The sequence below is a fragment of the Staurois parvus genome, unplaced genomic scaffold (genome assembly GCF_062004578.1).
Source record: "Staurois parvus isolate SC_StPar_1 unplaced genomic scaffold, SC_StPar_1.0 ptg000438l, whole genome shotgun sequence".
Lineage (NCBI taxonomy): Eukaryota > Metazoa > Chordata > Amphibia > Anura > Ranidae > Staurois > Staurois parvus.
Window position 1 is genome coordinate 2,110,392 of NW_028318234.1, and position 266,519 is coordinate 2,376,910.

At 41.6% G+C, this 266,519-nt stretch overlaps 2 protein-coding genes across 2 annotated transcripts; both read left to right on the forward strand.

Moving 5' to 3' along the window:
- The first annotated feature begins 57,235 nt into the window (after positions 1–57,235).
- Positions 57,236–58,792, forward strand: LOC149454095 (general transcription factor II-I repeat domain-containing protein 2A-like). Its single transcript, XM_089687792.1, has one exon. It carries the CDS (start codon positions 57,236–57,238, stop codon positions 58,790–58,792), a length of 1,557 nt encoding a protein of 518 aa, XP_089543918.1.
- Positions 58,793–65,983: 7,191 nt separating this feature from the next.
- PLCXD3 (phosphatidylinositol specific phospholipase C X domain containing 3) lies at positions 65,984–239,646 on the forward strand. Its single transcript, XM_089687813.1, has 3 exons — positions 65,984–66,295; positions 157,042–157,750; positions 237,166–239,646. Exons 1-3 carry the CDS (start codon positions 66,115–66,117, stop codon positions 237,317–237,319), a joined length of 1,044 nt encoding a protein of 347 aa, XP_089543939.1. The 5' UTR covers positions 65,984–66,114; the 3' UTR covers positions 237,320–239,646.
- Positions 239,647–266,519: the final 26,873 nt, after the last annotated feature.

Consider the following 266,519-nt stretch of genomic DNA (forward strand, 5'->3'; position numbering starts at 1 on the left):
TGAAATCCTCAGTACATCAGGTATCCATTTTCAAATATAGTGTATATACCATAGTTTGTAGGTTCTATAACTTTTACACAAACTAAATAATATACACTGATTTGGATTATTTTTACCAAAGACATTTAGCAGAATACATTTTGGCCTAAATGTATGAAGAAAAATTATTTATTTGCAATATTTAATAACAGAAATGAAGAAAAAATGTTTTTTTTTTTCAAAATGTTTGGCAATTTTCCGTTATATTGCAAATAAATAAAAAAAACAGTGATTAAATACCACCAAAAGAAAGCTCTATCTATATAAAAATGTTTCAAAGTGTGGGCAGGAAGGGGGTGAAAGTGTATGATACTGAAGTGGTTAAGGCACAGAATGAATATTGCAAAACAAAAGATAGTGAAGAATTCTCTACAAATAATTGTAAATCTTCTCTCTCTTATGGCAAGGTGGAAGCAACAGGTAAGAATTCTGGATATTCTCAAAATAAATTTGTTCCTTGTTTAATGTGTAGAGAGTCTGCCATACAAATTCTATTTTTCTATATTTAAATACAGGTAGGTCCTTAGCCATCTTAAGGGACAGTGAATTCCAAAAATGAATAAATAATCACAGCCAGCATAAATAATTCCCTAATTCACATTCTGGTTGCTATATGAGGTCCTGAGATGTCAAAACTCATAAGAACAGATTCTTGGGACACGTGCATGACACAGCAATTGCTGAAATAGCTGCCTATGGGGGAGACAACGGTATTTATCATGGACCAAGCTGTGTCTGCAATGCCTGTGAGTTAGGGGAAAGTTATTTATTTTAATATTTAACTATGTGACAAAAACATTTTTGTAAATATTTCTAAAATAATTTTTGCATTTTTTTTTACTTATATCTATCATCCTACCCATCTCCTTTTATCCGCTAATGCTCTGAAACTTTCAAACTCTTTTATAGCCATCTTCCACATCCAGGGCTTCTGTTTTCTGGGATCCTCCTCTAAAGTTGAACTGTTTTTCAATCTTCTAAAGAACCTGGCCTGGCCTAAAAATGTCTTACTGTAGTATAAACACCTTTAGATACCAATATGTACATGTGTTAATCTTCAAAAAGGCCTCTGTGTAGCCATAGCATCCCCACACTCTTGGACTCTAGTAAAGTAGTATAATGTAGAAAGGAGGCATGCTCTTTATAACAGTGCAAGGCCCTGCCACTATGTGAATTCAGGTAGAAATGAAACAAGATTCACATTAAGGCTTAATGGCTGATGCATTTCATCACCTGACTTTATCAAAGGCTTACTACCATTTCATCAGCTTTTGATTGCCGATGGGCTCAGTTATTGAGGAGGAAAAGTCTTGATTGTGAATGATACTCACCATAAGCGCCATTTCCTATCATGTAGAGATGGGCCACGACATCTGGTTCCTGCGGGGGTGGTCTAGAGTACGAGGTGACCCTGGAGTGAAATTCTATGCTGACACTTGTGAAAATCTCATTCAATCACGTTGTCAGGAATGGACTTGCCAATAGTGGTGGGACTCGCCTGCCTTGTGGGCTGCAGTACCAGGGCTGGCCAGCGGGTGCTCTCAACAACCAGAGGTTCACTTCGGCAATTAGCCATCACCTGGGGCTGATTGCAGGTAGTGTATTTAAGGGATGGCCAGACCTGCAGTCTGTGCCTTGGTGTGTGTTTTTCCATGGGCCCCTGTATCTTGTAACTTGCATTCCTGTTTCTGCCTGACTTGTTGCCGACCCTGCCTGATCCTGACCTCTGCTGACTTCTCCTGTTTGATCCCTGGCTTGTGACCCTGACCATTCTCTGCCTGACCCCCTGTACCTACCTGTCCGCTAGTTGCTGTACCCGGCTCGTGACCTGACTACTCTCCGCCTGCTCCTCCTGTACCTACCTGCCCGATAGTTATCGACCCGGCCTGCCTGACTACGTTGTGCTCTATATGTGTGTGTACCTGTGTATCTATATCAGTTTAGGTTTGGGTTTGCTTCACCTTGTTGTATGTATTTGTGTTAGCTTGGGGTTTGGTGCACTGCGTTTATGTTTGTATTGTTAGTCTTAATAAATTGTCTTATTTATACCATATCTGAAGCTTGCGTTTCCCTGTGTCAGTCCACACACTTCTGGTCACACTCGCATCCCTGACACACGTGATGGTGTAGTGGATCAGAAGTACTTATCCACATTCCTATGGTGGACTTTCACAGAGCATGTATTAATGTTCGGTCTTCACCTATATGAATTGGACATTCATTCATGCATTTTATTGATATATTGATTTATTTTATTTATGTTATAGTAGTTTTTTAGCACTACAGCTATTTATTTTAGATGGTCTGCTGCTTTCACTGGGTGTGCTAATGATTAAATAAGTGATCTGAGGGTCATTTACTAATTAAAGCAGCAGCAATTTTCTTTGGTTTTGATTTGTTGTTGAAATACATATACACTGCTCAAAAAAATTAAAGGAACACTTTTTAATCAGAGTATAGCATCAAGTCAATTTAACTCCTGAGATATTAATCTGGTCATTTAACTAGTAGAGGGGGTTGTTAATCAGTTTCAGCTGCTTTGGTGTTAATGAATTAACAGCAGGTACACTAGATGGGCAACAATGAGATGACCCCCAAAACAGGAATGGTTTTAGAAGTGGAGGCCACTGACATTTTTTTGACTACTCATCGTTGCTGACTGTTTTTCACTAGTTTTGCATTTGGCTAGGGTCAGTGTCACTACTGGTAGCATGAGGTGATACCTGGACCTTACAGAGATTGCACAGGCAGTCCAACTCCTCCACGATGGCACATCAATACTTACCATTGCCAGAAAGTTTGCTGTGTCTCCCAGCACAGTCTCAAGAGCATGGAGGAGATTCCAGGAGACAGGAAGTTACTCTAGGAGAGCTGGACATAGAAGGTCCTTAACCCATCAGCAGGACTGGTATCTGCTCGTTTGTGCAAGGAGGAAAAGGAGGAGCATTGCCAGAGCCGTACAAAATGACCTCCAGCAGGCCACTGGTGTGAATGTCTCTGACCAAACAATCAGAAACACTCTTCATGAGGGTGGTCTGAGGGTCCAACATCCTCTAGTGGGCCCTGTGCTCACTGCCCAACACCATACAGCCGAGCAGAGAGCACAGGGCATTTGCCATTGAACACCAGAATTGGCAGGTCCACCACTAGCACCCTGTGCTTTTCACAGATGAGAGCAGGTTCACCCTGAGCACATGTAACAGATGTGAAAGGGTCTGAAGAAGCCATGGAGAACATTATGCTGCCTGTAATATCATTCAGCATAACCGTTATCTATGGAGGGACGCACAGATCTGAGGCTGGACAATGACACCCTGACTGCCATTAGGTATCGGGATGAAATCCTTGGACCCATTGTCAGACCCTACGCTGGCGCAGTGAGTCCTGGGTTCCTTCTGGTGCACGACAATGTCCAGCCTCGTGTGGCAAGAGTATGCAGGCAGTTCCTGGAGGATGAAGGAATTGATACCATTGAATGGCCCCCATGTTCGCCTGACCTAAATCCAATGGAACACCTCTGGGATATCATGTTTCGGTCCATCTGACATCGCCAGGTTGCACCTCAGACTGTCCAGGAGCTCAGTGATGCCCTGGTCCAGATCTGGGCAGAAATACCCCAGAACACCATCTGTCATCTTATTAGGAGCATGCCCCGACGTTGTCAGGCATGGATACAAGCACGTGGGGGCCATACAAACTACTGAGGACCATTCTGAGTTGCTGTAATGAAATTTCAGCAAAATGGACTATCCTGCTGCATCATTTTTCCACTTTGATTTTTGAGGTGTCTTTGAATTCAGTCCTCTGTAGGTTGATAATTTTCATTTCCATCAAACGATGGGGCATCCTTACATTCCTAACACATTACCCAGTGCATATCAGTATGGATATCCAACACGATATTTTTCCCCATTGAGACCTGATGTGTTTTCAAAGTGTTCCACAACATTTATATTAGAGGCATGCTATTAATAATAGCTGTCACAGTTGCCAATTTTCTTATGGTTAGCTTTCGACCAAACTATCAAGCCATCAAATGACTGATGTCATAGCTGATCACTTGTGCAGCACCATGGCAACTGCAGATCAAAATGAGGTTAAGATGGCAGCTTCATTGGCTATAAAGGGTAGGGGGATATAGCTCAATTTTAAATGCTGTTGCTGCAGTGAACAGTAGACGCTCTGTCATTTGACAGCTGAATGACAAGTGACACTTAAATCTCTACTTGGAGAGAAGTTAAAGCTTCTACAGTACAGTCTAGGGCTCGGCTCCAAGGGGCTCCCTAGACACATATAATTTGGGTTTTGTCTCAATGAAAGCATTCCGAAAATCCCTTTAGATAGGCATGCTCCCAGCGTCTGATGTTCTGCAGGGTTGAGCAAAGAGCAGGCACATGTACTTCCTCACTAACAACATAATAGAAGGGAGTCTACCTCTCTCTCCTCACCATATCTTTCTAATAAATTGCATATCTGCCACATCTGTTTGTTTGCAGGTAACAGCTAGGTTATAGTAATGATAACTTTAGGACTGGAAGTAGCTGAGAATGCTTCAGTTTAATGTGAGAAGCAACATAACAGTCTAAATATATATTCTTATGCTATACATTTAATTGAATTTCTTCCAGCCCTATGTGGTTTTCTGTGTGCCATTTTCATCATCTGTGAAGACACAATATGCAATATTTCTAACAGTATTTTACCAAATAAATAATAACTTTGGTACTTGTTACTGTAAAAATATATAGCTTCTTTGGCTGTGAAAAGCTGAAAATAAAAATTACAAACATTATTGGTATATAATTTGTTTGGCTGGCATCTTTCATACCTGTGTAGCTCTTACCCCTGCAGGAGTAGCTTAATATGATGGGTTCTCTGTTCTGCCACGACTCTAAGATGCTCCTTCCCCACTGACACACCTGGGTATAGGTAGAAGGCTCCTCACACCTGTGTAACTTAAATGTTCGTATGTCACCACTGTAACTGCACACAAAATATGCCACAAACAACTTGGTGGTAAAATAAAAGAAGTGTATTAAGGAAAGGCAGGGTAACACAAAGCATAAACCAATAAATAGTCAAAGATCACATTAGAATACTTTAGAAAAACGAATTTGAATACTAGCCTTAGGGATGTCTATAATTTTTACACACAAATTGTGCTCCCCCCAAAGAGAGAGCGAGAGAATTCAATGAGTGTATGTGTGCATATATGATTCTCTCTCTCCCTCGCTTCCCTCTCTCTGTCTCTCTTCCCTCTCTCCCTCTCTCTTCCCTCTCTCCCTCTTTCTCTCTCCCTCTGTTCTCTCTATCCCTCTCCTCTTTCTCCCTCTCTCTCTTTCTCCATGTCTCTTATCCCCCTCTCTCGCTCTCTCTCTCTCACCTCTCTTCCTCTCTCTTCCCTCTCTCTTCTCTCTCTTTTCCTCCCTCTTTCTCATTCTCTCTTTCTCCCACTCTTTTCTCTCTCTTCCTCTCTCTTCCTCTCTCTTCCCTCTCTTTCTCTTTTCTCTCTCTCCCTCTGTCTTGCTCTCTCTCTCCTCTCTCTCTTCTCTCTCTTTTCCCTCTCTCTCCCCTCTCTCTCTCTTCCCTCTCTCTTCTCTCTCTCTATTTTCCCTCTCTCTTCTCTCTATTTTCCCTCTCTCTTCTCTCTCTTCCCTACTAGCACATATTCCCCATTCCTCCTAGCAAATACCACCCCCCTTCCCAAATCCCCATTACACTTCCTAAAAAAAGTGGAGAGGATAGAGCCAGGAGGGGGTGAGCTGTGTTGTGTTCTATGGGCTCTCCCTCCTGTCGTCCATCCAGCACATGAGACAGGACCACTGATAGATCGTATGGGACTGTACACACACACACAGTATGAGGCCAGAGGGGATGTGTCCCGCAGCCATCCACACAGATCGTTCCCGAAACAGTCGAACTTTGCTTGAGCCTGAGGAGAATTTGAAAGCAATTAACCCCATAAGCACTGGGCAGCATTTTAGGTACAAGAGACTGCAGACTTTCATAGGCTGGAGCAGGACGGACTGACCATTTGGAAACTCGGGCACTGCCCAAGGGCCCAGGGTCAGTAGGGGGCCCCATGAGATGCCCCTGGTACCTTTTTCATAGGCTTTTTTGAGTTTGGGCAAGGACACAGGGACCCCATGATCCCCTATTGCCCGAGGACCCCATGAGTTGTCAGTCCACCCCTGGGCTGGAGGGTGCTGAGCAACTGTCAGGAATTACTCAGCGGGACCCTGCCGACACTACAGTATGTGCTTATCTCTACTAACAGAGGAGGAGGAGGGGAATACATGCTTTCACAGGTCATCATCATCAATAAAGGGGAGCCAAATAGCCTCGCACAAATTTAACCAGGGCCATCTTTAATATTGATTGGACCCTGGGCAAATGTTTCCTGCCCCCCCCCCCCCCCCCACTTGCAATTTCCCTCTCCACCTTCTCTGTGACAAACAATAAATAGCAGCTCAAAATTCGTTTACTGCAGAAGATCAGGCAGTGATTGCGACTGGTTGCCAGAGGTTACAGCATATCATTACTGCTCACTGACTGATTGCTAGAGGTTACAGCACATCATTACAACTCACTGACTGGTTGCTAGAGGTTATAGCACATCATTACAACTCACTGACTGGTTGCTAGAGGTTACAGCACATCATTACAGCTCACTGACTGGTTGCTAGAGGTTAGAGCACATCATTACAGCTCACTGACTGGTTGCTAGAGGTTATAGCACATCATTGCAGCTCACTGATTGGTTCCTAGGGGTAACAGCCCATCTTTATGCCTCACTGATTGATAACCTCTGCAACCCAAATCTCCCCCAACCTCTTCACTCCAGCCCCCCCATCTAACTCTACATACCTACTCACCCACCTTCCTTACCTCTGTACATCCCTTCCTTGCTCACCTGTGCACCCAGAACTGTAATTCCTTTTCTGGCTACCTCTGCATACCCCACCTACACCACTTTTCTTACTTTTGCAGAACAGGCTGATGGTAGGCTCAATGACCACAGTTGAAGCTAGGACTTTCAAGCATGTCCCTGTTTACCTCCCCAGTGGGAAGCATTCAGCAGAGGTCATGGTAGATGGAATCTCAGGGGGGCATAATATACATATGAATGCAACCGCTATTTACATACGAATACCACCACTATTTACATATCACTGATGGTTATTTCCATGTGATTGCTGCTATGATCTGGGTCATCTGTACACTGCAAACCAAAGTAAACCAGGACAATTCGCATTACTAAGGAACCGCATAAACATTTAGGTCTATAATGGCAGAAAAAGAAATCTCATAGTAACTCTGTAATAACTGATTCAAGAAAGTGTCCTGAAGTGCACTCTGTAATGATACCTAGTTCCATGAGTGAAATGTTAAGCTGGCTGACGTTAAGGCCCTTCTGTGAGGTGGTGCACATGAAGCTGTCCCTTTAAGAATGTGCAATGGATAGCTGATGGGCTGCTAAGTAAATAGCAGTGTCTAAAGGCATTAACTGTGGTCAGTGGCTAAGCACAGTTCTGCTCAGCACTCCTGGTAGGCAACGGGGCTGGTCCAATACTTTGGTTGTCTGTTGTCCAAGAGGATTCAGTTCTCAAGATCAGGTCCTCACAATGTCCAGTCACACAAAACACCATATAGCACCACACTCTCCATGCAGACTCTGTCTCTGGTGTAGTACACAGACAGGTCTGCACAGTCTCAGTGTGTAGACGCAGACACCCCAGACAACATGTCATAACTCTCTTGCTCCCTGCACTAGGCTGCCCCAAGTCCCAGTAAACTGCCCAGGAAAAGTCCTGTCTTCTCCTCCCCTGTATTCAGGGAATTTGTGTACACTGTAGTTCTGCAGCCTTTCCATTTGCATTGTGCAGCGATCCACTAGGACCACATCTCCCAGTGTCCCTTGCACAGCTGCATCATCCAGTCTCTCCCCTGTGATTGTTGCCACTGCCTACAACTCCAGTCAGTGGGGGGAAGAGGAGCATAAGGGTAGGGTGGTTCTCACAGGGACGCTCCAGAGGCGCAGCACGAAAGTGAAAGGAGAGACAGGCCCAGTGCAACCAGCCACATAGCAGTGTGGGAGAAGTAGAACACATCCTGCATTGTCACAGCTGGGGGGGGGGGGGCACAGAAGAGAGCAGGCATACAAGCAGCTACACCTAAATGGAGAAAGCTGATCTGATTCACTGTAGTACATTCATATTTTTTTTGTAGCATCCATAACATGGGATTGTGTTCCAGGGACAGAAGGGTAGATTTGATAGGCTAAGCAGACTTTTTTTGTGGTTAGAGCAAAATAATACATATGTGTGACTTATCTAAATGTCCACAGCATAGCACGTCATGTATTTTTGCTTATTTCCCTTTTTTATTGGTTTACCACATTTCCCTTTGAATTAGTGTGCAATTAAACATTTTGCATGCGGAGATACTAAAGAAAAAAGTCTAGCCCGGTGAATCATACCTCCTTTATTTCTCTATGTGAATGGGCACACATTTTATTTGTGTTGCCTAGATACCAAAAAAAAAAAATTTGCATATAAAGCATTTAAGTGCTGTACCGTACCTAAAACATACCTGATTGTTGCTACGACAACATTTCTGGATTAGCGAGAGAAACGTAAAGCAGATGGTACCATTAACCCATATAACACTACCATTAATTCAAGCTTTCTTTAGGTAGGAAGAAAAGTCTGTGTGTGTACCCCTGTGTGTATATACCCATATACCCACCTATGCTAATTGGTTCAAAGATTGCGAACAACTGACCATCTCACATATTTGACTAAAAGTATGTGGACACCCCTCCAAATGATTGAGTTCAGATTTTTCCAGTAAAGGGTACGGTAATGCTAGAACATATTGTTAGATCATTGTAACCTTCCAACCTTGTAACTTGTAGATTCCCCAGTTTGGGGAAATCTTTTTCAGTTCACACATGGACAAGGCCAGCTCCATAAAGACAAGGTTTGATGAGTTTGATTTAGAGGAACCCAAGTGGACTGCACAGAGCCCTGATGAGGTCAGGGCTCTGTGCAGTCCACTTGGGTTCCTCTAAATCAAACTCATCAACACTAATAAACACATCTGAAATAAATTGGAATGGGGCTTGCTAGCCAGATCTTCTTGTTCAACATCAACACTTAACCTCTCAAATTTTAGTCTGAATGGGCACAAATTCCCACAGACACACTTCAAAATCTTCTGGAAAGCCTTTCAAGAAAGTGGAGGCTAATATAGCTGCATAGTTTGGGCATAGGATCTCAAGCTCATAGTTTATATCAGCTGTGAAAGTCAGATGTCCACAAATGTTTGACCATATAGTGTACAAATGTTTAGAAAACAATGTGCATTCCTTTGGCAATACTTTTTCTATCAGATTGAAACCATGGCTGGTAGCTGGTTGAACTGCAAGACACAAACAGGCACTGGATAAAAAATATGATGACTGGTTGTACTGGTGAGGATACACTGCAAAAAAAAGGCAGCGATAGGGCGCATTAATTGTTTGGCTTAGGAGAATTTGTCACTTTGTTCATTCATGGTAAGAGAGTTTCTCTTGAAAGCTCACCCCTTGCCACTGCTCTCCCTTTACATGTCATTCATCTGTTGATAGGTTTAAACCCAGTGTATGTTCCATGTTGGTGAAGGTCAAAGCTTGCACAAGTTTTTTTTTATCTGCACTTCTCTGTCAGGTGGCCGTGTGGCCACTTAGGGCTAAACACTCCATCCTTGGGGGTAGGGGAGGAATTCACATGCCTGGAAGTACGGGTAATTTACACTGCTCCAATGGATTAATAGGGAAGGTGAGTTTCAGTGGGTGTCAAGATGATAAATGTGCAACATGACAGATTCTCAATCAATGTCTAAGCAAACATGTTACTTGCAAAGAAGACACTGAATACTCATGCCTCCCACTGCCTGCACCAATGATATCCACTAGGCTGAAAAGATGCAACAAACTGAGGAATCTGCATTATCCAACACTTTTGGGAGTGTTGATTTCCAGGGCCCCTCTGTGCTCTGTACACTGTGGTGACATAGCTCCCAACAGATGGGACCACTGAATGCAGCAAGAGATCAGAAATTCTTTAGATACACAAATGGTATCTTCTTGTGAAGAAAAAAACATTTGGTTGCTAATTGATTTTTAGCAACAGAAATGCTTTAAACAAACACTGTACATGCTAAAATCAATTGTAGAGACTATGATAAGCTAAACTAGAAAAAAAAAATCAATGCTTTTCTTATGGGCCCATTCATGCCAGATGGCAATATGTAGGTTGCTGTGTTTTGGGGTAAACAGCCTATTCAAAAGGAATGGGTTGAAACTCACTTCAGCATGTGATAATATGAGGCACATGAGATTTAACGGTGCATTGAGGTGCCATACTTAAGCACACCAACATACATAATATTTTGTAAAAGGGCCCTATATCTTGCTGCCTGTGATGGGAAGGGGATACTGAGATTCTGAAAAAATAGATATACAACAAGGTACACCAACAAATAGTGCACTTTAATATTTGTTACATATTCTTAAAGGGAAGCCCAAAGATCACTCCAGAAACTCCTGACTGTGGCCAGAGGTGAGGTCTGGAGAAAGGACCTGGAGGAGGATTTCTTGATGGCTACACCAGCAGTCGCATAACAATAATCATCTCAGCCCATGTGGCTGCCATGGTGGCTTGGATGGAGGGGGCCCTATTAGGAAGGCTGTTGAGACAAATTAAAATCGGGAGTCTCTGATCTACAAGAGCTGACCTAAGGAACACTCATCAGGATCAGCACTAGTTTCTAGTTTCTTTCTGAGAAGTAAGGAGCATTTGTTTAGTTGTCCTAGCAGCATATATTTATTGCCCACAGAACAGCTACAGACCCTAACCAGGAATGAAATTAACCCTATAGACCTAAAACAGTCTTCCTTAGGCTTTACAAAATCAGGCCTAATAGACTGATATCTGAGAAGACAGCTGATATTTGTAGTTCTACAGAAAAGCAAGAGTTTAAAGAGGAGCACTAACAATTATGCAATTGTGTAAAAGATCCCCATGGTTAGTATTATTGCTACTGCAGATCTTTTTTTATTGTTAGACTTTTTCTTTCAGTGGATTGTGCATGTAGCACTACCCCCTTGGGAGTTGCAAAATAATTGAGTCTCCCTACAGTCCTGCACAGCCAGGCAACACGCATTTCCACATACAAATGCATTCAGGCTTCAGTAACCAGTTCTTGAGCTTGTTTTGAAGTTTTATTAGGGGATGTAGAACTTGGATGGGGTAAGGGGTGTAAGGGATGCCCAATGGAACTGAGAATCCAAAAGCAACTTCCTGAACTATGTACAAGAGGTTACAGCAAACAGTCTCTTCTGAAGAGCTAGCCAGCATATCCTGTACTACCACCCCAGACCCCAGATGCTCCTCTATCTGGCTGCCTGAAGGAATCCCTGGACAATCCCTGGGGATCCAGTGTCTGTCACATAAAAAAGGGTGAAACAGTCTTGGGTGGCAAGCTAATCCAGTTTCCCACTAGAGTGTCTCTTTTCCCTATCTGACTCAGGGGGTGCAGGTCTACTCACTTAACCCTTCTCCTGTGTTGCTGGTGGATTGGTGGCTGCTACCAGCTCCTTCCCTGTTACACAGGTGGTCCTCTGTCAGAGGGCCGGTGAAGTTCCAAGCTTTCAGCCTTCCCAGGTCCTCCTGCCTGGAGGTGAGCCCTTCTCCCATCTGGGCCCCCTCCAAGGCTCCCGCTCTTCAGCCTCACATCCTCCTCTTCCACCTGAACTCTCTACCAACCCTCCTGCAGTTGAGCAGGCTGTCACACTTTTAAGGGCAGTCCTGACACCATACCAAGCCTCCTGTTGGGGATTGGTCAGGATCCCTCAAGAGTGCAGACCAGCCACTCCTTACCTCCACCCACTACATCTAGAAATTTCTCCAAAGTTCTAGGGCAGGGGGAAATCTCAGAGAGCTGGCCTGCAGAGCCTCTCAGCTCTGACACAAATTTAATGTCCCTCTGACTGTTGCACCTGTTTAACAATTTGAGTCTAGCTCCCCCTACCTACCTAGGAGAATGCTCCATGTAAAATTTACACTTAAAACAGAACTCCAGGCAAAAACTTCTTTACATGTATTGTTTCTGCTTTCTTACCTTCACTGAATATGTAATTCATCTTCTGTTTCACTCAATAGTTGCTCTGAAATAGCCTATTCATTTTCAAATCAAACCAATCAAATTCAAAACCGATTCAAATCAAATTCTCTTTGGTTTCCTGTTTGTAAGACTAGTGGCTGCTATGCCTCTAATTCCTCCAACCACTGGTCTTGGCACATCCCTTCTGTAGTTCTTTCTCCAGGAATCAGTAAAGTAATTCAGCCCCACTTGCAGTAGACTGAGACTCTTAGACACATGCAACATGTACTGTACAGGCCTAGTGTACACGCTTACATTCACTACAATTCCCTGTGGTTGATGGGAACTGCAGAGAGAGGGGGTAGAATATGATGTAATCCTTGCTGTTACGCCTCCTCCTTGGCAGAGCAGATGAGTTACAGAGATGAGGTCATGAAAATTCAATTAGTTGTTTCTCCTAAATGGTAAGGATTTTCAAAATGTTATTAACTGTTTAGTATTTTGTGTAGGGGGATGTACTAATGGGTGATTTTTCTGCCTATCCCAAAGTTCTTTAAGCTCACATTACATGTATAGCATTTTAGCTGAATCGGTTTAAGTTTAATCTGTGGGTGGTCCTGTCAGCACCACCCAATTCAACAAGCTTTGAGTGGGTGGAAAAATGTCATCCTATAACTGCAGCCAATCAATCACAGTTTGGTTTTTCTGACAGCCACGTGTGCCAGCAAGGGAGGTTCATCCATCTACTTTGTTTTAATTTGTTTAGTATAGATCAGCCTTTTTCAACCATTTCAACACAGAGGAACCCTTGAAATAATTTACCAATCCCAGGGAACCCCTGCTAAAAATTACTATACAGTTGTGTCCAAAATTATTCAACCCCCAATGCTGTAAAGGGGTTTAGGGACTATAGTGTACATTTGGAATTGTATTCAGAATCAAATCCTACAAGGACGTTGTAACTACCCAAATGCAACTAAAATGACATCAATTGTTTATGTAATACAGTAGTAAATGGTTCTTATGTGGTTTCTTCATTGCCACAATTATTCAACCCCTTAAAGACTACCACTCTGAAGAACAGAGGTTCATACAGGTGCTTTCCATCAGGTATTGAAAACACCTGTGGATGTCACCGAGCAGCAATCAAGCATAATAAGCACCAATTAGGCAGCTTTAAAATGACTGTGATACTCAGCTCCTTCTAGACATTTACTGGTGTGGTTACAAACATGGTGAAGGCAAGAGAATGGTCCAGGAAGACAAGAGAAGAGGTGATTTCTCTTCACAGGAAGGGCAATGGCTATAAGAAGATTGCAAAGATGTTAAACATACCAAGAGACACCTTAGGAAGCATCATTCGCAAATTCAAGGCAAAGGGCACTGTTGAAACGCTACCTGGTCGTGGCAGAAAGAAGATGCTGACTTCGACTGCTGTGCGCTACCTGAAGCGTAGAGTGGAGAGAAGTCCCCGTGTGACTGCTGAGGAACTGAGAAAAGATTTGTCAGATGTGGGTACAGAAGTTTCAGCCCAGACAATAAGACGCACACTGCGTAATGAAGGCCTCCGTGCCAGAACTCCCAGGCGTACCCCCTTGCTGTCTCCAAAGAATAAGAAGAGTCGACTGCAGTATGCCAAAAGCCATGTGGACAAACCACAAAAGTTGTGGGATAGTGTTCTGTGGACTGATGAAACAAAATTAGAACTGTTTGGGCCCATGGATCAACGCTATGTTTGGAGGAGGAAGAACAAGGCCTATGATGAAAAGAACACCTTGCCTACTGTGAAGCATGGTGGAGGGTCAATCATGCTTTGGGGCTGTTTTGCTTCTGCAGGTACAGGGAAGCTTCAGCGTGTGCAAGGTACCATGAATTCTCTTCAGTACCAGGAGATATTGGATGGAAACGTGATGCAGTCCGTCACACACCTGAGGCTTGGGAGACGTTGGACCTTTCAACAGGACAATGATCCCAAGCATACCTCCAAGTCCACTAGAGCATGGTTGCAGAGGAAAGGCTGGAACATTTTGGAGTGGCCATCGCAGTCACCAGACTTAAATCCGATTGAGAACCTCTGGTGGGACTTAAAGAAAGCAGTTGCAGTGCGCAAGCCTAAGAATGTGACTGAACTGGAGGCCTTTGCCCATGAAGAATGGGCGAAGATACCCGTAGATCGCTGCAAGACACTTGTGTCAAGCTATGCTTCACGTTTAAAAGCTGTTATAACTGTAAAAGGATGCTGTACTAAGTACTAAGATTGAATGTCACTTGGGGGTTGAATAAAACTGATAATGCTGTGAGCACAGAAAAGACATTTGTGGTTATTTCATTATAACTGTTATGTTATATTTGTCTGACCTACAAGTGCCTCTTTAATGTAAATGTAAGCAAGATGACTGAATGATCAAAAGCAATGTCAAACTGGCCAAAACACTCAATTTCAGTGGGGGTTGAATAATTTTGGACACAACTGTATCTACAACTCATGATACATTAGTGTGACGGTCAGTGGGAAGAATGCTCCTTACTCTTGTGGTCATTGGGAAGAATTACCACCTTGCGGATAGCTAAAAAGATCAATGGTGTCAGTGAGAATTTATCTGAAAGGCAGACATTTCTCATTACGCAAAGAACCCCTGGCAACCTCTGGAGGAACCCTGGTTGAGAAACCCTGGTATAGATGGAGGAAACTGTTAGATTTATCTTGTTCAGCTGCAGGCTGAACAAAAACATCTATTGGTGTTTGGATAGTTTAAGACCTTGAGATCTGATATGTTCAAAATGACTCATGATTGAGGACAGGGTAGTTGGTTGCTCCTCACTATAAGCCTCCATCCAAAGCTCTGGTTCCTAGTTTTGTACTGACTATGTTCATAGACCTCTATCTGTCTTTTCTTGATTTAGGCACAGTTTATGATAAAGTCATGATAGTTTACTCACAGTTGACATTGCCAGATGCCACAGGAAGAGATCATCGAGGGCCCTATCAAACTTTTTTTTCAGATCTGTCATGATGCCCAGCTTCCAAAAGGACTCACTTCAGGGGTTTCCCTCTTCCTCAGCATTTTTGGAATGGATATACTTTATTTTTCTGTTTGTGAACTGCAATCATATCTTAACAGAGATTCACTAATTACATCAGTTGCATCACATCTAATACTGTATCTAATGTCCTGCCCAGAACACACAGAAACTACATTTTGCCTAAGGTAAGCCAAAGATGATGCAATTTTTGATTCCCCCATCAACACAGTCAGTGTTGTTGAGGAAATCTGTCTTGCAACGCTATTGTATTCTTCTGTCTGCTGACAGACCACAATGATTACTGCTAGCGGCTATAGCCGCTGGCTGTAATTGCATGTAAAAATTCCAACAGGCTGGTTGTACTGAAGTCAATTGATGGATCAGCTTCAGTACAACCAGCCTGAAAATAGATGGATTGAATCTTGTCTAGTCCCTGCTGAAGTGGTCGAGTTTTGATTCAGTTATAGCTGGCCTAAGGCAAGATACACATCTCCAACTAGACCCTGGTGTGCTACTAGCATAGTGTAGGTACATTTATAGTGTATGACTCTGTGTGAGCAACTGTGTGAGTCTGTGATTAAGGTTGGGTTACTGCAGGTCAAGCTAGATGGCTTAACAGGTTAGGACTCCCCTCCACCTGGCTCTGGAGGAGCATAGAACCTTTTAGAAGCTAGTGGGTGGAAGAGTTGGAGACCTAATCTGCATGTTTATGGGAGTCTGACAAATCCCAGGTTTGGAGTCCCTGGTACAGTGGCAAGATCAACCCATAAATATGGGCCAGTCAGGCCGGCAAGGGTAGTCAGGTAGAAGATGGAGTGCTGAGAAGACTGTCAGTGGTCTGAAAGGGGTCCCCTGGGCGGGGTACCATAGGGGGGGCTGTGCTTCAGGCTGCGCTTGGGCTGGCTCAAGAGGGTCCATTCAGATGTAGGTCATGAATAGGATCAAGGCCTGGGAGTAGTGGGAGCAAGGAGGACAGAGGTAGTACATCAGTAGACCCAGGGATTCACAAGGGGAGAGACTGCCATATGCCATTATCCTTCTCCTGGGAGATCTTCCAAGCAGCCAGGAGGGCTGGTAGTGTCTGCGGTCTGTGGAGCTGGGAGCAGTTCTACAGGGGAGAGGAGACATCTTTGCATGTAGTTTACAAGTTAAGTTGATTTTTACTTTAGCTGTGAGTCCCTTGCCTGTAAAGGGCTGTTGCTACTGATCCTCAAAGACTGATGCCTTTCAAGGAAAAGAACAGTCCAGGATCTCTTTCTGTAAGTAGGAAGGAATTTGTCCCCATGCATTGATTCAGTCAAGCTGGGCATCCCATAACTCCTATTACCCTATATAAGTTACTTTCCCCTAATAAATTAACAAAAAAACAAGCTGATGGGCTATTCAATGACTGTGGATGCGAGTGTGGAAAATGCATCTTGCCTGGCTGTGCAGAGCTTAGGGGGACCTAGAAACACATGAAGGTAGAGCTATACATGTTATCTTTCTATTCAGTAACAAAAAGCAATCACAGGTAACTGGCTTTTCATCTGACCTGCATGTTTGTGCTTTGTTCAGAGTTCTACTTTAAACGGCACTTTTTCCATCTTAATGTAACATGAATAGAGAAAGGTAGGCTTTGGCTAAGACTCTCAGGCAAGAGTTATTACTTTATCAGATTTGCAATTTGACAGGTTTTTGTAGCAGCTGTTTAAGAGACTTCTACATCCCTCCGGAGCGGTTTTATTTTGTTCCTTAATACCCAGTTTATTATAGTTTGAACACTCTACTTCCACGCTCTAAAACCTGCAATCTCATTTCTTTGGCATCATTTGGTTCACATGGGAATGGAGCAAACTCCTTACAATTTGTTTTTCAATTAAAAACACAGGTTTATGTGTTTCAAATTATGGATTATCCCAGCCCACAGAGAGCACGCGCAACACTTTTAACACAGGATTTAAGCTTTTAGAACAAAGCTTTTTTAGTTTAGATAATCTGCTTTATAACAGAATTTCTATTCTCTGTGAGAGATTGATAATTCCTTTTTTTATTTTAACTGGAAACATATATTTTCACAATGTGAGGTTTTATTAATGATAACAGTTTTATGTTGATTCTTGTTTTAGTAAAGCTGCTTAACATATGGAATACTGAATTATACGATGAATAAGCACAAAGTAATAACATTCATTCAGTGCATTGGGGTTCAGTTGTTTTAAGGGGGCTGTGAGAAAAGAGACTTTTCCATAGAGGAATATCAATCTATTAGTGTGTTTCCATCTATTCAAGATTACCTTCAAAGCTTGTTAGTCATCTTTTCCATACACATCTCCAGCTAATTGCACTTCTCCAATAGGAGGTACCACACTGCTGTTGAGTGAATATCTAAACAGGTCTAGTGCATGAATGAAACTTTGACTTCCATTTATTGTTCTTGAAAGGATATCTGCACATCTGTGGCCAACCTAAATATTGGGTGTACAAAAGTGTAGCAAACAAGTCATTAGGTCCCAGGTGATCTACCTTACCTTTCAGGTCACAGCACCTCCAAACTCAAACAACCCCTCCTCCACATACCACGTCCATTTACCCACCTTCCACCCAATCCCCCTTTCCCCTCATACCATCTCTTTTCCACCCACCTTAACCCCCTCTGGCATTATTCTCACCCCCCCCTCCCCATCCTGGAGTAGGGGGGCACAGTTTGACATCTTCGCTATGGGTGCTGGATGATCTTGTCCAGACACTGCCTGTGATCACACTTCTAGCAGAGGCAACTCTTTCAGCACCAACTTTCTTTGTAGCTCTGGGATGTCATATGGTCAAATGCCAAGAGTTGCAGAGGAAGCTAATGCTGCAAGATGTGAAGGTGTATGACACTAAACCATGTCCTTTAGACCCCTTTCACATGACCTAGATTCATTTTGCTCAGCAGGGGATCTGCCTGTTTATCCCCTGATGAACTGAGAGGATTGGCCGCATGAGAGGCCATGTCCGCTTATGCAGAGCACACAGAGCCCGCTCTGCTCTATGAGCAGTCAGATGTAAATGGACCAGCTGTCTGTTTACACCCGACTGTCCTTCGATCCGACCAGACGGTGGGGAAGAATCCCCTTTAGTTTGTTTTTGCCAGAATGGATCAGAAGTAGTCGGGTATAAACAGACACAAGTCCATTTACATCTGACTGTCAATAGAGGAGAATGGAGGGTCCAACTGGGTCTGCCTGAAAAACTGACAGGGACTCGATCAGACTGCTGGTGTGAAAGGAGCCCTAGAGTTTTCACAGTGTTTACTAATAGGTTCTCTCCTTTTTAATGCCACTAAAGAGCATGTCAAGCTCCACCCCCAGGTTTTGTGAATGACAGCATATTGTGGTCCACATTGTCTGGGAAAAACCATGATCATGTTAGCACAGCATTTGGAGAAAGTGACGCAAGGCACCCTCTCATATTGACAGGTGCCAACTGTTATCTGCAGTTTTGTGTACATGTTAATACCCAGGAGCATTGGGGTAACTGCATGCAGTGGTGCATCAGCTGGAGGCTAGGTCACATTCTGATAGAGTATACAATTGTAGGAAGTAGTGCCCAGGGTGTTGGAAGTCATACGAAGTAAGAAATCTCCATAGACACTGCGATATAGAGACACAACATCGAGTGTAGTTTACCCAAGATGGAACCCAGAGTCAGGGAAAAGTAATTTATGGGGAAGAGGATCAAGCTAAATGTATGTGCACCATTGCACCAGTCTAAACAATTGCACCAATCTAAACCATTGCTGTGTCCTAAAGGTACTTCAAAGAGACTGTTACCATGAACAATGTGTTTCCCATGGAGTTGTACCATAACTGTTAAGTTTGGGCTTGGAGATGTTAAATACTGTGGAAAATCAATGTATCAGTAATATGAAGAGAACTCCAGTAAACCCATTTGTTTGTTCCACAAAAAGTCTGGATTTGTAATTTAATGTAATTTGTCATTTAATGAAGATGTACTTATGTGGCCAATATATTGTGTGTGTAATAAAAGGAATGAAGAGTGATTTATGTGCATGTGTAATATCGATATAAAGAAGGAAGAACAGCCATTTCAAAACGGAGATGGTGGTGGCCAGTGAAGGAGGGTTCGAGTCAGAGGAGTGATTTGGTGTCTGTCTATGCATGCCCTTTTCAGCGGTGGCTCCCTACGCTAGGGACACTGCGGTATGGAACCTTTTCAGGGACAGGGCCTGGGGCACGGAAGAAGCAAGGTCTAGCAAGTGTATGCTGATTCCCCTTCAAAATATATGGGTTGGAGCAAGATAACTATGATGTGCTAAAGAACTGGTAGGGGGTATTTAGTGTTCTGCACTAACAACCTCAAAAAGTTCTGTACTCTAGGCACTCTAGGTTTGTAGGAACAGACCCATGTCATTGGAGGGAGTGGCAATAGGTTTCTTCTGGTGTGGGGCCTGGCAGGACAATTCAACATATGACTACCTTCAGGTGGTGAACTCACACTCATCAGTACCGTTATACTGGGGTAATGGCACATTAAGCACATTAACCCTGTGCCATGGCTCCCGCCTACGACCAGAACCCTTCTTTCATTCTTGTTTTTTTAAGCAGAATTTAAGCAGCTGTAATAGAGAATTAACCTCCCTAGCGGTCTGATTATGTCAGTATTTCTGTGCTCAAAGCGGTACATTTTTTTGCATGGAAATATGTATTTTTTTTATTGTAGGCCTGTAATTTTTAGGAATAACTCACTGAAATCTGTCCGAACAAGAGTCTAGTAAACATCCCGGGTATGATAAAATTTGAAACATGAAATCATAAATTATAATTTAAAAAATAATCATAAAAAATAATAATATAATAATAAATTTAATTCAATAATATAATCAAACCAAAAACACTGAACTTTGAAATATAGCGCCAAGTTCGCACATCACTGAGCAAAGTCGCAAAATTGTTTTCAGTGTCTGATGATGAATTTCCCCACGAATCATTATCACTCAATTCTGCAAGTGGTTCTGATTTACTATCACTGTTCTCTAGCCGGTCTAAAACCGCTTTTGACCTAAAGGGACGCTTTTTGGACGCTATGGACATTCTCAGTTTCCAGGCAGAAAGAACAGTAAAAATGCAGGCAGGGCACAGGACAAAGCACTAGGGACAAAATGTATGTGAAATGCTTTGATACGGTAATGTTTACTATGTGATTTTAGTGTATTTAGTGAATGTCACTTTTTCACATTTTTAATTTCCCGGCATTCCGTCCCCGTACGTCTCGATGTCGCAGGGAACGGAACCCAAAAGACGGATGCTGGCATCGGCCGGAGGACATTGCCGGGGACACTGCAGGGGGGACATCGCGGGAGTAAGTGCAGAAGAGATCCCGGAGCAGCGCTGCAGGGTATTCTCGAGTGTAGCTCGGGGTTACCACTTGTTGTGCTGAGCTACACTTGGGAATACCTCCAGGGAGGTTAAAAGAGGATTTCATGTCTTGTTTCACAGTCTGCATTTGGGGTGGCATACCCATATGCATGCATGTATTTTTGCAAGTATACCACTGCACAGCCATATCCTATAATTCATTTGTGTAGTGCAGTACACATCACATGTGCTTCCTAGATGTAAATATGGAGGACCATATTTTACATTCTATGATCAAATATGCCCGTGTACATAAGCCTTAACAGAGAGGTGGTGTCATCTTCTTAGCTGTGCTGTCAGGCAACTCTCTAAATGTGTGTGTGTGTGTGTGTGTATATATATATATATATATATATATAAAATATATTTATATTTTTATAAACACTCACCGGCCACTTCATTAGGCACACCTTGCTAGTACTGGGTTGGACCCCCTTTTGCCTTCAGAACTGCCTTAATTCTGTGTGGCATGGATTCAACAAGGTGTTGGAAACATTCCTCAGAGATTTTGCTCCATATTGACATGATAGCAGCACACACTTGCTGCAGATTTGTTGGCTGCACATCTATGATGCGAATCTCCCATTCAACCACATCCTAAAGGTGCTCTATTTGATTGAGATCTGGTGACTGTGGAGTCCATTGGAGTACAGTGAACTCATTGTCATGTTCAAGAAACTAGTTTGAGATGATTTGAGCTTTGTGACATGGTGCATTATCCTGCTGGAAATAGCCATCAAAAGATGGGTACACTGTACTCATAAAGGCATGGACATGGTCAGCAACAATATTCAGGTAGGCCGTGGCATTTAAACGATGCTCAGTTGGTACTAAGGGACCCAAAGTGTGCCAAGAAAATATCCAACATAGCTTTACACCACCACCAGGCTGAACCATTGATAATGTAACAGGTAGGATGGATCCATGCTTTAATGTTGTTTATGCCAAATTCTGACCCCACCATCTGAATGCTGCAGCTGAAATCAAGACTCATCAGACCAGCAACAATTGTAGCCTCCATTTCCTGTTCTTAGCTGACAAGAGTGGCTCCCGGTGTGGTGTTCTAATGCTGTAGCCCATCTGCTTCAAGTTTCAATGTGTTGTGCATTCAGAAATGTATTCTGCATACCTTGGTTGTAACGAGTTACAGGAACAGTTATTTGATTTACTGTTGCTTTCTATCATCTCAAACCAGTCTGCCCATTCTCCTTTGACCTTTGACATCAATGAGGCATTTTCATCCACACAACTGCTGCTCACTGGATATTTTCTCTGAAAACCATAGAGATGGTTGTGCATGAAAATCTCACTAGATCAGCAGTTTTTGAAATACTCAGACCAGCCTGTCTGTCACCAACAACAATGCCATGTTCATAGTCACTTAAATTCCCTTTCTTCCCTATTTTGATGCTCGGTTTGAACTTCAGCAAGCCGTCTTCACCACATCTAGATACCTAAATGCATTAAGTTGATGCCTTGTGATTGGCTGATTAGCAATTTGTGTTGCCAAGCAATTGGACAGGTGTGCCTTATAAAGAGGCTAGAGAGTATATATACAGTATATATCTACACTATATTGCCAAAAGTATTGGGACACCCCTCCAAATCATTGGATTCAGGTCTTCCAATCACCTCTATGGCCACAGGTATATAAAATCAAGCACCTAGGCATGCAGACTGCTTCTACAAACATTTGTGAAAGAATGGGTTGCTCTCTTGAGCTCAGTGAATTCAAGCGTGGTACCGTGATAGGTTGCCACCTGTGCAATAAGTCCATGCGTGAAATTTCCTTGTTACTAAATATTCCACGGTCAACTGTTAGTTATATTATAACAAAGTGGAAGCAACTGGGAGCAATAGCAACTCAGCCACGAAGTGGTAGGCCACGTAAAATGACAGATCGGGGTCAGAGCATGATGAAGCGCACAGTGCGTAGAAGTTGCCAACTGTCTGCAGAGTCAATGGCTAAAGACCTCCAAACTTCATGTGGCCTTCAGATTAGCACAACAACAGTGCGTAGAGAGCTTCATAGAATGGGTTTCCATGGCCGAGCAGCTGCATCCAACCTTTACATCACCAAGTGCAATACAAAGCATTTGATGTAATGGTGTAAAGCATGCCGTCACTGGATTCTAGAGCAGTGGAGATGTGTTCTCTGGAGTGACGAATAATGCTTCTCTGTCTGGCAATCTGATGGACATGTCTGGGTTTGGCGGTTGCCAGGAGAATGGTACTTGCCTGGATGCATTGTACTAAGCTTGGTGGAGGGGGGATTATAGTGTGGGGTTGTTTTTTAGGGGTTGGGCTTGGCCCCTTAGTTCCAGTGAAGGGAACACGTAAGGTGTCAACATACCAAGGCATTTTGGACAATGTCATGCTCCCAGCTTTGTGGGAACAGTTTGGGGATGGCCCCTTCCTGATCCAAAATGACTGCACACCAGTGTCCAAAGCAAGGTCCATAAAGACATGGATGAGCGAGTCTGAGGTGGAGGAATTTGACTGGCCTGCATAGAGTCCTGACCTCAACCTATAGAATGAATTAGAGCGGAGACTGCGAGCCAGGCCTTCTCATCTGTCCAACATCAGTGCCTGACCTCACAAATGCACTTCTGGAAGAATGGCCAAACCTTCCCATAGACACACTCCTAAACCTTGTGACCAACCTTCCCTGAAGAGTTAAAGCTGTTATAGCTGCAAAGGGCGGGCCAACTCAATATTGAACCCTACAGCCTAAGACTGTGATGCCATTAAAGTTCATGTGCGTGTAAAGGCAGACCGACCAATACTTATGGCAATATAGTGTATATAAATATAAATAAATGTATATATACATATATATATATATATATACACAATACATATATGTACTTTATCTGTGTATCTAGATAGTTGTGTGGAATTAATCTTTAATGGTTGTACATTTGTGGGTTAGCTTATGTCTTGTGTATAAATGGCTGTTTTTGCTGTCTATAGCAGACATAAGAACTTCACTATTATATTGTATTCAATATAGCAGAATGAAGGCGAGGAGCTATATGCCTGCAATAAGCAACAATAAGGAGAGCTTTCCCTTCAGATCCTTTCTGAGCAGGTATACACGGACCTTGACATGCATTTGCCATGTGCTTATCATGCAGTCACATTACTTGTATAGAGGAATAAAAGCAAAACACTTGTAGCTCAAATATTCCCGTGCATTAAACCGTATCAGGTTTTTCTATGTTTGCTTTCATTTAGGATCAGATAGCAGAAGCCATTTCTGGCCTGGCATGAAATAGTCATGAATGGGCATCCTTCCTCGGTATTGACAGGGTTGATAAATGTCTTTTTAGAAGCATTCTGAAAGAATCAGCTATCCTAAGTGTTAACATGAACACTAGCACTCAACATCACAGACTGAATGCCTGACACTACACTGGATATAGGAGACCATCATAAGTGACTTGCTTAGCAGAGAGGCCCACTTGGACTCTGAATGTGATTTATGGTGTGTTAAGCAGTGAAACTGAAAAGCGGTACTAAAGGTAAAATAAAAAATGACATAAATCAAGTAGTCCGTCTCTAGCATTAACAAAGCAGTCCTCCCGTGATATAGCTTTTTACCTGGTGATATGGCCAGTGAGGGTAAATTCACACCACAATGGATGTGTTAAAGCATGCATGTTGCTGTGGGGTTTTTTGTAAAGTGCTCCTTTTTTTAAGGAATATACCTCATTTAAAGCAGGGGGTGCCAGGCATGAAAGTGAACCTGTTCCTCTGATTTGCATGGGCAAAGCATAGGCTTACTTTAAAGTGGTATTAAACCCAAAACCAAATAGTTACTACATTGCAGCTTTTCAGTTCTTAGATGTGATTGGTGCATTGGTTTTCTTTTTTTTTGGGCTATTATTTTTACCTGGTGATTGGTCAGTAAGTCTGTTGTTTTTCAACAGAACAAGCTGCAAGTTCTGCAGATGTAGCAGTTGGAGACTTGAGACTAACCACTTAAAACTGACACGGGTGCTTACAATGGTCAGTTTTTATTTATTTATGTAAAACCTTTATTCCAAATGGAACAAAACTGTTGCTGTAACTGCTTGTAATATATTCGCTGGAGTTGGCTTCAATTTGTTAGTGTATCTAAATCTGCTAGTACATTTAACACTCCCCTCTGACTGACAATGCTGCTGTCCACAAGTGACCTCTGTGCTCCTTCAGCCAGAGTGGAGCACTTTAATACAAGAGATGTGTTACTGGCCAGATCCTCAGGTGAAAACAGAAGGGAAAAGCCTAAAAAAAAGAAAACTAATGCAGCCACCACATCGAAGGACTGGTAAGCTGCAATATATTGTATTTTTAGTTTGGGGTGTAATTCTGCTTTTATTCCAGCTGCGTGTCATTTTAAAGCCCTACAGCGTGCCAATGCATTGTTACTGGCCAGGTACCTTATTTTAGAGATTGGTGGACCTAATGTCCCGATATTTCCTCTATTTCTCATCTTTTCTTGTTATCTGTAAAATGGTCAGTCTCCGTGCTTCTTAACTACAATCCTTATGATGTCATACTCTGCCCCCAGTGATGGTACAAATGTTTGCCTAAAGGCTATGAAGCCAAGGTCTTGCACTGTGGGATTAATATCATATCTTCAGAAAACTAAGCCCTCTGAGCTTTACACCTTCAAGCTGAACTCCAGGAAAACATCTAAATACACAGTGGGAAAACATACATACAAGCTGTTTTACCTGGAAAGGGATTTATATTTCTGTCCATCCAGTTTTGTGATTTATTTAGCACTGCCACACAGGTCATTATTGCTAGAGCACCTGTATATTTTTTCTTTACTGCCTTTAAGCAACACAGCTGGGGCACATTATGGCGATAGCCTGTGACTGCACAGCAGAGGAGAAGCAAAAGACTAATTTTTCTGCTCTCTTCTCCCTTTAGCATTACACCCTAGTGCCCTGGTGCTCAACCTGGGGCCTTTTGGCACATTTTGTGCAGCCCTTGGGGTCCCTACCGACATCAATCTGTTTTTTGCTAATGCTTTGTTATAGCAGTGATTGTAGCAATCTAATGGAAGATGTCTCCTGAATTTTGTCCCCAGTCTCCAACAACTCTTATAGCATGTTCACAGTCTCTGGGAGTCTCCTGCAGCACGTCTGCAGTCTTTGACTGTCTCTTGTATCATGTCGGCAGTCTCTGACCATCTCCTGTATTATGTTCACAGTCTCTGACCATGTCTTGTTTTACATTGGCAGTCTTTGACCATCTCCTGTATCATGTTGGCAGTCTCTGACCATCTCCTGTATTATGTTCACAGTCTCTGACCATGTCTTGTTTTACATTGGCAGTCTTTGACCATCTCCTGTATCATGTTGGCAGTCTCTGACCATCTCCTGTATTATGTTCACAGTCTCTGACCATGTCTTGTTTTACATTGGCAGTCTTTGACCATCTCCTGTATCATGTCAGCAGTCTCTGACCATCTCCTGTATTATGTTCACAGTCTCTGACCATGTCTTGTTTTACATTGGCAGTCTTTGACCATCTCTTGTATTATGTCTGCAGTCTCTAACCATCTCTTGTGTCATGTCTGCAGTATCCAACCATCTTCTATATCATGTCCGCAGTCTATGTCCATCTTCTGTATTATGTCCACAGTCTCTGACCATCTCTTGTATCATGTCTGGAGTCTCTGGCAATCTCTTGTGTTATGTCCACAGTTTCTAGACATCACTTGTATCATGCCCATTTGACTATATCCTGTTTGTAAGCAGGTTGAAAACTGCTTAGTTTGTTAGGTACCGGCCCATACTGGGTTGGGAAAGGGTTAAATCTTTGCTAGAAATATGCAGACTTTTTGACTTTCAGACGGCCCACCTGTGGCATAAAAAGGGGGGAAGGCTGAGACCAGAGTGCTGAAGCCCCCGCTGTGTTCTGGTGTGCTACTATGTTGTTGTACCCACAACATCTCAAGGAAGACAAGGAGGTATCATGTGTCATCCTACCACTGAGGGTACCACCAAGTATGGACTCTGCCACCATGGACTAACACCTGTTAAGGTATGCCTGAGACACCTATCAGTTATTCAGGATTAGGGAAAGAAAAGTTGCACTTTTATCATGTTTGCACTGATCAGTAAAGGCTGTTAAACTTTGAAATTGACTCTGGTCAGACGTTATTCAAAGGGGTACATATTGGGTCTGGCGTATTAAAAGAACCCGGGCCTGGAAAGCATTAAAGGGGTATGAAGAACATCACACTACAGTGTCAATGCAGTATGCCAAAGAAGAGCAAGCTCATTGCTAAGGGTAACTAAGTACACGTTCAAGGCACAAAGCAACCAGTCTAGGCGTGGTACCTTGGTAAGGTGTGGGTAAGGGGAGTCGCTATTTGGGCTCCCTCCCTAGCGGTCTGTCTCCCATAGCAGTACCAGTGTTACAGGGGTCCCAAGCCTAATTGCATGACATAGAAGAGGAAAAGTTAAAGAATATGTATGAGATCTGTGCTATGTGTCCGATGGGACCCCATTCTGTTACTGGGAGTGAGGTAACAGAGGTACACCAGCTGGTGGAGGTGGTGTAGCTCTGCTCACTACCCTGAATGCAATACATATCAGTCACTGTATGTAGAGCTATGAGACAACACCTCATCAAAACCTCAGCTCAATGCAACATGTAGCGATAGCTTATCTCTATGGGCAAGGTACCCCTAGGGCACGGGCAAGACACGCCCCACCCACAAGATGGCATAGTCGGTAAAACACAACAATCCTGCATGTTGTATGCCTGCTGTCCCTGAATAGTAACTGACTTTTATATGCAATCCCTTGGTGATGTTGAGAGCTGAACTTGAGGCCCACTATATCAAAAAAGTTAACCACCACTGCACTAGAGTCTGATGGTTGTCTATAGATGCAGTGGTACTGGACATTGCCTGACTGTAGTAGTGGTGGGTACTCAGCAGCTATAGTAGCAGTGCTCACTCCCTGGCTGTAATGGTGGTTACTCTTTGGTGTTTTGTGGAGGTCAGTGTTGCCAACTGGAAGTAAAATTTACTGACAGGACAGCCGAAATACTCTATACACACAGAACCATTTTTTACTGAAAAAAAATCATATAATTGCTGACAGAGCCACGTTTTCTTACTGACACTTCAAAAAAGTACTTAAAATGGCAAAACAGTGCAAATATCAACATTTAAGCTATAAACATATAGCTAGTGCAATTAGCAATGTGTTTAAATTGTAAGAAAAGTCAAAACACATATTTCTACATTTTTATGAAGGGTAGGTTAATATAACCCAGCACAGAGTTCCCCCTTACATCAGAGTCTGTAGGATTCCCCCTTACAGTGCAAGGGAAACTCTGATGTAAAGGGGAATGCTGTGGATAATAATGTAAGGGGGAATGCTGCAGATTTTGGTGTAAAGGGGAACTCCGATATACGGTGCACCCTTACATCAGAGTCCACAGCATTCCCCTTTACAGAGTTCCCACTAATATCAGCATTGCCATTTCCATCAGGGTCCACAAAGTTCACCTTGCGAGGGGGAATCCTGCAGATTCTGATGTAAAAGGGAACTCTGAGGACACTGATTTAAGGGGGAACTCTGATGGGGGGGGGCCCTGGTGACGACAGACCACCTTCCATACAGTGAATAACCTAAGATAAAGGGAGGTCACTGATATAAGGGGGAATCTTGAAAGCAGTGCCTCCTCTTGCCTCACTGTATTCATTCCCCACTTACATCATTGTCTGCTCCCCCACTCAGACTGGCCTGCCAGTGCTGTCACTGACCTCCTCTCAGGTGCACGATGCAGGGCTCAGTCAGATGGTTTTCTCTGGGCTCCAATTTGACAGCACTGGTTTCATCCTATATTCTCCTCTCCACAGTCCACACACATCTGTCTCCTCCTGTGACCCCCATCGCGGCAGCGTTCCCGCTCTTGACTCCTCTCCATTCTCCCCCTCAGAGACTGCAGACATGATACAAGACAAGAGATAGTCAGAGATTGTGAACATGATACAAGAAATGGTCAGAGATTGCAGACATGATACAAGAGATAGTCAGAGACTGTGGACATGATACATGAAATGTTTAGAGACTGCAGAAATAGTTAGAGATTGTGGGCATGATAAAAGAGATGGTTAGAGGCTGAAGAGAGGATACAGGAGATGGTTAGAGGCTGTGGACCTGATACAAGAGATGGTTAGAAGCTGCAGACAGAATACAGGAGTTGGTTAGGGGCTGTGGACATGATGCAGGAGATAGGTAGAGGCTGCGGGCAGGGTACAGGAGATGGTTAGAGTCTGCAGACAGAATACAGGAGATGGTTAGAGGCTTTGGACATGATACGAGAGATGGTTAAAATCTCACAAGTCATCACTGCCTGTGCCTGCGGTGCCTCCTCTCCTCTGCATCATGTATCTCCTTCCTTCCAAGTTCCAGGCTGTGCTAGAAGCTGCCTGTTAGCCCAGACAGATAGCTTGAATGGACAAAGATTTAGTGCAATTTGACAAAGCAATCAGTCCTGGCGCTATGATGTCACTGTGTGCCTGCCCCCAAGCCCAGCCGAGCTTGCCCGATCCTAGGCTGGCTTCAGAACTGTGCATGCACAGTTGCAAAATGTCAGGAACCATAAACCAGGCAGATACAGAAAGTGAAGTTAAAAATCACACCTTAAATGAAATAGCAAATATAATACAGTTCAAAAAAGTAGTCAAAACAGAAGCCAGGGTTTGGATGCTAGAGCGGGTAATCAGACAAGCCAGGGTCAGGAAACCAGAAGACAGTGTAGTCAGGAGCAAAAAATCAGGAACAGGGATCCAAAGAGAGGTCAGCCAGGAACACACTGGAGATCACAGACCACGCAAGGGCAGGGAGGAAATGAGCTAAGCTGCAAAAATTGCAGGCTGTATACTGGACTAATGAGGCAGGTAATGGTATCCAGGTGAGTCACTGTGGAGACAACAAGTGGATGGTAATTAACTAGCAGCTGAGCAGCTTCTGAGCACTGAAAGAAAAGAGCTACTCGTTAAGTAGCAGGAGCCCAGCCCTGACACAAAGTTGGCCAAAGGCCATTTTTTTAAATGGACTGCTGCCATCCGTAATGGACATTTACAGACAGTCCTTAAATGGGTTAAAAATTACATACTGTCTGTAAATGTATGAGCAGTTGGCAACCCTGGTGAAGGTCACTGGGCAGCTGTTCTTATAGCAGTTACACCTCAAACCCTAAGTGCAATGAAAATGAACAGTTCACAAGCTAAAATGACAGGTCAGATATTTTGGCATTTGTTCTTTTTCAAGCTATGTCTTAAAAATACAAGAAGCTTTAAGCTATCACTAATCTTCATCAAATACAGTCAAAGGCTTTGTACAAAATAGGATCCCAGAGCAATCAATGCATTTGTCCGAGTGACCCATGTCAAAGCTTCCCCCCTAGCCTTTGCTTTATCAGTGAGCTTTCCCATTGGTGTTTAAAAATCAATCTATATTTGTAACATCTGAGGAGGTGATTATAACAGATGATGATTCCAGATGGTTGGAGTATAGAATATATTTGTTATCAGCATGTACGGCTGTCTTTTCCCAGCTAAGGTTGTTTGCTTATTTTGATAAGTGCTTTTTTTTGTTGATGGGCATAAAATTACCTCTGACCATATGGGGTCAGCTATCAGTGCAGGGACTTATTAGAATCTATTGAATAAAGGACAGACATTGCTGTAAAGTCTAACATGTTGTAATGCTTCTAGCAGTACAAGATAGCAGGCTGACAGAAGAAAGTGTCTCAGAACAATTAACACTTATGTACAATTATAGATTTAAAAATAGTAAAACATTTGTGTTTTCAACATAAGTCACATGAAAGTTTAACTTTACACCCCTCCTAACCAATTTTTGTAAATGCTAATACTTTTACATAAATTTAATTCACACTCTGTTAAAGCACAACGACATCTGCACCAAGCCAAACTAGGTTTAAAGAGGAATTCCAGGTATGGATATTTTATACATGGCTACACTGGTGCAGCTTGGGCCAGTATAACTACGTATATACGTTACCTGGCTGATGCTCCTGGAAGCTGCTGATCACAGATGTAGACATCCCTACCCCAGTGATTTCTACTTGCTTCTGGGTCCCGTGTCCTGCTGCATTCTAAGCAAAGTCGGTCGTTCACTAGGCACAGATGCCATTCAGAGAATATTTTGCCATCTTCGTTCCTGGTCTCATTTGTGCAGTAAGCCCTCATAGGTTTGTATAGGGTCATAGTCTGGGACTGGAGGAGCTTAAAGAATGGCCCTATACAAGCCTATGAAGGTTTATTGGGCTGGTATGGGAAAGATGAAGAGGATTTCTGCCAAAAAGACTGAAACCAAGGGGCAGACTCTAGATGTCCTACTGAGGTGAGTGTATGGTGGGCTAGGGAGAATGAAACAAGGAGTAGGTAAGATGTCCTACTGAGGTAAGTAAGTGGATGGGTAGGGTTTAGGGATGAAACGACAGGATTGCAAATTTCCTGAGGTAAGTAAATGGGTGATGAGCTATAGATGAAATCTTAATCTTTCCATTGCTATATGTTCTCCATCTTGGGAACTCTGAAAATTATAGAGTTAGGACCCTAGTTCACAGAGGATCCTTGATGTGAGCACTGCAGCTCATGCACATATTTGCAAATGTGTGCACACAAAATTCTCTGTTTTTAACACGAATTGTTAGATGGGTCAATGTGGTTATTTTGCAGGCTGGCTGGTAAGTGTTCTGCGAAAATCAATTGCTTGTGATGTGTGTTGCCCTTCCATGTGAACCTTACTGCAAAGGCTAATTATAGATTGGGGTGGTTGCCACTTTGTTTTACAGCTATGGATGAAACAAGAAGTGGGCTGCAGCTGTCCTACTGATGGTGGAGCTATGGAAGATGAAAGAAGGAGAAGATTGCAAATGTCCTAATGAGGTAATTAAGTGGGTGGGGGAGCTATGGGGGATGAAACAGGGAGCAGATTGCAGATGTCCTACTAAGGTGTGTAAGTGGGATGGGGACTAGAGATAAAACAAGGAGCACATTGCAGCTCCCCCCTACTGAGGTAAGTAAGTGACAATAAGCAGATTGCAGCTGTCCTACTGAGGTAAGTAAGTGACAATAAGCAGATTGCAGCTGTCCTACTGAGGTAAGTAAGTGGGACGGGGACTAGAGATAAAACAAGGAGCATATTGCAGCTCCCCATACTGAGGTAGTTAAGTGGCAATGAGCAGATTTCAGATGTCCTACTGAGGTAAGTAAGTGGGTGGGGGGCTATGGAGGATGAAACAAGTAGATTGCATATGTTCTACTGAGGTAAGTAAGTGGGAGTAGGCTAGAGATGAAACAAGATTTTCAGATGTTCTACTGACATAAGTGGATGGTGGGCTAGGTAGGATGAAACAAGGAGTGGGCTGCGCCTGTCCTACTGAGGTAAATAGGTGGCTGGGGCAATGAAGGATGGAACAAGGAGCAGACTGCAGATGTCCTACTTAGGTAAGTAACTGAATGGAACATTTTTAGTGAAGTTTAGCTCCGGAGAGCATGCGTCCGTATATGTACAGCTGTATTTAGAGGACTCATGCACTTAGGCTTTTGTGTGCTTCAGAGAAGCTTTTCTTCTTTATAGAAGTCAATATGAATGCAAAAACATATTTATGCAGCTGCAAGGGAAATAAAAGCAACTCAAATGCAAGTTGAAGCATCCCAGAAGCTCCTGAAAACACTGTTTATGCTTATAAATATTGAGGATTTAAAGAAATGATGACCTGCAAGTGTAACTTTCTTCTTCAACATGCTAAAGTTGAGTAGGACTGAACTTGCATAGCTTCCATGATAAATGGTGTTTTCCTGTTCTACTGTATGCAAGCTGTAATGTATTCAGCAGCATCCAGACTTCATATTCGCTTCACTTCCATCTCAAAGGAAGGAGGTTAAAGTTTTAAAAAATATATTCTTTCCCCATAATACCAGGTTTCTTAAAATAAAGACCAACAATGCAAAATGCTAATTCCTTAAAGTACCAAACTTTCCATAAATGTAATTACATCTCTGGGATTATCTGTGTACAGACAGCCAGGACCATTGTGCTGGAATAATATGTACTCCGTGTTATAGAGAAGCGGCATAGGGGGTTGAGCTAGAAAACAGCCTCATTTTAAATGTTATACTAGTCTATTTCATGTCAGCACTACAGTGCTGGACAGCTCCCTGTGAATCCTTACATATTGTGCTTCAAGGGAAGAGCTAATCTCATTGATTACTTGACAGTTAACAGATTCATTCTCTCCCTATCATTTTCTTACAGATGGCAAACAATGAGTAGCTTAGCTGCACCATACAACTTAGAAATCTATATTTGCAGATAGAGTTTAATAACCACATGAGGCCAACTTAAACCAGTGCTGTACTTTGCTGTTTGCTGCTTATCTAACTAGATATAAAAAAATGTTAATAAAAAAAAATTGCTGGTGTCCTTTACTATGCAGTGCAGTTATTTCATGCTTTGTATATACTATATGTTGTCTATTCCTTAATATAGTGGGTTTCTTCTTCACATGTGGATGTATTTGTTTTCCTAAATAACCTCCCTGGTCTATTTATTATAAGTTCATCAAAAGGAAAATTCTGTTGGCTGGAATAAGTAACATAGAACTTAGTTCACTCAGATGGATGAGTTTTTGTAATTGCATTTGTAGTCTTTTATTCCTAAAATTGTTCACATAAATAAATATCAGTAGACCCAATTTAATGCAACTAATTACACCAATCTGAAATAAGCAGTAACATTTGAATGTGATTTTTAGCCCGGGTTCGTATACATGCGGTGCGGTATATCGCATGTGATTCACACAGGAACTGCACTGCATTCCTGTGCACATCACATGCGATCTGTGTGCGGTGCAATTGGAGCCATACATTTTGTATGGCTGTAATCATAACGCACCCGCACCAAAAACGTGCAGGACCCTTTTTTAGTCCGCATTAGAATCGGATTGCATGGATATTAGTTTTGCGGACCGCTTTCGGGTGTTGTTAACTTAACATACACACCCGCAGTGGATCACATGAATGGGCTGCAATTCTGATGCAGTGTGGAATTCGCACTGAAAATGCTGCAAATTCTGCACTGCATCAGTGTAAAACCAGGGCTGAACGTTATCAGTCTTCTTAAATATGCAGTATGCATTTCATAATATCTTGCTATGTAGATCCTTATAGACCCTGCATTCACTATATCTGGTCTCCCACAGTACACACAACATGGAAATGCAATTATTTTAGTAAATATAAACTTCTAAATACCTTTTCCCATCAGCAATTAAACAGTCTTGTGACTTCTCAGTGTCCAGCAGAGCACTGGTTAAAGCTTGTAGGAGGAGTTTTCATTCTCCCCTTGTCCTATGAGGCTGCAGGACCCCTGACTTCTGTCTGGACAGTGCTGATTGGCCCTGTGCTGATCACATGCACTCTCCCAAGGAACAAAAAAAAACCCCTCTAGCAATACACACCAAACTGAACACCTGCAGTTGCCCCCAAGGCTCTGTTTTATCAGCTGATGGATTTTGGACAGTAGAAGAAGGGGAGGATCAGAGAAGACAGGATCAAACATACTTTATATGCAATGCAGAGGCCTAACCCCTTAGGTTCCACAGTGAGTATAACAAGCATGCTTTATTCCATATACAGACTGATTTTACTGTTGTGGGTTTAGTAACACTTTAAAGTGTTGCTAAAGCCTAAACATTTTAACCTTAATGCATTTCTTGCACTAAGGTAAAAAATGATTAGGTAGCAGTATGCCCCCTTACCGCCCCCCCCCCCCCTTATACTTACCTGAGCTTTCACTTGATCCAGCACTGTGGTCATCTTTAATGGCTCTCTCCCTTCTCCCCACTCTCACACACTGAGCTGACAGCAGCTGAAGCCATTGGCTCCTGCTGCTGTTAGTCAAAACCTGTGATGAAGTGTGGGGTGAGGCCAAGTCGCACTGTGTGTGTTTATGGACACAGGCAGCGTGGTTTGGGATCAAGACCACAAGTGTTCCATGATAGGAAACGGCTTCTTATGGTGGCACACAGAGAAGAACAGGAAGCAGGAGCGCTGGTGGGGGATCTGAGAAGAGCTGGTTCAGGGCCGCTCTGTACAATTCTAGTGCACAAAGAGGGTAAGTGTAAACCTTTTTGTTATTTAAAAAAAAAATAGCATTTAAAATCACTTTAACTGCAACAGGACGTCACTGCACGTAGATCTGTACAACACATTTCGTCATTGATCATCCTCATGAAGAGGAGTGATAGCGATGTACATAAAACCCCTTCATATATTAGTATTAACCCTTTCAATCACAAATGCTAGTCTGTGATTCCTACCTGTTAACCCATTTATCAATAACAGTTAAAAAAAATGTAAAACAAATTTACAAAGATCGACCTGTTTTTCCAAAAGTACTCATTGCTGACCAGCCTTTTTGCACAAAACTGCTGGATATGACTAAAATATTTTGCACATTGCTTCAATTATTATTTCATTTTCGATGCATCACTTATTTTTTGCATTTTTTAAATCTTTCTGTATTTGTATGCATAATATAAACCATGTAGCATGTATTATGCTATATGCACATTAGTTCTAGTGTTGTATAATCTTTTTGAATTGCCCTTTTCAGTCAAACTAATTAAGAAAAATCTATAAAATTACACGTGTGTGATACATTCATCTGATCCATGCAGTAATTACTTTATAGTGAATTAAAAATCCATTTTGATTGTAAAAAAATTCAAATAAGGTGCAGTGATGAAAATGGCACATATATAGAGAGTAGTTATATCTGTACACTTTAACACAAAGGGAAGGCATGTCAATACATGCTCTGGGTTGCAGAGTTGTCATGGAACAGCCTTATACTTGTCTACCTATGGACAGCAGTAGCATGTTTGGATTGAGTTAATGAGTAGACTACTTGTTAGTCTGCTTGCAGTAAGTCAATTAATATTAGCAGTAATGTATTACAGTAACCCTGAAGTGACTACTCCGGTGCCAGTATTTATTAAAATGACTCACATGATGATCCGTCATGACTGGAGCTCCTGTCTAATTAAGAAGACAACACAAATACAATTTAAAGTGTATAATACTGGCCACAAAACATCAAATGTGTATCAGTTTTCTCTGGATCCATTTGGCCTTTTCAGTCATATTTCCTGATAGTTTCCTTTATTGATCGAGTCATGATTTTTGTTTTATAACTTATATGTAAAGTCAATCACTAAAATACATACAGTAAGTAGCAAAGGATGAAAAAAAGATAAAACAAGTATTTTTAAAAAAATTGTTTATGATTTTATACACTCAGTTCTTGCAAACGAAATGTCATTCAGGTTTTACAACTACTTTAAACTTTTCATTTGATCAGATTTGCATTCTCCATAAAAATATTGGATTAAAATTGTTTTTAAATATACCTCATACATTGTACCCCAGTAAAAAAATACTTTTTTTTGTCCAATCATTTGCTCTTTGGTTTGTAAGGAAAAGTGATTGTCAATATGCCCGCATGTTCTTTCATTTATCTGTAACGCCCGCCAGGTTAGTTAGGTAGTTTTTTAGTCAGAGGCTGAGTAGTAGTCTGTGATGAGTCAGCCTGTGAGTGAGGCAGGACAGGCTGGGAGGTTCTACAAGTCAGAGCTTCTGGAGCCCTCCCACCGGTCATGAACTTGAGGAAATTTCTGGAAGAGGGGTGGAGGAAGGGAGGAGGCTTAGATCTGCATGTTTGAGGGACCTTGGCCAATCCCCTGGCAGCAGGCTGGGCATGGTGACCAAGGAAACCCTCAAATATCACAAAGCCTGGGGAGCAGGGTCAGTGAGTTTCGGGTGGAAGATGGATTGAGGAAGGCTGGATTGAGGAGCTTGGAAGGGGGCCCTAGGGAGAGGAACCCACTTGCAGGCAGGATTCTAGAAAGGAGGATCTCCTCTGTCCAATCGTCTCCATGGTAGGATTGCCTGTGTAGCAGGGAAGGAGCCAACCCACCATAAGGCCTGAAGACAGCCACCAACCCACTAAGCATGCAAGAAAGGACTGAGTGAGTTCTCCTACACCCCCTGGGCCAGATAAGGGGAGACGGTAGACAGGTGAAATACCCAACTAGTCTTCATCCGGGACTGTTCTAAATCTACAGCTCTTGGGTTCCCTTGCCCAGGGATACACTCAGGCAGCTGGGTGAAGGGGAGGATTAATCTGGGGTCTGAGGGGGTACACCAAGAGCTTCTAACTCTATTCAAGGCAAGACTGTTTCTACCCGCTTTTGTTTGTGCATAGTTTCTAAGCCTCATATGGCTGTCCTGTTATTATTCCTGGAAAACATAAAGGTGGTGGTGTCTGTTTCTATGTGAGAAGTGATCTCAAAATGAGTGTGAAACAGGATCTGATTGATGGAGAGTGTGATGAGACTGAAGCATTATGGGTGGAACTGCATATGGATGTGCATTGTTCAAAATTAATCATTAGAGTTTGTTACATGCCACCGAGTGTTAATGAGGAGGTGGAGACTCAGCTACGTGCACAGATGGAAAGGGCTGCAAGGGCAGGGGCAGTGATAATAATGGGGGATTTTCACTGCCTTGATATTAGTTGGAGTATTGGCAGTGCTAGAACAGGTAAAGGGCAAAAATGTATAAACCTATTACAATTTCATGGGACAGTTCATAGAGGCCCCAACGAGGATTTATGCTCTCCTGGACTTGGTAATCTTAAACCATGCAGAGCTTATTACTAATATTCATATAAAGAACATCTGGGCAGCAGTGACCATAACATGATTTCATTTAATGTTAGCTGTAAACAACAAACACATACTGGAAAGATAAAAACGCTTAACTTTAAGAGAGCAAATTTTCCAAGGATGAGGGCTGCTCTCCAAGACTTGGGAGGGAATATTGGTATCAATGAACACAGAACAGGAATGGGAATTCTTCAAACAGACTGTATGCAAACACACTGCAAAATATATTCCCATGGGCAATAAGTATAAAATGCTAAACATAAAACCTATGTGTCTCACGCCCAAAGTTAAAAAATATATAAATAATAAGAAAAGAGCTTTTAAAATATATATAAAATTAAGGAACACTATCATTGCTTAAATGTTTCAAATATAAAACAGAATATGTAAAAAAGAAATCAAGGATGCATAAATTCAAAACGAATGACAGACTGCAAAAGAAAGTAGAACAAACCCCTCCCCACATTTTTTTAAATACATTAATAGTAAAAAGGTCAGGTCTGATCATGTAGGCCCTTTACAAAATAATCTAGAGTGGGTAACTAAGGACAAAGAAAAGGGAAATTGATTAAATTCCTTCTTCAGCTCTATGTATACAAAGAAGCATGGGGGGAGCTCTTGTCCATATTAGGGAAGATATTGACACAGCCCCAAATGATCCACAGTGGCTCAACATTTATATGGTCCAGAAATTTTAAGACAGAATAAAGGTGAATAAAGCACCTAGACCGGATGGCATATACACAGGAGTCTTAAAAGAATTGAGCTCTGTAATTTCAAAGCCATTGCTTCTAATTTTTAGGGACTCTTTAATGACTGGCATAGTACCACTGGATTGGTGTAAGGCCAATGTGGTGCCAATATTTAAAAAGGGATACAAATCTTTACCAAGTAATTATAGACCTGTTAGTTTAACCTCTATAGTTGGGAAGATACTGGAAAGTTTAATAAAAGGCCACATATATAAGTTCTTGCTGAAAAAAAATATTTTAAGCAACAGACAGCATGGATTCATGAAAGACAGACGTTGTCAAACAAATCTGATTTCTTTTTATGAGGAAGTGAGCAAAACCTTGGACAGAGGGGTGGCTGTGGAAGTGGTATACTTTAATTTTGCAAAAGCGTTTGACACAGTTCCCCACACATGGCTAATGTGTAAGGTAAAGTCTAAAGCCTTGCAAAAATCAGTTTGTTAATAGGAAACTGCAACATAATGGAACCATGACGTTTAAGAATTGGTAAGCTGCAATATAACAAAGATTTGCTCTTTATGTTTAATATCGCTTTAATGCGTACAGTGAAGACCTAGTTTGTCTTTGTCTCTTCTGTTCCGAAATGTTACACTACAGAATGCACTCGCCAATATTTTTATGAAAATAAATTAAAATTAAAACATTTATGGCTTGGTAAAGTAGTTTGGATGGTGCTGGGCAATATTTACCCTAGAATAGGACTGTTGTTGGTTCAAAAAAGAAGCCATCAAGGGATAGCAAAAGAGAAGGGGTGAGTATTGCAGTGAGTGCATTTTATTTTGTAAGCCTCTGGACCACTGATTTTCCAAAAATCTCTGAAAAGTGGAATTGGACTTTATTTCTTTTTTCTGGTTCAATAATTTTTTTATTATCGTTGCAACAACAATACAAAAGTCTAACGTACCCACACAGGGGAGACAGACTATCCAGTCAAACATACATGGGTAGGAAAATGTGCAACAATCATTTTAACAAGGTGGAAGCTAAAGAACAACCACACAGATGAAACCATTGGTTTGTATGTACTTTACGGGCTCGCAGGCCCAAATGGATACCTTACTTGAATAACTAAACAAGGAGTATAAAAAGGGGGATCCCAGAAGAAGATAGAAAGAAAAAAGGAGAAAAAGTGGAGAGAGAGGAGAGGTCAGAGAAGGGTGGAAGGGGTAGGTCCTGCAGGCTAAGGAAGAGTTTCATCCAGTATAGGAACCCAGGCTTGTTGGGTGCAGCGTAGGGAGGGTGTACGACCACCAGGGCATCCAAAGTTTCAAAAATGTTGCATGATTGTCGTGTAAGATGCTAGACATTTTTTTGTTAACCATCAAGGTGGTCAGCACGCTCCGAACCGCTGCAAAGGACACAGTGACTTCCAAGCCCGAGCTATGACGCGCTTCACAGCAATGAATAGGTAGGTGGCAAGTTTCTGTTGATGAGAGGATAAGCCTGGGATGGGACAATGCAACAAAGCCAATTACGTGTCTTTGCGTATTGAAACATGAAATAGTGTGTGAAAGAGGCCAAACACCCGAGACCAGAACCCAACCAACTGTGGGCATGACCAGGTATGAAGCACATCCCCCCGTTGGCCACATCCTCTGAAACACCTATCACCGTAAGAGGGGTTCAAACCTGCAATGCAAACAGGAACCCAGTACCATCTCAGGAGGACCTTATAGGCTGCCTCCAGAGTGGTAGTATTGAATGAACATTTGGGTATGAACGACCAGACCCTACTCCAGTCCTCAGGATCAATGGAATACCCCAGGTCTCACTCCCAGTTGAATTTATAAGAGGTGGAGGGGGAGCTAGTGACCACATTCAAGGAGCAATAGATTGAAGAAATAATGCCCGAGGCCCTAGGGGAGTGCTGACAGATGTGTTGAAAGACCGTAGAGCAATACAGAAAGGTAGGTTTACGCCTCAGGGTGGTAACCCAGTGTTAAACTTGTACATAGTGAAAAAATTTCACAGTAGGGGCATTATAAGCCTCTTGGATAGAGGACCACGAGGGGAATGCTCGGAGGTAAGAAAATTGCGGACCTGAGAGAAACTGGGCAGACCACCACGTGAACGCTGTGGGCTGTTCTAGGCCTGGAGGAAAGAGGGGATTGTTAAAGAGAGGGAGGAGAGGTAAACAAGGAGATATGAGGTTACCTGAGTAGTGAACAGAGTCCAAAATGTACAGGCTGTGGATCATTAGAGGGCTTAGAGTGGCGCGACGAAGCTTATAGGGGAGCCAAAGGAGTGCCGCCATAGGGACCGGGAAGCAGTTGGGGAGCTCTAGAAGTACCCAAAAGGGGACGTCCGTTGAATCGTGAAAGAGAGATAGTTGAGAATTTTGTGCTGCCATGTAATATTTGGAGATATTAGGAACTCTCAAACCTCTGCTCGGTCTATGGGTATATAAGGTATGGTGCAACACCCTGGGGCACTTATAGGCCCAAATAAAGAAGAGAAGTCTGTTCTGAAGCAAGTGTAAGAAAAAGGAGGGCACTCGGATCGGTAGGGTCCTGAAATATTATAATAATTTAGGGAGTAGGGTCATTTTAACTGTGTGAATGCTCCCGATCCAGGATAGAGTGCAAAAGAGGTGATGTGTCTCAGTAACGGGTAGTAATTGGTAGCAAAAAGAGTAGCATAGGAAGGAGTCAGCTTGACACCCAGATAATCTAGTTAGGAGGCCAGCCAACGATAAGGGAAGATTGCCTGAATGTGTTGCACCATAGAAGGAGAAAGTGAGACATTTAAGGCCGTTGTTTATTGAGGATTAATATGAAGACCTGACAATACGGAGAAACAGGATAGAATAGATTGTAGGTTCGGAAGAGTAGTGATTGGGTTGGTTAACATTAAAAGAGCGTCATCTGCAAAAAGGTTTACCTTGTAATGTGTGCCTGCGTAAGGAACACCTGTAATGTTAGGGCTGTCTCGAAGTGCTATGCTAAGGGTTCAAGTGCCAAGATGAATAAGATCGTGGGATAACGGACACCCCTGCCTGGTGCCACAATATATAGGGAACGTAGTGGAAAGGCAACCGAAAATATCTAACCTGAGCCGTAGGGGAGGAGTAGACGGTGGAGATCCAAGACAAAATTGAATTCCTAAAGCCCCATCTCTCCGAAACATAACAAAAATAATCCCTTGACAGGGAATCAAAGACTTTGTAAATGTCAAGGGAGAGAAGAAAGCCTGGGATTTTGCGATGGTTCAATATATGGATCAAATGGATCACTTTCCGAGTGCTATTACTGGCTTGACGGCCCGGCACAAAACCCACCTGGTCTTTGTGAATAAGGGAGCGCAGATATTTTTTAATGCGGAAACTTAAGATCTTCCCTAAAATCTTCACATTTTCATTCAGTAAGGAAATGTGACAAAAGGCCTGCGGATCAAAGGCCTCCTCGTGGGATTGAAAAATCATAGTCACGTGTGCACATAAAGAATCTGAGGAAGGTAGAGAGCCTTGCTTTAGGGCATTGAAATACGCAGACAGATATGGAGTGAGAATGATAGAGAATTTCCGGTAATAGAGACCTGAAAAGCCATCCAGACCAGGTGCTTTGAAGATACGGATGGATTTGATTGCTCGAGTTACCTCCAATTCAGATATATCAACATTCAGTGTGTCTTGAGTGGTCTGGTAGAGGGCAGGGAGGTGAAGATACAAAAAGAACTGGTCCATGAGATCAGTAGGGAAGGAAACCGGTTTATCATACAACTTAGAGAGAAAACGTGCAATAGAAGATGTGATCTTAGCGAGGTCCTACTTCTAGTCTCCTGGGGCAGAACATAGGCGTATCAGTTTGTGAGAGTGGGACACTGCATTCAGTTTTCTAGCCAGCATTGTACCTGGCTTGTTAGCGCTGGTATAACACGTATGTTTGGCCCATCTGAGAGCCTGATTAGCTTGTTCAGTCGCAAGGAGATGCTATCAATCATGGAGTCAAGAGCAATGTTTGAGTCCCCCATGAGGATAAGGGTGCCTACAGTGTGTTGCGCTACCACCTGTAGAAGATAAAAGAAAAAGCAAGGTTGAGACATATTGGGGGCATAATAGGAAACGAGTGTGGTTTCCTGACCGTTGAGCACTCCCTGGAGTAGCAAATATTTGCCCATGGGGTCCACTATTTCTTTGTTGCAAGAGAACAAGAGGCTATGGTGGAACGCTATCAACACTCCCCGGTGCTTGTCCAGGGCAGAAGCTAAATAAAAGGTGGGATAATGTGGAGAGAGGAACCTAGGGGAGGACGTGGAAGAAAACCTGGTATCCTGCAAACAAACTATGTCAACCCTGCTAGTCTTAAGATGATGAAAAACTTTGGACCACTTAACAGGTGAGTTAAACCCTTGTATGTTTTCGGAGTAGAGCTCCAGAGGTCTAGTGGCCAAAACAATGGGAGGAGACACAGCTTTGATTGCCCATAAACAGGGAGGAAATGGTCTGGTTCGAAGAACACCCTGAATTGGTTTGTGACCAAAGCCTGCAGGACTTGGGAGAAAGATAGAAAAGGGAGAAAAAGAAGGGGTGAAGACCAGAGAGAGGATAAAACGAATAGAAAAGATAAGAAGAGAGGGAGAACAGAAAAAGAATGCAAAACAGAATTTCATCGCCACTACAATAGTGGACCACATCCTGGACAAGGCAAGACACATGGCTTAGGTAGCACTATGATATACCTGTAAGGCGTAACAGGGAACTCTAGGTGCGAGGAGAGGAAAAAAACCCCCATGGCCCCCCCCCCCACCATAGGCCACCGAAGAACCCCCAGCGGGCATACAGCAGAAGGTGATTGTTTTCTATGCATATGAAATCTAATTCAACAGACTAGAACAACAGTATCGGAAACATAAACAAATCAAACAAAGTGAGAAACCCAGAAGGGAGCTACACCAGAAGATGCCCGGCTGGGCGCCCCCCCAGTCCATGACAGGGTCCCGAGTGGCCCCGACCATGCAGGACAGATCTCTAGAGACCAACCCCCCCTCAGCATCAGACGGAGGGGGGATAGGGGCCGGGCAAACTGCGGCATACCCAGGAAAGGGGCTCACAACCATTAACACCCATGCCCCGAACAAAGTGGAAGTCCAAGACAATGAGGAAAGGCCTGTGGGATAGGAGGGTGGGTGGGAAGTGGGAGGGAAAAGAAAAAATGGAAAACAAAGGAGAGGGGAGGGAAAGGGAGGGAAACAAGGGAAATCAGAGAAGGAACACTGAAAAATATTAGCTGTATGTGTGGGTCCCCTAGGGAGCACACCACGGAGTCCACCTGGTACAAGGCTCAGCATTTTTGATGGTGGATTTCACAGTCGGATGTCACAGTAGATGGCAATATGCTTCATGGTGCACTGAGGCAGCCCAAACCATGGCGAGCCAAGTGGGGCATGCTGTAATCGGTGTGTAAGAGGGACATGTAAGAGGGGTGTAATCCGCCAAGTGGTCCTGCTCCCAAAACAGTGTTGCAAGGCGACAGCTTGTGATGCAAATGTTCAAGGGCCTATTGGTGGCAAAAAGTCAGTCCAAGTCTCGACATCCAGCTGGGGGGGGGGGGGCATGAGACAGGCCTACAGGCCCAGCAGAGCCCCGTCTGGGGTGAAACGGAAGCAAAACGGGAGGTAGTGGGAAAAACACTCCCGGTCACAACCAGTGAGTGACCAGCAGCAAAGGGGAATTTGTTATGATTTCAAAGAAAATTTCACAGTTAGGTGCCTGGGTCCAGATGGAGATGTGCAGGTGGGAGAGTAACATTTGCGGCTCTTTACTTTCTCCCAGACACAGCCCAGCAGGCTCATTAAAAGGCAGAAGGCGGTAGGTCCCCAATACAGCTTGGGCTTCATCCGGGGAGTGGAGGACATGGGTGCGGCCACGAAAATAGAAGGATAATTTGAAAGGGAAACCTCATTGATAGCGGATTTGATGAGCAATAAGAGCAGAGGTATACTGTTTAATTTGCCTTCGCTTCAGGATGATAGGCGGAGCAAGGTCGACAGAGTTGGTACTGGTGGCCTTCAAAGGTGAGGTCATTTTTTTTCTCTAGCAGCCCAGAGAAGAGTCGCTTTGGTGCGTTAGAAAGTACAATATTTGATAACAATATCACAGAGCCATCCGATTTCTTGGGGCCCATTGCCCTGTGGATGTGGTCAAATTCTAATCGGTCAATAGGTATAGCCAGTACCAGTTCTTGAAAAAGCGCAGTGGTCAGTGATGGTCTCCGGAACACCACGGAGGCGCAGATTTCCTCTGCGGGAGTGATTCTCATAATCCTCTAAGCCAGTGGTTCTCAACCTTCCTAATGCCGCGACCCTTTAATACAGTTCCTCATGTTGTGGTGACCCCCAACCATAAAATTATTTTCGTTGCTACTTCATAACTGTAATTTTGCAGTGGGAGGAGTAGTGCCACATCATTGGTGTCAGTGAGAGGAGTAGTGCCACATCACTGATCTCAGTGGGAGGAATAGTGTCCCATCGTTGGTATCAGTGGGAGGAATAGTGCCACATTGTTGGTGTCAGTGGGAAGAATAGTGCCCCATCATTGGTGCCAGTGGGGGGGGGGGATAGTGCCCCATCATTGATACTAGTGTGGGGGGGAATTGTGCCCCATCATTGGTGTCAGTGGGGGGGATAGTGCCCCATCATTGGTGTCAGTGGGGGGAAGAATAGTGCCCCATCGTTGGTGTCAGTGGGGGGAGGAATAGTTCCCCAACGTTGGTGTCAGTGGGGGGGAGGAAATAGTGCCCCATCATTGGTGTCAGTGGGAGGAATAGTGCCCCATCATTAATATTAGTGACACCAATGATGGGGCACTATTCCTCCCACTGACACCAATGATACTTACCTTGCTGACTCCTGCTCCAGCCTAGGCTCGCTCCCTCCCTCTCCCATCTACAGCCAGCATACCTGGCTGCAGCAGCACCATCTGCATGCTACAGACACTTACCTGTCAGCTGTCTTCCTTCTCCGGCCGTTCCCTCGCTCGATCTTCTTTGATTTTCGTGCTGCTGCTTGGCTCCTCCTCCTCGCTGGTGATTGGCCGCCTGTGCACCTCTCCTGAGCTACAGTTCCGGCGGCCAATCACTGGCGAGGAGGCGGAGCTGTTGAGTGATCCCGGGGATGTGGCCAGATGACAGGGGCGACATGTCATCCCGCACACTCATCGCGGTCCAGGGAAATGTGGACGTATCTGCATGTGGGCGGACCCGCCTGGAGACTGATAGAGGAGCGGTGTCTCGGTTCCTAAGACAATCGGAAATATTTGTTTTCTGATGGTCTTAGGAGACCCCTGTGAAAGGGTTGTTCGACCCCCAAAGGGGTCGTGACCCACAGGTTGAGAACCGCTGCTCTAAGCACAGGTGGGCCGCCTCTAGTTCCTTACGTAGGTCAGTTAAATCTTGTTTGTGGTTTTCCATAACGGAGGCCGCAGCATCCATCCTTTCCTCTAGATTGTGCATGCGGGAGGCCAGATCTCTGATCTCTCTAGTAACCTGCATTGCCAACTTAGTTGTAGCGGCAGAGAGCTCCATTTGCAGCAGTGCTTTAAAGTGGAGTAACTGGTCCACATCCCGTAGATCAGGTTGCGGGGGATCCGGTGGCTCCTCCGGGCCAAGGCTCAAGGCTGGATGCTGCTCTGAAGCTCCCGAGAGTGTGAATGGGTCTGGGCTCAATGCCGGAGCATCAAAGATGGCGTCCAGCGGGAAGATCCGCCTTATGAGTGCAGGAAGCCCTGGTGGCGACCCTCTTCTTCCCCATCGGGTGCTCCGATAGTTTACTGGACTGTGCCCAGGGAAAGGGGGGTAATTGGTGCCTTCCAGGAAAGCAGCTGATAGTGGATGTGTCCGGGCGGCGAGGAGCGGGATTAACACGTGGCCATCTTGGTTCGCTGCTCACGAGCGCCCTAAGGCTTTATTTCTTTTTTAACAGATTGTGTGTATAGTATGTAAATATATATTTTTATGGGGGCAGCCACCTTTGATGTGTATTTGCAGTAATGCTCTATGGCTGTGCTTGCTGCATCTTCTCAAAATGCAATTCTGTGAGGCTGATGTAGGGCCATGTTGCAAAATAAATCAATTGGAGCTGTGTTCTTTATATTTCTTCCTTTTTTAAAATAATTTCTCTGGCACATGATTTGGTATTCAAAGTGTAGACTCCATTCAGTTAACATTCTCTATTCCTCTAATAAATCAAACCCAGTAAGTTGGCTTTCTCATTTTTAAAGCTGTAATAGACCCAATAGCAAACGTTTATTATACTGCAGCTTCCCAATTCTTGGATGTGATGACTGCATTCGTTTTTTATTTTTTAGGCTATCTTTGTTTTTACCTGGTAATCAAGCCAGTAAGTATGTTGTTTTTCAACACAACAAGCTTGTCTGCAGATGTACCAAATAGAGGATTGAGACAAACTACTGTATTTGCCTCTTACAGTGATCAACTTTTATTTTTTTATGTACAACCTTTATTCCAAAAGGAAAAAAAAACAGTTGCTGTAACTGCTGGAGTTCAGCTTCAACGTGTTATTGTATGTAAGTCTGCTAACACTCCCCACTCACAAGATTAACAATGCTGCTATCCAAAAGTACTCCCTGTGTTCCTTCATCCAGAGTGGGGTCAGTCTAATACAGGAGGTGTGTTACTGATAAGATCATTAGGTGAAAAAAACTAAAAAGGGAAAACTAATGCAGCCACCAGACCTAAGAATTGGTAAGCTGCACTATATTATATTTCTGGTTTTAGGTTAAATTCTGCTTTAACTGTCTGTGTAACTGACATCTTTAGTTGTAAGCAGTTAGATAAGCATTGTAGTGCTTAATCTACAAATCTCCAGATTTTATACAATAACACAAATTTGAAAGAGCAAGCATGTAAAAATGTGACACATCAAAAATTATTTTAAAGTACGTGCTATAAAATTAACATTAAGTGTTACTAAATCCCGGACCCTGCATTCACTATATCTGGTCTCCCACACAGAACATGGAAATGCAAATATTTTAGTAAATATAAACTGCTAAATACCTTTTCTCATCAGTAGTATATAGCAGTCTTGTGACTTCTATCAGTGTCCAGCCGAGTACTGGTTAAAGCTAATAGGAGGGGTTTTCGTTCTCCTCTGATTGTCCTATGAGGCTGCATGACCCCTGACCCTCTATCTGGACAGTGCTGATTGGTGCTGTGCTGATCACATGCACCCCCCCCAAAAAAAAACCCCTCTCTAGCAATACATACCAAACTGAGCATGTGCAGAGTTCCTCCTAGGTCTCTGTACTATCAGCAAATGGATTGGGGACCGTAGAAGAAGGGGAGGGTCAAAGAAGAAAGGATCAATCAGCCTTTTTACACACAGTGGAGGATTAACCCCTTAGGTTCCACAGTGTGTATAACAAGCAGGCTTTACTGCATATACAGACTGATTTTACTGTTGTGGGCTTAGTAACACTTTAATAGGAATGCATGGTGATTTTATTCACATATGTGTTATTAGTTAGGGCCAGGCTTAGGAGTGTTACATATTGTTATATCCAAGCATCAGGTTGAGTTCCTGATAATTTGTTTCCAGTTTCTCCTTACCGCCTCTCATAAAAAGTCTTCTGTTTCCAGAGCTGAAATTTATAGACAATTATCCTTCATCGGTCCTCATGCAAACCAACTTTTCTCAACTGTGGAGCCCTAGGATACCTCCAGAGGTTGCTAGAGGTTTCCTGAACAATGAGCAATGAATAAATAAAATGATCATATAGAGCATTTTTGTACAGTCCGTTATCAGTCTGTTCAACAGAAACCGGCCAACATTCGGCCCGTGTGTACAGCAGCCTATCCGACAGAAGCTGGCCGAATGCCCAGCTTCTTTCAAAGGCGCATGACCAAAAAACTTCTGCCGTCCAGCATCCGATCAGTGCTCTCAACCAGTGGCTGTGAGCACTGACCAGAGTGTTCTGGTGGGGAGAGGGGGCAGCACCCCTGTCAGAACAGAATAGCTCAGTGTGGAGATTGCTGTACTAACATCTGATAGTACATTGAGCTGCTCTCGAGCTCCTCGTTTTTTTGTTCAGCCTACAGAAGTAGCTTTCCTAGCGGTCTGATTATGTCCATATTTCTGTGCTCAAAGCGGTACATTTTATTGCATGGAAATATGTATTTTTTTAATAGTAGGCCTGTAATTTTTAGGAATAACTCACTGAAATCTGTCCGAACAAGAGTCTAGTAAACATCCCGGGTATGTTAAAATTTGAAACACAAAATCATAAATTATAATTTAATAAATAATCAGAAAACATAATAATATAATAATAAATTTAATTCAATAATATAATCAAACCAAAAACACTGAAATTTGAAAAAGAGCACCAAGTTCGCACATCACTGAGCAAAGTCGCAAAATTGTTTTCAGTGTCTGATGACAAATTTCCCCACGAATCATTATCACTCAATTCTGCAAGTGGTTCTAATTTACTATCGCTGTTCTCTAGCTGGTCTAAAACCGCTTTTGACCTAAAGGGACGCTTTTTGGACCCCATGGACGTTTCTCAGTTTCCAGGCAGAAAGAACGGTAAAAATGCAGGCAGGGCACAGGACAAAGCACTCGGGACAAAATGTATGTGAAATGGTTTGATACAGTAATGTTTTACTATGTGATTTTAGTGTATTTAGTAAATGTCACTTTTTGACATTTTTAAATTTCCCACCAGTTCCATCCCCTGTACATCCCGACGTCGCAGGGGACGGAACCCAGAAGACAGATGCCGGCATCGGCCGGAGGACATTGCCGGGGACACTGCAGGAGGAACATCGCGGGAGCGAAGAACAAGGTAAGTGAAGAAGAGATCCCGGAGCAGCGCCGCAGTGAAATCCCAAGTGTAGCTCGGGGTTTCCGCTTGTGGTGCTGAAACTTTACCCCGAGCTACACTCGGGAATACCGCCAGGGAGGTTAAATAAAAAAAAACTCATAGTGTGTGCCTAGCATTAGGAGAGTTTAGGAGCTTCTTGGAGAGTTTAGGAGGATTCTGTGTTTTTTTTTCTGCCACAAAACTCTCAAAAACAAAAACCAGAATGGGTTTTTTCTGCCTTTAAACACTGAGCTTAAAATATGCCTCTAAACGTCCTAGTGTGCATGGACTCAGAAGATAACATTGAGTTGCTTCTACAGCCAAAACACCAAACTCACGTAGAGGCAGCGTTTTTTTCAAGCCAGTGTGCATGAAGCCTAAATAATGCTGAGCAGTGCATTAAAAATAAAAACAAGCTGGAGTTCAGCATTAACCTGTTCTTGGTCAATACAGGTACACTTTGAGATATGATTTTCTAATTATATTCCTGCTGTCCCTTACCTACTCATAAATATTTTTCCAATGTTTTTCCAAGGAACTCTTTGAGCACTTTAGAGAAAGAGTAGCAAAGTATTTTAATCCATTGATACTGCGCCATTTGTTAAAAAGTTTAAACAGTGTTGAGCTGAGATCTCTGTGGACTAGACGTAAGCCATCTGGTCCATGTGCTTTACTCACATTGAGTTTGTCTGTTCTTTTTTCGGAACATAGTGATATAAGACGCTGTGGTTTGTTTGTATCTGTTTCAATATCATGATTCTAATTTTGTCTTCACCTTGCCACGGTTGCCACCTTTCTGATTTCCAGATGGACAGTTTGTGTCGGACAGTTCCAAGTACACAAGATGTGCCAGTGGAAATTTTGGTATTTGCAAAAGTCCTTGTTGTTCAGAACTAAGCAACTGTTCAAATCCCTTTTATTTGCAGAATAAAACAAGTTCCATTTACATTTTTTGGGATTGCAATGCAATATTTATTAAACTGGAACTTAAAGAAGAAGATGTTTCAGGTTAAAAAATCTGGCACAATTGGATAAATAATGTTTAGTGGCTTTCTGAAGAAAGAAAAGTGTATCTGGAAATTATATTTATTTAATTAAATTAATAGGCTGACTGGTCTGTTGTAACCAGGTATATACAAGATTGGACAAAATGATGGAAACACCAGATAAAAGAACAAAACAGTTACCTAATATTGTGTTGGACCACCTTTGGAATCCAATATGGCCAGAATTCTCCTGGGAATTGACAAATATAAGTCTTGGATGGTGGATAATGGAATCTGATACCACTGTTCATGCAAAAACCATCCCAGTTCTCGCAGAGATGATGGAAACGAAAATGAGTCTGAACCTTGTTCTCCAAAAATGACCATAGTGGCTCTATGATATTGAGGTTCAGTGACTGCAGCACCCAGGAAAGGCATGAGACTTCATCTGCATGTTCATCAAACCACGATTTAACAACTCCAACTCGGAGCTTTATCATCTTGGTAAATAGCTCTGTCTTCGGCAAACAATATCTGAACCATGGGGTGCACATGGTTGGCCAAAGTTTGTACATAGTCGCTGGCTGTGACTCTACCTTTCAAGGTGATGATGGGGCCTGCAGACTACCAGGATATGGCTGCCCAAACCATGATTGCGCCACCACCATGCTTTACCATTAGAACAAGACAGTTCTGGTCATAAGCTTGGGATGGTGTTTGCCAATCGTAAACATGTCCATTGGTTGGGAATAGACATGTGCATTGTATTGTTATTGTACTGTCGTATGTTATGTCCCCCTTTGTAATGTACAGCACTGAGCGAACTGTTGGCGCTTTATAAATACTGTATAATAATAATAATATGCGGTTTGTTTCATTCAGAATTTTGCTGTATCTGAATTTCCAAATTACAATAGTAACAAATTAAAAAAGAATCTGAAATAACAAAACTAAATTTCATCCAAAAATTTAATCAAATTCGAACTGAATTAAAAAACAAAATTGAATGTGAAAATAAATTTGAAATATAAACATGTTGCTGACTTTTGCTGATTTCCCTCAAAGACTATGTATATTAGTGTTAGAATATAACCCACTTCCGGAATTCGAAATTTTCAAAAGAATAGAATAAAACAGAATATAATAGAAAAGAATAGAAAATAAAAGAATAGAATAGAAAATAAAGGAATATAATAGAAAATAAAGGAATAGAATAGAAAATAAAAGAATAGAATAGAAAATAAAAGAATAGAATAGATTAGAAAATAAAAGAACAGAATAGAAAAGAATAGAGTAAAACAGAAAGAATAGAAAAAAATTTAACAGAAAATAAAAGAATAGAATAGATAAAAGGGTAGAATAAAATAGAATAGAACAAAATAAAATAGAGTATAGCCTTCTTCTGAGATTAGAATTTTGAAAAGAATAGAACACTGTAGAATAAAAAAGAATAGAATAGAAAAAATATAACCATCTTCCAAAATTAAGATCGATTTTTGATATTTTCAATTCAAATTAGATTAGAATTAGATTAAAAAAACTTCAAATCCATTTTCAAAATTTTAATCTGTTTGAAAATGAATAAACAAAACAAATTTCATTGTGAATGCAACAAAGCAAGATTAGTAACTTAACATATCAATCCAAAACAAAACAAATTTTTTCGCTCTGCACATGTCTAGTTGAGAACATTGTGGAGCTCAATCTTTTGAACCATATTACCGTCTTCCACTGATTTACAGTCCATGATTTATGGGTGTTGCACCACTCTCTCCTCTTCTGAGCATTAATATTGGTCACTAGCTGTTTGGCAATTGCAGCTCACCCATCAATGTTTTACTTATGAAGCTCCCTCCACACAGGGCTTTGGAAGACTGATATTGAGCACTGCAGTCACTTTTGCAGCAGTTGTTTTCTTATTCCGGGTCGTAATCCTGTGCAATGACCTTTCGTCTTTTTCGTTCAGTTGACCATGACTACAGTTCTTATACTTATCAGATCACATTTTCCCGGAAACTGTATAGGCCGTCATAACCTTTGATACTGTACCTTGCCACACGGCAAATAAATCGGCAACTTCAGTCACAGAGGTACCAGATAAGTGGGCACCAACAATTTGCCCTCTTTCAAACTTAGTAAGCTCTGACATGACTCCATAGTTTTGTCCAACCCCTGTATCTAGGTTAGTTCTGCTAATCATTCATTTTGCTGCAATCAGGAGTGTAACTACAGCCATAGAAAGTCACGTAGATGCTCGGGGGCCCAAGGGCAGGAGGAGCCTGGTCAACATCTGTTAAAAAAATGCATCTGATTACTTAACTATATTCAAAAGTTTATCCTCTTAATAAAAACATGATGGCTCGGTGATTGGGAAGTGCAAGCTATTTTTCCATGATCTTATCCATCCATCTTGGCCAGCTTAGTTCATGTTCACCAGAAAAGGTAGATCTGTTCTTTTTTAATACTCAGAACAGGCACATCACAGCAGTGGCTCTTGGGAAGCCCTTCCTAACCCCCAACGGCAGCAGACTGACCTAATGAGAATGTCTGGTGACTATGCAATTGTTCAGTTACACTGGCCACCGGTGTTAACCACTTCCAGTCCGGACACTTTTACCCCCTTCCTGACCAGGGCAATTTTCAGCTTTCAGCGCTATCACACTTTGAATGACAATTGCGCGGCCATGCAACACTGTACCCATATGCATTTTTTACCATTTTTTTGAGACAGATAAAGCTTTATTTTGGAGGTATTTATTCACCGCTGGGATTTTTTTTTTTTTTGCTATGTAAATGAAAACGTCCACAAATTTTGAAAAAAAGTGTTTTTCTTATAAAATTTTGCAAATAAATAATATTTCTCATAAATCTTGGCTAAAATTTATTCTGTTATCTTTTTAGTAAAAAAAAAATAAGCCAAATTAGTTTATAGCCAAAAATTATAATTTTTAAACATTTTTGTTACATTTTTTTTTTTTTTTTAAAATACTGTCACCCTAGCAGCACAGTGTCACCATGGTGACACTGAACTACTTGTGGGGGGGTGATGAAAATTTTTTTTTTTTTACACTGATTGCTTTTACACCCATATAGGATGTAAAAGCAATCATTTCTCTTTCTCTCTGTCTCCATTCTTGCAGCCATTGAGAACTACTGAGTGAGCTGTGATTGGTCACAGCTTGTCACATGGTACAAGGCTGTTGTGAATAGCCTTGTACCATGTGACCACTGTGATCATTCAAAGATTTCACACGTAGTAAGCAATGATGTCAGAAGTGACATCTTGCTTACCACTTTGCATATGATCACTGATTGGCCAATCAGTGATCACATGATCGGGACCTCGTACAGAGGTCCCGTCCGACGATCGGTGTTTCACTGTGTCCGGAGGACACAGCGGGCACTGGATCGCGGTGCTGCGCACTCTCAGGGAGCCACCCGACCCTGCACTGCCACCGTCCGGCCATTTATATACAACGGCCGGATGGGAGGTGGTTAAGGAATAGAATGAGAATCCAATAGGGGTACAAAATATGCTGCCCACTTTTACCAGCATTAGGTATTTTCAGTCTTCACTGACTTCATACTTGTTCCATGTCACTCAGTTTTTTAGGTAGAGAAGCCAAGATTGAGAAGCGAGACTTAGAGCCTGCACTCATCATATTCTGTTCATTTTAAGGTATAGTTACGTAAGTATGTAGCCAGGTTCCAGCTATATAATTAAGCCTTTCAGGGACATCTGCAGATAAGACTATGATTAATCCTTTTCCCCCTAGTGCCCAGTACTGGAACTGCTACTTCGCTTCCTGCTAGCAGAGTGGGTCCAGTTCTTCTGGCAGCAGAGAATCTTGGGACCTGTAGTCCTATAGCCAATACATGCTAAATTCCTGAATGCTGATTGATCCCCGACTAATAGAGAGCTGGCGAAAGAGAGGGATGCTGGGAGAGCAGATATTTCTGCACCAAGAGACTGTCTCTTTCTCTTGGCTCGAGTTTCAGAGCTGAACAGACACAGATTGCTAACCTACTGCTGCCAAACTCTGCTGCACATCAGTTTAGCACAGTGGTGATGCCGATCAACACACGGGGAGCTTTCGTGCTCTTCCAGAAAGTGCATCACACCTGCAGGATATAATAGAAGTCTACAGCAAAGTGCAGCTAACCCAGGAAAGTCGCAGATGCATTACGCTGCACCCGTGGTGCAGGTAAACTGCAGCACATCAGTGTGAAAGCAGCCTTATAGGGGGCTCAGAACAGTAAGGGTTCATTAACATCTGCAGTTTGGGTGGTAGTAAAACCCCATAGATAAGATGTGTTTTTACCACCCTGACCCAACCGCACCCCCTTTAGCTGCTTTGACCAAGGGTGTACACATGTCACAGCTGCAGCAGGAATCTTACATCCTGTCATGGAAGGTGGGTGTAGCACCTGCCAAGCAAGAACCATTCAAATGATTGAGGTCGCTCTACAAGTGCCCTGCAACTTTGTGCAGTACAGCAAACAAGGGGTTAAAGCAGGCAGCCTTGTGTTGCTTTCTCACCACCTGCTTTAACCCCTAGGACTCTGCAGAAGCATACAGTTGTGGGGTGCTTGCTGAGTGGCCCCATTTACTTGAATGGGTCATGACTGGCACTCACCAAAAGCAACAGGGGTTCTAATTCCTTCTGGGGCATGTGTACACCTTGGCTGCTACCTAGTGTTTTACCAACCCCAAATTTTACGTGTGAATGAGCCCTAGGGGTACTGCTGCTGACTGCAACTAACGGGTCATTCACAAGTGTAGCAGGGACTGCTGCTCCTCTAAAAAGCGATCAGAGTGTGTTTGACAGGTGGTGAGGAGATGATATGTTGACTCCTCGCCACCTGATCTAAACCCATGATTGCACAGTATTGCGACGCAGTAGTATGACAATTAGAGGTTTAAATCATGTGTGAGGAGGCGGCACTGTGCCTGGTGATCTTTGACTTCTCCCATGTTGTTCGTTTAGTTCTCCACCTCTTAGGTTGCCTACCCCACTTTAGGGACACTACATTCAGGTACCTTTTACACCTCAGTAACAGATCTCTGCTTTGAGAATTACCACAGCCTGTTTAACTTGAATTACCAGTATTCACTAATGTTTGTGGGCCCCACCATTGCTAGCAGAAGACAATGGATATCACCATATAAGGAACTTTAAACATCGCAGGACTCAAGTTGCAATCTCTAGTTAAAGGGACTTCTTCTCTTCCAAGGCCATTGTTATTCACATTTACATAATTCTCTGCATCCTCTATTGCTGTGCCAATGGCCTAGAGGGAGCTGATGAGTCAAAAATCCTTTTTCTTTCCCCTCTTACTGCTGGTGTTGCAGTTTTAGTTGAAGCTTACTACTCATAATTGTGTAACTTGTTAAATGTTACTAATTGTTTATTTCTATTTCACTGGTGTTCTGTTTTATGTGTTAACTAGGTTTGTATCTACTAAATCCATTATTCTTGTGGTCTACTCTTTTGAACAAGTTTAATGTAGAGGCGTTACTAAAAACAAATTGTGCCTCTTGCATTATTATCCTATACCAGTGATGGCGAACCCGTGGCACGCGTGCCACAGCCGGCACGCCGAGCCTTATCTGTGGGCACGCCAGGAGAATAATTAAATATGGACATAAGCTGATCCCGTAACGCCGCACCGCACCCCCCTCGAAAATACATCTCCCACAATTCTCTAGGCAGGGCCAGCAGCGACGTAGCCGAGGTGGGCGTGGCCAGTGACGTACGGGCGGAAATATAGTTGTCTTGGACGGCATGGAGATCTGAGAGGACGTGCCGTTGAAGAGCTCCTTGCCTGTTCCTCCACGCGTGCATCACCACGACAAGCCTGCCTCCTCTACACTTGGCCCGCTCTATGTGTGATCTGCCTGAAAGACTTGTGCCTCAACTCTGTGAGTAGCAGCCATCTTGCTCCAGCCTTGGTCTCTCTGACACTTGTACTGTGCCTGGAGTTCCCCAGCTTGCCTGCAGCCCACATAGCAGTGCTCCTTGTTGTGCAGGGGCAGAGTATGCATCATTGGGAAATATTGTGCCCCATCTTTGGTGTAATTTGGAGGAATTGTGCCCCATCATTGGTATCATTGGGGGGAATAGTGCGCCATCTTTGGTGTAATTGGGAGGAATTGTGCCCCATATTGGTGTGAGTGGGGGGAATTATGCCCTATTGTTGGTATCAGTGAATATTACAGTATCCCAAGAGCTTAATAAAAGTAAGGAAAGGGCCACATCTGGCCCCCCGGGCTGCAGTTTCACCTTAAGGTGGTAGTATATATTATGGTAGTTACTTGAACTTGTATCCTTATGAACAACAATAACAAAAAAAGTTTTTTCATTCCAGCCCACTCTCCTGGGTTCCTCTCTACAGTCACTGTGGAATCTACTCCGGCTTCCAGACCCAGCAGAGCAGTGTCAGCAGTAGCAGAGCGCACCTTGTTATTTCGCAGGATGTTGGACAATGTACGCTTATATCTGTCTATATTACAAAAACGTGAGTTGCTAAGGACCACATCTTAATGTGGCATTATGGTAGTTTTTTGAACCTTTGTCCCTATGGACAACAATGGCAAAAAAATATTTTTTTCATTCCAGCCCACTCTCCTGGATTCTTCTCTACAGTTATTGTGGAATCTACAGCGCCTTCCAGACCCGGCAGAGCAGTGTCAGCAGCAAAGTGCACCTTGTTGTTTCACAGGACGTTGGACGATTTACGCTTATCTACAAAAACGTGAGTTGCTCTTCTACAATTATGTATTAATTACATATTTTTTTGTGAAGTGTGACAATAATATTTTTGGTATAGGTAGGGATAGATTTCTATTGGGTGTTTCATCCGTTTTTTTTTTCTTAAATGTGTTTTTGTAGACTTGAACACCCAGAAATGAGTACATCAAAAAAAGTAAAAATGAAAACAGATAGTGGAAGATCATTCCAAGACACCTGGACACAGTCATTTGGAGTGATTGAACGCAATGGGAAAGCGTTATGTGTTCTGTGTAGTGAAAGTGTTGTATCTCGCACATCAAGTGTCAGACGTCACTTTGATACCAACCACAAAAGTGTTGCCCAACTTGGTGAAGCTGAAAGGAAAGAGTTTCTTGATGGGAAATTGAGGAAATATCACTGCCAGTATCGTAGTTTTTGCAACTATCTTTCTAAAACAAATTATCTGGCAACTGCCAGCTTTGAAATTTCACTGTGCATAGCAAAACATGGTAAGCCCCTGTCTGATGGGGATTTTATCAAAACGGCCATGTTGGCTGTGAGTAATTCCCTTTTTCATGATTTCCCAAACAAGGACAAAATTAAGCAACGCATCTCTGATATGCCACTTAGCAGAAATACTGTCAAAGATCGAGTCCTGCGTATGGCAAGTGATGTTAGTCAGCAGCTCACCACTGACTTACAAAAGGCAGCCTGTTACTCCATGTGCTTGGATGAAAGCACAGATATAAACAATCATGCAAGGCTAGCAGTAATTTTGCGTTATGCTGTTGGTGACACCATGAGAGAGGAGCTTGTGAAACTGTTGTCTTTGCCTGGAAGAACACAAGGGATAGATATCTACAATGCTGTGATGGAGGCTTTTTTGACACAAGACATAAGACCAGAAAAAGTGGTTTCAGTTACTAGTGACGGGGCACCTTCCATGGTGGGGGTAACATCTGGTTTCATACAGTTTTTTGTTAAAGAAGCAAAGCATCCAGTTATTCAATTTCATTGTATTATACATCAAGAAGCTCTTTGTGCCAGAGAAAGCAGCAAAAAATTAGACGATATCCTCAAAGATGTCACAAAAATGGTGAATTACATCATGGCTCGTGCTCTTAATTGTCGACAGTTTGAAGCACTTCTTGATGAGGTACAGGCACAGTATAATACTTTACTTATGTACAATAATGTCCGGTGGCTAAGCAGAGGACAGGTCCTGGAGAGATTTGTAGCCTGCTTGGATGAAATTAGGCTGTTTATGAATGAAAAGGGGCAGGAATATCCACAGCTCACTGATATGACCTGGCTTACCAACCTCATGTTTTTTACTGATTTTACAGTACACTTCAATGTACTGAACAAAAAACTGCAAGGTTTAGGGAAAACAGCAGAAAGCATGTTTTGTGATATCAGAACATTTGAGAGAAAACTGCAGGTTTTTGAAAGAGACCTTGAAAGTGGGCAGCTGAAATATTTTCCAAATCTAAAAATGCATTTGGAAAATTCTACAACATTTACGGACAATCCTACAAACCATCAGGCAATCTGCAAGGAATTTTCTAGCATTGTAGCAGTTGCAAAGGAGAATTTTAGTAACAGATTTTTACAGTTCCGTAAGATGGAGACAACCCTGTGTTTTCTTACTTCTCCAGATAAAGCCAAATTTGAAGAGCTTGATCTTTCCTGCTTACTCTGGTTAGATTTAGAAAATCTGGAAATGGAGCTACTGGAATTTCAAGAAAGCTCTATCTGGAAAAATAAATTCTTTGAGCTGCGTGCAACTCTTGAGAAGATAGAGTGTGAAGGGATGACAAAGGACAGTACAGTTGGTAGTTCGGAAAATGAAATACTTAAAGTGTGGAATTCTCTGCCAAATAATTTCAAGTCAATGAAAGCACTTGGGATTGCTTTTCTTACTTTGTTTGGGTCATCTTATGCTTGTGAGCAGCTGTTTTCAGCTTTGAATTATATCAAATGTGATGCCAGAAACAGACTAACAGATGACCTGAGTGCTGTATGTGTTGCTCTCAAACTAACAGAGTATGAGCCAAGGTTTGACAAATTATCAGCATCCATACAACAACAAAAATCACATTAATTGTGCAAAAGCATGCCAAATGACAACTTTTACCTAATGCAGTGTATGCAGTCCAAGACACAAGCTTAGGTGTTGTTTCTGTGTTAAGCAAGTTTAGTTTTCTTGTTGATCTGGCTCACCCTAATATAGTCTGACTTTTAACTTTTACTAATGCAACACCTGTAGAAGCAGGGAAAGAACCCAGAGTGAGGCCCAATACAAGTTCAGCAATGCATCCTTACGAGTGCTCAGCAAATGCATCCTTACCAGTGCTCAGCAAATGCATCCTTACCAGTGCTCAGCAAATGCATCCTTACCAGTGCTCAGCAAATGCATCCTTACCAGTGCTAAGAAAATGCATTCTTAACCAAAAATACATGCACATGTAGAGTTGATGTTTTTTTCAATAAAAAAAAACTGTATAATTGAAAGCTCTGTTATTGTGTTTTTCTTTTAAGACAAAAGCTGTTAATTAGTTTGCACTACTGTACGAGTTGTTTTTTCTAAACCAAAAGCTTGATATTCAGGTTTCATTGCAGTGTTGGCACTTTGAAAGAAATAAGTTGGTTTTGGGTTGCAGTTTGGGCACTCGGGCTCAAAAAGGTTCGCCATCACTGTCCTATACTGTTGAAATATGTCTGAACCCAGTGTTAGGGCTTGTTCACACTTGACTAAATTTCTAACTCTGCAAAAATGCCCCTATAGCGTTAGACAGACATTAATGAGCTTTAGTATGCGTGTTCTACAAGTGTTAAAAACGCTCCCCAAGCGCCCTATGTGCGGTTTTGAGGCATTTTATAGGCGTTTTACAAGCATTAAAACCGCACTACAAATGCCTAGAATAAACTATAATGGTAGTAACACCCCGCAAACGACTTGGAAATGCCTGCCAGGCATTTGAGGAGCGGCACCATAGACTTGAATGGGAGGCATTGAAAGGCTTCAACTCCTCCTGACTCAACATGATGCTTCACTTTTGTTTTGCTAATGTGAACAGCACTGTGTATGCCCATAGTATCATTTCCATAGGCGTTTGAGGAGCTTTAAAAACGCCCCTCAAACGCATGTTTTGAAAGTCAGTGTGAACTAAGCCTTAGAGGTGTCGGTAGGCTTGCAAGGTCAAGGCAACCACAGGGGATAAGCATTGTCAAACAGCCCCTGCAGGGGTTGCGCTACAGTTACATAGTGAAAAAGGACACAAGTCCATCTATTTTAACCACTTTCCCTCCAGAGGATTTACTCCCCTTCCTGACCAGGCCATTTTTTGCGATACGGCTCTGCGTTACTTTAACTGATAATTGCACGGTCATGCAACGCTGCACCCAAATGAAATTTATGTCCTTTTTTTCCCACAAATCGAGCTTTTTTTCGGTGGTATTTGATCACCTGTGCAATTTAAATTTTTTGTACTATAAACAAAAAAAGACCAACAATTTTGTGAAAAAAAAAAACAATATTTTTAACTTTTTGCTATTAAACATGTCCAATAAGAAAAAATAAATCACATTTTGTCATAAATTTAGGCCAAAATATAACTTATAGTGGGATTGCAGCGGGCATTCTGACACTGGGGGGAACTGACTTGGTGTCACTGACAACCCCAGTGACACCAATACAGTGATCAGTGCTAATAAAAAGCACTGACACTGTATTAATGGAACTGGGTAGGAAGGGGTTAACATCTGGGGCGATCAAAGGGTTAACTGTGTGCTGTTTCACTGTCTGCTGTGTCTGTGCTTTACACTGCAAGCACACAGCTTTGTATGGCTGTGCTATTCACAGCCACACAAAGCAGTGTGCAGGAGCTGACAGGGGAGAGAACTGTATAGTCTGCATACAGGTCTCTCCCCCGTCAGTAATACTCCGCGATCACCGGGTGTTGGCGAGTAATCGCCCGGTGATTGACAGCCATGGCCGCGCGGGTAGGGTGTGCACGTGGCTCGCATGTGTCCCTTACCCAGAACTGCAAAATCACATATATAGCAGTATTTCTGCTACAGGGCGGACGGGAAGCGTTTTTTAATCAACAGGAAAAATTAAACAAATAAAAATTTCCACATACACAATTCTAGACCCAGATTTGATCCAGAAGAAGGTGCCCCAGGAGGAGAAAAATTTATTTCTGACTCCCTCGAAGGTAATCAGATATGCTCTGAATCAACAATCTCTGGTGTTATTACCCATAATTGTTAGTATCCATTTTTGTGCATTTAGGAATGCGTTGTCTTCTCTGCTAACCTTCACTTCCCTACCCATTAGTCAGCAATTCGCTGCCTACTGTGCAAGTCATTGGCAGGGTTACAGAGAGTGCAATCCAGCTCCGGGCAATGGATTCACATTTAATTAATTCTACAGCCATAAATCGTCCATCCGACCTCACACAAACACTTTCACTACTGTGCTCCGAAAACCAAGGCGTATGTGTGCTGTCTATTTTTGTATTGTGCGCGATGTGTTTTTTATGAACCAATACTATTTGCAATCAATATCCCATGCCGGGGCTGGCCTGATGTCTACTTACTGATCTGATGACCGTTCCAGTGCACGAAACCCAAAGGCTTTTTTTTTAATCATTATTTGCAAGACACCCTTTCCCTAAATAGCACGATGCTGTATGAAACTTCAATTTACCAGGAGACTCGAGAAGAATGTTAATGATTCTGGGACAGTCTGAATGGGAAGCAGTAAAGAAATTACTAACGGATACAAAAGCTTAAGACTGATTTACAGTATATCCTTGTCAGGATACATAAAAGTAACATCATAGCTTTGAATTGTATATTTTACAACGCTTTCATTACATTCCTTACATTTAGCCCTAATTCACACTGATGCGGTGCAGAATTCACAGTGTTTTCAGTGCAAATTCCACACCGCATCAGAATCGCACCCCGTAAACTGCTGTGGGTGTGTATGTTAACAACACCCTGAAAGCGGTTCGTATAATGCGGTGCGATGTGAAGAATCGGATCGCATTAGTGTGAACACCTATGCAATACGATTTTAGTGCAGACCCAAAAAAGGGTCCTGCAAATTTTTTGAGTGGGTGCGGTGCAAATAGAGCCATACAAAATGTATGGCTCCAATCGCATCGCACACAAGTCACATGTGATTTGCACAGGTTCCTGTGCGAATCACATGCGATATACAGAGCCGCATGTATGTGAACCCAGGCTTAGTCTGCAAGGACACTTTAACAGAAAGATCAACATGAACATTACTGAAAATCCTAAATTTCCATGAAAAAAGTAAACACAGTTACTAATTTATACCCAGACACTGTATAAAAAGTAAAAATAAATACATTATATATATATATATATATATATATATATATAAATTTGCACCGGGTAAAAGGGGGGGGCATAGAATCTGACACACCTGTAAGTGTTGGATATTGGATAACAGTGATGGCCGTAGCTCTCTACATAGTTACATAGTCAGTCTGGCTAAATAAAAAAACCAAAGTCCATTCAGTTCAACCAAAAAAAACAAAAAGAAAACTTCTATATCTCTCAGATAGCTACCAATGCTGAGAATATTTGTTTCAACTCTTTAAAACATATCTATGATCAAATGTGTAAAAGTGCTTGCGAGCTACTATGGTGAATATACAAGTGCCTCAGTAATTAATCAATTATGTTAAATTAACACGCACATGGTTCACTGACACCAAACACTCATATAATAGTGCATATAACTGATTTAAAATAATGATATATATGTGATAAATATAATATACCGATTATTCTTGTGATCAAAAATCAACCTAATGTATATATATAGATAGATAGATAGATAGATAGATAGATAGATAGATAGATGATAGATAGATAGATATAAAATAAATATCAACATGTGAAAATGTGATAAATAATTTTAGTGCATCTATAATATAATCAAAAAAATCCAAAATTCACAAAAATTTTAAAGTGAAAAAAATCAATCCAAAAATTTGTTCGCTATGTGATAAAACTTCTGAAAACAACAACATCAAGTGGACCGGATATGATTTTCTTATGCGCTCACCTCACTTTTAGCTTAACTACAAATTAGGCTAAAACAGCTTTTTGTCCTTAATTTAATATAATATTTTATATCTATGATCAAACTGTAAAAATATATGATCTCTGCATTTTATTTCAACTATTTCTAGCCTACTCCTATTATTATTGAACGATCTTGAAATGTGTAAAGGCGCTGTGCGAGGACCCCTACACAGTTACTTCCTTGAATTCTGTGACACATAGTCAGTATGCCCTGTAGTAGGTGCTGCTGTGTCACACATTTCCCAGAGCCTGCCTTCTGAACAGAGGAGCTGAGAGGAGGAGTTTCAGGAGGCAGAGCCAGCACAGGATTCACTATTTGCAGGCAGCAAGGTACCATGGGATATATAGTCCTTAGAAATGAGCATGTGGGGGATCCAAGACGTTGTGGAAAGAGATGGCCAGCAAACAGGCAAAACTGACAACATGAGATTTTTTCGAATAAACATATTGGATTTTCAACTATAACTATTGTATGTATTGTTATTAAAATGTTGATATTATAACATGAATACGTATGCTCTGACCATAGCACTCCTTTAAATTTTTATTAGAAATGTTCTTTATTTTAAACTATGAATTGGTGTATAAAGGTTGCACGGCTCTATTAAAAATCCTTAAGGGCTGGTTCACTCAGGGAATCGCACAGAAATAGGCTGTGCATTCCTGTCCAATTCACATGCAGTTCTGTGCAGTGCAATTTCAGCCCATTCATTTTGAATGGGCTGAAATCACATTGCACCGCCCCACGCAAAAATTAATCTATGCACTACTTTTGAAAACACATTGCAACTGGATCACATGGTACTTCTGTACCATGCAATCCAGTATGGACAAACGTACTGCATTTTCAGCATGTGTTTGGAGTGTCATTAACTTAAAGCAGAACTACACAGCATCTGAGCACCACCAACCAAAAATGGTATTGAATTTATTTTTAATATTTAAAGCAAACTCCCCCATCCATCCATGTCTCCATGCTTTATTTTGCTGAGAAATCACTTTGAAAAACACCCCGCTAGCATGTCTGACCGTGACCATCTTGAGTAAGGGCAGATGATTCATGTAGTATTTACTTCCTGGAATCCATCTGCCCTTAGCTCAGTCATGCAGGCAGGAGGGTGGGCTTAGCAGAGAGAGCCCCTCCTAAAGACTGCTGGGATGTATGACATCATTTGCCTAGGCTTGGAAACCAGTAAGTAACTGAAGAAATGTAAAAAAAACAAATAAGTAAATATAATATGCCTTTCTATCTATTTACTAATGCTGGCAGCATAGGGATTAAAAATAGTCAATGTTAACGTGGTTGTAAAGGCTCAAGGATTTTTACCTTTATGCATTTGATGCATGAAGGCAAAAAACTTTCTCCGTGCAACCCCCCCCTGTACTCACCTAAGCCCCCACTTGATCCAGCGATGTGCACTGGAGTCTCGGCTATCCTGGGACTCCCTCTCCTCATTGGCTGAGACAGTAGCGGGAGCCATTGGCTCCTACTGCTGTCAATCACAGCCAGTGAGCCAATGAGAAGAGAAAGGGGGTGGGGCCAAGCCATGGCTCCATGTGTGAATAGACACATGGAGCAGCGGCTAGGGAGTGCAAATGCTCAGGTGCCCCCATATCAAGCTGCTTGCTGTAGGGGCACCCAACAGGAGGGAGGCACCAGGAGCGCCGGCAGGGGACCCAAGAAGTGGAAAATCCAGGCTACTCTGTGCAAAACCACTACACACAGCAGGTAAGTACAGACATGTTTGTTATTTTTTTTTCAAATTTAAGCCTTAAGGAATGGAAGCTTCCCGCACTGCGTTTTGATGTGAACTGGCCCTAAGAGAAGTGGCTAAAAATCTCTAAATAAATGCACCTAAACTGAGGAACAATAATTGAACGTATTGCAGCTTACCTTTCTTTAGCTGTGGTGGCTGAATTTGTTTTATTTTTTCCGAGATTTTTTTCTTCTTTATTCCCTGATGATCCTGCCAGGAACACACTATCTGTCCTAGGGTGACAACCATACTCTATCTGGGAGGAGTGGCATTGTCACCCTTTATCGTCATAACAACAGGGGAGGTTTTTTTGTAGTCAAAGGAGATAATATTAAAGTGTTACTAATCCCAGAACTCTGCATTCACTATATCTGGTCTCCCACAGTACACAGAACATGGAAATGCAATTATTTTAGTAAATAAAAACTGCTAAATACATTTTCTCATCGGCAGTTACAGCAGTCTTGTGACTTCTGAACACTTGTGTCTGGCTGAACACTGGTTAAAGCTTGTAGGAGAAGTTTTCATTCTCCTCTGACTGTCCTATGAGGCTGCATGACCCCTGACCCTCTGTCGGGACAGTGCTGATTGGCCCTGTGCTGATCACATGCACCTTCCCCCCCCCCAAAAAAAAAACCTCTCTAGCAATACACACCAAACTGAGCATGTGCAGGGTGCCTCCTAGAGCTCTGTACAATCAGCCAATGGATTGGGGACAGTAGAAGAAGGGGAGGGTCATAGAAGACTGGATCAAACAGCCTTTTACACAACGCAGAGGATTAACCCCTTAAGTTCCACAGTGCATACATACCAAACTGAGCATGTGCAGAGTTCTTTCTAGGGCTCTGTACTATCAGCAGATGGATTGTGGACAGTGGAAGAAGGGAAAGATCAGAGAAGACAGGATCAAACATCCTTTTACACAATGCAGCGGATTAACCCCTTAGGTTCCACAGGGAGTATAACAAGCATGCTTTACTGCATATACAGACTGATTTTACTGTTGTGGGTTTAGTAAGACTTTAACTGATATCTGTCTGCAGAGGAAAAGAGCTCAAACAATTTCTGGCACTTGTCGAATAGGTATAACAAAATGATTTCAATGTTATATTTAACAGATCAAAAGACAGCAAATAAGAGACATTTATTCTTGGAGTTTATAGACACTTTAAGCCTCATGAGTGACCCAATTAGCCAGATTTTAATATGAAATATATAATTTTTCGATTTTTAAAAATGTAAATGAATTTGCCTTGAAAATATTGCTGTTTCTGTTACATGCAATGGGTAATAGAAATCAGAGGCAGAAGGGAACAAAGCTGATGTGACATTCAAAAGCCCTTAGTGTTTCAATGTGGGTTCTCTAGCAATAATCAGCGCTGTATTCCTGGCACACTGTATACTAGAGGAGCTCGCAAACACACAGCGTCTCCTTCCAGCTACACAGCAGCCAGCTCCATTGAGGGAATGAAAGCTCCTGACTAATGATGGGGAATTAGCATGTGTCTGCGCCATCCTGTGGGTGTGGTGTACATTCATGTACTCTCTCCACCAGCACTGGAGCCCAGCACTGCAAGCAGAAGAGCCAGGCAGGCAGAGGAGGCAGGCAAGCACAATGGCTGCATCTCAAGGGAAGAGTGATCTGCAGTTCGCTGACTGGATGGCAAGCCTACCACAAAGGATCCATAAAGTCCCTCTCACCAGTTTAGCTATTCCAGGTAAGTCCTTTTCTGCTTCCCACCTTGGCTTTAGAACTTTACTCTCAAAGACAATGCATGCGTGAAATGCACTTTTAGGTCTAATTCGTCTCACGTGTGCGCTGTGTTCATGCGTGCTATGTCACGTGTTAATGTGCGTTGCATTAACGCAGTCCATTGAAATCAAAAGGTTGAAAAAATTTTAAAAAAATCATATTTTGCCACAGCGCATGTGCATTGCCCCAGTCAATTAGGGTGCTATTCAAAATAAATGCAATGCATCGTGGTCATGCATACATTCCTGCAAAGCTGAATGTTAACCAGCCCTTAATGTTAACACTTCCAGTCTCCTTATTACGGCAGTATACCAGCACTATCTAGTCCAAATATAAGACACGTGGCTATAGTATTCACTCTGATCTATGCTGAGATACTTGGATACTTTATCAGCAGCATGTGGATTTGTATCCGCTCCTACAGTCTTCAATAAAACTGAACTGTGGTTACTGGCTCATTGTCCCCAGATCCAGGGGCTTTGTACATCTGGGTGCACACTAGATGATCCATTGATGACTGCTATGATCAATAAGGGGAATGTGCGGGATGCAGTAACCCATAGCAATGCTGACCAGTCTCAGGGTACCAAAATCATTGCTGCTTGTCGGTGTAGGTTTGCCCTAGTAAATAAGACAGATTTGTTGGTGCAACGGCTCTAACCAATGGCAACTAATCCAAAATCATCTTTTATTAGTCCTGTGACTGCAAATGTGGATGCTTTAGTAAAAAAAAAAATCCTTGTGATTGGTATTGGCTGGTTAAATGCATTTGGTAGAAATGTGCTTTGGGATTTAAAGGGGATTTGTAAGAGGATCAATGGTTTCTAAAACCTAGAAGAAAGAGATGTGCAGGTATTGGCTATAGCCACCATGCTTTGTGTATCGCTTTTTTTTTTTAGTCCAGGATAAAGAATGATAGCTCTAAAGTACCTTATTGACTGCTAAGGGGAACAGCCTTTCCAATTATTTACTAATATTTATAACCGTGAATAGATGTTTATCAATATCTGCGTATGAATAGCTATTTATCAATATTTGTAAATGTATTTAACTTTGTAAATCTATTAGCCTAACAGTTTTTAAAAGAGGTGAACAGCTGGATAGAAATTGGTAACTGATGGAAAGCAACATTTTTTAGATCATAAAAAGTTAAGATCTGGGGTAATATTCATTATGACCTTCCTGTCAAAATGTCCTTGCAGAATGAATGTAAAAAATTGAATATTGCAGTGTAAAATGTATACAGCACAATGCAATGATGTTAGCTTTATCCACCCTGAAAAGAAAATAAATCATTTCCATTTTGTATTACATTCTAAAGCCCTTGTATCCTTTGACACTGGTAATGATTTTTTTGCTTCCCATTCAGACTGTCCCAGAATCATTAATATTCTTCTCGAGTCTCCTGGTAAATTGAAGTTTCATACAGCATCGTGCTATTCAGGAAAGGGGTGCTTTGCAAATAATGATTATAAAAAAAGCCTTTGGGTTTGTGCACTAGAACGGTCATCAGATCAGTAAAAAGACATCAATCCAGCCCCGGCATGGGATATTGATTGCAAATAGCATTAGTTAAAAAATAAACATCGCACACAATACAAAAATAGACAGCACACATACGCCTTGGTTGTCGGAGCACACTAGTGAAAGTGTTTGTATGAGGCCAGGTGGACGATTTATGGCTGTAGAATTAATTAAATGTGAATCCATTGCCCGGAGCTGGATTGCACTCTCTGTAACCCTTCCAATGACTTGCGAATTGCTGACTAATTTGTAGGAAAAGGAGGCTTAGCAGAAAAGACTTTAGGGTTAGCTAGTACTCTTTTAGCAGGATAACCTACTGATTGGTGATTTTTTTAGTTTCAGGGGAATAAATTCACACAGTATTGATAAAAACAATTAACTGAATTTTGAGTTTTAGGCAGATGCAGACAGGTCAACTCATCAAGTGGTTTCAGGCATTGAGATAGTTCTGCCCCTGAGGTTCCAGCTCCACCCATCTCTCAATAGTCTGATACCAAGAGATCTTACTTCTATTGCTTGTTGAGCTTCACCACTGACTCCTTAAAGTGAGCCTCACACTTGGTATTTGTCACAGATCAAGTACTTGTGGTTGCACAGATCGGCAGTCAAACATGCTAAGTTGTTTTGTCACTTTTGGTTCTTCAAACATATGATCTGATCTTACCTCCTTGCTGCACAGGACTGGAAACTACAGTATAGGCATTGCACAGGTTACCTGCTGATTAATATAGCTTGCTTCATTACCACGTTTTGTCCAGGCTCTCAATCTACCTCTCTATTCAGTCTACCACTTTATTTTCTCTATTTGGTATTTTCCCCATTTGAGTTGACCCTGATTTCCAGTTTCTGTGTCCACTAGCATTCCTGTGACCTTATTGCCTCCAGCTATCCCCTGTACCTTGGTGTCGCCAGTGTTACTTCTTCATTGCTGTGTTCCGAACACCCCAGTGCTGTAGTAGATCCTAACCCCTGTGTTCCTTTTATCCTAGCACCACAGTGCTCTCATTACATACACAACCATACCCATATTGATCTCATTGACCTATCCACTATTATGACCCCACTGTCTTCACTCTGTGCCTCTGATGACCCCCTGTGTCCCCCATTGTCTTCAAATCCATTGTACCTGTGTTTGTATATTCCTTTCTCTCTGGTTATTGACTTTGGCCCAGCATCTCACAACATTTGTCCACTGCCTTCTCTGATCTTAGGCCTGTCACCATTTCTAAAATTGCTTACCGATTTGGTAATTTGTTCTGGTAATCTCTCAGGTTAACTGCTGTTTGTACAGATGAGTTAAAGTGCTGCAACCTGGGAGCCACCTCATAGCAAATATCATCACTGGTGCACTGGTGAATAGCAGACAACTCCTTAAGACGTCCATAGATGGATCGAAATTCGACCAGTTCAGCAGGAACCAGACAAATTTTGATCCATGCATAGACAGGCTGGTTGTACTGAAGTTGATCGCTCGACTTCAGTACAACCAGCCTGTTGGGTTTCTTGTTTAATCACTACCAGAGGCTATAGCCGCAAGAAGTGATCATTGTATTCTGACAGCTGGGATCCTCCCACTGTCAGAATACAATAGCTCCACGGGAGGTATTTACAATCACTTTAAAGGTGCAGTATCTTGGGCCTTGGGGCACTAGCTATCTGATTTTGGCTTCTCTACCTAATGAGTCAATGAATCTGAATAAGTATACAGCCAGTGACTCATTAGCTCATTAGTCAGGAACTTCCCACCTCATGAAGCGAGGATAAGGGTGACAGCTTCAGTGCCCATATTAAAAAAAGAAAAAAACAGTGCCCATATTTCTGTCCTTGCAGGTTACCTTTAACATGAGTCCTAAAGTGAACCTGTGCTTTGGCATTGGGTATAACACCAGGTTCAGTTTATTCCACCTGTTCAGTACATGATTCAAAATTAAAAAGCAACTAAATTTGCTATACCAATAATCCAATGCAGCTCCCCCACTTACCCTAGATTCACATCTGTGTGGGTGGTGCTGCTGTGGATCCTCACGAAAATCTGTGTAGCCGCATCACCCGCACAGAGAAATGCGGACCCGCGGGCGGGTGCCATTAGTTCTAATGGCACGCCGCCCGCACTGGAAAATGAAACCGTACTGGGAACCGAGGTTCCCATGCGGGTTGTGTTTTCCAAAGAAGTGCAGGGACTTCTTTCCTGCGTGTCATGGGCACGGGAGTCCATTCAAATGAATGGGCTCTCGTGCCTATGCAAAACGTGGCCTGCACGGCCGCATAGATGTGAACCGCGGGTGAGTGGTTCTTTTTCCTCACAAGATGCCCTCAGTCTTTGAGATTAAATGACCCCACTGTTATTCTACCCTGACGACTTTGTATATAATATGAATGAAGGGGTACTATGGCCCATAACCACCCACAATACCAAGGCGTCCTTCAGTCATGGAGTAATGAACCAGAGAGTGACATTAACATCATCACCTCAGCCCTGTTCTCTGCATCATGTGAGGACCACACTGGGCCAACAAAACAGGCAAAGAGGACACAGACCCAGTTCATCATGTGACTGTATAAAAAACTAAAGCACAACATGAAGTGTGGGGGTCCTCTGGGGGGTATTGGAAAGTAGCAGGGGGTTGAGTCCTGACTTGGGATTTAAGAATTACATAGCCACACACATTAGAATACAGTTGTGTGAATTCCTTCAGCTTTAGCAGCAATGGTGTTGTGTGAGTAGATGTAGATTGATTGCTTAGGTAGGCTCTTGCATTACATAATATATAAAGTGCAGCGCTAAACACCATATTCAAAATAGTGACAGTCCACCATAATCAAATGAATGTCCACATCAAGAAATGTCCATGATAATGGATGTGCTTCAAACAATAGGAGAAGAAGAGAAAGACCCCTTATCCAACAGGGCTGAAGAGAGAGTGACACCCTAGGCTAATTTTGGTGACCACAGGTGAGTGAGCCCATACTGGAACTGTTGGGCTCACTCCCACAACATATTCATGCTGTACGCCACTCCTATGCCTCCACCGTACCTTCACTCTCCATCAGTAGCAGTATATAGAATACATAAAAGCCAATAGTGCAGTATGTTCCAAAAGAAATAGCTTTATTAAAAAAGTAATGCACTTACAAAGATGACCGATCAGCATGGTGATGTCACGTCAGGATCCACCCCTTGCATTACATAGGCATGTCAAACATAAAGTAAGTTGTACAGATTCAGTTTTAGATGCTAGTAAGTCTTTCCTTTCAACCAATGGCTGTCCACCAAAATCTAAAATATCAGTAGCATTTGAATTAATACCTTAATATTATATCCTCCATGTCATTTTTGTCAACATTGGAGTTGTATGATTGTGTGATAATAGTAAAGCCAAACCAACACTGAAGGTGCATATTGGGTAACAAAACCAATGATCCATAGGGCCTTTCACAAATATCCAGGGTTTTGTGGTGCAGTAATGGAAAGACAATCAGGTATGCATCTTATTTTGCAATGCAAAGCACTATGATCAAATTTCAGAGGCCATGTCTGACATTTGTGTATGACAGTTTGGTATTACACAATTTCCATCAGCACATATTATCCATCCTAGTATGACTAACGGATGGCTTGTGTTTGAGATCTCTGTGTGACAGCTGGACAGGGCACATTTGACATCTTTAAATGACAGTTGGAAAGAGAATGTTTGCATCTTTATATGACTATTGGACAGCTCTTTTTCTTTGTGAGATGATCGGAAAGAACTTGTTTAACATCCTGGTATAACAATTGTACAGTTTGAATTTGATAATTTTATATATTACAGAACTGATATCTTTTTATGACTGTTGGATAGTTTAGATCAGTGGTCTCCAAACTGCGTCCCAAGGGCCAAATGTGGCCCTTTGCTTGCTTTTATCTGGCCCTTGGGGGAATATTTCATCCACTAATACCAACAATGGGGCATAATCTCCACCACTGACACTAATGAAGGTGCCCAATTCCTCCCAATGACACCAACGGTGGGGCACAATTTCTCCCAATGACACCAACAATGGGGCCCACTGAAACCAATGATGGGACACTATTCCTCCATATGACACCAATTATGAGGCACAATTCCTCCCAATGATGCCAAAGATGGGTCACAATTTCTCCAGTTGACACCAACAATGGGGCCCAATGACACCGCAGATGGGGTACAATTCCTTTAACTGACACCAACGATGTGGCATTGTTTTTGCTCCACTGACATCGAGATCTTTTCTACTATCCAAGGTCACAGTCTGGCCCTCCTAAAGTTTGAAGGACAGTAAACTGGCTCTTTGTCTAGAAAGTTTGGAGACCCCTGGTTTACATAGCCCTACTATTAGAAGAGGGCTCTCAAGACATCCTTATACGATGGTTGGTGGTCATTATTTGTCTATAACGAATGTAAACCCTAACAATGAACTTCCCCTATTTTCTTCCTTTTGATCTGTTCAGTATGCCATTAAAAGTAATTTGTTATATCTGTTTAACAAGTGCAAAAAAATACCTGTGCATTTTGACAGTGTAGCACAGACTCCCAACGGGCCCCACAAATTTGTCTCAGGTTCTTTTCCCAAATGGGTGTAAAGGTAGCTAAGCACACAGCAGCATGGACAGTCTCACAACTCAATAACTAGGCAGGGAATGTTTTTTTAGATTTAATGCATGTTGAACTTGGTTGGGTTTCAGGGTGAGCTTTGGAGTACTCCAAATTCAGTGCACAAAGTAATGGACGACACCCTTTGCCTTGACAAGAGTCTTCAGTATAATTCCCTCTAGGCTGGCATTAGGAGAACAAGCAACGCAGGGACTCTAAGTACAGGAAATGTTTCAATTCTGCAACACTGGAGCAGATGCTCAAAAGGTTAGAGCCTCAAACAGTCAACAGGATCATACACTCAGCCCTTTACTCACAATGTCCCCTATAATTGGAAGCCTCCATCCAATATTGGCCAGGGGTACTTCTTCTGTAAATTCCCAGACCAAATCCTCAGTTAACCCCCTTTGATTTGGCCCCAGCCCCTCTCAGAAAATAGGCAACCCAGCTCCCACTCACTAAGCTGGGACCTTGATGAACACCTGCAGACTTCAGCTAGTCTACCCAGAAGGGCAGCAGCCTTTCAGACTGGGGTCTTCTCCTCCTAGACAAGAACCCTGCTGCTCCAGGCCCTAGACTATTTATGCACTCCTCAACCACCTACTGGGCATCCTCTCTCCAGGGATTGGCTGAGAGCATATGAATATACAGGCCCAAAGTCTGCCTCTTCCAACCCTCTACAATCTAGAATCCACTAGATGGCAGAGAGAAGCAGCCGAGCCTACAGCCAGTGAGACCCACAACAGCCAAAAATAATTACACACCACTCCAATGATTATAGAGGAGCTAAAAAACTAGGTTTACATGAACCTTTCTAACAACCTCTGAAATGAGGCGAAGCTCTGCTGATTTCTTTCATCCAGTAATGTGCAAGTAAAAATGCTTTTTTTAAATTTTCCTAGCATGCTCACGTCAGATATAGAGCAAATGCACTTTCAGTGCACGGCCAAGTACACAACCTATTTACCTTTAGTAAATCATCTGCATAGGATAACATGCCGGGGAGTAAAACACAGCAGGGAATAAGAATAGGAAGACCTACAAATAATAAATATGCCCTCTGTATCATTTTAGAGTAAAAAAAAAATCAACTTCCATTGCAAAAGTCAGTGCATGCTGCCAAGAAATCAAGTTTCCATAGAAATGTGAGTGCTGGAGACCATCTTGGCACATGACTCCCATTCATGCTCATAGGATACAATTGATTCCCGTCAACCTGCAAATGAAGTGAGAGAGACAGGAATAATTTTTGGCCTATGAGTCTGCAGGGTGCTTGCTTCAAGTCTAGCTCATGATTATTATTTATAAATAATTCTACATTTATTCTTTCTAAGGCAAATATCTGGAATTATTTCCTTTTATATGCACATGCCTTTTTTCTTTCACATTACTAATGTATCATGTTGTTACAGCGATACTTAGGTAAAAGTGCAAATAATTACACTGTGTCTCAAGCTTATATCCACAGAATACTTATAACATATCTCAAACATTTTGTCTCTTTTTTTCAAGCTATGACATTTAGCACACATTCAGCAAGGAAGGAAAATGATTTTATTGAGAGCGGGCAATGAGATTGGGGGGGAAATTGAAATTACAGACCCAACCATGCAGTGCAAGGAGCCATACGGCATTTTAAGGCTCCACGAACACTGGCTTAAAAAAACATTGCTCCTAGAGGAATGTAGCGTCTTGCCTGTAGAAGCAACTAATGTTATCCCATGTGTCCATACACATTATGTAGTCTAGAGGTGTTTAGAGGAAGAAAAAAAAATCCATCTGTTTTGTGTTTTCTGGCAGAAAAAAACCCTAACCGCTCCAAATTGCTAGTACAAAAAAAACCTCAAAATTAGTGGGGTGTTTTTTGCCAAGAGCACTGGCTTTTTTTTAATTCCTTGATGTCGATTGCATGCAAATATGTGGCCTGTCGGTGTCTGGGCCTTGACGCCAAGCGGCTGCATATTTCCGTGCAATTAGAAAATACATATGTCCGCGACTCCCGGAAAGGTCCCGATCTCCACTTTCGATCGGGACCTTTTCTGATCATGTGATGGCAAATCACAGCGGTCACATGACCCTAAAACCCCGCCCCGTTTCCCGGCTTCTGAAACTCTTAAAGGGCTGTAAGGCGCCAAGAGGTTAAACTAGTGCACATGGAGCCTAAGATAGACAAGAAAAGTCCAACAAGGAGTATTGGTGGGAACCTTAAAAAAGACATCTCTCTCTTACAGACCTCTAAAGCTAGGAAGCCATGTAGTGACCCTTTTTATTGTTATATACGATCTCCTTTCACATTCACACAAATGTTCTTGGAGAATATAAGAGTTGGAGGTTTTATAATATAGGTTATAGGGGTTTATGAACACCTAGTCTTTTGTAGCCTGGTTACACCGGACTCTAAAATTGGTTGGCAGACTTTCATTAGGAGATTGTTATCTGCCTGACTGTCTTGTGACTCTAAACCTACAATGATGTCTTATGTCATCCAAGCTTTGAACAAACCAGACGCATTTGTTCCCAAGGAACACTGTATATCTGTATCTGGATTTCTGCCTGTAAAAATCAGAAGCTGGCATTGATATCAATGAAACCACGCAAGTGAAGATTCTATTTCCTACAAGTAGAATCTAAGAAAGGATATGCCAAATGGAACATGGAACTGTTTTAATAGTCTTTAATTGTGTTTTAATAGCCTTTAAATAGTCTTTAAAGCATAAAGAAATAAATTGCTAGGTAATAAAATAACAAAGGTTGGAACAGTAATATATTGTATGACTATATTCTACATTTTCATAATTAAATTGTATAATTAAATTGTATAATCAAGATAAATATAGTGTTGCGCTCTCAACCTTTCAATCAATATATGTGAAAAATGTGTATTAATGAACATAAATACTTATACTTGTGAATCTTTTGAATGAACTCAAATAAACAATGTGCATAGAACAGTGATGAATGACCAAATATATAAAATATAATAAATAATAGAAAAATATATATAAATATATATATAATATAAAATTAATGTCCCAAAAAGTGACTTTGTGCTGAAAAAATCTTCAATAACATTAAATCGGTGACTGCTTGTGACTCCTCCCTCAAGTGAAGATGTGCGCTCACCTCATAGATAGCCTGCAATTAGGCTATTAAAGCTTGCGGTTCACCTCCTTTGGAACCTGCTTGTTAAGAACTCCTGTTTATAAGATATCCATGGAATGCGACATATGCTATGGAAAAAATCTCCTCTCATAGGGTGCCACTCCTCTGTCTTCCTGTCTCCATGCGGTTCTCTATATATAAAAAAGATCCTGACATGGTGCTTTATCGTTTTAAAAGCTTGACTTTAATTTGCTTACAGGTGTGGCACTCACATATATTCGGATAGTGGTAGTACAACTGTTATCCCAGACTGCCGCTGACTGTCGGAGCTGTGCGCTCGTGGTCCGGCAAACGGACTGACTCCCTCCGAGTGACGTATACAGTCCCACCCCTACGCGTTACGCCACTGGTCACGTGGCTTCATCAGGGGGATTTGATTGGTCGGTCACTCGTGTATTGCTGGCTTATAAAGCACGGCTCCGCCATTTTGTTGACTATCTAATGGGGGCAGCCATTTTCCTAGAGATAAATGCCTTGCTTTTTTGTGATTCTGACAACACTGTAATCATCCCAGAGGGGTACATAACATCACAACCCCGCAGTCAGCTCAGATTAATCTATTTTTATCCCACATCATGAATACATCTCTTTATGGAATATCCCACATCATAAGTACATCTCTTTATGAAATATACAAATATCGGCAAATTATAAAACATATAAAATTAAATTACAAATTACAAAAATACATTAATTTAATCCATATTACAATTAAAAAATAAATAAAAAATGAATAAAAATAAAAATAAAAAATATATAATAAATTCCAAAATATTATAAAAAATGTTAAAAATTATATATAATTGATTGAAAAATATGCATCGGTCCATATGCCAACACACATGTATATATAAAAAATGTCTATATTAATGGGAAACTAGTATATTAAGGTGTCCGCACAGTGGGACCAATAATTAAATTGTATAATAATAGTGCATGCTGTAGGAATGGTGGCTTTGTTAAAAATGCAACATACGCTATACGATCCAAACCTAGCAGTGTATCACTCCACTACTCAACAAGCCTCTAGTTTGGTGAGGAAGCTTATAGAAAAGGGGAAGAGGGAAGAGGCATTCCAGTTAAAGTGGTTGTAAACTTCAAACAAAAAATATGAACAAAGCATATGCCTCTATAATATACACTTGTCTCATTTATGAGCACTATGTGTCATTTCTGTCTGCTGCTTCATTCTTCTGCTACCAGCATGAGTCACTTCTGACAAGTTTTCCTGACACCAAGAGAAAAAAGGTGACAGGGGAGGGACCTCCAGCAGATTGACAGCCTCAGCTCTGTTCCTGTGTGCTGTGTAAAGGGTCATATGTCCCTTCCCTCCAATCAGCTTTCAAGAGTTCTCCTCACTGAGCTCTGCAGTGTGTAATTTCAGCTCTCCACCCCCTTTTTTCTGGTGGCTCAGACAAGCTTTATAAACTCTGGACTTTGAATGGATGTAGAGAAAAGAAGACTGCAAATAAACAGGTACAACTTATGTAGGATGATTTGTTTAATCTCTGTGTATCACCTGAGGACAGTCACATCACTAAGTATATGGAAGGGCTTACAAATACTTTAAGGGGTGTAATGTGTTACAATACAGTGGGACTCCAGCTGTGGGTGCATCCTATATGATGATGTCCAGGCTTTTGATTTATAGACAAGTATTCATATATGAATTAGAAGTAACCCTCAGACTGCTAGCCATATCCATTGTCTGCTTTTTCATCATACATAAAACTGCTCTTGGAGGAGGGCAATCCTGTAAACAATTAGCCTTTATTATTTGACTACATGGGATGTAGAAAGAGTACCCAGATGCAAGTACCCAGATGCATCTGCCTAAGCTTTACAAAGGCAGGTTAGGTGCTACTGTCCACTTGTATCTTCATGGAAAAGAGTTGCGGGGGGGGGTGGCGGTTGGGGGGGCTTTACATTTTTTTCCCTTGAAGCTATATTCCATCGTTTCTTATACCTGGTTGATCCATTCAGCCTTTATGTGAACTTGACCCAGCATAACAGGTGCTGACGTTCAGCCACCTTATGGTACCAGCATTGGCTTCCAAAGTAATTCCTCTGTCCAGGTGGAGCTTCTTGGGTCCTAGGCCTAGGATGTAGTTGGGGCCTTGACTTCTGCTGAACTTTAGATTAAGCCCCACCTCTTCTAGTGTCGAATCCCTCCACCATTTAGTGTTTTGACTGTGCTTAAATACACTCTTGGATAATCATCAATGTGGAAATGTAGAGTTAGCTACAGTACATACATTACAAATATTCTTAGGAACGATTTTAACGTCTCATCTCCCAGTGTCCCCGTGTATAGAGTGTATGCTTCTTGTCACTTGAATTGTATCTTTGAGGCAGTTGCATGCAGCATTATAACCACCTTGCTGGGACTGATGCATCTTTTAGGCCAGCTTAACACCTTGAGTTGCTGAAAAGCACAGTACCGGACTATGCAGATTTTAATGGTTTGCCATGTGGTGAGTTCCCAAAAAAGGGGTCATGAATTGTTTCTTGTGGCTTAGGATACATTGATAGCTCATTCAAAATAAAGGCATTGAAAACTGATTTCTAGTTAAAGTGGTTCTAAAGTCTGAAGGTTTTTACCTTATATGAACTCACATTCATACATACACATACTAGGGCCAATTTAAACAGGAGCCAGTTAACCTACCAGCATGTCTTTGGAGGTGGGAGGAAACCAGAGTACCTGGAGGAAACTGATGCAGGCACAGGGAGAACATGCAAACTCAAGGCAGGTGGTGCCATGGTTGGGATTCTTCTCATGACATACCGTATTCCCTTTAACTTCTAATCCTAGAAAAAGATGGACCTCTTTTGATTGAACTTTGACTCTTAATATACTTTTTTTACCCAAAACCAAAAATGTAGTATAATACAGCTTACTGGTACTTAGCTGTAGGGGCTGCACTAATTTCCACTTTTCAGGCTTTATTTTCTTTATTTTAACCTGGTGATCCTGCCAGTAACACACTTTCTGTCATAAGGTGACAACGCTCAATCATTATACTGTATATGTGGAGGAGTAGAGTTGTTTACCCCAATCTGCTTTCTTTGACTTGGACCACAAACACCTCCACCTCTCCACATCATCATTACATAGGGGAAGGTATTTTGTAGTTTACAGATGATAGCTGAGAAGGCTAATAACATTGTAGAAGGCCCCTAACCCCTTGAGGCAGGATCTCAGTGGATGGGTGGGCTGACATTTATCCCACGGCTGAGTTCATGGTTACAAATGGGGGAAACATTGAGCTCCAATCACTTAGAGTGTCTTTTAGAGATTTAATTGCTAAATACACAAGGAGAGAAAGAAAGGGCTGCAGGTACCCTGAGCACCACTTGTAGACTCCAGATCCACATCCAGCTTGTACAATGTACAGAACCTTTAAGTTTACAGTGGCAACACTGTAGACAGCACCTCTAGCTGGCTAGCAGACTTCTCCATGTACATTTTCCCATGCTTCCGTGCATCCTTCCAGATCTCCATACATCCTCCCAAGAGAGTCAACATGTGAGAAAAACAGCCTGTCCCTGGGTCCTTTCTTCAACAGGGTCCTCCTCCTGGGTCTCAGTCTTGGTACAACTTCCTTCTCAATCAGGCAGGACAGCTTCCAAGGACCAGCTCTGGCCTAACCCCATCCCCCAGACCACATGATAGGCACCACACAAGCTATAAACCCGACAGACTAGACAATTCAGCAGCACCTCCCTAGGCCTGGGGAAGAAAGAGCTCACAATGTTCCACAAGGCCCATAACAAATATTTATGCTCTCCACCATCATGTACCTGTGGAATTGAACCTCCCACTGGTTGTTCAGGGGAAACATAAATATTCATAGCTCAGTGAGGTATCTTACTTTATTGCAAGAGGTACCAGTGACGCCTACTGGTAGCAGAGAGAAACAACAGCAACACTGAGCTTAGGGGAAAACCAAATGAACAAACAGACCACCACCAAGCAAGACTAAATTTAAATAGTCACCCCTGTTTAGGGCATGGCGGTTACAACATTGTTTGAGATTTTGTTTCACTGCAAAGGATTTTTAAAACAACACCGGAGATCATCTTGTATGTTTGTATACGGAAAATATGTTTATCTTGAAAAAAGAAAACGAATGCAGTCACCACATATAAGGACTGGTAAGATGTATTTTTGCTCCTGGGTTTACATATGTTAAAAGCTATTCTACCATCAAGTAGTGTTTCTGTGTAATTCTAATTTAATCTATTATGCGGTATTTAGGTGTGTTGAAAATCTCAGCTAAAGGCAGCAGATGTGTTTGATAAGATACAACCAAGACTGATAAGAACCATAATCTGTTCTTCTATAACCGTAGAAGGATAATTGCAGTTTATTAAATATATGGTAATAAGCTTGATAAGCACGATGCCCTAAAATTACTGCATGCAGCTGGAAGATGCAGCTGTTGATTTTTGCGTTTGCAAAATAAGATGCTGATTTTTTTCTACATTCACTGGAGATTAGGTTTAATGAAATAATTGTTTTAGAAATATTTACTCATTCCTGAAATCTGTGTGTGGCAGAAAGTGTCTATAAGTGAATATATCGAATAAAAAGTAGCACTAAGAATACTAAAATGGACAAGCATCACATTTTTTTCAGGTTAAAGCAATATTAAATCCTCAGTTTTTTAAACATAACTTTTAATGCTTGCCTCTGTTCCTGTGTAAGCTGGTGCCATGACTACTTCCCAAGGTTTCCTGTTTCATGGTGGTTCCTTTCACTTGTAGCATTCTGTGGAGTTGCCCTTGCAAAGACTTGAGTTGCGTCCCTCCCTACACTGTGTGCATCAATAGAAACACACAGTCATAGCCTAGGGTGACAAGGCACTCGCCTGTTCCTATATGTAGAAAGTGCAGCGCTAAAAAAAGTGAATGATATAGTGAAAATAAAGTGCAAAGTCAATCTGACATATAGCGATAAAAAAAAAAATTGATCAGTGGAACAGTCAAGTGCAGCATATAAAAATCAAATATAAAAAATGTTCAATAAATCATTCAATAATTGTGAAACAGTAAAGTGCAGCATAAAAGTGAGAATATATAAAGTCCATAAAATATCAGTGGAGTAAGAGCTATAAATTGCCTGTAAGTATGTCTGTAAGTATGGCAATCACAGTCTAATATTGTGAAGTGATCCAATAGGTAATCCACCACCTCTGTCAGATGTACACTCACCAGACATCTACTGGTAAACAGCATGTAAGCACATCTCATCTGGGTGCAGGTAACAGCAATGAAGCCTCTGCAAGGGATGCTCAGCCAAGGGCAAAAAACACAGGTGGACAATCTCCTATGAGGAATAGCTCACCACAGGAGCCTAAAATTAGTATATAGTGTAGTATTTTATTAAATAATGAATAAAAGACAATCCACGTGGAATCAAGTAAGAATGAAGGTAAAATGGAGTACCAAGATGGCCACTGTTCCAACCTTCGGCAATGGTGGCGTGACATCAGCAAGTGCAGCTCCACCCAACGCTTTTAATGCGCATGCACGTCTTCAGGGGTACGCTGACTCGCCTGTTCCTCCCACATCCTTCCCCTTCCCTTCTATAGGATAATAAACTGGATGGAGACTGTACTGTCCACTATTTCTGTTTCCTGTGAAGACCGGAAGTTCAGGGAAGCAGCACTGAGAGAGCTGGAGCCAGCAGCACTGAAAGCTGTAAACTACATGTGCTGGGGTAAAAATGTTATACTACTTTAAAGGCTCATACACACAAGTGGAATACTGATATCTACACTATATCTTGCTGGCAGAAAAATGCCCAGAAAAAATCCAGATAATTGTCCATAAATCCATTTACATGCATTTAGAAGCCTAAGCATCTGTAAAATGATCACATCCATAACATTTTTCTAGCTCAGTTTTCAATCCCAGCATGCACACATCTACATGCGTTTATATGTTTTTCACAGGTAAATTATGCTCAGATACTGACTGTAAATGCATTGCTTTGATTTATGCAGCTGAATGAAATGCAAGTTTACTAAACTCAAGGCAGCTGTGTGCATGGGCCCATAAAGTACAATACCGGTGTGTTCAGAACAGTAGAGGATAGTATGCTGAACAGAAAGTGATATTAAAGGTCATTTTTTTTAAATAACAAACATGTCATACTTACCTGCTCTGTGCAGTGGTTTTGCACATAGTGGCCCCAATCCTTTTCTTCTGGGGTCCACTGCTGGTGCTCCTGACCCCTCCCTTCTGCCTCCAGAACAAGCACCCATGCAGGCTCACGCCCGAGCTGCTGCTCTGCTTGTCAATTCACACCCAGACACGGGGCTCGGCCCCACCTCTTCTCTCTCTTCATTGGTTCACTGGCTGTGATTGACAGCAGTGGGACTTAAATGCTTCCACTGGTGCTTCAGCCAATGAGGAGAGAGAGAGCACATCTCATGCACATCGCTGGATCGCAATGAGGCTCAGGTAAGTATTAACACACAGAAGGTGCATGAAGGTAAAAAAACCTTGAGCCTTTACAACCATTTTAATGCAGTGTTTTTTTCATGCCTACATGCATGAGTCCTAACCAGGGTAACCCCTCTAAATTTTACCCTCCTCCCTCTAGCTAATCCTTAACCCATCAGCAGGACCGGTATCTGTTCCTTTGTGCAAAGAGCAACAGGGTGAGCACTGCCAGAGCCCTACAAAATGACCTTCAGCAGGCCACTGGTATGAATGTCTCTGACCAAACAATCAGAAACAGACTTCATGAGGGTGGCCTGAGGGCCCGACGTTCTCTAGCGGGCCCTGTGCTCACTGCCCCACACCATAGAGCTCAATTGGCATTTGCCATTGAACACCAGAATTGGCAGGTCCACCACTAGCGCCCTGTGCTTTTCATAGATGAGAGCAGGTTCACCCTGAGCACATGTAAGAGATGTGAAAGGGTCTGGAGAAGCCGTGGAGAATGTTTTACTGCCTGTAACATCGTTCAGCATGACTGTTTTGGTGGTGGGTCAGTGATGGTCTGAGGAGGCATATCCATGGAGGGAAGCACAGACCTCTACAGACTAGACAATAGCACCCTGACTGCCATTAGGTATCAGGATAAAATCCTTGGACCCATTGTCAGACCCTACTCTGGTGCAGTGGGTTCTGGGTTCCTCCTGGTGCATGACAATACCTGGCCTCATGTGGCGAGAGTATACAGGCAGTTCCTGGAGGATGAAGGAATTGATACCATTGAATGACCCCCACGCTTTCCTGATCTAAATCCAATAGAACACCCCTGGGATCTCATGTTTCAGGCATATAAGCACGTGGGGGCCATACAAACTACTGAATAAGATTTTGAGTTCCTGCAATTAAATTTCAGCAAAATGGACTAGCCTGTTGAATAATTTTTTCAGTGATTTTTGGAGTGTCTTTGAATTCAATCCTCTGTAGGTTGATCATTTTAATTTCCATCAAACAATGGGGCACCCTTACATTCCTAACACATTACCCAGTCCATATCAGTATAGATATCCAGCATGATATTTTTCCCCATTGAGATCTGATGTGTTTTCAAAGTGTTCCGTTCATTTTTTTGAGCAGTGTATATGTGTGTGTATGTATGTATGTACAGTGGGGATCGAAAGTTTGGGCACCCCAGCTAAAAATTTGTATTAATGTGCATAAAGAAGCCAAGGAAAGATGGAAAAATCTCCAAAAAACATCAAATTACAGATTAGACATTCTTATAATATGTCAACAAAAGTTACATTTTATTTCCATCATTTACACTTTCAAAATAACAGAAAACGAAAAAAAGGCCTCTGCAAAAGTTTGGGCACCCTGCAGAGTTAATATCTTGTACTGCCCCCTTTGGCAAGTATCACAGCTTGTAAACGCTTTTTGTAGCCAGCCAAGAGTCTTTCAATTCTTGTTTGAGGTATCTTTGCCCATTCTTCCTTACAAAAGTCTTCCAGTTCTTTGAGATTTCTGGGCTGTCTGGCACGCACTGCTCTTTTAAGGTCTATCCATAGATTTTCAATTATGTTGAGGTCAGGAGATTGTGAAGGCCATGGCAAAACCTTCAGTTTACGCCTCTTGATGTAATCCCCCATGGATTTCGAGGTGTGTTTAGGATCATTATCCATTTGTAGAAGCCATACTCTCTTTAACTTCAGCTTTTTCACAGATGGCATCAAGTTACCATCCAAAATTTGCTGAAATTTTATTGAATCCATTTTTCCTTCTACTCGTGAGATGTTCCCTGTGCCACTGGCTGCAACACAACCCCAAAGCATGATTGATCCAACCCCATGGTTAACAGTTGGACAGAGGTTCTTTTCATTAAATTCTGTGCCCCTTCTTCTCCAAACATACCTTTGCTCATTCCGGCCAAAAAGTTCAATTTTAACCTCATCGGTCCACAGAACTTGTTTCCAAAATGCATCAGGCTTGTCTATATGTTCATTTGCAAAGTTCAAACGATGATTTTTGTGGTGAGGACGTAGAAGAGGTTTTCTTCTGATGACTCTTACATGAAGACCATATTTGTACAAGTATGTCTTTATAGTGGAATAGTGTACCACAACTCCAGTGTCTGCCAGATCTTTCTGGAGGGATCGTGCAGTCAAACGTGGGTTTTGAATTGTTTTTCTCACAATCCTGCGAGCTGTTCTGTCTGATATTTTTCTTGGTCTTCCAGATCTTGCTTTAACTTCCCCTGTTCCTGATGACTGCCATTTCTTAATTACCATCCGAACAGAGGATATTGACATCTGAAAACGCTTTGCTATCTTCTTATAGCCTTCTCCAGCTTTGTGAGTGTCAACTATTTTCAGTTTCAGTTTTCTATACAACTGCTTAGAAGAACCCATGGTGCTGACTGCTGATTGTTGGGGCAAGGTCAGATGAGTCTGGGCATTTAAAACCTTTGAGATTGACATCACCTGGTCTTCCCAGAAGATGATTGAGAACAATCCATGACACTGGCAGGTCTCAGCTTGGCAAAGGGGGCAGTGCATGCTATAAATTCTGCAGGGTGCCCAAACTTTTGCAGACGCCATTTTTTTGTTTTCTGTTATTTTGAAAGTGTAAATGATGGAAATAAAATCTAACTTTTGTTGACATATTATAAGAATGTCTAATCTGTAATTTGATGCCTTTTGGAGATTTTTCCATCTTTCCTTGGCTTCTTTATGCACATTAATACAAATTTTTAGCTGGGGTGCCCAAACTTTCGATCCCCACTGTATATACAGTTGTGTTCAAAATAATAGCAGTCAGACATCACTAACCTGATCAATCACTGTTTTTGGTAGAAATGATATTTCTACATGGCAAATAATTTACTAGCAGGTGTAGTAGAGTAATAGAAATCCAACAGACCCAACAGTCATGACATGCATGCTGCTGATTCTGTGTAATTGAATCACTAATTGAAAGGGGCATGTTCAAAATAATAGCAGTGTGGAGTTCTATTAGTGAGGTCATTCATTCTTTGAAAAACAGGTGGCAATTATTGCCCTTATTTAAGGAAGGAAGGCAGCAAATGTTGTACATGTTGGTTACAGTGCATTTCTCTCTGAAATTCTGAGGAAAATGGGTCGTTCCAGACATTGTTCAGAAGAACAGCGTACCTTGATTAAAAAGTTGATTGGAGAGGGGAAAACATATAAAGAGGTGCAGAAAATGATAGGCTGCTCAGCTAAAATGATCGCAAATGCGTTAAAATGGCAACCAAAACCTGAAAGACGTGGAAGAAAGCGAAAAACTACCATTCGAATGGATAGAAGAATAGCCAAAATGGCAAGGACTCAGCCAACAATCAGCTCCAGGAAGATCAAAGAAGGTCTAAAGTTACCTGTGAGTACTGTTACAATTAGAAGACGCCTATGTGAAGCCAAGCTATCTGCAAGAAGCCCCCGCAAAGTCCCACTGTTGAAAAAAAGATGTGCTGAAGAGGTTACAATTTGCCAAAGAGCACATTGACTGGCCTAAAGAGAAATGGTGCAACATTTTGTGGACTGAGGAAAGTAAGATTGTTCTTTTTGGGTCTAGTGGGCGGAGACAGTTTGTCAGACGACCCCCAAACACTGAATTCAAGCCACAGTACACTGTGAAGACAGTGAAGCATGGTGGTGCAAGCATCATGATATGGGGATGTTTCTCATACTATTTCTCATTCTTCCTTCCTTAAATAAGGGCAATAATTGCCACCTGTTTTTCAAAGAATGAATGACCTCACTAATAGAACTCCACACTGCTATTATTTTGAACATGCCCCTTTCAATTAGTGATTCAATTACACAGAATCAGCAGCATGCATGTCATGACTGTTGGGTCTGTTGGATTTCTATTACTCTACTACACCTGCTAGTAAATTATTTGCCATGTAGAAATATCATTTCTATCAAAAACAGTGATTGAACAGGTCAGTGATGTCTGACTGCTATTATTTTGAACACAACTGTATATATATAGACATCATTTTGTTTTAAAAAGGCCCATTTGCCTATAATTTTTCTTATACCTATTTTATTTTGTATTAGAAAAGCAGAACACAGTGCTGCAGTGTGTGCGTGTTATTTGGATTAATATAATTTTTTCCCCATAACTCTAAAATTCGGTGACATTTAAAAAAAATACCAGGAGACAAATCTGCATGCCTCATTTAATTGCCATTCCCATGCTTGATTGGGTAAACATTATATATTCCTATGTTTAAGAAGATTACGGATGAGCTACAGACTGCCCCAATGCTGATTGATGGCATGCTTCACCTTGTAGAATGTTATGTAGAGGGGAAATCACCCAGCCTTGCAGCTCAAGGCTCTTTTCCTTGTATATTTCCAAAACTGCTCATTCATTTTCGTTCTCTAGAGAAACCAGAAAAAGAAGAAGTTTTCTACATGTCAGGCACTTAATGGTTACGCTGACATTCAACAAACATTCAATGCAAGCGAATCTTGCTGGTACATGGGTTTTTCAATGACACCACCACTGCTTCTAAATTAAACTCTAGAAAAAAACAGCTACAGTAAATACAAAGTTATACTATGTACACATTTCCTGGTGTAATTCTGTTACACACCATGTCCAAACTATTGAAATAAATGTAACCTGTCAGTAAACTGCCGTCCTTAGCATGTTTATGGGATTTCAAAAAATGTTTTCAGTATTTCCAAATTTGTCACTCTCAGTAAAAGCAGTCTGCCCCCACTTTCAGTAAAAGCACCCCTTCCAAAGGTGGCGAAGCACTTCGTCTCCATGTTGATAAGGACATAGGGCCTCTTCCTCATAATCCTGGTCTGGTGGAGGTGGGGGTCTGCAGGGTGGGGGTATCAGAATCTGGTTAACAATAATAATACCCCCTCCCCGCCCCATGTGAATGAATAAGGTGTTCATAGTATCTCTACTCATTCACAAAAAAAATTAAACAGGAAAAACACACACAATTTCTGTCAAGTCCTTTCAATACGTGTATATACGTTGCTGCTTTGCAGTGGTTTACCAGGGTTGTGGCTGATAGCTTCAGCCTGTTGTCTCTGATCACCTCTATGATCTAGGAGGACCAGAACAACGTCATGACATCACACCCATTTTTTTGCAAAAAATACTGATTTTTACATGAAAACACAAAGTTCCAGGAAAGGCTTGGTTCGGACTGCAGAGCTCTCTCAATAGACAGCGAACCATCCATAAAAAATGACTTTACGCCCACTTTAAGTGGTTACAAAAAAAATAAAGAACCTAAAAAAGTTCTATGATGCACATCCAACGTCAGTCAGCGATCCACGTCAATCTTGAAGCTCGACACCAGTCAAAAGAGAAAAAGATCGCCTGTCAACTCATCACCCTCCATGTTTGGTCAATGACATCGCCGAATGACATCATTAACAATATATGTACATTGTGGGACTTTTAATTCACGGACTTGTAAAAAACTGGTGCGTGTGTTTTTTTTTTTTTTTGTGAATGAGTAGGGGTATACCTACTCATTCACATGAGGGAATGGTATCTGAGAATTCCCTTATTGTTAAAGGGGACTTTCAGATTCTGATAAGCCCTCGTCCCCCACCTGCAGCCCCCCCACAACCACCAGGCCAAGGTTGTGGGGAGGAGTCCCTTGTTCTCATTTACATGGACCATGCCTTGTTGAGGGCATGTGACCTGATATGGTTCAGGAAGGGGGAGCACACTTATCCCCTCTCCTTTCCTGAACATCTAGGCTGCGTGCTCGGATAGAGATCTGGAATTGTTTTGGGGGGAGGGCCACACTTTTTTTTTATTTGCGTGAGGTCCCCCCTTACATCCATATCAGACCCCATTGGTCCGATATGGAACTTGTGAGGACCCCACAACTTTTTTTTTCATGCAGTCCGTTTTAAATTTCATACCAGACCTAAAGTTTAAAATATACAGGAACTACCGTGCTACTTTTCTTTGTGAGCATCCCCTATTAACATCTATAGCAGACCCTCATCTAGAAAAAGGCTCTGGTATGGATGAATGGACTTCCTAGCTGCTTTGTTTACAAACGGAAGAAAGCAGCTGGGAGCTGTCTTTTTGCCACAAATTTAAGTCTCTAGTCACACCGCTGCGATTTAAAATTGTGTGTGCAATTTTAGCGCAATTTCAGCTGCAATTTCTGAAGACTGTATTGCTACTTGTGAAAATTTTCAATGATTTCTTGCAATTTTCAGTGCAATTTCCATTATATTCTATGTAAGTGAAATGGCAACAAAACTGTAGAAAAAGTAATGCAAGAGCTACTTTAGAAATACTTTAGAAAGCTGCAGCAAATCGCACATTAGGACATTGACATTCACATTCATTAGATGCGATTTCAATTTGCAAATCACATCTGAAATGCACTTTTTTCTTTGAAAATGTCAGTGTTGCTGTAATAACTTCCATTCCTTGCACAGTGGCGTCATGTCAGGGCATCCCGCAAGCATTTTATTTAATTGAATTTGACATTTTTAATGTTTTACTTTGAGCATTAAAATCATCGTTCCCTTCCTAATGGAATATTTAAAAAAACATTTTTCCTTTGGTCCATGTCCACCAGTGGCGTTCCCAGCCCCACATGCCATTTGATTGGCAACCCCTTGCCTATTATTCTAGAAAATGGCCAGATCTGTTTTTTATAACATTTATTTAATGTTTAACGTTTGATTTACTTCTATAATGTTCGGATTCAGCACTTCAACTTTACTCATGTTTGCCAAACCTGCCTTGAACCAAACCCAGATGTACTACTACTAGTGATATTTTAAAGTTATGTTCTTAAGTGTAGATATGCTTAATAACTAACACACTTGTAACATAGTTCCATTGACTCGACGCATTTCAGAGATAAAAAATAGTAAGTTGTTTACATAGTTTTTGGATTATGACGATCTGTATATATAGGTGCACTATTTTAGACCACTGTTAATTATACTTATCATATTCTAAAGATTGTACATTTTTAAATCCCTGAGGAAGGATTTTTTTATCTCTGAAATGCGTAGGGTGAATGGAGCTACATTACAAGTTTGTTTTTAATCATTTGAGAGCATACTATATTTGTTGTATTAGATATTTGGGGTGCAAGCCGTTTCTTGTTTATTTTTATGTAAACACTGTACAATAAATGTTATCTTTTTATTTAACTATTTTTTATTCAATATTTGCAATGCAGTGCCTGTAAAGTCCCACTTGAGTTTTTTTTATATTTATATTCCTAACCTGAAAAGGCATTATTCTGATGGATAGTGTAAAATGATTCAAGGTTGAAGATAATGATAACAAATAGGTTACTAGTTGTTCATTTTGTATGTCCAGCTAGCTTAATTTTCCGTACAGTGTATATGTGTTACAAAGTGGTAGTTTTAGCCCTGAAAAAATGTATAAAGTGGAGCTCTCTGCATTCATAGATGAAGCTTTGACTTCCATAGACACAGCTGTACTCTAGTACAGACACAGCTGTGCTAACAGAGCCCCAGTGGGAGCATGCAACACTTGACATCTCCCAAAGAAGCAATGGCCCTGTGCAAACTTTTCCTATGGAGAAGAAATTTTTCGCCAAATAAATATAAGCTCTCATTTCTATTCATTGCTATTTTGTATGCATAGATTAATAGCGTCTCGGCGGGAAGCGAATGTTTTGTGATGGCTGCAATAACAATCTAATTTTCATTAAAAACCATTGTTATGCTTATTTTTATTCATTAGTATATTTATCTCAACATTTGCATTTGAAATGGCTTTTTCTCTCATTACAAACCCTGCAAGGGTTCGCACTGTAACACAGACAATAAATAATTCATCTTGAAATAAACAAATATAACACAGTGTTATACAATGTTTTGATTTCATTGTAGGCTAAGAATAGAGCATCGATAAATTGCGCTGTGCGCACGTGTTCCTGCATAAACAGAGTGCTCCTGGAGGCTATCGGATGTATTTTTTGGAGCTGTATGGATCAGTACACACAAGTGATCTGTGAAATGTTTGCTTTGCATTACAATGTACACAGTATGCAATTCTTTGCTGCCATGTATTTATTGTTCTGTGGTTTCACGTCCTACACTCTTGGGCATAGCCTCACATGAAATAGAAAGCTGTTTTAAGCCATGAGGAGCTGTAATGTAGTTTTCAAAGGGGAACCCCACTCAAACCTAGTAAGACAGACTCAGGCATTGGACAACCTACTATCTGCAAATAAACCATAGTCCCCAAATGTCCCTCACTAGGACTGTCCCTTTGTTCCTCTTTCCTCCTTCATTGTATCGGCCAGTATTAAGTTTGTGTTAATTTCTTCGAGGAAAATATTTTTGTCGACTATTTTAGTTGACTAAAATGCGACTAAAACTAAAACAACTCAGATGAATAAAATATGACTAAAATGGCACTTTAGTCAAAGGAATAAAATACGCCTAAAACTAAAATGGCATTTTAGTCATAAGACTATGACTAAAACTAAGTCGAAATTTGACGTCAAAATTAATACTGCACCACCACAAAAGAATAAGTAGAGGGCATCTACTAAGTTGTTGAAAGAAAAACAAATGAGAAAAAGGCTTTCCTTATTTTTTTGCTTAATATGTAATGTTGGTAATGTATTCAGGTAATACTGTATGTGCAATGGCATTACAGCCACTAGCGTTTACAGGTTTTATTTTATTTTTATATATATATATATATATATATATATATATATATATATATATTAAAGTTGCACTTCTGTTTGTCAAAAAGCAATATTTTTGTTTGCTTATGAAACTTTGTTTCATTTATAAAGACGTTAAATATCACAACTACTAAATGTGTGTCTGTAGTGCATGGTCAATCCTTAATACCATAAAGATTTTAGTCGACTAAAATGTACCGGAGATTGTAGTTGGTTAAAATGCAGGAGATTTTAGTCAACTAAAATTTACTGGAGATTTTATTTGACTAAAATACGATTAAAACTTAAACAATTCAGATGACTAAAATACAACTAAAACTAAAATGCCATTTTAGTCAAAAGACTAAAATACGACTAAAACTAAAATGGCTTTTTATTCAAAAGACTATCACCAAAGCTAAATCGAAATTTGATGTCAAAATTAACACTGATATTGGCCCTACAATTCAAAAACTTACTTCTTACCTACAACAATTTGTTAAAAAACAAGCCAACTGTACTCCCATGACATCAACCTTTGCAACGTTTTATTGTTCCAGGACAAAATCCTTAAAGAGTCTATGATTAAGCCCTTTTTTGAGTGAAACGTATCAGAGTGAGACTTAATCTGTTTGGGATTCTTGTCCCGGAACAATAAAGCTTTGTGAAGACTGATGTGATTGGACTGTGTCTTGCTTTTTGTTCATTCCATGTGAAGAGAATTGATAAACTCCACCAGTTGGCACTTGAAGCCACTGAGATGGATGGATTGTTGGCTTTAAATAGCGGATTCTTCTGGCACTACAAAAAAATGTTATACTACTCCAAACCTTGAGCCTTTAAATGTTTGCATTTGTCATTTTATAAAGCAAGTATAGAGTAAAATTAGTGGTTTAAAAAATTTGATTGAGGGATTAATCCAGCCTTGCTCAACTAGGGTTCTGTGGAACCCTAATGATCTTCCAGAGGTTATTTTGGCTTCCTTGAGCAATGAGCAGTTTCTGGCTCCCAGATAAGTAACTACTGATAACATCAATCATTTCAGCTATCTCTAAGGAGCTTTTTTCCCATTGTATGAATATTGTATATCCATTCAGTCTTGTCTGACTCTCAGGACAACTCTTGGGACACAATGTCTTATACATCTGAAAATGTTTTTCTAAAGAATTTTCCATGAGGTAGCTCACCAGGTCTTCCTTAACCCTCCCCAATTACTTGGCTTAGAACTGGCATGCAGAATGTGATAACACATGTACATTGCCAATTTATATACACATAATGATGCCAATTTAGACAGGAACCAATTAACATACCGGCATATCCCCGGAATGTGGGGGGAAACTCACATGAACACGGGGATAACATGCAAACTATATGCAAATAGTGTCCCTGCCAAGTTTCAAACCAAGGACGCTAGTGCTATAAGACGTAAGTGCAAACCACTAAGCCAGTGTTTTACAAAATGTAGCAGCATCCACTCACGTAGGACATCCAACAATAGATTTTTTTTTTTTAAACAAATATATCTTTGCACACTGGGCCTGACTAGTATTACAGCATTTCTCTTCATCTTCATCTTCTATTCCTCATGCAGCTAACATGACTTCATTGCTGATAGAAGGGGGCAGGGGAGGAGCAAACAAGCAAACTGTGCAGGTACTCAATGTGTTCCTTGTTGGTGTCCAAGGTTGTAATGTTGAACAATAAAAACATGGCTTTGGGTAACATAGCAAGACAGGCTTGGTCCACCCAAATTGTCTTGTTGACAATTTTTGGGCAATTTGGGACAATTTTTAAGCATTTTGCTATGGCAACCCTGGAGAACTTAGCCAGCACCCTGATAGAGCAGGGCTACACTATGCAACTGTGCCGGCCTTTTCCTATCGACCCTCACACTAATGTACACTGAGCTGTAGATATAGTCAATTATAGCAGGGGCTATCTGAGACTGGAAAGCTATTTCAAGAGCTCCTGCACTATATAAATCCTGTATAATAATAACAATACACTTTAAACATAATGCTGATCTAATGCACCAAATTGAACTTACATTTTTTTCACAAATAATTATACCTGACCTGAGAACAAGGAGCGAGTTGTTGACTTGCCTAAAAGAAGATGTTGGTGGTGAAGCAGGGCTGATGACGCAGAACCCTGTGTGGCAGAGGGAACTTGATCTTTGAGTCGTGGAACTGCTTGATGGCAGGTCTGTGACACTTGTTGTTTAAACAGAAGTGAATTAAATTGCAGAACATAACAAATTACCACCCTAACCTACATTTACGATTATGCAGTTGTGAACCTGACCTTATTAAAAATGCTGTGCTAGTAATTGCACCTTCCTCTTCAGTTTAAAGCTGAGCTCCAAGCAAACATAAGAAATCTCTCTGATCACAACCATCACCACAGTATCCTTCTTTTCAACAACCTATCTCTCCAAGCAGCAAATGATTACTTGCAAAACCTTCACCACTTTAACCCTTCACTCCGCTATTCTGCTATTGACAACCTCTATGACAAATCTCTCTCCTTTCCTGTCCTAGATTGGCCACCTCTGTCTACAGCTGTCATTCTCATCTGCACTGGATGCACTTGCTCCTCTAACTACATGAACAATCAGGCCGCAACCGTTACAACCTTGGCAAACTGACAACACCAGTTTGTCGTGCTCTTGAATGACTGTGGCGTAAAACCAAATCTTGGCAGGACTACACCCTATATAAATTTGCCCTGCTAAAATACCATTCCTCCCTCCATGCTGCCAAACAAACTTACTTTGTGTCTCCTATTAATACCTCGTCATCTAGTCCTCGCAGGCTTTTCACTACCTTTAACTCTGTGCTTTGTCCCCCACCTCCTGTAACCACTAACTTACTCACTGCCCAAGATATTGCCAATCACTTCAATATTGTTTCAATACATGAAGACACATCCACTATATAGATATCTTCCCCACTTAACATACCTTGTCCAACAGCAAAGTCAACACTTTCCTCTTTTGACCCAGTTACTAATGAAGAGGTTAGCAAACTGCTCTCTACGGTCACCCTCTTCTTCTATCCTATGCTCTCATCTTTAATCTCTCCCTCTCCACTGGTACCTTCCCCTCCCTCCTAAAGTATGCACAGATCACTCTCATATTTAAAAAGCCTTCACTGGACCCCACCAACCTGAACAACATAAGACCCATCTCCTTGTGCTCATTCACCTCTAAACTTCTAGAGTGCTTAGTCTACAACCGTCTTTAGCTCCTACTTCACTGAAAACAACCTTATTGACCCCTTATAGTCTGGCTTTCACTCGCTGCACTCAACAGAAACTGCCCTACTAAAATTCACTAACGATTTACTAACTGCTAAAACCAATGACCACTTCTCCATACTCTTACTACTAGACCTATCTGCAGCCTTGATACTGTTGACCTCCTTGTCAATAAACTCCACTGCCTTAGTCTACAAAATTCAACTCTATCCTGGTTCTCCTCCTACCTGTCAAAGCACTCCTTCGGTGTTACCTATAACTCTGTCTCCTCCTCTCCACTTCCTCTTTCTGTAGGGGTCTCCCTAGGCTCTGTTCTTTGACCCCTTCTCTTCTCTATTTCCAATATTTCCAAGCATTATCAAACGATTGTAGTGTGGCTGACCTAGAAGCTAACAGTTTTCCAAAAGAGTATGTGGACTGGGTTATAGAGATTACTTCTGACAAGTTGGGTGCCTGTTCTCCCCTCCAGTGCCTAGTGATAGTCAATCGAGTGGCTAGTAGAATACAGGTAATCACCTTTTCGGTAGATAACAGGAAATTCATCTACTCTTAGGTTTAAGATTGCTAAATCAGGTTTGGGGTTTGTCAGGAGTCCTGTGACACTGGAGAGGAGTCAGAACACGCTTCGCCAAAGCTCCGTAGATTTTTGCATGTCCAAAAGATGTATAATAAATTATCCACTTGGCCACAGACTCTCCAACAAAGAGGTCCAACAAACCTCCTGGTATAAAATGAGCTATACGGTATGGAGTAAAGAACCATCTAGATATAATCTTTTATACGATTTCCCAATAGCTGACACAGTGGGATATAGCATATTAATATCTGAATGCATACATAGTTTCGATGTGTATGAATGCTGGAGATCTGTCTCCCACGCCATAATGGGGCCAGTTTTGTGGAATGACAGTTTATTTTGAAGGATGGTGTAGAAAAAGGCAATAGCTTTGGCTGAGTGAGATGAGTTATTGTAAAATTGCCATATTTTGGAGTCTATCTGCAAGGGAGAAGGGGATGAAGTCAGTAGGAAATGTTGATCACTAAATAGTTTAAAAAGTACCGACAATGGAAGATTTTGTCCCTTTTGTATATCTCTTAAACTTTTAAGTTTGTCGTCCACAAAGTTTGCCCCTTTTTAACCAATGAAACCGCCAAGCTACTGCTTTACTCAATTGTTATCTCTGGTCTTGACTATTGCAACTCCCTTCTCATAGGCCTACCTCTCCGTACGCTATCCCCTATTCAGTCTATCATGAATGCTGCTGCCAGCATCATCTGTCCTACCAATTGCTCAGTGTCTGCCAACCCTCACTGGCTTCTGATTGCCCAGCGAATTAAATCCAAAATACTAACAACAACATACAAAGTCATTCACAACTCTGCCCCGAGATACATCACCAAACTTGTCTCCAAGTATCACCCAAACTGTCCACTCCACTTCTCTCATTATCTCCTGCTCTCAAGCTCCCTTGTCTCCTCCTCCCATGCTCGTCTCCAGGACTTTTCCAGAGCCTCTCCCATCCTCTGAAACTCTCTACCTCAATCTGTCCAGCTATCCCCTACTCTGGCTACCTTTAGGCAATCCCTGAAAACTTATCTCTTCAGGGAAGCCTATCATGCCTCCGAATAGACATTTATTACTTCCATCAGCTCAACCCCCAAAGGTATAACCTTTTTTACCACTTGCCCCACCCTTACATAGTTGCATAGTTAGTGTGGCCGAAAAAAGACAAAAGTCCATCTAGTTCAACCATATAAAAAAAAAAGTTATAATCCAACACCCACAGTTGATCCAGAGGAAGACAAAAAAACCCCAGCAAAGCATGATCCAATTTTCTCCTGTATGGGGAAAAAATTCCTTCCTGATCCCCCCGAGGGGCAATCGGATATTCCCTGGATCAACTTTACGTACAAATGTTAGTACCCTGTTATATTATATGTATCTAGGAAAGAATCCAGGACTTTTTTTAAAGCTCCTATGAGTAGGGCCCTCTTAATCCTCTTGTTTTGACTGTATTGTAACTATACTGTCTCCCTTTATATTGTAAAGCGCTGCGGAAACTGTTATATAAGTCCTGAATAATAATAATACATATCAGCCAAGATTTGACGATACATTGGCCCGTCCATCGTCCTGTTGATCTTGGGTGAGAACCTTCTTCCCTCAGCCAAGGCATTAAAAATGGGTTGTGGATGGGTGTTCCAGCATGACAATGACCCAAAACACACGGCCAAGGCAAAAAAGAAGTGGCTGAAGAAGAAGCACATTAAGGTCCTGGAGTTGCCTAGCCAGTCTCCAGACCTTAATCTGATTGAAAATCTGTGGAGGGAGCTGAAAGTTCGAGTTGCCAAACGTCAGCCAGCAAACCTTAATGACTTGGAGAGGATCTGCCAAAAGGAGTGGGCCAAAATCCCTCCTGAGATGTGTGCAAACCTGGTGGCCAACTACAGGAAACGTCTGACCTCTGTGATTGCCAACAAGGGATTTGCCACCAAGTACTAAGTCATGTTTTGTGAAGGGTGTCAAATACTTATTTCCCTCATGAACATGCAAATCAGTGCATCATTTGTTAGACATGCATTTCTTTTGAATTTTTTGTTGCTATTCTGTCTCTCAGTGTTACAATACATCTACCATTCCATTTTTAGACTGATCATTTTTTTGTGAGTGAGCAAACATTCAAAATCAGCAGGTGATTAAATACGTATTTCCTTCACTGTATAAAGGACCCTTACTGTTAGCCAGCTGTCATTGTGATATACAATATACACCCCTGCTATTTCTTATGCTTTTACTAAGTCTCTTGTCACCTCCCTGCTCATTGGATAAAGATGACGACTTGGATTCAGTGTCCATTGAGCTCTGGAGGCAGGGGTGACCTCTTTCGAGGCAAATATTCAGTTTTAATTTTATAATTTTACTTAAAGCACCCTTGCAACTAATAATGTTGCTACATCACTATTGGTATAATGGTCCCAGCAGACTTCTGTGACCCACTGTGTATCCCGTTGTTGTTAAAAACAGGGACTACTGAACACCTAAAAGCACCACCATTCTATGTTAATAGCTTATATTGATTTTGTTTTAAGCATCTGCCTGCAATTTTGTGTCTTGTTTATCGTTTTGTTTGCCATATCTGCTAAAACTTACAACTATTATCCAGAGAGTGAGTCATTACAGATTCAGCTGGTGTTCTAGGATTTTAGGCAAGGTCTTTTACTAATGGGCTTTTTACCATTTACAGGTTTCAGATAATATGTTCCCGATTATAGTCACTAAGATTATGAATATTTTAAAAGCGTGCTGGAACTGTACTTTTGAGTTCCATTTATGTCTTACTTCACAGTCTTGTCTACTAGCTCTCTCTTTCCCATTATATATATATATATATATATATATTTTTTTTTTTTTCATATTCCTATGAAAAATCCCCCTAACACTCATCTATATACTGGGGAATGTAATTAACATCCTCGTTTGAGGTGCGTCTAAACTCAAGAACAAAAATGAAATACATTGCAGTTTACAGTAGATGTGGTTGCTGTCTACATTTTCATTTACTCTCTATAACATAGGGTGAAAGGTGTTCTGTAGTTCATGGACAGAACTTGATAACAGCAGAGGCAGAAAGCCCCCAACCAATCCTCTCTATGCTGCAGAGGAGAACTACGTATGCCATGGTTCTGAAGCTTTGCATTATGGCGCAGCAAAAGATTTTCCCCACTGCTGCATTCAGCAGGAGGTATCAGATATAGGAGGTAGGTTTTAAATTGTCACATGAAATCTAAATAAATACACATGATTGTAGAAGGGCACAGAGTTTTCTAGAACTTATACGTATGTAAAGAAGTTAAAGTGGTTGTTAAGGCTGAAGGTTTTTTACCTTCATGCATTCTATTCATGAAGGTAAAAAAACCTCTGTGCAGCAGTGCCCCCAGCCTCCTCAATTTTTACCTGAGCCTCATCACGTTCCAGCGATGTGAATAACAGCCTTGGCTGTCTCGGGTCTTTTCCTCCTCATTAGCTAAGACAGCAAGTGGGAGCAATTGGCTCCCACTGCTGTCAATCAATCCAGTCAGCCAATGAGGAGAGAGAGGGGGTGAGGCCAAGCCGCAGTGGGTGCCCCAATAGCACACTGCTTGCTGTGGGGGCACCCGACAGACAGGAGGAGCCAGGAGAGCCTGCAAGGGACCCAAGAAGAGGAGGATCCGGCTGCTCTATGCAAAACCACTACACACAATAGGTAAGTATAGACATAGGATATTTGTTATTTTGCAAAAAAAATTAACCTTTAGAATAGCTTTGAGATATATCTAAACAAAATACATTATGGGTTATATTCAAATGGAATTTAGAAAGAAATTATGATTTCAGCCTAAGACCAGACTTCATCTTCTATTGGCTGTTAAAATAAGTCCAAGATAAAGTTCTTAAGAAGCTCCAATCGGGAATGTGTTATAAAAAAAAAATCACACTTCCTCTGCATACTATTAAAAGTATTTTCACAGAATAAAAAGAATACGGCATAACTGGGACTTTTTCTAGAACAGGGGTGCCCAACCTGTGGCCCAACATGTGGCCCACCTATGGCAAAGCGCACCTAACCCGCAGTGCACTACTCTACACTTGCGGTATGGGTAAACCTCAGCGAATCAGTGTGAAAGAAAAAACTTGCTAGGCAGCTCAGGACAGTATGTCCTCATTTACATTTGTGGTTTGGGGGCCATAAAACCCCATAGTTGAGAGGTGTTTTTTACACACAACCCCCAACCACTGGTGTAGCGTCAAGGGTCGCAGTGGTGAAACTGAACCCATGCTCAAGGGGACCCGTGCAGACTCCCTGTCACTTTCTGTTTTATACTTGGACAGTAGGGGTGGCATATACAGGAGCCTATCCTCTCCATTTTCCTCCTGCAACCTCTGAAAGCTGGCTTTTCCTCTTCTCCCTGCCACTGGCATTTATTGGCTACAGGAGAAAAATATTGATTATGCTATTCAAAATAAAAAAAACCTAGAAATTCTGGTCCATTTAATTTCATTGTGGCCCGCAACCGGTTACCAAATCACATAAGCGGCCCTAGCTCTTCGAAAGGTTCATCCCTGGTCTAGAAGAAATGGTCCACCAACACTTGGTGCTCTGGTAAAGGGAACATTAATTAAAGAACCAACCAAAAGGTCAGTGATAATTCTGAAGGGTCTGTTTTCTCAGTATCTCCTTTGGCTGTATAGTTAGTCAATTGGTAGGAGCTGATCTTTAACTTAGATAATAAATTATTAATAAAATACTTCATATAATAGGCATTATTATTTTATGAACAACTGGCCCAGCTTATATTTCTACCTATTGATCTACATTCTGTATCCTTTTAGTTCTGATACTGAATTCACTTTCAGTTGGTCAAAGGTGGCCAAGCCAGTCACAAAAAATTGAAGGAAAGAATGCTATTAGCAAATGTCTTTGGTCCTGGTGTCATTTACCATCATTCCCCAGGTGCTGGCTGATTAGTACCTTATGAGTAAATAAAGCCTTGCATGTTGGGTTTTCAATCTAAGTCAATCTATCTAAGTCAAACTATCAAAGTCAAACATTACTTGGTTGTTTATATATTAAAAGAAGCTTCATGAAGTTGGAATGATCCAAAGTGTTTCCTGATTGGTAACTCTCGCTACAATAAAATCAGTATCTCAATTATGCCCCCAGTGCATTATGTAGTATACTTCAGTGTGCCTGAGCTTATGCATGGATAAAACAAACTGGCAATAGACCAAATACGTATTTCATGCAAATGAAGATGATCTTAAGAAATTTAACAAATTTGCATTATTACACTTCTGATGTGTCATATTATACACAACCTTTCAAGCAATGTATACCTTCTATGATTAAAAATGAGTAAATAAAGCAGAATTTCAGTTAAACTACTTAATACACATTTGAATATGTATTTTTATATATATATATATATATATATATATATATATATATATATATATGTGTGTGTAGCATTACCCCCAAAGGGGTATTGTAGATGAAGCTGACAATCAGAGTTCTCCTGATTGTGCAGAGGCTGCCAACACACACACTTTGCTGACTCTATGCACACTTGTGGGTGGGTGCAGCGCGGTGCCGCTGCAGGAACACATTAAGAGTCCCAGTGCAGAGAACTGGGAATATATTGTAAGTGAATAATACAGAAGCCAATCTGACAGGGAACACTCACAGAATGAAACAGCAATGTGCCAGCAAAAGTGGGCCTCAAGTGTGCCGACAGCATCTATCTTTAGGGGTGGAATGTGGCCTTGTAAGTCTGAATCCAAGTGGGGAGGCTTCCAGATAGGATGGCATGTCCCTGCACTTTCACTACTCCTCCAGAACCTCTCCCTGCCTCTAAGGACTTTCCCTGCCAGACAGGTAACCTGTCCCTTTTCTAGTCACATACGAAATGTGCACCAAGCTGAGGAGCCACGGACTTAAATGGACTCTGCCTGACCCAAGATGGCCACTAGAGTCAAATGGGGCACCAGCATCCAGTCAGATAGTTGCCCCCTGTGACCCAGAAAACCGTTGAGGAACTAAGTTCCTCTTGACTTCCTCTCCTTCTGCAATCCCACTGAGGTTGAGTGACCACCTGCAGTAGAAAAATCAGAGAGCACCTGCCTACACACTGACTCAGTGACCTGTCTAGATGATGGCTTTTTAAATTTTAATGCTGAATAAACTTGTAACTGAGGAGGGGTGTAGGGCATAGGATACTCCGATAAATGAAGAATCAAAGAAGAGGACACTAACTTCACTGTCCTGAAATATAGCACACCCTGTTCCTTTGAGACTGGAAGTCAAGGGCCAGATTCGGGGTAGCTGAGCATTATACACCCCATACCACTACATTGACTCTTATCTCCTTGCAGCAACAACGTCACCTGGATCAACTCATGAGGCCTAGAATCTTTTGCCCAGACTCAGCTTGCTGATGCCTTCCAGTGAATTAGTTGTAGACTGGATCCTTTAAAAGTGACATCCTAGGGGTGTTTCTGTAGTTTCAGGTAGGGATCCCAAGCTCTGCCACAGCCAGGACCCTGAGGAACAGCAAAAGAATAAGTGGCACAACTTTCTTATCCAATCTCTTAGGCTGGATGTGTAGGCTTGTGCTCCAAAGGGTAGTCTAGGCCCCAGGAAGGCTTCTGGGCCTTGCAGCATGAACAGTTCAGCAACAGCTCCTTAGAGAGGAGCTAGCACATGGCTTTCCCAAATATTTGCACTCTCCCCCATCATGAATCAGTGGCTTGAACCCTCAAACTTGGATAAATATTCATAACTCAGCTAAGCAGGAATCCTCTTACTGTAGCCAATGGAGTGACAGCCCCCAACTAGTAACAGTGAGAACCAATGACCTTCTGAGCTTACGGAGAAACCAAATGTGCACCTACACAAATAAAACTGAGTTAACTACCACCAAGTCAAAAACTAAACGTACCTATTTCTAAGCAACCTGACTAAGTCGGCGCTACATGGCGGAACTGTGTTACCTATTGAAGAATTTGTAATTCTGTCCAGACACATTTGCAATAGATGTATCAGGAGTATGGCACTACATTTGCCAGAGTTAGGAAAGAATATAACATCACCTTTCTGGGTGATTAAAGTGTCATTAAACCCAAATCATAAAATGTCAATACATGCTACTGTATATTACATTGTGTTCATACTCACTTTGCCACTAGACCATTCTCATTTTCTGTAGATTGCAAAAAACCTGGTTGATCCTGTTGTTCACTGTTCCTCCCTCCTTGTCTGTGTCCCCACTGCAGCCTGGGATTGTATTGACCAGCCATTGCTACACCTACTGAGCATGCTCCAGTTTCAGTTACCTTCAAAGCTATTAATTTTGTAAGATTGGAGAAAACTACATTTTGCCGTAAATCTTGGAGCCCCTCACCATGTGCATGTGAGAAACCTAGGTGAGGCATACAAATCATCCACAATCCTGGCAGCCACTTCCTATAAATATATTTGCCTCGAATTTAGCTTTAGGATGCAGTCACATGACAAACAAAATCAAAGAGGTACTAAAATGTGGCAGAATTATGTCATCAGTCTGTCTCCCCTCCTTGTCACGACTTGCATTGTAACAAATATGGAAGCTGGAGCAGAGGGATAAGCTAGTTGAGACATTTGTTACTCGCAGTCATCAGGCTGTTGTACATCTAGCAATGTCTGTTTCACATCTTACAAACATCAGTCCAGGAAGTAGATGCTGACCTTGAATTACACTTGAAAAAAAAAGAAAGTGCTTGCTGGAGCAGAATATGAAGATATTGTCAGCAGAAATTTCTCTGATGCCTGCAAATGTTACATTTACACTTTCTTTAGCATGCATTCATTGAAATATATGTCATAATATGTCATAGCTTCCAAGGCTTTGCTTCCTTCAGCTCCACTGGCCTTCTGGCACTTCACCTACCCCACCCCAAGCTGCCTTAACATGATGGTTACCTTGGCACTTTTGCCTGTAAGTTGTATTATTACTAGCTGCCCAATGAATGAAGAAGGGTAACTGTGGGTAAATTGGAGCAGATGTCAGTGGCAGTGATGGAGAGCACAGAACTGCCATTGCTCAAAGAGAACACAGTATACTTGCACTTGCAATTCCAAACCAGGGTTGCCACCACTTTTACTGGATATCTTGGTTGACACATACATATATAGACAATTATGGCTGAAGGTTTGATCAAGACAAAGGGACATTACACATATACTAAATCATAGAATGATTCATAGTCACTGTGTACAAATGTTTTTGTTGTAGTCGCCCAGAATTGTCCTTACAAATGAGAATTGACAGCCAGCTTTTTGTCGGGTTTCTTTTGCTATATGAACAGTCAGCTGATAACGGTACATTTAAATGCATCGGGTTGAAAAGCCTGTAGATGGTCACGGTGCTGCACAGTATGTAATTAGTTTTCTTCATAATTTTTGAAACAGAAAAGAAGAATAAAACAATTTTGAGTTAGAAATAAAATAGACACTGATTGATTACAACAAACAAATAATTCAATTTTCTTTTCTTCATTTTTAACTGCCAACAGTTTTCAGTTCTTTACAGAGATCCCTGAATCATTCACATTGTCTGCCACTGCCATCAAACAAAATCACAATTTTATTTTGATACAACAGACATATTTTTTCGGACCAATTTATGTAAAAGAGAGGCTCACAGGGCTGTGGGTAAGCCAGTGCTGAGAATTTTATGATGTAGGTTCTTGGTGCAGGGATTGTAAAAATTCAACATGGTGCAATATAAGACAATGTTGGCGCAAATGTGTTTAGATTCATTATAATTATTATAATACAGAATGAATATGGTGACAACAGTTTAAGCAACATTTTACAATATAAATGGAGACAGTACAGTTACAATACAATTCAATACAAAAGGGATAGGAGGGCCCTACTCATGAAAGCTTACAATCTAATAGGGAGGGGCAAGTGGTACATAAAAGGTAATAACTGTGAGAGGATTGAGTTGATGGAAGAATTAAAATTTCAGATTATATGTAAAAGTTGGATAGTATTCCCTGAGAATAAAAGTTTTCAGGGTTTGGCTAAAAGTGGAAGATTTAGGTGGTTAATAGGGTTAGGTTAATATTAGGTTTCGTTTACAAAGTCTATTGGATAAATTGGTACTTCAAGCCAAAGCCGGTCTTTCTTTTTTGTTTTGGATAGACTTGGCCTGAGAAACGTCTTTCACGTTTTCATTGTGGTCTGTGTCGCCATTTAAAAGATTTCAGGTAACATCCTGTCCCTTTGACAGTGGAACAAGAAATGTGGGGAGCAATTGTCACAGGGATACAAGGACCCAGCCATCAACTATGAATGAGCAAAGCTCAGTTCGCAGGAGGACTGGCAAACTCAGCAAAAAGTCTGCTAAACCCAATTTAAATTTTTTGGGAATTTTTCAACGCCAATTGGCAAGCTTTTATTATAATGGCATAGGTAGATGGGCATCACCATGGTGGACATGAAGCAATGCAAAAAAAAAAAAGTTAACCAGAGAGAGGGTCATTTAATACAGCTAAAAGGGCAATATTAAAAATACACAAATCTATTAGATTACATTTTTTGGGGAGCATTGAGACTCCTTTCAGGATTAGGGTTGCTTTATCTATTCCTTTGACTGAATATGTACAACATAGGTACATGTCTGTCAGCACTGATATTGTTACTTTATGTCAATTTGAATACTATTAAAAATTCTTCTGGATTAAAAAAAAAGGGGCAATAGCACACAGTTGTGCACCACTGCAAGGTAAGACTGAGACCTGGAGTATGCAGTGAGAAAATATGGATTCTCCTTTGCACATATACATTTACAAATAATACATAATCACAATTTATTTTAAAGATTAATGCAGCTTTAAAAACTTCACTTAACCCCTTTATGTCGATTGCAAGCAAATATGGTGCCTCTCTGCGTCTGGGCCTTGACGCCGAGCGGACGCATATTTGCGTGCAATTAAAAAATACATATGTGCTGAAAGCACGTGCCCTGCATGCTCCCAGCATATATGTCCGCTACTCCCGGAAAGGTCCCGATCTCCCCTTTTGATCGGGACCTTTTCCGATCATGTGACCGCTGTGATGACGAATCACGGCGTTCACATGACCCTAAAACCCCGTCTGCCTCCCGACTTCTGAAACTCTTAAAGGGCCAAGAGGTTAAAATGGTACCCTGATGCATGACCGCGGTAATGTGCCATATACCGGTGCATTCAGAAAAGAGTCATATATGTTTTTTGGGCTTTTGCTGTGCAATGGTGTCTACAGTATCAATGTGTTTCTAATAAAGCAGCACTGTCCGAAAAACTAAAATGATGAAAACAAGATTGCCCTAGTATAAAACCTGCCTGCTGAAACCAATTTTCAAAAGCTATAGCTTCCAGAGAATAATCTACATCTGATACATTTTTAGGAGTGTCAGACTACTAGTACCCCAACTTTGTTTGCCTCTGCTGGCCGCTATGTCACTAGCAGACACAGTAGCAATGTAGGGACCAGCAAAAAATACCATAGGGGGACCAAGAATCCGACAAAATCAGAAGTTGAGAATTCTTCAGACACCATAGCTTTTGAAGAGAGAGAAGATCAACAGTGGAGTATGGGTGGGTATAATATTCCATTTTCAACATTTTTATGTAACTACAGTTACAGTAGAACTGGAGTTGCTTCCCCTTAGACACCAATCAAATTCAATCCTAGCCTCTGATTGGTGGGTACAGGGAAAGAACTACCAGTGAATAGGGAAATAAGAACATGTTGATACATCAGCCCCGCTGCGATTTCCAGTAGGTGAGGATTGCAGTGTACTGGGATTTTCCCTTATTTAGTGTTTTCATTTGTCATCGCTGATTATTATAGCAGGATGAATGCGGGTGGGAAATAGGAAATTGCATGTACAAATTGCTACCGTAAAATATATTGCAATTACAGCAGCTTAACCCAAGTCTCGGGAGGGTATTACGAGCACCGATGCTGTTCACCAGAGACTTACTTTCTGTTCAAATGAAATTCCATAAAATGAATGGGGAAGATGTGAATTTGCAATGAAAACACGTTTACCATTCTTGAAACACAGGGGTAGACATTACACATGTATGGTGTGTCTGTTTTCAAAAACTAGTAACTTACTTAAGTCAACTATAATTTGGGCTTTGACTATGGAATCTTTTTTTGATGCATCCAGTAATAACGTGACAATTTCTTATGTTCTTTATACCACAATCATATTCGTATAGTATTTACTATAATCACACAATGTTCAAAGAGATGTGTACAACCAAGACAGGGACGGGTAATCATAGGAAATCACACCAACAGAAACAGAGCCACAGCAACAAAAATACTCTTTTTTCAGCAGAATGGGGAAGAGTTACAACCTCAGATTTTTACCTGCCTGTTGTATTCCCCTGATTTCCTGTACAGGGAAAACAAAACAAAATATGCCCGCAGACAGCAGTCATAACCCATAGCTAAGAAAAGGACACTAAACATGTTCATCAATGGCAAGTCAAGCACAGTTTATATCAGTTGGACCCTTTGAAAGTACCCTTGTGCTGACAGTTGGCAGTCTTTTCTTTATGTAGCCACCCTTATTTTTTTTTTCAAACACATTTTTTATTGTAAATAGTAATGGTTTACAAGGCACAAAGAAAGGAACAAAGCAGGTCCATACAGTAGTTGTCTGGGGACAAAGTCCAGAGTTTCACCTGGGAAGGATCTCAGAGCTTGTGGTCCAGGCTGCTTAAGAATATTACATCCAATGATCACATTTAACATCAAGACAGTGCATAGCCAGTAGGCACCTTTAGTCAAAAAGACTATTTTATATGAACTGCTGAGGAGCAGCAAGACAACTTAGTATGTCTCAGGTGGGCAAAGTAGGGAAGAATAAGCCATACAACCTGGACGAAAAACTGGCATTATCTCATTTCTGGAGGGGAAAGGACAAAAGCTACATGGCATAGGAGGGTACTAGACATGGGAGGCATTACATTGAGAAACAATAGCAATGGCATTCTCCTGATCATGGGCCGGTCCAGGAATTGAGCTTCATCAGCATGGTGTCGAGTGTATGTTAGTCTTGATGGAGAGAAATGTAAGGATGAAAGGCACTGAAGGAAATGCAAAAAGAAAAGGGAGAGGAGAAAGAAAAAGAGGGAAAGAGTAGGGTGAGTATAGAAGGATAGGATGGAAAGGAGGAGTATCCCAGGCCCATTATTAAGTTTGGCTGAGTGGTAGACAGTCCAATCTGATCTATAGTTTATACATTTAGTTCCCCATAAACTCTGTATTGCTATTATTTATTCCCTGCTTTTCCTACTGCCAAAAGCGGTCACTAGTACTGCTAGCAATAGAATATGATGCCACAGTAATAATGAGCTATGAATATATATGTTCTCTTTAGCCAACCAGTAAGAGAATTACTGCCACCGATACATGCTGGGGGAGAGCCTAAATATTTGGGGTGGACCTTGTGATCTCTCTCTACCCTGTGGTCTGGGGAGGGTGTGTGATATGCAGCTACGTGACTATTTATTTATTATTATTTATTTCAGGTACTTATATAGCGCCGTCAATTTACGCAGCGCTTTACATATATATAATGCATTTACATCAGTCCCTAACCCTCAAGGGGTGTACAATCTAAGGTCCCTAACTTACATTCATACATACACATACTAGGGCCAATTTGGACAGGATCCAATTAACCTACCAGCATGTCTTTGGAGTGTGGGAGGAAACCCCCCGCAGGCACAGGGAGAACATGCAAACTACAGGCAGGTGGTGCTGTGGCTGGGATTTGAACCAACAACCCTAGTACTGCCAGGCTACTGTGCTGCCCACTGTGACTAGGCCTGGGACCTAAGAGGCATTTGCATGGGCTCAGTGCAAATGCCTGGAAGTAAAAGAAACCTACCTGTCCAGTGCGGTCCTGGGGTCAGGGAGCCTCACAGAAGACAAGAATGTAGAAAGAGGAAAAATGATGCCCAGGTGGAGTACCTGAGATGACTCTGCCGCTGAAGATCCTGAGTACAAGGAACTTACAGAGAGGCTGGGAACCCATCAAGAGGATCACTGGGATTGCTGTTGTTGGGGATACTGCTGATTCTGGATAAGGTTGTTGATTTCAGCTTAAAGGTCCTTTTGGTTATACTGACGTCTGTGAGAATGCAGATCAGTAAAGGTATAGTGAATCCCATACCCCTCTCTCCCATGTTGTACTGTGTGGAATCAAATCTTTAAAAAAATCCCTAAAGTGACTGATGCCCAACTGTTACATATTGCCTACCTTTCAGCCATGGAAAATGCCCACCTTGTCTCTGGGGTACCTCACATGGGGGTCATGGAGTGCTATATTTATGATCCTAAGGAACATTTTTCACTATCAGGATGCTCCTGCTGCAGACCCTCACAATATGACCTCCTCCATATGGAACAAAATGTTATGTTCTACTCCTTTGCAATTTCAAAGATTTTAACAAGTTTAAAGTGCCAAAAAAAAGTTATTCCTGTAAAGAAGGAAGTAAATACTTACCTTTCCTGCCACCCACACCAACCCATGTTGCTGCACTGAAGAAGAATTCCATGATGATGTTTCTTCAGAAACCGACACATCCAAGAGTGTCAATCTCTTGGTTCCCTGACACACTCAAAGGTTTCTACCATCAATTACATCTATATCACTTACAAACACAGACGTGATATGGGATCAGTGGGTGGAGATTTCACTTAGGACATCAGGAGACCATGTTTTACCATTCATTAACACTTGGTAACACACAGCATTTTGTGCTTTGCATTGTGGTGCCATTCACACGTTTTGTTTTTTATACATTGCCATGCACTGGCTTCCAAATTATGGTATGCACATTAACATGCAACGTGCTCTTATTGTGTGTGTGTTTAGTAATGTGCTGTAATTAGACATGTGCAGAACGAAAACAATTTGCTTAGTTTCGGATTGATTCATTAAGCTACTAATTTAATTTTCTTGCATTCGTAATGAAATTAATTTAGTTTTTTTTTGTTTCATTTATTTGTTTTCAACTGGATTCAAATTTTTCTGATGGATTTGAAGTATTCAAATCGAATTTGACATGAAAATATCGAATCGATCTGAATTCGTTGTGAAGAATAACTGGTTCCATTCTATCAAAGTTTGAATTTCGGAAGATGGTTCTATTTTGTTTTATTCTATTCTAGATTTTTTCTATTTTTTCTATTCTAGTCTTTTATTTTCTATTATATTATTTTCTATTCTATTATTGTATTTTCTAATCTATGCTATTCTATTATGTTCTTTTTTGCGCTATTATTTTCTTTTCTATTCTGCTTTATTCTATTCTAGTCTTTTTGAAATTCGAATTTCAGAAGACGGCTATACTCTTTCTGCTCTATTTTATTATTATTATTATTATTATACAGTATTTATTTTACTCTCTTTTATTTTATTAAAATCTATTCTATTTTTTTTATTCTATTCCTTTATTTGGTATTCTATTTTTTTCTATTCTATTCTATCCTGTTTTATTCTATTCTTTTCAAAATTCTAATTTTGGAAGAAAGATGGCTATAGCCTATATTCTATAACACTAGTCTTTGAAAGAAATCAGCAATATGTTTTATATTTTGAATTTGTTTTTGAATTTGATTTTGTTTTGAAATTCAATTCAATTTTTGGACTATATTTTGTTTAGTTATTTCGGATTCATTGAAATTCTTTACTATTGTAATTCGGAAATTCGAATATATCCGAATTTCCGAACAGCGAAAATTTTGTCCAAATTTCAATTCGGAACTATACAAACTGCACGTCAAGCTGCAATGTACTGGAATGTAGAATCAAACTAAATATTCCCATATTTTATTATATATACAAATTCTATTATTTTTGCAGATAACATTAAAAAAAATAATTATAACTTAGAATTTCATCTACCACAGTTATTTATGTGCCTACATAGTAATTATCCATTTTGTTCATATGTGGAAAATCTAGTAATATATATTTATTAGGCTCAGCTAGCTACAGTCCCTGTAATATAAACCCCTGCCTGTCAGTTTCTTTGTATGTCCTGTATGAGGCCCCGGTAGAGTGGAGGCATCATAGGAGTTAAATCCAACCATCTTTTTATGTTCAGAATTGTGTGTTTCCCCAGCAAGAACAAAGGATCAAGGCAAGCGGCTTCTTCCTATGATAGCGCAGCGTATTCTCTATTCACAGACAGACCCCAGGAAAGAATGCAAATATATAATAAGTTTTAGGTTGCTGTGGTAACAGTCAAATCTCAAATAAAAGTAACAAATGGTTGGTAAAGCAAGTGTGTGTGTGTGTGCGTGTGCATGTGTAATGTGGTTTGGTCCTTCCAGGGGCGGACTGACAACTCATGGGGCCCCCAGTCAATTGGAGATCATGGGGCCCCTGTGTCCTTGCCCAAACTCAAAAAAGCCTATGAAAAAGGTACCGGGGGCATCTCATGGGGCCCCCTATTGATCCCGAGCCCTTGGGCAGTGCCCGAGTTTCCAAATAGTCAGTCCGCCCCTGGGTCCTTCAAAAAGCTGAAATTTTCCATTTAGGTTGAGTCGGGATATTTACCATAATTTTTCAATGACTTTCATATTTCTTTTATAGGTTTGTTTAACCACTAGCCTACCGGGCACTTATACCCCCTTCCTGCCCAGGCCAATTTCCAGCTTCCAGCGCTGTCACACTTTGAATGACAATTGCGCGGTCATGCAACACTGTACCCATATGAAATTTTTATCATTTTTTGTGACAGAAAGAGCTTTATTTTGGTGGTATTTAATCACCTCTGGGTTTTTTATTTTTTCTTAAACAAACCAAAAACCACTGAAAATTTTGAAAAAAAAAAGTTTTCTTTTTTTTTTTCTTAGTTTTTGTTATACAATTTTGTAAAAAAAAGTGATTTTGTCTCCTTCACTGATGTACGCTAATGAGGCTGTAGTGATGGACACTGATAGGTGGCATTGATGGGAACTGATGAGGAGGCACTGGTAGGTGGCACTGATGGGCATTGACAGGCATCACTGATGGGCACTGAAAGGCAGCACTGATATATGGCACTGATAGGCAGCACTGATAGGTGGCACTGATAGGCTGCACTGCCTAGCATTGATAGGCGGCACTGATGGGCACTGATAGGTGGCACTGATACACACTGATAGGCAGCACTGACTGGCACTGATAGGTGGCACTGATTGGCAGCACTGATAGGTGGCACGGATTGGCATTGATAGGTGGCACTGACTGGCACTGATGAGTGACACTGAAAGGCAGCTCAGATGGGCACTGATATGTGGCATTGATGTGCACTAGTAGGCACTGATATGTGGCAAATCATCAATGATCAACAGCAAGGCTCTTGCTTTCCGTTCATTGTGCATCGGCATCGGAGGTTGGTCATCGGCTCTGAGGAAGGGGATTCGTCCCCGAAACACGTCAGCCATTTGACCGCACTGACAGTGAGAACACCTTGCCTGCCGTTGTGGCCATTGTCATTTTTCTATGCTTTTTAGATACATGCTTCGTCTGTGAGTATGTTTTTATTATTCTTTCACTCCTACAATAAACCTTGGATAATGCACTAGGTGTGTGCGCCACCTGTTTTCTCTCCATCTCCTGTACTGTGTCTGCAGTCTCTGGTCATCTCCTGTACTGTGTCCGCAGTCTCTGGTCATCTCCTGTACTATGTCTGCAGTCTCTGGTCATCTCCTGTAGTATATCCGCAGTCTCTGGTCATCTCCTGTACTGTGTCTGCAGTCTCTGGTCATCTCCTGTACTATGTCTGCAGTCTCTGGTCATCTCCTGTAGTATGTCCGCAGTCTCTGGTCATCTCCTGTACTGTGTCTGCAGTCTCTGGTCATCTCCTGTACTGTGTCTGCAGTCTCTGGTCATCTCCTGTACTGTGTTGGCAGTCTCTGGTCATCTCCTGTACTATGTCTGTAGTCTCTGGTCATCTCCTGTAATATGTCGGCAGTCTCTGGTCATCTCCTGTACTATGCCTGCAGTCTCTGGTCATCCCCTATACTGTGTTTGCAGTCTCTGGTCATCTCCTGTACTATGTCCGCAGTCTCTGGTCATCTTCTGTACTGTGTCTGCAGTCTCTGGTCATCTCCTGTACTGTGTCCGCAGTCTCTGGTCCATCTCCTGTACTGTGTCCGCAGTCTCTGGTCCATCTCCTGTACTGTGTCCGCAGTCTCTGGTCATCTGTACTATATCTGCAGTCTCTTGGTCATCTCCTGTACTATGTCTGCAGTCTCTGGTCATCTCCTGTACTATGTCTGCAGTCTCTGGTCATCTCCTGTAGTACATCTGCAGTCTCTGGTCATTTCCTGTACTATGTCTGCAGTCCATTGGTTCAGATTGTTTAGTTTTTTCTTGTTTTCCTCCTCTAAAACCTAGGTGCGTCTTATGGAGCTAAAAATACGGTATTTATTTGCACTAACATCCACATTTTTAGGACAAGCTTTCGAAGTGCACCCCCTACTTCAAGGTCCAAGCAATACTAATGCACAAAGTTTTAGCAGAATGTTAAAGCAGAACTTCACTATCTCAATCAACATTGACTATTTTTAATCCTTATGCTGCTAGAATTAGTAAACCGATAGGAAAGTATATTATGTTTGGCTGTTTTAACCTTTTCTTTTTTTAATTTCTGTAGCTACTTCCTGTTTCCCATGCCTAGGCAAATGATATCATGCATACCACGAATATTCAGTAGGGGAAGAGGGGTTTTCTCAGTTAAGCACACTCTTTCCTGCTTGCATGCCTGAGCTGAGGACAGATAGATTCTAGGAAGTAAATGCTACATGAATCATCTGCCCTTACTCAAGATGGCCACAGCCAGAAATGCTAGGGGAGTAATTTCAGAACAAAACAAAGCATGGGGACATGGATGAATGGATGCGTTTGCTTTGAATATTAAAAATGAATCAAGCAACAGTTTAGTTTGTGGTGCTCAGATGAAGTGTAGTTCCACTTTAAGTAAATCATAGACAAACACATCAATAGTAACTAAACTTGGGTAGTTAGTGAGATAAGGCAAAAATAACTATGAAACACATGAATGTTTTGGTTCATAAAGGGAATTTCAAAACTACTCAGGAAAGGAAAATGTTTAAACTAAGATTGAAAATTCAATTTAACACAAAAGATAATGGACTAAATGTGGACTCCTCTAAATCATTATCCAAACGTTTACAATCTTCCTCACCTCTGTGACTGTTACTCCCCCTGCCTTATATTACTAGCTATCCAAGTTTAATTACTATTACTATGTTTGTTTGCCTTTTTTATTCCTCAGATTGTCTAATTTAACACTTTTCTAAAATGTTGTGTATTAATTCTTCTTGGACCTTGAAGATGAGGTACTCCCTGAAAGCTTGTCCTAAAAATGTGGATGTTAGTGCAAATAAAAAAAGTATCATGAGCAGTACTCAATTGTTTTTCTTCCATCAATCCAACAAAATTGCACATACATTTTAGGTAAGAAGAACCTGTGGGATTGTTTAGGGGTTTATCAATGTCTCAAGAAGTGCCTGCATGCATTTTAAACTTCTGTGAATCAAGCAAGGAACCTAAAGCCCAAATCTGGATAGAAATAAAAAATGGTACCCTAGGAATCTATGATAAAAAAAAAGACTCACCTTCTGTCCTGAACAGTAATTCCTTTCAGGCACAAGATGTCCTCGGTCTTGTGAGCTGGAAATGGCTGAACCCAAAAAACTGAGGACATTCAGTGAGGGAAGGGCTAGCATGGATCTGCCCACTGTGGGGCGTCACCATGGCTGCCTAAACTCACAGTGTAATAATGTAGAGAGCCATGCTGACATGGTGCATCTTTGAGTGCTGCCTACAGTCAGAGATAATGAAAATGAATCATACAGGTCATGTGACCGACCTGGAGATATCGGGGAAAAAGGTAACTATATAAAAATGAAAAAATACAGCTAGGAGAACCTCCATGGGTGGTGGTAGGTGGAAACTGAGTGTCAGGAAGACCGCCCAGAGTTAGACTTTAAAGGCTAATTCTGCCTTTATGATATTGTTTCAAGTCATACCCATATCTTGGTAAAATTCCATTCACTTCCTGTCCAAGATGTGTCCAAGAGATGCAACAGGAAACAAGGGAAATTCCCTCCTTAGGGCTTGTTTTCACAAGGATTATCTTTTCAGAGAGCGTTTGATAGGCAGTGAAGAGTTGTTATGTCACCACCTCACTGTCTATTTTACCCCTAAAAGCTTGCACCATTGCAACCACCTGAACAGGTCGCTTGCATGAACATTCACTTGAATAAGTTGCGTTTGTTGGGTGGTACCGTACCTAGAACAAGACATAGATATTTTTGCCATGCCACAATGCACAGCATCATGGCCACTGCATGTTTATTCCCCCATATGGCTGCTTTACAGCTGAAAGGTGGCGCTTGGAGGGTCAGCAACAAAAGTGGCTCATATGCCCGTTTTTATTCTGCCCCGACCCCAACTGCAAGTGTTCCGAGTGTTTTCACAGTTGTTGGTACTGTAGTTAGCATGGAATAAAGTAACATTTTCACATGGGCATTTATTTAAGTAGGCCATGTTCAGCAGGCAGTACTGCCCATAGAACACAACAATGGGGATGTTTTATGCTGTGCCAAGATGAGAAACATTGTGACTGCTGCATGTGTATACCCCAGTATGGCTGCCTTTGCAGCTTAGGGGAGTGGCTGGGGGGTAGACAGTTATCCCCAACACAGGTGCTACCATTGGAAGATTTACCCTTACTTTTTCTTTTGGGTACAACTGTCAGGGACTGCGGGACTCGCAGCGGCGCACAGGTCTGCACATACGTAGATTGCCTAGGTGCACTAATGTGCAGGCACTAGGACCTGGGCGTCGGCGGTGGCAATTGCACCAATGACGGTGCAGGGCGCACTATTTAAACTGGCCAGACGGTGACTAGGTTGCCGCAAGGTCTAGTTCCTGTACCCGTGTTCTGAAGTGTGTTCCTGTTGCCGATCCTCCTTGTCCTGATTTGTGTTGACCTTCTCCTGCTCTGACCCCCGGCTCGTCCCTGACTACTATCCTGCCTGTTGTTATATTACTATTGGACCTCCCGTTGCTGAACCTTGGCTCGTGACCCGGCTGCTCTCTGTCTACTGTGTAGTGCCTACCTGCCTCCACCGTTACCGACCCGGCTAGTCTGACTACGCTCATTCCTGACTGTCATCCATCCATCCCACTCGGGACCTGGACTTCTCAGCCTCTTCACAGCAGGCTCACCCCCGGCACGTACCCTCGGCGGGACCCCTCTACCACAGTTGGGTGCACTCAGGGGTCGCGACCTGGTTTCAGTCTTGCACCAAGTCCATCCCCACCATCAGGGGCTCTGGTGAAAAGGCAGACTGGGACTTAGACTCCGCGTCCTGGGGAATCGCGTTCTGTGGATCACTAGAGATTCCGCCGGGTGGTGCCTGACAACAACTCTACATTTTTGAATTTCCCCTCACTTTCTGTCACAGTAACAATGGTGATCAGGGCAAACGGAGGGGCGCATCTCTCCTTTGGGAACTAAACAAGCAATAAAAACTTACCAACTTACCACCCTTCCCCATTCCATCCAAAACTAGAAAAAAAAAAATCTTGCCTTCAGATACACTTTAACCACTTGCCCTCCGGAAGGTTTTACCCCCCCCCCCCCCTCCATGACTAGGCCATTTTTTTATATACGGTACTTTAACTGAAAACTGCATGGTAATGCAATGCTGTACCCAAAGGAAATTTATATAATTTTTTTTAAACACAAATAGAGTTTTCTTTTTGTGGTATTTGATAGCCACTGGGTTTTTTTTTATGTTTTATTATATAAATTAAAAAAAGACCAAAAATTTGGAAAAAAAAAAACCCCAATAATTTTTTTGCTTTCTGCGATAAAACATATCCAACAAAAAAATGTTAAACATCTAATTTCTTCATAAACTTAGGTTAAAATGTATTGTGCTACATATTTTTGGTAAAAAAATCCAAACAAGCATTTAATAAATGATTTGTATGAACGTTATAGCATCTACAAACTATGGAATACATATACTGTAATTTTTATCATTTTATTTTATGCTAGTGATGGCGGTGATCAGCGACTTATAGTGGGACTGTGATTGTACAGAAAGCAATCTAACACTAACTGACACTTTGTGGGAACTGAATAACTGCCACTGATATCTCCAGTGACACTAATACAGTGATCAGTGCTAATAATATACACTGATACTGTACTAGTGACACTGACTTTGAAGGAGTTAACATCTAGGGCAGGGTTTCTCAACCAGGGTTCCTCCAGAGATTGCTAGTGGTTCCTTGAGCAATGAGCAATATCCACCTCTCAGATAAGTTCCGGCTGACACCATTGATATTTTTAGCTATCTGTAAGGGGGTAATTCTTCTCCATGACCACAAGTGTAAGGAACATTCTTCCCACTGACCATCACACAAATGTATCGTGAGCTGTAGATACAGTAATTTTTATCAGGCGTTCCCCAAGACCAAAAAGTCATTTCAAGGGTTCATCTGAGTTGAAAATGTTGAGTAAGGCTGATCTAGGGGCAAACAAAGGATTAACAGTGCTTGGTGTGTACTGTGTGCTACTTTTACCAAGGAATGTGCTGGTTTTTACTCCCTGCATAGCAGGGAGAAAAAACTGGCACATCTCCCGCCGACCTGCCTGCCTGCCCAGGGCCCTCCCCATCAGCCCTGGGTCCTCGCTGATCACCCTGGACCACCAGGAACCGGCACGGCCTCACGGTCTCCCTGGAGCCCTCCCTAGCTCTGGGACCACCCCAGACCACCCGGCACCCAGCCGCCACCTCGGGGCACCCAGCTGCTCGCACCTGGCGACCCTGCCTGGGAACTGCTTCAGGCCTCCCAGCACCCTGCGGGCCACCCTGCACCAGCCAGCCCCAGACCAGGAACCTTTCCAGGACAACGCCGCACCTCCGCTACCTGCATCGAGGGGATTCCGTAAAACCATGGGTCTTTAATGCCGTTCCAGATATTGCAATGCATTGTTGATGAGGATTCTCCCGTCCTTCCCATCTCTTGGCCTTTGCTTGGCAACTCGAAGTCTAAGCTCCCAGCTAACACCCCTGGACACCCAGCACCCAGCTACCGGGTACCCAGCTACCACCCCTGGACACCCATCACCCAGCTACCGGGCACCCAGCTACCACCTCTGGTCACCCAACACCCGGACCACCCAGCGAATCGAGACGTCGCCCAGCGAATCGAGACGTCGCCCAGCGAATCGAGACGTCGCCCAGCGAATCGAGACGTCGCCCAGCGAATCTCCCAGACCCGGACCACCCAGCGAATCTCCAGTCACCGAGCCGCCAGCATCACCAGACACCTTGCCTGCCAACGCCCCCCAACATCGCACCCTACGTCCCCTCCACTCGCCGATCCACCAGACCCACTGATGCCCCCTCGGACGCCAGCATACTGCACCCACAGATTGCAGCCAGCCAGCTGCTGGACTCTACTCCCACTCTCCCCCTACAGAAGGACTCTAGTGGACTCCTCCACGGTGATATAGACTCTCCACATCACCTCGCCCTGACCCGTATCCCTTCACCTCCCCTGTCCCGAACAGCACTGCACTCACCCCGGCATGCCACCTGCACTTCTCCTCCTCGTTTTCCTCTCCTCCATCCCAAAAATCGCCTCCCTCTACCCGCCCACCCCCCCAAAACAGCTCTACATTGCCCCTTCACTTCTGCCCTCTCCCCACTACGGCACTCACCACCTCCTCCTGGTACTCCACTCCCCGGTCGACCCACGTGCCACCACTACCAGAACCACACGCTCCTGCACCTCCCATTCCCATGCCACCCTCCTCACCCTTCTCCTTCTCCTATCCGCTGGGGACATCTCCCCGAACCCTGGCCCCTCACCACCTCTCCCCCCCTCCAGGGACCCCCCTGCTCCCGCCAGCCGCCGCAACCCCCTCAACCTCATACCTGTGCACCTCCTCCCCACATCCATCCCCCCTCTCTCAGTTGCACTTCTGAACGCCCGCTCGGTTTGCAACAAACTAACTGCCATCCATGACCTCTTTATCTCCCGCTCCCTCAACCTCCTAGCCATCACCGAAACCTGGGTACAGGCCACCGACTCTACCTCCCCTGCGGCACTCTCTCATGGAGGTCTCATCTGGTCCCATTCACCAAGACTGGGCGGTCACAAAGGTGGTGGTGTCGGCCTGCTCCTATCACCGCTGAGCACCTTCCAGGTCCTCCCTAACCCCCCCTCCCTAACCTTCTCCTCCTTCGAGGCTCACTGCATCCGGCTCTTCTCACCCACCCCCTTAAGGATCGCAGTGATCTACAGGCCCCCCGGATCCATAGCCCACTTCCTGGATGACTTCGCCGCCTGGCTTCCCTTCTTCCTCTCCTCCGAGCTACCGACCATCATCCTCGGGGACTTCAACATCCCCATCAACGACCACACCCCAGCTACCTCTCAACTCCTCCACCTAACCACCTCCTTCGCGCTCACACAACACACTCAATCCTCCACCCACATCAATGGGAACACCCTGGACCTTGTCTTCTCCCACCTCTGTACCCTTAACCACTTCACTAACACCCCCTTCCCTCTCTCCGACCACCACCTCCTCACGTTCTCCATCTCCCCTTCCCCTAACTCCCCCCCCCCAGTGCGCCAAACCATCACCAGCCGCAACCTCCGCAACCTGCACCCGGCCCCCCTCCACTCGGCTGCCGACCGCTTGCACGACAGCATCCTTCCACTGTCATGTCCTGACCTAGTCACCACCGCGTACAACGACTCACTATCAGCCACCCTAGACTCTCTGGCACCCCTAACCACACGCAACATCAAACCCAGACCGCTCCAACCATGGCAGAACGACCACACTAAATGCCTCAAACGTCGCAGTCGTGCGCTGGAGAGACTATGGCGCAAAACCAGGTCCCCTCATGCATTCTCCCTCTACAAATCTGCCTTCCTCACCTACACCTCCTCCCTCCACGCCGCCAAGCAGGCCTACTTCGTTGACCTGATCAACACCCTCTCAAACTGCCCTCGCCGACTCTTCTCCACCTTCAACTCCCTGCTCTCTCCCCCCCCTCCTCCACTCAGTACCTCACTTACCGCCCACGAGATTGCCACTCATCTCCATAGCAAGATTGACGCAATCCGCAAGGACATAGTCAACTTGCAGTCTACCTCCCCATCTAGCCTCTCCCCTTCCATCACCCTCTCATCTCTCCCCTCCTCTGACCTTGCAACGGCACTGCCCCCCACCACACCCAAGGCCCTGCCTACCGTAACCCCCCCATCACTGCACTCCTTCAGCCCTACTACCACTGAGGAAGTCACCAGAGTCTTCTCAGAAGCCCGCCTCACTACCTGCCCCCTGGACCCTATCCCCTCTCAACTCCTCCGGTCACCCCCCTCTTCCCTCATCCGCTCCCTTACCCACATCTTCAATCTCTCCCTCGCTACTGGCGTCTTCCCCTCCCCCCTAAAACATGCGCACATCACCCCCATACTCAAAAAGCCCTCCCTGGACCCCACTGACCTCAACAACCTCAGACCAATTTCCCTGCTGCCACTCATGTCCAAGCTCCTTGAGCGCTTGGTCTACGATCGCCTAAGCGCCCACCTAACTGACAACAACCTCCTTGACCCACTACAGTCCGGCTTCCGTCCCCTACACTCCACTGAAACTGCCCTCCTCAAAATCACCAACGATCTACTAACCGCCAAAGCCAAAGGCGACTACTCTGTCCTCCTCCTCCTAGACCTCTCTGCGGCTTTTGACACAGTCGACCACCCCCTCCTCCTTAATAAACTACTCTCCCTTGGCATCAGAGACACCGCTCTCTCTTGGTTCTCGTCCTATCTATCCCAACGCTCCTTCAGCGTTTCCTACAACGGCGCCACCTCCTCTTCCCTCCCCCTCTCTGTTGGGGTCCCCCAGGGCTCTGTCCTTGGACCCCTTCTCTTCTCCATCTACACCTCCTCCCTTGGCAAACTCATACACTCCCACGGCTTCAACTACCACCTCTATGCTGATGATACTCAAATCTACCTATCCACCCCTCACCTCACCCCCACATTCTCCGCCCGCATCACTCACCTCCTAAACGACATCTCTGACTGGATGTCGCTCCATTTCCTCAAACTCAACCTCTCCAAAACCGAGCTTCTCGTCTTTCCCCCTTCCCGTGCCCCCCCCCCCATCCTTTCCATCACTACCAACAACACCACCATCAATCCCGCCCAGCAAGCCAAGGTCCTTGGCGTCATTCTGGACTCAAACCTTTCCTTCCAACCTCATGTTAAATCACTCACAAGTACATGCAGGCTCCACCTTCGCAACATCGCCAAAATACGCTCCTTCCTTACCCCAGACACCACTAAACTACTCGTTCACTCCCTGATTATCTCACGCCTTGACTACTGCAACTCCCTCCTCATCGGCCTACCCCAGTGCAAACTCTCCCCGCTTCAGACCATCCTGAACTCAGCTGCCAGACTCATCCACCTCACCAGCCGCTCCACCTCTGCCACCCCCCTCTGCCTCTCCCTCCACTGGCTCCCCATTGCCCAACGCATTAAATTCAAACTGCTCACTCTGACCTATAAAGCCATTCACAACACTGCCCCTAACTACCTCACCGACCTGATTCCCAAGTACCACCCTACCCGTACCCTTCGCTCTTCACAGGACCTCCTTCTATCTTGCTCCCTGGTCTCCTCCTCCCACGCACGACTGCAAGACTTCTCCAGGTCCTCCCCCATCCTCTGGAACTCACTACCACAATCCATCAGACTGTCACCTTCCCTCCTCACCTTCAGGCGCTCCCTGAAAACCCACCTCTTCAGGGAAGCCTACCCCACCCTCACCTAACAGCCGCTGCCCTTCCCTCCTCCTACCACTCCATCCCCCACAGCCATTTCCTCCTGTACCTCTACCCCCTCCCTCCTAGATTGTAAGCTCGAAAGAGTAGGGCCCTCTTACCCCTTGTGTGCTGTTTGATGTTACTGTACTGCTTCATGTATTGTCCCCCCTCTATTGTACAGCGCTGAGCAAACCCTTTGGCGCTATATAAACTCGATAAATAAATAAATAAATACAGAGCTCCTGTCAACAACTTCACCGAACGGTGGGTCCCGGCCATCAGTCTTTGGCTGAGACCCACTGATCGGCATGTGCTGTAACTAATTACAGCACAGCAGGGGCAGCAGGTGGGTGCGTACCCACTACCCGGAAGAGCTGGATCACGTATTAAATACATGATCCAGCGCAAAGAGGCTAAGTTGTCACCGTACTCCTACATGAGGCAGTTGGCAAGTGGTTAATATCTAATGCCAGATGAGACTTGTGCTCTCTTGGCCTCTTTGTTCTAGTTGTATTTATTTTCAGCATTTTGTATTGTATTTCTCCAAAGAAAATGTTAAATCCTAGCAAAATAAGACCTGGCATTTCACATTATACACTTGCTTTAACTCTGCGTGATCTTTTCTAAGTTTTAGATTGCTTAATTATCATCTTAAATGGCAAGCAAACGGTGATGCAGAAATGAACAACACTTGTTATCAGGATATCAGTAGTGTGGCTCAGTGCCTGGGTGGCTTCTGCTCACTAGTGGCATTAAAGACATTGCAGACAGTATACAAAAAAGAGAGTAGTCAGACTAACTATGTAACTATGTAACCCTTCTATTGATGGCCCTGTCCATGTGTACTGGTTCCTAACATCTCTCATCTGCTGCAATAGCTAGTTCATTTTTAATGGGCTAGCAGCGCACCTCAGAAACAGATATTTACCATCTTTCACTATAAAGTGCACGACAAGGCACAGAGAGCTTATATTTTTGTGTTTCTGATGTGTTGAAAACCAAGTTTGTTGATGTGTGCTGGCAAGGTATGTTGGGGTGCTATTGAAAATCAGTGTCACCCCAATACAGATAAGGCATTACCACAATGCATAGGTCTGAGTGGAGGCTTGATTCACTGGCCTGGATCAATTAGGCAGATAAGACTAAGAACTTCTGACAATTCCAATCTGCATACTTGTGCTCAGGGGTGTATTTACCACAAGGCAAACGAGTCATTTGCCTAGGGCGGCATTTTTCAGGGGGGCAGCGGCATCTTTCAAGAAAGCAGCGCCAGGGATGGAAGAAGGGACAAATGCAGCATGGGGACCAGGTGGGATCTGCAGCTGCAGGCTGCTGGATGGTGTATGCAGAGTCTCACTCTTGTTCCCAGGGATGTCCGGAGCTGTGAAGGTGAGTGTCTATTCTCTCATAGGGATGGGGGGGGGTTGCCAGTGTATGGGGGGGGAGGTAGTAGTGTAAGGCTCTCTTGGGTGGGGCTGGGGTGTTGTTGATCAGTGTCAGGCTCTCTTCATGGGGGAGGGAGGTGTTGGTCGGTGTCAGGGTCTCTATGTGGAGGATGGAGGGGGGGGTGATTTTATGTTGCGTAGAGCAGCACAAAACCTAAATACACCACTGCATGTGCTGTGTAAGTGTCACTACCAGAGTGTCAGCATGATAGTCAAGCAACTAGCATTTTCAGAAAGGGGAATCAACAGTGGCAGCACCCCCCCCCCATCCTCTGTATTTTAGGTTATTTTAAATTGCTCACTCTACAGCTATTCTGACAGCATAAAACAATAGATCACAAATGATAAATGCACTTGTACCTTGACATTGTCTCAATCAATTTTCACAGTACAGGCAGTTCTTTGGTGGTCTGAGAAATGATTTGGTATAAATTGAATCTTCCCCGAAAAACATTCCATTTTCTTTTGCAATTTATTGTTTCCGAATGACTCATGAGTTCTTCGGAAACATCCCCAACCATTTTATTTTGTTAAATCATATTTTTGCTATTAAAAAGGTATGTTGATATTACAATATTATTCAGCTGCTTAGAAATACAATACAAAATGGAAGAAATTGCTGAGATATGTTTATATTATTTTAGCTGTTGAATTACCTTCATTTAAGTAAAATTTATAATAGCTATTATGTTGTTGTTGTTTTTAGAATTATTTATTTGGTATTATTTATGAATACCAAAAACAATATACAGCAAGCAACACGAAAGGTTCATGCACATGGACATTTTCTATGGCATTTTCTGTAATAAAAATCTTTAGCTAGTTGAAATAGCCTGGTAGATTGAGTTTGGCACAAAAACGGCAAACTCCCCCAAAAGTTGTGGGTCACCCTAACTGGGAAATTCTGGTGTAGATGAGTACCGAACAAATGTCTTAGGGGTTAAAAGTTTTTATTTCCACAAGTGGCAGCAAGAAGACAAAAGGCAGCCAGCACATTTCAGAGGTCACAAATGCCCCTTCATTGGGCTCCAAAAAACTCAAAGAGGTCTGAAATGGCCTTGTTAAGTTAGGGCCAGAGCTCTCCAATCAATGGGGAGCATGAGGAATGCTGATTGCAGAGCTATTCATCTGGCTCAGCATGTGGCGTGTTGGATCTCTGCAGATAGACCTCTGTTGCTGCACAAAGAGCAAAGGTCCCACGCAGCAGCTTCTGGCAGGAGAGAGACTTTTCTACTCAAGCTGTGCCTACTTTTTAGCTGCTTCACATCTAAACAATTTCACCCCCTTCTAGTCCAGGCAAATTTTCAGATTTCAGTGCTAAGTTATGCAACAATCTACCCACATGAAATTTTTAGCATTTTTTTAAAAAAGATAGAGCTTTTTTTGGTGGTATTTAATCGTCACTGAGTTTTTAATTTTTTTGCTATATAAATGAAAAAATACCAAAAATTTTGTAAACATTTGCTTAGTGTATGTTATAAAATTTGCAAATGACTGCTTTTTCTTCACAAATGTCAGCCAAAATGTATTCTGCTACATTTTTGGAGTAAAAATAACCCAAAACAGTGTATGAAATTTAGTGTGTGTGAAAGTTCTAGAGTCTACAAACGTATGGCAGTGATCAAGATGCTGGTATGGGCTATGGCAGTGATCAGGACGCCAGTATGGTGGTGATCAGGATGCTGGTGTGGGGTATGGCGGTGATCAGGATGCTGATATGGAGTATGGCAGTGATCAGGATGCTGGTATGGTATATGGGGTGATCAGAACGCTGGTATAGGGTATAGTGGTGATCAGGATGCTGGTATTGGGAATGGCAGTAATCAGGATGCTGGTATGGGGAATGGCAGTGATCAGGATGTTGGTGTGGGGTATGGCGATGATCAAGATGCTGGTATGGCGTATGGCAGTGATCAGGATGCTGGTATGGCATATGGGGTGATCAGAATGCTGGTATGATGTATGGCAGTGACCAGGATGCTGGTATGGCATATGGGGTGATCAGAATGCTGGTATGGGGTATGGCGGTGATCATGACACTGGTATGGCAGTGATCAGGATGTTGGTATGGTATATGGGGTGATCAGAATGCTGGTATAGGGTATGGTGGTGAGCAGGATGCTGGTATTTTGAATGGCAGTGATCAGGATGCTGGTATGGGGAATGGCAGTGATCAGGATGCTGGTATGGGGTATGGCAGTGATCAGGACACTGGTATGGCAGTGTTCAGGATGCTGGTGTGGGGTATGGCAATGATCAAGATGCTGGTATGGAGTATGGCAGTGAACAGGACGCTGGTATGGCATATGGGGTGATCAGAATGCTGGTATGAGGAATGGCGGTGACCAGGATGCTGGTATGGCATATGGGGTGATCAGAATGCTGGTATAGGGTATGGCAGTGATCAGGATGCTGGAATGGCATATGGGGTGATCAGAACGCTGGTATGAGGTATGATGGTGATCAGGACACTGGTATGGCAGTGATCAGGATGTTGGTATGGTATATGGGGTAATCACAATGCTGGTATGGTGTATGGCAGTGACCAGGATGCTGGTATGGCATATGGGGTGATCAGAACGCTGGTATGGGGTATGGTGGTGATCAGGACACTGGTTGGTATGGCAGTGATCAGGATGTTGGTATGGTATATGGGGTGATCACAATGCTGGTATGGTGTATGGCAGTGACCAGGATGCTGGTATAAGGTATGGGGGTGATCATGGCGCTGGTATGGGGTATGGAGGTGATCAGGGTGCCGGTATGGGGTATGGCGGTGATCAGGGCGCTGGTTTGGCATATGGCGGTGATGATGGTGCTGGTATGGGGTATGGTGGTGATCAGGATGTTGGTATGGCAGTATTCAGGACATTGGTATGGTGTATGGCTGTGTTATAGTGAGCACTGGGACAGGTGACAGGGGCTGGCTGCATTTTGTATTTACATTTCACTAAGGCAGTGATCAAGGACACTGGGGCAGGCTGGTACTGGAGTCTGTAAGTGTAAAAGCAGCCTGACAGGCTGCTGTATACTCAGGCTGCAGCATCAGTTCTCTCTGCCCTCAAAGTGAGAGCAGAAAGAACCAATGCTTACTTTCACTTTCCATTGTTTACTATGTGATTGAACACAGCAATCACATGGTAAAACACCATATGATCACCCAGGCATGGCGGTAATGTGATTGCTGGGCTCCCAGGTGCACGTACTGTAAGCTGCGCAGGAGCCACTGATGCGGGCTGATGTACAGGTACGTTAGCCCGCATTGGCGCTGCTTCTTTTTTATACACCTATAATGTATTTTACTGATTTAAAATGAAAGTTCAGTTTAGCTTTCAGTACTTCCAGAGTTACTAACTAGGACACATATGCAAATAAGCAGCTCTTATTTATCGTTGGCATTACTGCATGTATGTTGCAGGTAGTGTACTCAGAAAGTACTGGATTCAGATCAGCAGGACTGCTAGGCAACAAGCTTTTTCAGAAGGAGGAGTCTAAGACTTAGGGGTTAATTTACTAAAGGCAAATAGAGTGTGCACTTTGCAAGAACAGTTGATACAGAACTTAGTAAATGAGCAGAAGCTGTGCTGACGTCCATCATCCAATCCTGTGCAAGCAAAAATGCAGTTTTTTTATTTTCCTTTCTTACTCATTTACTAAGTTCTGGAGCAACTGCACTTGCAAATTGCACATTCTATTTGTCTTTAGTAAATCAACCCCAATTACCTTCCCCTTGCCTGGCTAATACATAATCTAAATTAACCATAAAACAACAGCATGTAGGTGGGGCCTAGCTTTGTTGTACCCAGGCTGGGAGAGATCTCACACACATTGTTCTCAATGTTGTAAATTGACTTGCATATTGTATTTAGGTAAACAGTAATGCAATCAGCCATTTTCTGGAAGCATTGACATTCGAGCACATTAGCAGTGGAATTTGTATATTATCACAGTACAGCAATTGGCAATGGTCCAGTCTCACCAGGCTTGGGCCTGTGTTACCAAAGGATGGCTTCTGTTGGAAGAGTGGCAATATTCAGAAGACTGAGGCAGCACTGCTGGGAGAGCCCCACTTCAGTAATCCAGTAGGCATGTGTTGTCCTTGCACTGACCCTACTCCACAGGAACATGCTCCATAACAAGCTGGGTCTCTGTCCTTGACCTACCACTCACTCCATGCTCACCCAAATGGCGAGGGCACCCTAATTTATATGGTTCTACACAAGATGGCTGCCAGAGGTCACCAGAAGTTGCAGCATCCAGATGGACAGCTATTACCTCTGACACCTACGGAGTATAGGAGAGAGCAGTTCCCTCTAAAGACTCCACTCCATCTGTATATTGGCACAGTGCAACATGCTGGATGGAGGAAACCTTTACCTGTCAGGTGCTTCCATCTTTGCTTATCATCAGATTTTGCTGATCTGAGCCAATGTAGGTGAAAAGTTGGGAGAAGTAGATTGTTTTTTCAGGGAGAGGCAATCATTGGTTGTTGAGGTAGAGGCAACCAATCAGTAGCACTACCTCAAACAGGCCTTGACTACTTCTCAATCATGAATGCAAAGATCTGCAGATAAGGGCAGAAAAAAGGAACATAGCAGGGCAAAACTCTGTTCAGCTGTCAGCAGGTAAGAGCTGGGTCATGCCGTCAATGAGACCAATGGAGGTAGATGCCTCAGGAGGCATTCATGGAGGTGGGGTTGGGGGGCAGAACTTAGGTAAGAATGTCCCCACCAGACACTCCATCCTCAGTATAGCTCAGTAACACTGAGCCTGATAAAACCACATTCTCTGCATTACTGAGCCCCCTTCCCAGCAGCTGCCTGGCCACACAGACAAGCAAAGCTGCTGCGACTGGAGGCAGGTCCATGACAGCTTGGGCTCAGAGGAAATGGGCTGAATGATGCTGTTAGTAATTCAACTTTGAACACGTAGTACATCTAGTGGTGGAAAAAAAGTACTACTTGAGATAGCTCCAGAATAACAGTAAGTATTGAAGGTCCGTTTATACTATCTTTAAATAGGCAAGTATTTTTTATTGCTTTAGGCTTATAGTGGAATTTGATTTTCCTGGAAATCTCTTTTCTACAGCACAAAGTTATTGTCACATTTGCATAAGAGCTTACCAAAAATTAAAATACTTAATTTGGACAAAAAACCCAACTCTGCTATCCAGCTTGCAGAGCAGCTGGCGACCCCTGCAGTTCAGGCGTTGCTCATCCTTACCAGAATGACAACTGGGGGATTTTTCAAAGTCAATTTAGGCCATAAAATTGCTTACAACTGAGCTGATTGGAAGGCAGCCTTTGCTTGTCCATCAACTGATCTACAGGAGGTTACAAAACACAGCTTACTCATATGCGTTGGGAGTAGAGGGGTTATTGTACAAATACAGTGTTTTGCCGGAGGACCCCTTTAATTAATGTGAAATCCTTTGTTTGTGTTTTTTTTTCTTTAATTTGTAATAAGTTATTTTCTGTTGACTTCTCTTCTCCCTCTTTCAGAATATTTGGGTTTAAATACTGTATTTAGAGTTTCAGTGACTGTGTGGGTGGACAGCATGTATGCCACTTATTATAGGCTTGAAGTAACTATGATTGAGTGGTACTTGTGGATGAAAGCATTTGCGAGCCAGCTGGGTTTTCCAAATTATTACTGTCTAAGTTTTGACGTTCCAGGCAGGCCTTTCCAAACAGAGTTTTTACAATGTTATGTTGTTGCAAAGAGCGTAAGTAAAGCTGAAAGGTTTGGAGGGAATATAAAATCATAAAGAGATGTGACCTTTGAAGAAAGGAAGGAACCTAGGAAGGAAGGAAATAAGGTTTTTGACTTACAGGTGATGGAGGTACACTACTATGCAAAAGTTTTAGCCAGGTGTTAAAAAATGTAAATTAGGAATGCTTTCAGAAATAGAAGTGTTAATAGTTTATTTTAATCAATTAACAACATTGAAAGTAAATGAACAGAAGAGAACCCCAAATCAAATCAATATTTGGTGTGACAACCCTTTGCCGTCAAAAGAGCATCAATTCTTCTAGGTATACTTGCACACAGTTTTTGAAGGAACTCTGTAGGTAGGTTATTCCAAACATCTTGGAGAACTAACCACAGATCTTCTATGGATGTTGGCTGCCTCAAATCCTTCTGTCTCTTCATGTAATCCCAGACAGACTCCACGATGTTGAGATCAGGGCTCTGTGGGGGCCAAACCATCACTTCTAGGACTCCTTGTTCTTTCTTACACTGAAGATAGTTCTTAATAACATTGGCTGCATGTTTGGGGTCATTGTCCTGCTGCATAATTAATTTGGGGTCAATCAAGCGCCTCCCTGATGGTATGGCTTGACAGATAAGTATCTGCCTGTATTTCTCAGCATTGAGGACACCATTGATCCTGACCAAATCTCCAACTTTATTTCCAGAAATGCAGCCCTGATCTTGCATGGAACCTCCATCATGCTTCACTGCAAAGCATGCAGGGCAGACATTCATTATTGTACCGCCCTCCAGTCCTTCGGTCAACAAACTGCCTCTTGCTACAGCCAAATATTTCAACATTGACTCACCAGTCCAGAGCACCTGCTGCCATTTTTCTGTACCCTAGTTCCTATATTTTCTTGCATTGTTGAATTACTTGGCTTTGCTTCCATGTTCTATGCATGAAAACCTCAGAACTGGGGTGCAGAAAAATGTCAGCAGGTGCTCTTGTACATACTATTTTATTTTTGTATTTGCTATTTTTTTCTCATGAAAGTGGAGTTGCTCTTTAAAAAGTTTAAAAGCAACTATTAAAATTATCTTAAAATGTTAAAGTCTATAGATTGTATGGACATAGTTGAGGTTTACTTTTGATGTCTGCATTTCAATTTGAATCCCTTTTAGCATACCTATTGCCATGCAACCACTGTGGGGTCTGTTCTTTCAACCCTTTGAAAGATTTCTCCAGAGTTTTTCTATTTGCCAAGACTATTATGCCAATATCAGGCCAAATTACCACTGACCTGCTCGCATATGGGGAGTGAAAATAACGTAGGGGTGAGTGCTGATCACTGACAGTGACAGCGCCAGTGGGAGCTGCATCCTGCAGGTAAAATACCCTTTTGCCAGGGCTGGATTAATGTAGGGGCTCATGGAGCTGCAGTTCCAGGCCTCTACCTTAAGGCCCAGGGGTGACTGACCAGTCAGGTACTGCATGAGGACCCAGGGTCAATAGGGCCTGGTCATTGGGAGTCCCGGTCCAATGGCAGCAGGTGCGGGGAGCATGGCTGCAAAAAGCCTCGGGGTGCAGAGAGGATGACAGCAGCCAGCTGCAGGTACCATTTCCACAGCGTGAGCGGACAGCAACAGCGGGCATAGCATCCCCAGTGCCTCCCAGAGCCTGGAACCCCTGGACTACTTCTTCAACCTCCTCTCCACTCCTGGGTATGGAGGACAGGCTGACCGGAGGCCCTGGAGAACTAGGATGGGCAAGAGGCACAGGCAGCCAGGGACTGCTCCATTTCACATAACATAAATCTGATGGAAGGAGCAGAGCACCTCCTGTCCTCACCCAGAGCAAGATCGGACCCTGCTTGCTGCTGGCCATAATGAACATCCTGGCATGGAAGGAATTGTACTGAGCACACATCTTATCACACATACCGTAGATAGCTATTGGCACAAGGGGGCACAGGAGGGACTGCAGACAGGGACAGGGCTAGATGTCTCTCTCTCACCCCCTCTCTCTCTGACCCCCTTTCCTCTTTCTCACACCCCCACTCTTTCTCTCCCCCTCTCTTGTTCTTCCTCACCCCCTCTCTCTCACCCCCCACTCCTCTCTGTCTAACCCCCCTCTCTCTGACACCCCCCTCTCTCTCTCATCCCCCCCCCCACTAACCAGAGTGACCTTTCTCCTTTTTACATCAAGAGACCTGATGAGCAGCAAAGTGTGACCATATGGAGATGTTGGAGTATCTGTATTTCAGTTAAGGGTGGAGGTGCCCACCATGCAAAAGTTCCACTTCATACCTCCTCCACTGAAGCGTGCAGCATGTATGATGGTGGAGACACTGAGGTTCCCTGGATTCTCAATTAAGGCTGGAGGTGTGCACGCTTCACTGGAGGAGGAATGAAGTGGGACTATTGCATGGTGGTGGAGACACCAAGGTTTCATTGGGAGTAGTAGCTCCTTAACTATGGTTTCAGTGGAAGGAACTACACCTAAGTGTTTGTATCAGTGGGAGGAATTATACCCTTTGATTGGTATCAGTAAAAGGCACAATGCCCCATGCTCAGTGTCAGTCAGAGGAATAGTGCCCCATTATTGGTGTCAGTGGTAGGAATAGTGCCTTATGCTTGGTGTCAGTGGGAGGAACAGTGCCCCATCATTGGTGCCAGTGGAAGGATTAGTGCCCCATCATTGGTGTCAGTGGAAGGAATAGTGCCCCATCATTGGTGTCAGTGGAAAGAATACTGCCCCATCATTGGTGTCAGTGGGAGGAATAATGCCCCATGTTTGGTGTAAATGGGAGGAATAATTCCCCATCGTTGGTGTCAATAGGAGGAATAGTGCCTTTCATTGGTGTCAGTGAGAGGAATAGTGCCCCCATCATTGGTGTCAGTGGGAGAAATAGTATCCCATCACTGGTATCAATGGGAGGAATAGTGCCCCATGTTTGGTGTCAGTGGGAGGAATAGTGCTCATATTTGGTGTCAGTAGGAGGAATAGTGCCCTATACTTAGTGTCAGTGGGAGGAATAGTGTCTCGGCTTTGATATCACTAGGATAAATAATGCCTCAGCATTGGTGCCCCTATTGATGTAAAGCTGACATGAATGGATTGCCTGCACAGGAATATAAAGAACACCTGTGCACCCCAGTGCTGGCAAACATGGCCCTCACGTGGGTGTAGACTTAAATACACCCATGTAAATGAGGCCTAATTCTGCAGCTTTTATTAAAATAAATCTGGTGATTCTACCTTTAAGGCATGTACTGTTATGCTCTGACAATGCTCTTTCCCTGTCTACTAATTGTTCTCCTTCATTATTAAATGCTCTCCTAATAAAGACTGTTGCGTAGAGAAAATATAGGCAGGAGAGTTAACTGTTTCAGTACTTGGCTTGGCTACACACCTGGCACTCTGGAGTTCCTTTAGCTCTTCCAGAGTCTCCATAAGTAATGGGATGGCCATATTCAAACCTCACCCCTGGAAACTATGGGAAAGTTACAGCCTAATCTAACTAGAACTCAAGTCTACCTTCCTGCCCACTTTGCTGTCAAACTATGTCCCACTCTTTCTTTAGACATAAGTCCATGCCCGAATGTAATTCTCCATTTAGTGCCCCGGCCCTAGGCTGGATAATCTACTATTTGGCTGTACTGTACCCAACTGGGAAGAAATTTATTTTGTAGGCCTGTCAGTTCTCCCTAAGCCCGGTGGTTGATTGATCCTGCCTGTTTCTGGAAGAAGCTTCTGGAAATAGAATGGAGGGTTTGCCACTGGGTTATAAATATTTATCTGACCTGATAGAGTTTTCAAAAGCTTTATCGAAAACTTTCAGCATAATAGTTTCAAAAGAAAGTGCACAGTCTTTCCCTAATGACCCTAATCCCTAACTCAGGCTTGTGGCTGGCCCAACATACCTGCAGTACTTGAAAGAGAGTGAGAGAGAGTCCATAGTGGTAGATCTCCAGTACAAGTGTCTTCAGGGTGGGCTGCAGGTCCCAGCAATCCCCCTACATGCTAGATACGACAGCAATCAGGCTTGCTTTTTGAGGTGAAACTGCTCCCCCTTCTCTTCTCTTTATGAAAAGCTGGAGATTACATGCTGTGGATAGTCTGTGTCTTATTTCCCATTCAGCAGTTTGTCTGTCTGGGAAGAGCCCTCACCCCTTTTAATAACAGCACAGGGAAAGAGGCAGAGCTCAGCAAAAAGTGTGTGAAACAGAGTTAACTCTTTCCCTCCTGGCTGGGGCAACAGCTATCTCACTAACCAGCATTTCAACCTGCTTACAAGCTGTTGCTGTTAGGCCTCAGCATGTGCATGGCTGAGGACCTGAAGGAGCCTGAATTAAAGAGCATTTGCTGGAGGATACTACCTTAGGAAGCTTGGGAGGGGAAGAATCCCTTTCACTGAAGAGTGACCCAGGGAAGCTGTCTCTGGACATTGTGAGTAGGTCCTTTTGCCTAGAGCTCCAAGTATTCCTGTGCTTTGAGGGCTAATTGTCAGAGGTTGCTAAAAGGACTGTGACTGCTCTTACAGACTTTCAGACTAGCTGGCTGTCCCCTCTACCTCCATGAAGACCAAAGTCTGCTTCTGAAGGTCTTTGTCCAAGAATCTGTCTTCTAATGCCTGCATGTGTATTATATTCTGCACCCTCATCCCTCTACCCACCTGTTTCAAATACTACAATATATCATAAAAAGACACCCCCAGACTGAGCCTGTGTTTGTTGGTGTGCTCTAGAACTGGTATCTGGGCCTGGCAGCCTCTGAAGAGGTAAGGGAGACATGGCCGATATCCTTTGGCCCCTCCGGGGGTTATCACTACAGCCATTACACAAAGTCATAAAAGATCCACACGGTATGTTCATAACATTGCCAACTTTATGCATCATGCCTAAGCATAATAAATGTCAAGTAATGACAGTACATGCTTAATGAAACAGCAATAAACAACTCTTCAGGGGTAAAGAGACCTGCACCAATAACGCATGGTGGAAAGTGTCCTAATCCCGCTCTCAAAAGAGAGGTTGCATGGAGATCATCTTTCCTCCCATACGGGAACATTCCCCATCAATGGCATCCCGAGGCAGGTGCAGGGGGTGCGCGCCACATCGGGTGACACCTACCGAACGGTGTGACACTGGACCTGCTCCACGAAAAGGTTAGGTGTAAAACAAGCAGACGATGGATTGGATCCATCCTGCGGGGATCCTCAGCTTTCTTTACAACTTACCTTTTCGAGGAGCGGGTCTGGTGTCACCCCGTATACGTTGCATGCCGACGATCCCCGCAGGATGGATCGGATCTGCGGATAAGGGAGCATAATGGATCAGACTCCGATCCATTATGCTCAATGCGCAGATCCGAACCATCCTGCGGGGATCGTTGGCATGCAACCTATATGGGGTGACACCAGACCCGCTCCTCGAATAGGTAAGTTATAAAGAAAGCCGACAATCCCCGCAGGATGGATCAGATCTGTGGATTGGGGAGCATAATGGATTGGAGTCCAATCCATTATGCTCAATCCGCAGATCCGATCCATTCTGTGGGGATCGTTGGAGGGGGTGTCACCAAGTGTTATCGCACCGGGTGACACCAACCCTAGGGACGCCCCTGTTCCCCATGTTCCTGCAAGGGGGAATGTCCGCTATGCAAGTCTTGCAACAGAAGGGAAGTTGTCCTCGGGAGGATTCCCACCAACCAACCATGCTAAACTGTTTTTATATATTCCTAGTGTGGGAGCATCTGGGCACATTGCTCAGCAACCGTAGACATTATGGATTGAACTTACTGTTTGATCCCACCAGCTTGGGATCATGCTACATTACTACATTACTACACCAAGGCTAACTACTGGAACAAGGAATAGGGCCCTTCATTCCACTATAAGACTACAGGCAGCTTTACCAAAGCACATTGCACAGACCTGATCCACTGTTGTCACCATCAGAAAATCTATGATGAGAAATGACACCCTTGTAGCTGCTGGAGTGCATACATGATGTGGCTTTAATGAGCCTGCATGAGATTAGCCACGCTGATAAGAAACAAAGAATGAAAAAAGGTGAAAACAGCATTTTATTTAAAAAAAAATACATGGCAGTTGTTTAATACACAGTGCTACACAGTGCTTTAGCAAGCTGAATTGTCATTCAGTAAGGTTTTATGTTTACTTTAAGCATTCACAGTAAGCCTGGGTACTTGGAGATATTCAAATGAAAGTTCTATGAAAAGCATGTCAGACTCCTATAACATTTTCTAGGCATTCAGCAGTGTTTCATAAGCTCCCTTAGAACATTCATAAATCTTTGCAGACACCCGTAAATGCTCAATAAATATGCAAATTGATACCCATTACACTTCTTCTGGCTGAGGACAGAGGACTGGGGGGGGGGGGTAGTCAGAAGAAGTTTACTTTATGTTTTATGGGCTACTGAGAATGCTGAGGAAAAATTACGCTTTAAAGTATTAAAAATGTTCCAATCGGTACCAGTGAGGGTGTTAGTTGCTTGTTACAGGCTTATTCCTGTGGTCATTGATCATTAGCCATGGAAAATGATTACTTCTACATAAAGATATATGTACAAGTGTCCCATGGATAGCAGAATTAACCCCTATGGGGTGCGTGGCCGCTGCTGGTGAATCAAGTACAAGTATCTAATAAAGATAGCAGCCAGCCAGGAAGTGGGGAGACTGACAGAGGTGACATAGGTCCCTTGTAGCAAAGGAACCAGGGTGCTTGGATTCATTCCCTAAGAGTTGGTACCCTAATATTGGGTTTGACTTTGGTATGGGGCATCCCAGGGACCTGGACTGAGTATCATGGAAGAGTAAGAGAGGACTCAGGAATTAAAGCACAGTGTTGGCTTCCTGGAGTAGTATATAACAGTGTAATGCATTTTGAATTGGTCAAAATTATCCTGCCCCCCACTGTTGCCAAAATCTTCTCCCTGGCTTCTTGCAGGTGCTGGGTGTTTGACTGTCTTGATTGACTAGCACAGGATGACTAAGTCCTTTCCATGCACAGGAGTTGTTTCATCAAATGCAGCCCAGTTCAGTGTACATTCTAAAGAAGATTGCAAACAGGCAGGTACCTTTGTCTTAGTACAGAAGAGATATAGCATGTGTCTTCAACAATAGATAGCCTGCCTGCTCACAGCTGGCTTTGTAATCCGTCGAAGTTAGTCTAGCATCATCATACAGATCTGGATACAAAGGAGTCATAGACATGACACATGGAAACCTTTTATCTAATTGAATTGAACTTCATGTATTATTTCATTAGTGGTGCAGTAGTACACATTACTTTGACAGACATGATGTAAGTATCATGTTTTTAAGAGCATGTACATCCAGACAAGTCTGGTATTATTAAGAATGACAGTCGTTTTATATTGTCTGTATTTTTATGAAATCACACTAAACTACATGAAATGACTTGGCATGGTCATATCATGTGATATTTAGATCACCAACCAAACTAGCTATAATTAGAGCATGAAACCCCTCTATACTTTACAAAAAAAGTGTTTTATTGCTGCTTTACTTTTTTTTTTAACACAAAAAAGTGTTTTATTGCTGCTTTATGTGTCCAGACAAGTCTGGTATTATGTGTCCAGACAAGTCTGGTATTATTAAGAATGACAGTCGTTTTATATTGTCTGTATTTTTATGAAATCACACTAAACTACATGAAATGACTTGGCATGGTCATATCATGTGATATTTAGATCACCAACCAAACTAGCTATAATTAGAGCATGAAACCCCTCTATACTTTACAAAAAAAGTGTTTTATTGCTGCTTTATGTGTCCCCATTGAAGAAGTCTGCCATCATTTCCTCTTCTATCACCAAGTCCCTAACAGCAATGTCTGCAAAGCTGAGATAAAGGGAAGAGAACAAAATGTGTGGGGAGTTACCTGTCACTCAGGTCACCTAGACCAGTTGATGAAGGTGGAACTCTACGTTCCCTTCAGTGATATGACGTCCACAAACCCCTTTGTTAGCACTAATACCTTTGTCCGGTCTTCTTCAAGGTTCGGGATCTTTTGCCATCTTAAATGGCCATGTCCGGATGTTCATCTTTTCAATTTTTACTTAGAGTTCTACTTAAAGATTCGTATGTTGGCAGGAGGGTGTTATGGTAGCGTTGGAGTAGACACTGTCACTTAGTTCTCCCAAAATGTAAAGTGACTCTCACCCACTGATCGACCTGTGATCCATGACCACTCCTTCCTTATTGCAGCCTGAGCAAGATACCCAGTTCTTTTGAAATGGGGTAGCATGGGACTTGGACCTAGCTGCCAATTTTTGGACCTGAACACTGTCACACGACTGAGGTGGTGACAGCATTGCTCCCTGTAGGCTTCTACATCAGGTATTTTAGTAATGGTTTACCTCCTGAGATCACCAAGGAGGTATCAGTGGACTGGGAGTTGTCAGTTTACAAAGACACTGTCTCTTATCCCTGAATGGGCAAAGTGTCAGTGTCTTTATAAAGAATTCATGCCATGAAGAATATGGGTGAGCTGCCAATGCTGATTCTCTTCTGAAAATACTAGAAACTGCAAGCAAAGTATAGTCCAAATCAACAGTCAGCATTGGCAGCCTTTGTATCTATCTCACAACAGCTTTTTTTTACTGTAATGTTTTTGGATTTATTCAAATGTAAAGTTATTTTTAACTTTTTTTTTTATCTAATAGGTTTTTTAAGCTTCTGTATTTTTGCATTACAGAACTGACATATAACTGACAGCAGAATGTGTTTTAGAGAGAGTACAGCAAAAGCTATTTGTCTTTACACTCTTGCTTGCTCTAAGTGAAGCCCCAAGTCCCTCTCTGGACAGAGGATGGAGGTAGGGGGTCAATGCTCTGACATATACAGGTATGTCTGTAAATTAGAGCTTGAACTACTGAGCTCTGTAAACAGATACTGTATGTATGAACCTAGAGTGCCTTCTAGGTATCTAAGTATTACTGCTCTGACTCAAACAGGTATGTCTGTAAATTGGAGCTTGAACTACTAAGCAGACTCAAAAGAGGAGGGGCTAGGAGTCCCTGGGGGCAGGGGACCCCAGATCCTAGAAGATGTTTGAGGGCCATAATGCTTTATTCACACAAAAGGCTTATGACCTACTCAAGTATCATTAGGGTTATGTACCATTATTATTTCAGTTAGAAATACATTGAGAAGCTCTTGCATTATATCACAGCTCAGGCCCACTGTTACTCACCTTGTCACTGCTCGTATAGCTTTAATTTTGTATTACTTCTTGAACTAGACTATTCTTCTCAGTATATTTATCTGTGCCATGAATCCTCTAAATAGAATATGTTTTTAGCTTGCTGTTGAACATAATCCTGAATAATACTGACTGGAAATTGATTTTAGTGAAGAATACACATCCATGGACCATGCATGGCCGTCATTCTTTGCTGCATGAGAGTCTTCATTACAGCTTTCATGTTATTCCAGCAAACATTTAAAGGACCACTAAACTGGAAAATATATTTAGATATTCTGTATGGCAGGGGACAATGAACCATGTTGCTTTGTCTTTTCTTGAATGTCAAGATAGGCCAGTTAAATATGACTAGAAGAAGACGATATTGGTTGTAAAATGTCACCCTACAATGCCGCTACACTCTACATGTCTATGGTTTAACTTTTGTGAACATATAAATTAACCCATTAACAGTAATTAAAGGTGAAATCAGGGCAAATTGCTGTCTTTATTTTAAATTTTACATCTCCAAAAGGATGTCAGTTTCCCTGTAATATTAACTGACCTTTAATAGAATAGATATGTTATTACTGTACGTGTATGTTAGTATATCTGTTTTGTGGGTACGTTTTTAAAATGTCTGGAGATCTTGAATTACTATCAACAGCAATCGTGAATTACACGGGAAGTAGAATAACATATTGCTTATTTGCATGAATATGATTCAGGGATGAAAAGTGCTGCAGCACCTGTGAAATAATTTATGTACTACATGGTGTTAGTGAATTAAATTTAGAACTCAGTTGTCTTTTGTCACACACTATTTGCTTGTGCTCTCTATTTCTATTATTTGCCGTCTTTCTTACCTTTTCCCATTCATTTCTTCCTTCTTTCTGTCCTCTCTCTTCCACTTATTTATATTCTCTTTTCTTCCCTTTCCTTAACCTTCCTCTTTCTTCCCTTCCCACTATACTTATCTCACCTTTCCTCCATCCTTATCTACCCTCCTCCCTTTTTCATCCTTCTCACTTTTCTTCCCTTCCATCCATCCATCCATCCATCCATCCTTCTTTCCCGTCCATGTTTGTATTTTCTCTAACCTCCATCTGTCTTTCTTCTTTTCCATTCTCTATGTTCTGCAGTCTTCCCCTACCTTCACCATTATTTCTTACCTTTCAGTCCCTCCATTCTTCCTTCTTTCCTTTCAAGCAGTCCTCTCACTTATCTCCTCTCCTCATTTCATCCATATTTCTGTCTTCCTCTTCCTTTTCCTTTCATTCTTCTTTCTTTCCTTAACTTCTCTGCTCTTCATTTGTTTTTTTCTCTGTTCCATTCCCTCCATCCTTCTCTCTTCCCTTTTAGAAACATAGAAAAGTGACGGCAGAAAAAGACCGAGTGGTCCATTGAGTTTGACTGTTTTTGTTAGTTTTTTTGGGGGGAGGGGGTTAGGTTTTTTTTTTGTTTTGTTTTGCTTTTTGTTTTTGGTTAACTTTTTTGTCTGCGTATAGATCTATGCTTGTACCAAGCATGTTTGAAGCCGTTTACTGTTGACTGGCTGACTACCTCTGCTGGACGTTTATTCCAAACACCAACTACTCTTTCAGTAAATTAGTACTTTCTGAGATTAGTTTTGAATTTTCTTCCAGTTAGTTTAAGGTTGTGTCCCCCTGTTCTTGATTTTGGTTTCATGTTGAAAATACTGCCCTCCTGAACCTTATTCAACCCCTTGATATATTTAAAGGTTTCAATCATGTCTCCCATTTCCCTTCTTTCCTCCAGACTGTACATGTTAAGTTCCTGAAGTCGCTCTTGATATGTTTTATTCCCAAGATCTTTCACCATTTTTGTTACCTGTTTCTGGACTCGTTCTATCTTATCAATATCTTTTTGTAAGTGAGATCTCCAGAACTGGACACAGTATTCTAAATGAGGTCTAACTAAAGATCTATATAGAGGAATCAGGACCTCCTTCCTCCTACTGGTGACCCCTCTAGTGATGTATCCTAGAATTCTATTTGCTTTCCCCAGTGCCTGGTCACTCTGTTTGCTCATTTTGCAATCATCTGAAATAAGTGAGGTCTCCAAAACTGAACACAGTATTCTGAATGAAGTCTAAATAAAGATCTATATAGAGGAATCAGGACCTCCTTTCTCCTGCTGTTGACCCCTCTAGTGATAATTAAAGATCTATATAGAGGAATCAGGACCTCCTTTCTCCTGCTGGTGACCCCTCTAGTGATAACTAAAGATCTATATAGGGGAAACAGGACCTCCTTTCTCCTGCTGGCGACCCCTCTAGTGATGCATCCTAGAATTCTATTTGCTTTCCCCACTGCCTGGCCACACTGTTTGCTCATTTTGCAATCATCTGAAATACAAACCCCCAAGTCCTTTCCCTCTGGAGTGCTGGCCAACAATGTATCCCCAATGTCTCTCAAGGGATTCTTTTTCCCTGGGTGCATTATTTTACATTTTGAAACATTGAGCTGCAATTTCCACTTTTTTGACCAAACTTTCAGAAATGCCAAATAATGTTCCATGTTACATACACCTCCAGGGATATCAACCCTATTGCAAACCTTTGTGTCATTAGCAAAAAGACATACCTTACCCACAAACTTTTAGTTATATCACTATCTTTTACATATATATTGAAAAAAAGGGGGTGCTGTTGTTGCGGTTAGGATACAATTAGATTTATGAAAAATACACTAAACAGTATATATAATACCTATATAGCAACAGTCCTAATTGTGAACTCCTATACACAAATTCATAAATATTTCAAATGGACCGCGCTAAGGTTATAAAATCACCTAAATCCAGTGTACAAATTAAAGTGATAACAATGAACAAAATACAAATAAAATATTGGTATTCAGTTCCAACATGTGAATTTTTAGTGCAATGGTGCTGTATCTTTAATGGTGAATCTCCATATTGAAGTATCAAGTGCTTCACTGTGTTCACACTGGTGCCCCACAAAGATGTAAACTCACCGTCATCTCATGACCACCTATCTCTAGGTAAGTCACACTCACTTTTGGGACTATCCCAGTATGCAATATGGTACTGATGGCCAATATTCCTTCACCCTCTTAAACGTGGTTGCTGGTGGTAACCGATAACCCTCCACTAGGACTGCATCAATATTAGAAAGCGCCTCTCCTCCACAGGCAGTATTTCATATTTTCAGCATAAATTAAATCAATACCAAACATCCCATAGTGTAAAACTGTATAGAACTTTAATATGGGGTCAAACAATAAAAATGCCACTCATAAAAAAAGTGCCTTTCCTGGCACTGGGTGTATTCAGCTTTGTTAATTATGAATGGGATTTAAGATGGCTGCCGCGTTCCAGCGTGTGTTCCACATACCAGAAGTGACGTCAGCGGAAGTTGCGTCATAAGCCTTTGACATATTTTGACCAATAGATCGTACTTCCTGAAGACGCAGGTGATTATCCGCCGGTGCCCAGTGATTACCAGTGATCACCAACAGGGAGGGCTGCATTGTTTACCAACAGCACTCCTCCCTGTCAGTTTGGGTACACTGCTCTGGGTGGCTGAGCAGAGCCATCTAGAGCAGTGTGCTTACAGTGAAGATCCCACCCCCCGCCCCCTAGTAAAACACTCCCATCACACAGTTAACCCTTTGATTGCCGTTCATGTTAACCCATTCCTGCCCACTGCCATTAGTACAGTGTCAGTGCTTTTCTTTTATCACTGATCACTGTATTGGTGTCACTGGGGATGTCAGTGACACCAAGTCAGTTCCCTCCAGTGTCAAAATACCCGCCAGTCCTGCAGTCCCACTATAAGTCACTGATCGCCACCATTATTAGTATAAAAAAAAAATTCCAGTATCTATACTGCTATTTGTAAATGCTATAACTTTCATGTAAACCAATTCATTTACATGTATTGGGATTTTTTTTTAGCAAAGACTTCGCAGAATACATTTTGGTCTAAATTTATGGCTAAATTTGATTTTTACATTTTTTTCCTGGATATGATTAATAGCAAAAAGTCCAGAATATTGGTCTTTTTTTTATAGCGCAAAAATAAAAAACGCACAAGAGATCAAATACCACCAAAAGAAAGCTCAATTCATGGGGAAAAAGGGCATAAATTTCATTTGGGTGCAGTGTTGCATAAACGTGCAATGGTCAGTTAAATTAACACAGCGCCATATTGCAAACTGCTTCTTTAACTGCTTCCTGTTCGCCCTATTGCAGAAATACTGCTATAGGGCGGCACGGGTGCGCAAAATCACGTATATATACGTGATTCACGCTCCCATGGTTTTTACGCCCCTCCCAGATTGCGTCAGATTGCCCGTCAGTACACCAGTAATCACATTTAGCCCCTTGATTGCCAGGAACACGCTTATACACAATAAACCTCCATTGCTAGTATAGTGTCTGAACGGATCAATATCTTTGATCAGATCAGCACTATATTAGCGTTCACATTAGTATAGTGTCCCGAAAAACACAGCGTCAGTGGGATCAGCCCCGGCAACTGCTAGCACCTGTGTTTAGCCCCTATGCTTACCCCCCCCTTTCACCCCCAGCAAGTGCAGTGTCAGTAGGTCACTGTCATTTGATACATTGCACACAAAACTGCAGTGTTCACAGAATCAGACCTGATCTCTGTTAGCACTTGCCAGTAAATTTTGATGACACTCATATACAGCGGAGTGCCAGTACTAGTGCCGCTCTAATTTTGGTGAACTGGTAAGCAACAGCGGCCTAGTACATCCTGGTCTTTCACATACCAGCACTGCAGTATCACTTGGTGACGTGGCAAATCCCATAAGTGCAGTACAAGCTGGTGCGGTGGCGAGCACAAGTATTGTCCTGCAACCACCAAGAATTCGCACACAGGCCCGTAGAGCCCCTAGTATCCTTCCGGATGTGCTTGCAAATCCTGATTGGCAGCCCACAAATTCTGCAGCACCTGTGCTTCCCCATTCACTGCCCAACTCGGAATTCAGGTGGAAACAGCAAATTTAACTACTCCCCTTGTGTCAGACACTGCCTGGCGGTACCTCTAGTGATCCACAGGACAGGATTCCCCAGGGTGCAGGGTCTAAGCCCCAGTCTGCTTGTTCACCAGGGCCCCTGGTGGTGGGGATAGACTTGGAGCAGACAGTGACCAGGTCGCGGTCCCTGAGTACACCCGCCAGAGGTATATACTGGTAGAGAGCCTGACGTGAAGAGGCGGATAGGCCTGAGCAGCGGTGACCGGATCCGTACAGGATGGATGGATGGCAGGGTAGTGAAGCGTGGTCAGACAGGCCGGGTCGGTAACAGTGGGGACAGCACAGTACAAGGCAGCAGACAAAGAGTAGTCAGGTCACTCGCCGGGTTCGGTAACAGGAGTTCAGCTCAATAGGGATATCCAGAAGAGTAGTCAAACGAGCCAGGGATCAGAGCAGGAGATAGTCAGCAGAGGTCAGGATCAAGCATGGTCGGCAACAAGTCAGTCAGCAGTAACACAAGAGCAGGAACAGGGTAATAAGACCATACGGCAACTAGTGTCTGTGCAGGGCTGGTTTAAATAGTGCGCCCACGATCGTGAGTGCGCATGCGCTGCCGCCGCAGCTGCCTAGGTCATAGCGCCTGCCGATTAGAGCGCATTGGCGTTCTGCGCATGCGCAGACCCGTGCACCGCCCTGATTGCTGACACCTTGATTTTTTTGGAGTTGTTTTTCACAGAAGATCAGTATGCATTGATTGTGGATCAAAGCTATTTATATGCACAACAATTTATCGCCGCCAACCCAAATTCAAACCTTGCCAGACCAGTCGCATGGAAACCCATTACGGTTTCAGAATTTAAATTTTTTTGTGGCCTAACCCTCAACAAGGTCATTACTAAAAAAATGAATTGCGGTTCTATTGGTCCACAGACCCGATTCATCATATGCCCGTGTTCTCTGCTGCCATGGCCAGGCATAGATATGAGAGCATAATGTGTTTTATGCATTTCAATGATAATACACTCTGTCGTCTTCGGGGTGACCCTGAATTTGACCGGCTCTACAAAATTCGGCCCCTCGTAAATCACCTTAACCAAAATTTGCTGATGTCTATACTCCCCACTAAAAAAATCTGTGTTGATGCGTCTGGCACTTTGCATTCAAACGATTCTCCCCAGCAAGCGTGCCAGATATGAGGTCAAGATGTATAAGACCTGTGAGAGGGCAACAGGCTATACATATAAGTTTTGGATTTACAAGGGAAGTCACGTGGAGCCCCCCGGATGCCTAGACTACATGGGGAGCAGTTGTAAGATAGTTTGGGACTTGTAAGATAGTTTGGTGTCATCCTTTTTCCATATGGGGTACCACTTATTCCGTGGACAATTTTTATTCAAGCGTGCCACTATTTAGAGATTTGTACAATCTTGGAACTGGTGAATGTGGCACCGTGGGACCTAATGTGTGCCCACCATTAGAAGTGGGTGGAGGCAGGTGGATGGATATATTCTAATGGTGGGCATACCACACACTTTTTCTGGCAGAGATTTCTTCTCTTTTTTTCATTCAGCCCAAAGGCTGCATACAAAAAAAAAAGAACTTAGCATATATACCCAACAAGGACCAGCGATGTACTGGTACATCACTGGACTTTGAATGGTTATACCAGGATGAGGCCTACAGCTGCAGGCCTCATCCTGGTATTGTTTTTTTCTGCCGGCAATCGGCTTTCATGTAAAAGCAATCCTAGTGGCTAATTAGCTGCAGGATTACTTTTACAAGCAGTGGGAGATGATGCCCCCCTGCCTTCCACAGCCTTCTTGAGCAGTCCCATACCATTGGGAGAACCTGAGAAAGCAGCCAGTATTTCTGCCAGCTGACCACAGAGCGGATTGGAGACCGTAATGGTGCCAATCATCTCCATAGTCTAAGAAATCGGAAGCTAAGAGCATTTCATCACTTCAGTTTTGCAGGATATAAACAGCGTCATCTGTAAATTGGGAAAGCATCTGATCACACTGATCTTGGTGCGATTAGATAATGTAAGGGCCGAGGACATATCTATGGTCTGATAGACCCCAGATTTCTCGAAAAAGAATTTATGACATTGCCTATTGAAGTTATAGGGGATATTTGCATTCCCTGTGATAGCATTAAAAGTAGAAAAAAAAAATGACAGGGACAGTGTAAAAATAATTAAAACCATCAAAATAACTTGAAAAAAAAAAAACACCCTCGCCCCTCTGCATTGACCCTGCGCCGGTATGTAAACAGCGGTTGCACCATGCATGTGAGTTATTGCTATGAACGTCAGATCAAGGGCAGTAATTCTTGCACTAGACCTCCTCTGTAAATCTAAAATGGTAGCTTGTAAAAGCTTTTAAAACATTGCCTATGGATATTAAAAATGTATGCAGTTTGTCGCCATTGCACGGGGCATGAGCAGTTTTAAAGCATGTCATGTTTGGTATCTATTTACTCGACATACCATCATATTTTATATTTTACCAAATAATTGGCCAATATATTGTGTATTTGTGCATTAAAAGTGAAAAAAAAGTGTATTTTTTTCAAACAAATTGCGTTTGAAAAATCGCTGCGCGAGTATTATGTGACATAAAAAATTGCAGCACCCACCATTTTATTCACTAGGGTATCTGCTTTAAAAAAATATATAATGTTTGGGGGTTCAAAGTAATTTCCTAGCAAAAAATACTGATTTCTCATGTGAACAAAAAGTGTCAGAAAAGGCTTGGTCTTCAGGTGATTAGAAGTGAGTGATGGGTGGCATAAACTTCTAATGCTGGGCATAAAATCCCCCACCCCCCAAAATGACACCTTTTTTGGAAAGTAGACACCCCAAACTATTTGCTGAGAGGAACGTTGAGTCAATAGAAGAATTTATTTTTTTACCACAAGCTTTTGGAAAATGCCAAAAAAAATTTTTTTTTTTACACAAAATTGTCACTTAAATGATTTATTGTTCACACATGTCATGGGTATATGTGGAATTACTCCCCAAAATACATTCTGCTACTTCTCCCAAGTATGGGGGTGAGAGACTTTTTGGCATTCTAGCCAAGTATAGGACCCCAAAATCCAATAAGCACCTTCAGGCTTTTAAAGGGCTTTATTTCCTCATTACACTTCCTAACTACCTATCACAGTTTCGGAGGCCCTGAAATGCCAGGATAGCACCAACACCCCCCCACAAATGACCCCTTTTTGGCAAGTAGACACCCCAAGGAATTTGATAAGAAGTATGGTGAGTATTTTGCAGATCTCATTTGTTGCCACAAGTTTTTGAAAAATGAAGAAAGAAAACAAAACATATTTTTTATTTTCTATATTTCAAAACCTTGTGAGAAAAAAATTAGATCTGCAAAATACTCACCATGTCCTTCTTTAAATTCCTTGGGGTGTCTACTTTACAAAAAGGGGGGGGTGCTATCCTGGCATTTCAGAGCCTCTGAAACTGTGATAGGTAGTGAGGAAGTAAAATAAGGAAGTTATGCACCTTTAGTCTTTCAAAGTGGTCATTGGAATTCAGGCTCCTGCATGTGGTGGCTAGGCGCCCAAAAAGGCTCACACATGTGGTATCCCCATACTCGGACTGAGCCTGTCCCCTTCTATCAGTCTAGCATAACTCTGCCACCTCACTCCCAGAGACAGACTGGGGTCCTGCCATCATGCGTGCACTTCTTTAACTCCTTCTCTCTACTCTACCAGATGGCAAAGTATCTAAGGTCTCCACATTGTGAGTTCAGTCCCAGTTCTCTTGGAGAGGGGGGAAGACTGATAAGGAGGGAGCCATAGGACCCACCCCCTCACTACCAGTGAACCCATCACCTATACCAGGTACTGCTGCTGACCAGCCCCTTTACCTTCCCCCCAGTTCATAGTTACCCTCCTTCATCATTCTCACTGAGTTAACCCCTTTTGAAGGACTTCCTCCTCTAACCCTCAAGTGCTTGCCAGGCCCTGTTTTTAAAAATACGCCATGCACCACCATGTACTTCTTTGTAGTGAATTCAAACCAGGCTTTTGAACAGGTAAAAGAACTTTACTGAATGTTTTCTTCAGCATTACAGTTCAAAGTACAAAACACAGTCCTTCTAGCTAACTAATCTGTGGCTGCCCAGGCATACCTGTACAAGTGCTAGTTGGTAGAGTTTAAGGGTTCCTCGGACAGGTGCTCGCTGGTTGCCATAGGTTACATCTTCCTATGTGGACCTTGTAGCTTGTTCCCATGCAGTCCTTCCTGAGGGGGCTCTTCTGGTCCTGAGGAGAGGCCCAGAAAAAGCCCAGTAAATAGGCAGACACAATGCTAACCCTTTTCCCACCTGGGCAGCCCAGTCTAATTAACTAGCAACCAACATACTATGTAGGCACCTGCGTATACATTTTCTTCATCCTTCTCTCTTCCCTCCTGTCCTTCATTCTTTTACTTTCTCTTCCCCTTCTACTGCCATTGTTTCTTTCCTCTCCTTTGCTCCTTGCTTCATCTGCAGTTTCCCATTGACCTTTTTTTAGACTTCTTCTTTCTTGTTGGTAGCATTGAATAAATATTCTCGTACCATTTTTGTTTATTATTCTTGTTCGCATCTTTAATGCGGCAGTTCTCACCACTCTTTTTGCTCCTTTATTTAGCTTACCATTTCCTAGTCTCACTCATTGATGAAGGCGTATTATCTCAACAATAGCCTTGTTGCTGTGCTGGATTGCAGTCACTTTGTACAGTGGGAGAGAAAATAGGCAGTAATAAGCAGGATTTTGCTGATAGTTTGCAAAGTGTAATTTGAAGTGTTATGCTCAGAGCTAAATGTGGCTTTGATTCAAAATGTCCAGCTTTCCTTTTTCTCTTAATCAGTGCTTCTTAAATTGTGAGGTGGGGCGAGGAATGCCTTCTTCTACTTCAATAAAACTGAAACAGAGTGATGGAAAATGATGGAGATGAGCTATTTATAAACTTAGAAAGACAAGAGCTTAGGGATGTTGCACAGAGTATACAGTCTCCATTCTAATATTTTCTTAGAAATGTTTTAGTATCCAAAGTTTGTAGATCGATGTCAGAGTTCAACAGTAGCAGAACAGTAGAAACAGATGAATTGGGCTTCAGTCTGGAAAGTTATCCAGCAATACTTTGTGTTTTCAGCATCAAGAGAAGAATGACGAGTCCAGCTGTGGGCTAAATATTCTTTTTGAAAAAGTTACCTCTGGATGTGTAAAAAAAATTAAATAAAACTAATGCTTGAGGTGATTGTAGCCGTATTAGTGCATTTGCGACAGAAACAATTGAGTACTGTCCGTGATACTTTTTTTATTTGCACTAACATACAATTTTGAGGACAAGCTTACAGGGTATGTCCCCTTCTTCAAAGTCCAAACAGTACTATTACAAATCACAAAGTTTAAACAGAATGTTAGAAGGGATTGAGAAAAAAAAAAAGGCTACAGATAAGATACATCAAGAGCGAGGGGGGGGGGGATACTACACTCACACAGAGGGGTCAAGCTTCAGCTAATAGATAGTCATAAAGCTGTCGGATAATGGTTGAGGAATCCCATGTCCAAGTTAAGGCCGTTATCTTTTGTGTCAAATAGAATTATCATTCTTAGTTCAAATGTTTTTCTTTCCTGGATAGATTTGAATTTTCCTTTCAGAACCAAAACATTGAGGTCTTCCATATTGTGGCCTGGTTGTGTAAAATGGTGTCCCACAGGTGTGCAAAGGTCACCTTCTTTATGTTCCTTGATGGTATGTCTGTGCAAATTCATCCTTGTTTGCAACTTCTGTCCTGTTTCACCAACATAAGATCCTTTGCTGCATTTTCTGCACTGGATAAGGTACACAACATTACTGGAGGTGCAGCTGTATGATCCGGAAATATTGAAGATCCCTTTTGAGTGTCTGACACTTTTTGATGGATTGATTTGGTTGCACAGCTTGCAGCGTTTCTTATTGCAGGGTTTGCTTCCATTATTTGTGACATTACAGTCAGAAGGAAGTTTCCTACTGATTAGTTTATTTCTGAGGTTGGGGGGTTGTCTGAAAGCCAGTATTGGGGGTTGCTGGAATATTTCTTTCAGAGTTCCATCCTGTGTTATGATGGGTTGTAAATCTTTGATTATTTTTCTTATTCCTTCTAGTGCTGGGTTGTATGTGGTTACTAGAGGTACACGGTTGTTTGTTTTTTTCTCTTTGTACTGAAGTAGATTTTGCCTTCGGGTTCTCAAGGCTGTGTTTATGCCGGTGTTGATAGTTTTGTCCTTGTAACCTTTCTTATGGAAGGCGTCTGCTAGTGTCCCAAGATGTTTATCTCTGTCTCTTGGGTCAGAACATATTCGGTGGTATCTAATGGCCTGACTGTGTATGATGGCACGTTTCGTGTGTTGGGAGTGGAAGCTGGAACTGTGGAGGTAGTTGCATCTGTCAGTGGGTTTCCTGTATATTGAGGTGTGAAGCGTATCATCCCTGATGTATACTGTGGTGTCTAGGAAGTTGACCTGTGTGTTTGAGTATTCCATTTTTAGCTTGATTGATGGATGAAAAGTGTTCATCAATGAATAAAATTGTTTTAGGTTTTCTTCACCTTCTGTCCATATGATGAAAATATCATCAATATAGCGAAAGTATCTGTATGGTTTTTGTTCCATGCTGTTCAGGAATTGTTCCTCCAGGTCAGCCATAAATAAATTTGCATATTGGGGTGCCATTTTACTTCCCATCGCAGTGCCCATACATTGAAGATAGATGTCTTTATTGAAAGCAAAGTAGTTGTGTGTAAGTATGAATTCAATGAGCTGTGTAACATCCTCAGCAGTGTATTTGTTGTTTGGTGAGGATGATAAAGATCTGTGACATGCAGCTAATCCATCCTTGTGAGGGATATTACTATACAGGGATACTACATCCATAGTCACTAGAAGTGTATTAGATGGTAATTGCTGTATGTTGTTGATCTTGTTCAGAAAGTCAGTTGTGTCTTGCAGGAAACTAGCAGTATTCATGACTAACGGTTTTAAAATTTGTTCCTACAAAGCCTGAGATTTGTTCGGTGAGTGTATTCATACCTGTTATGATGGGTCTGCCTGGATTTCCTGGCTTGTGGACTTTGGGCAGCATGTAGAAGTCCCCGATTTCTGGATGATCTGGAATCGCATTTATAAGTTCTAAATGTAGGTGGGCTGGAAGTGTTTTAATGAGACCTTTTAATTGCTTTGTAAAGTCCTGGGTCGGATCATAATCCATTTTTTATAGTAAATGGCATTTTCCAGCTGCCTCTGGCCTTCTTGTATGTATTTTTTCTATCCATCACAACAACTGCTCCCCCTTTATCCGCTGGTTTGATGGTGATGGCCTGATTGTTGCGCAAATCGTGTATAGCCCTTCGCTCTAGTGGTGAAAGATTGTACAGAATTTTCTTTTGCTGGGTGGATATCAGGGATGTAGCTCGCAATCTGAAGCTATCAATATAGGTGTCCAGTTTGGGGTTGCGTCCTTGTGGAGGTGTGAAGCAGCTGTTCTTTTTCTTTGTGTAGCACTCCATTGTCCTAGGATTCCTTTCATTATTGTAGAAATATTCTTTGAGCCTTAGTCTCCTGAAGAAATCCTCCATATCTGACAATACTTGTAAATGATCCAATTTGGTGGTTGGGCAGAATGTAAGGCCTTTGGAGAGGATGGTTAATTCTGGTTCGGAAAGTTTATGCTTTGACAAGTTGATGATTCCAAGTTCCTCTGTTATATCCACATTTTCAGTCTGGTCAGCATTTACACAAGGGATCCTTTGGGATTCCGGATTAGATTCCAGGTCACTGATGGTAAGAGGTATAGATGTTGGGTTGCTTTTATGTTTATGTTTAGGTTGTATCCAAAAGGTCTGCTCTTGGTGCAGCTTCTGAAGTTTTTTTTGTTTCCCATTCATGGCAAGTTTTTGTGTTTGTCTTTGTAAAGTTTCCAATTCATTCTTGATTTGGTTAATGTTGGTAGGGTCCAATGATGTTAGGGTTTCAAACAAAGACTGTTTTTGTATCCGGATAGTTACCCTTTTGATTCCTTAATCTCTCACTGGTGCGTCTGCAAAGTCCTTCTGCATAAGGAGAGTTGATTGTATTTACGCAAGGATTTTTAATCCGGAGGCCTTGTGGTATGAGATTCCTCTTTTTGCATCTTGAGAGAAAGAAAGTATCACTGTTGATCTGTGTTTCCTTTGTGATTAGGTTGGTTAACTGCTTCTTTATGCGGCTATATGCAGTATCTTCCGTTTTGCTTGAGGTGATTGTAGCCGTATTAGTGCATTTGCGACAGAAACAATTGAGTACTGTCCGTGATACATTTTTATTTGCACTAACATACAATTTTGAGGACAAGCTTTTGGGGTATGTCCCCTTCTTCAAAGTCCAAACAGTACTATTACAAATCACAAAGTTTAAGCAGAATGTTAGAAGGGATTGAGAAAAAAAAAAAGGCTACAGATAAGATACATCAAGAGCAAGGGGGAGGGGGGGGGATACTACACTCACACAGAGGGGGTCAAGCTTCAGCTAATAGATTGTCATAAAGCTGTCGGATAATGGTTGAGGAATCCCATGTCCAAGTTAAGGCCGTTATCTTTTGTGTCAAATAGAATTATCATTCTTAGTTCAAATGTTTTTCTTTCCTGGATAGATTTGAATTTTCTTTTCAGAACCAAAACATTGAGGTCTTCCATATTGTGGCCTGGTTGTGTGAAATGGTGTCCCACAGGTGTGCAAAGGTCACCTTTTTTATGTTCCTTGATGGTATGTCTGTGCAGATTCATCGTTGTTTGCAACTTCTGTCCTGTTTCACCAACAGAAGATCCTTTGCTGCATTTTCTGCACTGGATATGGTACACAACATTACTGGAGGTGCAGCTGTATGATCCGGAAATATTGAAGATCCCTTTTGAGTGTCTGACACTTTTAAAACTAATAAAAATCTGGATGCAATACTTACCACCTTTCCAGTAATAGTATTCTGTCACTAGATGCCCTCAGACTTCCAGGGTGAATGATGCATGATGAGTTATTTAAAGTGGACCTTCACTTTCATTTGCCACATTTCCCAATATTACTTCTTGCCTTCTCCTGTAACAGAGTCACATATTTTTTTCTAAATATTTTGTTACAGATTAGCCTCCTGGTGTACTTGTAATACACAACCTAGAAAACTCTGGCCTTAGAGAAAAATAATTCTGTCAATATACCTGGAAAGATGTAAATCTATGTGCATAGCTGAATTGTCTTCAACCATTTCCTTATGGAATTACATATTGTTCTATGTGATTTTATCATGCAGTTGTAATTTTATGCTGGACGTCAGCAGATATTGGTACCTAAAAAGTCCCATTTACCAGCAGCCTCTTTTACCATGAGATTACAATAGGACAACTATGGATTCGCTGGGTGGGTGAGTTTGTTTACTAAGGATAATTCATTGAAAACAGTAAGCTGGGAATAAAAAAAAAATAAGGAAGGGGGGTAAAGTTCCTCTTTAACCAGGAAGGCTGAGGATATATTGTGAATTCAGGATGCTATGGACATCACAGCACCCTTCATTCACTGTGTAATGGTACAGAAAGCAGCACTGACCACCCACTGCTGGAGAAGATTCCGTACTTCGCAAGACTGGAATAAAAAGTTACTGAAAATCTAATAATAAAAAAGAAAAAAGAAAAAAATACACATTCAGGTTGGACAGGAGTATTTCAGGAGGAAGGTCTAGAAGAATGAATTTAAAATTGGGCTTTAAGTTCTTTACATTCCTTGAGGGTTAGTAAGCTTCTTACATTGTTTAGACAGAGAAGGAATATTATAGCTTTGAAAAATGTTATTGCAAAGTCTTGATCAGCCATTCTCAACCAGGGCTCCATGAAACCCTAGGAGTCCTTCAGAGCAGCCATACTTTCTTTGGAACCCTAGAGTTTCTCCAGTGGTTGCTGTTTGATAGTGTCTGCATAGCTCTGGGACCAGTGCAACTTGGCAGAGCCTGCTGAATGACAGCAATTATTTTTTTTAGCTGTTTGTGGTAATCTTCCCAGGGGCCACCAATGTATGGGATACTTTTTCCACTGATCCTCAATGAATTGGTTTAAGCAGGATTTCAACAAGACCTGAAAATTATCGCTCTGGGACAAAAAGGGTTGAGAAATGCTGCTCAAGATAGATACACAGGCAGATAGAATACAGAGGTGTAAATAAATAGGTTTTTATTTTCTAAGTCGCTCTTTTGGAAGAGTTGTGTTTGTGCGCTGGGAACATCTCAGTTTCAGTCACAGCGGGCTACCTGTCTCTAAAGCTTAGTATGTCTTCTGTATCTATTATGGCAGGTGAATCTGGACTGTCATTGTCAGCCTGTGCTGATTACTGAGGTGGGATATGCAACATACCCACTTTTGTCTTCATTACCTGACAGATCATTAGTCACTGGCAAGATAACTGATGCCCGGCAATTACTGATCGAAACTCCCGCCGGCTATACCACAGAGATGAACATAGAAATAAAACCACTTATGGTAAAATTCACCGTTCCAGAATCATTTTCACATTCAAATTGCTAGATGCATGCAACAATCGCAGCTTTTAAAGACTGAAAGATTTATCTAACCTGGAGTTTCACAGATAAATGTATAAGTACTTTAGATGGGTTCAATAGGTGCCTGTTTTGTTATATTAAATTCAGAATAAATGCTGCAAGGTTTTTCATTTGGCAATATTAATACAAAGACAGTTAAGTCTCATACGCATGGGTAAAAAACTACAGATACATGAAAAAATTGTAAGTATTTAGATTTGCATAGCAAAACAAAATGCCAACTGCAGCCAAAACTTTGTATGTGGTTTTGGATACATTGATAAAGGGTTGGATCCCCTGTTAAGTTTATATTTCATGTCCCTGTTGGGGCAATTTCACTTCAAATCTCTCCAATAGGGACACAGACAAAACTGTAGTCGGGATAGGTTAAAACGTTTGGCAAAGTTTTTGTTGCTGCCTCTGCCTTCCTGTGCTGGTGACAACTGTTTCTCCCATTTTTTGTTTCGGAAGTAAATGAGGGAAGATCTACCCAATTGGGTCACCAACAGAAATAAAAACCCAACAGAATCAGGGATACTGGATTTCTATCGCTCAACTCCTGGGACATGTAGTTCTGGGTGCCGGGCAGGTAGTTTCTTTCTACCTTTAGCACTGCGAACAGCGGGGCTCACCTGTCAGGTGAAGCAATTGCTTCCACACAGTGCCAGCCTCTCTGCGCCCTGGCATGATGTGTCCCGAGCTCTGCTTGCCCCCAACTAGAGGAGATGGAGAAGAGCGGACAAGTCCACTCCCCTCCCCTTCTTGTGCTGACCAGGAAGTGACGTTATGATGTCACTTCCGGGTCCCCGTTGAGAGATTGTAATGCAATGTCCAGGAAAGAGCAATCTCCAGTGGATCAGAGGGGAGACATCCAGGGTCTTTTAGACCTTGGATGTCTCTAAGAGAACCTGCCACCAAAAATCATCACATAGGGGACAAAAAAAAGTAAAACGAAAAAAAGTTTAGTTTTTTTTATTGTAAAAAATGAAATTTACACCCAAGCACATACCATCCCCCCCCCCAAAAAAAATATTGAGGCCCCCACCCCCACATATACGCACGTGCAAACATAAAAGCACATGCTAGGGCACCTACGCATGAAACTGTCGATTGAGATGCACGTTACATATTGCCGCACACGCCAGAATGAGAGCAATAATTCTAGCACCAGAACTCCTCCGTAACACTAAACTATTAGGGGCTTTAAATGTGTCGACCTATAGAAAATATAGGGTACTGAAGTTCATCGCCATTTCACAAGCGCGCACAAATTTAAGGATTGACAAGTTGGATATCAATTTACTCACTGTAACCTCATCGTTTTTATTTTACGAAAATATAAGGCAATTCATTGCTTTTTTGTGCCCTAAAGTTAACCTACTTGTATTTTTTAATGAAATTTTGCGGTAATAACTTGTGACATAAAAAATTGGAACTACTACTATTTTATTTTATAGGGTCTCTGCTTTCAGAAAATATATAATGTTTGGGGTTTTTACATAATCTTCAAGCCTAAAATGATTTTTTAAACATGTGCAAAAAACACAAAAATGGCTCTGGCAGTGAAAACGCAAAAACGGCTCTGGCAACGAAAGGGAAAAAGTATACACCCTGACCCACCCTTTCCTGACAAGCAGCTAATCGGTGCTCATTACACTGCAAGGTCTCTCTCCCTCCCTGCTAGTTCCCGGGTGCGGTGCTGGAGACACGCAGGGAGGGGAGGAGGAGATAAACAATGGAATGTTAAAAATATTACACGTTTAAGATACCATAAAGCCTATTTGTTTTTAAAAGCCCCAGACATTCCTAAAATCACCTCCGATTTAAATATGGTTTTGGTTAAATTTTTTTTTTTTATCTCGACAAGTAGATTGTCATGAGGGACAAGTAGATTGGGGTTCCCGATTTAGTCCCTGGACAAGTAGTTTTTTCAAAAATATTCACGCCCCTGAGAATGTTAGCTATTCTAAGCTATCTCTATTTAACCTCTAAGAGCCCTTTAAGAGTTTCAGAAGCCGGGAGGCGGGTATGGGTTTTAGGGTTATGTGATTGCCATAATTCGCTGTCACAGCGGTCACATGATCGGAAAAGGTCCAGATCGAAAGGGGAGATCGGGACCTTTGCGGGATTAGTGGACCTATGTGCTGGGAGTGTGCAGGGCGTGAGCTCTCAGCACATATGTATTTTTTAATTACACGCAAATATGCGGCTGCTCGGTATCAAGACCCAGACGCCGAGAGGCCACATATTTGTGTACGATCAGTGTCAATGGGTTAAAGGAAAAAAAAAATATGAAAATATTCAGCATATGATGAAAAAGTACATAACCAGAGGTTAGACCCAAAGAAACCGCAAATCATTCAAAATGCTCTGTAAGTCAGAGAAACAGACAAGTGAAATCGTATGCATATTTTAACATACAAAAAATACCAAGCTTGGTTCCCTCCTTCTATGTACTAGGTTTTCCTATTCGTCAACAAGGTCACCTCTAGCATTAGAAGAACAACAGTGAGGTATGGGAAAAGATTAGGAGGAGCCAAGCTCATCTTTAAAGCTGAACTTTGAACTGGAGAAAAAGTGACCCCATCATTTTGTCTAGGGGGAAAGTAATAAGGTGAAACATATCCTTTTCTCCCACAGGCTTCCTCCCCTTCGTAAGACCAGTCCTCCAAAGCTACCCCCCTTCCCTGCTGTACTGGTTGCCATTCTTCAACATCTTGCACTGTATTTGAGAATACAAAGGGCCCATCCATATCCGTGAAGTGTTGGAGAGTGAAGGAGAGCTCCAATTGCTGGGAAAATGCGGAATAAGTTCAATATTGTGCTTATTCCTCTCTATCTAGACAAAAATGAACATGTAACCCTTGCAATGTGGAGGGGGCCCCACTGAGAGGGTAACCTTTTTACTCCAGTCCAGAGTTCAGCTCTCAGGATACAGTCAAACCTCTGCATTCTTTTTGCAGTGCATTTACATGCCATTTTAATATACCTATTTATCTGTCCAGAATGTGCATTTTGCTGGAAACTGCACCATAGATACAGCTGGCAGGATTCTTTTTACCCACTGCACCAAAAAAAGTAACCTTACAGGAAAAGCCAAAAATCTGCATATAATTTCCACTGGCTGTGCCAGATAGCCTCATGCTTATGAATTGTTTCACCATATGATGGTCTGGCACAAAACTGGTACTTAAAGTAAACATTTACGGAGACAAATACAAGGCTGCAATTTGATTTTATCCGAATATTAATTTCCACAATCTCATGTTGATCTAGTTGCTTTGGCACTTTCTGGGTCATTGACCAGGAACACACATATAGAGAGGTCTGACCCCCTGGATAGCATACTTGTCACAGGTCCAGGAAACTAGAAGTTTCAGAAGAAGGTAGCAATGGTAGCCTCAATGTTGTTCTCCTAGTACAGGCTTCTTGCTACCTATTTGATAGTTGACTTGCCAGTCACATTTCTATCATTTTAGTACAGTTGATGTTCTAGGAAGCAGTTTTTGGTTTTGAGTTGACCCATAGGCTGTTTCATTTGTTACCAGTGAAATGGTAAATTTCTAGTGTTTCTTAAAGAAACGTTAGCCAGCGACTAGAGTTTGTCATTTTGTCCTGCTGGCTGCTGATAATGAAGAAGTGTGTAACAGTGTTTTAGAGGGCAGGTCTGCACATGCTAAAGCTATTGGTCCTCTTACATGAGTCTTGTGAATATATGCCAGTTCAGTGTCTTGAGTAGACATGTGCCTTTTGTTTCGTTATGAATTGAAAGTTTGATGAAATTTGCATGATTTTGCAAATTTTAATTAATCCAAAATAGACTATAATGAAAACAACAAATTAATTTGTATTAATTTGTATCATTCCGATGACATGATATGTAACGATATAACAAATGATCCGAATTGATTAACATCCATTTGTCTTTTTTCCAGTGAGTGTAGCGTGAATACTCTAATGAGATTCTTTTTTGTATTGTTGAACTTGAGAGACCACTCATTTAATTTGTACGTGAACGGCCCAACAAAAAAAGTCAGTTGGGAAAGGGGAAATTAATCCAACGTAATAACATAACCAATGAATATGTTTTTAATTAATTACGTTAAAACAAATATAGCCAAACTTTTAAAATACAAAAAAATAGCAGAACTACTGAAAATACTAATCATTTTGGAACACAGAATATATACTCTCCTGAAATAACGAATCGGATCTAAAATGAATCATTCTAACATAACGATTATGATGAAAAAAATGATTAACTTAGTGAATGAAACTGAAATTAAAATTTTCTGTTATACGTTTCTAGTCTTAGGGGACGTGAAGGTCAGTGTGAAAAAGCAGAGTGAGAGCTGCAAAAAAAAAATGCTTCCTGGGGCTAATCCAAAAAAAAGGCAAAAGAAGTAGAGCTTTTATCCATATCATCTAGTAAAGTAGTATCTTTCATATATTAACCAACACTTGTAAAATAATAGGGGAGGTTTATGATTGTCATGGGTAAGGTGTGCAAGATGTGTTTACTCTTTGCTTTTTGACTATAAATTACAGATTCTTCTTGTATTTCAGGATCACATGACTCCTTCAGCTTCTACATTGATGAGGCATCTCCAGTTGGACCAGAACAGCCAGAGACTGTCCAGAACTTTGTGTCTGTGTTTGGAACAGTTGCCAAAAAGCTCATGAGAAAGTGGTTGGCCACCCAGACAATGAACTTTACCAGCCAAATGGAATGTGGAATAAGATATTTTGACCTTCGGATTTCAACGAAACCTAGAGACCCTGATAATGAGTTATATTTCGCTCATGGATTATTTAGTGCCAAAGTTAACGAAGGCCTTGAAGAAATCAATGCTTTTTTGAACACTCACCCGAAGGAAGTGGTGTTTTTGGACTTCAACCATTTTTATGGGATGCAAAAATACCATCATGAAAACCTGGTTCAGATGCTGAAGGACATATTTGGGAACAAAACATGCCCAGCTATTTTTGCCCAGGAAGTAAGTCTTCATTATCTTTGGGAACGGAACTACCAAATTTTGGTGTTCTACCACAGTCCAGTGGCACTTGAAGTTCCATTTCTCTGGCCTGGGCAGATGATGCCAGCCCCATGGGCTAATACCACAGATACAGAAAAACTAATTCAGTTTTTACAATCATCAATTACTGAACGGAGGAAGAAAGGCTCCTTTTTTATTTCTCAGGTGGTATTAACACCCAAAGCTAGTACTGTTGTCAAAGGGGTTGCCAGTGGACTAAGGGAAACTATTACAGAACGGTAAGAAAATCTAAAAGTTTGATTTCTTGTTTAAAGATGATTGAAAAGTCATCTTTGAAATGCCATTTCCAGTTATAAATATTGTAACAGAGGAACTGAAATCTTAAGTTAGGTAGAGCAGTTTTTCCCTCTAATACCAGCTCATGTTTTGTTGATATTCATAAAGATAGCTAAATAGCATTCATTGGAATCTAACCCCCACCCTGCATAATTAAAGATACACTTCCAGGGGATTACAGGAATTGTTGAGCACATGAGCCAAGTGACAGAGTTTGGGCCAATCATCAGGCCCAAACACAGTCATATGGCCATAACATCACCCTTTATCTAATTCCCAACACCATTTGACAATTAAACTTACATGGGTGGGGGTGCTGTGCTTGGTAGACGAGAAGCTAGGTAAACATACATGCCTGAAGGAGTGGGCCATGTGCGGACAACATTGCCATCAAATTAACAATGTCAAAGATTACCTAAAAAACATACTATTAACATTACTATTATTCATGAATATATATATATATTTCAAGAACTGGTAAAACCAATGACACATAGATGGAGCAGAGCAGTATTTTGTCATGCAGAGCTGGCCTCCAGAACAGTTATCCCATAGAAGAAAACTATCAATGCTCATTGTGTAGCATTCCTTTAAAGACTTTGGTCAACTAAAAAATATGTTCTGTTTAAACTTTTTCTTAAAGTGGATTCAGTCTCAAAGGATAAATAGATTCCAAAGTGTTTTAGTTCTGGATTGCATAACTTATGATGTACACCAGCGAAGGGCCACCATTCCTCCCACTGATTCCAATGAGGGGGCACCATTCCTCCCATTGATATCAACAAGGGGGCACCATTCCCCCACTGACACCAGAGAAAGGCCACCATTGCCCCCATTGATACCAACAATTGGCCCCCATTCCCTCCACTGACACCAGCGAAGGGGGCATTTTCTACATTCACTGTAACAGTCTGGCCCCCTTCAAGTCTGAAGGACAGTAAACCGACAGTAAAATGATTGGAAAATTAATATTTCCACAACCCAATATAAAGAAAAAGTAGTGGTAGAAGAAAAGCATGTGTGTTTATTAACTTATTTTTGCATATAAATTCTTAGTTGTCCTCATAACTGGGGATATGTCAGGAATACATTCTTTCCCATATTCCTTGTGCAAAAAGATGTCCTTCTTTCTCAGTAGGTTAGACTGTATCCCACCCACCCTGAATTCACATTTTGCAATTTTTACTCACAAAAATACTTCTCCAGGTTTCAGTCTGTGGCTTACCTGGTATAGGTAGGCAGGGGTAATTCTAAATGCCTGTGATGCCTTTTTTACCCTATACAGTATGTGTGTCTGTAGTCAGTTCCCTAAGAAGCGAGTTAAGAAAGTTGAAAAGTAACTGGTTTTCTTTCCTTCTGAGCCGAGCATATAGAAGTCTCACAGCTGTGTGGAGGTCTTAGTGACCTTGTTCCCTTCTGTTCGCTGTGAAGATGAAGTCCTCAGGGCAGTCAGAACTATCGCTGTGTCTCTAGATTTTTGCTCTCTTTATTCCAACTGCTGTATTTATTCTAGTCAGAATTCTAGTCAGCTGTTATAAACAGTATGGGGTTCATTGGTTAACAAGAGCAGGATTTTATGGTAAGGAGTAGGTGAATATGTGATCAGCAGCCTTATTCAATAAAGGGACACAGGCATCAATCTTCTAGATCTGTTCAGTAATCCATCATGATACAATTTCAACACTCTACCTCTCTGCATGTGTTTACTGCAATAAAGACCAATCTCTGCTACTCTCTTTCTCCTTGTGCAGGGTGACTGGTCCTGTATCTGCCCCCTCTTATAGTCTTCTGCAGCCTATCTGTAGTGGGTGGGACCTACTAGGCCCCTCCCACAGCTCTGCTTTCTGTACAGGCTATGTGCAGCACAGTGCTCATGTCAATGATACTTTTCAAAGTAATATCTGTGTTTCTGAAGTTATGTGATGGTGAACCCAAAGCTGATTTATATAATTTTATGGGCATTAAAGTGTTACTAAACCCAGGACCATACATTCACTATATATGGCCTCCCACAGTACATACAACATGGAAATGCAATTATTTTAGTAAACATAAACTGCTACCTTTTCTCATCAACAATATATAGCAGTCTTGTGACTTCTATCAGTGTCTGGCTGAGCACAGGTTAAAGCTTGTAGGAGGAGTTTTCATTCTGCTCTGTTGTCCTATGAGGCTGCATAGGCCCTGACCCTCTGTCTGAACAGTGCTGATTGGCCGTGTACTGATAACATGCACCCTCTTAAAGAAAGAAAAAAACTCTCTATCCATACACACTAAACTGAGCATGTGCAGAGTGACTCTTAGAGCTCTGTACTATCAGCAAATGGATTGGGAACAGTAGAAGAAGGAGAGGGGATCAGAGAAGACAGGATCAAACAGCCTTATTTACACAATGGGGAAGATTAACCCCTTAGGTTCCACAGTGAGTATAACAAGCATGCTTTACTGCATATACAGACTGATTATACTGTTGTGAGTTTAGTAACACTTTAAGGAATATATTTAAATATAGTATGTGTGTCCATATTTTAGCTTCAAAGTGCAGTTACAAGCAAGTAATTGTATACAATTGTAGCACTACCCCCTTAAGGGTTGCTTAGTAATTTTTAGGTTCCCTGTCAATCTGGACCTCTTGTTGAAAGCCCAACCTCTGCTGACACCACTGCGCTATTGTGACCAAAATATATCACAACTGTAAAATGGACTCACACACAAGTTAGTATAAACCAATATGAAGTTTATATTGCAAATAAAGGTGACTTGGATAAAAAGAACAAAATGACACTGATATGTACAGCAAATATAATTACTCTTGGCAATTATGAGCAAAAGTAACAATATTCACAGTAAAGAAACAAGTACTATTATCAGACCTGCTTTCAGAAATAATCCACTGCCTCCAATCTGAGGGGACTGCTGACTCCCTAGTGAGCAGGAACAACTATCAAGAAACACATAAGCTCACTGCGGGTCTTCAGAACTAGATGACAAGGATTAGTTGTGAAGTAAAGCAAATTCTCATTTGGAATTGAGCAATGTCCCTTTAAGAGCACTACAGTGTCTTCTGTGCGCTTGTTAGGGCCCAGTTAGTATGAAGCTAAGTTGGTAAGTGCTCAGAACCATGCAGGACCACTTGAGCTAGTCAGCCACGTTTAGGTTTCCCTTTTTCAGAGAAAATCTTACATTTTACTACTAAACTGAATTTTCCTGTGGAATGCAAGGGGGTTGAAGAGGTAATGATTAGCCCTGTGTGTACTATGCTGGCAGATTTCCATTTTCAGTTGTAAACTAGATTTGAATACTTTGGGGTTGATTTCCTAAAGGCAAATAGACTGTGCACTTTGCACGTGCAGATTCATTCATTTTCCCCAGAGCTTAGTGAATGTGGTAAAAATTCCCTTTGTAAAAAGTACCTAGTCAGGTGCAAGGAATATTGTAAAAAACAACATTTTTGCTTGCACATGATTGGATGGAAATATTCAGAGCTTCACCACATTCACTAAGCTCTAGGGAAAATTAGTGCAACTGCACTTGCAAAATACACAGACTATTTGACTTTAGTAAATCAACCCCTGTCTGTCCTAATAAAGCATTGCAGGTGGCACGAAAATTTTCATACAAGAAACGATCGATCAGTTATCTGATCGTTAGTATTTTTTATAGACTTTTTGAATGAAAAAAAACAAGGGTGCAAGCTAGAAAATGTTTATCGTACGTGAACATAACCTACGATTTTTATTTAATGTGTGCAGTAATTATACGGAAATAATCGAATAGAAAAAAAGATGCATTATCAGAAGCATTGAACAACCCTATACTTCCTCTTCCACTACACTAGTACATAGCTATATTTGCCTAAGTTTGCCTTTGTCGCCTGAGAATTTTCTTACAAGCCTTTCTGACGTCATCATGATATGTACTTCGGTCATTAGCTTTTTTCTTAGTGTGTACTGGTAGTAGTATTTGCAGATAGCCTACCCACAAGGCCTTTATAATTACTGAGTCATACTCCCTTGACACCTCCACTGGTTGGCATCCCAGCATTCTCAGTGTTGGTGTTGGCTGACAATGTCAGCATGTCATGAGCCCCACCAATGTGACCGTGTTCAAGCCTGATGATAAGATTCGAGCACCATCACATGGTGGAAGTCATGTGCTCCCTCAAACCTAGGAGCCTTGCTCCATTAGAAAGAGCTCTAGCTGTGTAAAAAGGTAGTGTGGTTGGTTTAGTATACATGTCTGGGGTATGCTCTCTCAGTAAACACTGCCACTTTGCCCCAAATATTGCTCTTGACCCACATCCTTCATCAGTTCATTGAACTAACACTCCTCATTGGTGGGTTTTCATTTTTGCGTGGACTTCATTTGCATTAAATATTAGAGAGAGGATCATTTGTGTAATATAAGTGAAGCTGAAAATCTATTTAATAACGAAATACCTCTCCACATTTATTATGTGACAGTGTTTCACTCCAGTTCTCCATTTCAGAATTTTGGCTATATTGCTTGTCATAGCAAGTTCTATACACGCAGCTAAACTTCGCTGTAGAAAAATATCTCAGTTGTTTCCATCTTGGTTTTTTTTTTTTTTTTACTCCTTTGTAGATAAATCAGCAAACCCTGCAAGCTTTGTGCTCAGTAGCCCACATCCATGGTAACCGACTTCATAAAAGGAGATTGGATCCCTCCTATTTACATTAGAAAAGGCCTCTTACTGCCTGGCTAAAATATGTTCTGTTTATGAACTTCAGTGATAATCTGGATAACTGGAGGAACATAAAGTAAAAGTCTTGTCCATAGCAGATGGTCAGATTAGAGCTGTCATCTTTGTAGAGCAAAACGAACTAGAAAAAACACAGCTCCTATGGGCGACAGATCCTTTTTCTTTCTTACTATATTGCATATTTACAGAGTAAATGGTTAATGTCATGCAAGTTCGACTCGATTTGGGACTCGATTTCGACTTGATTTGTGATTATCAATAGCCATTGTGGGGCAGTTTGAGGATGCACAGAAACAGAGCAATAGAATAGATCATAGGAGCTCCCCTTAGCTGTCAGTTGTAGTAAGCCATGTGATATGCTTACAGCTGTCATTTGTGAAAATAGGTCAAGTAATCTTTGCTCATGTACCAGTAGAATGATGGACTAGTTGAAAGACTAGTTGAAGGACTGGTCTAATCACATTAAGTTCTGCGAGAACTCAGATTGCACATCATCCCTTGTTCTTGGTGGATGTTGTAAGTTCTGTGTTTGGGTACCCCAAAGGAAGTGAATATAGAACACTTGGCAGCACAATCATCAAATATTCAGTAGGGCTTCAGAAATATGGCTGGTTTAAGGTCTGGGATCAATTAGTTGAAATAGCTGAACTCCAGGGAGATTTGTCAAGAACTAATCAGAATTCCTTGTACACCAAAGAAATATGATTGGATGCAATGGGTGACTGCAGTGCACATAGTGCATATTGGATATACTTCCTGGTCTGTTGCTTTGAAAAAGAACAAATGCTTATTGAATTTTGATTACTTTAGTGTGTCTTGTGTTTGTATGGTGCACTTTCTGGGGTTTTGGTTGATGATAATACAAACAATGTAAGAATGTGTGTGCACAGGGTGCAGCGTGGTGGGTTGGCGGCAGGGAACACACAGAGGTGAAGTAATATGAACTGTATATTGTAGAACATTACAACAAGTTACAACTAGGCCCGTCTGGAGCCACTTACAGGGCTAGTAGCAGTGGTTCTGTAGCCTGAAATGATGCTGACAGCTTCAGCAACAAGTAACAGGAACATGGCCTGGCTGGTCCAACCCAATTTCCTAAGTGGAGATAGCATACTCAGTGCACGTTCCCTACTTCTCCCTGTTGTTATGTACTTTCCCTGGCAGATAGGGAACCTGTTCCTACACTAACCACACACACAAAGCGCGCCAAATCAGGGGGCTTAAATTAGCTCTGTCCTCACCCAAGATGGCCACAAAGGTCAGGAGAGGTCTCAGCATCCAAAAAACCTTCTTTCCGGGTGACCGCAGGAAGTCATAGAGGAACTAAGTTCCTCACAACTGCCTTTCCCCTCCATATTGCTGCTTCAGTTAGCTCCAGCTACAGTGGGGAGTATGGACTGCACCTGCCTACATGTTGTTTGAGAATCATATATGAACTGTCCCCTTTTGGCTAGCAGAATTGAATGCAAAGATGACCATCTGTGGCCTAAAAACAACCTTTAGGCTTGAAAATATTGGTATGTAAATATGTTCCTATTATGTTTCAGAAACTAGAGATGTATGTTTAAAGCAGATTATAATAAAACCAGCTGTGCTTATACCATCATACCTCCCTAAATATATTTAGCATTAAAGTAGTTGTAAAGGCTGAAAGTTTTTTACCTTTATGCATTTTATGCATGAAGGTAAAATCTTTCTGTGTTCAGCAGCTCCCCAAGCCCCCTCAATACTTATCTGAGCCTCATCGCAATCCAGCAATGTGAACAACAGCCTCTGCTGTTCCGGGTTTCTGCCTCCTCATTGGCTGGGACAGGAAGAAGGAGCCATTTGTGACGAACGCGGCGTCAGACCCCTGACCTTCTCACCAAACTCGTGACCGAAGGACTGGCCAATCTAAAACCGCGATGTCACGTGCGTAACAATGCCATGCCCAGCTGCACCCTGCACAATTATTTTCCAGCTAATTGGACCACAATCTATGTACCAGCAGCCTGGGAGCGATTGTTACTGGGTCAGGTTAATTACGCAATTAACCCTTCACACTGCCACCACCTCCTTTTTGTACAGAGAAAGAGGAAACTCGGCGATATCAGCTATACACCATAATGGTTGAGATAATCGTCTGTATAACACGGTCACCGCAGGCCGGTTATACAGAGGGTTAAACAAACACAGTAGTGCTCTTTTAGAGTCAGGAATTCATAAATTGCAATAAGGAGCTATAGAAACAGTTCAACACTTGCAGAAAGAAAGATTTATTACTAAAAGGTCAAAAGGTTGCAATAAAAATATTTACAGAACAAAGATGTAACCAATATATATATATATAAATACACAGAGAACAACAGCACAGCAAAGAGGTAGCAGAAAGGAGGTTAAAGGGTTCAAATACTTGCCTTGCATTTGCAGATCAAGTTTCAAAGCAAAAGGGCTCGTCTCCCAGGTTGGTTCTGATGGTAAAAGGGAGAATTCTTTAACTTAACTTTCTTAGGCCTGACAACCCATTTTGTAGTTCCCCAGCAGGGGGTGTCTCTGAAGTCAAGGACCAATACCCCGTTTAGGGAGGGATAGTCTGGGCGTAGGCCTAAACTAGAGCCAAAATCTCTTCTAGTTCATATTTTGGCTCATAACTTTCGATATGCACAAGTGACATTCCACCCGTGGGAAGATTATTATGCAGACACATCTGAGGAATGATTAGATATGAAATATGAAATTATACACTGAATGGTTCAAGAGATCTATTTTCCTGCTTTCCTATGTATTCCAGCCAAGGAGAGTGACCTATCAAACTGTTTGTCTCTTCGTGCCCAATCTGAAGATATGCCTGGTTTTTATGTAAGTCTCTCATATTCCAAGATATGAGACATAGGGGAAAAATGGATTTTAAAAGTGTTATCTGGTTCGTGCTTCTCTGGAATGTCTTTGAAGTCCTGGGAAGGCTTGCGTTATCTTTTACAATGTGCTAGATTGCACCGCTCTCTTAGACAACCAGGCACTTCGGGGCTCCCTGCTGGGCTCTGGCCTGTGACACTTTTTAACACACAGACCATATGTCAATGTGTATGAACAGAGAGGATGGGGGGAGAATGAGGGGGAAATATGGAGAATTCTTAACAAAATGGAGGGCCGTGTCTGCCTCTGGTGTGCACGATTGTGACACCATTGGCTCCCGATACTATCCATCACAGTCAGTCAGCCAATGAGAGGGTGGGGCAGGGCCAAGCCGTGACTCCATTTGTGAATGGACACACAGAGCAGCAGGTGCCCCCATAGCAAGCTGCTTGCTGTGGGGGCACCCGACAGAAAGGAGGAGCCAGGAGGGCCTGCGAGAGACCCCAGAAGAGGAGTATCCAGGCTGCTCTGTGCATGACTACTGCACACACCAGGAAAGTATAACATGTTTGTTATTTTACCAGAAAAAAACCTTTAGAATAACTTTAAAGAGCATATATCTGTTTGAAATGAACAAAGTAAAAAAAAAATTATATATATATATATATATATATATATATATATATATATATATATATGTATATATTAATATACAGTATATTTATAGCGGGTAAAATAAGTATTGAACACGTCACCATTTTTCTCGGTAAATATATTTCCACCACATGTCGGTAACAACCCATGCAATCCATACATACAAAGAAACCAAAACAAATAAGTTCAGAAGTTTAGTAGGTGAGTTATGTGTAATAAAATGAATGACACAGGGAAAAGGTATTGAACACACTAACTGAAATTTATTTAATGCTTTGTACAATATCCTTTGTTGGTAATGCCAGCTTCAGGATTACTCCTGTATGGAGAAACTAGTCGCATGCATTGGTCAGGTGTGATTTTTGGCCCATTCTTACACACACACAGTCTTCAATTCTTGAAGGTTCCGTGGGACTCTTCTATGAACTCTGATCTTTAGTTCTTTCCATTGATTTTCTATTGGATTCAAGTCAGGTGATTGGCTGGGCCATTCTAGCAGCTTTATTTTGAAACCAATTGAGAGTTTCCTTGGCTTTGTGTTTGGGATCATTGTCTTGCTGAAATGTCCACCCTTGTTTCATCTTCATCATCCTGGTAGATGGCATCAGATTTTTATCAAGAATGTCTTGGTACATTTTTCCATTCATCCGTCCTTCAATGACATGCAGTTTTCCAGTACCGTATGCTGAAAAACAGCCCCACACCATGATATTCCCACCTCCAAAGCTCCCTGTTGGTATGGTGTTTTTGGGGTGACGCGCAGTGCCATTTGTCCTCCAAACATGGTGTGTATTATGGCATCCAGAGAGTTCAATTTCAGTCTCATCTGACCAGACTATATTGTCCTGGTATTTCACAGGCTTGTCTAAATGTTGTGCAGAAAATTTAAAATGAGCTTCAACATGCCTTTTCTTCAGCAATGGAGTCTTGTGTGGTGAGCGTGCATACAGGCTATGGTGGTTGTGTGCATTACTTATTGTTTTCTTTGAAACAATTGTACCTGATAATTCCAGGTCTTTCTGAAGCACTCCACAAGTGGTTCTTGGCTCTTGGGCAACTCTTCTGATAACTCTTTTCACTCCTCTGTCAGAAATCTTACGAGGAGCACCTGGTCATTGCTGGTTTATGCTGAAATTATGTTATTTTTTTCACTTCCAGATTATGGCCCCAACTGTGCTCACTGGAACATTCAGAAGTTTAGAAATTCTTCTGTAACAAATGCCATCAGTATGTTTTGCAACAATAAGTTTGCGAAGGTCTTGAGAGAGCTCTTTGCTTTTACTCATCATGCAATGTTTTTTGTGTGACACCTTGGTAATGAGACACCTTTTTATAGACCATCAGTTGAGACTGAACCAGCTGATATTAATTTCCACTGACAAGGGGCAGGATTGCTTTCTAATTACAGATAGATTTCAGCTGGTGTCTTGGCTTTCCATGTCTTTTGCACCTCCCTTTCTTCATGTGTTCAATACTTTGTCCCTGTGTCATTCCATTTTATTACACATAACTTAATTTCTGAACTCATTTGTTTTGGCTTCTTTGTATGTATGGATTGCATTGGTTGTTATTGTCATGTGCTGAAAATTTCATGCCAATAGCACCTTTAGAAATATATTTACTGAAAATTGTGTTCAATGCTTATAGAAGGCAGCAGGTGCACTCAATGGAAATTTTCCAACATAGTTTAATAAATGTCAATCTGCTCAACTACGTCTTCAACTTTTACCGAGATCAGTGCTCTTGTGTAACAAATTGGAAATGCACTCACCAATTTTATTAACTTCCTATCACAAAAAGGTATAAAAGCTCAATCAGCAGTCCCTTTGATTCTCCACACTTCAACCTTTACATTATAACAAGGTAATTTTGTTTCACCACTTCTCCTTTCTCACCGAGTGTATATGATATAGCATTTCAAAAGGAAAGATGCAAAGTAAAAAATTTTTACAGCAAAAATATATTTATTAAAATTACATAAAACTAATAACAAAGCTGCTTCACTCACATGTAGAAAGTGCACACAACACTGCTTGAACCAATAGATCCAATGATTATGGTTCCTACAAACGCGTTTTGTCAAGTTATTGGATTTTTTTAAAGCAGAATGTTTAAAGCAGAACTTCAGCTGCAAACCTCAAGGTGTGAGTTCTTTGCCCCACACATTTATCCTATCTTACTCTTACAGCTACAAACATGATCACAATTAAATACCATTTTCCCCCTGAAAGGATAGTAATGTTATTCTGTTAATGACTGTAGTCATTTATTTTATCACAGGTATTTTTTTAGCACCATCAATTTACGCAGGACTTTACATATATTATACACTCACATCGGTCCCTGCCCTCAAGTAGCTTACAATCTAAAGTCCCTAACTCACAGTCATACACATATACTAGGGCAATTTAGACAGGAGTTAATTAGCCTACCAGCATGTCTTTTCAGTGTGGTAGGAAACTGGAGCACACTGGGAAAGCCCATACAGGCACAGAGAGGACATGCAAAATTCCATGCAGGTAGTGCCATTGCTGAGATTCAAACCGATGACCCTAGTGCTGCTAGATGGAAGTGCTAACCACTTAGCCACTTTGCTGCCAATCAGACAATAAAGGATCACAGCATGAAGTCAATCCTTTGTCTATCCCAAATACAGTATAGTTCACAGTGCTACACAGCATTGTGCACAGCAAATAAACGCCATTTGGCTCAGAGTGTGGTGTTTCCCTTTCCCACTCTGAGTGCTGCTGTCAGGGGCGGACTGACAGCTCATGGGGCCCCCGGGCAATAGGGGATCATGGGGCCCCTGTGTCCTTGCCCAAACTCAAAAAAGCCTATGAAAAAGGTACCAGGGGCATCTCATGGGGCTCCCTACTGATTCCGGGCCCTCGAGCAGTGCCCGAGTTTCCAAATGGTCGGTCTGCCCCTTGCTGCTGTACAAGGAAATACAGAAACATTCTATAAACATGGGTTCATGAACTTAAGCTGGGTGCATATGGATCAAAATTCAGGAAGTTCAGCAGAAATCAGCCAAATTTTGATCTGTATGTAGCTCTCCCTGTTCGACAGAATTTGATCAGTAGATCAACTTTTGGAAAACTTTCATTGATCAGCTGCTGCAGCCAATCGGCTGCAGAGCTGATCAGTGTATTCTGACAGTGGCCACTTTTGGCATACAGTAGCACAGTGGGGGGGGGGGGGGGTTGGGGGGGTTCATCCATCCAAGTTGCTTGTTTGGATGGAGGAATCTGATAATTTTTTTTGTTAAGCCCCCTGACTGAACAAAGAAAAAAAATGAAATCTATATACCCAGCTTTAAACTTACTGTATTTACAAATAGGATTTAGGTTCTTATACTATTTGGACTTACAAACGTGATTTATATTCTTATATTAGTAGTTTTTACAAATATATTTAATGTTTTTTTCTATGAATATGTTGGTAAAAAAAAGGCATTTTTATGTTTCTCTTAAGTTCTGCATTATTATAAACCCTACAGAAGAGGAACACATTATACCACTACAAGGGAAAGCTCCGCAGGACCTGCAGACAGTCAGTACAATAAGAGATGTAATCAGACAACAGTGATTGTGCAGACATGTAACACATACATGGAGGCGGGGCACGGGGGAATTATTCAGTGAAACACGCCATCAAATAATTGCTCATCAGTCACTTAATTCATCTTCCCTATCTAGACATCTACAATTCTTGTTTTAATAGGGGGCAGTGACTTGGGATGTTGAACGTTTCAGACAATGGCACTTCAGTCCTTTGTACGCGGAGATGAAGAGGGGGTTAATTCAAATACATTAACGGCAGAAATTGCATTGCGTTCGGTCTGAAGGAAACAGAAAATATTCCACATTTACTTTTTTTTCCTTATATTTTATATGACAAACTAATTTGGGCTTCTTAAGGACTTAATATAAAATAAAAGTCTGGTGTGCTTTGTAAGATAGATAGCAAAATATATATATATATATATATATATACATATATATATTTCTTTTTATTTTTCAGAAAGTAATTGCTTTGCTATTATTTTTAAATTTCTTGAGCTAATAGCTGATTACCTGCTCTATGAAGAAATCATATTTTGAAAGGAAAGGCTTACTAGAGTTGATTTACTAAAATCTGCTACATCTGGTGCAGCTCTGCATAGAGACCAATCAGCTTCCAAGTTTTATTGTCAAAGCTTAATTGAACAAAGTTTTTCTTAGAATGTGATTGATGATTATACGTATGTATTTTATTATGTTTTTTATTCTAAAATATAAAGAGAGTAAATTTAAAAAAAAAAATTTAACAAGCTGAAGCTAGAAGCTGATTGGCTGCCATGCACAGCTGCACCAGATATTGCACTTTCTAGTATTAGTAAATCAACCCCACTATGTTTTCAGTGAGTACCTGTTATTAGCTGTTAGGCTTGATTTACTAAAGGCAAATAGGCTTTTTACCGTGCAAGTAAAGTTCCACTTTGGAAGGGATTTTTTCTCAGATCTTTGTGAATGTGGTTACATTTCATTTTATAAAGACTACACAATCTCATGCAAGAGAAATAACAGCACATGATTTTCTTCCACATGATTGAATGATGGAAGTCAGCAGATGTTCACTACATTCTCTAAGCGAAGGCAAAATTCACTTTCAAAGTGCAACTTCTCCTGCAAAGTGAACAGTCTATTTGCATTTAGTAAATAAAACACCACTGTCTCCTTTAAAGTCACATTACTTTCGATTTTATTCCCCCCTCTAGTGACTATACCTGAACATGTGACCCTATCCCTATCCTCTCTATGCAGTGCCTGAATAGCCAATGGCCAGGCCCAAGCCAGGCCAAGCTCTTTGCTTTGTGTAAGCTCTGACACTGAGCTTACACAGAGCTTTATACCTGGGGTTCCAGCAGGCCAAGAGGGCAGTGGGGGAATGTGGGGAAGGCATAGATCTTATCAAACACCATTTTACACTATTGAAGCTTCTTGTTTGTTTTGCTTTAATTGCCAATCTTAGAATGCTGTGAAGTTGCTTACCACTGAGAAGAGGTTTTTCACTGCCTCTGCCATAGTGCATATGACCTACTTGATCTGAGAGGTCATACATGCTCCAAGTTTTGGAGTTTATTCTATTTTTTGAAAAGGAATCATTTGATACATCATGGACACTTGATACATTTTGCACATTTATGTATGTGTATTTAAGAAATTTAAATTTTTATTGCAATATTGAGCACTTTGTTACTGTAATATGTAGAAGGTCATGGGGGTCATCAAACATTTTTAGGGTTTGATTAACTGTAGGTTAAATATTAGGAATGATCAAAATTTCATATATTGACTATTCATTTAAAGAGAGTGTTTTTTTTTTACAGCAGGCCTAGTAACACATAAATATTGGAAGTTGATCAGTGCAGAATATAGGGAAGAAATTAGAGAAGGTGGGCTATAAAGAGAAGCTTTCGCTTTGCAATGAGTAGATAAAATGACAAGTTCACCTGAACCCCAAAGAAGCTGCTGTTTCTTGGGTCCCCTGTTCATAGTGCCTACGATTCTGCAAGTGACACCACGCTCTTTGATACACCTGGGATGAAGGGAAAATATGTATTGCAAATATATTCAGTATACCAATAGCTTAAAGAAACAAGAACAGCAGTATTGCACAACAAGTATGCACAGCAATGGCAAATAAAATATAATCTTGGTAACAGACAAGTGGAACAGAGTGTACCCCCTAATCCCTGGGGTAATCCTGCCTAAAAAAGTCACAATAACATTCTGAAAATCTATATTGAACCCCTTTCCTCACCTTAGTCTACAAGCTCTGTAGACTCCAGAGGTCTGCCTAGTTTGGTGTTTTTGATAACTATGTTCCACTTATCTATAGTTGTATTATGTTTTGTTTGATTTTTTTTATGCAAAGAAGACACTTTTGCTGCATTGGAAAAGCCTAGCTGCGTCCACACTGCAATGCGTCTGCTGTCTGGTAAATTAGGCACTACCTCTCTACAAGCACATTTACAAGATTCATGTCTCTCCCAGGAAATTTACTAAAATATGGCAGTCTTGGCTGGATATATCAGCCTCTCAAATGGCAGATCTGGCCTCTGTGCAATCCTCCCTCTGAACAAGTCGGATATTATTTGTTCACCCTGACTTAGAGAGAGCACTGTGTGTATGAATGTCGTCTATGTGTTGTTGAGTGGTTGTGGTCTGGTTGGTTCACTGCTATACTTTTCTCTTTTGTTTGTTGGCTGGCTCTAATTGCCCATATCTAATTTACCAGTGATCTTTATCACCCGCAGCTGAATGCCTTCATACCTTGTGGTATAGCTTACCCTTGTGTTATCTCATTGCTACTAGGGCTCTGCGAAGTCGATAACAACAAAATCATGAATCAAGAATTCACAAGAAAACTGGTTACATAAAGGACAAAATGTGATACTCGTAAATATAAATAGACCATAATGTCCCTGTCCTGTAGGAGTAACAAAAGGAGAGTCAGTAAGGCTGCCACAGTGAGGTACTTTTAACAACAAAGGCAAAACAGCCGTATATCCAGTTAGGTGTGAGAGAGGTGTCACTCACCACCTGTGCAATCAAGTAGTGACAGCATGATGTTCCTAAGACTGATAAATTCCATGCCAGGAGTCCCGGAGACTACTGCCAACTTCGGGAACCTCACTGGTCAGGTCCTGATGAAGCTGAGTAAGATATGCCCATTGGCAAAACGTGTTGATGTCACATGTGAGTGATTTCACAGCTGGCCGGCGCATCGGAGCCACGCTCCATGGGGACATGGAGCACCACGCTTATTTCAGGCACTTACCGATCATCACATGTACTCCCTAGGAAGCGAAGCCTGACCAGTGGAGTTCCCGAAGTTTGCGATAGCCTCCAGGACTCCTGGCAAGGAATTTATCAGTCTGAGGAACATCATGCTCTCATTACTTGATTGCACAGGTGGTGAATGACACCTCTCTCATACCTAACTGGATATACAGCTGTCTGGCCTTTGTTGTTAGAAGTACCTCACGATAGCAGCCTTACTGACTCTCCTTTTGTTATTACAGGACGGGGACATTATGGTCTATTTCATGGCCGGTGCATAGCACCTTGTCTACACAGCGTAACAAGGAACATTACATCTCCTCTACCTGTTTTAGGAGTAGTGAGTGACATTCTGCCCCAAATTTGATGGATAGCTGGACATTCACACAGGCAGGGCACTGCCATGTATGTTCCAGACGGCGATTACCTCATGTATTTTCCACCTCTTAGGAGAGTATACTCACTATCATTCAGTTGATTGCTAATTACCATCTGTTACTGGCTGCTGCTTCACATATCTTCAAGGATTACCATGTTTTTCCTATGGCCCTATGTAGGCCTATTATCTAACATTGATATTTTTATTTGAGGACTGAGTCTTCTAGCAATAATATGTGGTACACTGTTTTCATTACCAGATATATACCTATGCTATTATGGTTACCTACTGATCTACTATTGATACTGATCTGATAATTCCATGCTAGATATATTCTCAGATTGGGCTCCTATTTCCAATTTTATTTGAATTTCATATACATTTTGTTTATGATCAATGTATAGCCAGATTGCTATTTTTCTACTATATGTATATCCCCACCATGGTGGTGCACCCCGATGGGTGTTTGCTGTTGATGCAAAAGACCTGTGAGTTGTTGTCCTTACAACATAACATGACTTATGGCCGGTCATGATGACTTTTCTTTCTTTTTTTGTTTTTTTAAGGAAAATTTATTGGGTTTTTGTGGAGTCATACACGGTAATTGACCAAAGCAATAAAAAACATATAAAGAAATCACTTATTACAGTACAGAACCATAAGATGAATCGTACATTATGCTGATAGTATCTGAAAAGGAATGAATATAAATCAATTAAGTTTCAACTGTGCTGTAGAAAGAGGGAGGGGTGAAACGTCTCCATATACTGGGGAGTTTTGGATATTTGTTAAAATGGTTCGAAGGTGTGAGAGTTAGCTGTGTGATGAAGTGTGATTCCTTGGTTCTGGACATGAGTGGTGGTTTAGATGTGTTGGCTGAGGTCTAATGCCAGTCTATGACTTCAGTGAGAAGAGTAGAAAGGAAAACTATGAGAAGCTGGATGCGTATGTGTAATAGTTATCAGAGAAGAGAAGGAGTATGAAGTGGAAGAAGGAATTAGAGAAGAGAGAAAGAAAATAAGATAATAAGATAGAGGGGGGTAGCAGCTGTGGCGTGCTAACAAGTTAACTTGACTAAAAGAGTGAGGGGGGAAGGGAAAAAGGAGGGAGGGAAAGAAGAAAGGACCATTAGAACCCTGAGATCTCTGTGTTTGCAGAGAGATGCGATGGGAGAAGAAAATGAGCTTAGGTAGAGTGGTATGATCCAGATCTGGTTTGTGGCATAAGGAATGACATTAGTGATTGGGTAGATTAAAGATATACCCTTAGTTCTTGCTTTTTCTTAGAGAGAGAAAGGTGTGAGAAAAATGAGGGGAAATCCTCTTTTCCCATTTTCTAAATTAGGTATGAATGGTAATTCAGGTGTAGATGCCTATGTTATAGGTAGTAGCAGGACGAGTCATTCGGTCTAGCTCTTGCTGTAGCCCAAATCACAGAGAAACCTAAAAGGCAACCATAGAAGCAGAAAGTAGATACAGCAGGTATACATGAACAGATCCACTTTTTTTGGTTTTAAGGTTGTCCTGTGTATTGTCTTAAATTGAGGTGATGGCTACTTGCAGTCTTGACTCAATTGTCTTTTATGTGCAATTTTGCTAATAAAGCATATTTTCATAATTATATGAGTATCACATTTTGTCCTTTATGTAACCTTTTTCTTGTGCATTCTTCATTAACGATTTTGTTGTTTCTGGGCTTTTTTGGTTACTGGGCAAACTTCGCACTTTAAGCGATACCAACTACTATTTAGGCCTCAATCTTTATGGTTATTTACTCTGCGTAGTCGACTATTGCTATCGTACTTGTTCTAGATGGCAACTGTTTTGTAAGTTAAATGCAAAATCCTAAATAAACACCTTAAAAAAAAACCTTTCCCACTGGCCAACACATTGGAGCCTAATTCTGGTGTTGGGGCACACTTGATAAAGTTCCTCCAAACCCGGGTGAAGACACCTGCGCTGTGACCCACATGGGCAATACTGTTCCTTTTTAACAAGGTATAGTGGGAGTTTGGCCAGTGGCCGCTCAACTCCTGAGATGACGGCTGATCTCTCTCCTTTCCCCGATAGTGGCTCTTCAACCTCAGCAAAGTCTTCAACCACAGTTTTCTGTCTAATAATCTGGCAGTGAGCTCAGTCGGTGACAGTACGGATTTAATAGAAAATGTCCTCTGCAGAGAAAGCCAGCAGCATGGTAAATGGCTATAAAATGTCATATTTATTAGATGTAGCAGTAAAATACAACCAGAAAACAAATTTCAGCCATAATGGCCTTACTCATGAGTCATTTCCTCTGCTGTGCCTCTTCCTGTCCCAGATACAGTGTTAAATGCAACCAGATGCACACTTTGTCTCTCTCTCTCCATGTCCTCTTCACATCTCCCTGAGCCTGGGAACAATCTTTCTCTTTCTCTCCCCCACAGAACCCTTGTGAACTTGGGAAATGTAGTTCCTTCTTCCAGGCTGCAAAACAGGCTTAATCCATATGGAGCCACCTCTCCCACAATCCTCAGTTCTTCCTAGCTTTCATAGCAGTCCAAACCACGCACATCCTCTTCCTTTGTGTGATGGGCAGGCTTAAACAGGCTACACTCAGTCCTGTAATGACAGTCTCCTCTTTACAGTCATGCTTGTCCCTCTGACAGCTTGAGTATCATCGGCAGCAGAGACAGTGAAAACTGACAGCCAGGTCTATACAGCTACTCCTCTTATGTCAGTGCTGCAAACTGGAGCTACATAGAAGTCTGTGCATCCAGGATCCAACCAGATACTGAATGGAGTTAAATGCACTAAATAAAAGCAGGAACATCTAAACAAAGGAATAAAGTGATCTGGTAAGTATGAAAGTTGTGTACACTTCCCATTCGACTTGTGTGTAGCCAGGTGCCACTATATAATTATGCCTTTCAAGAACATTTACAGATGAGACTATGATTAATCCTTTTCTCCCTAGTGCCTAGTACTGGTACTGCTACATCACTTCCTGTTAGCAGAGTGGATTCAGTTTTTCTGACAGCAGAGGATCTTGGGACCTGTAGTCCAATAGTCAATACATGCTGAATTCCTGAGTGCTGATTGAACTACAAATACCAGAGAGAGCTGACGAATTAGAGGGATTCTGGGAGAGCAGATATATTCTACAGCAAGGGACTGGCTTGCTCTCTTCGTGTGGGATTGAGATCTAAACACAGGCAGACTGCCGTTCTCCTCCAGAGACAGACTGATGGTATACTGGTACGGTACTCTGCACATCAGTTCAGCACAACGGTGACAGCGATCACCACACTGGGATCGCATCAGCTTCTCTGCATCTGGACTGTCATTATCTGGTGTTCACACAGACATCTCTGCTTGCTGCACTGACAGGCCATCAGGGGGCAACTCTGCACATCCCTGCAAACAGCCAAGAGCCTGTGCAAGAGCTTCTGTTCTTAGGAGGCTGTGCTATCCATGGGATTGATGAGCGGCTGGATGCCCATACTCTTTCTGTCATCACTCTAAAGACATTGCATCTGTACACCTCAGTATAAGGAGATCTTTGCTTTGAGCAGAACTTCATTGAATTACTAGTATTCACTACTATTTTTGGGCCCCACCATTGCAAGCAGAAGACAAGGGACACCACCATATCAGGAACTTTAACCTCTTGCCGAATGACATCTACAGTGCGGTTGTCCAGTTCTGGGAGGGCATCATATGACGATCTCCCAGAATGCACCCTCCTGCGTGCCCCCCAGCGGTGCGCACTTGGCGATCTCCGTGATTGCTGTGTCCTATGGACACATCTGATCACGTAATGAGGTAAAAGGCCAATCACAGCGGCCTTTTACCACATGATCAGCTGTGTCCAATGACACAGCAGATCACGGAGTAAATACATTTTCCGGTTATTGGCAGCACTTTCCTCATGCTGTCACAGTGTGAGGAAAGTACTGCCGATAACCGGCAATTGTCATAGAACAGATCAGCACTAATCATCAGGGCACTAATGATCAGTGCCCTGATGATCAGTGCCCAGCAGCGCCGCCCAGCAGTGCTACCCACCAGTGCCCAGCAGTGCCTCCCACCAGTGCCCAGCAGTACCACCCGTCAGTGCCCAGCAGTGCCTCCCATCAGTGCCACTCATCAGTTCTGCCCAGCAGTTGCAACCATCAGTACCCAGCAGTGCCACCAGTCAGTGCCCATCAGTGCTGCCTATCCATGCCACCTCATTAGTGACCATCAGTGCTGCCTATCAGTGCAGCCTCATCAACACACATCAGTGAAGGAGAAAAATTATCTCTTTGCAAAATTTTATATTAGAAACAAAGAAAAACTTTTTTTTTATTTTTTGCTCTTTTTTTGTTTATAGTGCAAAAAATAAAACACCCAGTGGTGATAAAATACCACCAAAAGAAAGCTCTATTTGTGTGAAAAAAAATGATAATAATTTCATATGGGTACAGTGTTGCATGACCGCGCAATTGTCATTCAAAGTGCTACCGCACTGAAAGCTGAAAATTGGCCTGGGCACGAAGGGGGTAAAAGTGCCTGGTAGGCAAGTGGTTAAACATCACAGGACTCAAGTTGCAATCTCTAGTTAACCTCTTCACTGCTGCCCTATAGCAGAAATACTGCCACAGGGGTGTGTAAAATCGTGTGTGTGTGTATATATATATATATATACACCGTGTTCCAAATTATTATGCAAATTATATTTTTCTCATTTACCTAAATAATTGATGTAAATAACAGTCAGCATAATTCTCATGTTATCAATTATTAAGAGTACAATTCACATTTTATTGAACAAACCTCCTAATGATAACAGGATTTTTGTTAAACATAAAACACTTACAATGCACTGTTCCAAATTATTACGCACAGGAAGTTTCAAAACACTTTATAGGTTATAAAGAACTGAAAATTGTCATTTGTTGTGTTTGCAGCATATTTACTGAAATCAAAAGCTATTTCAATCAAACTTTTAACAACATTTTAACTTTTTAAACATTTTAACAGGTCACCCCTTATTTGATAGCAGCTTCACAAGTCTTGCATGTATTGAACTTGTGAGTTTTTGAACAGTTTCTGCTTGAACTTGTTTGCAAGATGTCAGAATAGCTTCCCAGAGCTGCTGTTTGGATGTAAACTGCCTCCCACCCTCATAGATCTTTTGCTTGAGGATGCTCCAAAGGTTCTCAATAGGATTGAGGTCAGGGGAGGATGGAGGCCACACCATGACTTTCTCTCCTTTTATCCCCATAGCAGCCATTGATGCAGAGGTATACTTTGCAGCATGAGATGGTGCATTGTCATGCATGAAGATGATTGTATTACGGAAAGCAAAGTTCTTACTTCTGTACCAGGGAAGAAAGTGGTCAGTCATAAACTCCACATACTTTGCAAAGGTCATCTTTACACCTTCGGGGACCCTAAAGGGGCTGACCAACTCTGTTCCCATGATTCCGGACGAAAACATGACTCCACCACCGCCTTGCTGATGTCGCAGCCTTGTTGGAACAGGGTGGCCGTCCACCAACCATGCACTACTCTATCCATCTGGACCATCCAGGGTTGCACGGCACTCATCAGTGAACAGGACTGTTTGAAAATTAGTCTTCATGTATTTTTCTGCCCAATGCAGCCGTTTCTGCTTGTGAGCATTGGTTATTGGATGCCGAATAGAAAGTTTATGCACAGTTGCAAGACTCTGGAGGACTCTACACCTTGATGTCCGTGGGACTCCAGAGGCACCAGCAGCTTCAAATATCTGTTTGCTGCTATGTAATGGTATTTTAGCAGCTGCTCTCTTGAGCCGATGCATGGATCTGGCAGAAATCTTCCTCAATGTGCCTTTATCTGCACGAACCCGTCTGTGCTCTGAATCAGCCACAAATCTCATAATAGTGCGATGATCACGCTTAAGTTTTCATGAAATATCTAATGTTTTCATACCTCGTCCAAAGCATTGAACTATTTCACTCTTTTCGGCAACAGAGAGATCTTTTTTCTTCCCCATATTGCTTGAAAATGGTGCTCTGCTTAATAATGTGGAACACCCTCCTTTAGTAGTCTTTCCTTAAATTGGGCTCACCGGCCAATCTAATTATCACAGGTGTCCGAGATTGTTTTCAGTGATCAAAAGAGCCCTGACACACAATGCCATCCATGAGTTAAACTGAAAAACAAAATATTTAATCATTGTGACACTTAAATAGAATTTGCATAATAATTTGGAACACGGTGTATATATAATTTTGCATTTCCGGGTAGGGGGAGTGCGTGAGCCATTCGTGGCCTCAGCTGTCAATCTAGCCGGCACCTGGTGATCGGTGAGTAATACTGACAGGGGGAGAGAACTGTATGTAAACAATACAGTTCTTTCCCCTGTCGGCTCCAGCACACTGCTTTGCATGGCTCTGCATAGCACAGCCATACAAAGCAGTGTGCTTACAATGGAAAGCACAGACACAGCCCCATAGTAAAACACACACAGCACACAGTTAATCCTTTGATCATCCCAGATGTTAACCCCTTCCTGTCCAGTGCCATTAGTACATTGTCAGTTCTTTTTATTAGCACTGATCACTATGTTGGTGTCTCTGGGGATGTCAGTGACACCAAGTCAGTTCCCCCCAGTGTCAGACTGCTCACCTCATATCGCAGTCCCGATATAAGTCGCTGATTGCCTCCATTACTAGTAAAAGAAAATTCCAGTATATATACCGCCATTTGTAAACAGTATAACTTTCAGTTAAACTAATTAATTTACATGTATTGGGATTTTGTTTTAGCAAAGACATGTAGCAGAATACCGTATTTTCCGGCGTATAAGACGACTTTTTAACCCCTGGAAATCTTCTACAAAGTCGGGGGTCGTCTTATACGCCGGGTGCTGGGCTGAAACCTTACCGTACTTCCGTGCTGACGCTTCTGCGCATGTCTTCGGCAGCAGTAGACGATCGCGGATCAGCATAGCTCGCAGAACTGCATGAGACGTCGGATGCAGCAGTGCTCGATTGAGCTTGACTGAAACTGTGATATGCAGAGAAGGGATACACATCGGGTAGCGGCTTCTGCGCATGTCACAGTTTCAGTCACGATCAATCGAGCACTGAACGGCTGCATCCGACGTCTCATGCAGTTCTGCGAGGAATGGTGATCAGCGATCGTCTACTGCTGCCGAAGACATGCGCAGAAGCGTCAGCTCGGAAGTACCGGTATGGTACTGCTGCATCTGACCTTGTCCCCTTCATTTCTATGAAATACAGTAATTAATTATTAATATTATAATGTGGCAGTTTTGTGCAATTTATGGTACCGCTCGGATCATCTTGGAGACAGGCAGGGCTGGGCAGGCAGGGAGAGCTGACCCACCCAATCCAAGCAGGCTTTGTATGCAGTGTGCACAGAAAATACTGGTACATCTCTTGCCGTGATTGGTTGGTAGAGGGGTAGTCTTATACGGCGAGTATAGCCCAAACCCTATATTTTAACAGGAAAAGTAGGGGGGTCGTCTTATACGCCGGAAAATACGGTAAATTTTGCCCTAAATGTATGACGAAATTTGATTTTTAAATTTTTTTGGGACATGTTTAATAGCAAAAAGTAAAAATATTTTTTTTTTCTCAAAAATTGTGGGTATTTTTTAGTTTATAGCGCAAAAAATAAAAAACACACAGGTGATCAAATACCACCAAAAGAAAGCTCTATTTGTCGAAAAAAGGATGTAAATTTAATTTGGGTGCAGCGTTGCATGATCGCGCAATTGTCAGTTAACGTAACACAGCACCGTAATGCAAAAAATGGCCTGGTCAGGAAGGGAGGTAAATCCTCTGGAGGGCAAGCAGTTAAATGGACCTCTTCACTTCCAAGTCCATTGTTATTCAAATTAGGGTGCTTGCCTCAGTATGCGTTTACATAATTCTCTGTATCCACCATTGCGGCGTTAATGGCCTAGAGGGAGTTTAATAGGCTGATGCTGCAGTTTAATAGTTGAAGCTTATTACTCAGGACTGTGTAATTTGTTAAACATTGCTAATTGAATATTCCTATTTCACCAATGTTCTATTTTTATGCATTAAATGGGGTTGTCTATCCTAAACCGATTTTTCCTGTAGCCTACACTTTGAAACAAGTCTAATATAGAGGTGTTACTGAAGAAGTGTGTCTCTTGCATTATTATCCTATACTATTGCAATATGTTTGAACCAAGAGCGGCAGAGGTGTCAGGAGGAAAAGCATTATCAAGCGGCCCCTGCGGGGGTAGTGCTATGTGTGTTTAAAAAATCTTACTGGTTCATTATATTGCTCATGTATTGAGGTTCATTTTCACTGCAGGTTATCATCATCCATAGGAATATTACATTGTCCTGTTACAGGTGTGTTGGGGGATGGGATATTCGATCTAGCGGGGTCTGGGGGGTAGGGGGGTGATAGTGGGCTAGTGTTATACCTCAGCTCCCTTCTGAGGGAGGGGGGTGGTTGATTGGGTGGGTCTGGGAGGATCATTGTGGGAGGAGCATTGGGGTACCTTGGGAGGTGCCCTTGGGCTTTTTTGGTTTTGTTTTGGTTGGGGGGTTAGAGGGATTGCTGAGGGGTGGTTGGAGTTTCTGGGGGTGGGGGGGGGGTTGATTTGGGTACCTATTGGGGAGGATTGGGTGCTGTGTGCACACAGGGGACATCTTTGGTACCATCAGTGACTGTCTATTGTGGGGGAGTTCCATTATGCCGGGGGTGGGAGTGATTACCAGGTCCCTGATGCAATGTGTTTTACGTTGTATGTTTTGTACGAATAAATACGTTTTTGAGGTTAGCCTTTTAGGTGTGTAGCCTATTTTCTTTTTTCCTTGGTTTTGTATTATATGCCTTAGGTAGCATCCTTATGGATTGTTCTGGAGGCACCTCATCATTTTTTCTTGAATTCCAGTGGACTCCCCGGCTTCCCTCTGCTCCCCCCTTTTTTTATACTAAATGTATGAGTGCCAGTGTGAATGTATCAGGTTCAGTCATTCTGGACCCTACTAAACAGAAATCACATCCCCTCTTTGTATATAAGTGGAAGTATCTTAGATTGTAAGCTCCAAGGAGCAGGGCCCTCCTAACCAGGGGCAGACTGACCATTTGGAAACTCGGGCACTGCCCGAGGGCCCGGGGTCAGTAGGGGGCCCCATGAGATGCCCCTGGTACCTTTTTCATAGGCTTTTTTGAGTTTGGGCAAGGACACAGGGGCTCCATGATCCCCAATTGCCCGGGGGCCCCATGAGTTGTCAGTCCGCCCCTGCTCCTATCCCTCTTGTATTAAACTGTATTGTTGCTGTATTGTCTCCCGTTATATTGTAAAGCGCTGAGCAAACTGTTGGCTCTATATAAATCCTGTATAATAAGTATCCCGCCAGTATAAATCTGCCTAAAACCACTGCTTCCTCCCTCATACCTATGCTGTATGATGCTGGTAAAAAACAGAAGATCTGTATAAACTCTAGTCTACACGATTCCAGTCACATGATGCTGAAACTGCAGCTCCCCTGTATCATGAAGCAGCTGCTGCAGGGAAGAGGAGGGAGCGCCAACAATAGAGGGGCAATGAAATCCAACGGGTGACATCAAAGCTCCTGGAATTTAGCCCCTTTGTTGAGTACACCATACAGGGGCTTCTGCATCATGTGACCGGACTGGAGCGGACTGAAATAAGATACAGTATTTACATAAATCTTTTTTTTTTACCAGCAGAATACTTCCACTTTATTCCAGGCAGACATTAAAATAGCTATTATTGCAAATTAAACTTTTTTAATTGATTTGTTTATTGGACTCAAACAGTTGTACAAAATCACAAGTGTACATGAATTCAATCTGAATAACAGTGCAAATAGGCGTGTACAAAAATGAGTAACATAAAGCACAATAAAGGAATATAATCATTGACAGACTGAGTTGTGTTAAAGGATAAGTCCACCTGTTTTTAGGGTGGAACATGTAACATGTTCCCATAGCCACAACCGCGCTTGCTGCCCCCCCCGGGGAGAAGTTTCCCAGTACGATCTGTCAGATTTGAAAACAGTGTGGCCATTCAGGGCTCCGCCCACACATCACATCCACAGAGTTCATTGAATGAGCGCCTACAAGTCCTTAGCGGCTGTGGGATTGTAGTTTTCAATGAGCTACCACACCACTGTGGAGTACTGTGGAGCATGGTGGTAGTTCATTGAAGCTTCCTGTCAGAATATCTGCTTGGCTGTACATCTCATACATCCCGTACAGCAAGCAGATATTCTGACAGGTCTGCAGGAGACCTGCATGGCACCAGCGATCTACTGATCTCTGGTGCAATGCTTTCCAGGCTCCTTTGCACAAAAATAATAAATGCACATTTTTACCTGCAAAAAAATATGCATTTTTTTTCCCCGAACACTATTTTATTGAAAAAAAATAATAACATGAACAAATCACATTATGATCATGCAGTTGTTTTATTATATTGTTTTATTATATATACCTATGAATGTTTTTCTATAAAATATGTATGTAGTTTTATTATATTTATCAATATTATTAGCACTAATATAATGATAATTCTCCTATTCACCATAGCAGATATGGATAGGATTATTGACCATCTTTCCCACCATTCCACTGTTTTATTGCCGTCAGCAATGTTTTTGAGATGTGAACTCATCCAGCTGGCTAATGAATCTTCAAATCTTCAAAAGCTGGCTAATGAATGTCAAATGATAAAATGTTTTCTAATCTTACACATGCCACTTTGACACAATTAAGCCCAAAAGGTTTTTATTATGATCGTATTCCTGTCCGTATAATGTTTTTTATATTTCAATTGCAATCCGATCCTGTTGTGAGACGAGCCGTCCGCTCCTGATTATGCCCCTGATTTTCCCCCTGGTTGTTAAGCCGGCCCCTTGTGCCGTACAGGTCTTCTATAAAATGGCCGATTGCTGGACTTTTTACAGACTTGATAAAGTGCATGCGCACGAAACATGTTGTCCTGGTAACCGGCGTCTTTCTTCTAAAGCTGCGGCTCCAGCGAGAGTTCCCCCCCTCCGTCTCTCCACATCGTGGTGACGTCATCCGGGACGTCAGGTACACGTGGTCCCTGCACTGACAGGCATTCTACTCTCCACTGCTTCCCTCTGAGCGGAGGGGCCGTCCATCTTGGAACCTGGCTTCTTAAAGCCACAGACTGGTTATCTAATTTTTACCATATGAATTATTAAAGGCACACCTCCGTATAAGGTGCATTACTTTTATCACAAGACTACACAGCGCCTGGCTCCTGTTCATACTGACCATGCAGAGGACCCCAGTCAGGGTGAACATAAATAAAACATACAAAATCTCAAATTGTAACAGGAAATAAAAGTGGTAACAGTAGAAGACACTGACCAATGAAGCAATGCATTTATTATTTTTGTCCAAAAGGTGAACTTATCCTTTAAGCCGTAATAATTTACGCAGACACAGGATCTGGCAGAGGAATCCTGAATAGAAACCGATATGTTCCATAAAGACCTTGCTTATACATGCATACAGCCACGTAAACATGCATACACGTATACATTCTTAAAATTCTTCTTGATCCTCTTCTAGCTGACAGTGTTTCATTCTACCCGTATACACTTGTAAGAACTCGCATATACACATATATAGTATATGTGTCAATTACTGCACTCAAATGTAACATTTCCTCTCTTTTTAGGCTCTGACCGCATTACTGCATTACAGCTCTTTACGCAGATAGACAACAATGCCACCCTCCTACCCTTCTGATGACTGGTTTACTTTTAAAATGGTTGTAAACCCTTACATATATACGCCGTGAAGTGACTGCCCTCCTACTTAAGTTGTACCTGTTTATTGGCATTCTTTTTTTCCCTACATCCTTTCAAAGTGCAGAATTTATACAATTTGTCTGGGAGTACAGAAAGCAGGGGGTGGAGTGCTGCTGTTACACTCTGCAGAGCTCATTGAGAGTTGATTGGAGGGAAGGGACACACCCTCCTTCACAGAGCACACAGGAACAGAAATGAGGCTGCCAATCGCAGGCTGTGGAGCTCCTCTGCCCTGTCACCTTTTTTTTCTTGGTGTCAGGAAAACTTGTCAGATAGCTGATAGCAGAGGAATGAGGCAGCAGATAGAAATGACACTTAGTTCTCTGGACTGAGACAAGTACACACTATAGAGGGATATGCTTTGTTCATATTTCCTGTTTTAGGATTACAACCACTTTAGATAACCTGTAGCAACCAATCAGAATTCACCAAGATAAAATGAAACATGTGCACGATTTCTAAATAGCACTTACAGCTGAACCTGTGGCAAACAGCAAAATGCACAGTTAGAATACTCATACAGTATATGAGCTGTTTTAGCTGTCAAATGATTTGTAATTTTATTCATCCACTGCTGAGATTTACACAGCCCTGCCAGACAGTAGAATAGGGCTGGTAACCCAACTTTTCTAATCAGTAAGGTCTGGTAAACCCTCTGCCCCCAGCCTGTCACTGGATGAAAAAGGTGTAGCAGCAGACTGAAAAAATAACCACACGGCTCACTCTGATCTTTCCTCCTACCAGCATGTTCCTTGTCTTTGATACTGCCCCTCCCTCTCCCCAGTTTGAGCTCTGTTGTACAAGTATCTGCGAGAGGCTGATACTCAAAAGTCTATGAATACTACAACCTTGATGCACTCTTACTGAAATTGCCATCAGCATTGTCACCCTTCCCTCAGCAAAGTTTGGACTACTACATGTGTACACACTGATGCAACCAATGCCAACACGTAATTGTAATGATATCTTTTCTATCTGGTGTAGATTGCTGTCTGCACATCACAGCACAGTGATCTGTGAGCCCCAATGCAACCTGCCCTGCTAGACCGGAGGTGCCTCAGAAGAGTGTGCTCCATATGGGCAATAGTAAATTTAGAGGTTATTTGAGATAAATGAAAGCAAACAAACATGTGGGCAGCACAGTGGCTAAATGGCTAGCCCTTCCACCTGGCAGTGCTAGGGTTGTTGGTTTGAGTCCCAACCATGGCACCACCTGTCTGGAGTTTGCATGTTCGCCCTGTGCCTGCGTGGGTTTCCTCTGGGTACTCCGGTTTCCTCCCACACTCCAAAGACATGCTGGTAGGTTAATTGGATCCTGTCTAAATTGTCCCTAGTATGTGTATGTATGAATGTGAGTTAGGGACCTTAGATTGTACGCCCCTTGAGGGTTAGGGACTGATGTGATGTACAATATATATGTAAAGTGCTGCGTAAATTGATGGCGCTATATAAGTACCTGTAATAAATAACATGCAGTTTGTTTTGTTCCAAATCGAAATTCAGAGAAATTTTCATTATTCGGAGATTTGGATGGTTCCGAATTTCCGAACTACAATACTAACAAATTTAACGAATCGGTAACAACAACACAAAATTTAGTCCAAAATTTCAATTGATTTTGAAAACAAATTCAAAATCTAAACATATTGCTGATGTCCTTCAAAGACTGTGTGTAGTAGTGTTGAAATATATAGCTGTCTTACAAAATTAGAATTCTGAAGAGAGAAGAATAAAATAGAACAGAATATATTAGAAAAGAATAGAATAAAAAATAAAATAATAGAATAGAAAAGATAGAAAAGAATAGAATAGAACAAAAATAAAAAAAAGAATAGATTACAATAGAATAGAATAGAAAAGAATAGCATAGAAAATAAATGAATAGAATAGAATAAAGTAAAATAATTGAATAAAATAAAATAATATAATAGAAACGGTGGAGTAGAAAATGAAAGAATAGAAAATAAAAGAAAAAAAAGAAAAAATAAATAGATTACAATAAAATAGAATAGAAAATAATAGCATAGAAAATAAAAGAATAGAATAGAATAGAATAAAAATAAAATAATAGAATAGAAACAATAGAATAGAAAATGAAAGAATAGAATAGAATAAAAGAGAAAGTAATAGAATAGAAAATAACAGAATAGAATAATACAAGACAGAATAGAAGAGAGCAAAACAAAACAGAAAAGAATACAATAGAAAATAAAAGAGTAGAAAAGAAAAGAATAGAATAGAATAGAAAGAATAGGAATAATAGATCAGAATAGAATAAAATAGAATATAACCATCATTTGAACTTAAAAAGGAATAGAACCAACTATTCTTCACAATTAATTTGGATCAATTCGATATATTTTGAATTTATTGGAAAAATTCAAATCGAAACTAAAACAAAGCGAATTTTGTTACAAATGCAACAAAACGAAATGAGTAACTTAACAATAGAAAAGATAGAAAAGAATAGAAGAGAACAAAAATAAAATAAAGAATAGATTACAATAGAATAGAATAGAAAAGAATGGCATAGAAAATAAATGAATAGAATAAAGTAAAATAATTGAATAAAATAAAATAACATAATAGAAACGATGGAGTAGAAAATGAAAGAATAGAAAATAAAAGAAAAAAAAGAAAAAATAAACAGATTACAATAAAATAGAATAGAAAATAATAGCATAGAAAATAAAAGAATAGAATAGAATAAAAATAAAATAATAGAATAGAAATGATAGAATAGAAACGATAGAATAGAAAATGAAAGAATCGAAAATAATAGAATAGAAAATAACAGATTAGAATAGAATACAAAATAGAATAGAATAATACAGGATAGAATAGAATAGAGCAAAACAAAACATAAAAGAATACAATAGAAAATAAAAGAGTAGAAAAGAATAGAATAGAAAGAATAGGAATAATAGATCAGTATAGAATAAAATAGAATATAACCGTCATTCGAACTTAAAAAGGAATAGAACCAACTATTCTTCACAATTAATTTGGATCAATTCGATATTTTGAATTTATTGGAAAAATTCAAATCTGGTCGAAAATGAATAAACAAAACGAAACTAAAACAAAGCCAATTTTGTTACAAATGCAATAAAACGAAATGAGTAACTTAACAAATTGATCCAAAACTGAACCAATTGTTTTGTTGTGCACATCTCTATAAGCAAATGTTGAGTGTCTAACCATGGTGGCTGCCCTTTACACAGAAATCACCAGCAATATCTGCCTTGTGCTAGGAAGGGTTCACATCTACTAGTCAATAAGTCATACAATAATATGGCGGCTGTGCAGACTCTGAAGCTGTAGACACAGGAATTCTCCCCCCGATTATTAGTTATACCGAGCCTTTACCAGTCATAAATGTTGGAAGGATGAGTAAACAAGTCAGGAAGATCACATGCAGCCATACCCCAGCAAATCAATTTTGCAGTGCAATTGACATGTCATCCTTTGTGTGGCTGTTTAAACTTTCCTCTCCAGCTTGAGAAGTGTCAACTGGTGATGCGTGCCTCCACATTTCCCTCTTTTGAAGACATTTTCTTATGCTCTTCACCTTCCATCCTGGAGATCAGTGTGTATTTCATGTATATTTTGCTATTTTAAATGTGACTGCATCTAAAAATAAATGTCAGGATAATGTCACCAGAACAGGCAGTAAAAAGGAGCTGTGGCAGAAACAGATGATTATTTTTTACTTGGCCTTTTTACACAACAATTTTCTGCCTTTTGCTGAAGTTCTGCCAAGGAGATCTAAACTCTGAATACACACGACACGATGCGTGTCGTTTGATCACACTTCAGCTCACATGCTATTGGCTGGCTTTTTTTCTCTAAGAGAATGTGAGTTATTTTAACCCTCATCATATCACGACTTGACTACTGCAACTCCCTCCTCACTGGCCTGCCTCGCCGCTGGCTATCCCCGCTTCAATCGATCCTGAATACGTCTGCCAGACTCATTCACCTTTCCAACCACTCCGTTTCCGCCACCCCCCTCTGCCAATCCCTCCACTGGCTTCCGATTGCGCAATGGATCAAATTCAAAATCCTAACACTGATGTACAAAGCTGTCCACCACACTGCCCCGAACTACATCACTGACCTAATATCCAAGTACCGCCCAAAACGCACACTCCGCTCTTCACAAGACCTCCTTCTCTCTAGTTCCCTGGTCTCCTCCTCCCATGCCTGCCTCCAGGACTTCTCCAGGGTGTCACCCATCCTCTGGAACTCCCTGCCCCAATCCATCAGATTATCACCTACTCTGCTCTCCTTTAGGCGCACCCTGAAAACCCATCTCTTCAGGGAAGCCTACCCCACCCCCTGCTAACTTGCCGACCTCCTCCACTCTTCCTACCACTCCGTCCCCCACAGCTTTCTCCTCCTGTGCCACCATCCCCTCCCTCCTAGATTGTAAGCTAGAAAGAGCAGGGCCCTCGATCCCCTCATGTTTTGCATTGTATTGGTATTGTTCTGTCACATGTTCTGTCTCCCTTTGTAATGTACAGCGCTGAGTGAACTATTGGCGCTTTATAAATACTGTATAATAATAATAATAATAATATATGGATTCACACTATGTGAGCTTTCTTGCTCCCTTCCTTTATCTCTCTGAGCATTTATTGGGTACTTGTGAAGTTGCCTGAGGAGCGCTGAATGTCCATCTAAGTGAGGCTTTGGAACATAGGATCTTCATACACAGCGCGTTTTGACTTCTTTAATGCTGAGAGTCACACTCATTGCGGTAAGCACATACATGTGCCGTGGTGGAAGGAGCACTTGAGTGTTTTTATGTCTGAAGAGCATCTGGAGGAGATCAGCTATGAGGAAATATTAGAAGAACTGAATTTATTCTCTCTTGAGAAGAGGAGATTAAGGGGGATATGATCAACATGTATAAATACATCAGTGGGTCATATAGTGAACTCGGTGTAGAGTTATTCATCCTGAGGTCATCACAGAGGACAAGGGGGCACTCTTTATGTCTGGAGGAAGAGAAATGTAATCTCCAAATACAGAAAGGTTTCTTCACAGTAAGAGCTGTGAAAATGTGGACTAGACTCCCTCAAGAGTTGGTTCTGGCCATTTCCGTGGATTGCTTAAAAAAGCCCTGGATTTTTTCTTGGATACACAGAACATAACTGGATACTAACATTTATAGGTAAAGTTGATCCAGGGAATATCCAATTGCCTTCCTTTGGATCAATTGTGAGTATAGGATTATAACTTTTTTCTTTTTTTTAATGGTTGACCTGAATGGACTTTGTCTTTTTTCAGCCAGACTAACTATAATACTAAACATTTATTGCACAATAGTGGATATATTGCTATGGGTGGACTTTGATTTCATGTTGGACTATTATTTATATATATTGTTTAATCAATATATAAGCACAGCATATTCTTTAAATTGTCTTCCCTGAAAAGCTGATGGATGGAAAGTGGGTATAGGCTCAGTCTTTGCTTTTAGTACAGGCATGCCTCGCTTAATGACCGAGTTACGTTCTGGGAGACTGGTCGTTAAGCGAGTTTGGTTGTTAAACAAGCAATTGTATGTACATTACGATATCCAGAACAAAGAAATGGAGAAATGAAACTCCAACTTGATGACTTTGCTTTTGTTTGCAAGTATGGTACCACCTGGGCTGAACATCACAGAAATAGCAATGCCTAGGGTGGCTAAAAATGACAGGAAACACCATGCACATACTGTACAGTACTGTCCATACTGTCTTCAGTACATACTGAATACATTACAGTACTCGCCGAGAAATCTGTGGAATTTGTTGAGTAGAAAAAGCCACTAAAGAAGCCACTATAGACTGCACTGAAGCCACCATAGGCCAGAAAAGACACCCTAGGCCACAAACAAGCCACCATAGGCCACACTGCTGCTTCACAAGAAGATCCACCATAGGCCGCACTTCCACTCAGTTTCTCCGTCATAAGTCCCCCAGCAGGGTTGCAAGTCCGAACAGCAGGTCGTAAGTCCGAGGAAAGGAAATTGAATCAGGTCATAAGTCTGAGGGCGTATTGACGCTCCCGGAAGTGCCGCGGCAGCCATTTTGGATTCTGGAGCCCCTGTGTGTCGGAGGTCTGGAGAGGAACGGTATACTTCGGGTGTCCCCCAGAGCAGAGAGTGTTAGTGCTGGACAGGAGTGGTAAGGGGGAATGTCCTGGTTATCGGGAGACCTTCTACACATGGAAAGGGATCGTATACTGGTCGTTAGGAGCTGGATGCTGTTTTGCTGATTTTATTGATCTTATATGTAAGTGGCTACAATAAATTTTATATATTATTGAGATTCATATACTGATTCCTGGTCTGTTTATGAGGTCCTAAGGAACAAGAGGATACCATTCTAAGGACACTCTGTACACATGTGGTTGATTACAAGCTGAAATTCTCTGACGTAGGGTAATTATGCACTTGGTATAAGGTTTGCAGTGACATTTACTTATTAATATACCTTTCACATGAGTGCTGTGACACTGGAGTGTTCTTTTTGCATGATACACGTGTGGCACTTTGGGGTATGTTATTTAAAAGGTAATATACTATGTCCAGATTTTTTTTTTTTGAGGTATTTGAAGAGCACCTGTGATTGATTTGTATCTTCTTCAGTGGAGTAGGAAGCGTCTTCTTATCAAGATCTGATCTTAGTTTGGACTCTTTTTTTGGACACTTTGTGTGTTGGGATTTTATTTTATTTTATTTATGTATTGATATTTTTATTAATTTATTTTTGCATAATTTTTTGGGAAATTACTTTGGGACTTGATTTTGCACTGTAATTGTGGATTTTTGGTTTAAGTCAATGAATTTATTAAATACCTTAAAGTTTGTTCAGTACAAGGAAGAAATCAGAGGGGTGTAGCAGAAGAGGCAGAGGGCTGGAGAATTAGGTGGGGGACTGCAGAATAAAGAGGGGAAGGTGACTTCAGTGCTGGCTGTATCTCCCACATGGGAACGCCCATAGGTTTGGCTTCAGCCTGGGATGGAGCTACAACTAGCACAAAGAGAAAGAACTTTGAGGGGAAATTACTAAGAGTGGAGCAGACAGAATCTTGCACAACTGTTCATGGCAATCAATCAACTGACACTTTAACAGGGTCTCTACAGACTACCCCAGCTTCCAAGTAACAGCTCCTGAGCCTGGTAAGTGACCATTTGGGCATTAAGTCTTGCATTGTAGTGGGGTAGGAGGAATGTCAGGTGTTTCCCCATATGTAAATGTAGCAGGAACTTCTTGTTTTGGATTAAAAGTGAGTGAAAGTAAGTAAATGCTCCACAGAGGGGATATGAAGACCTTGGATGAAAGGAGCAGAATCTGATATGTCAAGAATATCTCCTTGTTAGGGGCATCCATGAGTTTAATTTGAGCAGGCACAAGTTATAACTAAAGAGGAACACAAGGAGGGAATGTTGATAACCCAAAGGGACTGGTGACAGCTGAAAAAAGGAAGAAACGAATTACCAGCTGTTGGTTTAGTGTAATTGGTGGCATATATGGTGTTCTCTTCATGGCATAATGTGAGATCTAGAAAGGCCAGAGAAGAACTGTCACACACCGATTTAAATGAAAGATCAAATGTATTGGAATTTTTTACATCACTTCCAGTTCCGTGTCCTACGATGATCTCGGAAGTTGGTGCCTCCTGTGAAGCATGGAAATCTGGCTTGCCCTCTGTCTCTGGTCCCCCATGCCGCTGCTGATATACCAACTTAGGAGTGGTTGCGATCCCCAATGCCAGAGTCATCCATGTTTTTTAAAATGCTTTTCACTTCTGGAATCATGTGTCGGCAATACTTATGGACAATTAAAATTGCTTTTAAATACTGCGCTTAGTGACGCCCCCTTGTGTTCCTCTTCATTCTTACAGAGATACATCCCAATCTCTTGGTGGAGCCGCCTACTGGGTGCTTTTTGTTGGTTACGGACTACCATAATGATATTGACTATATGGACTCATAATGACTTGCTCTATTGTTAGTTCAAACTCATTTCATTCTTTTGCATTGTTTTTGCACTTGAGGTCTCCCTAAAATTTGTATATATTGCAAGTTATAATTAAAATGTCTCTTATGGGTGGATAGACCTTTGATGCACACGGCATATTTTTGTATATGGAACTTAGGTCCTTAAGCCTATCTGCTTATACCGATAAGAAAAATAATTGTTTTCATGCATTGTCTGCTCCGCCAGTTCTAATACCATTGTTGCACAAAAGTGCGTCTTTGAACAAGTTTCAAAACTGCTCTAAGGTTATTTATAGCACTTTTTATAAATTGTATTCAGAGACATCTGGATGCATCCTGCCAGCTTTGCTCATGTTTTGTTCCAAAAGTACCAATACAGCGAAACAAAAAAGCTTTTCATTTCACGGCGTGATTAGTTGGCAAAGTTTATGCCAAGTCAGATTTTGGCAGAAGGAATCTCTAGAGTACAAGTGTAGACAGAAATTGCAAAAGGCTGTTATAAATACATTTTAATAGCAAGTGCATCTAATATGTTGAATATTTCTAGATAGCATTCTGGGAAACATAGTGCTGCCGTTCTAAAAGAAAAGGTATCGGCATTTCAAAAGTTCTAAAAAAAAGCGTATTACATGTAATGATACCACTTCAGTTTCCAAACCTCTTATATGGACCAGAGCAATTCATCTAAAAACCAATTGATTCATCCTTTCCTATGATATTGTAATTAATAATACATGCATCTTTTTTTTCCGGGGGTGGGACAAACTTTTTTTTTTGCCAATATTGTTTCACAGTTTTTGTGTATTCTAACGAAAGTGTAAAAAAAACATATTTTTCCCTAGTTTTGATCAATATTAGTTTTAAAACAACTAGTCGAACTACAGATAAAAAATGAAAGATTTATTGTGTGATTTGTCCCATTTAAATAACAATAAAATATGTTTCTGGTACAAATCATAGCAATGTTATTACCAAATAAAATAAAGGGGTTGATTTACATAAACTGTAGAGTGCAAAATCTGGTGCAGCTCTGCATAGAAACCAATCAGCTCCCAGGTTTTGTTGTCAAAGTTTAAAGTGTTACTAAACCCACAACAGTAAAATCAGTCTGTATATGCAGTAAAGCATGCTTGTTATACTCACCTAAGGGGTTAATCCTCCTCATTGTGCAAAAAGGATGTTTGATCCTGCCTTTTCTGATCCTCCCCTTCTTTACTGTTCCTAATCCATCTGCTGATAGAACAGAGCCTTGGGGGCAAGTTGCACATGCTCAGTTTGGTGTGTATTGCTAGAGAGTTTTTTTATTTTTCTTGGGAGAGTGCATGTGATCTGCATAGGGCCAATCAGCACTGTCCAGACAGAGGGTCAGGGGTCCTGCAGCCTCATAGGACAATCAGGGGAGAGTGAACACACCTCCCACAAGCTTTAGCCAGTGCTCTGCTGGACACTGATAGAAGTCACAAGACTGCTATATATTGCTGATGAGAAAAGGTATTTAGCAGTTTATATTTACTGAAATAATTGCATTTCCATGTTATGTGTACTGTGGGGGACCAGATATAGTGAATGCAGGGTCCGGGGTTTAGTAACACGTTAACTGAACAAGCTGAAGTTAGAAGCTGATTTTCTACCATGCTCAGCTGAACCAGATTCTGAGTGCTCCACCTTTAGTAAATCAATCCCAAAGTGTGTTTGTGTATTTGTAATATCTCGCTAATAAAAATAAATAGCTAAAGGGAAAAGGGGAGAAAGGAGTTAAAGTAGACTTTAACACAAAACCAAAAAAGTAATACATTTCAGTAATTAACAGTCCTGAGATGTGGTGGCTGCATTGGTTTTCTTTTTTAGGCTTTTTCCCCTCTGCTTTCACCTGGTGATTTGAACAGTAACACACCTCCTGTATTAGAGTGCCCCCATTGTGGATGAAGAGGCACAGGGAACACCTATGGACAGCAGCATTGTCATTCTGGGGGGAGGGGAATGTTAGATGTACTAGCAGATTTAGATACACTAATAAAATGAAGCCAAACTCCAGCTAAAGCTGCAGTTACACAAGCAGTTACAGCAACATTTGTTTTTCCTTTTGGGATAAAGGTTTTACATGAATAAATAAAAGCTGATCATTGTAAGCTCCCCTATCTGGAAAATGGTTTGTCTCAACACTTTTTACAGACACATTAGGGATCCCCATAATTAAGCTCCAAGGGGTGGAGTGAAACACACTGGGGGGAGCCCAGGCTGAGACTGACATTTATTTCATTACCAGCAGGTGTGCGGCTTCATGGGATCCATCCTTTGCTTAACATGTTTCAGTCTAATTACCATTGATAGTGTAAGATATGGGTGTGAAAGATTATGCCTTACAGATTGCAAGGCAGTATACTGGTGTCATGGGCCCATACTCACAGCGACCCACTAATGCAGACCTGGGCAAATTGAGGCCCCAGGGCCACATCCAGCCCCTTGGCTGTTCCTATCCAGCCCTCAATGCCTTCACTGTCTGCACGACTTTCTGAGCCTGTCAGTTTTCTCACTGAGCATGACTCTCTGACCCTCTGACAGATGCCTGCTTGGAGAGCTGCAGAAACTGGAAGGAGAAGGCCTGAGGAGCTGATCGGTACAGTTGGGAGGCTTGGTTCTGGTGGGAGAGCTGTGTCTAGAAGACATGATGCTCTCCCGCCACTCTGCTACCTGGTTCTTCCTGTTTTAGCAGGCAATATATTTTTACCATCCCCCAACCGTCTATCTGTAAAAGACTTATTTCATGAGCAGTTGTACCTATTATCCCTTGCTGTGAGTGTTTGTTTTCTATATGTTTATGTACTTACTGACAACAACAGTACCAGTTTCTCATGTGGTCCCTCTGGAAAATCAATTGCCCACTGTTGCCCTAACTGGAGGAGGAGGAGGAGGAGGAGGAGGAGGAGGAGGAGGAGGGATTATTCCTAAATGCTTAGGAGGTCCTGTGAGCTATCCTGTGAGCTAGAACGCTTGTGTATTGTCACTTGTCTCTGCCTATGGCAGATAAGGTACAACATACTAATCTGCATGCAATGAGATTGGCCATTCTGTTCTCTGTTAGCCAACCACTGCAATTACCATGAAAATGAGAGGGAACAGCCACATGATGCCACCTCACATAGATTAACAGCACTCTTACAACCGAGCCCACAGGCACTAATAATATATTGCAACAATCCCTCTAGGAGTTATGAATTCTTTGCTTAGTATATCACAGAAGGCAACTTATTATTTTTTTTATATTTATCATCCCTAGGCGTGAAGTGCAGAGAAATAAATACAGAAGTAGCAGTTGCAAAAAAACAAGAAAAAAATAACAAATATGAAATAAAAAGTGAAAAAAAAACAAAAATAGCTTTACCGTTTGGGCTGCATTGCTTTATTCTGTCAGCGGGAGCTTCCAATAACCATTGTGTGTTTTAGCATTATCCAAATGAATCACACTGTTTGTGTTCAGTCTACTGATTTTATAGAGGTATGGATGTGAGACAGACTCCATATCTTGGGCAGTCACCTTTTTTTTATGTAATTCTTGATTTTCAGTCACAAAATATACAACATAACAAGAAGAGCTAAGATGCCATGCGAACACGACTTATTATACATCAGAATATAGCAGGTCAGACATAAGAATGACAAATAGATCAATAAATGTAATAGGCTACTCCACAAAAAGGGGGTAATCGATGGGACAATGTATATTACAGAAAAGTAATAAGTGGAGAAAGAAAGAAAGAAAGAAAGAAAGAAAGAAAGAAAGAAAGAAAGAAAGAAAGAAAGAAAAAGAAAGAAAGAAAGAAAGAAAGAAAGAAAGAAAGAAAGAAAGAAAGAAAGAAAGAAAGAAAGAAAGAAAGAAAGAAAGAAAAAGAAAAGAGTGGTTGTAGCAGACGGGATGTGGAATCCCAGATCCCATCACAGGAGTTTTATGTATATTACAGAAAAGTAATAAGTAGAGAAAGAAAGAAAGAAAGAGAAAGAAAGAGAGAAAAAGAAAAGAGTGGTTGTAGCAGACGGGATGTGGAATCCCAGATCCCATCAAAGGAGTTTTATGTATATTACAGAAAAGTAATAAGTGGAGAAAGAAAGAAGGTAAGAGAGAAAAGACAGAAGAAAAGAGAGAAAAGACAGAAAGAAAGAAAGAGAAAGAAAGAAAGAGAGAGAGAAAGAGAAAGAAAGAGAGAGCGAAAGAAAAAGAGAAAGAAAGAGAAAGAGAGAAAGAGAAAGAAAGAGAGAAAGATAAAGAGAGAGAGAAAGAGAAAGAAAGAGAGAAAGAAAGAGAAAGAGAGAAAGAAAGAAAGAGAAAGAAAGAGAGAGAAAGAAAGAGAGAAAGAGAGAGAGAGAGAAAGAGAGAGAAAGAAAGAAAGAAAGAAAGAAAGAAAGAAAGAAAGAGAAAAGAGTGGTTGTAGCAGACGGGATGTGGAATCCCAGATCCCATCAAATGAGTTTTATGTAAATTCCAAGCCCTCACCGATCTGGTCACATTAAGTAGAGTGCAGGGTCAATCACCTTAAGAGATGGTACCTCGCCTGGTGTGAGGAGAATTCTTGCCTCTTGAAGTAGCTGTAGGTTATATAGACTAGCCCGTTTAGATGGCAGGGTTGGAGTTAAGATTTCTGACATCACCACATCATCTCAATTGCAGTGTATCCAAATGCCACAAGGCGAACATAAGCAGGGTCTGTAGAGCTAAGAAATACTGCCCTGCATCTGCATGTTGCTCCTAGTGTGCAGAAGGAACACTTACCTTCCTTCAGCTACTATTCCGGATCTTATGAGAGATTAAACAAATGTTTTCTAATCTAAGAAATTTAGTGGTATCAGCAGACAGTGTGGTGCCCCCAATACGGGAAGACATGCTGATTTTCCAATCGCCAGGCTTGGAGGATCCTTTTGATGGCTTGTGAGGTGATAGTTGTCCACTCTTATCTGCAATCATAAGCCTACAGGATCCTGTCAGAGATTTCTTAACAGTGTAGCACCAAATCCTCAAATGTCCAGGCTGTCTTCTAATTCTAACATTTTCCCACACTACTAATCACTGAGTTAGGAACATATCTATAATACTATCATCTCACCGTCACCTTCAATATTTAATGTTACAGCCTGTCAGGGTAAAAACAATTCTGTTTTTAAAAAAATATGTTTATACATATAGTTATGTGGTGTATTTAAATGTGGAATTATTGATGCCTGAAGTTGTTGTTCACCTTTTTCTCTCACGAAAGAAAGGTTGCAAAAAATGCCAAGGGTATTAATGACCTCTATGTAACATTGAGATTTCTTAAAACTCCAACTCCAAGCAGGAAATAAAGTCAGTCAATTAGTTGACCACAAATGCTATCTGACAATCATTGTCATTACAATGTAGATATATATCCAAGACAAGCATTTTCAAGCTAGCTTAACCAAGGTCCATGTGTTGATGAGTGCAATCCAATGATGGTGCAAGGCTGCAAAACATCCATTGCAACTGTGGAGCCTGTGAATAAGACTGTGTAATCCCCTGCCTCTGAGAAGCATACGCCCTCTGTATAGTGTACCGCCTGTATGGTCATGGACCATCTCAACATGGACTCTTGTCTGCATAATTGAAAGGTGCTCATGGATGCAAATAAGTAAGTTACCAGTTGCAGACTTTGGGCATTCTACACATTCCCCAAAAATGTCATCATTGTACACAGGGCATGTGTAGAATGTCCAGTCCTTCTGCCCTGCTCCTGAGACCCCCCCCCCATCCCCTCACCCTGCCTGTACATGGCAATTCTGTTCATTGCCGCGTACACAGAGAAGGTCCCAGAAACTGGAGCCGTCAAAAAAAGCAGTCTGACAATGCTAAGTCCTCATGCACACTGGACATTTTTACAGAGACTGTTTTGGCTTCTAGTGTTTTTTTCTACAGCCAGTAAACTCGCCAGCATGTTTTCCTATGTATCCATGCACACCTAGACTGTAATCATCGTTTTTTGGCAGGAGCGTTTTCTGGCTGGTAAAAAACCCAGAATTAGTGGGTTTCCAGAGGAGTGTTTTAGCTGTAAGAATGCTCTAACGCAGGTAAAAGCTGAAAAACGCTGGGAAACGCAATAAAAGTGGCTATCTGGCATTTATGAGCGTTTTTGAGCCTGAAGAATTTGTGAGAGTATAACTTTGCTAGAAAAACACAAACGCTGAAAAAAGCTAATGCAATAAAGCTAAAAAACGCAAAAAAACTCATGTTTTTTATTGTAGCATTCTACAGCTAATGCTACTCGCAGTTTTAAACGTCCAGTGTGCATGAGGCCTTATCAACAACATTGCTCAGCAGCAAATACAGAAAGATACAAGGAAACATTGTTTATTTTGTATCTTTCTGTTTATTCATCTACAGATCAAAGGGATAAACTTCCATCTGCAGATGAAGTCATGTAAAGCAACCTGGCAAGTAAAAAAAAAAAGTGTGGGTTTTTTTTAAAATTAAATTTTCCTCTGTTTAACCCCTTATTATTTCTTAGTTTACTCTAATCAGCCCTAATTAACTCCTTATTCACCTCTCCATTCAGTTATAATTTTTCTGTTGCTAATTTTTTTAATATTAATATATTAATAATATTTAAACTTTTTTTGTTTTTGTTTGTTTTGTTTGTTAATATTTTTCCATTATATATTTACACATTTCACAGGGGAAAGAAAAGTGCAAAATTGAAAAAAAACTAACACTGCTCAAAAAAAGAAAAAGTGCATTTTGTTGAATTTTGTTACGTTTAATTGTCTAAGGATTGCTGAAAAAAATATAATTGTTGCAAGACAATATTCACGAAAAGAAAGCTTTGTTTGTACTTAAAAAAACAATATATGTATTACCTTGTTATCTTAAGTAATGAAAACATTATTGCGGAATAAACAGGTTCATATCAGAAATGTAAAAATTATTCTGGTCCATAGGGGGTGAACGGGTGTGAGAGGCAAAGTGGTTTATATTAGGCAATGTGGAGTGGATAGAATTAAAGGTGCAACTAGAACCTACAGGCCCCCAGTGAAAGAAACCATGAAGGGCCCCTCTGAGTGAAGCCCTTGCCACTGGTCCTGGGTCCCTTTCCAAAGATCCCAGGGCTCTTTCTATCAATCCCAGGGCCTTTTAATCCTATCATAGGGCCCTTCATTACAGTCCCGCAGCTGGACCTTTTCACATGTTCCTCAGCTGGTCCCCTTCGCTAGGGGCCGGTCACAAGTATGAGCTTTGTGACCCTGGTAGTTCTGCCACTGGACAGAAGGTTGCCTTAAAATTTGCACACCATTGTCTACCACTCAGATATGGATTATTATGAATCATTTACTGTTTTCTTTGAAGCTCTGGGAAGTATCAAGGCGATATACTGTATATTTAAAAAAGTAATTAAAAACATAAAATGAGCAATTTAATAATAAGAATTTGCTGGATACATAGACTCAGTAGACTGTGGGATTGATTTACTAAATGCAAATAGACTGTGCACTTTGCAAGTACAGTTGCACTCATTTTCTCCAGAGCTTAGTGACTGCGGTGAAACTTCTCTATATATAGAATATTCAATCGGGTGCAAGGAAATTTTAAAAAAAAGTATTTTTGCTTGCACGTGGTTGGATGATGGAAACCAGCAGAGCTTCACCCCATCCACTAAGCTTTGGGGAATGCAACTGCACTTGCAATGTGCACAGTCTGTTTGCCTTTATTAAATCCACCCCGGTAGGTCCATGTCAATATATAGTTAAAAAGCTGTTGGTAGAATATGTTGCATGCACTTATGTATATGCATATATCCATTTGTTACATCCATGTAAGAACAATGCATGGTGACAGAAAATCTCATTATATTTGTCTTTTCTAATTAGGTTGTGTTGTTTCTTTTTAATTGTGCGCCTTGTGTTTTGACAGTTTTACTGTACATGACATGTCTGATGTCAGCAAATTCTGGTCATGAATTATGGAATTCTGAACAAAAAAAACTGTTTCCATGACCACCATAAGGGCTCAGAAATCCAGCAGTCATAATGACAGCTGAACAGAGAAACAGAAACAGCTTTTTCTATCTTGTTCAGTGTTTCCATATATGTATATATATATGTATATATATATATATATATATATTTCATATATAGAATAGCTCACATATGAAAATTGCACACACCTAGCGAAAGCCGGACTATTCTCAAGAGCTATAAAAAGGGACCTTGTGGTGTCTGCAAGTGTCTGTGTAAAGCTGATGATACACTAGTAAATTATTTGTAGGAAAATTCTTAGTACGTTATATTACTTGGTGACTGTTGTTCAAAAGTACTTCAAAATGTAATTTGTTTTTAACATTAGCTTTTGCAATGAATAGATTTGAGTTAGAAATTTGTTCGTTCAAGAAAAATGTTCCATCCCATGCCTTCAAATTTTCTCATCACTGAGATAAAAAAATGAACGTCAGTTCGACTCCACTAATAATTTAAAAAAATTGAACAAAACATTTCAAGCAAAATAGTACTATTGTATGGCCAGCTTTAGATTGAGATAATGTTTTAAAATATATCCTATACATAATATCATGTGTTAAGTCTGAAGAAGGCATTTAAGGCTTGCATCTTTAATAACTTGAGTTAACCAATAAAGGTTATCAACTAAACGCCAGACTTTCTCCATTAATCAATGGCTAAAACAGTACAATACTCTACTACAGATAGTTCTTCACAAACCCCAAGGTTTAAAAAAGTTTGTATGAGAGTTATAGAGTAATTCCATTAAACTGGTACCCCCCTCTTGCTTGACAACTTCTGTCCATAGACTTACTTTGTGTTAAGATCAATGACAGTAGGCGGCTGGGAGACCCCATCACATTTCGAGTTTGAGAGACTGCTCTCAATAAACCTTAATAAACTACCATGAATGGAATCAGAAGAGAACACATAAGATGGTGCAGCCTTCAGCAGAGACACAGCAGATGTGAAGTAAGCAAAATTATAGAAAAAAAAAAAAAAGATAAGGGGAACATTTATACAGCTGTGTGTCTATATAGCAAAGGAATAGTGGCCTTATATGTATTTTGGATTGCGGTGCCTGAGTTTACTACCACTTGAAAGCAGTATTAAACCCAAAAGCAAACATTTATTACACGGCCGAGGTACACGGCCGGTGACAGATCGCGCCGCTGCGCGGCTCTGCAGGAATGAAAACTGCACATGCCGAAAGGACGCCATATGACGTCCACCCGGAGGGACGAGGGGTTTTGCAGACCTCCATCTGGCTATAGGCCGGGCGGGAACCTGTTAGAGCAATCCACTGAGCTGGCCAGGACCAACCCTTGAGGGAGTCTATTCCACATTTTCACAGCTCTTACTGTGAAGAAACCTTTCCGTATTTGAAGAATACATTTCTTTTCCTCCAGACGTAAAGAGTACTCCCTTGTCCTCTTTGATGACCTCAGGGTGAATAACTCATGACCTAAGCCAGTAAGTCTGTTGTTTTTCAACAAAGCAAGCTTTCCTACTGTTACAGGGATGATCCAGACCATTTTAAACAGTGGTAAACTCCAAAAAAATAAAAGTGTCCCCCTGACTTACACTACATATAGAATGGATCCCTCCAGTGGCTTGGTATCACCACTGACAGGAATTCCATCTTCACCTGGTCTTCCTTCTGGGTTCACAGGGAGTCACGGCCATGGCACAGAGTATGTCATCCCTCCAGAGCACATGTGTTGATGACGTCATTGGCTGCAGCTCACTGGAATATCTCCTAAACGGTGCACTTTCGGGAGATATTAATTTTACTGACAGGTAAGCTTTATTAGAAGCTTACCAGTAGTTAAAAGTTGCAAAGTGGAGTTTACAACCGCTTTATAACATTGAAAGTCTTCTATTTCTTGTGCTATTTTTTTTAAATTTAAGATAAAAAGGAGTGCAAACTCCTATATTGCTATAATAACAAAAAGGTGATGAGTGAGTGACAGGATATACACATTGCACCAAATCCCTTTGGATTGAGAATATTGGACTGGAGAAAATGGGATTTTCAAGGTGCAAAGCTACAATAACAACAGGCTACAAATTTGATGATTTTTATTTAATCATTTAAAAATTAAAGAAGAAAGAAAATAAATAAATACAATACTGTAAGAAAAGATCAGAGCTTGATTGTATTGTTGCAGTTATTCCCTACATGTTTCGCCCCACAAGGGCTTCTTCAGGGTGGAGAATCTTCAACTGCAATACAGTCTAAAATACATTAGAACAAAATATACAATTATAACACAACTCAAGCATATTCTATACATACAACACATTTTTCAAAAATATATAGAACTCGCTGGTTCACCCTAGATGTCAAGCTCACGGAGTGAAAAAGTGAAAGGTAAAAAAATTATTAAACATAAAAAGCCCACTCCCAGTGTCCAATTATGGTCCAAAAAGTATGATGCACTTAAAATATGAATGGTGTGTGCTATGACCTCCGCATGCAATGCTCCCAGGTCACCAAATAACCAGAAGTGCCACCTCCTTATCGGATTATTGGAATAGGTAACAGAGATCAGGAGAACTTGAACACATATTTAAGGTCACTCAAGCATCTAATGTCTTGCCGTTGTACACCGCTCTTAGCTGTTCACTGAAAACGTTCACTTGTAGACAAAACGCATGTTGGGTGGGGCCAGTGGCCTGTGACGCAATTATCCCGCCAGTGAAATATCATAATTTGTAATTATTGGAATAGCGATATAGGATATTGGACTGCAGAAAATGGGATTTTCAAGGTGCAAAACTACAATAACAACAGGTTAAAAATTAGATGATTTTTATTTAATCATTTAAAAATTAAAGAAGAAAGAAAATAAACAAATAAATAAATACAATACTGTAAGAAAAGATCAGAGCATGGCTGTATTGTTGCAGTTATTCCCTACATGTTTCGCCCAGTAGCTCCGTGAGCTTGACATCTAGGGTGAACCAGCGAGTTCTATATATTTTTGAAAAATGTGTTGTATGTATAGAATTTGCTTGAGTTGTGTTATAATTGTATATTTTGTTCTAATGTATTTTAGACTGTATTGCAGTTGAAGATTCTCCACCCTGAAGAAGCCCTTGTGGGGCGAAACATGTAGGGAATACCTGCAACAATACAGCCATGCTCTGATCTTTTCTTACAGTATTGTATTTATTTATTTGTTTATTTTCTTTCTTCTTTAATTTTTAAATGATTAAATAAAAATCATCGAATTTTTAACCTGTTTTTATTGTAGTTTTGCACCTTGAAAATCCCATTTTCTGCAGTCCAATATCCTATATCGCTATTCCAATAATTACAAATTATGATATTTCACTGGCGGGATAATTGCGTCACAGGCCACTGGCCCCACCCAACATGCATTTTGTCTACAAGTGAACGTTTTCAGTGAACAGCTAAGAGCGGTGTACAACGGCAAGACATTAGATGCTTGAGTGACCTTAAATATGTGTTCAAGTTCTCCTGATCTCTGTTACCTATTCCAATAATCCGATAAGGAGGTGGCACTTCTGGTTATTTGGTGACCTGGGAGCATTGCATGCGGAGGTCATAGCACACACCATTCATATTTTAAGTGCATCATACTTTTTGGACCATAATTGGACACTGGGAGTGGGCTTTTTATGTTTAATAATTTTTTTACCTTTCACTTTTATTTTAATGTCATATTGTTGATGATTTTTGAACACAGTGTGTAGTTTATTAATTTTCAAGATGGAATTTCACACAGGTTTCTTCTCAAACAATATGTTTTCACATATATAAATAGGTGATAAGATACCACTATCTGTAATTGTTGATATAGAAATTTAGGGGTTTGCGCACCTTCTTTCTTAAAGTATAACTAAAGGCAAAACATTTTTTTAGTTTTGGATGGAGTGGAGAGGGATTAGAACACCTGTCAGTTTTTATTGCTGTCTGTGCTCCTGTTAAGGAGATTCACCTTTCCTATTTGTCCTGTTTACCATTATCATTGAAAGTGAAAGTAAAAGAAAATCCAACATTTTGTGTTGTCCCCAGAAAAGTAATAAAGCGGAAATCTTATAATAGAGACACCAGTTCTGGTGACCTAGAGATCCCCAAAGAATTCCTGTAATCTGCAGGATTTCCTCTCCTGTTTGGCTATGGGACAGGAAGTGAAGGGAAATCTCTACAATGGGACACATATGGTGAAAACAAATCTGATGGGGGTTATAACCCTCCCTTGCACTATCCAAAATGAAAAAAAAAGTTTTGCCTATGGTTCTACTTTAAATATTATTTGTAACTCCTAGTATCTGGAATATTTAGAGCCGCATTTTTTTTCTTGCACCTAGCACATAAAAAATGTTGGTTAAGTCTTTTCTATTATATCCATATTTGTGGCTCCTTTTTTCCTTTATGTGATCTCTATATATAGGTTCTGTCACAAGATAGTGGTCTTTTAATGCTTAGTACCACATCATACACACACTGGCCACTTTATTAGGTACACCTGTTCAATTGCTTGGTAACACAAATTGTTAATCAGCCAATCACATGGCAGCAACTCAATGCATTTAGGCATCTAAACGTGGTGAAGATGACTTGCTGAAGTTCAAACCGAGCTTCAGAATGGGGAAGAAAGAGGATTTAAGTGACTTTGAATGTGGCATGGTTGTTGGCGCCAGATGGGCTGGTCTGAGTATTTCAAAAACTGCTGATCTAATGGGATTTTCACACACAACCATCTCTAGGGCTTACAGGGAATGGTCCAAAAAAGAGAAAATAGCCAGTGACTGGCAGTTGTGTGGACAGAAATGCCTTGTTGATGTCAGTGGTCAGAGGAGAATGGGAAGACTGGCTCGAGATGATAGAAAGGCAACAAAAACTCAGGTAAATATGGACCAAAATCTTTGAAGAATGTTTCCAACACTTTGTTGAATCTATGCCATGAAGAATGAAGGCAGTCCTCAAGGCAAAAGGGGATCCAACCCGGTGCTAGCAAGGTGTACCTAATGAAAAGGCCAGTAAGTGTAAGTCAAAAGTATAATGTGCACTTTCGGTTCGTGAGACGGCCCTTAAAGTTCTAACCAGATGGTATTATACCCCGTCAAGACTACATGTACTATTTCCACAAACGTCCCCTCTATGTTTTCGGGGCTGTGACTGCACGGGTACTTTGGTTCATATATTTTGGGATTGCCCGACAATATCTTTGATCTGGCGTAGGATTTCTGAGGTCGCTGCCTTATTGTCGGGTGCCCCGATACGATTGTCCATGCAGACCTGTTTATTGAGGGCCCATATCCCAGGGGTCTCTGATGCCAATCTGAGATTGATACACACATTATGTATTGCCACTTTATGGTCTATTGCCCTACATTGGAGGTCCAATGTTGTACCCTTGGACTCCGTTTTACACAGAATTGACACTGTAATGCTTATGGAACGCATTCATTATACCCTACTGGATAAGATGCACTTATACGATAAAAAATGGGAGTCATGGAGAGATTGCAGACACTTATTACATGCTTAATAACATCCCCAGTAAAAGTTGGCTGGCATGTACTATTGACAGGTGTATCACCTAACCTACTTTGTCATTTACGTACTTCATGCACTTGTAACTTCCTCTTTTTTTTCTTATCTTCTTTGTTATGTTAATATACTTTTATGTATTGTACTTTTCAAAAGTGCCTTGTTTTTGCTGACAATATCACTTTTAAAGTGTGCTGTTGTTTTACTGTCTACTCATGCACAATAAAATCGTTTGTAAACAAAAAAAAGTATAATGTGCATGTAGAAAATTCAGCTGCTCCATGCACTTTAGTAAACTGAAAACAAAATGTAAAAATATTACATGCTTTGTGAATTGAGGCTATGGAGGGAAATCTAATGATCAGCAGGTGAGAACAATATAGAAGAAAACCAGTTTGCTTTGTTGGGCCAGCATTGCAACTTCGTTAGTGAATGCCCCCTCTAATGGTCATATGCAGAACTACATCAGTGTAAAATGTTCCATTATTAGCAATATTAGATATGTGCCTGATTGGAAAGAATGGTGTCACAATTAAATATAATGATACATTTATTAAAAAATCTATGCCAAGAATGACTGAGATGGCAACTCAGGCATAAAGACACAGAATTCTCAGAATCAGAAGAGATCTAGCGTAGTCCATGATAAATGAGGTCCAGCCAGGTCTGCTGTGATTCACCCTTAGCTGTCAGTTTCAGCCAATAAAGCTTCATTTTTTTTTTTACTGTGGCTTTTAAAACATCCTGCATTAGTCAATAATGGCACTTAGGATTTATGCTCTAACACAGGCACCAGCATTTGGAAATAATGAGCTGATATTAATTATAGATTAACCAGCAGCGGGTACGCTCAGGCTCACATTGGAGATCATTGCCTTCACCAGCAGTAGAAAACATTCTGATTTTTATTCTTTTTTTTTTATCAGCCAAAATTATATCTTTTGGCTAATACTTTCACATGAAGAATGGTCTATTGTTAGTGTTTGTATTATACGATTTGAGGAACCTGGAACGTAATTGATATAAAATATAAAGGAAACCATACTCTGTGTTATAACAGCAAAATCCTAAAAGCCGCTATGTTGATAGTGAAACACAAATAATGTTGCAATGCAATGTGCTGTATCAATTTGTTGATGGCAATGATTACTTTCCAGATATAGAGCTACTAGTCACATTCTGACATTAAAGTGACCCGGTAGGTAATATAGAAGTCCAAATAAACCCCCATCCTGTAAAGAACAAGGTAGATACCTTTCCTGCCACACATGAAATACATATACTGTATATCAACTGTTTCGGCTCCCAGAATTTTTGTATTTCTGTGAATGTACAATATATATGTAAAGCGCTGCGCAAATTGATGGCGCTATATAAGTACCTGAAATAAAATAAAAATAATAAAATAAATTTCTGACCATCCAGTCCTGAGATTTATATATATATATATATATCCTGTATGTTAGAGCAGGAAACCTGATTTTTCACTGCTGCAGGTAGAGTAGCAATAAACCCAAAAGCACACATTTATTATACTGCAGCTTACTTAGATGTGATGGCTGTATTAGTTTTCTTTTTTAGACCTCCTTTCTTCTATTTTCGTCTGGTGATATAGCCAGTAAATCTGTTATTTTTTAAAAGAACAGCCTCAGATAATACACAAAGACGAAACAAACCCTTTTACATAGGAGGTACCTGTTTATCTAGAACCTTCTCTACACCTATTCAAAATACACTGTTTACACAGCATCTCTGAGCTCCAGAAGGTAGGGGGCAGTGATCTGTCACCACATGCTGCACAGCATAGAGCATAGGGCTGAGTGTAATCTGAGACCTGAGTGGAGGGAATGGACACACGCCTTATACACAGTCTCATAGTCATCTAGAGCCCAGGGCAAACATGCCAAATTGCGCCCCCCCCCCCAAAATGTATTAGAATTACATGTCAGCAAACCCCCCCCTTTGGATCCTCATCAACTCAGATCAAATTCTTTCTTTTCCCATTTGCCCCAGCATAAATCCTCCTTTCCCCAACAAGAAAAGAAATTCCCCCTCCTTGCACAAATCCTCTACACCTCAAATCCCCCCTCCTTGCACAAATCCCCTACCCCTCAAATTTTCCCTCCGAGCACAAATCCTCTCCCACCCACTCTAAACCTCCCCCAGCACAAATCCCCCTCCTCCTACCCCCCCTCCTTGCACAAATACCCCCCAATTATCCCTATTAGTACAAATCGCCTCCCTCCAAAAAATTTCCCCTCTCAACAAAAATATTCCCAAATCACCACTCCTAGCACATATTCCTAAATTTCCCTTCCTATAACAATTCTTACCCCCTGCCTCCCCCATGCAATACAACCCCCCCCCCATCTCCTTGTGGAGCCCCCCCCTCACATGATACCACAATGCCCCTTAGGGCTCATGCACACATAAAGTTGGGGGGTTGTAAAACCCTGTGGTTTAATCGCAGTTTTACTTCCTCCAATCCCTGAGGCAGTAGCCAAATGTGTACACATGCTGCAGCAGGAATTAAACCCCCTGTTGCTTGTGGTGGGTGCTACCACCTGCCAATCACAAGCCTCTCTGCAAGCGCCGCACAACTTAATGCTTCTGCGGGGTCCAAGGATTAAATCAGGTTATGAGAAAGCAATAAAAGGCTGCCTGCTTTAACCCCTTGTTTGGTGTACTGTACAAGGTTGCAGGGCACTTGCAGAGTTGTCTCATTCACTTGAATGGGTCATGCTTGGCAGGTGCTACATCCACCAACCATGACCATCCCCAATCTTGTCTCCAAATATCACCAAAACCATACTCTACGCTCCTCGCACAACCTCCTACTCTCTAGCTCCCTTGTCTCCTCCTCCCATGCTCATTTCAAGGACTTCTCCAGAGCCTCCCCCATATTCTAGAACTCTCTACTCCAATTTATCAGACTATCGCCTACTCTTCTCACTTTTAGGCGATCTCTGAAAACCTCTCTTCAGGGAAGCCTATCCTGCTTTCAGCTAATAATGTAATCTTCTCTTCCTCCTACCAGTCCTGTGTGTTCTGTCCTGCCTTTCCTCCGTCACAGCTGTGTTTTACCATAGACTTCTATTATATCCTGCAGGTGTGGTGCACTTTACGAAAGCTCATGCATTCAGGAGGTTTTGTGCACTTTCATAAAGTGCACTAAACCCACAGGAAATAATAGAAGTCTATGGCTAAGCACAGCAAAACTGTAGGAAAGCTAGAGATACACTGCACAGCACTCACACTGTGGGTAGATCGCAGTGCATCAGTGTGAAAGCAGCCATATACTATTATGGCCGGTGTATTGCTTCACACTGCCCTTAAGATCCCTTCTTTCCTGCTGCTGGCACCACTCTGGAGACCACTAGCTGGGATAAGAGGTGAAGTGCAGTTGGTATCACTTCGGATTGGACAGGAGCCAGCACTACAGAGGAGGCTTATGCAGCTCTTGCTCCCTACTACAGTTCCAACTTTACAAGTAGTCCCCCTACATTGCACCCTGTTTGATACTCTGGGATAGCGGGCCAGCCAGCCCAGACCATGATCTACCAGTTGTCTGGCCGCAATCTATTGGTATATCATGATCTACTGGTTGTTGACCCTGCCTTTGACTGTTCAATGAGCCAGAGACTGTTGCTGTGTGCCTGGCTGCCTTTGCATTATTTTGGCAAAGGACCTGGTAAACTTTGGTGGCCCCTACATTTATTTTTAATTTCAGAGGTTTACAAGCAAGCCTCCATACTTCTTCTTTCACCATGCAATCGCAGGATGGGGAGGGATAAAGCCTGTAAGTGTTAGTGAACTGCAGCAAAAAAAAAAAACAGATTTTCTACCCTCTCACAGAGCGCTGTGCTGTGTAAATTCCAGGACTGGATGGACATAAATAAAATCCCTTTAGCAAGTAAAACCCCTCTAATATACACTATATTGACAAAAGTATTAGGACACCCCTCCAAATCATTGGATTTAGGTGTTCTAATCACCTCCATGGCCACAAGGTGTATAAAATCAAGCACCTAGGCATGCAGACTGCTTCTACAAACATTTGTGAAAGAATGGGTCACTCTCAGGAGCTCAGTGAATTCAAATGTGGTACCGAGATAGGTTGCCACCTGTGCAATAAGTCCATCCGTGAAATTTCCTTGCTACTAAATATTCCATGGTCAACTGTTAGTGGTATTATAACAAAGTAGAAGCAACTGGGAACAACAGCAACTCAGCCACGAAGTGGTAGGCCATGTAAAATGACAGAGTGGAGACAGCCAACTGACTGCAGAGTCAATAGCTAAAGACCTCCAAACTTCGTGTGGCTTTCAGATTAGCACAACAACAGTGCATAGAGAGCTTCATGGAATGGGTTTCCATGGCTGAGCAGCTACATCTAAGTCTTACATCACCAAGTGCAATGTCAGATGCAGTGGTATAAAGTACGCCGCCACTAGACTCTAGAGCGCTGGAGACGTGTCCTCTGGAATGATCAATCACACTTCTCTGTCTGGCAATCCAATGGATGTGTCTGGGCTTGGTGGTTGCCAAGGGAATAGTACTTGCCTGACTGCATTATGTCAAGTGTAAAGTTTGGTGGAGGGGTATTTATGGTGTGGGGTTGTTTTTCAGGGACTGGGCTTGGCCCCAGTGAAGGGAAATCTTAAGCCATCAGCATACCAGGACATTTTGGACAATTTCATGCTCTCAGCTTTGTGGGATCCGTTTGGGGATGGCCCCCTCCTGTTCCAACATGACTGCACACCGATGCACAAAGCAAGGTCCATAAATTCATGGATGAGCGAGTTTGGGGTAGAGAAACTTGACTGACCTGCACAGAGTCCTGACCTCAACCCGACAGAACACCTTTGGAATGAATTGGAGTGGAGACTGTGAGCCAAGCCTTCTCATCCGACATCAGTGCCTGACCTCATAAATGCACTTCTGGAAGAATGGTCAAACATTCCCATAGACACACTCCTAAACCTTGTGGACAGCCTTCCCAGAAGAGTTGAAGCTATTATAGCTGCACAGGGTGGGCCAACTCAATATTGAACCCTATGGACTAAGACTGGGATGCCATTAAAGTTCATGTGCGTGTAAAGGCAGGCATCCCAAATACTTTTGGTAATATAGTGTGTGTACTTCATCTTCATATTAAGCTGCTTGTCTGGATTTCAACTTTAATTTAAAATTTCAGTTCATGTTAGTGGATTGTGAAACTTTTTATGCACAGAAGACTGTACAAAAATGTTTGACGTGGAGTAAGTTGCAAAATGACTTGTTACTTTTCATAGCACTAAGTTGCTTTTGACTGATTTGAATGATACATTGATTTCTTTTTTTTCTATCATAAAATTTTCAATCAAAAGCCTAGCAGATCACAAAGGTGTGTCATGCAGAGACAAACATCAGTAAGCTTCCATTGAGGTTGTGCAATGTCAGATTGAATGTATTTAGCGACACTCTAGTGGGGTTCTGTGGTTTTAGGATTCAGTAATTTAATTCTCTGCAGGATTTTATGCTTTCAGAATTGGCTTGAAATAGCCTCCTTTTGGCATAGGGTTCCATCTCTGCTTTCAACTGCTCTGGAGCGCTGAGAGTAAAGTGGTTTTCTAATCTGTTTACAAAAGCCGCAAACAACGTCATTTTATCTGCATCACAAAAAAGTTGTTTTGGATAATAAATATTAGAAGAGACTCCTTTGTACTGTGAGAGCTGGCAATGCAAATGTAATTAAAGCGGCTGCGTTCCATAACCCTGGAGTTTAATTTGTTTCTAAGACATTCTTATGTTTTAAAATAGATTGTTAAGAATTAGTCTGGGTTCACATTTGCAAAATCGAGCAATATACAGAAAACATGCATCCCTTTTTGCAGGCATGCAGCGGTGCCATTAATTTTGCTTTTTTAAATCTTTATTTCAAAAGGTTTTGGGTTGTACATGACACCCAATAAAGCTATACACAGACAATAATGGGAATTGTATGCCATTAGTTGTTAACTAGAGATGAGCGAATCGAACATGACGAAGTGGAATTCGTTCCGAAGATTTGGAAAAATTCGATTCGCGACGAATCCGAAGATTAGCAAACTTCGGATGCACGAATCGAATTTTCCCAAAAATGGCGGCGACATGTGTGGCGACGGAGAAAATGGACAGAGAAGATGGGGCGGGGATCTCTGGGAAGGCGCGCAGACAAGGCGCGCTGACCCATAATGCATTCATGACATGTGATCGCATTAGCCAATCAGCAGCCAGCCAGCACTGTGTAATGGTGGAGCTATAAATCGCAGCCATCTTAGAATTCTCCATTAGCCTACGGTCATTCAAGAGAGACAGACCTGTGTGTATTAAGGGACAGAGTTAGGGCCACAGAGACTTTAGGGCCACAGAATCGTTACTCAGGGCCACAGAATCGTTACTCAGGGACACAGAATCGTTACTCAGGGACACAGAATCGTTACTCAGGGACACAGAATCGTTACTTAGGGCCACAGCTATCAAAGAATCGAAAATTTAAAGTGACATACACCCTTTTTTTTTTTTGGTGGCTGTCGTGCACAGTTGGTGCTGCAGTTTGCCGATTGTGCAAAATAAACTGACTTTCTGCTTCACAACCACTATTGTACGTTCAAAGAGTTAAATCCATTTACACACCGGCTGGCGGTAATATTTTTTGGCCCCCTGTACCAGCTCCTCATGAACGTGGTTCAGCGGGTTTGCATCACTTAACGGCAAATCGTTGACAAACGCTGGGACGTTCAGTGTTGTGCGCATTAAGCCAGACACCAAAGGGCAGCACAGACCTGTTATTACTCGCTCAAGCATGGCTGAACAAAACCAGTCTCTACCACAAATTGGACCCAGACCTGCCCAGGGTCTCGTAAGTAGATTGCACGGAGGAGTAGAGTTTGTTATTGGAATTAACTGTGAGGGACTTTTAATCCTAGGCCTGTGTATGGCCTTCAATTGAAGCTGCTTCTGCTCCGCCACTCTGCCATTGGACTCTTGATAGTCGTCTCCCCACGCTGCTGCTGGGGGGACTTTTTAACATAGGCCTCTGTATGGCCTTCAATTTTAGCTGCTTACGCTCCGCCACTCTGCCATGGGCCCCTGTACCGCCTCCTCATGCTGCTGCCAGGCCCGTAATCTGCCATGGGCCCCCGTACCGACTCCTCATGCTGCTGCCAGGCCCGTAATCTGTCATGGGCCCCTGTACTGCCTCCTCATGCTGCTGCCAGGTCCAGAGTGTGTCATGGGTCCCTGTACAGCCTCCCATTGCTGCTGTCTCCATCGCCACACTCTGCCATGTGCCACTTTCAGGTCTCCTCACACTGCTGGTGGGTTCCATTTTGTCATAGGGTGCTGTATGGCCTCCCATTGCTGCTGCCTCCACCGCCACACTGTGGCTCCACACTCTGGTTTTGGCCCCGTGACTGCCCAAATGAGTGAAGTGTGCGGTGATTCTAAGATCGACGGCACTCATCTGCATGTCATACTGACTGACAGTATTATTACTCTTCCCCAGCAGACTCCAAGGGCATTTAAATTAAAGGTACAGTGTTCTGCACTAATATAAAGGCTCTCTGAAGCCTAGAAACACCCTTTTTATAAGTTAAATTCTCAGCGAATATATTCGGCTCGAAGCGAATTTATTCGGCGAATTCGGCGAATCAGCCTAACCGAATTTTTGAATAATTCGCTCATCTCTATTGTTAACAGCACCCCAATCCACCTTTGTAACAAGCACCAAAAATCATGGTGATAAAGTATGCGATTTGGCACAATGGGGTTGATTTACTAAAACTGGAGAATGCGATATCTGATTCAGCTCTGCAGAGAAACCAATCAGCTTCCAGATTTTATTGTCAAAGCTTAATTGAAGAAACTGAAGTTAGAAGCTGATTGGCTACCATGCACAGCTGCACCAGATTTTGTTCTCTTCAGTTTTAGTAAATCAACCCCTGTGTGATGTAGCCTCGCTAGCGGTCTGATTATGTCCATATTTCTGTGCTCAAAGCAATACATTTTTTTGCATGGAAATATGTATTTTTTTTATTGTAGGCCTGTAATTTTTAGGAATAACTCACTGAAATCTGTCCGACAAGAGTCTAGTAAACATGTTAAAATTTGAAACACGAAATCATAAATTATAATTTAATAAATAATCATAAAAAATAATAATATAATAATAATAAATTTAATTCAATAATATAATCAAACCAAAAACACTGAAATTTGAAATATAGCGCCAAGTTCGCACATCACTGAGCAAGGTTGCAAAATCGTTTTCAGTGTCTGATGACGAATTTCCCCACGATTCATTATCACTCAATTCTGCAAGTGGTTCTGATTTACTATCGCTGTTCTCTAGCTGTTCTAAAACCGCTTTTGACCTAAAAGGATGCTTTTTGGACGCCATGGACGTTTCTCAGTTTCCAGGCAGAAAGAACAGTAAAAATGCACTCGTGACAAAATGTATGTGAAATGGTTTGATACAGTAATGTAATACTATCAGATTTTAGTGAATTTAGTGAATGTCACTTTTACAACTTTCAAATTTCCCACCAGTTCCGTCCCCTGTACGTCCCGACGTTGCAGGGAACAGAACCCAGAAGACGGATACCGGCATCCGCCGGAGGACATTGCCAGGGACACTGCAGGAGGGACATCGCGGGAGCGCAGGACAAGGTAAGTGAAGAAGAGATCCCGGAGCAGCGCTGCAAGGTATTCCCGAGTGTAGCTCTGGGTTACCGCTTGTGGTGCTGAAACTTTACCCCGAGCAACGCTGGGGAATACCGCCAGGGAGGTTAAAAGAAAGGGTCATGCACTTCTTTTGTGCAATTTTCATGCAGATTTTCAGGCAGCCTATTAAAATGAATGGACTATCCTAAATGTAAAACGCAAAAACGTACGCACTGTTGCACTTGAAAAGGTTTGAACAGAGGCTTATGGATGAGAAAAACTGATAGTTTTCTCTTTCTAGAAATTTCAGCAAAAATAAAAATATTTCAGCACAATTTTGCCATTTTGTGGAAGTGCATTGTAGCTAATAGTACAAGAGAAATTAGAGCGGAGTTCCAGCTGAAAAAAAATAAATAAAAGTTAGCAGCTACAAAAACTGTAGCTGCTGACTTTTAAATTACAGACACTTACCTGTCCCTCGGTCCAGCGGCGTCCTCACCACTGGTGGTTTCACCGGCCGTCTTCTCTCCCTGGCACCAACATCTTTAGTGTGGACACTCGGTTGTGACAACTTGTGGCTTCACAGCCGGGTGCCCACTGCACATTAACTATTTTTAATCCTTATGCTGGTAGCATTAGTAATTAGATAGGAAGGTATATCATATTTACTTTTTTTAATTTTTTGTTTACATTTCTTCATTGGCTTCCTGGTTTCTGGCCTAGGCCAAATGGATGTCATACATCCCAGGGGTCTTCATGGGCATTTTTTTTCTTTCATCTGAAGGGGGGAGGGGCTTTCTCAGCTAAGTACATGCTCCTACCTACATGCCTTGGCTAAGGGCAGATGGATTCTAGAACTACATGCTATATGAATTATCTGTCCTTACTCAAAATGAACAAAACATTTGTGTGTGTGTGTGTGTATATATATATATATATATATATATATATATATATATATATACATACATCGGGGGTTAGCAACCTGTAGATCACAGACAGGTGACTGGTAGATCGCGGTCTGACCACCATCCCAGAGCATCAAACAGTGTGCAATGCAGAGGGAGTACTTGTAAAGTGTAGTTGGGAGCAGGAGCCGCATAAGCCGATGCCTCCTCTGTAGTGCTATCCTACGCAGAGTGATACCAACTACACTCCGCCTCTTATCCCGTCTAGCGGTCTCCAGAGTGGTGCCAGCAGCAAGAAAGAAGAGATCTTCAGGTCAGTGTGAAGCAATACACCGGGCATAATAGTATAGAGCTGCTTTCACATTGATGTGCTGCGGTTTACCCACACCGCGGGTGTTGTGCAGTGTACCGACGGCTTTCCTGCAAGTTTGCAGCGCTTAGCCATAGACTTCTATTATATCCTGCGGGTTTGGTGCACTTTATGAAAGCGCACCACAACTTCTGAATGCAGGAGCTTTCAGAAAGTGCAACACACCTGCAGGATAGAATAAGAGAAGACTATGGCAAAACACAGCTGACCCAGAAAAGTTGCAGATGCACAATGCGCTGCACCCACTGTGCAGGTAAAGCACAATACATTAGTGTGAAAGCATCCTTATAGGGGGTTCAGAACAATAAGGGTTCGTTTACATTTGCAGTTTGGGGGGGTAATATAACCCCATATTTAAGACACGTTTTTACCACCACACCAACCACAACCCTTTAGCAGCAGTGGCCAGGGGTGTACACATGTCACAGCTGGTTGTTATATGCCATGTCATGGTTGGTGGGTGTAGCACACTCTGCAAGTGCCCTGCAGCCTTGTGCAGTACAGCAAACAAGGGGTTAAAGCAGGCAGCATTGTGTTGCTTTCTCATCAGCTGCTTTAATCCCTTGGACCCCACAGAAGCATGCAGTTGAGGGGCGCTTGCGGAGTGGCCCCATTTACTTGAATGGGTTGGGATTGGCAGGTGGCAGTACCCACCAAAAGCAACAAGGTGTTTAATTCCTGCTGGAGCACATGTACACCTTTGGCGGCTGCCTCAGCAGCAAAAGGGGTTTAAGCATGATTAAACCACAGGGTTCTACCACCCCCCAGCTTTACGTGTGAACAAACCCTAAGGGTGCTGCTGCTGAATGCAACTAAGGGCACATTCACAAGTGCAGCAGGCACTGCTGCTCCTCTGGAAAGTGATCTGAGTGTGTTTGACAGGTGGTGAGGAGGCAATGTGTTACCTATTCACCACCTGATTTAAACCCATGATTGCCATGCAATGCAAGCAGTTGGCAGGATTTTTAAGGCACAACCTGAACCTCCATTTAAATACCAAACATTTTTATTGTCTGCAATCTTTAAACCGTGTGGTGCTTCTCCTTGTGCTTGTCATCAATAGGGGGGCGTGCGTGCAATGCCTCGGCTTCCCTTCCCTTGTGGGGTCTTCCTAGTGGAGAGCTTTCAGATACACTAGTCTTGTTCCAAATGTAGCTCCTGATGAAGTGAATGCAATTCAGGAAACTCATTGAGCTGTATCTTGACAAGAAAAACAGATTCTAGTAAATTGGAAAAGTGACCCAGAAAGTTGAATATATGCAACATTGTGATATATCAACTGGGACCAATACACTTATGCATTGCCAAAAGTATTGGTCGGCCTGCCTTTACACGCACATGAACTTTAATGGCATCCCAGTCTTAGTCCGTAGGGTTCAATATTGAGTTGGTCCACCCTTTGCAACTATAACAGCTTCAACTCTTCTGGGAAGGCCGTCCACAAGGTTTAGGACTGTGTCTATGGGAATGTTTGACCATTCTTCCAGAAGTGGATTTGTAAGGTCAGGCACTGATGTCGGATGAGAAGACCTGGCTCACAGTCCTCGCTCTAATTGATCCCAAAGGTGTTATATCGAGTTGAAGTCAGGACTCTGTACAGGTCAGTCAAGTTCCTCCACCCCAAACTCGCTCATCAATGTCTTTATGAACCTTGGTTTGTGCACTGGTGCGCAGTCATGTTGGAACAGGAAGGGGCCATCTCCACACTGTTCTCACAAAGTTGGGAGCATGAAATTGTCCAAAATGTCTTGAAATGCTGTCGCCTTAAGAGTTCCCTTCACTGGAACTAAGGGGCCAAGCCCAAACAATGAAAAACAACCCCACACCATAATCCCCCCTCCTCCAAACTTGGCACAATGCAGCCAGGTAAGTACCGTTCTCCTGGCAAATGCCAAACCCAGACATGTCCATCGGATTGCCAGATAGAGAAGCATGATTCGTCACTTCAGAGAACACATCTCCACTGTTCTACAGTCCAGTGGTGGTGTGCTTTACACTATTGCATCTGACGCTTTGCATTGCACTTGATGATGTAAGGCTTGGATGCATGCAAAGAAACAAACAGAGGGCGCACAGGCATAGTGCATCACCTATTAAAAAATCATTTATTGTATAAAAAATGGTAACATACTCACAAAGGATAAAATGTCAAAGGCACATCATATGAAGTACAGCAAGGTCCAATCACACTAGCTGATACCTGTAATGGCATTTGAGCTCTGAGGAAGAGGCCTAAAGTTGGAGGTCTAAAATCTAGTGTGTGTGTGTGTGTATATATATATATATATATATATACACACACACTTTTTTCTTTTTTTTTTATAAGTAATCACATGACCTCTGATCTCAGCTGCATAAAGGGCATAGAGAAATAGCAGCACACTGGTCTTCACACTGAATGGCTGTGCATGTCAGCACAAATACTGGCTATTGAAAGATAGGCAAACTGTTCTCCCAGCACATCCAGAAAACTGACCTTGCTGGGATGAATATGTTTTTATGCTCTGTGGTGGTCAGTTTGAAAAAGTAAAGCAGGGAGAGTGGCAGGATTACCAGGTACTTCATACAAAAGAAGAAATACAAAGAGAACAGGATAACATGAATAACTGATATATATTAGGAATATGAAATGTTGGGGTAACAAACACTTTAAGTTCCACTTTAAAGTGGTTTATGGTGATTTTTAGGGTGCAATGAGCTTTAATTTACTTATGAGCATTATAGATGTTCCTTTCAACCTAATCTGAACCTGTTTATTGGGTAGGTGCGGTGGGAAGAAAACCCCAATTTGCTAGAAATGGTGTATTGAAAAATTTGTAGAGATAGCAGTACAAGCAGGCCCAGAAGCGAGGTTCACTCAACAGGGAGACTCAGAACAGTTCAGTGCAGAGGTAGCCGGATGCAGATTCCGAGCTGCAGACAGCATGGGGTTTATTTACTAAAGCTGGAGAGTCCAAAATCAGACTCCCTTCTGCATAGAAACCAATCAGCTTCTAACCTCAGCTTGTTCAATGAAGCTTTGGCAATGAAACCTGGAAGCTGATTGGTTTCTATGCAGAAGGGAGTCTGATTTTGGACTCTCCAGCTTTAGTAAATAAACCCCCATCTGTCACATAGTTACATAGTTAGTTTGGCTGATAAAAGACCAAAGTCCATTCAGTTCAACCAAAAAAAAATAAAAAGTTATCCTATATCCCCATTTGATCCAGAGGAAGGCAAAAAAACCAGCTAAGCAAGAATATATTTGCTCCTGCAGGGAAAAAAAATCCTTCCTGATCCCCTGAGAGGCAATCGGATATTCCCTGGATCAACTTTACCTATAAATGTTAGTATCCAGTTATACTGTGTGTATCTAGGAGAGAATCCAGGACTTTTTTTAAAGAAATCCACTGAACTGGCCAGAACCAACTCTTAAGGGTGTCTATTCCACATTTTCTTAATGTGAAGAAACTTTTCCATATTTGGAGATTAAATCTCTTTTCCTCCAAACGTAAAGAGTGCCCCCTTGTCCTCTGTGAATAGCTCTACACCGAGTTCACTATATGAACCACTGATGTATTTATACATGTTAATAATATCCCCCCTTAATCTCCTCTTCTCAAGAGAGAATAAATTCACTTCGTCATAGCTGAGCTCCTCCATGCCTCTTATCACAAGCAGGTCACAAGGAGCAGAGTGCTGCCTGGCTGGTCCAACCCAATGGAGAGCTTCCTGAGAAGGTAGACGTAGTCCCTACTCTTTCCCTACTCCACTGGAACCTCTCTCTGCCACTAATACTGTCCCTGACAGACAGGTAACTTGCTCTACAGTAGCCAGCATAATCCACAAAATCTGGGGTCAGAGTCTTAAACAGACTCTAAATGAAAACCTTATACAGCGCTGTTGGCTATTGTGCATCAAACTATAATAAGATTCCAATCAGAGTGCAATATTATATAGCAATGTGCATACATAAAGTGTCCATGTGCATCCAATTTTCCACAACAATTCTCAAGCTGCTTGTTCTCAATAAAATGTCTGCACAAAAAGTGCTCTCTTCAGACAAAATATAGACCTGTATGGTGTATGTTATTAGATCTTAAATAGACTCCAGGGCCACATGGGGCAAGAGCATCCAACTGGATCACTGACATGTGTGACTGAGAAAGTCATAGAGAAACCCAGTTTCCCTCTACTTCCACTCCCCACTGTCTTGCCGATGTGGTGCAGTGTCAACTACAGTGGAGAAATAATTGTTTGCCTACATGTTCTTGTGCCAAAAAGCTCCTTGTTAGCCTTGTTATTACAAATTTTTTGCAGAAAGAAAAAAACAGAAAGTGAAAACAACATAAAATATTAAAGAGACTGTACAGGAATAATGATCAAATACACAAAAAAAGTAGTAAAAAAAATAAAATACAGAGATCCCAAAACAAAATAAATTGAACTACTAATATTACCTTCCTTTTAAAAAACACCTTCATCTTAGTAGCTAAATGAGAGAAATTGAGTTTCTGCTTTAGCAAAAAATTTTGGTGACAGAATCAGCTTTTTTATGGATCTGTTTCTGTCTGTGTTAGTAGGGTTCTTTTTCTCTGTGTCAGTATGATACTAATTACATCTCTGTGGACATGTTTGTGGTCATGTCAGAAAGTTTCTGCATTCTGCTGGTAAAATTTCACAGATGATAAAATCAGTAATTTTGTGGCTCCATCAGTGTTTACAAAATCATTCTGCTATCATTAAAATTAAAGACATATACCATAAAATGCTGATACTGTACAATCAGTCCAGAAGACCCATATAGCCAGCTGTTGCTTCTCTTTTCAAATGAACTTCCTAGTTCATCAGTCCAAGTAAATTCTCTCTAACATGTATGATTACGGCATTTTATTGGCCCTAAACCTGTAGAAGAATGTACATGGGAATACAGTATGTGACACCCTCCTAGTCAGGTAGGGGGGGCTAGACTCCAATTGTTAGCCAGGAGCAGGGGCGGACTGACCATTTGGAAACTCTGGCACTGCCCGAGAGCCCGGGGTCAGTAGGGGGCCCCATGAGATGCCCCTGGTACCTTTTTCATAGGATTTTTTGAGTTTGGGCAAGGACACAGGAGCCCCATGATCCCCTATTGCCCGGGGGCCCTATGAGTTGTCAGTCCGCCCCAGCCAGGAGGGCTGAGTGTGATAGCTAGCAAGAGTCAAATTGTGGTCAGAGCTGAGAAGCTCTGCAGAGTAGCTCTCTGGGATTTCTCCCTGCTCTAGGATTTTGGGGAAAGATCTAGAAGCAGTGGGTGAATCTGAGGCGTGGCTGGTCTGTACTCTTAGAGGATCCTGGACAATTCCCAACAGGAGGCTTGACAAGGGGCCAGGACAGCCTTTAAGAGTAACTGAGCCTGCTCAGCAGTGGGAGAGTTGGAGGAATGTCCGGATAGAAGATGGACAAGTAGGCTGGAGATCAGGAGCCTGGGAGGGAACCCAGATAGGAGAGGGTCTCACCTACAGGCAGGAATCTTGGAAGGAGGAAAGCTTGGAACTTCATCGGCCCCATGAGAGAGGACCATCTGTGTGGCAGGGAAGGAGCAGCCCAGCTGGAAGGCCTGTTAGCAGCCACCGGAGCAGCACAGGAGAAGGACTAAGTGAGAAGACATGCACCCCCTTGGCCAGATAGGGGGAAAGAACACTTTGGTGGGAAACCAGATTAGCAACTACTGGGGGCTGTCTTATTTTAACGTGGCAGGCACTGGATCACCTGCTCAGGGATTTCCCTCAGATAGCTGGATGAGAGGAGGATTCATCTGGGGTCTGGGGTGGTACAACTGACTAGCTCTCCAAGAAAAGGATTTTTGCTGTAAAAACTTGTATATAGCTCCAGGAACTACAGGGGTAGTTCTTCAAGTATATGGAAAGGTAGTACACAGATGGTGGGAGATGTTATACAGGGGGATTTCTTACTAAGCCACAGAAGCCATTGCCTAAGGTGCCATGACCGCAGCTCACTTACAAATTTTGTGACCCATTTGTCATTTTAGGCTTACAGAGCCTAATGTCAGCAAAACTTTGGCCCTCCCCTACCTTGGCACTTCAGCTTTATTCAGTGCCCCTAGCCCTCCGGGAAAGTCACTGAGCTCAGAGCTCACCCTTGTCCCCCAGAGTCAGGGCTAGATCTAGCCTGTCTGATCTGGGGGTGCAGTAGAAAAAGTCAGGGGGCGTAATGTCTACACACTACCATTTTATCCTCTCCTCTCTTACTTCCCTACATCTCCATGTGGCTGCAATGAAAAGCACTTGTATTAGACCAGCATTTTTCAACCTTTTTTTCCATGGCACCCTTCAAAAGTATACAAAATACTGAGACCCTGGTCCTTAATTGTATTTATTGAGCGGAAGGACACTGATATCTGCACTGAATGATGATGTCCCCCACTTCTTGGTGCAACATGGGGGAGGTCCCCTTTCATATCAGATTCCACCACATTCCAGATTCCATCATAATTGTCCCTCTTGCCAGAGGAGATGAAAGCAAGGTATGGGCAGCACACCGTGGAAAAAAACGTGTGGTTTTCTGTGGCTTTAGGTAGTCCCCACTGGATACATGGTAAAGTAAATATGCCTGGCAGTTGTGGGGTTACTTGCATTGTGCCACCATTTGGTTCCTTCCAGGCATGGTTGTCAACCCCCACACATTTTGTTTACTGACAAAACATGGAAAATGTACTGATAGACAGCATTTTTTTACTGACATCCTGAAATATGACAGAAATTCTTATTATAAACTAAAGCTGGTCATAGATGGTTCAAATCTCATCCGGTTCACCATCTATGACCGGCTTAAGAGAATTGGTATTTAAAAATATACACAATATGTAAACATTAACAATGCCACTAACAAGTAATCTGCTGGCTTTACAATAAAAAAGTCAAAACAGTGTAATAAAATGTCAGCATGACTAGGATTATGAGAAACACCCCATCTCAACAACAACAACCTTCTCGACCCATTACAGTCCAGCTTCCGCCCCCTACACTCCACCGAAACTGCCCTACTCAAACTCACCAATGACCTACTAACCGCCAAAACCAACGGCCACTATACTATACTCTTACTACTTGACCTCTCTGCGGCTTTTGACATGGTTGACCACCCCCTCCTCAAAAAACTACACTCTCTTGGCCTCAGAGACTCTGCTCTCTCCTGGTTCTCCTCCTATCTATTGCAACACTCCTTCAGTGTTACCTATAACGCTGCCTCCTCCACTTCACTCCCTCTCTCTGTCGGGGTCCTCCAAGGCTCTGTCCACGGACTCCTCCTCTTCTCCATCTACACCTCCTCCCTTGGCCGATTGATAAACTTCCATGGCTTCAACTACCATCTCTATGCTGACGACACACAAATCTATCTCTCTACCCCTCACCCCCTCAGTCTCCAATCGCATCACCAGCCTACTAAGTGACATATCGGACTGGATGTCACGCCACTTCCTCAAACTCAACCTTTCCAAAACTGAGCTCCTAGTATTTCTCCCAGCCCGTGCCCGCCCCCCGATTTCTCCATCAAGATCAACAACACTACCATCAGTGCCACCACTCACGCCAGGCTACTAGGTATAATCCTAGACTCCAATCTGTCCTTCCAGCCCCAGGTCCAATCACTGACAAACTCATGTAGACTTCACCTCCGCAACATCCCCAAGATACGACCGTTCCTAACCTCAGAAACCACTAGGCAACTCATTCACTCCCTTGTTATATCACGCCTTGACTACAGTAACTCCCTCCTCACTGGCCTACCTCATCGCAGGCTATCCCCACTCCAGTCCATCATGAATGCTGCTGCCAGACTCATTCACCTTACTAACCGCTCTGTATCTGCCACCCCTCTCTGGCACATTACGTGGAAGCAGGGCACATTACGTGGGAACAGGGCACATTACGTGGGAACAGGGCACATTACGTGGGAACAGGGCACATTACGTGGAAGCAGGGCACATTACGTGGGAACAGGGCACATTACGTGGGAACAGGGTATATTATGTGGGAACAGGGCACATTACGTGGGAACAGGGTATATTATGTGGGAACAGGGCACATTACGTGGAAGCAGGGCACATTACGTGGGAACAGGGCACATTATGTGGGAACAGAGCACATTATGTGGGAACAGAGCACATTATGTGGGAACAGGGCACAGTATGTGAGAACAGGGCATATTATGTGGGAACAGGGCACATTATGTGGGAACAGGGCACATTATGTGGGAACAGGGCATATTATGTGGGAACAGGGCACATTATGTGGGAACAGGGCATATTATGTGGGAACAGGGCATATTATGTAGTGGCAGGGAACATTACAGATGGGAAAGGCACATTATAAGGGAACATAGCACATTACTTGGGACAGGGCACATTACAGGAGATAGAACACATTACATGGGACAGGGCACATTGCATGAAACAGGGCACATTACATGGGATAGGGCACTATGGGACAGAACACATTACACAAGACAGGCACATTACATGGGATGGAGCACTTTACAAGGGACAGGGCACATTACACAAGACAGGCACATTACATGGGATGGAGCACTTTACATGGGACAGGGCACATTACACAAGACAGGCACATTACATGGGATGGAGCACTTTACATGGGACAGGGCACATTACACAAGACAGGCACATTACATGGGATGGAGCACTTTACATGGGACAGGGCACATTACACAAGACAGGCACATTATATGAGACAGGACACATGACATGGGACAGAGCACATTATGTGGGACAGAGCACTTTACATGGGACAGGGCACATTACATGAGACAAGACACATAACATGGGACAGAGCACATTATGTGGAACAGAGCACTTTACATGGGACAGGTTACAATGTATGGGACAGACTGTTGGGCACAGTGTGGGGAACACAGCTGAGGCACTACTGTACCGGCTTCCTTCCTCTTCTCCCTAGCTTCAAAGGTGGCTTCCAACAGTCCTCCAGTGGAGCGCTGTTCCCCTCCGGCCCCTCTTCCACTCCTCCTATCCTGTCCATCCCAGATGTTACCACATACAAGCATGCAGGATGCACAGGAGAGAAGGAGGGGCAAGGGGGGGGGACAGCGTGCTACAGCCGTTAGTGTGCCATCCGCTTTCCATGCGATATACCTGTTAGCTGCCTGCGACAGACTGAAACACCGATTGAGTAACACTGCGTTAGGCAAATTAGGTGGCCGTGAAGCCCCTGTCAGCGCGAGGCCTTAGGTGTCTGCCTAGTTTGCCTAAATAAAGAGCCACGTCTGCCAACAGCACTGCAGAGGACAGGCATACATTTTCATGTCTGTCACTGTAGACAGACATCAGCTTCTCTAGGGTCAGCTTTGAACCTGTGGCCATGTATGAGCAATTTAGTAATTACATATTCTCAATATAAAGTAAATGAACTTTGAAAAAAGTCAACACTGATTTCTATAGCTGTAGGTACTGTAAAGTAATACATGCTCAAAGTACACAAAAGAAGCACTGGAGTTGTTCAAGTTGGGTCTCAGCATTCTGTCTTCCAGTGCACCTGCTACTTTAAAGCTTAGAAGGCTGACAGGCCCCAAGTCACTGCTAAGAGTAATGAAAGAATTAGCTGAGCTGCTGAAAGTAGTGAAAGTACTTCTGCTGTAGACTTTGAGAATGAATTGCTCCACAATACTGGCAGCTACAGAGGTCAGTGAGGGTTTTTTAAAGCCTATTTAATACTTGATAAGGGTATGTAAATTATTGAATGTCCACAGTATGGCCATTAATTGCACTTTAATGTTTTGGTTGAAGGGAACCTTCGGGGATAGAAATAAGGAAGCTACAATTGCTGACTTGTTATTAAACAGATAGTATAGCCTTACCTGAGAAACCATTGATCCCAGTGCTGGGCATAGAGATGAGTGAAGGAAAGATGGCCACCACTGTCTATGCCCTTGGAGGACTGGAGTGATGTCACTTCCCGTTACAGACATTTTTTTTAAAGCACTAGATCCAATCCTTTACATTGCAGAGGAGAGATGTGGGGTCTTATTGACCCCATATCTCTCCATAAAGAGGACCTGTCACTAATTATTTCTATCACAAGGGATGCATGCATTCCTTGTGATAAGAATAAAAATGATTACTTTTTTTTAAAGGAACAGTGCGAAAAAAAACAAAAAGAACATTAAATTAAAAAAAAAATGTAAAGTGCCCCCGTCCCCCCGCACTTACACGTAGTGGTGAACGCATACGTAGACCATACCCACATATGTAAATAGTGTTCAAACCACACACGTGAGGTATCGCCACGAACGTCAGAGCAAGAGCAATAACTCTCATGCTAGGCCTCCTCTGTAACTTTACACTGCTAACCTGTAGAACTTTATAAAGCATCACCCATGGAGAATTTTAAGTACCGCAGTTTCACGCCATTCCACGAGCTACCGCTATTTTAAAGCGTGACATGTTGGGTATCCATTTACTCACCGAAACATCCTCTTATTTTACAAAAAAATTGGGGTATATATTTTTTTTTGTTTTTCAGTGCATTTTTTTTCCAAGAAATATATATTCATTTATAAACTGCACATTTCGGTTTCGGGTTTACGGCCAAGTGCATTTTGAAGTTTCAGTTTCACCACCAGAATTTTCATTTCGGTGCACCACTACTACTGGTAATAGTAGTGTATGGAAACTCCCCTGACACAAAATTAAGACTGCTTGACATTTCCATTTCTTTTTTACTTTAATAAGGCATGAAATCAAACGTCATGTCAAAATTTATTCAGATATCATTAAGAGTTTGACAGATATTAACACATGAATAGACAGTATGCAAACCACAGAAATTAGTCTTGGCATTAAAGGGAAATGATAGTGTATTTTCAACCAGTATACATTCTGAACTACAGTAACATCTACTTCAAATAAATCTTTATTGTAAAACACATTTTAACCAATTCAATACCAGACACTTTCACTCCCTTCCTCCCCAGGCCAATTTTCAGCTTTCAGCACTATCACACTTTGAATGACAATTACTCAGTCATGCAACACTGTACCCAAAGTAAATTTGTAGCATTTTTTTTAAAACAGATAGGGCTTTCTTTTAGTGGTATTTAGCCACCAGTTTTTTTATTGCTATACTGTACTAGTAAAAAAATACTGAAAAGTTTGAAAAAAAAACACATTTCTTAGTTTCTGTTTTAAAATTTTGCAAATGTTTTTTTTTTTAAATAATTTCAAACCAAAATGTATTCTACTTTTTTTTTGGTAAAAATAACCCAAATCAGTATTTGCTATTTAGTCTGTGTGAAAGTTATAGAGTCTACAAACTATGGGATATATTTGAAAATTGATCAGTTCTGATGTACTGACTGCCTATCTCATTTCCTGAGGCCCTAAAATGCAAGGACAGTACAAATGACCCCTTTTTCGGAAAGTGGACAGTCTGAGGTATTTAGTAAGAGCCATGGTGAATTTTTTGAAGTTGTAATTTTTGTCACAATGTTTTGTAAAATGAAGAAATTAAATTTTTTTCCACAATTTGTTTACACACTGTACAGCGCCAATATATGACTGGTATGGCTGGTATGGCAGTGATCAGGGATATTGACTGGTGGCAGTATGTTGAAAACATTTTTTTCCAATTTTTTTAAACTTTTTTTTTCCAGTTTTTTTACTGTGGCCAGAGCAGTGTAGTGTTACCATAGTGACACTGTATTACTCTGGGGAAGTGATGAGGAGGTTTTGGGTTTTTTTTATGTTATTACTAGGCTGCAGCTAGAGGGAGATCTAATGATTTGTAGTGTGACTTGTAAGAGACTTGTAAGAGAAGATAACATTAAACTCGAATTGCAAGTGTTCAACACATGGTTTCTGCTCTTCTCTTTGATACAGATACTGCAGATTGCATCTTTGCCATACCTCACACTCATATCACTGAAAATCCTGTAACGTTTGGGGGTTTCATCTGGAACTGGTACTGATGTTCCCTGTTATAAGCAATCATTTTATAATTGGCATCCATTTATTCACAGTCACTCATTGAGTGCTATTGTGATAGTTGTGATTGGCCACAGCTATCACAATTCAAAAAGGTACAATGATCTGTCATCTGCTGTATCGGGTGGTCACCCCCCCCCCCTTCCAAAATTGTGTCAATTCCAGTTTTTTTTAATATATGTAATAGTATCTTATCAAGGTTCATCATGGCCATTCCTCTAACCACATCCTTGTTCTAGCAAGATGTTTAAAGGATTGTTAGGTATAAAGTGTGAGGATAAGAAAGAAAACAATAGCTGTAGGGAAGAAAGGACTAGACTAGGAGTACTCAGCCCATATAGCCAGATTTATACATCAGGAGCCGGTAGGCACAGAAAACGTGGTGCATTAAAACTAGCCATACATGCCTGGAATGAACAAGAGAAAATCAATAGACTCCTCTATCCACTCTAAATTGCCTGGCTATTGTATTCCAGCAGCCGTGGCTGCTGAAATGCCTGTACAGGGTTTGCATCTGATTGGAAGTAATCACTATTCAACCGTCAATTTTCCACCTAGCTTTTTTTTATTTTTCAATTACGTTTTGTCAAGCAGGGTGATACTGTTAGGCACCCACAGCTCAAATTATTGCTGATTTAGCAGGAATGAGATGAAATTTGAGTCACCAACTAAAGCCACATCCATATACAATCCACACTGCAACTCACTCCCCTGCAGTGTTCTTAAAATCATTTTATTTCTCAATGACTGTAAGAGAGTCTTTAGAAAAAAAAAATACTATTTGAATGTAACAATTGGTTTGGAGATACCGGGGCTCAAGCAGCAGGCAGGTTTAAACAAGCAATACATGTGTATTCCCCTTTTGGACCAGAGAAGGTTTTACATTTTGGCTATGGGCAATTGGTTTTGCAGTAACTTTGTCATTACCTAAGCTAACAAAATAATACATACAGTGAAGGAAATAAGTATTTGATCCCCTGCTGATTTTGAATGTTTGCCCACTCACAAAGAAATGATCAGTCTAAAAAATGAATGGTAGGTGTATTGTAACACCGAGGGACAGAATATCAACAAAAAATTCAAAAGAAATGCATATCTAACAAATGATGCACTGATTTGCATGTTCATGAGGGAAATACATATTTGGACCACATGAGGAGCTCTCTACACAGAAGTGAAGGAGGTCACATGAGCGAGTGAGGTCACCAGGAGCCAGAGCGAGGCTTGGAACCAAGGAAGAGGAGTGGAGCATTGTGGAGCTGGTTTATCCAGGAAGGACAGGCTGGAAGGAAACCTGCGGAGTGATGAGTAAAGTGTGTGCTGTCTTTGGAGGATCCAGAGGGATTAGAAAAGCCGTTGCCAAGTTACTAGTTCAAAAAGACTATAAAGTGGCTATTATATCCAGAAATCTGGAAGCTGCCTCAACCACAGCCAGAGAACTTGGAGCTCATCTGGCTCTTAACTGCGATATCACTAAAGAACAAGAAGTACAAAACACATTTCAAGAGATTGTGAGAAATATTGGTCATGTTACCTACTTGGTCAATGCTGCTGGGATAAATAGATTCCTTTGCGGAGTACTGATCTCCTAGACGCCCAGTACCAGTCCCAAGCCTCCAGAGAGGGGGCCTCCTGTTAACCCTTGTGAGCTGCACCCACCCATCCCTTAAGGGGAACTCTGGACACCCCTGGCTCATCCTTTAAAGCCCTGGGATCCATCCACCCTAAGAGGGAGCCATTTCTACACCTGACCTGGCCTAGATGATCCTTTTGGATGACACCTGGATATATTATATACTGCGCATAATTACTACGCGTCCGGTGAGTTCGCATTTCTTCTATTTATGAAAGTACAACCACCGACCAAAGCTATCAGGACTATACGGGCACATTTTAGTCACGTTCACAAACTACTAATCATATATTATGTTTTGTTACTCATATATTATATGAACTTTGCACCTTTATATTACCATTTAATTTTAAAGCGCTGTACTTTTATACTAAGTGTTTGATCCCCTATCATTCAGCAGGATTTCTGGCTACCAGGTGTCTTTCATACAGATAACAAGCTGAGATTAGAAGCAGTCTCTTAAAGGGAGTGATGCTAATCTCATTTTGTTACCTGTATAAAAGACACTTGTCCACAGGAGCAATCAAACAATCAGATTCCAAACTCTCCACCATGGCAAAGACCAAAGAGCTGTCCAAGGATAATAATTTGTTAGACATGCATTTCTTTTGAATTTTTTGTTGCTATTCTGTCTCTCAGTGTTACAATACACCTACCATTCGATTTTTAGACTGATCATTTCTTTGTGAGTGGGCAAACATTTAAAATCATCAGGGGATAAATACTTATTCCTTCACTGTATATAGTTTTTTAATGACAATGAATTTTTGTTGACAATATTCTTGCTAAAATTATTTTACTTTATATGTAATCTATAGACAAAAATGTGTGCTTGCGGGCTTTGTTTATACTTAGACAGGCGCATTGACAGTAGTTCCTGTATAAATGAAGCCTACACACACGGGTGCACCTCCTATAGTTGAGCCTATAGGCACCAGCCTGCCATGCCAAATTTAAAATCTGGCCACATCTAAACAGGAAAAGTATGACAATTTTAGTATTTAAGGTCTAGTGAAGATAAGATGTGTTTAAAGTGAACTGAGACTTAGGCAATATTATCCTTGAAACAGTTTGAAGCAGTTTGTTGTAAATCATATAGCACTCACAGTAGACCAGTCGTTCTCAACCTGTGGGTCGCGACCCCTTTGGGGGTCGAACGACCCTTTCACAGGGGTCCCCTAAGACCATCAGAAAACACATATTTCTGATGTGTAAAGAGCAGCTACTGTGTAGAAAGCAGCTGCTGTGTTGAAAGCAGCTACTCTGTTAAAAGCAGCTACTGTGTTGAAAGCAGCAGTATTGGAGGTAAAACGACACTCATGAATTAAAATTACTGGGTAAATAATTTTATGGTTGGGGGTCACCACAACATGAGGAACTGTATTAAAGGGTCACGGCATTAGGAAGGTTGAGAACCACTGCAGTAGACAATCTACAACTGCTTTTACGTAGGCTTGTGTTTTTATCCAATTAACAGAGCTGATTGGTTGAGATGCAGGGGCCATATTAAAGGAGGTGCAAGCTAGGCAGCTAAACTGCAAGGATTAGACTGCAGCTAGGCTGGGCAGCTCTTCCTTCTCTAGACCCCACCCCTGAGGACATCATCAATGTATGTGATCCAGTGATAGGAGACAGTAGTAGGCAGTATATACTTCTGATTATAGCAAATTCTGACAGCCAGCTGTGAGGTCAGAAGCATTTGAGTGACTAGGCATTATTACATGCATGGAAGGGCACTGCTGCTTGTAAAGAGAATTCAGTGATGAAGGCACATTCTTTATGGCTTTGTCACACTTAACAGTTCCAATAAATGTTCAGTATCAAATTTATTGGGCTCCTTAGAGAGGAGGCTTGGTCAGCAAATAGGCAAAGATTCTTTATCAAGGTGAAGTAGGCTGTAAACTATTATGGGACAGAATGAGACAATGACCCTCAATTACTAAAGGGATTAATCTTGTTCATGTTGTAAAGTGAATTTTCACTTAGCTCAGTGAATGTGAAGAAGCTTTGTTGATTTCCATCATCCAATTGTGTGCAAGCGCTATATATATATATATATATATATATATATATATATATATATATATATATGTATGTATTTTTTATTTTTTTTTTACATTTTCCTTGCATGTGGTTAGGTACTCTTTGCAATGTGAATTTTAACCACATTTACTATGCTAATTGAAAATACCCTTCCAAATGAAGATTCACTTCTTCATTCACTTGAACATGCTCAATTGCTGTGGTAAATCAGGGTCTATGTAACCTATGTATCCAGTGGGGTTGATTTTAAATTGTGTGAATTGGGTAAATTGTGTGTGAAAAAGAGGTTGCATGTTGCAGGGGAATTTTCCCCAGAACTTAGTGCAAATTCAGTTGCAAAAAATTCATAATCACGTGCAAGGAAAATGCTAAGTGAAAATGCCCTTGCAAATGAAAATTCACTTTACAAATTGAACATGCTTAATTACTTTAGTAAGTCAGGGTCTATGTCACTTATGTACCCAATGGGGTTGATTTATTAAAGGTAAATTGTGTTTGAAAAAGAGGTTGCATATTGCAAGGGAATTTTCCCCGGAACTTAGTGAAAATTCAATTGCAAAAAATTCACAATCACGTGTAAGGAAATTTAAAAAAAAACAGCATTTTTCCTTGCTCATGATGGATGATGGAAGTCAGCAGACCTTCACCTGATTCACTAAGCTCTGGGGAAAATTCTCTTGCAAAGTGTAACTTCCCTTGAAGGTGAACAGTCTATTTGCCTTTTGTAATTCAACCTCCACATTCTTTCCAGGACATGGGAAAAGCTTCAGGGAAAAGAGCATTAAAGCATATCTAAATCTAAAAACAAGAATTTATTCTATTACAACCAACCCTGTTTGTAGTTGCTGGATTATCCTTTTTGTCTTGCCTTTTTCCTTTTTTTTCACCTGGTGACCCTGGCAGCTACACAGCTCCTGTTCTAGGATGGTAACACTCACTGTCCTATGGAGGAGCAGCATTCTCTCCTAGATTGTAAGTTCTAACGAGCCGGACCCTCTGTTTCCTCTTGTACCAAATTATATTGTTACTGTAATGTCTACCTTCATTTTTTAAAACGCTGTGCAAACTGTTGGCGCTATATAAATTCTGTATAATAATAACAGTAATAATCACTCTAGCACAGGAATTTTTGCAGGATTTCAGAACACCTTACTTCTCCTCGTCTCTATAACATAGGGGGGAGTGTTTTGTTGTGAACTTAGTAGGGCTGAAATCACTGTTTAGAATTCAGTGCAGCTAAGTGCACAGATAGTTAGTAGCTCACTAGATTTCTGGCAGAATCAGTAAAGATTTTTCTGCACTGTCAGAATTTGCATGCATTAGGCCTCAGACCAGGGGCGGACTGACAACTCATGGGGCCCCCGGGCAATAGGGGATCATGGGGCCCCTGTGTCTTTGCCCAAACCCAAAAAAGCCTATGAAAAAGGTACCAGGGGCATCTCATGGGGCCCCTTACTGACCCCCGGCCCTCGGGCAGTGCCCGAGTTTCCAAATAGTCAGTCCGCCCCTGCCTCAGACACATGAACAATTGCTGTTTTATATGCCTATTGTAAGATTACCGGCACTTTTCTGTTCCCATCTAGTGGCAGTTGCTGCATACAGGCTGCCATACATGTGAATGGTTGTACATGGCTATAGTGGTGTAAACATGGATGTTCTTGCACATCTGCATTTACACATGTGCGTGCAACGGTTTTCCAGAATGCAAAACTTTTGTGTCCAGGAAACACTTTGTACACGCATAAGCGGGTAAACGCCGATGCACAGAAACACCTACATTTACATGATTACAGCTACATACAGCCATTTGCTTGTATGGCACTGTTCACACCTACTGCAGCACATGAAAACACATGGAATTTATTGCAAGGTATATAAAATGCCTACAAACATCTGTGTGCATTACGCCTAGATGTACTGAATATAGTTTTTATTGACCTGACATACATTTTAAGGCCAAACTCCAGGCTTACCTTCAGTCTTGCACAGTTGTACATGCTCCTCTTCTGTACTGAATTTGCTTCAAGTGGCTCCATTGCACACTGTAAGCTTCAATCAAAGCCTGCCTCTGGTTGGAGGGCATCCAGCATTATCTAACTCTTTCCTTCTCAGCTTATTCTCCCTGGTTAGCCTATTTCATTCATTGGATTTCAGTTTGTTTCAATCATGGAGACTTGGCATCACATGTGGGCATTACTTAGGTTTGGAATTGCAGTCTAAATATCTAGGTCATCACTGTGTTTCTTATTGTAGACCCAGTAACATCATCAGGTCTAAAATAAGGTATGCAATAAAAATGGAAAGGATTTATTTAAAATTATATTAGCATGATGATAAGGGGGAAGGAGGGGAGAAACTGGAAAGAAGGACAAACTAAATTTAAAATACAATCCTTCTCAAAGTACAATGCCATATGTAGAAGATTTGATCATTATTGATGGCCCATCTGGTGTTACCAGTGGCATGCCCCCAGGCATAAAGCCACCTGGTCATAGCTGATGAGATATGAAAGTAAATTTAACAATCAATTCACTAAAAAAATGTCAGGTCTGCATGAATACGTATTATGGGCTTGTAACATTCTAAGTTCGGCAAACCTTTGCCTCTGGAGGATATGCACCTGATATTTTTAGGGTTATCAGGATGTATCTGAAGGTCCTATAATATAGATAGGTAACCTGCTAGGCCTGCACCAGTTCTTAGCCTCAAAAGCCAAAAAGGATATAACAGAAGGTGGCAACAACATCTTTAGAAGTATAGAAGAATGGATTATTAGGATTGGCTAAAGTAGTGTAGCACTGGGGTGCTGGACTTACAGGCAGGCAGAAGTAAAGTAAAAGATGTTTGCAGCACAGGGGTGCTGGGTTCACAGGGAGACCAGAGCACAGCAGTGGGATGCTGGGCTTACAGAAACACAGGAGTAACAATGTATGTATGAGGAACAGGGAGGTTCACAAGTGTCCTAGGGAATGCTGGTTCACAGATTGAAGTTAGAGTGCATGAAGAGTCTAGGCTAGGGAAGATGTTGCTGCTGACCGGGGAGAACCCACATGCCAACAGGTACACCGAAAGCAAGGGAGATGGGATGTATCACAGCCGATTCCCAGTTTGCAGCCCTCTGACTCACCAGAGTAGGTAGCTACTGGGAACTAAAGTCCCTTAAAGTGTTGAGACACAGAACACAGTTCAGTAGGTAGTACAGCCAAGCTGACAGGAGTGCACAGAAACATACAGAGGCACTGGGAATAGAGAGTAGTGCATGTAGACACAGGATCACTACGAGAGAGTAGTAATGCTCAGAGATAGGAAACCCCAAGAGCAGGCAGAAGTACACAGGGACACTAAGCAGGAAACAGACTAGGAATACACAGGGAGACACTAAATCAGGCTAAAGACACAGGTGCTGATAACAAAAGGCAGACTTAAACTCACAGGGCATCATGAAGGAGCAGGTAGGCTTAAAGCTAGAAGAAGTACACAAGGGAAATCAAGGCACAAGTACAAAAGAATGCTCAGAGGATACAACAGGTCCAAGGATACAGGTTATAGGCAGCAACACGCAGAAAGTCACTGGGGATAGACTGGAAGACACTGGGGACACTGGGAGTACAGAGATCACAATGGAAGGCTCTTGAAGACACTTGCAATGTCATTAGGAACAAAAAAGTGGCTATAGGAAAATTAGGAATCTCAGAATCACTTGGAGTCTTATGGAAAGAAGGGACATCTGGAATCTTTGGGTTTCCAAAAATCTTCTGGGAAAGTCAGCAACACAAGGAATCCTGGGGTCACTAAGAATGTCTTAGAAAGCCTGGGACACTAAGGGCTCATGCACACTGCAGCTGAAAAAATCATGTTTAGGAGATGTTCAGCATTTTTTTCAGCAGCCCCTGAACTCCCCCTAATGTTTTCTATGTGTCCATGTACACATCTTCATTTACAGTCGTTTACAGGCATTTGAGTTTACAGTCGTTTTTTTGACCACAGAAAACTTGCATTCAGCAGTAGATTTTATCAGCGTTTCAAATGCAAAATGCTTGTAAACGCGCCTAAATGCAGAAAATCATGTTTGTAAGCGTTTGCGTTTGAAACATTTTTTTAACTCATCCAGTTTCCGATGCTGTCCAGAGCCTTTTTTTATGATGAAAAATGCATGCAAAGCGTTTTCAAGGTACTCAGATGGACAAAATACTGAACACAGGATGTTCCTACCAAGCGTGTCACACATTGTAATGACCAATTCACACCTCAGACCTCTCCTACCCTTGGAAACAAAAGATATGTTAATGACCATTCACACCTCAAATTCCTCATGAAAACCCCCTGCCAGGAGGCCTTAATGACTCACTCCACCAGACACCTTTCCCACCCTTGGAAACAAAAAAAATGTTAATAAGCAACTCACACCTAAGCTAATCTCAACACATACCGCTGTCTCTGCTTCTACTCTCTGTATTTCTCTGAAGCAGTCTGAAATAGTTAATAATTTACCACTTTTCAGTGCATTCTGGGCATTTGGGAGGTTTTTTAACCTACATTTTCCAGCAGTCAGTTTCTATCATTCAGAAGTGTCCTGTGTACATGGGGCCTAAACATTTTTAAGTTAGTCAGAGTCTTTCAGAATGTCAGGAATACTAGAAATCTTGGGGTCAATAAGAATCTTATCTAAGGAAAAATCTTATCTTCGCAATTTAAAAAAAAGAACATATAACAAATTATAACTCCCCTGCCAACCAGTTTTATCATATATTAGGTCACACAAAATGCAGTCTCATAACATTTTTCAGAACCTGATTCTTAGATAGTGAAACAACATGATTACCTCTGTTAAGTAATCTGGGAGTTCAATTTGAAACTGCAAAATTAAAAAAAAATGTTTCTATTAGCTAGACTTTCTGCCTGTGTTTTGTATTTTATTCTGTAATTGAATATTCCATTTTTCTTTTTTCCTTTTTAGGGCCCTTCCCTCCATGATGCAATGGGTTCGGACGCAAAAGCCCGGTGAAAGTGGGATCAATATAGTTACAGCAGACTTCGTAGAGTTAGGTGACTTTATCAGCACAGTCGTCAAGCTGAACTATCTCTTGGATGAAGAAGACAGCACTACTTGATGATGCAATACACTTTCCCCTATACACACACGAAATGCTGCAGTGTATTTGTCTTTGAAATGTTTTATTGCAAAACACAGAACTCTTCCAGTCACATTCTAAGATTCCAAGCTGTTTGGTTCTTGTAGATAGAAAACAATTTGGATTAGTCATTTCAGTCTGTTATAAGTTTTGAGAAAAGAAATGTGGTTATATTTTATGCTGAAATAGGAATGGAAAAAAAATAACTTCAAAGCAAAAGTGCTTTTCTTTAATTCCTGTTTGTTTTTGTTTGGTGGAATTTTGTCTTTAAACCAAATTATACGAAAGACTGTATTTGATAGTTACTAGTATGAATCACAATTTAATCATAATTGAGTCATGTAGACATAAATTGATTTGAAAATAGAAACTATACAATCCAACTTCATGGATAAAGCAAGTGTTCTTGTCTTATATTTTTGTTTTATTTGTTATGTAATGATTATGTAAATAATGGTAGTATCCATTGTTTAAAGGCTGCTTGGTTTCTCATCCATAAATCTGAATACTAACCAAGTAGATGCCATTTAGCTGTTTTAATAGTAACTTCATTAAAAAGGATATTCTCCTTTGTGTAGTCCTCTGTGTGGTCTAGAACAGGGTTTGGTTGGTCACCAGGTCTTTTCTGCTGCTTCTGGAAGAGATGATCCCATAGCAAGATAAACCTGTAATAGACTGAACCTTATTTTTCATTTATTCATTCAGTTGTTGATTGTTCAGTGAACAACTGTCACCTTTGAAAGTCATGCCACATAATTCATGGCTTCATCGCCCTGTTACTAGTGAATCTCCTAGTGTTTAAAGACCCCACCAAGACCAATAACTACAGTAGTTGATGAACAGTAACACCTCCATGTCAATTCACTCTTGCCGACTACAGCTAGTGCAGTACCTAATCCTTACTGCTAAGTATACAACAATCCATGAAAATAATAGCATAAACCAGCAGGATATGCATTTAAATATATTTATCGATGCTTCAACATATGCTTACATGAGGAAAGCTCAACAATTGAGTTGAATGCTCCAGATGTAAGCTTGTTGAAATATCAGCAAACGGTTTTAAATATATCTCCTTCTTTGACTTTGGTAGTTGAGCTGAAAATCCAGACTTTATATGGTCAAGGTGATGGAGTAGAAGCAGGTCTCCTCAATGAGTTTCCAAAGTGCTATCACCTTCTTAGACTGTGGTAGTTGACATGCAAATCCAGGGTTTTTACACCCAAGGTGGTGGGGTACAATCAGGTCTCCTCACTGAGGTCCTAAAGTGCTATCCTCTTCATAGACTATGGTAGCTGACATGAAAATTCAGATTTTCAACAGCCAAGGTAGTGGGGTAGAAGCAAGTCTCCATAATGGGGTCATAAGGAGTAGTAAAAACAAAGTGGATGATTAAACTCTTGTTTTATTAGTCAAAATGGAGAAATCCCTATTGTTTGGAATTACTTTTTGTTGCTGAAAATGAAATTAGAAAAAACAAATACACAGAAGAAAACACTTCCTACATACTTGTCCTGGTACCTATTTGTAGAATTTTTGCTCTGTTGCTGAGCAAAGCTGCCGAAAACAACTTCACACCTCACAAACTGTGGTCCCAGCTGCTGGTCCTTACATCATTTCCTAGAGATTCCAAGGCATTTGTTTAGTTAGTCCTAAAAATTATTCCATCCAATGCCAACATTTGCTTGTCTGCTCCTTTAATTCAGGTACAACTGCAGCAACTCCAATGTGAACATCAAGGAAGATTCGGAAACATGTCAACCCCCCCCCCCCTTAATTTGAAGAGCAGCAGCTGTGTTCTTATGTGCTCCTGGGTCATTGGACCTCTAAAGATTTAAATAGAGACTTTTCACAGAATCCACATGGAGAAATCATATCTGCCACTTTTTTGTCATTGCACAGATCTCATGTCTATCAGAAAAGGTTAATCTAAGAATAACCATTAATGGACAGTTAATGTCACATTCCCTACCACTGACCTGCCAAGTGATTGCAGAATTGAAGCTGTTAATCCAATCAACTTCTGTATCATAAACATATTTATATGTATAATTTAAAAATAAGTAAATGTTGTACATCTTTTTTTATTCAAATTTTGTAGGGAAAAGGCACTCCAAGAAAATACTTGTATCAGTGACTGACCTTTTCTATGTAACATTTTAAGTTTATGGTAGTATTTCTGTAATGTGTAGTTGTCCTGATGATAGCTAGTTTTTATGTTACTAATTGCTTCCTTGGTTTAGTAGGTTTTTGCATTATATCTGATGTTTGATCGATGTATATTAAAATTTGTAGTGGTATTCTGAGTCCCAAGTGGCTTAATCGCTCATTTATGATGTCACTGATCTCAGTTTTTAGCAGTGAAACTTGCTGATAATGTTTTTTTTTATAGTGATCTTCAATGTATTCAGGATACAGGTATCCTGTACATGTACCCTAGGAAGATAAATCCAAAAGCTTTTGGAGGGATAAATGTATTGTGTCTGAATTCTCCATTAGAATTACTTGCTCCAAAATGTTTAATGGATCTTCTTGGAGTTCTTTTTAAAGACTGAAGCACAGCTATCCTTTCTGAAAGGAATATGTTTTGGGTTCTTAGTGGTCACCATTTTATAGAGTAAGCACCTCTAAGTGCTCGATAATTGGTTATTTCTTCATAACTGTGGACCATGATCCCTAAAACCATAAAAACAAATATTGGTCACATGTCTGGCCTACTTTCCTTCTACGCTTTGCTTATTCTTGTTGGTCAATGAGGCCATTGCATTTGGTAACTGGAGGGAGGAGGGTGGACCAGAAACATGACCAGAAAACCGTGGCCACTACTTGCATCCCTGTTTTTAGGGCACAGTTAATATATGCCTGCTGTAAACACTGAGGACTGTTTTGAGAGGTAAGAACCCCCCACATGCTCTCTTTAAGGGTGTTTCCGGTCACCACCTTAAGAAAAACAGACTTCTTCTTTACATTCCACATAAACAGAGAGTTTCCATAAAAACGATCCAATCTTAAAATACTGGTTTGGTAAACATACATTTCTCCTTTTTGCATGTATAATAAATAAGTAACAATGTTATAAGCTTAATGATATTATAGTGAGGTTTTTTATTTTTTGAAGGACAGCATGTTTCATTCTGGGGATAAGAAAAAAAAGATTCACCCTTGCAGAGGGTTTCCCTTACCCCTGCAAGAGGTAACTGCTGATTTTGCCTAGAAGATGATACCTTAGGTGATATACTTACCTAATTTCAAGCTACCCCAGCAGCGGGCACTCTCCTCCACTGTCTGACACTCTAGAATTTGGTTGGGCTTGTTGGCCCTGTATTGTACTGGATGATATCAGACAGATCAGTCAGAAAAGAGATGAGGCTTCAAGGGACCAGTCCTATGAAGAGGAGGAAAGGAAGAAAGGAATAACGTAAGTATATCACCTTATTTATCAACCATTAGTCAAAATGAGCAGTAATCCCTTGCAGTGGAGAGGGAGACCCATTGCAAAGTTAAATCATTTTTTCCCCCCAGTTCAGCTTCATTGAAGAAAGGCAGAGAATATATTACTAACACTTATGCAGTATACGGTATATATATATATATATATATATATATATATATATTTTTTTTTTTTTTTTTTTTTTTTTTCCAGCATATAACTTTGTAAAACGTATTTGTTTAGCTATTATTTGTGATTTTTGTGATTTCATTTGTTCACTCTGCAAATTGTAACATAATACAAAAATATCATCTCTAGTTCTGTTGTTCCCTTATTATCATATGTATTAGTTATGGGTCACTACAATTTAAATGTAAAGTGTGAAAAATATTTCATCCAAGCACATTGCTCTAACTTGCTAAGAGATAGGAGTGAACATTGATACGTAATAATAAAAACGACATATTAAATGTCCACTATACATAAACCCATTATTTTATTTGCCTTGCAGTACCAGTTTCTGTTTTTTAGACCGACATATACAACAGTAACAGTGAACTGAATTTCAATTAAATATTGTTTTCTCATATAATCTCAGAAAATTGAATTACATAATTTTACTTTTAATATTTAACATTATAATGTTATTAAATGTGATATCTGAAATATACAAAATTTAGTTAATTGAACATATTTAATATATTGTATAAACTTCTATTTTTATAGTTGTTCACATTATTGCTTTTTATTTTTCACCTAAAATTCGAGCTCTAATATTTGATTTAATTTTAGATTATGATTAGGGAAATAACACTTCCAGAATAATGGGAAGAAGAATGTGACAAGAGTTACACTAAATATAGACTGAATATGACTTGGATCATTAAAATACATATAATAGCCACAAATACACCAGGTGCTAAATATAATTACTATGCACACTTCTGCACATTATTTTTAGTAAAAGTTGAATAAAAAATTATTTGGTTAACCAAAGTACAATGCCCTTTTTATTCATATGACAACCATTCCCTGATGGCTACATAGACATATATTTATGAAAAATCTGTTTAATGAGTTAATGTATATAAATTTAACTATAGTGCAGTTAAAATCAACACATTACATCAACAAAACTGAAAACATCAAAAATCTATATGAAAACAAAATTGTCCATTCACTGTATTACTTTATGTGAAATTGGGAACTGTCACAAATTAGAATCAGATCCTTGGAAAAACAAAGGGATATACATAGACTGAAAGAATGAAAGGAACAAACTGTGTTTGCATGATCATACATTGTTCTGGTGTTAAATATGTTACCAAAATGAATATAAATTAAAATACAAACTGCTTACATGTAAATACATAATAATTTGAACATTTAGGAGCAAAAGGCAAACTTCCATGATGACCATAAAATAGAAAACTTGGTTGAAAGATGGTTGTGACAGCTTAATTTATTTTCATTCATATTTTCATGTTCTCTGTATCTGTAAGTCAAAGAGTTTTGTCAACAAAAACAAGAACCGGCTGTTTAGTTTCTTCTAGGCATATTTTTGCATTGATTTAGTTTAGGATTATGTTTTTTAATGCAGCTTTAAGCTAATTCAAAATACCCAGAAAAAATGTGAATCTTTGTCCATATTTTTTAATAGTAATAAAATATTTAACAGCATTTGATTTTAAATAGAGAAAGTGCTACATTTGCTTTTAAAAAAAATGGTAAACGCTAAATTTTTTAGATGCCTTAAGCAAAAAATCTATTAGAAATGGGATAATTCGCAAAAATATACAATTTGTTTTTTTTGGTTTTTTTTTTGTTTATTTAGTAGTAATTCGTTTCCTTTATTTATTTATTTTTTTACAATGCATTGTACTTTGTACATTGTTTACATTACAATGTTTTGCATTATTTACTTCATTTTTAGGTAATAGGAATGTACATTTTTGGATTTCTGTTTCTAAGTTGAATATATAATTCCTTTTTATGTAAATCATTTGACCTTCAATTTTATTTTTATAAGCGGAATAAGTTTGGTATTGCTATATATATTTGAAGATATCTTACTTAAATTGTCTTGTAATAGTATTTCAAATAACGCTGTTCAGCTTTTGTGTGCTATGAATATTTCATTATTCTTTCAAAAGAAAGAAAACCTAGAATCTTCATGATGAACACGTAGTTTTTGAATGTTTTTAAATTTAAAAATGTACATAGGAAATATAAATATTAAACTACAACTAAGACTTAAATTAACAAAATTGATGAGGTGATTTATCATATGTTCACTTGTCCTTTCTTTATTCTGTAAATTAAAAAAAAAACATTTTTTTTTTAATAAGGATTAAAATCAAAGAAATTATTAAAGTGAAAATTTACATTTGTTACATTATTCCAATACCTAGAGAAGGTTAGACTTTCAGATTGTTCTCTAATCAATAAAACATAAATAAAAAAGCCAAGCAAAAAAAAAAAAAAATCTTTGTTCTAAATGTGTCTAAATGTGTATAAATATACATTAAAACACTTTCTAATTCATCTCTGAATCTATCAGCATTGTACAGAATATAATTTTCAAAGTTTACAACACAGGAGTGGAAATCTTAGATATTTTCTATGAAAGAGGATCTTGGAAGCCTGACATTAGGATTTTTTGTAGTGACCTTTGTGAAGGAATAACTTCACAATATCAGTGGATAGATAGGTAAGTGGGGGCTGGATTTTACTTTTTGAATATGTAAATAGTTTATTGTCCATAGTCTGGCCACAGGTGCACTTTAAAGAGGGACTATGATTAAAGCCCAACCAAGGGGAAAATGACTTTTTCAGAGGCACTCCCCCCCCCCCCCCCCCACACACACACACACACTGCAAGGGTTAACTGATCCAATTTAGGGGGATATTAATAAATACATATCTTGTTCAGTTGTAACATAGTTTTATGGTGATGTTTCAAAGAAACCCGGAGATCAGTTTTATGGTTTGTATCCATGCATTACCTAAATGTACCCCTAAATCTCTCTCCCACTAGAATTTGTCTCAGCAATATATTTTCTTTTAACTTGATTCTGTAGTGACAGTGTTTATTGCTTCCTGTGGCATCATCAGCAGACTTGTAAAATTCTTGTAGGGGCTCCTAATGTATGCTCATTTCTTACTGACACAAGCACACCCCAGAGCTACATCTTTTAAAAGTTCATTTTCCTACACACAGTGGGTGGGTAGGCCTTTGATTAGTCAGCAGCACTGTTTTGCTGACAAAGAAATCAATGTATGAACATGGAGTGGAACAGAGAGGGTAGAGACAAGGTGGAGGTCTGTAATCCAGCAGTATGGTTTTGTGTTTTAGGTATACCACATCCTTTAACCTATTAAAGGTATTGTATGAATATGGAGTGGTAACAATAATAGTAAGTAACACTGAATCTCAACTCAACTCAAACCTTATTAACATTTCATATAGCTTAACAAAGGGTTAGAACCTCTGTTGGCTTCTATTTTCTTTATTTCTTCTTTTTAGAGGATTCTGCTCACTGCATGGGTATCAGACAGATCAACAAGTGAGGGAATAAACTGTCTCTTCCTTTTATCTAGTTGATGGTGTCAGAAAGAACATGAATAGAGGGGAAAATCCCTCAAAAAAGAGACACAGAGAGCAATAAAACACATGACTGAAGAATTATTATATTGAATATAAGAATGATATTGCGGCTGCTATGACCTACTTCTATTACTTATCTACCTCTCATCTACCATAAATAATGAAACAACCCTGTATTTTGGATGTAAATGGCCATTGCAGCCTTTTATTAACAACTATAATTTTACAAAAATAACTTTTATAATTCCGTACCACATAAACAAAACTTTGCAATCATAATATGCCTAACTGATTTTTCATGTGGCTTGGGTTAATGAAGGCACGTTTACTCTATCACCTCAGGTGTATCGACCACCATATTCCTATCCCAGCCCCCAGCAGCAATTACACTGGCTCAGGGAAAATTCATTACCAGATTTTAACACCCCGATGCAGCCTGATGACCGATAGCCCCTTCCTGACATCACTTGGTCAGGAATGTACACCCATACAAAGATGTGCCCAACCCATTACACTCCATCTACTTTTTTGACCATGCCCACCTTCAAAAACCTAAGACCCTCACCTGCCACTATGACAAAGTCAAAACCAAATCCCAGACACCCTGCATCACCCCTTTTCACAGATGAGAGCAAATGCACCCTGAGCACATGTGACAGACGTGAAAGGGTCTGGAGAAGCCACGGAGAACGTTATGCCTGTAACATGGTTCAGCATGACCGGTTTGGTGGTAGGTCAGTGATAGTCTGGGGAGGCATATCCATGTCACAAACCTCTACAGGCTAGACAATGGCACCCTGACTGCCATTAAGTATCGGATGATATCCTTGGACCCATTGCCAGACCCTACTCTGGTGCAGTGGGTCCTGGGTTCCTCCTGGTGCATGACAATGCCCAGCCTTAAGTGGCAAGAGTATGCAGGCAGTTCCTGGAGGATGAAGGAATTGATACCATTGAATGGTCCCTATGCTCACCTGACCTAAATCTAATCGAACACCTCGGGGATATGATGTTACGGTCCATCTGATGCTGCCAGGTTGCACCTCAGACTGTCCAGGAGCTCAGTGATGCCCTGTTCCAGATCTGGGAGCAAATACCCCAGAACACCATCCGCGTCTCATTAGGGGCATGTCCCGACGTTATCAGGCATGCATACAAGCACATGGGGCTCATACAAACTACTGGGTACCATTTTGAATTGCTGCAATGAAATATCAGCAAAATGGACTAGCCTGCTGCATAATTTTTCACTTTGATTTTTGGATTGTCTTTGAATTCAGTCCTCTGTAGGTTGATCATTTTCATTTCCATCAAACGATGGGGCATCCTTACATCCCTAACACGTTACCCAGTCCATATCAGTATAGATATCCAGCATGAGATTTTTCCCCATTTCCCCACTGATGTTTTTTCAAAGTGTTCCTTTAATTTTTTTGAGCAGTGTATTTATATATAGATATACACACTGTGAATATATATAGAAATCGTTTTATGTGTTTTTAATAATTGATCAATTCCATATATTGAGCTATAGAATTTCATGTAAACTGATTTGGGCCCTAAATTGGATCTTTTATTTAGCACCAAAGAAGAAGATATTCTCAAGCCCCCAAAATAAGTTGTTTTTTTTTTTTGAGTAAATCAATTTGATCAATCAATCAAGAAAAAGGAGAAAATCTTAAATACATTGACTTCAGTCTATTTGTTGCTACTACATCTTAGCTTATAATAATAATTCATAGGGAGAACTTCCCTCACCTCTGGTTTGGGTGACAGATACCAAGAGAGAATAGGAAGTGAGCTGTTTAGTATTAAAAAAAGGTAACAAAAATTGGACTCAGACAGCATTTAAGAAGCAGACAGAAGTTCTAACCCTTCTCAGCTGTCAAAAATTAAAAAATAATCTAACTGGAATTAGGTTTTAACCGCTTCCCGCTGACCTTACACATATGTGTGGCCTGTTCCTTGGGTGGGCTTTAATGCCAGGCTGCCGCATATATGCATTCCTAGGTAAACAACTTCCTGTGCTGAGAGCACCCTCCATGCGCTCCCAGCACAGTAATGAGCAGGTACCAGAAAGCTCCCGATGCATACTAGCGATCGGAGCTTTCTGATCATGTGACTGCTGTGACTGCCAATTACAGAGGTCACATGATTGGAATGCCCTGCTTCGCTTCCAGGCATTCAGATCATGTTGAAGGGCCAGGAGGTGGTTAATAATCATCTAATTGGATCTGTAAAAAGCAATCCACTAGCATGGTGTTTAATATTTAACCTACCCTCACCCCTTAGGACAAACCCCTGTTTTTTAATACTTACCTTGCTCCTGTAGGGGAACCAATCTCTTGCCACAAGAGCAGTATTTCCTGATAAACTGGGACAGAAAGAAGCAGAACATTTTAAAAAGAAAGGCTTCCGTTATTTTTCCATTATTATTTTGGCTAAATTTTGCGACCACCTTTACTATTCACTGCATTCTCATGCCAAAGATAAAATTAAGAAAAAAGAGGAAGGCTTATATTAAAGAAGAGAACAGCTTTACGTTTGTGGACCAGTGGACCTTTGGTAAATCACCCCTTTGAAAGTAAGAACATTGTAAACAAAACTAAGATAGTCATTTTAAGAGTAGCTATTGTGCGTTTTCACATTAGTATACCTTCTATGTGATCATTCTACATTCTACCTGACAGTAGATAAAAAGTATCACATTTTTACTTGCTGTTTCCTATCTTGATTATTTTATTTCTTATGAAGTTTTAATTTGATTATCAGCTGCATATCAGGGAATGTGGCTATCATTCGCAGTAAGGTTTGACCTGACCATTAACAGCAGTACTGCACAGTCACTAGGGAGCAGGAAGCAGTGTCTGCCTGTGTAATTATCAACATGGTATTAAATGTATGTGCAATTTATGTTGTAAAAAGAAGATAGCGTAACTTTAAAGCACAGTTTACCTACATTTCCCATTCCTTACTATTCTGTATTAATTTACAAAAAAAAGGTATAATAGAAACTGATTTACTTTAGCTTTTATTATATTTTGTAGCTTTTGATTTAATTTTTCTATGCATATGAAGATGTTGCAGTATTTATGTGTTGATATCGCTGACTGTATTAATGGAAATTTCACCTCTGCTATGCCAACCAGGTGAACTATTCTTTATTCCGTACAAATGTTCAAGTTTTGTATATTAATTGGCTGTCTTGTTTGTAAATACTATTGATATACTTTTCCTCGGTTTTGAAAAATAAGATGTAACAAAATAAGATGTAACAAAATAAGATGTAACATATCTTAAAAGAAAAGGTTAGTCTTGTTCAACCTGCCTTAAATTATGGAAATGGACCTATAATGAATGTTGTGAACTGTTATACGTAAAATTTAATTTAATTTTTTTTAATGAACAGTGGATGAAAGACGTCTTTAATTTTGACACAGTAGTGAAAGATGCTGAAACAGAACAACTAAAGTAAACTATTCTAAACATTCTGCCTAAATGCAGATACCACACAATACCTAATATTATATTTAGTAGCCAGAAAGGTTTTTCCTGTGTCCCTCTTTGATTTAGATTACAGGCAACTGCCATTTTATTATCCAGTGAGACTGTCTCAAAAGCCAGAAAGGGCCTCACAATGGACAATGGTTGGCAGTTGCCAGAGCTATGGTTGTAACTATGGGAAAAATAAAAAATTACATATATGATGCACTTATATAGGGATGTATTTATTTTTTAAAAGCTTATGTCGCTAATACTCCAGGGAAACTGCATGTACATTCATTAACCAGCTGTTGTGAGAATAGAGAAAAATGGATGATTCTTGGGCTATTTTCTCTTCTAGTTGAATGTTCTTCAAAAAATATAGGCTGTATTATTATCATACAGGATTTATATAGCGCAGACAGTTTAGTTCATTCATACTGAACATATGAATGAACATACCAAATCAGGAAAAACACCACATTATGGCCACTAGATGGAGCAGAGGATCATAAGAAAGAAATACTTCTTAGTAAGAAGAGATACAATGTAACAATTATAGAGAATGGTGGAGGCACTTACCCAATGAATGTAACTATTGCTACTATGTGATCCCCATTTTTTTTGCCAATTTCCTGCTTCTCTAGAATTGTTAGATTGTATCTCTTCTCACTAAGATGTATTTATTTCCTGTGATCCTGAGCTCCATGTAGCAGTCATAATGTGGTATTTTCCTAAGTACACTGTGAATGGACCTATCTTTACTACTGCCTGTAAGATTCAAGGAATGTTTAAACCAGGAGCCGACTGACAACTCATGGGGCAATAGGGGATCATGGGGCCCCTGTGTCCTTGCCCAAACTCAAAAAAAACTATGAAAAAGGTACCAGGGGCACATCATGGGACCCCCTACTGACCCCGGGCCCTCGGGCAGTGCCCGAGTTTCCAAATGGTCAGTCCGCCCTTGTTTCAAACATAAGAGAAAATAGCTTAAAGTCCATTTCTGGACAAAAGAGAAGGCTGTGCCTGTACACGTTTTTGTCTAGGGGATTGGAGAGAGGAGATATACTTATCTAATCCTCTGATACTCCCAGCACAAGATTGATGCAGCACCCCCGTGCTCTAGTGGTCTTGTGTTGCACTCCAAACATCATCAAGCCCCCAGAGCGGGCTTTATAGACCAGAAAAGTCCACTATTGAACCGTGGGGGGAGCGCTGTTTTCTGTTGGAGCCGAGGATCAAGTGAGTATAAGCAGACAAAACGAGCAGTTCACCCATGCAGTGCATGCACGGCCCGAATGTATGGGAGTTGGGCTTTAGGAACATTCAGTTTTTGCCCCATTCTCACAATAGCTGGTTAGTTCGCACAGAACAAATGTACATGCAATTTCACTGTTCGAAAAGCTATGCAATTTTTTAAAATAGATAAACCCTTACGTTTTATTACTTGTCGATCCTGCCCAACTCCAGCTAACATTGTTTAAGCAGTTACTGTGCTGCACATCACAACAGCATTGAAGTGTGAAATTGTTTTTTTATGTGCCCTAAGGGGTGACCTGTGTTTATTCACTGCAGAAAATACAGGTTGTTCACACATACATAGTGAGAACGGGCCCTTAATGGGTACTAACTTTGTGCTATTGAAGATTATTTAAAGAGGAAACTCATCAGCAGGTGTGCCAAATTCAAGGTATTTCACCACCTGCTGTGATTCCATCTGCCAGCTCATACATATTGTGACATGTGCTGACATAGGGGCTGGTAGGCCTACAGAAATTGCTTAGAAGTATTTGATTTTGCCCCATTCTCACAACAGCTGGTTAGTTTGCACAGAACAAATGTAAACGCAGTTTCCCTGGACGAATAGCTATGCAATTTTTTTTTCTAAACAAACGCTTATGTTTTATTTCTTGTTAATCCTGCCAGTTGATCCATTATTTTTCCACTTCCACAGACCAAGTTGTCCTGCAAAAGTGACAGTTACAAGGTTGGATCAACACAGATAATATTGCAGGGGAAACCTGCAACAGTCAGCATTCATTTATGTAGGTTAAACTATTTTTCCCCAAAAATATTCTATTCCTATATCTGCTTTAAAAGTGATAGCTGGAGTTTAGCTTTTGTTTAACTATGTTTAACCTAAAGTGAAATGAAAGTACTGCATTCAAGAATTGTGAGCAGGCAGGTTCTTTATTGCAGAAGAGACATGCACTGAAAGAAACCTACCTTCCTTCTTGCAGTCTTCTTAGCAAAGTACCTTGAGCTTTGCAAACACAACTCAGTTTATTCCTGCATAGCACCTCTGTGCTTCAATGACTGTACTGCTGCGCATGTGCAGGAGTGACGTCATCCCGCCCAGTCCAATGAATATGGATGCAGTGTGGCACCCGGAATAAGCTGGGTAGAAGAGGCCAGTGTGGGACATTGGACCATTGAAGGATAGGCAAGTATGACAGAGTTTAGCTCCACTTTAGAATTTTTTTTAAACTACATGTACATCTAAGATGGGTGACAACGCTGCTGTGTGATTTCCCCGCAGAACTAAAAATACTTCACCCTGTTACAAGAATTGGAGAAATAACTACTGGCAGGAAAAACAGATATCATATTTTGCCCAAAGTTCTACTTTAACCATGAGATCAAGGAAAATCAAGCAACAGGGACATAATGGTGTTTATTTACTAAAGGTTTGGTTTGTGTGTAGAAGTGAGCTCTCCAGCTTTAGTAAATAAACCCCAATAAGTCTAAACCAGAGAGAAGCACAGAAGAGGCTTTTCTAGCTCATAAAGGACATTTACTTTAAATATTTAAAAATGGAGTACAGGTACACTTTATCCAGTTTAAAAATACATTACTTTAATAAAATAACTAATACAGAGTGTCCCTTGTGTGGAATTTGGATTGTTTTAGCGCTATAACACATCAGATTAATGTAGTATTTATTAGCTGATAAGAGGAAATATATGCTAGTTATATTTGCTATTTAGTATATTTAATGTTTAAAGCTGAACTCCAAGCAGATATAAAGTAACACCAATGACGCAGTAATATATTTATTAAAAATTATTAAAAGTATATTTAAAATGATTGTAAAGTTTTTTTTAACTCCTTGATACTTGCGCTTTAAGGGGTTTGTGACACTGGGAGGTGGGGCGGGGTTTAGGGTCATGTGTCTGCCATGATTGGCTGTCACAGCGGTAACATGATCGTAAAAGGTCCAAATTACATGTAGTGACCAGGACCTTTCCATGAGGTGCCGGTAAATGTGCCGGGAGCACACAGGGCGCGCATTCTCGGCACATGTTTGTTTACTTTTCTAAATATGCGACCACTCGGCGTCAAGGTCCAGCCGCCGAGAGGCCGCATATTTGCGTACTGTCAGTGCCAACAGGTTAAAAAACAAACATGTTATATTTATCTTCTCTGTGCAACGGTTGTACACCCGATCCCCCTCTTCTCGGGTCTCTTGCTGGCACTCCTGGTCCCTCCTCTTCTTGGTCTGCTACCATAGGAAGGTACTTACTATTGTGGCCTACCTGTGGGCTCAATACCGAGCTGTACTGTCTATGTTTATTGGCACAAACTGTGCGGCTTGCCCCCCCCCACTCTCTCATCACAGAATTTACTTGACAGCAGCAAAAGCCAATGGCTCCCGCTGCTATTAATCTGCTTTATGAGGTGAGTGAGAGAACAGAGAGAGTTGTTGCTCTTGGGTACAGTGCTGGATTGAGATCAGGTTAGGTAATTATGGGGGGGGGTGGTGTACACAGAAGGTTTTTTACTTAAAGCATTAAATAGAAACATCAGCCTCCCCCCCTAACATTTTTCCCCTGCTTACCTGAAGCTGTGTTCTGCACAGTAAGAATCAGGGGCGGACTGACAACTCACGGTGCCCCTGGGCAATAGGGGATAATGGGGCCCCTGTGTCCTTGCCCAAACTCAAAAAAGCCTATGAGAAAGGTACCAGGGGCATCTCATGGGGCCCCCTACTGACCCCGGGCCCTCGGGCAGTGCTCGAGTTTCCAAATGGTCAGTCCACCCCTTGTAAGGATACTCACCCAACCAGTGGATCCAGCATTGTCCTGCTGAGATCCTCTTTTCTACAACTGCCGCATAGGTCCTGCGCCACCATATTGCCTTGTCACAGCTGCCGGCTCTGGTTCATAGTTAGTCTGGCTGAAAAGAGACAAAAGTCCATTCAGTTCAACCAAAAAAAAAAAAAAGGTATAATCCTATACCCATAGTTGATCCAAAGGAAGGCAAAAGACCCAGCAAAGAATGATCCAATTTGCTCCTGCAGGGGAAAAAATTCCTTCCTGATCCCCCGAGAGGCAATCGGATATTCCCTGGATCAACTTTACCTATACAATTTAGTATTCAGTTATATTGTGTGTATCTGTTGTGTTTTCAGGCTTTGCTAGTCTCGCCCCCCTCCTCCTTTAGTGAATGAACTAGTATAGTTCTCCCAGTGCCTCCTGAGATATGCACTTCATGCACCTCAGGAGGCACTGGAGGCACTGATATCATTCGCCTAGGCTAATGACAGAGGATACGGGGTGGGCTGAGACTTTTTGTAGAAGGTAAAAAGGAAAAGTAAACAGACAAACAAAAAAAGGCTGATATCTGAATTGTAGAGGGGGAATGGAATGGATAGAAGGAAAGTACTGCGAAAAGGTAAAAATCTACTTTAAGGTAAAAAACCTTCTACCTTTGCAACCACTGTAAATTGATTAAACATAGGGCTCTGGGACCTAGAGAACACACATTTTAATATGACCTTTTCATCTGATTAGATTACTAAATCCACGTAAATATACCATGTTTGAAGATGCTTAAAAAAGCTTCAGACCATTAGATACCTTTAGTAGTCATACCTGTTCCACCAGCCCATGCACAATGTATTGTAGTGAATAAAGCCCATGTTGGCACAATTTATTGGCCATAATATGTAAATTCCCTAAGAACAATGTGTCCCTTTGTTTTGTACACTATGAAAGGCACAACTGTACAGTTTCACCAAGAGAAAACCTGTTATATAGAAGGTGTTACTTTTGGGTAAGTTTTCCTATTCATAATATGGCCTTCCATTACTAGTAATGTGGATTGCTGTGTTATCATTTTGTCTTCTTGTGTGGTGTGACCATTCTGCTTGGCCTCAGTTACAAGTGATCCTTGAGTGTGTGCATCTCTGGTAAACAAGGCTGTGCCTTTTCTTTAGGAAAATGTATGTGAAACTTCATACAAGATGTATACTGTATGTAAACATTGCCACTGTTATTGATCGTACATGTGAATTTCTATGAGAAGAATGTGCATTCATGTAAAAATTTGTATTCAGTGAAGAGTCAAAATAAAATTGGTACTTGTATCTTTTTTTGTGATTGTTGCATTTTATATCATATAATACATCTATAATACATACTGTATATAATACATCTACAATCCAAAAGTTTTTTTGGATAGAGTAGGGAATGATTAAAACCCATGAAAAGGTTGTTTTTTTTTTGCTGTGCCAATTTGGAGATTTTTGTTTTTGTATCCTGTCTACACACAAAAGAAAGAGAAATCTCCATTTGGAACAAATAGACAGTTGTCCCTGGATGTGTCTATAATGGAAGATATTTCCTCTATTCTTGACCCAAGGTTTCAAAACTCCTGTTGTCTCTCACTCAGGGGCAGACTGACAACTCATGGGGCCCCCCGGGCAATAGGGGATCATGGGACCCCTGTGTTCTTGCCCAAACTCAAAAAAGCCTATAAAAAAGGTACCAGGGGCATCTCATGGGGCCCCCTACTGACCCAGGGCCCTCTGGCAGTGCCTGAGTTTCCAAATGGTCAGTCCGCCCCTGCTCTCACTTCAATACTTCTTCAGCTTCTCTGCAATTCAAAGACTACAATCTTAAAGCCTATTAATCGGGAAGCTTGCTCATTGGCACCGCATCCCGATTAATAGCTGAGATTAAGTTATGGTAAAGATTATTTTTTGGTGCCAAGATGACATAGACAAGATAAAAAAAGTAACAATAGTTATTACAACATTGTAGATGTAAAAATCACAGTAGATTAAAAGATTGTTACAAACAATGTTATATAGACAATGCCTCCCCCCGTTTATATGTGACCCATGGGTACAAGACCCCCATCTGCCCAATTTGGGCTAAAGAAATATATAATATCACTCAAAGGGCAACATTAACCTTGCTGGGGGTATTTCCACAAATGGGTTGTTGATTTGCATTTCGCAGGGAATAAGTGCTTCTTAGGGGAGTATTTTAAAACATGCACTTTAAAGGTCCACATGAATAAGAGGAAAGAGCCAAGGACACCAACTCCACAATGACCCCCCCCCCCAGGGCAGGTGTGGGGGCAGACAAAATGGCAGACTAATTGAGGGGGGGAGACTGCTCTTATAGTCATCCATATGATAAGTTAGGGGTAAAAGATTATATTTGTGTAAGGTTGTCTATCTTAAAACACAGTCTCAGTGAGCTGTACCCAGGACTGAAGACCTGTAAAATATAAGGAGGCTGCCCATATTAAGCCTCAGCCAGTTACTCCATACAATGGCCATGTACTGCCATAAATTACCCTCTCTACATTCCTGCGCAGCACACCCATGTTGTATGGCGATTTTTGTCACAGTATTGCACAGAGTGGCCCCGAACCTCCTCTTCTGAGGTCCCCCGCCGGCGCTCTCAGCACCTCCATCTGTTTCCCGTTAGGGAGATTTCCCTTAATTTCCTGTCCCATAGCCAAAACAGGAAGTGAGAGGAAATTCCTCCAAAGTGAGGGAACCCTGGAGTGTCACCAAAACTAGTGTCCCCATTGGAAGATCTCCCTTCTGTTAGTGTCCTGATGTCAACCGAAAATTTGGGATTTTCTTTCGCTTTCAGTGATAATGGTAAACAGGACAAATAGAGTGGGGGAATTTCCCTAATGGTGACGCAGACAGCAATAAATACCTGACATGTGTTCTAATCCTTTGGCCTCATGCACTCAGGACGTTAAAAAAAACTCTTAGAAGTTGACCTTCTGTCCTTTTGCAGAAAAAAAACGCCTGACGCTTGTAAAAGTGTCTATTACTTTTACAAGCATTTAGGTGGATTTACAAGCATCAAGCGCTGATAGTGATGATGAATGATAATTTATTCTACACTATATTGCCATACCTTCGGCTCCTGTGGTGAGCTTCTCCCCCTAGGAGGATCCTTGGCTGGTTTTGCATAGTCCTGACCCTGGAGAAGTCCGGTCCCTATTGATGGCTTCCTGAGACCCCCATAAGGATCAGCATTAACGCTATTATACAAGTAGTGTTCTGGTGAGTGCACATCCATAGAAGGTGGTGGAATCCTATGTTGGAGCATGAGCACGCTTGAGCATCCCAGCTGGTATTGCTGCACCTTGTAGTTCCATGAGCACCGGGCATTGCTGTGACCTGTAGTGCCACGGACTATGTATAATCACTAATATTGCTAAAAAGCACACACATATCACTTGGCACTTCTGTGACCTGTACTGCCTCGAACTATTTATGTTCACTATTTATGTTCAGATTTTTAGAGAGTTTTTTATGGTTCTATGATTTTATATGATCTGAGATGTTTTTATTGTATGAACACTTCTATCACATAAGCACTCTATGATTGCATTTGTCACTTATGCTTTAGCGCTGCACTTACATTTGAATTGAACACTGACAAGATGACACCACTGATGCTTTCTACTGTGAATGAAGTGGTGACACCCCTGCTGGGTAAGCCCGTGACACTGGGCACTTTGAGAATCTCCTCAGTCTCAAGAGTTAAATGATGCTGGGTGTCTTGCAGCTCAGAAGACCAAGAAAATCAGAGTGGACAACTTCAGATTGAAGGTGGTATTGCAACCTGGGCTATTTTTAATTTTTTTTTTAATTTCCCAAAGTCCAAATCCAGTCAAATTTTTCTTTGTTCTGATTTGGATAGACCTAGAAATTCTAAATATATTTGTCAACTTTTTTTTCTGTCCTTGACTTGTTGGGGTATTTCATCTTAGCCAAGTGACATAAAAGGAGGGAATCAGTTGTCACCAGGAGACACAGACAGTAATAGTAATAATCTAGTAGATGTTTTAAACTTTTCCAATTGTACCTAAAAAATGTTGCTCTAGTCTGCATCCCCACGAGAGGGATTTTTAAATCAATTCCTGGTTCTACAGGAAGTGATAATAAAAATCGCCTTCACCAGCTGGTGTCTTTTTTTTTAGCTGATCCAATTGTTAGATCCAGAGGAAATTTAGGAAAACCCATTCCCCCATCTCCTTGATTGATTAGCTGCAATGGACGTTAGGGGAGCCACTGGGGTCTAATAGACCCCAGATATCTCCATAAAGAGGACCTGCCCAAGCCATCACATAGGGGCTTGTTAGAGCCATGATTCATGGTAAACTCTAAATTATTATCCTGTAAAGAATTTTAAAGAGTAACTTCTCTTCTAAAGGAAAGTTCTGCTTTTCTTCTTCCTCCCTCTCTCTATTTCCACTTTTGGGCACCTTCTTTTTTTCGAGGGGGGGGGTGCCTGGTTTTGACAGTTGCCTGCTCCCACTTCTGCCTGGATTGCCTAGGCAATCCAAGCAGATGTTCGTCCTCCCCCATCCGCAGCCTTCTTGGGACACGTTCCAGGATACAGCAGGACCATTCACGGGGCACAGCACAGCTCACGCATGTGCAGTGAGGAGCTGGCTGTGAAACTGCAAGGAGTCATAGCTGGCTTCCTATAGTTAGTATGACAGCTCTGGGGACCCGAAGCCCAGCAAGGAACCGACTCGGGTGAGGACAGCACTGGGTCCCTGGACAGGTAATTGTCCTTTTATTAAAAGTCAGCAGCTACAGTATTTATAGCTACTGACTTTAAAATGTTTGAGGACAAACTGAAGAACCTCTTTAAACATCACCTATGCAAAATTTTAGGTACCGTATGTTTTTGCATTTGACAAACAAATAAACGCAAACACCAAACAACATAACATAAATTGCAACAACCACTATTTTATTCTCCAGGACCTCTGCTTTCATAAAATTGGTAATGCTTGGGAGTTCTAAGTAATTTTCTAGTAACAAATTGCTAATTTTAACATGTGTGTGAAAGGCAAAAAAATTACCTGAGCAATGAAGTGGTTAAAGAGGACGTTGACTGAAAAAAAAAGGGTTTTTATCTCTTCTCTACTCTATCCAGCTGGAGCTGGACCCAATTTTTAATCATTTCCTATATCTCATTTATATAATATTTTATCTATTTTTATTTATCTAAATTAAAAAAAAAAAGCTTGGTGAAATTGAAGCAAAGCCTTCATCACGTCACAGAGGGAGAACTTGAATATTATAGGATGAAGAAAGTTCAGGTGGTCTATAAAACAATGAGATTTCAGAGATAATTACTTACTGCGAAACATTACCGGGGAGTCGGGGACTAATGTATTCATTAATTCTGCTTAGGAACACCTTTTCAATTCTCAGACATTCCTGAAATATGAATTGGAAAAGGTTAACAGCTCATGAGGACAATTAGGTCTTTTCACTCTATCATGTCAAAGTAGCAGTGTGGCCCCCTCATGTCGTTCACTGTTATTCCCAGGTTGCCTAGCAACCACATCGCTCCGTCTGCTCGCACATCAAGCAAGGACATGATTTTACACCACGATACACAACAATTTTATGGCATTTTAAAAGCAGAGCTAATTCACTATTTACCTGGAATAAATGCAAGTGTGCATACAATATTTTCGCAACAACAAAAGTCGCTAAAACAAAGCGGCAAGGAAAGGGGCAAGGGTACTTTGGAAGCTGGAACTCCATCTTTCAGCAAAAGGTGTCACCTGAAGCAAATGGAGTTCTTGTCGCTGCAACTGTTTTCCTTCTAGTTATTTGCACATGCACAACATTGCTTTTATTTCCTCAATGTCTTTTTTTCTAAGCCAGACTACAGACAAATGGCTAAATACACAAACAAAGGGTTTATATTTCTGAGTATCCAGTCCTGAGATTCACTTTATTCTACTGAAGGTATGCAATACAGATGGGTCACCTCCCCAGCACGTGGTTGGACAATAAAAGAGCAGCAGGCCAAACAGGTCATCTCTCTACTCACTCTGTTATCTTATGCTGTCAGCCTGCTTATTGTCAGAAAAAAATGGAGGCAACCTAAACAGTTAATCACTGGCTCTCCAGAGGATTTACCCCCCTTCCTGACCAGGCCATTTTTTGCATTACAGCGCTGTGTTATTTTAACTGACAATTGAGCAGTGATGCAATGCTGCAGCCAAATTAAATTTATGTTTTCCTTTTTTCCCACAAATAGAGCTTTCTTTTGGTGGTGTTTTTGATTTCTGCGCTATAAGCAAAAATTTACCAACACTTTTGGAAACAAATAACAATATTTGTTACTTTTTGCTATTAAACATGTTCATTATAAAATGTAAAATGTATTCTGCTACATGTCTTTGCTAAACAAAAATCGCAATACATGTAAATTAATTGGTTTACGCGAAAGTTATAGGGTTTACAAATGGCAGTATATATACTGGAATTTTTTTTTTTTTTTTTTTTTTACTAGTAATGGCGGCAATCAGCGAGTTATAGCAGGACTGCAGCGGGCATTCTGACACTGAGGGGGAACTGACAGTGTCACTGACATCCCCAGTGATACCAATAAAGTGATCAGTGCTAATAAAAAGCACTGACACTGTACTAATGGCACTAGGCAGGAAGGGGTTAACATCTGGGGTGATCAAAGGGTTAACTGTGTGCTGTTTTACTATGTGTACTGTTTCTGTGTTTCACTGTAAGCACACTGCTTTGTATAGCAGGAGCTGACGGGAGAGATCTGTATTGTTTACATATATGTCTTTCCCTCGTTAGAAATCCTAAGAGATCGCCGGGTGCCGGCAGAGAATCACCAGCCGGGAAATGGTGATTGATAGCCAAGGCCGCAAGCGGTGGCGCGGGTAGGGCGCATGTATATATATACTGTATATATATATATATATATATATATATGTGATTTTGCGTATCCATGCGCCCTGTAGAAGTATTTCTGCTATAGGGTGGCACAGAAGTGGTTAAGGACCGCCCCATATACGTTTACTGCAGGTTGTTGGCCCCATTGTGCTGAGTCACATACATGTACATGATCTGGCATTTCTCGGTATAGGGAGCATGCCCTGCACCGGATCTGTGCTGTCATTCAGTACAGCACAAGTCAGTCAGCAGGTCCCAGCCAATGATTTATGGCCGGAACCTGCTGACTGGCTTAGCGAATCACAGCACAGAGCCCTGTGTTTACTAACAACACAGGGCTCTGTACAGAGAGCAGTAATGTGGCTGTTTCTTTTTTGCTCCCTGCAAAGCAGGGAGAAAAAGCAGCCACACCTCTTACTAAAAACAGCACATTGCACACATTACACATTGTTAGGTACACAATGAACCCCTTCATTGCCCCTAGATGTTAACCCCTTCCCAGCCAGGGTCATTAGTTCAGTGACAGTGTATAGTATTAGCCCTGATCACTTAGTGTCACTGGGGATTTCAGTGTCAGTCAGTTCCCACCCAGTGTCAGATAAAGTCAGATTGTTGGCCTTACTATCACAGTCCCATTATAAGTCGCTATACTAGTATAAAAAAGTAAATAAATAAAAATTCCAATATATACACCATAGTTGGCAGACATTGTGATTTTTGCACAAACCAGTCAATATACACTTATTGAGATTTTTTTTTACCAAAGACGTGTAGCAGAATACACTTTGGCCTAAATTTATAAAATTAGATTTTTTTTTTAAATTATTGGATACAGTATGTGATCAAAAACCACCAAAAGAAATCTCTATTAGTGTGAAAAAATAATATACAGTATCTCCCAGAAGTGAGTACACCCCTCACATTTTTGTAAATATTTTATTCCATCTTTTCATGTGACAACACTGAAGAAATGACACTTTGCTACAATGTGACGTAGTGAGTGTACAGCTTGTATAACAGTGTAAGTTTTCTGTCCCCTCAAAATTACTCAACACAGGCATTAATGTCTAAACCGCTGGCAACAAAAGTGAGTACACCCCTAAGAGACAATGTCCAAATTGGGCCCAATTAGCCATTTTCCCTCCACAGTGTCATGTGACTAGTTAATATTGCAAAGTCTCAGGTGTGAATGGGGAGCATTCACACCTGAGTGTTAAATTTGGTGTTATCGCTCTCACTCTCTCTTACTGGTTACTGGAAGTTCAACATGGCACCTCATGGCAAAAAACTCTCTGAGGATCTGAAAAAAAGAATTGCTGCTCTACATAAAGATGGCCTAGGCTATAAGAAGATTGCCAAGACCCTGAAACTGAGCTGCAGCACGGTGGCCAAGACCATACAGCAGTTTAACAGGACAGGTTCCACTCAGAACAGGCCTCACCATGGTCGACCAAAGAAGTTGAGTGCACGTGCTCAGCGTCATATCCGGTTGTCTTTGGGAAATAGACGTATGAGTGCTGCCAGTATTGCTGCAGAGGTTTAAGGGGTGGGGGGTCAGCTTGTCAGTGCTCAGACAATACGCCACACACTGCATCAAACTGTTCTGCATGGCTGTCGTTCAAGAAGGAAGGCTCTTCTAAAGATGATGCACAAGAAAGCCCGCAAACAGTTTGCTGAAGACAAGCAGACTAAGGACATGAATTACTGGAACCATGTCCTGTAGACTGATGACACCAAGATAAACTGATTTGGTTCAGATGGTGTCAAGCGTGTGTGGCGGCAACCAATGGGGAGTACAAAGACAAGTGTGTCTTGCCTACAGTCAAGCATGGTGGTGGGAGTGTCAGGAATGGATTCAGCACTGGTGGTGGGACTCTCCTGCCGTGTGGGCTGCAGTACCAGAGCTGACCAGCGGGTGCTCTTAGCAGCCAGAAGCTCACAATCAGCCAAACCTGGGGCTGATTACAGAAAGGTGTATATAAGGCATAACCAGGCCTGTGCTCTGGGCCTTGGTGTATGTTTCCCCATGAGCCCCTGTATCCTGTTCCTAGTTCCTGTGAGAAGATACCTTGTTGCCGACCCTGCCTGATCCTGATTCCTGTTGATCGTCTCCTGTTCTGACTACTGGCTCATCCCTGACCATCCTTCTGCCTGATCCTCTGTACTGCGCTGTCCGTGAGTTACTGAACCCGGCTTGTGACCTTGACCATTCTCTGCCTGCTCCTTTGATACCTTGCTGCCCGCACGTTGCTGACTTGGCCCGTCTGACCACGCTCACTACTCTGCCATCCATCCATCCTGCACGGATCCAGCCTTACCTGCACATACCTCTGGTGGATCCCTCTATCACTAGCAGGTGTACTCAGGGGCCGCGACCTGGTTCCTGTCTGCTCCAAGTCCATCCCCACCATCAGGGGCCCTGGTGAATAGCAGACTGGGACTTAGACTCCGCGCCCTGGGGAATCCTGCCCTGAGGACCACTAGAGGTACCACCAGGCAGTTGTTACAGAACCCTACGGCCGGCCTGACCATTCCACCTCTCCAGCCCTGACTATGCCTGTGTTCCTGCACCTCCTAAGATTAGTGGAAGGTTAGTTTGCTCACTGTGCGTTTATATATATATATATATATATATATATATATATATATCTGGGTGGCTAATAATAACCTGTATTATACTATACCTGAAACCTGCGTTTCCCTGTGTCAGTCCACACCTTTCTGGTCATTCCTAGATTCCTGACATCACACCAAGGCCTTTCCTGACCAGAAGTGGCTGCACAGGGAAGCCATCTTGACTTGTCGTGAAGGATGCATGCTGATGAGGTTATATATTTGTCTATGCTAGTCTTTGATGACAGAGAATATGCCTATAAGACTCTGCGGGAGTATACCTGGGATCAGCTGCTAGAGTGCATACGGGTCGCTCATTCCCTAGTAGGTCAGGACCTAGAGCTCTCTGAGGTGCAACCATTGATTCAGGCTTGTATTGAGTTGGCTTCATCTAGTACTCCTGAAAGCAGGGATGAATTTCTTCCTCCATTCAGGGCGAGTCAAATAATATCACTGGTATGGTTGTTGGAGGATGATCCGGATTGCTTCTTGGAGCATTATTCAGCATATTCACCACAGGTGCTAAAGTGTATAAACGCAGTGCAAACTTTGATCAGACAGGCCTTGTGTAAGCTGAGCGTTGTCCAACCCTTACTGCAGACATGGTCAGACTTGTTACACCCAGCCTCAATCAGCTTGCAACGAACCAGTCCTGTTTCTCATCATTCCTCTGCTCAAAGCTCTTTTCCTGCATTCCCGACAGCACCCCCAGTGACAGCCCAGTATACCCAGCAATCTGCCACATGTCGGTACCCTACTCCCACTCACTGTACCATCCTGCCAGTTGACTCGGTGCCAGTTGACTCGGTGCCCGCTGTCGTACCAGTTGACTTGGTGCCAGTTGACTCGGTGCCCGCTGTCGAGCCAGATGACTTGATGCCTGATGATTCGGTGCCAGTTGACTTGGTGCCCGCTGTCGTACCAGTTGACTCGGTGCCAGTTGACTCAGTGCCCGCTGTTGAGCCGGATGACTTGATGCCTGATGACTCGGTGCCCGTTGTCGTACCAGTTGACTTGGTGCCAGTTGACTCGGTGCCTGCTGTCGTACCAGTTGACTTGGTGCCAGTTGACTCAGTGCCTGCTGTTGAGCTGGATGACTTGATGCCAGTTGACTCGGTGCCCGCTGTCGTGCCAGTTGACTCGGTGCCCGCTGTTGTGCCAGTTGACTCGGTGCCAGTTGACTCGGTGCCCGCTGTCGTACCAGTTGACTCGGTGCCAGTTGACTCGGTGCCCGCTGTCGAGCCAGATGACTTGATGCCTGATGATTCGGTGCCAGTTGACTTGGTGCCCACTGTCGTACCAGTTGACTCGGTGCCAGTTGACTCAGTGCCCGCTGTTGAGCCGGATGACTTGATGCTTGATGACTCAGTGCCCGCTGTTGAGCCAGATGACTTGATGCTTGATGACTCGGTGCCCGCTGTCGTACCAGTTGACTCGGTGCCAGTTGACTCGGTGCCCGCTGTCGTACCAGTTGACTTGGTGCCAGTTGACTCGGTGCCCGCTGTCGTGCCAGTTGACTCGGTGCCCGCTGTCGTGCCAGTTGACTCGGTGCCCGCTGTCGTGCCAGTTGACTCGGTGCCCGCTGTCGAGCTTGGTGACCCGGTACCCGCGGTTCTGCTAGAAGGCTCTGTGCCCGCTGACGTGCCCAGTGACTCTGTGCCCGCTGTCGTGCCAGATGACTCGGTGCCCGCTGACGTGCCTCTGCCCGCTACACAGCCCGACATGCCAGCCCCTGATGTCCAGTTAAACTGGCCGATAACTGATACCCAGCCTGCTCCTGGAAATCCTGTGCCCAGTGACCTGCCTTCCTTGATTCTCCTACACAAAGAGAAGTCTACCAGCAGGAAACCCAACCAGCCGGTTTACTCCGGCAGTAGGATATTCAGCCAGTTACCGGACCCGGGCGGTGGAACATTTTGCCCACTAAGGACTGTTTGGAGTGTCCTGAGGCCGCTCCTTGAGGGGGGGGTTCTGTCAGGAATGGATTCAGCACTGGTGGTGGGACTCTCCTGCCGTGTGGGCTGCAGTACCAGAGCTGACCAGCGGGTGCTCTCAGCACTGGTGGTGGGACTCTCCTGCCGTGTGGGCTGCAGTACCAGAGCTGACCAGCGGGTGCTCTCAGCACTGGTGGTGGGACTCTCCTGCCGTGTGGGCTGCAGTACCAGAGCTGACCAGCGGGTGCTCTTAGCAGCCAGAAGCTCACAATCAGCCAAACCTGGGGCTGATTACAGAAAGGTGTATATAAGGCATGACCAGGCCTGTGCTCTGGGCCTTGGTGTATGGTTTCCCATGAGCCCCTGTATCCTGTTCCTAGTTCCTGTGAGAAGATACCTTGTTGCCGACCCTGCCTGATCCTGATTCCTGTTGACCGTCTCCTGTTCTGACTACTGGCTCATCCCTGACCATCCTTCTGCCTGATCCTCTGTACTGCGCTGTCCGTGAGTTACTGAACCCGGCTTGTGACCTTGACCATTCTCTGCCTGCTCCTTTGATACCTTGCTGCCCGCACGTTGCTGACTTGGCCCGTCTGACCACGCTCACTACTCTGCCATCCATCCATCCTGCACGGATCCAGCCGTACCTGCACATACCTCTGGCGGATCCCTCTATCACTAGCAGGTGTACTCAGGGGCCGCGACCTGGTTCCTGTCTGCTCCAAGTCCATCCCCACCATCAGGGGCCCTGGTGAATAGCAGACTGGGACTTAGACTCCGCGCCCTGGGGAATCCTGCCCTGAGGACCACTAGAGGTACCACCAGGCAGTTGTTACAGAACCCTACGGCCGGCCTGACCATTCCACCTCTCCAGCCCTGACTACACCTGTGTTCCTGCACCTCCTAAGATTAGTGGAAGGTTAGTTTGCTCACTGTGCGTTTATATATATATCTGGGTGGCTAATAATAACCTGTATTATACTATACCTGAAACCTGCGTTTCCCTGTGTCAGTCCACACCTTTCTGGTCATTCCTAGATTCCTGACAGGGAGTGTCATGGTGTGGGGCTGCATGAGTGCTGCCGGAACTGGGGAGCTACAGTTCATTGAGGGAACCATGAATGCCAACATGTACTGTGACATACTGAAACAGAGCATGATCCCCTCCCTTTGGAGACTGGGCCTCAGGGCAGTATTCCAAAATGATTGCGACCCCAAACACACCTCCAAGACGACCACTGCCTTGCTTAAGAAGCTGAGGGTAAAGGTGATGGACTGGCCATGCATGTCTCCAGACCTAAACCCTATTGAGCATCTGTGGGGCATCCTCAAATGGAAGGTGGAGGAGCGCAAGGTCTCTAACATCCACCAGCTTTGTGATGTCATCATGGAGGAGTGGAAGAGGACTCCAGTGGCAACCTGTGAAGCTCTGGTGAACTCCATGCCCAAGAGGGTTAAGGCAATGCTGGAAAATAATGGTGGCCACAAAAAATATTGACACATTGGGCCCAATTTGGACATTGTCACTTAGGGGTGGACTCACTTTTGTTGCCAGCGGTTTAGACATTAATGGCTGTGTGTTGAGTTATTTTGAGGGGACAGCAAATTTACATGTTATACAAGCTGTACACTCACTACGTCACATTGTAGCAAAGTGTCATTTCTTCAGTGGTGTCACATGAAAAGATAGAATAAAATATTTACAAAAATGTGAGGGGTGTACTCACGTCTGTGAGATACTGTAATTTATGATTATATACTGTAATATCAATTTCCTTTGCATGTAGTGTTACATGAATTGGCAGTTAAAGTAGCGCAGTGCCAATTAGCAAAAAATGGCATGGTCATGAAGGGAGTAAAACCTCCCAGAGCTTAAATGGATTCATGGTCAGAACCTGCTGATTGGCTTAGCGAATCACAGCACAGAGCCCTGTTTTTACAAACAACACAAAGCTCTGTACAGAAAGCAGCAATGTGGATGCTGCATCTCTTAGCAAAAGCAAGTTCCTTATTACACACATTACACAGCTCATCCTTTCATTGCCCCTAGATGTTGTTCCCTTTCCAGCCAGTGTCATTAGTACAGCCACAATGTATATTATTAGCATTGATCACTGTAATGTCACTGGTGATGTCAATGTCAGTTACTGTCAGATTGATCGCAGTCCCACTATCACAGACATTTCTAGTATAAAAAAATAAAAATATCAGTATATACAGTGAGGAACAGAAGTATTTGAACACCCTGCGATTTGCACGTTCTCCCACTTAGAAATCATGGAGGGGTCTGAAATTCACATTGTAGGTGCATTCCCACTCTGAGAGACAGAATTTAAAAACAAATTTCAGGAAATCACATTGTATGATTTTTAAAGAATTTATTTGTCTTGCACTGCTGAACATAAGTATTTGAACACCTAAGAAACAGCAAGAATTCTGGCTCTCAAAGACCTGTTACTGTGCCTTTAAAAAGTCCACCTCTACTCCACTCATTATTCTAACTTAGTAGTACCTGTCTGAGCTCTTTAAATACACCTGTCCACCCCACAGGCAGTCAGACACTAACTATTACCATGGTCAAGAATAAAGAGCTGTCAAAGGACACCAGAGACAAAATTGTGAACCTCCACAAGGCTGGAAAGGGCTACGGGACAATTGCCAAGCAGCTTGGTGAAAATAGATTAACTGTTGGAGCAATTGTTAGAAAATGGAAGAGGCTAAAGATGACTGTCAGTCTCCCTCGGACTGGGGCTCCGTGCAAGATCTCACCTCGTGGGGTATCACTGATGATAAGAAAGGTGAGGAATCAGCCCAGAACTACAAGGGAAGAGCTGGTCAATGACATGAAAGAGCTGGGACCACAGTTTCAAAGGTCACTCTCAGTAGAACACTATGCCGTCATGGTTTCAAATCATACATTGCATGGAAGGTTCCCCTGCTCAATTCATCACAGGCCCGTTTGAAGTTTGCCAATGACCATCCGGATGATCCAGAGGAGGCATGGGAGAAAGTCATGTGGTTAGATGAGACCAAAGTAGAACTTTTTGGTCTAAACTTCACTAGTCGTGTTTGGAGGAAAAAGGCTGAGTTGCATCCCAAGAACACCATCCCTACTGTGAAGC

Excerpts from the sequence above, each read along its gene's own strand:
- LOC149454095 (XM_089687792.1), top strand. The coding sequence starts at position 57,236 with ATGTTGGCTGTGAGTAATTCCCTTTTTCATGATTTCCCAAACAAGGAC.
- PLCXD3 (XM_089687813.1), top strand. The coding sequence starts at position 66,115 with ATGTACTCTCTCCACCAGCACTGGAGCCCAGCACTGCAAGCAGAAGAG. Across the intron at positions 66,296-157,041 it reads CACCAGTTTAGCTATTCCAG|GATCACATGACTCCTTCAGC; the intron begins GTAAGTCCTTTT and ends CTTGTATTTCAG. Across the intron at positions 157,751-237,165 it reads AGGGAAACTATTACAGAACG|GGCCCTTCCCTCCATGATGC; the intron begins GTAAGAAAATCT and ends TTTCCTTTTTAG.